Raw genomic sequence first — 288358 nt, 5'->3', positions numbered from 1 at the left:
TCTCTGAAATGACAATGATTTTGCTTCTGCATCACTGGGAATGAATGTCTGTTGAACTTAGAGGGAATCTCAGATCAAAGCAGATGGGTGTATGAAATGTTAATGTAGATGTTACTGCTTGACCCAACAGAGGGTAAAACCTTATGCTGTAATTTAAAAAATGGTGGAGTCTTTTGTGGTTTGTAACATCACTGGAAACCCAAGAAAGGACTTATTTTATGCAGTTTGGTCTATTTTGTTCTTTATTTTGATTACACAAAGCTCAAGAGTTCTTTTGACATTCAAAGATGCTATTTTAGTTAAATCTCTGATTTCTGTTATGATTTCTGTTTTCCTTTCCTTTTATTTTTCTGGGATTGCAGTTGGGTTTCACACATGGCCTCTTCTACTTTCTTGTGATTTCTTTTATCCAGATAATTATTAACGTTTCAATTTAGACACAGCAGCTGCCACAAAATTGGAGTTACATTCTTAGCAGAAGGATCATTTTTGTGGTAGGTAGGGATTATTTTTGCAGTGGTCACAGCCATCTGGTCATGGAAAAGAACACCAGGATCTTTCTTGTAATAGAAAAAAGGGGGTGGGAATGTCATTGAAATTTATTCTATATGAAGAGATTTCCTACCGCAGGAGGAAATACATTGAGAAGTCACAGTACTCAGTTTGACCTGTGCTTGAATTCTGTCCACACCACACACAGGTGTGTGACCCTGGAGAAGTTATTCAACCTGTCTGAAGTCCTTTATCTATCAAATCTTGATGATAATGACAACCTCAAAAGGCTATGGTGAAAATTAAATAGGATCATGTTTATAACGTCTGGCACAAAATAAGTACTAGTCAATTTTTGTTTATTTCTTCATTCATTTAACAACTTTATGGGAGCACTTATGGCTTCCCTTGTGGCTCAGCTGGTAAAGAATCTGCCTGTAATGCTGGAGACCTGGGTTCGATCCCTGTGTTGAAAAAATCCCCTCGAGAAGGGAAAGGCTATCCACTCCAGTATTCTGGCCCTGGAGAATTCCATGGACTAGTGACTTTCACTTTCACTATTATGCTCCAGACACTGCCAACACATTGAGAAAATAGACAAAATCATTACCTACAGACAGTTCCCTTTCCAACTCTCTTTCCTTGTCAGTCATTTGATCCTTCTGAGTCAAGCCAGGACACTTAGGGTGAATATCGTTCTTTCAAAGAATTCATTCCTTTGGAAGTCCTGACAGTCAACAAAAGCATTTTCTGCTTACAATGCCTTTCACAGGAAACCAAACAAATAACATATGATGGAATTACAAAATTTAACATACAGTGCAGCTTGGATGTGCAGAAAAATTACCTTTATTGTCTATACTGTTTTGGCTTTCTTCCCTAGCTCTCACCTCCTGACCAGAGGGAGGAATAACAGTAAATACACACCCAGGTTAAAATGTAGTCCCATTCACCTAGAGATGATGAAAGTCAGACAGAGAAAGACAAATACCACATGTATGTGGAAACTAAAAAAATGACACCGATTTATTTACAAATAGAAATAGACTCACAGACATAAAAAACAAACTTAAGGTTATAAAAGGGGGGTCAGGGAGGGAGGGGTAAATTAGGAGGTGGAGGTTAATATATACACATTCAGTTCAGTTCAGTTCAGTCGCTCAGGCATGTCCGACTCTTTGCGACCCCATGAATCTTGCAGCACGCCAGGCCTCCCTGTCCATCACCAACTCCCGGAAGTTCACTCAGACTCACGTCCATCGAGTCAGTGATGCCATCCAGCCATCTCATCCTCTGTCAGTCCCCTTCTCCTCCTGCCCCCAATCCCTCCCAGCATCAGGGTCTTTTCCAATGAGTCAGCTCTTCGCATGAGGTGGCCAAAGTACTGGAGTTTCAGCTTTAGCATCAATCTTTCCAAAGAAATCCCAGGGCTGATCTCCTTCAGAATGAACTGGTTGGATCTCCTTGCAGTCCAAGGGACTCTCAAGAGTCTTCTCCAACACCACAGTTCAAAAGCATCAATTCTTCGGCGCTCAGCCTTCTTCACAGTCCAACTCTCACATCCACACATGACCACAGGGAAAAACATAGCCTTGACTAGATGGACCTTTGTTGGCAAAGTAATGTCCCTGCTTTTGAATATGCTATCTAGGTTGGTCATAACTTTCTTTCCAAGGAGTAAGCGTCTTTAAATTTCATGGCTGCAATCACCATCTGCAGTGATTTTGGAGCCCAACAAAATAAAGTCTGACACTGTTTCCACTGTTTCCCCATCTATTTCCCATGAAGTGATGGGACCAGATGCCATGATCTTCGTTTTCTGGACGTTGAGCTTTAAGCCAACTTTTCACTCTCCACTTTCACTTTCATCAAGAGGCTTTTGAGTTCCTCTTCACTTTCTGCCATAAGGGTGGCATCTGCATATTTAAGGTTATTGATATTTCTCCTGGCAATCTTGATTCCAGCTTGTGCTTCTTCCAGTCCAGTGTTTCTCATGATGTACTCTGCATATAAGTTAAATAAGCAGGGTGACAATATAAAGCCTTGACGTACTCCTTTCCCTATTTGGAACCAGTCTGTTGTTCCATGTCCAGTTCTAACTGCTGCTTCCTGACCTGCATACAGATTTCTCAAGAGGCAGGTCAGGTGGTCTGGTATTCCCATCTCTTGAAGAATTTTCCACAGTTCATTGTGATCCACACAGGCAAAGGCTTTGGCATAGTCAATAAAGCAGAAATAGATGTTTTTCTGGAACTCTCTTGCTTTTTCTATGATCCAGCAGATGTTGGCAATTTGATCTCTGGTTCCTCTGCCTTTTCTAAAACCAGCTTGAACATCTGGAAGTTCACGTTTCGCGTACTGTCGGAGCCTGGCTTGGAGAATTTTGAGCATTACTTTACTAGCATGTGAGATGAGTGCAATTGTGCGATAGTTTGAGCATTCTTTGGCATTGCCTTTCTTTGGGATTGGAATGAAAACTGACCTTTTCCAGTCCTGTGGCCACTGCTGAGTTTTCCAAATTTTCTGGCATATTGAGTGCAGCACTTTAACAGCATTATCTTTCAGGATTTGAAATAGCTCAACTGGAATTCCATCACCTCCACTAGCTTTGTTCGTAGTGATGCTTTCTAAGGCCCACTTGACTTCACATTCCAGGATGTCTGTCATCGTGATTATCTGGGTCGTGAAGATCTTTTTTGTACAGTTCTTCTGTGTATTCTTGCCATCTCTTCTTAATAGCTTCTGCTTCTGTTAGGTCCATACCATTTCTGTCCTTTATCGAGCTCACCTTTGCATGAAATATTCCTTTGGTATCTCTGATTTTCTTGAAGAGATCTCTAGTCTTTCCCATTCTGTTGTTTTCCTCTATTTCTTTGCATTGATCACTGAAGAAGGCTTTCCTATCTCTTCTTGCTATTCTTTGGAACTCTGCATTCAGATGTTTATATCTTTCCTTTTCTCCTTTGCTTTTCGCTTCTTTTCTTTTCACAACTATTTGTAAGGCCTCCCCAGACAGCCATTTTGCTTTTTTGCATTTCTTTTCCATGGGAATGATCTTGATCCCTGTCTCCTTTACAATGTCATGAACCTCCATCAGGCACTCTATCTATCAGATCTAGGCCCTTAAATCTATTTCTCACTTCCACTGTATAATCATAAGGGATTTGATTTAGGTCATACCTGAATGGTCTAGTGGTTTTCCCTACTTTCTTCAATTTAAGTCTGAACTTGGCAATAAGGAGTTCATGGTCTGAGCCACAGTCAGCTCCTGGTCTTGTTTTTGCTGACTGTATAGAGCTTCTCCATATTTGGCTGCAAAGAATAGAATCAATCTGATTTCGGTGTTGACTATCTGGTGATGTCCATGTATAGAGTCTTCTCTTGTGTTGTTGGAAGAGGGTGTTTGTTATAACCAGTGCATTTTCTTGGCAAAACTCTATTAGTCTTTGTCCTGCTTCATTCTGTATTCCAAGGCCAAATTTGCCTGTTACTCCAGGTGTTTCTTGACTTCCTACTTTTGCATTCCAGTCCCCTATAATGAAAAGAACATCTTTTTTGGGTGTTAGTTCTAAAAGGTCTTGTAGGTCTTCATAGAACCGTTCAACTTGAGCTTCTTCAGCGTTACTGGTTGGGGCATAGACTTGGATTACTGTGATATTGAATGGTTTGCCTTGGAAACGAACAGAGATCATTCTGTCGTTTTTGAGATTGCATCCAAGTACTGCATTTCGGACTCTTTTGTTGACCATGATGGCCACTCCATTTCTTCTGAGAGATTCCTGCCTGCAGTAGTAGATATAATGGTCACCTGAGTTAAATTCACCCATTCCAGTCCATTTCAGTTCACTGATTCCTAGAATGTCGACATTCACTTTTTCCATCTCTTGTTTGACCACTTCCAATTTGCCTTGATTCATGGCCCTGACATTCCAGGTTCCTATGCAATATTGCTCTGTACAGCATCGGACCTTGCTTCTATCACCAGTCACATCCACAGCTGGGTATTCTTTTTGCTTTGGCTCCATCCCTTCATTCTTTCTGGAGTTATTTCTCCACTGATCTCCAGTAGCACATTGGGCACCTACTGACCTGGGGAGTTTCTCTTTCAGTATCCTATCATTTTGCCTTTTCATACTGTTCAATATTGGATATTTTCTCCCCTTGGCTGATAATGGCCAGGCTCACAGATCACCTCTTCTTCCCTGGCTTGCTTGGAGCAAGGGGATGGGCTGAGGCTCCTACAACCTCAGGCGGTGGGAGGAGGCGATGTCCTCAGGCAGTTGCCTGCCCCCTGGCTCTCCAGGCTGTTGTCCCATCCACTTGGTGCTGCTGGCCCTGTGGGCGTTTGTGGCTGGCTTGGGTGGGTGTGACCTGTGGTGGATCTCCGCCTGGTCAGAGTCTGGAGTGAGCTCTAGCTGACCTGCTCTCATTTCAGTTTCCCTGCTGTTAGAGGGCCCTTTGAAGTCTTGCTGACTTTTTGCCTGCTTCTGAGGAGCAGAAGGGCTTGAGGTTTCTACATCTCTACATCTCTCTGTCTGGCTGTACTGCCTGGATGGGAGCAGGCTGGGTCCCTGCGCTTGTCTGGGGACTTGTCACATGCAGGACTGCCTCATTCAGAGTCTGTAGCGGGGTCTGTTCAAGAGTAACCTCTGCTCAGCCTTCAGAAGTAACTAACCTTACTTTCCCTGCCTAAGCCAATCTTGAAAGAACTGCGGAAGGGGAGATGAGGACCACTTTGGCTATTTCACTCCTCTCTCCTCCTCCCTTGCTACCTCCCACAGCTCCCCACATCAGCAAAGACCAGATATCTTCTTTCCTGACTTCATTCACCTGACAAACAGGTTACTTTTTTTTTTTCTTATTGTGGTAGACCTCTATGATGTGAAACCTCCGTGCCTGGTGGTTAAACTACTCAGGCCTCACAAAGGAGTAGAGTGAATTTCTTTTTAAGAGGCTTGCATAGCCCTATTTTTTTGAATGACAGAAACAGAACATGACTCTTTGCCTTGTTCTCCTTGTATAAGTAAGATCGCTCAGTCGTGCCCGACTCTTTGTGACCCCGTGGACTGTAGCCCGCCAGGCTCCTCTGTCCATGGGATTCTCCAGGCAAGAATACTGGAGTGGGTTGCCATTTCCTTCTCCAGGGGATCTTCCCAACCCAGGGATCGAACCCATGTCTCCCGCATTGCAGGCAGATGCTTAAGTTCTAATCTTCCTTCTGGGCACAACATTACCTCAGGCAGAACAGTGCAGAGATTTCCACTCGAGAAGATAAAAAGAGAAAAGCACTTCAAAAATGTAAACATTTACTCTTGTCACAGAATCATGACTGTAGCAGTGAAGGAACCCACTGTTTATTGGCTTTGTGGTTCATGTGACTGGCCTGCACCCAGATGCTGGTGGTCCTGCAAAGGTCACTCACTATATTGATTTGGAGTCAGTGGCAAATTACATGCTTCTAAGTCATACTTCTCCTCCACCCAGCTGAGTCTCTCTTCTTCCTCTTCATTATCCTCTTCTTGCTGTTGGTGTTGTTCTCTTTGCTCTCATACTGGACATATGTCCAGGAATGCACACCCTTTCTCTTGTCCATGTGTCCACACTGATGGCCCTTTCCCTTCAGCTCTTCTTCCAGGTCTTTCTCTTTTGTCCTTTCAAGTGTGTGAACATTGATTCCTTAATGTGCTGATAATCATTGCTATAATTTATCTAGAATCTTTTACTTAGTAGAGGTGAGAAAGCTCCTTTTATTTGGCTCCTTCATTTAATCCTAAGAATCCCCATTGTGTGCAGGAAGAAAGTGAGGCTCAAAGAGGTTAAAACATTTTTGTTCAAGACAATAGAACCGTCCTTTCTCTAGTTCTCCATTTTATCCAAAACTACCTTCCAGGAAGATTTCAAATAATCTCTGCCTTTTTAAAGCTTCATACATTTTGGCAGATTTATTTTTCCTGTGTTCTCATAGAGATCTGTTTAAATCTCTTTTATAGCATGTATTACAGTCTGGCCTGCTTGATATTTAATTGTATGAATTTCTCCTCTACCATATTATAAATCTTTGAAGGCAAGGATTAGCTTTTACTCATCCATCCCTTGCTCCCAGAACATAATAATATAGTAGCATTGAACATAATGAACACGTTAATACTTTTTAAAAACTCAAATATCAGGTGAAAAAAAATTAATAGATCATCCATTCATTTGTTAAACATTGCATAGTACTTACTCTGTATTAACTACTATTAAACAAATGACAAATAAATGAAAAGCATGATTAGAAATTATCGCTGCCCTTGAAGAAACTTCATTTCTTGGGCAAGGCAGACTATCAAATAATCAACTGAATAAATTGAAATAAAGAAAAAAAAAAACACTGCTGAAACAATAACTGGAAGAGCTAGACCCTGAACCCAGATTTCAACGGCCTCAAAATCCACTCCACTAAGGCAGACTGCTCTGAAAAAAATATTTAGGCTTTTAGGTGAAGATTTTATATAAATTGAATTATCCTACAATAACTCTGAAATGGAACCCCAAAATTATCTTATGATAACTAGCCTAAAAATCATTACAGCTGGCCCTCCATATCCATGTGATCTGCATCAACCACAGATAGAAAATATTCAGAAAAAAAAAAAAAAATTCCAGGAAGTTCCTAAAACCAAAACTTGAATTTATTACACACTGGTGACTATTTATGTAGCATTTACCTTGTATGTACAACTACATAGTATTTACATTGTATCTGGTACTATAAGTAATTCAGAGATGATTTAAAGTATAGTGGAGAATGTGGATTGGTTATATGCAAATACTACACCATTTTCTTTAAGGCACTTGAGCATCTGTGGATTTTGGTATCTGTGGGGGAGTCCTGGAACCAATCTCCCATGTATACCAAGGGGTAACTGTACTTTGAAGGGAAGAATGGGGAACTCCTTTTCAGAGATGATTAATCGTTGATGCAATTCTGTTAGAAGTGCTGACTAATGGTCTGATGACTCCTTATTTTTCTCTTGGTGTTGGTAAAGAGGGCAGTACAAGTCAGGAAATGAACTCACAGATTTCAGCCACGCAAAACTGCTAACAGTGGAGATCTCCATATTATTTTGGTTCCATCAGGCTTTTTTTTTTTTTTTACTCTGGGCTGATTTAACCACTTCCTCTTTCATCCCTCTGTTTTGTCTTTGAAGGCCAAATTACTTTTCCCTTTTCTGTTAAGGTTATTATTAATTTTTAAAATCATGTTTAATTTCCCATTTTTAGCTTTTTTACCACTCTTATTTTTTCCTTTTCTTTATGTTTTCTTGCTTCATTTCTTATATCCTTGCTCACATACTCTGCCCATTAAGTTATTGAAAATAAGATACACTGAAATCCTAATCTCTAAAATCCTGGCTACCACAAGAAGGGCCCTTTGAACTTTGCTTTCAACCTCTGTTCATGGATGGCCAACTCAGTCACCAATTATAATTGTGCTGTTATAGCATTTGGAGGTGGTGTGTGGAGCCCTGCAAGTATATTTTTTTATTCTCTGAGGTTTTGCTAAAACTAATGGATGGCTCAATAAAAAACAAAAACAAAACAAAAACCTGTATGTGTGTGTCTTTGGGAATGAGAAGAAGGGTGGATTCTATCTAAAAATGCATAGTTATTTGCTATGAGCTCCTTCTTAGCATCCCTTGAATCTAGGAAGAATTTAGTATCAGATCAAAATGATGACTCAGAGTGGTTAAGTGAATGACATCTTAAATATTAAGGAAGGGAGGGAAATGAAAGGAGAGCTTTCAAAGAGTGTATACACTAAAACTGAAGCATATTTCATCTCTTTCCTCTCCTGCTGCCATTCCTTTTCCCCTCCGATTTCCTTAATTGGCTTGTTCTTAAGGGAAACGAAGAAGATTCCTAATGAGCTCTCCTTCTCAGAACAAAGAAACATCTCCAGGTTCCTGTTTCAGAGGAAGGGGTTGGGGGTGCAGAGCCTTTATAGCTTGGGAGAAGTCAAGGCTAGTTCCTCAAGTTTCTCTATTATTTTGAGATACACGATTCTTTGTCCTCAAGCTGCTGTGCCCTTTCAGGAAAAGTCACTCCTAGGGATGTCAGAGGCACTTGGAAGAAATAACTGGTTACTGATGGGCATGAGATGTTAGTGAAGACCCTTCAATGTATAATGTTTCTTCACTTAAATTTTAAGAAATGTTAAGAAAATTTTAAGAAATGATTTGTATAAACAGGGATATTGGTGAGTCACATAACGTCTGTATCCATGAGTTTTGTGTCCATGTCATTTAATAACAGGGTCCCTGCAAAACTGCAAGTACCTTTAAAGCCATCCACGATGTACAACTTGAGGTGACAGACAGTGGTGTGTGTATCTGGCTGAGACTGTTTACTTTTTCTGTCTTTTTTTTAAAAAATAACTTTGTTTATTTATTTGGCTGTGCCATTTATCTGCTGCATGTGGGGTCTTTCAGTTGCAGCATGTAGCTTCTGATTCCCTGACCAGGGATTGAACCTGTGCCCCCTACATTGGGAGCCTGGAGTCTCAGCCATTGGACCACCAGGGAAGTCCCTTACTCTATTTTTAATTGAAGTATAGTTGATGTACAACATTATATAAGTTATGGATGTACAGTATAGTGTCACAATTTTTAAAGATTATCCTTTTAATACCCTACAAAGAATTGAGCAGAGAAGAGGTGTGTTCAGTGGGGATCTGCTTTTGGCACTCTCACCAATACTCCGCTTTACTTGCTTTGAGAGCTGCCGGAACTGATGCCTGGGCGGGAAGGCAGAATGCAGTAAATATGCGGAGCTTCACAAAGAAGCAGTCATCAATCCCCTTGGAAAAGGGCTTGCATTCTGAGTCATGTTTCTAGTTGTGACCAAGGTTTAGGCTCCTTTACCAGGTCCAGTCCTGCCCTTTTTAACCAGAAAATGGACTTTTGGATTGAAGTGGAGGAACACTAGTTGACTAATAAGGGTAATCAGTCAGACAATCACTGGGAAATCAGTAATCAGAAGCAAACAGGGATACAGAAGAGGTACAAGGGAGCAAATAAAAAACAATTTAGCCTCTCTGTGTGTTTTCTTGTACTTTTTTTTTTTTTTTCCTTTTCAGTTCAAATTAGGGTTTTATTCAAAGGACTTAAGGGACCAGGAGTCACTTCCCAAAATAAAATTTAGAGTTCTTTTCCTATAAGTCAAATAAGCATAACCATTTCAGGAAAATAACTCCCTGAGAATCATGGCAAAATAGCATCATATTAGGAAGATCAGCCAAGAGGGTGGTCCAAAAATCTACTGGACAAATCAGGAAACATAGTTCTAGTGGTTCTCTGGGTCTTTCTTTTCTGGCAAGGATTACAAACACTCCCTCTCTTTTAAAATGTCACCTTCAGGGATGTGTTGCCAGCCCTTTCAGTTGTAATCTCCAAAGGAAAACAGGGAAACAATAGGAACTGTGGGATGCCAATATTCAGATAAATCTCAACTTCTGAAGAGAAAAATAGAACAAAGATTTCCAGCAATTTTAACAATATGCCCGTCAGTGTCAGCAGCCTTCACTGAATCATGCGGTTCTCAACATTTAGGAGGCAGGCCAACTCTATAAGAGGAAACTAAATTTATAGAAAACAGAGGTTAAAAAAAAAATTTCCAAAACCAAAACCTCTGCTGTTATTTGGTTGCCAGGATAACTTTTCCTGATTGGAATAAGACTCCTGCCAAGGCAGGAGATCCTAAAGATGTGGGTTCAGTCCCTCAGTTGAGAATATCCCCTGCAGAAGGAAATGGCAATCCATTCCAGTATTCTTGTCTGGAAAATTCCATGGATAGAGGGGCCTGGTGGGCTACAGTTTCTGGAGTCGCAAAGAGTTTGTCACGACTGAGCACACACACACACACAAACACACACACACACAATGTTGCTCTGCTTCTGAAATTGGTTGTTGAATAATTCAACAATTGAATTATTGTTCTGTAATATACCCAAGGCCAGGAGATATTCAGCTTCTATGGGGTATTCCAAACTCAGCCCCAAAGCAATGACACGTGTTAAAAAGAGCAGAACAAAGTCACACTAATGCAGAAGAAGGAAACAACTCCTAAACCTTATGTCTGATACAAATATAATTTGCAAGCAGAGAAAAGAGGAACCACAAAATTTGTATGTAAATGATAGGGTTTACCAGGGACTTGATACTGGCCCTAAAATGAACTTCTAGTTATTTTTTTTATTTACAAAAGTAATGGATATAGAAAACTTAATAACTACTGATAAAATTTTGAAATGAAAACATCACCTTCATTTTCAATACTCAGAGCTAACTTTATATCTAGATCATAATAATCACTCAATATATGCTAGCCATTTAAAGATATATAAATGTTTCCATACATATGTATCTATTGACCTACATTAAAAAAATCTGCATCTATTGCTAAACAATGTATTAGGACTATTTCCCATGTCTATAAACACATTTTATAGCTATATTTTATATCCTTTGTCTTACCACAAATATCTGTATGCTTTACAATGTAACAAGATAAGAGTGTAGACCAATTTGGTTATATCTGGAAACAGACCTTATCTGTAAATGCAGTGAAATCCCCTCTAGTCAGGAAAGAGATGATAAAACCAACAGAATCTCAAAGGAAAAAAAATTTGTCAGAGATTGAACGTGTGAACTAAAGAAAGGAAGATCCATTTTGAGCCCAGACAAGAGAGAGGCGCCCCTCCCTTCCTCGCTACAGGACTCCTCCCTCTTCTCCTTCCCCTCCCTCCCTTCTTTGTCGCCCACCCCACAAGTGCTCTTGCTGACTCGGTCACTCCAGAATTTCCTGATTAAAATGAAGAAAAGCAGCTGATCAAGCCAGTGAGTTCAGATTGAGATCTGTCACCTTTCGACCTTTAGCCCCACCCTCTGTTTACCAATCTGAGAGTTGGCACAGATGACTCTAAATGGAAGAAAAAAGAGAAGGCAAAAAAGTAAAGTGACATGTGCCTAGGGCTACCAGCTTTGTAAGCCACACCTTGTTCTCTCTTCCTGTGTAGTGATGAGAAGCAGAGCCTTGGGCCATAGTGATGGTTTAAGGTAGGAAGAGAGCTGCAAGTGCAGGCATATTATTTACCCTGAAGACAGTTATCTTTTATTCAGAGAATATAAGGCATCATCTCAGAACTTCTTTATTGTCTCCCCATCAAATCATTACTTCTGCTCATATCTTTCCCCATCTTCTTTTCTCCTGGTATTCTTAGCAGAATCTCTCTAGTCTCTCCAATTCTGCCCTGGGACCCACTGCCTCTGCCTGCTCGACTTTGACTCTATTTCTTCTCTTACCCTTTCTCTAACATCATCCATCTCTTCCCTCAACATGGAAACATCCTATCAGATCAGATCAGATCAGTCGCTCAGTCGTGTCCGACTCTTTGCAACCCCATGAATCGCAGCATGCAGGCCTCCCTGTCCATCACAAACTCCTGGAGTTCACTCAGACTCAAGTCCATTGAGTCAGTGATGCCATCCAGCCATCTCATCCTCTGTCGTCCCCTTCTCCTCCTGCCCCCAATGCCTCCCAGCATCAGAGTCTTTTCCAATGAGTCAACTCTTCACATGAGGTGGCCAAAGGACTGGAGTTTCAGCTTTAGCATCATTCTTCCAAAGAAATCCCAGGGCTGATCTCCTTTAGAATGGACTGGTTGGATCTCCTTGCAAACCAAGGGACTCTCAAGAGTCTTCTCCAACACCACAGTTCAAAAGTATCAATTCTTCGGCGCTCAGCCTTCTTCACAGTCCAACTCTCACATCCATACATGACCGCAGGAAAAACCATAGCCTTGACTAGACGAACCTTTGTTGGCAAAGTAATGTCTCTGCTTTTGAATATGCTATCTAAGTTGGTCATAACTTTCCTTCCAAGGAGTAAGCGCCTTTTAATTTCATGGCTGCAGTCACCATCTGTAGTGATTTTGGAGCCCAGAAAAATAAAGTCTGACACTGTTTCCACTGTTTCCTCATCTAATTCCCATGAAGTGGTGGGACCGGATGCCATGATCTTCGTTTCTGAATGTTGAGCTTTAAGCCAACTTTTTCACTCTCCTCTTTCACTTTCACCAAGAGGCTTTTGAGTTCCTCTTTACTTTCTGCCATAAGGGTGGTGTCATCTGCATATCTGAGGTTATTGATATTTCTCCTGGCAATCTTGATTCCAGCTTGTGTTTCTTCCAGTCCAGTGTTTCTCATGATGTACTCTGCATATAAGTTAAATAAACAGGGTGAAATATACAGCCTTGACGAACTCCTTTTCCTATTTGGAACCAGTCTGTTGTTCCATGTCCAGTTCTAACTGTTGTTTCCTGACCTGCATACAAATTTCTCAAGAGGCAGATCAGGTGGTCTGGTATTCCCATCTCTTTAAGAATTTTCCACAGTTTATTGTGATCCACACAGTCAAAGGCTTTGGCATAGTCAATAAAGCAGAAATAGATGCTTTTCTGGAACTCTCTTGCTTTTTCCATGATCCAGCGGATGTTGGCAATTTGATCTCTGGTTCCTCTGCCTTTTCTAAAACCAGCTTGAACATCAGGAAATTCACGGTTCACATATTGCTGAAGCCTGGCTTGGAGAATTTTGAGCATTACTTTACTATAGGAAAAAAGCATTACTTTATTATAGGAAACATCCTATAGTAGCTATCAAATGAAAAAGCAAGCACAAATTAAAAACACAAAAATCCTCTTTGAACTGTTATCTCCTTCCAGCTACTACCTCCACATATTTTTCTGTTTCCTTTGCCAGAAAAACTCAAAAACGTTTTGTTAATATTCTGTCTCTCCTGCTTGAGCTTCATTTTATCCTTCAGACACTCTAATCTGGCCTCTGTCTCCACTGGCCACTAGAAGAGATTTGGTCATAGTTAACAATGATCTCCACGCTGATGAGGCAATGGGCATGCTGTGTCTTATATGTTCAGCCTCTCAGCATCACTTCACATGGTGAACCATTCCGTTCGTCTTAATTTTAGTAACATTTTTTTTCCCCTCTTTTTTTCTTTGTGTCATTTATTTATTTAAATGGAAGTATAGTTGGTGTTCAATATTATGTTAGTCTCAAGTGTACCAAGTAGTGATTTGACATTTGCATACATTATGAAATGAGCACCATGATAAGTCAAGTATCCACTTATACAAAATTATTACAATATTATTTACTATATCCTTATGCTATGTACATCCCCGTGGCTTACTTATTTTATAACTGGAGGCTTGTGCCTCTTAATCCCCTTCACCTATTTTGCACCTTCCCCCCCTACCTGCTGGGTTTTCTTCTACTATACTGGCTGCTCCTTCTCCATCTCTTTCCCCAGCTCTCTAGCTAGCTTTTAATAGTTTGACTTAGGGCCAGGTCTTGACTCCTTTTTATTTTACTCTCTGCTTTTTCTCCCCAGTGAGCCCATCCATGGTCTAAATTATCATCTACATGCTGATGACTTCTATTACGGAGACTGTGGTTCACCACCCAGATATTCCCTTCAGGACTAAGGCACTCATTTCCCTAGCTGAGCTGCTGGCAGCTTGCACTTCATTCCCTCCTTGAGTATTGTCCTCAGCCCAAAATTATACCCTTTTCCCCAGGACGCCTGCCTCCAATGATGGTTGAAGCAAGGGGACAAAGGCCATCAGTTGAGGCCAACTCTGAAGGGCCACGCCAGTTGCAGAGCTCCCTGTAGAATTTGCAGAGCTCTCTGTTACAACTTATCACAGTTCAGCTTCTCCTTCTGCCCAGTCATACTTCCCCTACTCCGTTACCAACATGGTTTCCAAGAGCATTTCTCTGGTAGACACTGGGATGTACCACCCAAATGTTCCTTCAAGAACAGAGGATTGCATGTACTTGTATAAGTTCCCTTCAGGGCAGCTTGTATCCAGTCACTAATCAACATGGGGACGAACTGGCTTGACCCCCTTACCCCAGCTTGGGATAGCACTGAAGGATCAGCTTAATTCAGGAGCTCCTTAGGGAAATGAAATTTCTCAACATTGCAGGGAACAGAGTCTGTGATGATACCCAGAGACCCAGGGAGTGTTATCCTGGTGGCCTCACCATTAGAGTAGAGATTTATAAGAGCTGGGGAACAATTTCCTGGCTAAATTCCAGCCACAGGGGATCCACTAGGTCCCCAGACCCACCCATTCATTTCTCAAATCCCCAAGTAGATTGACACAGCAGCAATTAGAGGCATATTGAGTCCTTGGCCTGTGGAGAAAGAAATATCACAGTAAAGAAAGCCAAGTGGAAACCTCTGAAATCGCCCCAGACCTCACCAACAAAAATAGCAAACAAAGGAAAATCGCATCTTGGGAATGGGAGGAGGGCAGAGATTCATACTACCAGTAAAGACCTAAAGGATGCAGGGGTGATAGTCACTACTCACTATCACACCTTCATTTAAATCACCAGGCTAGTTCCTGCTAAAGCTGGATGTTTCTGGGAATGATTGCAGAAAACCACAAGCCCATACAAGGGTACCCTGAATGCAGCTAGTAGGCTGGATGAGGTTTTATTGCTAGATAAAGAAGACAAAATAAGTCAATAAGGCCTTAGGTAAATGGTATATGGAAATCGATTTAGGAAATATGCTTTTTAAAATTCCAGTTAGAAAGAGGATCAGAAACAGTTTTTACTTATGTGACATAATATTCAATTGCAGCTTTCATCTAGGACTATGCTGACTCTCTCCTTTCTCTAGTTCTGTAGTCTGAAGATGCTTGGAACACTGGGAGATCCCACTGAAAATGATAAGGTTTCATTCTGTCAGTTACATCATGCTGATTGAAGAGTGCACTGCTGTGCTGTGCTTAGTCCCTCAGTTGTATCTGACTCTTTGCAACCCCATGGACTGTAGCTCACCAGGCTTCTCCAGGCAAGAATTCTAGAGTGCATTACCAGGCCCTCCCCAGGGGGTCTTCCCAACCCAGGGATTGAACCCAGGTCTCCCAAACTGCAGGCAGATTCTTTACCTTCTGAGCCACTAGGGAAGACCAAAGAGTACGCTAGAAGACTTCATAAGACACACGGAAGATAAATAAGCACTATGAAGATTCAAGGGACTTCCCAGGTGGTACAGTGATTAGAAACCCTCCTGCCAATCTAGGGGAAATGGGTTCGACCCCTGGCCTGGAGGATCTTTCATGCCGCAGTGTCATGCACTGCCACTACTGATCCCATGTGTTGCAGCTATTGCAGTCTAGTGCCTATTGCCTGTGACTTGTAACAAGAGAAGCCACTACATGAGAAGGCTTCCACCACAACAAAGAGGAGCCCTCCTCACTGCAACTAGGGAAAAGTCCACACACAGCAATGAAGACCCAGCACAGCCAAAAATGAATAAATGTATATACATGGTGTATATGTATGTGTGTATATATATATATATATATATATATATGTATGTGTACATAGGTGTTGCTGCTGCTGCTGCTAAGTCGCTTCAGTCGTGTCCGACTCTGTGTGACCCCATAGACAGCAGCCCACCAGGCTCCCCCGTCCCTGGGATTCTCCAGGCAAGAACACTGGAGTGGGTTGCCATTTCCTTCTCCAATGCATGAAAGGGAAAAGCGAAAGTGAAGTCTCTCAGTTGTGCCGGACTCTTAGCAACCCCATGGACTGCAGTCTACCAGGCTCCTCTGTCCATGGGATTTTCCAGGCAAGAGTACTGGAGTGGGGTGCCATTGCCTTCTCCTGTACATAGGTGTATGTATATATAAATGAATATATATGTGTGTGTGTGTGTGTGTGTGTGTATATATATATATATCAGTTCAGTTCAGTCGTGTCTGACTCTTTGTGACCCCATGAATCGCAGCACGCAGGCCTCCCTGTCCATCACAAACTCCCGAAGTTCACTCAGACTCACGTCCATCGAGTCAGTGATGCCATCCACCCATCTCATCCTCTGTTGTCCCCTTCTCCTCCTGCTCCCAATGCCTCCCAGCATCAGAGTCTTTTCCAATGAGTCAACTCTTCGCATGAGGTGGCCAAAGTACTGGAGTTTCAGCTTCAGCGTCATTCCCTCCAAAGAAATCCCAGGGCTGATGTCCTTGAGAATGGACTGGTTGGATCTCCTTGCAGTCCAAGGGACGCTCAAGAGTCTTCTCCAACACCACAGTTCAAAAGCATCAATTCTTCGGCGCTCAGCCTTCTTCACAGTCCAACTCTCACATCCATACATGACCACAGGAAAAACCATAGCCTTGACTAGATGGACCTTTGTTGGCAAAGTGATGTCTCTGCTTTTGAATATGCTATCTAGGTTGGTCATAACCTTCCTTCCAAGGAGTAAGCGCCTTTTAATTTCATGGCTGCAGTCACCATCTGCAGTAATTTTGGAGCCCAGAAAAATAAAGTCTGACACTGTTTCCACTGTTTCCCCATCTATTTCCCATGAAGTGGTGGGGCTAGATGCCATGATCTTTGTTTTCTGAATGTTGAGCTTTAAGCCAACTTTTCACTCTCCACTTTCACTTTCATCAAGAGGCTTTTGAGTTCCTCTTCACTTTCTGCCATAAGGGTGGTGTCATCTGCATATCTGAGGTTATTGATATTTCTCCCAGCAATCTTGATTCCAGCTTGTGTTTCTTCCAGTCCAGTGTTTCTCATGATGTACTCTGCATATAAGTTAAATAAGTAGGGTGACAATATACAGCCTTGACATACTCCTTTTCCTATTTGGAACCAGTCTGTTGTTCCATGTCCAGTTCTAACTGTTGCTTCTTGACTTGCATACAGATTTCTCAAGAGGCAGGTCAGGTGGTCTGGTATTCCCATCTCTTTCAGAATTTTCTACAGTTTATTGTGATCCACACAGTCAAAGGCTTTGGCATAGTCAATAAAGCAGAAATAGATGTTTTTCTGGAACTCTCTTGCTTTTTCCATGATCCAGTGGATGTTGGCAATTTGATCTCTAGTTCCTCTGCCTTTTCTAAAACCAGCTTGAAAATCAAGAAGTTCACAGTTCACATATTGCTGAAGCCTGGCTTGGAGAATTTTGAGCATTACTTTACTAGCGTGTGAGATGAGTGCAATTGTGCGGTAGTTTGAGCATTCTTTGGCATTGCCTTTCTTTGGGATTGGAATGAAAACTGACCTTTTCCAGTCCTGTGGCCGCTGCTGAGTTTTCCAAATGTGCTGGCATGTTGAGTGCAGCACTTTCACAGCATCATCTTTCAGGATTTGGAATAGCTCAACTGGGATTCCATCACCTCCACTAGCTTTGTTCGCAGTGATGCTTTCTAAGGCCCACTTGACTTCACATTCCAGGATGTCTGGCTAATCCAAATAACTTCAAAGTCTACAATTTAAAATACTTAAAAAAACAGTTTTAAGGACCTGGCACTTCAGTGACATTTTCATGGCTCCAGTGGTCAGGAGTGTGCTGGACTATCCCCTCCAAAGTAAAAGACAGGTCTTGTACCTTCTACCACAAAGGAGGAGATATAGTGCCTTCTTTAGGTTCTGGGGGCACAGTAGGTATCTTTGGGTTCTGGGAGCAGTATGTTATACACCTAGGAATACCCCTAGCTTTGAATAGGGTCCAGAGCAGGAAAGAGCACTTCAATAGGTCAAGGTTATGGTGCCAGCAACCTTGTCATTGGGCCAAATGGTTGACACCTAAGTACATTGGAAATGTCAGTCATGGGGCTCACGAAATCATAAATTGGGGCCAGACCAGCAGCAGTCTGTCAAAATGGTTCATCTGTGATCAAGCCAGAGTGTGACCAGAGGGCATGAGCACACAGCATTGTCACTCTGTAGAGTTCACAGGTGTTGCTGCTTCAGCTCATATGTATAACCTTATTAGGGATCTTCCATCAGCTGAGGGAGGGTGAAAAAGCCTGAGCTTCCTTTGTCAACAGTTAGTCTTGGTCACGTGTGCAAGCTAAAAATAAACAGCAGTTGCATTATAGCTACAATCCGAGTTGCCCTTGAAAGATAGTGGAGAAGGAAAATCTTCCCAATGGAAAAATGGGTTAGAGATACATCAAGTAATCCACATGGCATGAAAATAGAAGTGGCTCAGCTAGTTTCAAGTATGAGTTCTGTTAAATTAAAGCAGAAATAAGACAAACTACTTCAAAATACAGTTTGATTAATGGATATAATGCAATTCCAGTCAAAATCTGAAAAGATTTTTTGTCTTGAAAACTCATATTGAATAACCAAGAGAAACTTGACATAAAGAGAGAACAAATACATTATCTGATTTCAAGATTTATTATAGAACCACAATAATGAACCTGCTGGGATATAGAAACTGAGTGGGGCCCTGTGGGGCTCCCAGGCACTGGGATCTTTTTTGTCCCCCATTCCTTATGGGCAAGACTCCAGCCTCCATGACCTTCCATGAGATCTAAAGGACAGACAGGAACAGTTGCTAATAAAGGGAAGAGCAGCCAAGAAAACACCTGAGGCAAGATTAAAGGAACCAGAGATGCTCATAAAGATTAGGAGACTGTCCACCTGAGATTAAAGGAGTGTAGACTCTACACTGTCTCCTCTGGAGGTACGGGTCAGCAGTGGACTGCCATAGGGGCCTGGGCTCTGAGTGCAGCAGACCTGGGTATGGCATAAGTCCCCTTGGGGGAGGTCGCTGTCAACCCCACCACAGAGCCGCCAGAACTTACACAGGACTGGGAAACAAACGCTTGGTGAGCACAAACAGAACCTTGTGCACACCAGGACGCAGGAGGTAAGAGCAGTGACCCCACAAGAGACTGACCCAGACTTGCCCCTGAGTGCCCAGGAGTTTCCGGCGGAGGCATCGGTTGGCGGTGGCCTGCTGCAGGGCTGGGGGCACTGAGTGTAGCAGTGCATGCATGGGACCTTTTGAAGGAGGTTGCCATTATCTTCATGACTTCCACCATAGTTTGGCCCCAGGCAAATAACAGGGCTGAAGAATTGATTTTTTATTTTTGGGGGCTCCAAAATCACTGCAGATGGTGACTGCAGCCATGAAATTAAAAGACACTTACTCCTTGGCAGGAAAGTTATGACCAGCTGAAACAGTATATTAAAAAGCAAAGACATTACTTTGCCAACAAAGGTCCATCTAGTCAAGGCTATGGTTTTTCCAGTAGTCAGTCATGTATGGATGTGAGAGTTGGGCTGTGAAGAAAGCTGAGCGCCAAAGAATTGATACTTTTGAACTGTGGTGTTGGAGAAGACTCTTGAGAGTCCCTTGAACTGCAAGGAGATCCAACCAGTCCATCCTAAAGGAGATCAGTCCTGAGTGTTCATTGGAAGGACTGATGTTGAAGATGAAACTCCAATACTTTGGCCCCCTAATGAGAAGACTCATTTGAAAAGACCCTGATGCTGGGAAAGATTGAAGGCAGGAGGAGAAGGGGATGACAGAGGATGAGATAATTGGATGGCATCACTGACTCAATGGACATGAGTTTGAGTAAACTCTGGGGGTTTGTGATGGACAGGGAGGCCTGTCATGCTGCAGTCCAAGGAAAAGAGTCAGACACAAATGAACTGAGCTGAACTGAAATAACAGGGAGGGAACACAGCCCCATCCATCAACAGAAAGTTGGATTAAAGATTTACTGACATGGCACCGCCCATCAGAACAGGACCCAATTTCCCCCTCAGTCAGTCTTTCCCATCAGGAAGCTTCCATAAGCCTATTACCCTTCTCCATCAGAGGACAGAGAGACTGAAAACCACAATCACAGGAAACTAATCAATCTGATCACATGGATCACAGCCTTGCCTAACTCAATGAAAGTATGAGCCATGCCGTGTAGGGCCACCCAAGACAGATGGGTCATGATGGAGAGTTCTGACAAAATGTGGTCCACTGGAGAAGGGAACGGCAAACCGCTTCAGTATTCTTGCCTTGAGAACCCCATGAACAGTATGAAAAGGCAAAAAGATAAGACATTGAAAGATGAAATCCCAAGGTTGGTAGGTGCCCAATATGCTACTGGAGATCAGAGGAGGAATAACTCCAGAAAGAATGAAGAGATAGAGCCAAAGCAAAAACAATACCCAGTTGTGGATGTGACTGGTGATAGAAGTAAAGCCCGATGTTGCATAGGAACCTGGGATGTTGGGTCCATGAATCAAGGTGAATTGGAAGTGGTCAAACAGGAGATGGCAAGAGTGAATAACATTTTAGGAATCAGTGAACTAAAATGGACTAGAATGGGTGAATTTAACTTAGATGACCATTATATCTACTACTGTGAGCAAGAATCCCTTAGAAGAAATGGAGTAGCCCTCATAGTCAACAAAAGACTCTGAAATACAGTACTTGGATGCAACCTCAAAAAACAACAAAATGATCTCTGTTCAGTTCCAAGGCAAACCATTCAATATCATAGTAATCCAAGTCAATGCCCCAACAAGTAATACTGAAGAAGCTGAAGTTGAATGGTTCTATGAAGACCTACAAGACCTTCTAGAACTAACACCCAGAAAAGATGTCCTTTTCATTATAGGGGACTGGAATGCAAAAGTAGGAAGTCAAAATACACCTGGAGTAACAGGAAAATTTGGCTTTGGAGTACAGAATGAAGCAGGGCAAAGACTAATAGAATTCTGCCAAGAGAATGCACCAGTCATAGCAAACACCCTCTTCCCACAACACAAAAGAATACTCTACAAATGGACATCACTAGATGGTCAATACTGAAATCAGATTGATTGATTATATTCTTTGCAGCCAAAGATGGAGAAGCTCTATACAATCAGCAAAAACAAGACTGTGGCAAAGACCATGAACTCCTTATTGCCAAATTCAGACTTAAATTGAATAAAGTAGGGAAAACAACTAGACCATTCAGGTATGACCTAAATCAAATCCCTTATGATTATACAGTGGAAGTGAGAAATAGATTCAAGGGATTAGATCTGATAGACAGAGTGCCTGGAGAACTGTGGATGGAGATTTGTGACATTGTACAGGAGACAGGGATCAAGATCAACCCCAAGGAAAAGAAATGCAAAAGGCAAAATACTGAGGAGGCCTTACAAATAGCTGCGAATAGAAGAGAATCAAGAGGCAAAGGGTCAGATCCTATCCCTGTTTTAACCAGCTCAGGTTGGCAGTGAGGGAAAGCCTGTGGGGATGCCTTCTAGCTGGGCCCACGGGTGGGCCAGGCACACGGCATTAGGCCCACAATCATGCTCAAAGCCAGTGATATTTCCCATAGAACCTCTTCCCCCACCCCCTCCCTGGCATGTCTCATCAGCCTTTCCCCCAGTCCCTTCCCTGTCTCTGTGCTCTTCTTCATATTGGCTGAATGTGGCCAGTCCCTTGTGTAGCTGCATTTCTGCCACTGGAAAGCATCTTTGGGAATGTAAAGGATTCTGTTCCCTGAGTGAAGAGGCTATGCTTAGCAGAGATAGGTATTTGATGTTTTGCTGAGATAGGTTAACCAGACTTCTAAGGAAACTCAGAGTGGCTTAATCATAGTGCAGAGCAATTACCTCTTGTTTTCTCTTCTTCCTGGGCCAACAGGAAACCCTGACTACTCCACCCTTCCCAGTGGTTATCGGCAGCAAACACTGATGTGGATTCATAGGTAGGGGAAGTACAGAAAACAGGTGAAAAAGAACATGCCAGGAGGGGTTAAAATATCTCCATCAGTGGAAAGCATTGGAAATTGGAAAATAAAAGAGAAAGAGCAGGAAGCCTTGGTTGCTTTATGTTTATTCAAAGTGAGAGAACCGAAGCTATCGCTTCTCTAGGGATAAGATGGAGAAAACTTCCTGGAAAAGTACCGAATTATCCAGGCTCATGTTTGCCAACTCCTAAACCTTCTGTCTCCAGCCCTCCTGAACTAACTTGTAGTTATCTGAGCATTTGTTTTCTTCAGTATGTGATGCTGTTCTCTCTTTCAGGAATGACTTTTTAAAATTCCCTGTTCCCCTAATGACCTCAAGTACTTCTGCCTCTTATAACTGTTTCATTATTAACTTCAATCTCCATTACAGTGACTGATGCAGTTACCATCTATAGGCATCTTGTAAATTGCTTGTTGAATAAATGATGGATATTCAGAAGTTTCTTGATGCATACAGAGATTGTGCTAAGTCAATTCAGTCATGTCTGACTCTTTGCCACCCGATGGACTGTAGCCCGCCAGGCTTCTCTGTCCATGGGATTTCCCAGAGAAGAATACTGGAGTGCGTTGCCATTTCCTTCTCCAGGGAATCGTCCCACTCAGGGATCAAACTTGTGTCCCTTACATCTCCTGCATTGGCAAGCAGGTTCTTTATCACCAGTGCCACCTGGGAAGTCTGAAGAAAACAATGGGATCCTCTGGACCAGCTACCCTGTTAGCCACCTGGTGTCCCCAAAGTGCAGGAGGTCTCAAAGTGTGCTCAGAGTCACTCAGTCGTGTCTGACTCTTTGCAACCCCATGGGCTATAGCTTGCCAGGCTCCTCCATTCATGGGATTCTCCAGGCAAGAATACTGGAGTGGGTAGCCATTCCCTTCTCCAGGGGATCCTCCCAACCCAGGGACTGAACCAAAGTCTCCTGCATTGCAGACAGATTCTTTACCATCTGAGTCACCAGGGAAGCCACAGTGGGGTTGAGTCTTGAGAATTAATTATCCCAGAAAGTGATATAAGCTAAGGAAGGAAATATGTCAGACAAAAGGTTAGACATAGTCTTGGAGGATAATTGCATTCAGGGTGACAGAGGAGAGCTTGAGCTGGCAGAGGCTTGGGCAGGGAGTTGGGGAGCAGGGTGGCAGTGACTGGAGATTGTGCTCTGCCCGAGAGTCTGGCAGAGGATAAGAAGGTGAGGCTGACATTCAGCCCTCTTTCAGCTGGTCAAGAGGTCAAGCTGTGTGCCACAGAGGGCTGGCTGTGACAGCTTTGAGGATGGGACGTCTTTTCTAAAGGACCCCTTGGAGTAGCTGAGTTTTTGTGATTTGCACAAAGTCCCAAGTTAGCCTTGGCCCTGGAGGGGCCACAGTTCGATACTTTTAATGCCGATGTTGTAAAAAAAAAAAAAAACAAACAAAACCAAAACCCTTCCCCTTTTCAAATAAGTGTCACCACCAGAAACAGTAGGGGACCGCAGACTCTCCTGGGTGTTCTCTTTTTCTCTGTGTTATTGAGGGATGAAGAACTACTTGGTGGGTGAAGAAAAAGGGACAGATTCTCCATAGTGAGCTAGGTGGTGGCATTCTACAAATCTCCTTTTCTCCCATCCCTCTGTCATGGGTAGGTGTTAAAAGCATTACGTGAAGAAGTTCTTGGACTCTCATTGGAGATCATTAAAAGGAGCACAGATTGTCATCTTTTCTAAGATGGTTTCCATAAGGCTAGGCATGACTTTAAAGGAATACACTGACCACTTCGAATCTCTTACAACCTTGTGTTGTTATCTGAGTCTAGGATTTCAAATTTACATGTACTGAATATTCATATATTCATCAGCTTTGATTATTCTGGGGCAGAGTATGTATATTGGTTGGGTTAGTGACCCATTCATAATCACTTTTGATTTCAAGTTCTTATTAAGATAATCACAGACTCTGCTTAATTAATCCCTTTCTTGACATTATTGCTCTTGGCGTTTATTCCTACATGGGAGTTAATGCAAGGATGCTTTTCTCATGCAAAACAGTGATTCCCCTGCCCTTTCCCCTGCCATTTCATGGGGAAAGAAGAAGGCAAATAAGATGCAGTAGATGAGCAGACCAGGTAGGTGTCATTCATTCACCAAATATTTATTGAGAGCAATTATTACAGTACTAAGGAGAAGGAAATGGCAACCCACTCCAGTATTCTTGCCTAGAGAATCCCATGGACAGAAGAGCCTGGTGGGCTGCCGTCTATGGGGTAGCACAGAGTTGGGCATGACTGAAGCGACTTAGCAGCAGCAGCAGCATTACAGTACTAGGGCTTCCCTGGTGGCTTAGACGGTAGAGTCTGCTGCAGTGCGGGACACCTGGGTTTGATCTCTGGGTTGGGAAGATCCCTTGGAGGAGGGCACGGCAACCCACTCCAGTGTTCTTGCCTAGAGAATCCCCATGGATAGAGGAGCCTGGCGGGCTATAGTCCACAGCATCGCAAAGAGTCAGACACAACAGAGCAACTAAGCACATTACGGTACTAGGTTAGGTGCCTTGGTTTCAAATCCTATTAACAGCTCAGTCTCTTACTAGCTATTTGACCTAGCCTGACTAACCATCCAGTTTTCCCAGGACTGTCCTGTTTTGGGCTTCCCAGGTGGTGCAGTGGTAAAAAATCTGCCTGCCTATGCGGGAGACACAGGAGACATGGGTTCAACCCCCGGGTTGGGAAGATCCCCTGGAGAAGGAAATGGTAACCCACTCCAGTTTTCTTGCCTGGAGAGTCATATGGATGGAGGAGCTTGGCCAGCTACAGTTCATAGCATTGCAGAGTCAGACATGACTGAGCTGGCATGCATGTCCTGGTTTCAGTGCTGGAAGTCCTGCATACCAGGAAACCTCTTAATCCTGGTTACGCTGGGACAGTCGGTCACTCTGACTAAGTCACTTGCACTTATCTATAAAATAGGGATGTTGATTGTTTTTTACATCATGACTTTGGTGTGAGGGTCAAATGAGATAATGCAAAAAATCTTTGTAAATTGTTAACTGTCATATAAACATAAAGTACTGCTTTACCTCAAGAAAACAAGAAAAATCTCTAGTAAACTACTTAACCCTCACCTAAGACAACTAAAGAGAGAAGAACAAAAACCTAAATTTAGTAGAAGGGAAGAAGCCATAAAGCAGAAATTAATGAAACAGAGATGGAGAAAGCAATAGAAAAGATCAGTGAAACTAAAAACAAGTTCTTTGAAGAGATAAGCAAAATTGATAAACCTTTAGCCAAACTCATCAACAACAAAAAAATTCATTTATTCAAACGAATAAAAATAGAAATGAAAAAGGAGAAGTTGCAACTGACATCACACAAATGCAAAAGATCATAAGAGACTACTACAAGCATGCTTTTTTTCATCCCAGGTACTTGTAGCAAAGGACTTGGATCTAGAACTGGATTGTCACACTAGGGGTGAGGCAAGTTCTGAGGGCAGGGGGGACCCCAGACTCATCAGGTACTGGGATACATTTCCACATGACCACAGAGTTTGGTGCCCAAGGGCTATGGCAATACTACATCAGAGTCCCGTAGGCAAACTGTAAAGAAGCCCAAACAAAGTGGCGATGGGTTCTGGTTGTTCTCCAGGGCATCTGTCCGCAAGTAGGTTTCAGGCAACAGCCATGGGGCAAGGAGTTTGAGGATCTCCCCATGGGAGGAAACTGGCCAGAGTTGCCCAGATGGCCTAGTAGAGGGACCTGGGGTATTGGGTGAGTACCTACAACATGAACAGGACCAAAGGGGCACCAAAGTGAGCCGTATTATCAGATGAAGATCCAAGGCTGGGGATGGACCCAGGATAGTGAGGATGACTCAGAGGCTGGGGTCACAGAGTGTGGGACTGAGGCTGGAGTTAGAAGGAATATGGACTTTACTATTCTGCTGGGGACAGAGTTCTTCATGATTTTACTATCTTTTCAGAGTTTGATATTCCAGACTAGCTAACCTACATACTCCCAACTTTGTCCTTATTCATATTACTCTCTTTTTTTATATAGTCTTCTCATCACCTTTGATCTTATTTTTTATTTTATTTTTTTAAATAAACATAGGTCATTAAGATAAGTATTTAATTAATTAATTAATTTTTGCTGCCCTGGGTCCTCGTTGAGGCACAAGGGTGTTTCTAGTTTTGGCAGTCAGACTTAATTTCGGCATACAAACTTTTAGCTGTGGCATGTGGGATCTAGTTCCTTGACCAGGAATTGAACTTGCGTCCCCTGCATTGGAAGCACGGAGTCAGCCACTGGAGAACCAGGCAAGCACCAGAGCTGATTTTTTTTTTTTTTAATGATATTCAACACATTTTCAATAACTGCTTGTTCTGTACCACATCTTGGGATTGATTAGCAAGTACCTTCCATGTGCTGTGTCGTGGGCACTGAGTCTCTGTGTGGCGGGTGTTATTCTGTCCACTTTCCTCACAGGGAAGTGAGGTTCAGAGAGGTTGGCTAACAAGTTTGCACTGTATATCTGGAAATTGGCATTTGAACTCAGTTCTGCTTTACTCAAAGCCATGGTCAATTCCACTAGAAGGATCTGGCATCTTAACTTGAGCCCTCAGAGATTTAATTCACGTGCCACTCCTTCATCCCTTCTCACTTTGCATTACCGGTCTTTTTTAGAAGCATCATCTTGTCTCTCTCCCTTTCCGAACCGATCATGACTGCAAGCTTCTCACTCTGACCCAAATCACCATTGGTTTGGAAAGTACCTCGAGTTAGTGTTGCTCACATCCCGGGTCTGCAAACTGTTTGTTACGAGTCCACAAAGATAAAGTACTTGGGCCAGAATGTAAATCAGCTACATCACTAACACACTGTTTAGTTCAATTGCCGCTTTCAACATTTTTCCTAAAGCAAGACTTTCTTGATGAACTGAGAAGTGCCTAGGGTTTACTTTCTGGCACAAGTTCCTTATCTCATAGCGGATCAGTAAAAACAGTGGATCAGTAAAAACAGTGGGAAGACAGACATTGATCCAGAAGTTGGCCCTGGTCCAAAGACAACACTTTGAGTAATGCTGCTGCAGCTAACATGACGTCTCCTTCTCCCTCACCGTCAACTTTGGATTATTGCAACAGTCCCGGATGGTCTCCTGCCATTTCCAAATCTGTCTGTGACACTAGCCTACTTAAAACCCTTCAGTAGCTCCCACCATCTGCTGATAAAGTCCAAACTCCTCTCCAAATTCCGGTCCAAGAGCTCTTTGTGACCTGGGAAGCTGGAGTACTCTGGCCAGCTTCCTCTCTCTTCCTCCCTTGCTCACTGGGCTCCAGCTTTACTGGCTGGTCTGCAGTTCCCCTGGCTCAGTGGTAAAAATCTGCCTGCCTGTGCAGGGGACATGGGTTCAATCCCTGGGTCTGGAAGATCCCCTGGAGAAGGGCATGGGAACCTCTTCCAGTATTCGTGCCTGGGAAATCCCATGGACAGAGGAGCCTGGAGGGCTACAGTCCATAGCATTGAAAAGAGTTGGACACCACTGAGTGACTGAGCATATGCACTGAAGCTCCCCAGATGGGCCATTTGCTCACCTCACCCTTTTGTCCGTGTTGCTCTGTCTACCTCAGTTGTCGTCCCTTCCCCTCTTTTCCTTGTCACACAGGCACACATTTTCTCCTTGACAATAGCCACAAGGAACTTGAAAGACCATATGGGAACAGGGGCGGGATCGGATAGATTATTGTTTCAACTTTTGGATTTGAATAGGTGGAGAGGGTAGGGATGGCCGGAGAGGCTGAGAATGCAGGATGGATTAGGGAGATGTCCTAGAAGGCTGTAGCGGCACAAGAGGTGATAATTGCCTGAGAGTCTGAGAGTTGGGCACAGAAAATAAGGAAATGGAATGGAGACAGGGCTTCCAACAAAACTAGGTGCTCAGTGTGGATACCTCACAGGAAGAGGGGTTATATTTCGCAAAGAGGTAGTGTGACATGTTTAACAAAGACAGTTCCTACAGAGAAAGTCCCCTGGGTGCTCTAAAAGTGGCCGCACAACTCAGGAGGACTTTTTTTCTTTAGTCATCAGAAGTATTCATGACTCTGAAAGCCTTTAAAGCAAGGAATGGCTTCTGGCAGCCGGGGGAATGGTGATGGGTTTGGCAGGCTTGTAGAGGAAGCAGTCACTATACCCAGACCCTAGTTCTATGCCCCCAGACCGTGGTGGCTGTGGACGGCAAGGATTCAAGAGTTGAAGAGACCTGGCTCCTCTCCCTCACCCAAGGGCAGGCAGGGTGGGTGAGGGCCACATCTTCTCCCTGGTCTTTGTTAGTCTCTGATAAGCAAAACCTTCAGTGGGAAGAAATCATTCCCCTGTTTTTACTGACTCAGAGAGAGTGAAATGTCTGTCTTGTTCCCACTTCCAGAAGGCTAAGATTTATGACAATCTGCAAATTGCCTCCTATAAGAAGACATGATATAAAAGGATTAACTGCCTAGCAGGTGTTTTAGTCTGATGCTGGTTCTAGAAAGACATGAATAGGAGTATGCCCATTTTATGTTATCCGCATGCTCCATGAAGACTGACTTATTCATCCTCATTGCCTGCTTGTGATGATTGTTATCCTCTTCTTTCAGCCTAGGAATCGAGACAAAGTGGGGCACGAGGGGCCTTGCCCAAGGCTACGCAGCTGGTAGAGGCTGAAATCAGGGCTCTGCTGACCAGCTCACCGGCAGGCTTCCTCTCTCAGGGAGAGAGATGCCCTGGGCCACTGTCAAGATAGCTGGCATTGACTAAAGAGAGTTGCTCGAAGCCCCAAACCTCAGGAAGACAAAAATCCAGCAAAACAGATTGATTGTGGGTCCAGTCAATGAAAATGTGTGATAAGGCAGAGAGCAGCTGGATTGATGGAGTAGGAAATGGCAACTCACTCCAGTATTCTTGCCTGGAGAATCCCAGGGACAGGGGAGCCTGGTGGGCTGCTGTCTATGGGGTTGCACAGAGTCTGACACGACTGAAGTGACTTAGCAGCAGCAGCAGCAGCTGGGTTGAAGATCGCCTTCCAGAGCTCTCTGACAGCCACAAAACAACAGTCCAATGAATGGTGCTGATGACCTCATAAGGGAATGCTTAAACAACTTGTACATGAATGCAGAAATGGTTGCCAAGAGTTGTAATGATTTTCACACTATTATTTTATATCTGTTCAGTGCTCTTCAACTCTAAGCACTCTCACATGTACGATGATTTTTTTCATGATAGTTTTTTCAAGGCGGGAGGTTGGAATCCCTGCTAAAATGTCTCTTAAATACACAATGACTCCACAACTGCAATCAAACTTATCTCCCTAGTTATCTTGAGCTTTCCCTGTGCTCGAGCTCAGTTGATCAATTGTGTCCGACTCTTTGTGACCGCCTGTCAGGCTCCTCTGTCCATGGGATTATCCCAGCAAGATTACTGGAGTGGGTAGCCATGCCCTCCTCCAAGGGATCTTTCCTATCCAGGGATTGAACCCATGTCTCCTGTTGGTAGCTATTATGTGATGAATTGTGTTTCTCCACAAAATTTATACTGAAACTAACTTCAGCACCTCAGACTGAGACTATTTGCAGATAGGGTCTTTCAAGGTATGATTAAGTTAAGATGAGGCTCTTAGGGTTGGTCCTAATCCAATCTGATTAGTGTTCTTCTAAGAGGAAATTTGGACACAGGAAGAGACACCAGAGGTCAGCACATGGAGGGAAGACCATCTGCAAACCAAAGAGAGATGCCTCAGAAGAAACTGAATCAGTTGTCACCTTGGTCTTGGACTTCCAGCTTCCAGAACTGAGAAGATTAACTTCTGTTGTTTAAGTTACCCAGGCTATGGTATTTTATTATGGCATCCTAGCAAACTATTATGGCACGCTATTTTGAAACATCCTTAAACATTTTAGAAGTACTTATTTTCCAAACCAGAAAATATCTATATTAATCAGAAAACTTTCATATTGTCTCATCAATACATGAGAAATGGCTCACACTGAGCCTTCACCATGTGCCAGGCACTGTTGTAAATGTTCTATTTCATTTTATCCTCATGAAAGCCCTCCAAAGAAATAAGTAAGGGGGACTTACGTGGTGGTCCAATGGTTAAAATTCCACACTCCCAATGCAGGGGACGCAGGTTCGATCCCTGCTCAGGGATCTAGATCCTACATGCCACAATTAAAAGATGTCTTATGCTGCAACCTGGTGGCTCAGAGGGTAAAGCGTTTGCCTGCAATGCAGGAGACCTGGGTTCGATCCCTGGGTCAGGAAGATCCCCTGGAGAAGGAAATGGCAACTCACTCCAGTACTCTTGCCTGGAAAATCCCATGGACAGAGAAGCCTGGTAGACTACAGTCCATGGGATCGCAAAGAGTCGGACACGACTGAGCGACTTTACTTACTTTGTGCTGCAACTAAGACCTGGCAGCCAAATAAATATATAGTAAAAAGAGGGAGACAAAAGTGAGGGAGGAGGAGTAGTTCTTCCTTACAGTAGAATTTCAGTTAATACATGTAGAAGGAATACAGAAAACAGGAGATAGCTGTTGAGCAAACACCACAGTAAGACTCATTGCAGGTAAGAGCTGTTGACAGGCACATAATTAGTGGGTGAAAGTATGGTCAGAAATGAGATATTGGCACGGTCTCAAAGTATCTACCCAAAATTTTTTTTTTAATTAGAAAAGGGAAAAATAGTAACTTTACAGTGGAGACATCCCCCTCACACTACTTTATTCACGTAATGGAAGTTAACCTCCCCAGTAATAATAGAACAACACCATATATTCCCACATATGATGTACTGAGGACACAATATCATATTCTTGCCTGAAAGTGCATCCTTTCCATTTACTTATGAGAAAACGTGAGACACATATTGTGAATAACTGGCCTGGACTTTCCAGAAGCATCTTGGATTGGAGGTGATGAAGAAGACATGGTACCTAGTTGCAATGTGAAATTCTAGATTGGATCCTGGGCCAGAAAATCGAAAATAGTGGGGAAACTGGTGAAATACAAACAAAGTTGTAGCTTTAGCTAATGCTATTGTATAATACCAGTGTCAGTTCCCTAGTTTTGATAACTGAACCACATTTTTGTAAGATGTAGTTAGCTACCACCAGGAAGCTGGGTATAGAGAATCTTTCTACAATTTTTGCCATTTTTAAAAGTCATTTTAAGTTCAGTTCAGTTGCTCAGTTGTGTCCAACTCTTTGCAACCCCATGGACTGTAGCACTCCAGGCTTCCCTGTCTATCACCAATTCCTGGAGTTTGCTCAAACTCATGTCTATCGAGTCTGTGATGCCATTCAACCATCTCATCCTCTGTTGTCCCCTTCTCCTTGTCTTCAATCTTTCCCAGCATCAGAATCTTTTCCAGTGAGTCAGTTCTTTGCATCAGGTGGACAAAGTATTGGAGCTTCAGCTTCAGCATCAGTCCTTCCAATGAATAATCAGGACTGATTTCCTTTAGGATTGACTGGTTGGATCTCCTTGTAGTCCAAGGGACTCTCGAGAATCTTCTCCAACACCACAGTTCAAAAGCACCAGCTCAACTTTCTTTATGGTCCAACTCTTACATTCATACATGGCTACTGGAAAAACCATAGCTTTGACTAGATGGACCTTTGTCGGCAAAGTAAAGTCTCTGCTTTTTAATATGCTATCTAGGGTTGTCATAGATTTTCTTCCAAGGAGCAAGTGTCTTTAAGTAAAATATTAATAAAAACAAATATTCTGAAGCAGGTGTTATCATTATTATTAGCAGGTGAAGTAACTCACTCCGGGTTACCCAGCTTGTTCAGGCTGAGGCAAAGATGTGCATCCAGGTTGTCTGAGTCTTGAGGTTATGAAGAATCCTGTGATATATCCCCTTAGTACCTGGAGGAGACAATGAAGTTTTAGCTCAGCTTTAATTTTTCATATATTTCTGGACTTCCCTTGTGGCATGGTAGACAAGAATCTGCCTGCCAATGCAGGGGACACCAGTTAGATCCCTGGTCTGGGAAGATTCCACATGTCATGGAGCAGCCAAGACCACGTACCACAACTACTGAGCCCAAGTCTAGAGCCTGTGCTCCATGACAAGAGAAGTCACCGCAATAAGAACCTTGTGCACTGCAATGAAGAGTAGCCCCCATTCACCATAACTAGAGAAAGCTTTTGCAAAAAAAAAACCACAATGAAGACCCAGCTCAGCCAAAAATAAATAAAAGGAAGACAATAAAAATTTTCTTTCATGATATTCTCAAAAAGGCTTTTTTCTAAATCACCCTATCTCCTATTAGTCCTCATTGCTAAGTTGCTTCAGTCGTGTCCGACTCTGTGTGACCCCATAGACGGCAGCCCACCAGGCTCCCCCATCCCTGGGATTCTCCAGGCAAGAACACTGGAGTGGGTTGCCATTTCCTTCTCCAGTGCATGAAAGTGAAAAGTGAAAGTGAAGTCGCTCAGTCGTGTCCGACTCTTAGTGATCCAATGGACTGCAGCCTACCAGGCTCCTCCATCCATGGGATTTTCCAGGCAAGAGTACTGGAGTGGGTTGCCATTGCCTTCTCTGATTAGTCCTCATTAAGGAGGCATAATTTTTGAGTTGGAAGAAATCAAAAGCTGGGTAGGGCATTGTACAGGGTACCATTACACACCCAAACTCACACACACTCACTAAGTAACAGACCTCTTTGCTTCCCTCAGAGAATTTACAAATAGCTGAGACATGAAAACTAATGGAGCAGAAAATAAGCACGAACTAAGTAATATAGAGTGTGTGAGTCTTGGGAGGTCAGAGGGGGAAATACATTTCAGTCCGCTATGATTGAGGAAGGAAGAGGTGACATTGAATTTGGGCCCTCGAAAATAAGAAGGATTGCGAAACAACGCACGTGCCGTGGAGGGAGGAGTTGTTGTGGAGGAATGACTCGAGAAAAAATAGCTGGAGGTGGGAAAACCCAAAGACTTCCCCAGTGGCTCAGCAGTAAAGAATCCACTGTCCGATGCAGGAGACGTAGGAGACCCAGGTTTGATCCCTGGGTCGGAAGATCCACTGGAGAAGGACATGGAAGCCCAGTCCAGTATTCTTGCCTAGAGAATCCCATGAACAGAGGAGCCTGGCGGGCTACAGTCCAGGGGGTCGCAAAGGTTCGGACAGGGCCTAAGCATTTGAGCAGGAGCAAGCAGGGATCCTAATCTCCTGCCTTCAGAGACCGTGCAAATGCATGGATAAGCCCTGAATAAGACAGAGAATGGTGAGTGTTCTGGGAAGGCCTGCTCCACCTAAAGGCATTTTGGATTAAAATAAAATAACAAAAGCAAACACTGCTCTAGGCAAACACATCTCTGCTGACCAGATTCCGCCCAAGGGTAGCTGATTCGAGCCTGCTTTCTGATGCAAGCGAAAGCGTTCCTGGCTACTGCGATAGAGGACATAACTCATCAAGAGATAGGGGAATTATTTGTACTAATAATTCTGTCTGTTCCTCAAAGCTGTGTGTAGCCAGGTGGGTCAATTGTGGGATGCTCAGGGTTTTACTAAGAGCTAGGCTTGCGGTTTCACTGTTGTTAGGACACTACTGCCACCTAGTGGCCACTGGGGCTGTGGCAGCACCGACAAAAAGCAACAGGTTTGCTTTCTATATATGGTGCTTTCCTCTTCCAAATGTTTGTCCTGTGACTCATGCTAAAAAATATCCAGATAAGCTCATAATCCTTTAATAGTGTAAGCTTTCACTCACGGTGAGGGTTGTTATTGCCATATAATCAATACTGTGATAATGAGGCTTGTGGTTTTTTATTTGGTGTCCGGTCAGCAAGTTTTCTCTGTCACTGATGTGCACATGTATGAATGGTATCTCTTAGGCATAGCTGTAGAAGTTTAATAAATGTATGATCTTCTCTGTTGAAGGGATTATATTTGAGGACTCATAAAAAAAAAAAAAACACTGAAGACAGAATCAAGAGATTTATGTATATTTGTTAGTTGCATGGCTTTGAGCCACTGGGCTTGAAAAGGTTCAGCAGTTCTCTTAACTGAATCCCATGGTGGGGGTTGGGGTGGGGGGCATGCTTGGAGGAGTTTCAGGGGTTTGAAAGTCCTGAAGGATATTCATCTGGGGAGGGGGTGGTTAGAGTGAGTAGAAGAAGGGGCAAGGTGAGATCCTGCCTGTTCCAACTAGAACAGCTCCACTATTAAAAAAAAATGTTAAAAATAGGTGATCCAAGGACATTATTCAAAATCCAAGAAGTACAAAAGAATATGCAGGCAAAAATCTCCTTGCTACTCTGTCCCTGTTCCCCACGTTGTAGGAAACCAAGGTCACTATTTCTTATCTTACTAAAGATGACCCACCCCTGCCCTTGTTTTTTCACCTCCTTTCTTTTTCATTTTTATTAATTTTTTTCTTTTTATTCTGGCTGCACTGCACAGCATGCAGGATCTTAGTTCAGGAATCTTAGACCAGGGATGGAACCATGACTCCTGAATTGGAATGGTGGAGTCTTAACCACTGGATCTCCAGGAAAGTTCTTCACTCCTTTTCTTTCACTAACACAAATAGCAATTCACAAATACAGCATTCACACCGTTCCTTGGTGCTGCTTATTTATTTTATATGTTGGACTTGCATGCAAAATTTCACTTATATTTCCTGAAACTGAGACTATCTATCCATAAAATATTTAACTAGCTTATCCATAAATCTTTTTCACTAGAGCATTTCATGATGCTTAAACCTATATTTTTTATTTGCTACAAAATGAATGATTCATAGACTTGTAGCTGTGCAGAGACCAAGAAATCACTTGAACTTTCTCTTGGTGTCAGGCCTCTGAGAGGCAAGAGGAAAGAGACCTCCAGGAAAGGGCCTGGTTCGGTGTTTTCAGTTCTAAGGATGTTTGACTGCTGTGACCACAGTGGTGATTCACAGTTAGCAAGGCATGGGGGGAGCAGAGCAAAGATGCTACTCAGACTCTGGGAACATCACCAGCAGTAAAAACAATCTGAAGGATTGAGAAGGACAGAGCCAAGGGAGGACCAGTCAGAGCGGAAATCTTGCTAAGGTTAACTGGAGATGAACTCCTCATTCCATAGATCCACTATGATAAAGTCTCTTCTTCCTTCACATAGAACCAGATTCTCCTTAGAGAATGGCTCTCAGTCCTTATTGCATGTGAGAATCACCTGGGAGCTTGCTTCGTGCCCACAGTCAGGGTCCACCTGCAGGGATTCTGATTTAATCTGCAGTGTGTGGGGCCTACGGTCTGGCATATTTGAAAAGCTAGGATACAAGTCCCTAACCTTCTTGGCACCAGAGACTGGTTTAGTGGAAGACAATTTTTCCACAGACTGGTGAGGTATTGGGAGGTTTGGGGATAATTCAAGTGCTTTCAGAGAAGGCAATGGCACCCCACTCCAGTACTCTTGCCTGGAAAATCCCATGGATGGAGGAGCCTGGTAAGCTCCAGTCCACGGGGTCGCTAAGAGTCGGGCACGACTGAGCGATTTTACTTTCACTTTCCACTTTCATGCATTGGAGGAGGAAATGGCAACCCACTCCAGTGTTCTTGCCTGGAGAGTCCCAGGGACGGGGCAGCCTGGTGGGCTGCCGTCTATGGGGCGCACAGAGTCGGACATGACTGAAGCGACTTAGCAGCAGCAAGTGCTTTCCATTTACTGTGCACTTTATTTCTATTGCTATTGCATCAGCTCTACCTCAGAGCATCAGGCGTCAGATCCCGGAAACTGGGGACCCCTGCCGGAGGTGATTCTAGAGGCAGCCAGGTGACAGCAGAGCTGTGGATCATCTGTGAGGGCCAGTGATTCAGTTCCTTCCTCCTCCAACAGGTGGTTGCTCTGGGCAAACGGCCAGATTCCTTCTTGAATTCCTTCCCTTCCTCTCCTTTTTTTTTTTTTTTTTTTTTAAATTAAATACACTCCATATTTTATAGATTTTATTAGTTTTTTTCCTGATGTCATTTTTCTTTCTTTTTTTTAAATTATGAAAGTATGATAACACATTTACAGGAGTCTTGGAAAATACAGGGCAATGTTACATATAGTTCCACTGTATATTATAATGATTTTTTAAAATAAATTAAGATTTTTAGTTGGAATGTCAGTATCTAACTCTTAAAAATTAATAGAATGAATATATAGAAAAGTACGATATAGTAGACCTGAAAATCACCTATTCAATGTAATTAAGATTTATACAATTTTCACACAAGAGTAGGATACAAATTCCACTCAAGTTCCCATAGACTATAAAGTAGGAGACACTTCACCCTCTCCTTTTTCTATAGCATTGCCACTGTCCTGACTGCTGTTTTTTGATACTTATCAGTCTCCTGGCCATATAAAATCACTTGCTTAGATTCGGCTACAGAAGAATTTACCCGAGTGCTCTTGTTACTGAATCCAAGCTCAGTCAGCTCGTCCCTTGACCGGCCAATTAACCTGAGAGACAAGGTGTTAAGTCAGGGAATGTGACTATTCAGAATGCCAGCTGACTGAGAAGACCGCTGTTGACTGAGAAGACAGCAGACTAAAGTCTCAAAATAATCCGTCTTCTCAGGGATCTAGATGCCAGGTTCTTTTATAGGACAGAGAGGGGGAGGAGTTGAAGAAGTAAAGACCATTACCTTGCAAATATCTCCTGGAATGGCTGACCTCAGGGAGCTGCTATGCTGTGTTGAGTCGCTCTATCGTGTCCAACTCTTTGTGAGCCCATGGACTGTAGCCTGCCATGCTTCTCTATTCATGGAATTCTCCAGGCAAGAATGCTAGAGTGGGTTGCCATGCCCTCCTCCAGAGGATCTTCCCAACCCAGGAATCAAACCCAGGTCTCCTGCATTGGCAGGCTGGTTCTTTACCAGCTGAGTTGCAAAGAAGCCCCACTTCAGGGAGGGGATCTGTTAATTTCTTCAGGCAGAGGGGCAGGGTTCCTGAGCAGGTTGAGTGTTGTTCAGTCTCTAAGTCAGCCTTGTCTGACTCTTTGTGACCCCATGGACTGTAGCACGCTAGGTTTCCCTGTCCCTCACTGTCTCCCAAAGTTTGATCAAACCCCTCTCCGCTGAGTCCAATCATGCCATACAACCATTTCATCTTCTATTGCCTCCTTCTCTTCCTGCCCTCAATCTTTCCCAGCATCAGGGTCTTTTTTAATGAGTTGGCTCTTCCCATCAGGTGGCCTAAGTATTGGAGCTTTAGCCTCAGCATCAGCCCTTCCAGTGAATATTCAGGGTTGTTTTCCTTTAGTATTGACTGGTTTGATCTCCTTGCAGTCCAAGGGACTCTCAAGAGTCTTCTCCAGCACCACAATTTGATAGCAGTTCTTGGATGCTCAACCTTCTTTACAGTTCAATTATCACATCTGTATATATGACTACTGGGAAAACCAGGGGCTTCCCTTGTAGCTCAGTTGGGCAAGAATCTGCCTGCAATGCAGGAGACCCAGGTTTGATTCCTGGGTTGGGAAGATCCCCTGGAAAAGGAAATGGCAACCAACTCCAGTATTCTTGCCTGAAGCATCTCATGGATAGAGGAGCCTGGTGGGCTACAGTCCATGGGGGTTGCAAGAGTCAGACATGAATTAGTGACTAAATCATCACTATTGGAAAAACCATAGCTTGACCATACTGACTTTTGTTGGCAAAATGATGTCTCTGCTTTTTATGTATGATTATTGTAACAAAAACAATGAAAAACAAAGTTTAAAATTAAAGAAACACATCCAGCTTGGAGTCAAAATTGGCTCTTCCCTGTGCCACTCTGGCCCATCAAGTTCTAGGTCAGTGGTTCCTAACAGCATCGGCACTACCTGGGAAATCCTTAGAAAGTTAAACTCTTCAGCCCATCTCAGACCTACTGAGTCAGAAACTGAGGTGTTTTTGAAACTGCTTACCTCAGATTGGGACTTGAATCCACGTGCTGGGACTCCACACCCAGCCAAAACCTATGGTACCTGGTTTCAGGACCTAACGAAGCTCAGGTTCCTGATGTCTCATTGCAGAAAGAATTCAGTGAGAGACAAAGTGATAGGTAAGAAGTGGATTTATTTAGATTTGGAGAGAAGCACACTCCACAGACAGAGTGTGGGCCATTGCAGAGGGTGAGTGTGGCTGAGAAAATGGCATGTTAGTTTTTATAGGCTGGGTAATTTCATATGCTAATGAGTGGGAGGATTATTCTAACTATTTTGGGGAAGGGGTGGAGGATTCCAGGATTTGGGTCACCGCTCACTCTGGTCTTTTGACACTGCCTGGGAACTGTCATGACACCTCTGGGTGTCATTTCACTTGCTGATTGAGGATCGAGGTCTAGTCTTGTCAGCCACCTTGGTTTGATTCTAATTGGTTTATGTTGTGTCCTTGGGCTCTGTCATTCTTTCAAAAGTTGTGCCTCTTTCCTGCCTGTTACATTTTGATAATATCAGCAATATGTGCTTTGACAAGCCCTCCAGGTCACTGTGGTGTATCTCAAACTTGAGAGCCACTCTTCTAGGGCCAGCTCTAACCAGGACAGGGAATTATTTTGGTAGCCCTGGACTTCCAGCTGGTGGTGTTCAGAATTAATTGTGGGGCTATGACTGTTCTGGGCTTCCTCAGTGGCTCAGTGGTCAAGAATTTGCCTGCAATGCAGGATCTGCAGGAGACATAGGCTCGATGCATGGGTGGGGAAGGAAATGGCAACCCACTCCAGTATTCTTGCCTGGAAAATGCTATGGACAGTGGAGCCTGGTGGGCTACAGTCCAGAGGGTCACAAAGAGTCGGACACAAATTGAAGTGACTGAGCATGAACTTGGCTGTTCTATCTTGAGCCCTGGTGGTGTTATCAAAAGCTCAGCCTCTCTGTACATCACTGCCAAATCAAATCCTGGAGACAGGGCATGGCAACCCATTCCAGTATTCTTGCCTGGAGAATTCCATGGACAGATGAGCTTGGTAGGCTCCCATGTGTCCACAGGATCACAAAGAGTCAGACATGACTGAGTGACTTAGAGAGAGTTACTTTGCCAGGCAAAGGGAGACACACTAGGCTTCTGCCTTGAAAAACCATGTGTCTCAACTCCAGAGAACTTGGTGAGGGTTTTTATAACAGTGGGTCAAAGGTGGGGTTCCTGACAAGATTAGAGTGGGAGCAGGGCTTGCACTCCGTTATCTCGGGTGTCACTCTCCTAATCTTGATGAGCTTCTCTGTTCCGTTTAATCTTATGTCAGGTGATTTCTTGACTGCTCCTCCCTTGAATCTGCCTTTTGGAACTCAGGGAAGGTCAGGGAAGCTGGAGTCTTGCCTATGAGAAATGGGGGACAGAAAGGCCTCCATGCCCTGGAGCCCCACAGGCCCCTGCTCGATTTCTGTGTTCATCTTGGGCACCCACAGGCTAGGCCTGCTGGGGTCTTCCTCTCAAATCCCCATCACTTCCATTCTATGTTGGTGCTGGAGGGTCCACCCGGCTTCTTTCTCTGTTTCTCTCCACCTCAGCTCTTCACAAGGCTGAGCTCTTTCCAAGTTCAGTCCATGAATCTGAATCCCTGCCACCTCTTCCCCCACTAACTCCTGACCCTCTGAGAGATCTCTCAAATTCCCCTGAGACAGAAATAGATTTTGCTCAAGAGGGCTTCCTGGAAGAGTTTATCTTTATAGTCTGTAGCCTCTCATGAGAGACTGCCCAGCAGAACTGATTCTCCTGTTGTTGGTCTGCTGATGACTCATTTGGTGCCCTGAAGCCTGATTTCTTACGTTATTGGTGCCTACTTTTTCTCTACAGAGATAGTCAGTATCAGATATGGTCATCAAGTTATGCAGACTGATGTGTGTTTTTGCAATCCTGGACTTGGAGCATTCCAGAGCGTTGTCCTTCAAAATACTCAGCTGGGGAAATGACCTATTTATTCTAACAAAGCCGGGTTGTTCTGAATATGCCAGGAAGTGCTCTCCTGGATCTGGTGCAATCCTGAGTCTGATGTTTATGTTCCTCCATCGTCCGGTTTCATCTTCCACCACCATCTCCCAAGTGCCTGTTGCCCCAACCACAGGACTATTTGTTTCTTGAACTCACCCTGCACTTTGGCTTTGCTGTGATTTTGTTATTCTTACTCCATTTGGAATATTCCTCCCATTCCTTTATTTGCATATTGATTCTAGTTATCCCCCAACTACCAGATAAATGCTGCTTTCCCTCTTCCTCCAACCAAACTAAGGACTCAGTCTCTTCTCACACTTCAGATATTTCACTTTTTCACGCCAACCTGTGTAAGTACTGCCTTAATGTGTAAGTTTCCTGACTTCAGGGACCACGGAAACCATCCATTCCCCCTTTAGCGCCCAAGAGAGTAAGAAACAAGAGCTCTCCATAACACAGTTCCTTAAGGAACCACATAAGAAAGTCCATCTATTAGCTTTAATAAAGATGGTATTGTACCCTGTCTGATCACATACCTTAGTCACCAGAACTTGAACCAAAGTACTCTGGGCAATTTTGCATAATCACATACTTCGAAGGATAAAGATTGAATAAATTTTAGAAATAATAAAAAGGTGTGTTCCTGTGTGCTAGCAGCTGGAACCAAGTACATACTACTACTTTAAAGTAATAGTGAAACTACTTAGAAACTACTTTGAAGGGCATAGCATTCCTTTTGGTTGTTAAAAACCCTTCCTTTTTCTTGACGCGTCTTCTGTAATATTACCACTCTTTGTCTTTTTAAGGAGTTTGAGTGCCTGAGACAGAGAAATGGTACAAAGTCTAGCACCATCTCGGAAAATACAGACAGATGACCTCAAGTTTCTTTACATAATATTATTGAGTCTCTGTGGTTTCAATTTTTTGACCACCAAAAGGAGGAATTGGATTTGATGAGCCTGGCGACAGAAGTAGCTCTGGGAAATGCAATACAGTTGAAATTTTATGCTTTGGTTGGAAAGGAGTGCCTGATGCCACCCTTGGGAGTTTTCTTTGTGGTGTTTGGTCTTTTCCCTTTTTGTGGGTTGTCTCTCATGAGCATATTTTCATTCCCCTGTTTTCCTTCCGAGAATCTAAATCAGTCCTGAGTCATGCTTGCTGTGTTTGGACTACCAGCCGAGTCTGCCGCACTGTAAATTTGTAGTTCCGCCATGGCGGAGAGTTGCCCCTCCCCCACCCTCCAACCACCATGGTACCTACATCAGAACCCTCCAACTCTCCTCCCTGATATATGACTCACCATTTCCTATCTTGGTGCTGTCTTCCTTTTTCCTCTCTTGTACACCAAAGAGAATATTGTCCTTTCTTTATTGGAAAATTTCAATCTCTTCTTTACCTATTCCAGGACTGATTGAAAATCCTCTTCTTCCAGGAACACTCCTCTGACAAATTCAAATGCATTTAAATCAATTCCTTATTATCTATTGTTTGAAATTTTATACATTCAATTTAGAAGATTTATTTTACAATTCCTTTTGTTGTAATTATTCTGAGGTGGTTTTATCTTATCAGAGTTATTACATCAGGCAAAAAGATGAATTAAGCTCTGATTCCTTGTGTTCCATGGAGCTCCTTACCCCCCACCCCAATTTGTTATGCTGATATAAAGATTTGTAGCAAATCTTTATAGTTCAGAATCATTGAGAGGGAGGGACTAGAGGTTGACACTGTTTAATTTTTTAATCTCTCCCTCTCTTTTCAAATTTATGTATTTACTTGGCTGCACCGGGGCTTAGTCATAACATACAGGATCTTTGATCTTCACTGTGGCATGTGCCATCTTTAGTTGCAGCATGTGAACCCTTAGTGATGGCACATGGGATTCAGTTCCCTGAGCAGACCTCCTGCATTGGGGGCATGGAGTCTTAGCCAGTGGACCACCAGGGCAGTCCTAACACTGTTTTAGAAAGAGATGACCATGTGACATGAAAGATGAGTGTACTCCAAAGTTAGGAAGAGTGGTTGGTGCTGGGAAGTTCTGGGAATGTCATGGACTTGTGTCAGCATTCCAGGAGTTAGTGCGACTACTGATGGAGACATGTGGCAGGCAGTGTTGACCTGGGGGCCTACAGAAGACGATCTCAGCCTGAGGGAGTGGAGCTGATTTAGTCTGGTTTAGAGACAAAAAAAAAAAAAAGAAAAGCATGCAACAATTTCTTGCACTGGGGTATAGTGGACTAATTCATGGATGCTACATGTCAGTTCCTTGAAGATGAGAATCATAACTTTTCATCCTCCCTGAACCATACTGATCTCTTTATAAACTAGTGGATTAACTCACTGACATGAACTTATTTATGGGAAGTAGCACATCATTATCTATGTATAAATCACCATCAGTACAGATTGGTGATCAAAAGACAGATAATAGGAAAGAAATAAAATGTACTTTGCAAATCATAATTTTTTTCAACCCATTGCACCAAACCCCAAACCACAGTTGAATTCTCACAACACTTGATCTCTTCTAAATAAGCTCAGAATGTTGTGTCAGTTGTCCTGTAAGTCAGGAATTCACCAACAAATGTTTATTGAAAGAACTATTGAGATATTTATTGCAAAGGTTGGTCTCGATTACTTCATGGAGCTTTCATTCATTCTGCCAGGATTTGAGGGAGAGAGCTCAAAAAGAAAAACAAAACTAAAACCCCCACACCAAAACCATAACAAATAAGTAAATTATATGATACATTGCAGAGCATCATGTAGGGCAGGTATGTGGGCTTCCCTCGTGGCTCAGTGGTAAGGAACTTGCCTGCTAACGCAGGAGACTAGGGCTTGATCCCTGGGTTGGGCAGATCCCCTGGAGAAGGAAATGGCAACCCACTCCAGTATTCTTGCCTGGAGAATCCCATGGACAGAGGAACCTGGTGGGCTACAGTCCATGGGGTCACAAAAGAGTTGGACATGACTTAGCGACCAAACAACAATAGGGCAGGTGTGTGTGGCAGGACTGGGAATGCTGGGGGATTTTAAGTGAGGTGGTTTGTTAGTATTATCCCTGTGCTTATCTGGGAAAAGAGTGCTCTGGAATGAGAGAAAAGCCAGTGCAAGGGCTAGAGGTAGGAGCATGTCTGATGTATTCTAGAAACATCAAAGAGGTCAGTGTGGTTGCCACTGGGTGAGCAAGAGTGAGAGGGGTGAAGAACAGGAGATGAAGAGGGCAAATCATGTCAGCCCTACAGGCTGTTGTAAGAGCTTTGGCTTTTTTCTAAGAGATATGAGACCTACTGGAGAGTCCTGAACAGTCATGTGACATGATCTGACCAATGTTTAGAGGGACCACTCTGGCTGTGGTGTTGAGAATAGTTGGGTGAGGAAGTGAGTATAGGTGGGGAGCAAGGTGGGGACCAGTTAGGAGCATCAGCAATAAATCCAGGCTGGAGGTGATGGTGATTTGGACTATGGTGATAATGATGGAGATGTGAGAAGTTCTAAGTTCCTGGATATATTTTAAAAGGGGAGTCACAAGGATTTCTAGTCAGATCAGATGTGGGGCCTGAGAGAAAGAGAGGAATCTAGGATGAATTCAACTTTTAGTGATTGGAAGGATGGAGAGGTCTTCAGCTGAGATGAAGAGGTCTGTGGGGAGGGCAGGTCTGCTGGGGATAGTGGGCAGTGAGCGGTTGGAATTTCAGGAGGTCAGATTTGGATAAATGATGTTTCCAATGTTCTTCTAATTCTGGATAGTTCTGTGATACTTGTTTGCCTATATAAATTGAAATGAATGAAATTCCATGAAATTCTAAGTGCTTGCCACATTCTGAGCCCTTCCGGCAGCTTCAGGGAGCTCCCTTCACATACGTTGCCTCATGGACAGAATGGAGAGGGGATGGGCACCCTGGCTATTGAGATCCTGTGGATTAGCCCATGAGATTCACAGGTGCAAGAACTCTATCCAGGGGGAGCAGCGATCACTAGTGATGCCAGTCCCTTCATTTTGTCTCCGTGTGGAAGTCTGACGCAAGGTAGCAGGAAGGGAGAGGTGGCACAGGAGCACCAGAGGGAAAGAAGTAGAGGAGAAGAGAGAAGCTTAGTCCCACAGAGTCGACCAGAGGGAGAAGCAGAACTGCCTGCTTCTGAGGCAAACATGCATGAGTAGGTGACCAGGACTGGCTTTGAGTTGCAAAACAGTAAGGAACCTTCATTGGTTTCCTTTTGGACTCCTCAAGGGGAACTCCATTGCTATGTAATCCTATGATGCTTTCTTGCCTTCCTTTGTATATTTACAGTGTTAAATTCAAGCACTACAAGTAACCTAAAATGTAGGTTATTTGCAACAGGTAAATGCCTAAGTGATACATTATGAAACAGTAACCTAGCAAATGTGAAAATGACCTGGGAAATTAAACAGAGATCAGTTCAGTTCAGTGATCAGTCATGTCTAACTATTTGTGACCCGTGGACTGCAGCATGGCAGGCTGCCCTGTCCATTATCAACTCCTGGAGCTTACTCAAATTCACGTCCATTGAATCAGTGATGCCATCCAACCATCTCATCCTCTGTCATCCCCATGTGTTCCTGCCCTCAATATTTCCCATTATTAGGGGCTTTTCAGATGAGTCAGCTTTTCCCATCAGGTGGCCAAAGTATTGGGGTTTCAGTTTCAGCATCAGTCCTCCCAATGAATATTCAGGGTTGATTTCCTTTAGGATGGACTGGTGGGATCTCCTTGCAGTCCAAGGGACTCTCAAGAGTCTTCTCCAACACCACAGTTCAAAAGCATCAATTCTTCAGCGCTCAGCTTTCTTTATAGTCCAACTCTCACATCCATACATGACTACTGCAAAAATCATAGCTTTTACTAGACAGACCTTTGTTGACAAAGTAATGTCTCTGGTTTTTAATATGGTATCCAGGTTGGTCATAACTTTTCTTCCAAGGAGCAAGCATCTTTTAATTTCATGGCTGCAGTCATCATCTACAGTGATTTTGGAGCCTGCCAAAATAAAGTCTGTCACTGTTTCCATTGTTTCCCTATCTATTTGCCATAAAGTAATGGGACTGGATGTCATAATCTTAGTTTTCTGAATGTTGAGTTTTTAGCCAACTTTTTCACTTTCCTTTTTCACTTTCATCAAGAGGCTCTTTAGTTCTTCTTTGCTTTCTGCCATAAGGATGGTATCATCTGCATATCTGAGGTTACTGATATTTCTCCCAGCAATCTTGATTCCAGCTTATGCTTCATCAAGCCTGGCATTTCTCATGATGTACTCTGCATATAAGTTAAACAACCAGGGTGACAATAAACAGCCTTGACATACTTCTTTCCTGACTTGGAACCAGTCTGTTGTTCCATGTCCAGTTCTAACTGTTGCTTCTTGACCTGCACTCAGATTTCTCAGGAGGCAGGTCAGGTGGTATGGTATTCACATCTCTAGAAGAATTTTCCATAGTTTGTTGTGATGCACACCGTCAAAGGCTTTGGTGTAGTCAATAAAGCAGAAGTAGATAATTTTTTGGAACTGTCTTGCTTTTTTGATGATCCAATGGATGTTGGCAATTTGATCTCTGGTTCCTCTGCCTTTTGTAAATCCAGCTTGAACATCTGGAACTTCATGGTTCACATACGGTTGAAGCCTGGCTTGGAGAATTTTGAGCATTACTTTGCTTGCATGTGAGATGAATGCAACTGTGCAGTAGTTTGAGCATTCTTTGGCATTGTCTTTCTTTGGGACTGGAATGAAAACGGACCTTTTCCAGTCCTGTGGCCACTGCTGAGTTTTCCAAATTTGTTGGCATATTGAATGCAGCACTTTCACAGCATCATGTTTCAGGATTTGAAATAGCACAACTGGAATTCCATCACCTCCACTAGCTTTGTTCATAGTGATACTTCCTAAGGCCCACTTGACTTCACATTCCAGGATGTCTGGCTCTAGGTGAGTGATCACACCATCGTGGTTATCTGGGTCATGAAGATCTTTTTTGTGTAGTTCTTCTGTATAGTTCTTGTCACCTCTTCTTAATATCTTTTGCCTCTGTTAGGTCCATACCATTTCTGTCCTTTATTGAGCCCATCTTTGCATAAAATGTTCCCTTGGTATCTCTAATTTTCTTGAAGAGATTTCTAGACTTTCCCATTCTATTGTTTTCCTCTATTTCTTTGCACTGATCATTGAGGAAGGCTTTTTTTTTAATCTCTCCATGCTGTTCTTTGGAACTCTGCATTGAAATGGGTATATCTTTTCTTTTCTTCTTTGCTTTTAACTTCTCATCTTTTCTCAGATAATTATAAGACCTCCTCAGACAACCATTTTGCCTTTTTATATTTCTTTTTCTTGGGGATGGTCTTGATCCCTGTCTCCTGTACAATGTCATGAACCTCCATCCATAGTTCTTCAGGCACTCTATCAGATCTAATCCCTTGAATCTATTTCTCACTTCCACGGTATAATCATAAGGGATTCGATTTAGGTCATACCTGAATGGTCTAGTGGTTTTCCCTACTTTCTTCAATTTAAGTCTGAATTTGGCAATAAGGAGTTCATGATCTGAGCCAAAGTCAGCTCCCAGTCTTGTTTTCGCCGACTGTATAGAGCTTCTCCACCTTTGGCTGCAAAGAATATAATCAGTCTGATTTTGGTATTGACCACCTGGTGATGTCCATGTGTAGAGTCTTCTCTTGTGTTGTGGGAAGAGGGTGTTTGCTATGACCAGTGCATTCTCTTAGCAAAACTCTGTTAGCCTTTGACCTGCTTCATTCTGTACTCCAAGGCTAAATTTGCCTGTTACTCCTGGTATCTCTTGACTTCTACTTTTGCATTCCAGTCTCCTATAATGAGAAGGACATCTTTTTTGGATGTTAGTTCTAGAAGGTCTTCTAGGTCTTCATAGAACCATTCAGTTTCAGCTTCTTCAGTATTACTGGTTGGGGCATAGACTTGGATTACTGTGATATTGCATGGTTTGCCTTGGAATTGAACAGAGATCATTCTGTCATTTTTGAGATTGCATCCAAGTACTGCATTTCAGACTCTTTTTGACTATAAGGGCTACTCCATTTTTTTCTAAGGGATTCTTGCTCACAGTAATAGATATATTGTTCATCTGAGTTAAATTCACCCATTCTAGTCTATTTTATTTCGCTGACTCCTAAAATGTCGATGTTCCCTCTTGCCATCTCCTGTTTGACCACTTCCAATTTACCTTGATTCATGGACCTGACATTCCAGGTTCCTATGCAATAATGTTATTTACAACATTGGACTTTTCTTCCATCACTGGTCACATCCACAACTGGGTGTTGTTTTTGCTTTGGCTCTGTCTCTTCATTCTTTCTGGAATTATTTCTCCACTGATCTCCAGTAGCATATTGGGCACCTACTGACCTTGGGAGTTCGTCTTTCAGTGTCCCATCTTTTTGCCTTTTCATACTGTTCATGGGGTTCTCAAGGCAAGAATACTGAAGTGGTTTGCCATTCCCTTCTCCAGTGGACCACGTTTTGTCAGAACTCTCCACCATGACCCGTCCATCTTGGGTGGCCCTACAGGGCATGGCTCATAGTTTCATTGAGTTAGACAAGGCTGTGGTCCATGTGATCAGATTGGTAAACAGAGATAGTGAGTTTAAACTTTGCTTTCCAAAGGGATCAAGTATGATTCACAAGTATAAGGATTATAAAGAAACACACCTGATGGTTTGTTAATACCTTCATCCACAAGTATTGTACTCAGCACCATATGTGAGGCACTGGCCTGTCCTGGGGAAAAGCCGGATGTGGCAGTGTCACAAGGACCTTGATGAGTCCTGGTGTTTTTGTGCCTCTGGGGTAGATCATCCTGTGTCTCTTTTGTCTAGATATAACACGTGTCCAGCCTCCCTTCCTCCCGACCATTTTCATCTTTTCTTCCTGGTTTCCTCATCCAGTAACTTCTTCCCCTTTATCCTGATTACTTTCTCCACCTTTAGCTCCAACTTTCTCTAATTGCTTTCAATTGTAAGAATCCTTTCCCTGGTGGCTCAAACTGTAGAGAATTCACCTGCAATGCAGAATATCTGGGTTTGATCCCTTGGTTGGGAAGATCCACTCCAGTATTCTTGCCTGGAGAAGTCCATGGACAGAGGAGCCTGGTGGGTTGCAGTGATGCGGTCACAAAGAGTTGAACACTACTGAGAGACTTACACTTTCACTTTGGGACTTAACCAGAAGGTGGATCAGCAGTTAAGAATCCACCTGCAGTGCAGGAGATGCAGATCTGATCCCCGAGTCAGAAAGATCCTCTGGAGAAGAGAATGACAGCCCACTACAGTATTTTGCCTGGGAAATCCCATGGACAGAGGAGCCTGGTGGGCTACAGTCCATGGGATCACAAAAGAGTTGGACACAACTCAGCGAATAAACAGCAAAAGTGCCTATATAATTCCTCAGAATGGACTCAATACTAATTGTGAAATGAGCATATCATTTATCTTTTATTCTGCATATCTTTAGAAAGAATGAAGTTAGTCATGAAAGAAAGAAAGTGGAAGCCATTTGAAAAAGCTAAGCCTGGGTGTCATGAAACTTACTACTCAAAAACTTTCAGTGACTGTGTCAGCCCTGGCCATGGCCTGTTCTGGAAGAGCTGGTTGTGTGTCTTTCTCTACACAGGAATTGTGTTTTTGCTCTTTTTTTTTTTCCAAGACTGACAGTCTTATTCATTTCTGTTCTCATATTCCCACTGTGCCTGGCATGCAATAGGCCCATAATAAATGACCCCAGAGTATAATTTGAAGAGGGGGGATGAGTGGTTCATGTTGAACATTACTAAGTTTAAACTTGTAGGTTTGGAAATGAGTTTGAGCCCTTGAGTAACAACTTCCAAAAAAGAAAACATTCTTTTATCTTATAAAGTTTTAGGCAACTGATAATACTCACAGAGGAAACCACGATTCAGTTTCAGGAAGCAGAAAAGGAAGATAAGATACAATTTGACTATAATGAGTCCGGATGGGTGGACCTGAGGTTAAAGCTTCTGATGTCAAGACCACTCTGACTCATCAACTACTCCTTTGAATAACATCCTTCCAATTCCCAATCCTTAGTCACTTCAACATATTCCACCTTGATGTCCTCTTTCTCAGACCAACTCCTCGACCTTGTGATGCTTGTTGAGAGTCTATAGAGGATTTTACTCCTCAAATTTGCCAAAACTGGTTGTAAGGCATCCTCCCATAGCGTCAAAAGAGACTCAACATACTCTGGTTGGCATTCTAGTCTCCAAATCGCTGCCCAATCATGTTCTAAGAGGGAAGTGAAAATTATACAGTGAGCCAAAAAATAGAAAATAAAATCAAGAAAATAAGTCAGATCCTTGCATACTTTCATATCTAGCCTCCTCCTCAGCAAGGAGCTGTGTTTGGTAACATCTTAAATATCCAACTTCCTGATCATCCCACAGCTTCCACTTGTTATCTTTCCCTCAACTGTCAGTTCCTGAGAGCTTTGCAAGAGTGTATGACTATAAAGCAGGGCAATTTGAGACTTATTTCTAGATGTCTTTGGACAAAGATGAAAAAAAATGAAAAGAATGAACAGAGTAGATGACTGAGGTTGGGAGGGAGAGCCTGAGTGAGCTATAGAGAGCTAATCTTTATTTCTTCATAAGCCTAGAAACAGGGATCATTCATTCATTCAACATCATTGTTGTTACTCAGTTGCTCAGTCATGTCTGACTCTTTGCTAACCCAAGGACTGCCGCACACCAGGCTTCCCTGTCCTTCACCATCTCCCAGAAATTGCTCAATTCATATCTATTGAGTTGATGGTGCCATCCAACCATCTCATCCTCTATCATCCCCTTCTCCTCCTGCCCTCAATCTTTCATAGCATCAGGGTCTTTTCCAGTGAATTGTCTCTTTGCATCAAGTGGCCAAAGTATTGGAGCTTCAGCTTTGGCATCAGTCCTACCAGTGAATATTCTGGGTTGATTTCCCTTAGGACTGACTGATTTGATCTCCTTGGTGTCCAAGGAACTCCTAAGAGTCTTTTCCAGCACCACACTTCAAAAGCCTCAATTCTTTGGTCCTCAGCCTTGTTTATGGTCCAGCTCTCACATCTGTATAAGACTACTGGGAAAACCACAGCTTTGACTATATGGACCTTTGTCAGTAAAGTGATTTCTCTGCTTTTTAATACACTGTCTAAACATTATTGAGCTCCCAACTATTGCCAAGGACTGCTCTAGGTACTAGAGATACATCACTGAGAAAAACAACACAAAGCAAAATTCCCTGGCCCCATTGCATTTACATTCTAGTAGTGGAAAATCCGGAGAAGGCAATGGCAACCTACTCCAGTACTCTTGCCTGGAAAATCCCATGGGCGGGGGAGCCTGGTAGGCTACAGTCCATGGGGTTGCGAAGAGTCGGACACGACTGAGCGACTTCACTTTCACTTTTCACTTTCATGCCTTGGAGAAGGAAATGGCAACCCACTCAAGTGTTATTGCCTGGAGAATCCCAGGGATGGGGGAGCCTGATGGGCTGCTGTCTCTGGGGTCGCACAGAGTCAGACACGACTGAAGTGACTTAGCAGCAGCAGCAGCAGTGGAAAACCCTCCTATTATTTTTTCTCCCTTGTGAGCCAGAGACAAACTTGTGACAAAGGAAGAGAAGATTGCCTTTTCTTCTGTCACTCTTTCCTCTCTACTCAAGAGGTCCCAGGGCCTTATGATTTTAATAGACACCTGATCCTGTAAATAAGGACAGAACATGCGAAGGTAATTCTCTCTTTTTGCAGTTTCAAAAGAGAATGTGGAAAAGGCAGGACTAATTCTTAGAGGAATAAACTCAAGTCATCATTTCTCATCAAAGCCAAGATCTTCTCCCCTGCTTCTGTGGAGGATGTTACCCCGTGTTCCATCAGGGAGCTAGGTTCAAGATCTGAGGCTTATCCTTGGTTTCCTTCTCTTTTCACCTCCCAGTCCAAGCATCGGTGGAGATCTGTGGCAACTACATCCCATATCTCCCTCACTCTCCCCTCCCACCCTCACCAGACGCCTCCTTTCTCACTCGAACTCAAGTAACAATCTCCTAACGCCCATCTCTCTCCTCTCAGACTCATCCTCTGCAATGTTGTTAGGTTTGCTATCCAAGAACCACCTTTTTAGGGGACTACCCTGGCAGTTCAGTGGTCAAGACTTCACCTTCCTGTGCAGGGGATGTTGATTCCATCCCTGGTTGGGAAGTTAAGATCCCACGTGCCTCATAGCCAAAAAATCAGAACACAAACAACAGAAGAAATATTGCAGCAAATTCAATAAAGGCTTTAAAAATGATCATCAAAAAAAAAAAAAGTAAAAAAGCAATCTTAAAAAAAAAAAAAGAATAGCTTTAGTCATGCTACTTCTGGAGAAGGCAATGGCACTCCACTCCAGTACTCTTGCCTGGAAAATCCCATGGTCGGAGGAGCCTGGTAGGCTGGAGTCCATGGGGTCGCAAAAAGTCAGACACGACTGAGCGACTTCCCTCTCACTTTTCACTTTCATGCATTGGAGAAGGAAATGGCAACCCACTCCAGTGTTCTTGCCTGGAGAATCCCAGGGACAGGGGAGCCTGGTGGGCTTCCATCTATGGGGTCACACAGAGTCGGACACGACTGAAGCGACTTAGCAGCAGCAGCAGCAGCAGCAGCAGCAGCAGTCACGCTACTTACCTTTGCAAAATCTTCATTGTCTCCCCACTTTATAGATACACTTACACTCTTCCAGTTCTACCCTAAATATCATTTTAAAAGTTTTTTATCTCCAACTCTAATGTTTTATTTATCCTAAGCTCCTGTCAGAGGCGACGACCTTGTATCCTTTCCAATGTACCTCTCATGCTTTCTTTTTTTTCTTTTTGGCCATGCTCTGAGGCTTGTGTAATCTCAGTTCCCTGACCAGGGATTGAACCCTAACCATTAGGCAACCAGGGAACCTGCAGTCAGTTTTGTTGTTGTTTGTCTTGCTTTTTTTTTCTCTCATGCTTTCTTACAACTAAACCTTTGTTCCCATTCTTCCTTCCGATTGGAATTCCCCATTCCCATGGATGCTACACATTGATGAAGATGAAGTCCCAATGCCACTTCCTTCCTGAAGTCGTTTCTGACCCCCTTTGCTGGCCTCTCACGGCAGCTCTCACCCTGTGCCTTTTGTCTTTCCTCTCTCCTACTAATCATCGGGTCCTCGAGCAGAGTTCACAACTGCTCCTTCTTTGTGTCCTTCCTATTGCTTTGTAAGTGGCAGGTGCTTCGCAAATATTTTCTGGATTATGGAATCATGAGTATTTGAAGCACCTGGGTGGATTGGCGAGTTGAGGGAGTGTATTTTCTGGCTGGGAGCAGGTGGGTTGGAGGGATTGTATTTTTTTGTCAAGAGGGCTTTAGAGGTCATGTTTGTTGGACTTGGGGTCAGTCATGTCTGAAATATTTCCAATGGGAAATGAGGCAAAAAGGTCTGCGTCCATGGAGATAAGGGGACAATCCCTTGCTGTAATCCTCATTTACGTAGAGGAACTGGAAAATAAAAGGTACTGAGTAATGTTACCTAACGTTTCCCCTGGAGTTTGCCAAAAGAACAGGGGACAGACAGAGCTCCTGTTCACTGTGTCTGTTGCATGCAGTGTGGACCCACTTGGTTCTTTACATAAAGTGATAACAATAACACTCCTTGGGTGGTTACTATGTCAGGCACTGTTCTCAGCCTTTTTTTTTTTTTGCCTGTGCTAACTCATTTTATTCTCATAAAAACATCATTAATAAGTGTTATTGTTATGAAGAAATTGAGGACCAGAGAGGGTAAGTAACTTGTTCAAAGTCACACAGCTGGTGAGAAGCCATTCTGAACACAGGGATCTGAGGCCAATGAGCAGCTCTTAAATTCCACTGCTGTGATGATGTCCATTTAGTCCTTGCCACCGCTTTTAAAGCAGTTGGTATTGCCTTTATTTGACAGGTGAGAAAATGAAGTCTTTGTGAGGTTAAACAACTTTCCCTTAGATGTACATGCAGTAAATAATCTACCTGGGACCCCAGTTCAGTTTTATCAATTGCCACAGGAATGCTCATGAGGTTCCATTTTTTTTTCCCAGTGCATCTGGCAACGAGTCATTAACTTCTTTCCAAAAAGAGTCATGAAGACTGGATAAATTATTTCAGGCTGAAGCCCGGCAAATGATTCTCGAGAACTAGGCAAAAGGTTTCTTTCAGGAGACATCATCATGCCCTCTTCTTTCATGCTTATTATAGCAATGATGATTCAAGCAGCAGATTTCCTGGAAATGAGTGTCCAGTTTAGGGCTAGTGGCATGACATGTATGATCCGCTCAGCGAGTGGCCTCACTGGCTATGAATCTCCGGGAAATACCCTGAGAGTTGATCCCAGTTGCTCAGAGAAAGATGTTCCTTTTCCCAGGTTTTTACGCATGTTCCCAGAGGACTTCAGAAAGTCGATTTGATTCATGTATCAAGCTGGGAAACACTCTGTGACTTCTGGCCCATTATATCTTCATCTGCCGATGTGTCCCGGATGGGATTACGCTTCTCTGGGCAGCACTTTTGTGCAGGCTGGATTTCTGTGGGGAGCACAGCCAGTGGCAATGTCATTTATGTGCATAACTGTCCATTGCTCACCATAGAATTAATGAAATGACCTCTTTTATTCATTCAGCATCTTGAGAATTATTTTTAAACATCGATTCTCGTCTGTTGGGAAGGCTTAAGCACGACCCTGATTAAAGGTGGTAGATAAAGTCGCTGCCTTCTTAGCCACGCTCTGGTTCCCAAGAGCCTAGAGGCAAAGAAAACGAACCTAATTCTCAACTGTCTTGGATGGCAGGAGCAAAAATAGAGTCACTATGTGGTTCAGTGTGTCCTTAGTTCTATGCTGACCAAGAAATATATCTTGGGAGCCAGATGGAACAAGAAATGATGATTGTGGCAGAAGGCAGGGTTTTAAAGGTATACTTAGGCTGACCTTTCGGAGATGCAATGAACACTGTGAAGGTGGGTAGTGATACATTTTAAGATAGGCATGCATCTGAAATCTGGGCTGGCTGAAGAAGCTGGATTAAAATTACTTTGCAATATTGAACGGTGGGATAAAGAAATCTATATGTCTGGTTTGTGTGGTTACTTTTTATTTTATTGAACAATTTTTTAAACCATTTAAAAATTTTATTTATTTATATTTTTGGCTGTGCTGGGTCTTCCTTGCTGTGCAGGCTTTCTCTAGTTGTGGTGACCAAGGGCTACTCCTCATTGTGGTGCGTGGACTTCTCATTGCTGTGGCTTCTCTTCTTGCAGAGCACAGGTCCTGAGTGCTCAGGTTTCAGTTCTTGCAGCATGCCAGCTCAGTAGTTGTGGTGTGTGTCCTTAGCTTCTGTTCAATATGTGGAATTTTCCTGGATGAGGGAGCGAATCTGTGTCCCCTGCAGATTCTTAACCACTGGACCACCAGTCACTTTTTAAATTAATACCCAAAGGACAGCTCCTTTAAGTGAGGTGAATTACTCCAACCTTCCCATGTTCTCACCTGGAGGTAGATCTCTCACTCTCTTTCTTTGATACCTGGAAGATTTTCTGAGGTTGGAGTTGGTGGGAAGATATGTGTGAGGTACATATGGCTTCTCTCTTGAATCTTTGGCAACAAGGGTAGACAGCTAGTGGATGGGCTAGAGGAATATTTGGGAGCAATCTGACTAGGTAAGACTCTTCATTTTAGTTTCTTTCTCCCCACCTCACCTCAGGTTTTTTAACCAAAAGGTTCTAGGGTGTCATAAGATGTAGATTTGAGAAGACCTGAAATTATAGGCATAGATAATTCTTTAAATTCTCCTTGCCTTTTTGAGGACATTCCACTAAAAGGGTCAGAACTCTGGTGCTGGCAGTGAGCTAGTAAAGGATACTCAGGCCAAGGTTATGCTTGTGAGAGGGAGGGGCTGGTGTTTTTAATTTAATGCACTGAAAACATTTCCTAGGTGTCAAGGATGTGATTCTGTGTGACTGGTTGTGCTGAAGGAAAGAGAGTGGGGGGACTTCCCTGGCAGACCAGTGGTTAAGCTGAGCTGCCAAGCAAGGGGCACAGGTTTGATTCCTAGTCGGGGAACTAAGAGCCCACATTGTGGCAGAGCAGTCAAAAAAAGAAAAAGAAAAAGGAAAGAGAGTGGGGCTAGAGAGATGTTTATATCTCAGGGAGTCCCCAGGACTGCCACCAAGTTTGTGTTGATTTGCAAAGGAAAAAATTTAAGAGGCAGCCATAGAAAAGTGAAAGGTTTGCTTAGGAAGTTACACTCTCCATAGACAGAGCGTGGGCCATCTCAGAGGGTGAGAGACCCCAGGGTATGGGGTTGTCAGTTGTTATAGGGCTGGGTAATTTCATAGGCTAATAAGTGGGAGGGTTATTGCAACTATGTTGGGGAAAGGGTGGAGATTTCCAAGAATTGAGCCACCACCCACTTTCTGACCTTTTATATTTGGCTTTGGAACTGGGGATTCCCTGATAGCTGGGTCGGTTAAGAATCTACCTGCAATGCAGGAGACCCTGGTTCAATTCCTGGGTCAGGAAGATCCACTGGAGAAGAGATAAGCTACCCACTCCAGTATTCTTGGGCTTCCCTTGTGGCTCAGCTGGTAAAGAGTCTGAGTGCAATGTGGGAGACCTGGGTTCCATCGCTGGGTGGGGAAGATCCCCTGGAGGACGGCATGGCAACCCACTCCAGCATTCTTGCATGGAGAATTCCATGAACTTGTATAGTTCATGGGGTCACAGAGTTGGACACAATGGAGTGACTTTCACTTGGAACTGTCATGGAGCCTGCAGGTGTGTCATCAGCTTGCTGATATGTTACAATGAGCTCAGGCTCAAGATCTAGTGGAAGTCCATTCATTCAACATCTTGGCCTTCATTTCAGTTCACTTCAATTCAGCCGCTCAGTTGTGTCTGACTTTTGCAACTCTATGGACTGCAGCACGCCAGGCTTCCTTGTCCATCACCAACTCCTGGAGCTTACTCAAACTCATGTCCATTGAGTCGGTGATGCCATTCAACCATCTCATTCTCTCTCGTCCTCTGCTTCTCCTAATCTTTCCCAGCATCAAGGGCTTTTCAAATGAGTCAGTTCTTCACATCAGGTGGCCAAAATATTGGAGTTTCAGCTTCAGCATCAGTCCTCCCAATGAATATTCAAGACTGATTTCCTTTAGGATGGACTGATTGGATCTCCTTGCAGTCCAAGGGACTCTCAGGAGTCTTCTCCAACACCACAGTTCAAAAGCATCATTTCTATGATGCTCAGCTTTTTTTATAGTCCAACTCTCACATCCAGGAAAAACCATATTGGAAAACCCATAACTTTGGAAAAACCATAGCTTTGACTAGAAGGACCTTTGCTGGTAAAGTAATGTCTCTGCTTTTTAACATGCTGTCTAAGTTGGTCATAGCTTTTCTTCCAAGGTGCAAGCATCTTTTAATTTCATGGCTGCAGTCATCATCTGCAGTGATTTTTGAGCCCCCCCCCACAATAGTCTGTTACTGTTTCCATTGTTTCCCATCTATCTGCCATGAAGTGATGGGACTGGATGCTATGATCTTAGATTTCTGAACGTTGAGTTTTAAGTCAACTTGTTCACTCTCCTCTTTCACTTTCATCAAGAGGCTCTTTAGTTCTTTGCTTTCTGCCATAAGGGTGGTGTCATCTGCATATCTGAGGTTATTGATATTTCTCATAGCAATCTTGATTCCAGCTTGTGCTTGGCATTTCACATGATGTACTCTGCATATAAGTTAAACAAGCAGGGTGACAATATACAGCCTTGATGTACTCCTTTCCTGATTTGGAACCAGTCTGTTGTTCCATGTCCAGTTCTAACTTGCTTCTTGACCTGCATACAGATTTCTCACGAGGCAGGTAAGGTGGTCTGGTATTACATCTCTTTAAGAATTTTCCACAGAAAACTAATCAAACTTATCACATGGATCACAGCCTTGTATAACCCAATGAAACTATGAGCCATGCCCTATAGGGTTACCCAAGACAGACAGGTCATGGTGGAAGTTCTGACAAAACGTGGTCCACTGGAGAAGGGAATGGCAAACCACTTCAGTATTCTTGCCTTGAGAACCCCATGAACAGTATGAAAAGGCAAAAAGATAGGACACTGAAAGATGAACTCCCAAGGTCTGTAAGTATCCAACATGCTACTGGAGAACAGTAGAGAAATAACTCCAGAAAGAATGAAGCAATGGAGCCAAAATAAAAACAACACCCAGTTGTGGATGTGACCAGTGATGGAAGTAAAGTCCAATGTTGTAAATAACATTATTGCATAGGAACCTGAAATGTCAGGTCCATGAATCAAGGTAAATTGGAAGTGGTCAAACAGGAGATGGCAAGAGTGAATATCAACATTTTAGGAATCAGTGAACTAAAATGGACTGGAATGGGTGAATTTAACTCAGATGACCATGATATCTACTACTGTGGGCAAGAATCCCTTGGGGAAAATGGAGTAGCCCTCATAGTCAACAAGAGTCTGAAATGCAGTACTTGGATGCAATCTCAAAAATGACAGAATGATCTCTGTTCAATTCCAAGGCAAACTATTCAATATCACAGTAATCCAAGTCGATGTCCCAACCCGTAATACTGAAGAAGCTGAAGTTGAATGGTTCTATGAAGACCTAGAAGACCTTCTAGAACTAACACCCAAAAAAGATGTCCTTCTCATTATAGGAGACTGGAATGCAAAAGTAGGAAGTCAAGAGATAACTGGAATAACAGGCAAATTTGGCCTTGGAGTACAGAATGAAGCAGGAAAAAAGCTAGCAGAGCTTTGCTAAGAGAACGCACTGGTCATAGCAAACACCCTCTTCCCACAACACAAGAGAAGACTCTACACATGGACATCACCAGGTGGTCAATACCAAAATCAGACTGATTATATTCTTTGCAGCCAAAGGTGGAGAAGCTCTATACAGTCAGTGAAAACAAGACTGGGAGCTGACTATGGCTCAGATCATGAACTCCTTATTGCCAAATTCAGACTTAAATTGAAGAAAGTAGGGAAAACCACTAGACCATTCAGGTATGACCTAAATCTAATTTCTTATGATTATACAGTGGAAGTGAGAAATAGATTCAAGGGAGTAGATGTGATAGACAGAGTGCCTGAAGAACTGTGGATGGAGGTTCATGACATTGTACAGGAGGCAGTGATCAAGACCATCCCCAAGTAAAAGAAATGCAAAAAGACAAAATGGTTGTCCGAGGAGGTCTTACAATTATCTGAGAAAAGAAGAGAAGCTAAAGGCAAAGGAGAAAAGGAAAAATATACTCATTTGAATGCAGAGTTCCAAAGTATAGCAAGGAGAGATAAGAAAGCCTTCCTCAGTGATCAGTGCAAAGAAATAGAGGAAAACAATAGAATGGGGAAGTCTAGAGATCTCTTCAAGAAAATTAGAGATACCAAGGGAACATTTCATGCAAAGATGGGCACAACAAAGGATAGAAATGGTATGGACCTAACACAAGCAGAAGATATTAAGAAGAGGTGGCAAGAATACACAGGTGAACTATACAAAAAAAGATCTTCATGACCCAGATAACCATGATGGTATGATCAGTCACCTAGAGCCAGACATCCTGGAATGAGAAGTGAAGTAGGTCTTAGGAAGCATCACTACAAACAAAGCTAGTGGAGGCCATGGAATTTCAGTTGAGCTATTTCAAATCCTAAAAGATGATGCTCTGAAAGTGCTGCACTCAATATGTCAGCAAATTTGGAAAAATCAGCAGTGGCCTCAGGACTGGAAAAGGTTAATTTTCATCCCAGTCCCAAAGAAAGGCAATGTCAAAGAATGTTCAAATGACCGCACAATTGCACTCATCTCACACGCTAGCAAAGTAATGCTCAAAATTCTCCAAGCCAGGCTTCAACAGTATGCGAACCATGAACTTCCAGATGTTCAAGGATTTAGAAAAGGCAGAGGAACCAGAGATCAAATTACCAACATCTTTTGGATCACTGAAAAAGCAAGGGAGTTCCAGAAAAACATCTACTTTTACTTTATTGACTACACCAAAGCCTTAGACTGTGTGAATCACAATCTTGGACTTAGTTACTCTAATCAGTTTATACATGTCTGGGGCTATATCATTCATTCAAAGGTTGTGCCCTGTCCAGTCCCGTCTCAGCTGTAGCATGGAATTTGGAGCTAAAGGAACTTGCCTTAGAACATGAAGTGATGAGGATATTTAATAACATGGAAGATACCAGTGTCTGTTGTCTCCATGGAAGCCCCAGGCTGAGCAGGAGTCTCTCTCCCGTGGGCAGATACTCCAAGGTATGATAATGGCAGAGGCAGGGAGGAGCTGGACCCTGCCCAGATAAAAGATAAAGAGACCACATATTTCTCATTCTTCAGGTCAAGGAGAACTTCCTGACTACACATGCAGAAAGACTGGGGGCTAAAAAGGAGGTGGTGCCAGTTCGCGCATAATAGGTGGTATCAACTTTCTCATAGGCCTCTGTACTAGGATCCATCTCAGCTAAGAGGTATACCTGTACACAGGGGAGGACCTTGAGTTATACCAAATATGGACTCAGGGCCAAGCAAAGCAAGATGACTGGCCAGAGGAAACTGGGAAGAAATGCCCCATTAAAGTGATTTTGTTGCTGTTCAGTTGCTCAATCAGATCTGACTCTTTGTGAACCCATGGACTACAACAGACCAGGCTTCCCTGTCCTTCACCATCTCTTGGAAAACTCGTGTCCATTGACTCAGTGATGCCATCCAACCATCGCATCCTCTGTTGTCCCCTTGTCCTCCTGCCTTCAGTTTTTCCCAACATCAGAAACAAATTGTAAGTCGCTCAGTTGTGTCCGACTCTTTGTGACCCCATGGACTATGGAATTCTCCAGGCCAGAATACTGGAGTGAGTAGCCTTTCCCTTCTCTAGGGGATCTTGCCCACCCAGGAATCAAACCAGAGTCTCTAGAAAGCAGGAGTTGGATTCATTCCCAACTGAGCTATCAGGGGAGCCCAGGGTCCCAACATCAGGGTCTTTTCTAACAAGTTGACTCTTTGCATCTGGCAGCCAAAGTATTGGAGCTTCAGCTTCAGCTTCAGCACAAAGGCACAGCTCTCTCTCTCTCAGCCCACCTATATTTGTCTATTCACAGATACTTTCTTCTTCCTAATAAACTCTTGTTTCACTACTTGTTTACTTGTTTCACTACTTTTCTTTTCTATGTTGAAATTTATTTCTAGAAAGCAGACAAGCCGGGGCCTTGTCACTGGCCACTTGCCTGGTGGTCCGTGGCTGGGACCCAGTGCTCACTGCTGTGGCTTGACTTCACTCCCTGGTTAGGGAACCGAGACTCTGCTTCAAGCTGCTGCTGGCCGAGGCCACTTGAGATCAAGGTCACCAATAGGACCTTGGGTTTGACGTACTTGGTCAGTGGCAGGGACCTCGCTCCTTCCCCCCGCCCCCGCCTAACCCTACTTTTCCTTTGAGTTTCTTACTGTTGTTTCTGGCTTTGGCTGCTGTACTAGGTCCTCAGTGATGTAGATGGTAAGCAGTTGTTACCAAATGTAAATTTGCGTGTTTGACGCACAGTGAGGCCAAACAAATGCTGTCATTAGGGGCAGTGAAAGGTTTATTGCAGGGCCATGGAGAGAGAAACAGGTGGCTCATGTCCCCCAAACCCCAACTCCTTGAAAAGTTTCAGCAAAGCATTTTTAAAGCCAAAGTGAGGGAGGAGTCACAGGATCTGTCATCGGCTCCTCCACAAATTATCTGATTGGTTGATGGTGGGGTAACAGGGAGGTCATTATCAATCCTTAGGTGCCAGCAATTCTGGGAGCTAAGTACTCATGATCATCAAGTAGTTAATTTCTTTCACTTGGTGGTGGTTTTTAGCACCTGAAAAACTCAGGAAATATGCATGAAATTCTTTGATCTGGGTACTTTGGAGAGGAGCTACAGCAGAGCATATGGGGGAAGGGTCTGCCCCTGGCAAGGCCCCACAAAGTCCTGCTCAGTTAGAGTTAGGAGTACAAGAGGTTTAGTGAGGGGGTGATGTCTGTGAGAAATAAAAGGGAGAAGAAGCAGGCTTGGGCTGGGAAAGCCCCAGACTGCTAAAGAGATTTGACCTTAACGGTTAACCCAGTTGGAAGTTCTAAAGTAACTGCTACCCTCAGAGCAGTCCCATCTTAGCAGAAATGACTATGTCCCCATCTCCGTGCCCTGCTGAGTCACTGGCTGGGAGTCTCTAGGAATGAGCCTGGTCAAGATGCAAAAGCCTAGGTGAAGCCTGGGGGTGCCAACAGTGGTAAGGCGTCAGCTCAGCACAATCCTTGTAGCTGTTGGTAAGTTAATTTTTGAAGTGAGATCTGAGTTTTGTACCTTCATGGCTGCCACTGCTGCACTGTTGTCTGGAGACCCTCTTACTATTCTCTGCCCCGCTTTTTCATCATTGGGCTTATCCAATATCTTTATGATAATGTGTGCTGAAAATATCAGATAATGAATCCAGAGGCCTGGGTACTATTTGTGTTGTTTGCTAAAAAAATTTGAGACCAGGGATAATTCATGCACCTTTTCACATCTTCTGAAACCTCCAGGATCCCTCCAACCATCTGAGTTCATGATTTGTCCTGCGATTGCCAGGGTTCTACCTAGCATTCTTGCAGCTTTCTCTTCCAGAAAGTGTGGCTTTTCTTGCCTGGTCTGGGGGTTGAGAATGGTGATGCTTTCCTGGCCTGCAAATGCTCTTTGGGCTCACCTATGCATGCTGCTTTTCAGTTTATGTGGATGCATAATGTAGGAAATCTCCATCCTACCTCCTCGTGTTCACTCTTTCTAGTATATGTACTGAGCACCCATTACATTCTAGGTGCTGTGCTAGATCTGAAGGTGCCAAGATGAAAAAGTCCTAGTCCATCCTCCAAGGAGTCTAGTGGTATCAACCCGGCCAACATGCAATTGCCACGGGAGTGGGGAGGGCTGTGGGACTTCCCTGACAGCTCAGCAGTGAAGAATCTGCCAGGAATGCAGGAGACTCAGGAGATGTGGGTTTGATCTCTGGGTCGGGGAGTTCCCCTGGAAAAGGAAATGGCAACCACTCCAGTATTCTTGCCTGGAGAATCCCATGGACAGATGAGCCTGCCGGGCTACAGTCCATACTCTCGCAAAGAGTCGGACACAACTGAGTGACCGAGCATGCATATGTGCATGTTGAGGGCTGTATTTGGCCTGGGTGCTGTAGGAACTCTGTAGTACAGGTTTCTACTCAGTCTCAGGGTGGGGTGTGTGTGTGTGTGTGTGTGTGCGTGAAGGGAGGTTGTCTAAAGACAAAATGGATGTTGAATCCTCATGGAAGGCAGGGGTTCCTCAGACAAGGTGGTAGGAGGAAGAGCAGGTGAGGGGCAGGCATTCCAGGTACAAGGCCCACAGGCCCAAGAGTTCTGTGGGCAGAGAGGAGAAACTGTAAATATTCAGAGCATGTAAAACATCAAGTGAGAAGGAAGCCAAGTTGAAGGTGTGATAAAGAGCTCTGTGAGAGAGTCTATCCTGAGGGCAGACTGGAGCCACAAAACAGCTAAACCCAGCAACAACCAAGAATTGGCTTTCTCACACCTGCTCCCACACAGCGGAGAGCAGGGAGGAAAGTTACCACAGCCACACCCCAGGGTGCTTTGGTGCCACAGATCTTCAGAAGAAGGTGGGTGTTGCTGGCGAAAGCAGTCTGGAGGTGGTGGGTATGTAAGTGTGTGGTAAATTCTCCTGTCTCAGCAACATTTGAGGTGTGTTTTTCCCCTAGGCGCAGTTACAGATGTTGCTACACATTAAGGTCACGGCAGGGTACTTGAGGTTCCTGCAGACTGTAAGAGGGAGCGCACTGGCAGGGGCTGAGACCTCTGGTCTCATTCAGGTGGCACCATTCACTACCTCGAGTGACACCCTGGCAAGTTGAAAGCTTTTTCAGTTTCCACAGAGCTGCTTTAGAATAAAGTGTTAGTCACTCAGTCGTGTCTCTTTGTGACCCCATTGAATGCAAAGAAATAGAGGAAAACAACAGAATGGGAAAGGCTAGAGATCTCGTCAAGAAAACTAGAGATACCAAGGGAACATTTCATGCAAAGATGGGCTCAATAAAGGACAGAAATGGTATGGACCTAACAGAAGCAGAAGATATTAAGAAGAGGTGGCAAGAATATACAGAAGAACTGTACAAAAAAGAGCTTCACGACCCAGATAATCACGATGGTGTGATCACTCACCTAGAGTCAGACATCCTGGAATGTGAAGTCAAGTGAGCCTTAGAAAGCATCACTATGAACAAAGCTAGTGGAGGTGATGGAATTCCAGTTGAGCTATTCCAAATCCTGAAAGATGATGCTGTGAAAGTGCTGCACTCAATATGCCAGAAAATTTGGAAAACAGCAGTGGCCACAGGACTGGAAAAGGTCAGTTTTCATTCCAATCCCAAAGAAAGGCAATGTCAAAGACTGCTCAAACTACCACACAATTGCACTCATCTAACATGCTAGTAAAGTAATGCTCAAAATTCTGCAAGCCAGGCTTCAGCAATACATGAACCACGAACTTCCAGATGTTCAAGCTGGTTTTAGAAAAGGCAGAGGAACCAGAGATCAAATTGCCAACATCTGCTGGATCATGGAAAAAGCAAGAGAGTTCCAGAAAAACATCTATTTCTGCTTTATTGACTATGCCAAAGCCTTTGACTATGTAGATCACAATAAACTGTAGAAAATTCTGAAAGAGATGGGAATACCAGACCACCTGACCTGCCTCTTGAGAAATTTGTATGCAGGTCAGGAAGCAACAGTTAGAACTGGACATGGAACAACAGACTGGTTTCAAAGAGGAAAAGGAGTATGTCAAGGCTGTATATTGTCACCCTGCTTATTTAACTTCTATGCAGAGTACATCATGAGAAATGCGGGGCTGGAAGAAGCACAAGCTGGAATCAAGATTGCCAGGAGAAATATCAATAACCTCAGATATGCAGACGACACCACCCTCATGGCAGAAAATGAAGAACTAAAGAGCCTCTTGATGAAAGTGAAAGAGGAGAGTGAAAAAGTTGGCTTAAAGCTCAACATTCAGAAAACGAAGATCATGGCATCTGGTCCCATCACTTCATGGCAGATAGATGGGGAAACAATGTCAGACTTTATTTTTTGAGGCTCCAAAATCACTGCAGATGGTGATTGCAACCATGAAATTAAAAGACGCTTACTCCTTGGAAGGAAAGTTATGACCAACCTAGATAGCATATTGAAAAGCAGAGAGATTACTTTGCCAACAAAGGTCCGTGTAGTCAAGGCTATGGTTTTTCCTGTGGTCATGTATGGATGTGAGAGTGGGACTGTGAAGAAAGCTGAGCGCTGAGGAATTGATGCTTTTGAAGTGTGGTGTTGGAGAAGACTCTTGAGAGTCCCTTGGACTGCAAGGAGGTCCAACCAATCCATCCGAAAGGAGATCAGCCCTGGGTGTTCATTGGAAGGACTGATGCTGAGGATGAAACTCCAATACTTTGGCCACCTCATGCGAAGAGTTGACTCATTGGAAAAGACCCTGATGCTGGGAGGGATTAGGGGCAGGAGGAGAAGGGGACGACAGAGGATGAGATGGCTGGATGGCATCACCGACTGGATGGACTTGAGTTTGAATGAACTCCAGGAGTTGGTGATGGACAGGGAGGCCTGGCCTGCTGTGATTCGTGGGGTTGCAGAGTCGGACACGACTGAGCGACTGAACTGAACTGAACTGACCGTAGCCCACCAGGCTCCTCTGTCCATGGGATTTCCCAGGCAAGAATACGGGAGTGGGTTGCCATTTCCTTTTCCAGGCCATATTCCCCAGCAAGGGACTGAACTCTTGTCTCTTGCATCTCCTGCATTGCAGGCAGATTCTTTACTGTCTGAGCCACTGGAAAACCAGAAATAAGGTAAATCTGACAACAATTTCAGGAAACATTCTTCTCAGAAAGTCTATTTGGAAACCTAAAATTAGCACCAATACCCCAGAAAATAAGGTCCACTGCTTTTCTAAAGAGCCTTCCTACCTTGCCCAGTCTCTTGAGTAGACAGCAATCGTTCTGGGACTCTGCTCCCTTAACCAGTAGCACCTGGGAACTCGCTAGAAATGCAAATTACTAGGCTGCACTCCAAACTTACTGAATCAGAAACTCTGGGGGCGGCACCCAGAAATCTTGTTCTTACGATTCCCTTCAGGCGTTTCTGGTGATCGCTTAAGTTTGATAGCCACAGATACGGGGTAAATGTAATGAAAATTTGCTGCACCGGTTATGGGAAAAACGAACGCGCTCTTTTATCAGCTCTAGCAGCTGCAGCTTCTCAGTAGAATCAGGAGAGGGCGCCCACGGACCTGTCTTTGCCTCGCTCCTAGCAAAGCCTCGCGACCGGGTAAGCCCTGGAACAGTGACTTCTTTTCTGATGCAGAAGTGAATGACAAATATACGAAAAAAAGACTTCAAAAGACTGTGGTATCAAAGTGGCAGTTAAAGAGAAGGCAGCGCTCAGAGGCGCAGCTGCAGAGGGCAGCGGCGGCGGCTTACATCAGCATCCGAAAATTCCGGAAGCATCTCGAGTTGAAGCTTTTTTTTTTTTTTTCCCCTGCAGCATTTCTTCGAACCCTTTTCTTTGATACACGTGAAATTTCCGACTTTCTTTTGTTCTCCCCCCCCACCCCCCCCTACACATTAGGTTTTAGCGCCGGCAAGCTCCCGGCCTGGCCTCAAAGGCGTTATATCTGCTGCTGCACAGCCATTTCGGTTTGGCATTGTTTCTGCAGCCCTTTGCAGGGTTCACGGCCAAGTGTGAGCAGGGAATGCCCCTACCCCCACATGCCACTTCCTCATCCAGACCCGCCACCTTTAGCCGGAGACCACCTTTTGATCTCTAGTTCTGCATTAGCGTCCCCGCCTGCCTCTTTTTCCTGAACTTCAGCTCCTAGAGTCCTCGTTTTGTGTCACTCACAGCACCACCCGGTTTGGAGAGAGAGGAGGTGTGGCCAGCGCTAAACACAGCCCTGAACACTGGGCTGTAGTTGGGTAAGAACCCTAAGGTCTCCCTCCACGCTTCCCTTTGGCTCCCCGTGGCACCTGCATAGCGGTCCTTTACACTCACATCAGGTGGTGTCAGGGGATGGTTTTTGCTTAACTATCCCCCAAAGAGAAATAGTTTATCTCCGGAAAAGAAGTCATTTGTCAGAGGCCTTATTATGGTGTTTGTGCTATTAAGTGGTTTAGAAACTTTTCTGCAACCCTGTCCTGTAAATCTCATCCCAACACAAAAGTTAGCATTTTCCAAAATAGTATAAAATTCAAAATAATGAGGCTTCATTCGTCTTTTTATAAGACAGTTTTTAAAGAGAAGTTTTAGATTTACAACAAAATTGAGAGGAAGATATAGAAATTTCTCCCTTACCACCCCCCATCCCCACCATAGCCTCTGATTAACATCACTCCCTAGAGTGAAGTCCATAGTTTATCTTAGAGTTCACTTTTAGTGTTTTACATTCTATTAGTCTTGACAAATATATAATGACATGTAATCTGACATTATAGTGGCCTACAGAATAGTTTCACTGCTCTAAAATCCTCTGTTCTGCCTATTCATCTCCCTCCTTCCCCATTCTTGGTAACCACTAATTTTTTTAATGTCTATAGTTCCGCCTTTTCCAGAATGTCATATAGTTGGAATCATACAGCATGTAACCTTTTCAGACTGGCTTCTTTCACTTTGAAATATGCATCTAAGATTCTCCCATGTCTTTGCTTGATTAGTTTTTAAATGTTCAAGGCATCTCCTACTTGTAGGGGAGCAAGGAAGATGATCGTGTAGGAATTGGTGCTAGGAAAAAAATGCCTATAGATGTAAGGGAGACAAATGTTCTAACTTTAAGAGTACTACATGGGTACCACTTCTCAGTTTACCTCAAGGTACTCAAAATCTATTCTCAGCAACAAATTCAAATGGAAAATGCCCTACTGCTCCCTATAAGAGGGGGAGAGATGGGAAAAGGAAGGGCAAAATCTTTTAAGGCATGGCTCTGTGATGACAGACTTCAGGCAGTAAACTCGTATGGTGTTTTGCTCCCTCGGGCCAGGTTGTGCTTCAGTTTGCAGTAAATATATACTTGAATGATGTTATAAACTGCTTGGTTATTATCTTCATTTTAGAAGAATAAGAAAGAAAATATAGAAGACGTATGTGTACTCCACAGCTGTTCTTGATTTGTCGTTATGATATAACTGAGTTTTTTTCCTTGTGGTTTTATTTGTTTTTGTTTTTCTCCAGTCCTTGACAAAGATTCTCTCCTTGACCAAACTCTAATCAGGCTTCTTTGAGCTCTTTTCCAACGAGGCCTTGACTTTTGGACTTCTCTGTTTGTCTCTGCATTGTCCAATTTTACCAAGAATCCTCAGTCAGTTTAACAAGAGTCCCCCATCCTTAATATCTGATCAGCCTCAGAGTCTAATTAAGTTCCTCATCATTTACCATCACCCTGGGTTCTGATCAGCCTGGCTGCCTTCAGCAAGAATCCTGGGGGGTCAGTTTACCAGAACCTTCTTTTACTCCTGATGTTTCCTCTTAGCAATTTTCTATCCACCGACCTCAGCCTGATTCTCCACCATAAATCTCCACTTTTTCTTGTTGTATTTGGAGTTAAGTCAGTCTTTTTCTCCCACTGTGGAACCCCCTTGCAGTGGTCCCTCAACCCTAAAATAAAGTCTGCCTTAAATTTCTCAGAAGTGTCAAGAATAAGTTTTTTTCCTTTAACATCCCTCCAAATGGACTGAAATCTGAAGCTGCCCCATCATTTTCTGAATTACAGAGAACCTGATCTCTTTACCCCTGTTTGATTTTCATTTCTAGAAACTGGAGATTAAGATCCTTTCTTTTCACCTCCTGCCAATGAACCAGTGCTTACTGCTGCATCCCCTGGGGAGTGCCTGACATATAGTTGGGGCTCAAGAAATTTTAGATGAATAGACAGCCCCAAAGCCTGTTCTCTTTCTATTGTACCAACTTCCTTTTGCATCTTGGTTCTTGTCACATGGCAGTTCCCTTTCTGGGCAAAGGTGGGGGTGTTTCCTCCTCAATAATCACCTAGGGCTTAAACCTCCTCCTGGAAATTTTATGCTGCTAGCTCAAAACACAGATGGCTTGCGCTGTGCAGCTCTCAGCACACCTCTGTGTCCTTGTCGTTGTTCATTTGCTCAGTTGTGTCCGACTCTTCATGATCCCATGGATGGCAGCAAGCCAGGCTTCCCTGTCCTTCACCACCTCCCAGAGTTTGCTCAAACTCAAGTCCATTGAATCAATGATGTCATCCAACCATCTCATCCTCTATTGTCCCCTTCTCCTCCTGCCCCCAATCTTTCCCAGCATCAGGGTCTTTTCTAGTGAGTTGGTTCTTGCCATCAGGTGGTCAAAGTACTGGAATTTCAGCTTCAACATCACTCCTTCCAATGAACATTCGGGTTGATTTCCTTTAGGACTGACTGGTTTGATCTCCTTACTGTTCAAGGGACTCTTAAGAGTCTTATCCAGCTCCACAATTTGCAAGCATCAATTCTTCAATGCTCAGCCTTCTTTATGGTCCAACTCTCACATCTGTACATGACTACTGGATAAACCATGGCTTTGACCATATGGACCTTTGTTGGCAAAGTGATGTCTCTGCTTTCTACTATGCTGTCTAGGTTGGTCAAATATTTTCTTCCAAGAAACAATGTCTTTTAATTTCATGGCTTCAGTCCCCATCTGAAGTGATTTTGGAGCCCCCAGAAATAGTCTGTCACTGTTTCCATTGCTTCCCTATCTATTTGCATTGAAGTGATGGGACTAGATGCCATGATCTTAGTTTTCTGAATGTTGAGTTTTAAGCCAACTTTTTCACTCTCCTCTTTCACTTTCATCAAGAGGCTCTTTAGTTCTTCTTTGTTTTCTGCCATAAGGGTGGTATCATCTGCATATCTGAGGTTATTGATATTTCTCCCAGCAATCTTGATTCCAGCTTGTGCTTCATCCAGCTCAGCATTTCGCATGATATACTCTGCATATAAGGAGAAGGCAATGGCACCCCACTCCAGTACTCTTGCCTGGAAAATCCCATGGACAGAGGAGCCTGGTAGGCTGCAGTCCATGGGGTCGCTAGGAGTCGGACACGATTAAGCAACTTCACTTTCACTTTTCACTTTCATGCACTGGAGAAGGAAATGGCAACCCACTCCAGTGTTCTTGCCTGGAGAATCCCTGGGACGGGGGAGCCTGGTGGGCTAACGTCTCTGGGGTCACATAGAGTCGAACACGGCTGAAGCGACTTAGCAGCAGCAGCAGCAGCAGCAGCACTCTGCATATAAGTTAAATAAGCAGGGTGACAATAGATAGCCTTGACATACTCCTTTCCTGATTTGGAACCAGTCTGTTGTTCAGTGTCCAGTTCTAACTATTGCTTCTTGACCTGCATACAGATTTCTTAGGAGACAGGTCAGGTGGTATGGTATTCCCATCTCTTGAAGAATTTTCCACAGTTTGTTGTGATCCACACAGTCAAAGGCTTTGGCGTAGTCAATAAAACAAAAATAGATGTTTTTCTGGAACTCTCTTGCTTTTTCAATGATCCAGCGGATGTTGGCAGTTTGATCTCTGCTTCTTCTGCCTTTTCTAAATCCAGCTTGAACATCTGGAAGTTCATGGTTCACGTACTGTTGAAACCTGGCTTGGAGAATTTTGAGCATTACTTTGCTAGTGTGTGAGATGAGTGCAATTGTGTGGCAGTTTGAACATTCTCTGGCATTACCTTTCTTTGGGATTGGAATGAAAACTGACCTTTGACCACAGGCCTTCAGTCCTGTGGCCACTGCTGAGTTTTCCAAATGTGCTGGCATACTGAGTGCAGCACTTTCACAGCATCATCTTTTAGGATTTGAAATAGCACAATTGGAATTCTATCACCTCCTTAGGTTTGTTTGTAGTGATGCTTCGTAAGGCCCACTTGACTTCTTATTCCAGGATGTGTGGCTCTAGGTGAGTGATCACACCATTGTGGTTATCTGGGTCATGAAGATCTTTTTTGTATAGTTCTTTGTATTCTTGGCACCTCTTCTTAATATCTTCTGCTTCTGTTAGGTCCATACCATTTCTGTCCTTTATTGTACTCATCTTTGCACAAATGTTCCCTTGGTATCTCTCATTTTCTTGAAGAAATCTCTAGTCTTTCCCATTCTACTGTTTTCCTCTATTTCTTTGCATTGATCATTATGTCTTTATAATAAAGTGTGTGTGTGTGTGTGTGTGTGTGTTATGTGTTAGTCACTCAGTCTTGTCTGACTCTTTTGTGACACCCATGGACTGTAGCCCACCAGGCTCCTCTGTCCATGGAATTCTCCGGGCAAGAATACTGGAGTGCATTGCCATTTCCTCCTATAGGGGGTCTTCTTGGCCCAGGGATTGAACTCAGGTCTCCTACATTGCAGGCGGATTCTTTATCATCTGAGCCATCAGTGAAGCCCTTAATAAACTGATAATAGTAAATAAAATGTTTCTCTGAGTTCTGTGAGCTATTCTGGCAAATTACTCAACCCAAAGAGGGGTTTATGGGAACCCCTAGTTTACAGCCTATTGGTCAGAAGTATGGGAGGCCTGGACTTGCAATTGGTGTCTGAAGTGGTGGTGGGCATGGGGGCAGGTGCAGTCTTATGGGACTGAGCCCTTAACCTGTGAGGTCTGCACTGACTCTGGCTGTTAGTTTAGTATCAGAATTAAATTGTGAGACATCCAGTTAATGTCTGCAGAGTTGGAGAATTGATTGATGTGGGACTTCTCCCTCCCCCAAGACACACATACACACACGTACACCACACACACACACACACACACACACACACACCCCCACATGGTGAGTGGTAAGTAGGGGAACAGCTTTCCTTTTTGTCACCATGACTGACACACTCTAAAGAGATGATCAGAGAGTCCAAAAAGAAATACCCTGACTGGCAGAGACTTCTAGGTACCTAAAGTATCTATTCCCCTTTTACTTAATAATTTATTCAGAGTAGCAATGAATCCAAACACAGTTTCTGTATACAGACCTTGCAACTAGGTGTGACCACGTGAGTAGGTTCTGGCCCATGAGTTTTATGTGAAAGTGTTGGGTGATAATTCTGGAAAGCCTTTGTAGAAGGGGAAGAGTGTGCCCTTCTTCATCTTTCCTGCTGTTTGGGATGCGCTTGTGATGGCTGCAACTATGACAGCCATTTACGGGCCATGAGGCCGAGGTCCTCAGCCTAGTGGCGGAATGGAAAGCTACAAGGAATCTGGGTCTCTGAATGCCATAATACAGCTTAGCAGCTCTGGTCTGCCAACCTCCGGCTTTTGCCAGGGCTCTTTGTGATTTTCTGTCTCACACAGCTGAAGCTAACCCAACTCATCTGTTATACAATTTATTCTTTTGGGAGCATGAGCACAAGTAAAATGAATTTGGGCCAGGTCTCAAAATCAAACCTCAGATGGACTGTTTGGCAGGCTCTGGGGGTCTGCACATCCCCCGCGGGTGGAAACCTTTGCCCTCCTCCTTGTCTTTGTTTCTGTGTGCCCTCCTCCCTCCTGCTTTCCCTCTGGCTGGCTCCTGATGCCTCTCCCTCCTATTCTCTGGTTTCTTCTCAACTTCACTTCGATTTGCCCTCCTGTCTGTCACTGACCCTCTGCCCAGCTGATTTCACCACTGAGCTCTACTGTCTTCCTGATGGTCTACAGTGCTTCAGTACTCACAAGTAGAAACAGCATGAAGAGTGAGAGAGAGAGACTTCCATAAATCCTGCTAACAGGAGTGTTTTCTTCTTCGTCAGCCCACAGCACCTGCATTTTTAAATCAACTCTATATTTAAGGTCACTGCATCGGACCTCTGGGTTGGACACTTCCTGTGACTGCTGGCCATTTGGAACGTCCTGAGGAAGGCGGGTGGGTGACTTTTCTTGCTGGCTTGCTGATTTACAAGGGAAGCCATTCTGCAGGTGTCTTAAAGAGGCCATAAACTGGGGAAAGCCACGGCCACCTGGCTGTGCATGCTGTTAGCACGAATCCTGGCATCTCAGCCTCACCCTGGGGATATTTCATCTCCCAAAGCTAACTTTAATTACCAGCTTAATTAGAGTCTCTTAGAGATGATTACATCTTTCTCTGATGAGAACAGATCCCATCAGAATGCGGGGTGAACACCACAGCGTGACCCCAGTGCGCAAGGTTACAATTGCCTTGTTAGACCTCACACAGGGGAGTTTGGGGTTGAGGAATGTGTCTTTCTTAAAATGTTCGCACATCCAGGGCTGTATTTTAATTAACCTTCAATTCCAGGCAAGGATGTGACAGCCCACTTGAAGGCATCAGTCTGCTGGCGTGGGAGAAATTCAGGGGCTCTCTTTTAAGCTGGCCAGTGTTTCTCAACCTGGGTGCTTGGAAACTGGCCAAGCAGCAGCAGTCTTTCTATCTGTTTGCACAAAGGTGGCCCAAATTGCTATTGTTTCTATGACAACTGATGGCTTTTTCTTTTTTCCTTTCTCATTTTCTAAAAGTACCTGTATAATGGACAGCAGCATGTGGAAAAATTTTGTGAGGGAGAGACTAGCCTGGTAGATTGCAGAAGCAAACACACACAGCGATTTTATTGTCTGTCCTGGCTCTTTGTCTCGGCCTCCTGTTCCCGTGTTTGCCATGCAAGTCACACAGAAGTAGGAATAATAGCTGCTAGGCTGAATGAAGAGAGACCCCAGCCATTTGTATGCAGTCTCATGTGAACTCTTGGATTTGGGAAGGCAGTTTTGCCCCCCTTTTTTTTAAAAAAAAAAAAAGAAAAAAACTCTGCTGTTCAGCTTCTTGTGCTTAATGAGGCTGTTCAGAAGGGAAAACTAGCAAACAACCAAACAGGAGTTCTGCCCTTTAAACAATTGCTTTCTAGGTTCTTTATCAGAATATCATTGGGCTGTAAAGGTGAGTAAGGATCTCTATCTTTGTAATCTACGGTGCCTACATCAAACAAACCAGACTCCCTATGAGGTTGCTTTAGCATTTACCATCCTGTGCCATAAAATGAGGAAACGGTAGGAAAAATTAACTTTCCGAGGATAATAATTACCTAACTGGTTAACTAGCTGTGGTCGGTGGTTTGCGATCTGAGGGCTGAATATCTTTGGAAAGACCTTAACATCAATGTAAGGCTATATGTATTAGAAGAACGGCACTGTCCACTGTGTGAATAAATACAGTGGCTGCCACAGATTGGTAATTTTGTTTTTCGACTGGGTAGAGATGCTGTTTCAAACAGTGAAATGCAAATTCACTCTAAAAAGTGCCTGTATCAGCAGGAGCTTCGGTCATTATTTTCTCAATGAACTGGTACAAAACAAACACGTGTCATAGTGGGAGAGGACTCTTGGCATTTAAAAATATTAGATAAGGGGCCTTGTAGGCAAAGTGTTTGGGGAACTACTCTGTTTAGTTTTCCCAGCTGGGTGCAGAAAACCCAGGAACCAGGAACGTTTTGGAGGCAGGGGCATCAAACATCTGAAGAGGTGTTTAGAGTTGCATAAATTGTCTGGGCAGCAAATACAGAGATCATTCCATGGAAAGATTTAGGGACAGAAAGGTTAAATCTTGGGTTTGAGATCACACAGTCAGAGGGCGGATTCTTGTATCAGAGTCTTGTATCACAGTCAGTGATGTAAACTTGAATTCAGGGGATGAAAGGAGTTCGGTTGGGGAGAGAGAGCACTCAGGTCTTAAGGGGCTTGCCTTAGACCATCTCTCTGAGTCCTTTCAGTTGTGATGTTCCAAGGCTTTGCCCTGTAGAGCAAGTGGCCTGAAACTGTGTAAGCTGTTTTCAGAAGCAGAAAGGACAGGAATAAATGCAAGGTTACCTGGGCAAGTTACCCAGGTGAATGGCATCTGCTTGGAAGACTTCATGCCTCTGGAGCCCTCTGGGCCCTTTCATGCAGTCAGAACCATCTGCTTAGACTGTCAGGTCCTCAAGTTGTTTCTGACTCAGTTTCCTCCTCCTAGTGCTGAATGGGGTTACCTTAAACTGAGTGGAAGTACTGATTGGAGTTACTGTGTGTCCAAACTATGGCACTGCCACAGAGTAGCTGTGTGATTATGTTTCAGTTGGCTCCTGAAAAATTCAAGTTGCAAGAATTATTTATTGTAAGTTCTGCAGTATAAATGAGTTAGTGGAGGTAATGCCCTGAGTTGATTGGTGTTCCCATAATAGGTACTTAGCGAGTGGCTGTCAATAACTAAGAATCTCCTTCTCCATCTGCAACCATTCAACCCACGCTTCCACAGAGTTAGTGAAGCCTCCCCAGCTCATTCTAGCCCGCAGTGATCTCTTACTATTCTGAACTTAGTCAACTTATTTGGCAATTAATCTCCTAATGTTCTATGATTTTTTGTGTGTGCACAGAAGTATTAATTAAATCTTTCATATTTTATATTTTTAGAAGCAGCTTTCCTCTGCTTGCTTATATGATTTTGAGACTGCTGTGACTTCTGTATCCTTTAATCTCTAGTGCCCTTCACAGTCACAGTGTCTTGATAGCATATCAATAAGAGCTACTTGATTTAATAAATGCATTTCTAGTGTTGACTGATTGCTTTTAGTAAATGCATTCCTAGACACAACTGAAGGGATTGTATTTGGAACATGTAGACAGTCATCAGTGCAGGTTTTAAGGTATTCATTAGAAAATATTGCTACCCAGAATCTAAGCTCATGATTATGAAAGAATTGATGGAATTGTGAATACCAAGCCTACCGGCACCCCAGTTCCCCAGCAGGGCCATTAGAACACTTCACATTAGTAATAACATCCTGGCAGGGTAGTGTGGGCTCCCCATGAACAGTTCATTAGGGGGAGCAGGTTCATTACTACAAAGTGGTTGAGTTTAGAACAAGCTAAATAAGAAGATTAAAATCATTTCAAAGGAAACATTTCATGGGATATTAATACATTGGCTGTAAATAATGAAAGATAATGAGAGCATTAAATCCTCCCAACAATATATTAACTGCAAGAGAACTAATTTGTAAATGAGTGCTTTGCTTCTAAGATGCATTTTCATTTGCTGAAAGGAGTGCTGAGAATGGCTACTGAGGGGTCACCTTTGGTAAGATGTGAATGTAGCTTTTAATAGCTGAGTTCTTGTGGACTCACTGCAGTGTTTGGGCTTGGAGTCTTTAACAGTGAAAAATAAATATCCTAGAGGAGAACAAAGCTACATTATTATTTTTTTCTAAAGAATTAGTAACATTCTCTAAGAGAAGAAAAATTCACTACATGCTTTCTCATAGTATATTTTTGTGTCATGTCCAGGAGTAGATTCCAAATGTAGGGATTTAACTGGCGTTGTAGGTGAGTGGGTGGGGACGGAGGCACTGATGGTGGCAGTTTTCCAGGGTTTAACTTACCTTGTCCCTTTCTTTTTATTGATTTATTTAGCTGTGCCATGTCTTACTTGTGGTATGCAAGATCTTCCGTCTTCATTGCAGCATGCAAACTCTTAGTGGCAGCATGTGGGATTTAGTTCCCTGACCAGGGATTGAACCCAGGCCCCCTGCATTGGGAGCATAGGGTCTTGGCCACTGGACCACCAGGGAAGTCCCCACCTCATCCCTTTCTGTAGTGAGGTGGTACCCAGAGGGAACAGATGCTGAGGGGAGAGGAGCTGGGAGGGAGACAGATAAGATCCCAGATTCTTTTCTCTTGCCCCTAATTTGCTCTAGAAGTCAACCCTTTGTCAAAGCTGAGGAATGGAATAGGGATAAAGAAGGGTTAACAGAGAGACAGAAAAAAAATTGCTATTGCTCCATGTGGCTGGGCTTTGACAATATTATAAAATGAGAGTTTAAAGGCTGATCTCTGAAACTATTAAAAGAACAAGCATATTTTGTGAAATCTGGTATCAATGAGTAAGGGGAAGTTTGAGCTTTCTTTGATGTCTACCTGCCTTTTTTATTGACTTCAAATTTGAGTTGAATTAATATTAGTTAACCTAGTCTGGATGTGAGAGTTGGACTGTGAAGAAGGCTGAACGCCGAAGAATTGATGCTTTTGAACTGTGGTGTTGGAGAAGACTCTTGAGAGTCCCTTGGACTGCAAGGAGATCCAACCAGTCCATTCTGAAGGAGATCAGCCCTGGGATTTTTTTGGAAGGAATGATGCTAAAGCTGAAACTCCAGTACTTTGGCCACCTCATGCGAAGAGTTGACTCACTGGATAAGACTCTGATGCTGGGAGGGATTGGGGACAGGAGGAGAAGGGGACGACAGAAGATGAGATGGCTGGATGGTATCACTGACTCGATGGACGTGAGTCTGAGCGAACTCCAGGAGTTGGTGCTGGACAGGGAGGCCTGGCGTGCTGCGATTCATGGGGTCGCAGAGTCGGACACGACTGAGCGACTGATCTGATCTGAACCTAGTCTGGCTCCTTGAATTTTTTGCTAAATGTCCCCCCAAATCTTTAATTTTATGGAAATAGACCTGGACACAGGAAGGTAGATTAGTGATGTACTAGGGTTACAAATTAGTATCAGAACCAAAAATAGAATACAAAACTAGGTATGAGTGGTTATTGCTTTAACTATTATCTGTTCTTTGTTGTCAGTGAAGAGCTTATTTTGTTGCTAGGGTACGTCTGGTCACCGTTGAAGGGCATTGTTCTATCTACAATGAAGACACTTGTCTTGATTTATTGCTTTGGAGTCTTAGTAGTTATATTATTTCTTTCTTCAATTCACAAAATTTTATAATTCATCATGAGTGTTTTGTCAGTCAGTACAAATTAGAAAGGTCCTATGCACTACGGGACCCTCTTTAGTGATTACAAATCCAGTTTTGTTTATAAATATTTATTTATTTTTGGCTGTGCTGGGTCATGGTTGCTGCATGGGCTTTTCTCTAGTTGCAGAGAGCAGGGGCTACTCTCGTGTGCTGCACGGGCTTCTCACTGTGGTGGCTTCTCTTGCTGCAGAGCTTGGGCTCCGGGCTTCAGTAGCTGTGGCATGTGGGCTCAGTAGTTACAGCTCCCAGGCTCTAGAGCACAGACTTGATAGTTGCGGCTCATGGTCTTAGTTGCTTGTGGCATGTGAGATCTTCCTGGACCAGGGATCAAACCTGTGTATCCTGCACTGGCAGGCAGATTCTTTACCACTGAGCCACCAGGGAAGCCCGACAAATCTAGTTTTACTAAATCTTGGCAAGGATAAAGCAATTGTTCTAGTTTATAAAAAAACCTCACATTTCTCTTATTTTTTTCTATGTTGTCCAGTAAATCCAGTATTTTTATTTCAATGTCAAATTGCATCTTTTGAATCACACGCACCTCAATATGTGGTGATAAACTTAGAAATTCTGTAGTCTTTTTCTAAGAGTCAGCTCACTAACTTTCTAAATCTTAACTTTGTTCCTTTCCCACAAGAATTGAGAAAGGAAAACTTCTAAAAACCAACACTTTGTTACACAGAAATTCTAATACTGATCTTTCTGTAATCGGATTTTATTGGAGTCTAATGAAACTCAGTATGATTCTTAAAAGATGCTAACTGTTTTGTTTTCTATCTACCCTTTTGTTAAGGTAGTTTTTTTTTTTTTTTCTCCCTGTGAAGTGTAAAGGCAAACTATTCCAAGCCTATAAAAGCATTAGTACCATTTAGAATCCAGAATGTGAAAGGTTCAATGTAATTAACACAGTTAACAGTTTGCTTCACAGCTTTTTTAAAAATTGACATATCATAGACAGTTGTACTGCTCCTCAGTTTGGTAACATTAATAAACAAATGCTTGTAATTTAAGAGTAATTATGAATCCATTCATGTGTGATTTTCTAATGAGTCAAGTAAATAAATCAGCAGTTGGGAGGCATTCTTTAGTTCTTAATTAGAAAACTAGCAGCAAGTTAAGGTCTTAATCTTTCCTGTTGTCTTGCTCTTATGTAATGGTATGATAAAGTCATTGCACTTAGAGAATGCTGCATTTGACAGCACAGCTCTTGGAGCTATGAAATCCTTTTGTCCGTGACTTTCAGAAGCAATACTATTAATCATGAAGTACATTTGCATTGGGCAGAAATAAAATGCTTTGAGATCCTTGGATAGAAAGCGCCAAAGAAAATCATAGCACATTCCATTTTCCAACGATTTTGTGAGTGAGATAAATGATAAGTATTATTGGACTCATTTTATATCTAGAGACATTTGATAATGTGACAGATTAACCCAAAGCCACACTGTAAGATAAGAAAAGAACTTAGATATTGATACTTGATCCCCAAACGATCAGTAGAATAACCTACTGCTCAAATAAAGATGAGTTTATTACTTGCTAAAATATGGCAAACACCCCTTTGATGATGTATAGGATCTAAGAGGGGAGAGATCAGAGGTAGAGATTCATAGCATTTGAAAATCTGATTGAAAGTAGATGGAATTTCCATAAGGGAATCTGATTGCAATCAAGCCAAGTTCAGTGTTTAGGACTGGTGAATCAAATGTTTGCACACTTTACATTTTTTTTTTAAAGAAAGATTTTATTTTTATTTTATTTTTGGCCACACTGGATCTTCATTGCTGAGGCTCTCTAGTGGCAGTGTGCGGGCTTCTTCTTGCAGTGGTTCTTTTGTTATGGAGCATGGGCTCTAAGTGCTTAGGCTCCAGTAGTTGCAGCCCATGGGCTCAGTAGTTGTGGCTCACAGGCTCCAGAGCATCCCCTACATTGGCAGGTGGATTCTTAGCCACTGGATCACCAGGGAAGCCCCCCTTTACTCTCTTATTTTCCTTGGCAAGAATTTTCTGGAGCAAACGGTAGAGGCACATTGATATACGAAACTTTGTTCTTAGTCCTGATAATTCAGCATGGATTAGGTTAGTTCAGAATTTATTCATCTGTCCACCCACCCATCCGTTACCATTTACCCATCCACCAAGATTCATTAAGCACCTACTGTTTTCCCAGCATTATGATGAATACTAGGGATACAGAGATGAATGATAGGGATTTTGGCTTTGAGAAACTCACAGTCTGACAGGGATGACAGGTATTTTAAGATATGATTATAATAACAAGTGTACAACAGAAGAGATAAGACAAATATCAGTCATTTCCAAGTTGTGAAGAGCTTCAGATTTAATGCTTAGGAGATCTGGCTTTATTTGGTAAGGGAAAGACTTTTAGTCTTGGCTGGACTTTAATGTCATGTGGAGATTAAAACAAAAAGAATGATGGCCCTACCCCAGACCAATTAAAGTCAGAATATCTGGGATAGGGCCTGGACATTTACTGCCCTGGTAATTCCACTGTATAACCAGGGTTGAAGAACCCTGCTAATGAGATTAGGGCATCATCAAGGTTTTCAATGAAGGCAATGACAAGCTTTCAAGTGGATACAAATGATGGTAATAGTAGTGAGACTGAAGCAGCTGGATACAGAGAACAGATGATTCTTAAGGTGGAGGCTGAGCACAGGCAGGGGCAAGGGCTGCAGAAGAGGACAAATTCAAGAGAAATTCTGGAGTTACGTTTGGTCCTCTGATTAACAACATCAGCCCTTCATTTTTACCACAGCATTGAGCAAGAATACATAGTAAGTTCTCAAAAATGCATGAGCTGAATTAAACATTGAAACTATTTGATATCTCCTATGTCACCTACAGCAAGAAAGTGAAAGTGTTAGTCTCTCGGTTGTGTCTGACTCTTTGAGACCCCATGGACTATAGCCCACCAGGCTTCTCTGTCCCTGGAGTTCTCCAGGCAAGAACATTGGAGTGGGTAGCCATTCGCTTCTCCAGGGGATCTTCCTGACCCAGGAATTGAATCCAGGTCTCCTTCATTGCAGGCAGATTCTTTACCATCTGAGACACCAGGGAAGCCTGCTAAGGCATAGGAAAGGGCAAAATCAACCCGTTGTGGTTTTGTGCAAAGAGTATGGGACTTGGGAGTTAAGTTCCTGGCCTTGGATCTTGACTTTGCTTTTGATGTCCGGGAAACAGGAATGAAGCCAAATGTACCTCAAACATTTTCCCACCACTTCCAGCCTCATAAACCTGAAAGCCTTCAAGGTATCAAAGAGAGCGGGATCCACCTCCTGAGAACATGGGAGGACTGAAGTGATTCATCTCACTGAAAGGAGCTGAACTGCCCTAGGACCTGGTACAATGAAAACCAGGGTTTCCTCTCAGTGATTTTCCCAGGGATGATCTATGAACAGATGAGATCATAGCTGTGAAAGAATGTTGAGCATTAAAAAGAAGATAGGTAACAAACTGGGCCCAGGGGAGCCCCCTAAGCCAGTGTTCAAAGATACCTCTGTGATGGGGACCTTAAGGCTGCCACTGCGACTCCAGAAACTTCAGAGAAGTCTCCCCTAAAGTCTAGATCCTTGGGCCCTCAGCCCTCGTCCTTGATCTCATAGCTCTTGTCCTTTGTATTATCTGTGTTGCCTATGCCCCTTAGTTCAAGGGTGGCAGGCAATGTTTCAGATGGGCATAGTGCTACAGAGCTAAGTGACCCCTTATGATGTGGCAGGTTGTTGCATGGTGTCTTGCATTATTTGGTCCTCACAACCTAAAGAACCATAGCTAACTCACAAATCCTGCAGTCTTCTTCCACTGATCATAGCATGACATAGTATGATGCCCCTCATGGAATAAACTAGCAAATCCCCTACACAACAGTATGAGAGAGAGCCATAAAAGTAGAATTTATTTGACCTTCATAATAATCCGGTAAGTCACCTACTATTGTTATAACCATTCTACAGATGAGTAAAATGAGAGATTTCTCTATGCTCTCTAATTTTTGCCTTGGAGATGGTTAGATAGCATCACTGACACAACTGATATGGATTTGAGAAAACTCCAGGGGGTAGTGGAGGACAGAGGAGCCTAGCATGCCACAGTCCACAGGGTCGTAAAAAGTCAGATGTGACTTAGCAACTAAACAACAGCTATAGGTTCCTGCTCTTCTTGATACCATTTCAGGCCTTACCCTGTTTATTTATTTAGGTATTCTGCCAGATTATGAAAATTTCACCCCCCCAATGGCTTTTCTGGAGTATGTGTGTGTACTCATTCGTTCAATTGTGTCCAACTCTCTGTGTCCCCATGTATTTAGCCTGCTAGGCTCCTGTGTCCATGAATTTTCCAGGCAAGAATATGGGAGTGGGTTGCCATTTCCTCCTCCAGGGGATCTTCCCAACTCAGAGATCAAACTCCTGTCTCTTGCATCTCCTGCATGGGCAGGTCAACCCTTTATTAGTCAGTCAGTCAGTTCAGTCGCTCAGTTGTGTCCAACTCTGTGACGCTATGGACTGCAGCATGCCAGGCTTCCCTGTCCATCACCAACTCCTGGAGCTTGCTCAAACTCGTCCATTGAGTCGGTGATGCCATCCAACCATCTCATCCTCTGTAGTCCCCTTCTCCTGCCTTCAATCTTTCCCAGCATCATGGTCTTTTCCAATGAGTCAGCTCTTCGCATCAGGCGGCCAAAGTATTAGAGTTTCAGCTTCAGCATCAGTCCTTCCAATGAATATTCAGGACTGATTTCCTTTAGGATTGACTACTTTGATTTCCTTGCAGTCCAAGAACTCTCAAGAGTCTTCTCCAACACCACAGTTCAAAAACATCAATTCTTCAGAGCTCAGCTTTCTTTATGGTCCAACTCTTACATCCATACATGACTACTGAAAAAACCAGAGCTTTGATTAGATGGACCTTTGTCAGCAAAGTAATATCTCTGCTTTTTAATATGCTGTCTAGGTTTGTCATAACTTTTCTTCCAAGGAGCAAGCATCTTTTAATTTCATGGCTGCAGTCACCATCTGCAGTGATTTTGGAGTCCAAGAAAATAAAGTCTGTCACTTTTTCCATTGTTTCTCCATCTATTTGCCGTGAGATGCCAGTAGTACCACCTATAGTCTTCCAATAGCCTTTCTAAAGCTCTTCCTGCTTTATAGACTTAGACAAACTACTTCATACTTTCTAAATGTTCACAACTCTTTACTTAAAATAGTTTGCTCACTCAACTTAGGGAGCTCAGGATGTTTTGCTTCTTTCCTCCACACAGTTTCCCTACCTCTGCTATTCCTTCATCAGGACTTTGCCTAACCTGAGAGCTAGTCCAAGGTCACCATGACAAATACAATGTCTTGGCATCTGAGCCTCCCAATAACAGTATTAATATATCCTATAGCACTCAACACACTGTAAGGCAGTCATACCTCCAGCAGGCAGTCATATAAGTTTTTGTAGAGTGATCGTTGATTCTTATGTGTCAGCTGGACTGGGCAATAGGGTGCACAGATATTTGGTCAGACATTATTTTGGTGTGTCTGTGAGGCTGGCTCTGGATGAGCATTTGAATGAACCAATTCAAATAAACATTTGAATTGGTTGAGAAAGCAGATTACTCTCCCTAACATGGGTGACCCTCATCTGATCAGTTGAAGGCCTAAATAGAGCAAAAAGGCTGAATAGGAGAGAATTCCTTTTTGCCTGTCACTGATTCGTGTCAGTGTTGTTGTTTTTTCCTGCCTTTGAATTCAAACTGAAATATCAGTTCTTCCTGAATCTCCAGCCTGCAGGCCTTCAGACTGGAGCCACTGAGTCTCCTGGGCCTCTGCCTCCTGCAGATTGGCTCATACAATCATCAGCCAACATAACTGTATTTTTTATTTTCTTTCTACACACACACACACACACACACACACACACACACACATCCTATTCTGTTTTTCTGGAAAAACCTGACTAATACATTGTAGCATTAGTATTTCCCACTTTTATGGCTTCCTCACACTGATGTGGAGAAAATTTACTAGCTAACTTTATGGGGCTGTTAACACTATGTCTTGCCATGGTCGATAGCAGAAGGTTACAGAATTCATGCATTAGCTATTAGTCTTTGGCTTCAGATTAGTACTCTTGGTTTTGAGGTACAGAAATCCAGCTTTATTTTAGGCAAAAAGATACATTTATTGGCTCAAGACATTAAAAAAAAACTTGAATGAACCAATTCAAATAAACATTTGAATTTTGACTGGCTCATTTCGACTGGCTCTCTCTGCATGATTGAAAAAAATAGCTGTCCACAGAGACCATGTTTTATATCTAATGACTTCTCTCCCCACTGAAGGACTCCCTGTTGTACATGGAAATAATCTGGAAAAAGACTTGAATTTGCCCAGATTGGGGTAGGTACCCACCCATGTTCCAATTAATCATGTCTAAGGAAATGGGGTCTAATAAGAAAATGACAGCTATAAAACTTCCTTTTCTAGCTATCTGAGAGAGAGTAGTCCTCTGGACCTTAATCACATAACTCATTATCCTTGCAGGACAGAGGGGTGGCACCCAGCGACCACATCACCCAGATCGACTATTGCATGAGTTGTAGGAGGGAGAAATCACCTGGACACCTTTACGATGTCAAGTCATTTGTTCAGGATTATGGCTTGAATTTATTGTCCTCTTTCTCATGAGCCTCTTGATATTTATCATGTCATGCCTCAGGCCCCAGTTTACTGCAGTCCTTCAGAAGTCCCAGGCTCTGTACACAACCATTGTTATTCTAAGGACATACCGTTGATCTCAAATCTTGCAACTTCCCTCCTAGTCCCCTAAATTTTCTCGCTGTGTCCTCTGGAACTCCTGATCTGTGATTAACAGACTCTGCTTGTAGAGGAGCGTTCCTTTTGTCTCCATGTCTTCACTGAAACTTAGTTTTCCCCCTTCTAACACAGTTTTCCCTGCACCCTTGCTAGTGGAGGCTGTTTTCTTTATTCTTCTCTTGCCCCATGACAGGAGGTGAGCACCCTCCTTACTTCTCATGGTCACATTTAAATGACTTTTTCTTTCTCATTCAAAGCCCTAAGCTCCTTTTACTTTATGACATTCTGCTTCACCACCCACTAACCCTTCTGAAGCTGTCTTTTATGACATCTTGATCAGTCTCATTTACTGAAGACTAACTTCTTGATCATTGCTTCCACTGCCATTTCTACTCCTTCCTGTCTGTCTTCTCTCCAGAAATAGTGCATAAACATTTACTTCCTCATCTTCACTGTCATCATCCAAGACAATTTCTCTTGTCAGGACCTTGACAATAGTTTCCTAAATGGCCTCTCTAAAGCCAGTTTATTTCCCCCAACATCTACAGTAGTCTTTTAAAAATGAAAATCAAGTCATGTCACCATTCAGCCTCCAACTAGCAGACCTAAGATCTCTCAATGGCCATGCATACTTCTTAGAAGAAACTCCTTGCCATAGGCTTCAAAGCCCTGGAAGGTTTGACTCCTACTAATTTCCCCAGTTTCAACCCATAGTATATGCCCACGAACCACCACCTCCCAGCCACATTACTCTTATTTGCTTTCAAAAAGACAAGTTCTTGTGTTTCTAGGACCTTAGCACATGCTATTGCTTCTATCTGGAATTCTATTTCTACTGAAGTTATCCCACTATCTCTTCATGAGGTTGGTCACTTCTCATCTTTTATGTCTAAATTGCAATGTCATTCCCCAGAGAGGTTTGCCTTGGCCAGTCTGTTGAAAGTGGCTGTGACTGTTTCCTCCTGTCACTGGCATCTGTTACCTTGGCTTGTTTATACATTTTATAGCAAAACTCCCACAATCTATGACTAAATTAATATAAAATCCATGAGGGAAGATATCATCTGTTTTATTTTCAGTTCTGCAGTACCTATCCAGGCCCAAGAAGCAGAATGTGCTGCATGAACATGTGTTAAATTAATAATATTTATTGTATACCTACCATGGTCCTTTTAATTAAGACTCTTTATCCTACATCCTCTGAGAACAGAGCCCAGTGTTAGGTACATAGCCAGACACAAATAAAGTGGTTATTGTGTCTCACATTATAGGAACTTGGACAGGTCTTTTTACCTTTCTGGAACTCATCTACTTTGTAAATTGAGAGGGTTCAGTGTAAACGAGAGAACAGCCTTTTATGCCTTCCACATGTTTTTGGTCACAGCACATCCCCATTAGTAATTTCTCTCAGTGAACACAGTGACTACTGGGGAATCATTCGATGGATTCTCCAACCCTTTGCCTTAAAATGAAAGGACTCTCAATTATCTTTCATAGCTTCCAGAACATTTATGCAACATTTATGATACCTTCCTTCACACAAAGTAGTGGTATAAATCATCCTACAACCATTTGGGAGATATTTGGTCACCCTTTCAATGGCAGAAGCATAAAGTATAAGTGAATTAGTTTTATAACACTTCTTTATTAAGCACATTATTTATTAAGTGATCTTTGTGTGCTGGATATTCTGCTAGGCTCCTGAGAAAGGATGGTGAACAAAAGCAGATCTAGAGCTTACTCCTATGGAGCTTTGGGGCAGGCATGTGAGATAGACTTTGAACAAATGAATGTACTAGTGGACATGTAATTATAAGATAGCTAAATTCTTTAAAGGAAAAATTAGTTTCTGTGAAGATGTGTAACAAAGGTTGACACAGACTAGGGTGGCAAAGAATCTTCTGGGAGAAAGCAATGGTGCAGCTGAAGCATAAAGGATGCCTGAGCTGTTAACCTGTCTGACAGTGGGAGTGAGGAGAGGAGGAAAGCATTTCAGGCAGAGGGGGTGGCATTTGCTAAGGCTCTGTGCTAAAGCTCTGGAACTCTAGGGCAAGCTCTAGGAACTGAAGGAAGGTGTCGGTGGGGTTGGAGAGTAGAGAATGATGCAGAGGATGGTATTATTATTATTATTTATTTTTTTGAGGATGGTATTATTTAATGCTTGCAAGGTGGGCAGGAGCCAGAAACGAAGGACCCTGTGGTCCACATGGAGGTTTTCAATCTTCAATTTAGGATTTGTGGGAAGGCAATAGTGGTGTTTTTCATGGTGTTACCATCATCAGGCTTGGTTTTGAGAGTGTTACCCAGGCTGCTATGTGGACAGTGTGCTGGAGGAGGGTTAGAGTATAGGCAGACCAGTTCAGTTCAGATCAGTCGCTTAGTCGTGTCTGACTCTTTGTGACCCCATGGACTGCAGCACACAAGACTTCCCTGTCCGTTACCAACTTCCAGAGCTTCCTCAAACTCATGCCCATTAAGTTGGTGATGCCATCCAACCATCTCATCCTTTGTTGTCCCCTTCTCCTCCTGCCTTCAATCTTTCCAATGAGTCAGTTCTTCGTTATCAGGTGGCTGAAGTATTGGAGCTTCAGCTTCAGCATTAGTCCTTCCAATGAATATTTAGGACTAATTACCTTTATGATTGACTGGTTTGATCTCCTTGTAGTCCAAGGGACTCTCAAGAATCTTGTCTCAAGAGTTTAAAAGCATCAATTCTTCAGAGCTCAGCTTTTTTTTATGGTGCAACTCTTGCATCTGTACATGACTACTGGAAAAACCATAGTTTTGACTAAATGGATCTGTATCAGCAAAGTAATGTCTCTGCTTTTTAATATGCTGTCTAGGTTTGTCATAGCTTTTCTTCCCAGGAGCAAGAGTCTTTTAACTTCATGGCTGCAGTCACCATCTGCAATGATTTTGGAGCCCAAGAAAATAAAGTTTGTCACTGTTTCCATTGTTTCCCCATCTATTTGCCATGAAGGGAGATCAATTAATAGCGGGCCATTTCAGAAGCCTTTGCAAGAGAAGATGGTAGCATGGGCTAGGAAAGCAGAACTGGACAAGGGTGCATTTGAGAAGAGTATATTTAAGCAAGGATGCTGGCTCGGTGCCATGCACTGAGGTGAACACTAGAGTAAGACTAGGTTTTGGGAGCAGGTCATGAGTTCGGTCTTGTGTAGGCTGAGACCAAGATGCCTTTAGGCCATTCAGCTGTCAGTTACAGAATGGGAGTTAGACACCTGGTTTGCAAGCTGAGAGGAGGGGTTTGTCTTGAAAATCTTAGGGACTAGAACTGTTAGTCAAGGGCAGGGGTCTGGATGAAACTGCCTAGGAAGAGAACAAAAATAAGAAAAGAGTGTGGTAGAGGGTACAGTCTTGAGGAGCTTTATCACAGGGTCTGTTAAAGGCAAAAAAAGCAAAGCAGGTGGAGATCAGAGAAGAATTTTACAGGTGTGAGTTTGAGTGAGTGGGAGGTGAGAAATGGAAACTGTGTTTAGACAACTCTTTCAAGAGATTAGCTGTAAAGAGCAGCAGAGCAATTTAAAACTATAGAGTGATAAGAGAATTTTTTTTTTTAAGATGGGATAATCTTGAGCATGTATAATTATTGATGGGAAAGATTCAATTGAAAGCAGGGAAGCTGATTTATGTAGGAAAGAGAAGGTTTCAGAGATTGGAGAGAAAAAAGGCTCCAAAGCATGGAACTGGCCAGGGAGGAGGGCCAGGCAGGTGTACCGTGTCCTCTAGCAGAAAAGAGAGAACAAGGCATAACATGGGTTACGTGTTGGGGAGTTCATTGGTTATTTCTTTATAATTATTTAGTCTTTTAATCCTAGGCTTTAGGAGAGGGAAGAGATTTCCCCCCGTTTTTTCTTTTCTTTTACTTGTTTGTCTGTGCCAGGTCTTCACTGCCACTTGGAGGCTTAGTTGTCCTGCAGCTTTTGGTATCTTAGCTCCCCGACAAGGGATCAAACTCTGCTTCCCCTCCATTGAAAGCTGGATTCTTAACCACTGGACCACCAGGGAAGTCCCCACTTTTCTTTTTCTTCTAAAGAACAATCACAGCAACCTTAAGACTTCTGCTCCCTTCATTTTTCTTTCCAACAGTTTCATTGACATTTTCCTTTATTCAGATTCTCATTCATGACCTGATGTAGAAGACTGAGGCAAATTGCTTAATACCTCAAAATTAGATCCTCTAACAAAATATTTATGCTGCTTTCAAAAGGACAGGATAAAAAAAATGTGAATAGCTTTTCAGATATTGTATCTACACGACAAGTGATTAAAATGCTGTATTTGTAATCATTACCTTCAGTTCCAAGATTAAAATAAACAATCTCACTGGTTGCAGAGAAACCAATTAAACACAACTTTATTGAAAGCAACTGTGAGTTTGGGAAGGGACCAGGGAAATAGAAAATCATGTAATTTCAAATATGTAATATCTCAATCTTTTGTGTTGGTTAAGTCTCTTTAACCTTCTGTGATAGGAAACCTACCTAGAATTCTGATTACGCTGGTATCCAAAAACTGCCAGGTATACAATCCAGTGAGAGCACTGTTTGCAATTTGATTGCTGAGCAATTGATCAGCTTCATAGTGGAACGAGCCATTTTGTTTCCAAGACAACACAAAAAGTCATAAAATTATCGATCCAGTTGCTCTGGGCTACCCTAATGGTAAAATTAGGTTGATGGAGCATGATCTGACAATTGTTTGATGATTCCCTGTTAGTCTTGGCCTTCCCACTTTAGGACTGGTTGTACATAATCACTAAATCTTTGCAGTCAAGGTGAACCTTATCTGCCAATAATCTTAGTGGAGAAGATGTTTTAATTCTAATATCATTTCCTTTCTCCAACTTCAATATCTGAAGAAAAGGCTGCAAAGTAGAATTCAGGGAGTGGAAACATCCGTCTCTCAGGTACTCTTCATCTTCACCACCAACTCCCACACTCTTTCCTTTTAAAAAATGGCCTGACTGCAAAAAAACAATTACTCAAGGAGACACCTGATTCCTTCCCCTTTCCACTCTTAACCAACCATGCGATACATTTCCAGAGAGTCCATCCGTTTTTCCTTTAGTGTTCTCTCGAGTGTTCAGTGTGTGCTGGGTAAAGCGCCAGGCTCTTTCTCACCTGTGCTTATACTTTTACAGTTATGCCGGCCTGAGAGCTCGTTCCTGACGACAGTGGCGTACCCCATTAGTCGGCTGTCATATTTTCTCTATTTCTTTCAGGGGTCTGTATGTATGTACATCAAAAACAGACCAGTGGGTCTGTTCTTTTCTTGCTCTGTGATCAGCCCCAAGTTTGGTGGTGAGGTAGGGAAAGGGGCAAGCAGCTATGAGCCATGTTCCCAGCTGTAGCTAACGTGGTTTTCAGTGACGATAATCCCCATACCCAACAGGAGGGCCTAGAATCTGACAAAGGATTTTTTCCCCCTGATCTGTGACATTATTTATGGGTAAAGTTTAACAGAATTATATAAACCAGGGGCTTCCCTGGCCATCCAGTGGTGAAGACTTCCCCTTCCAATTCAGAAGATGTGAATTGGAACTCCTGGTCAGGGAGCTAAGACCCCACATGCCTTGTGGCCAAAAAAACCCAACAAAATAAAAAATATAAAACAGAAGCAGTATTGTAACAAATTCAAGAAAGACTTTAAAAATGGCCCATATTAAAAAAAATCTTAAAAAAAGAACTATGTAAACTGAGTCATGGCTATAATATTAATGAATAATGTTCAATAAAATAACACAATTTTTTGAAGTTGAGGTTTTCCTAAAAAAGTTAGACTAGGTCTATAAGTGGAAGTAAATACACAGTTTATTTCATTTCAACTCAGCAAACCTTTCTTGATTACTCATCCTGCACCTGGTTCTGTGATAGGTGATGTGACTGCAAATCCCAGCTCTGGGAAGAAAGACTAACAGCTCCATGGCACCAGGATACTTGCTATAATGGAGGAAGGCAAAGGGTGCTTTGGGAGCCAAAGAAAGGGAATGTCTAACTGTTGAAGAAGAAGGCATTTTCTTTCAGACTTTAAAGAGCAGGTGATACCTGAACATAATCTTGAATTGAACATTGGCCAGACTGAGAAGTGAGAGGAAGAGATTCCAGGTCTCAGGAAAACATATGCAAAGGCACAGAAGCACTGAAGAGCACGTATGTGTGCAGGAAGACAGGTCCCTGGGGATGACTAGGCTGAAGGTCCTCTAGAGTTATGCGTGGGACAGGTCACCATAGTGTGGACTTGCAGGTGAAACTTTCTCAGAAGAGATTCTACTTGAATTTAACTTTGAAAATGGACTTGAGGGGGGTAGACAAATGAGAGAAGTGGGAATCCTAGATGGAAAAACAGCATCCAGGGAAGAAATGACCCAGCAATTAGGGAAGGCAGAAAGCAAACCAGGCTGCTTGGACTAAAGAAGCAGAAATGAGCAAGGAAGTGAAAATGTGAGAGCGTTAGTCTTTCAGTTGTGTTGGACTCCTTGTGACCCCGTGGATTATAGCCTGCCAGGCCCCTCTGTCCATGGAATTCTCCAGGCAAGAATATTGGAATGGGTAGTAATTCCTTTTTCCAGGGGATCTTCCCAAAACAAGGAAGGGGTCCATAGGTATTATCTATTGTTGCAGAGTGTGGGCACAGGAAGAGCTTGGTAGTTGTGATACACAGGCTCAGTTGCTTGGCAGCATGTGGGATCTTCTCGAACCAGGGACTGACTGGCATCCCCTGCATTGACATGCAGACTCCTACCCACCGGACACTGGACCACCAGGGAAGTCCTGAAAATATTTTTAAGATAAAAAAATTTTTAAGCATAATCTTGCTCAATCATTTTATTTTACAGATGAGAAAACAAGGTTTAAATTGATACCGTGGGCCAATATATAGTGAAGTTGACAAAGCACTTATCCCGAGATTCAGCTGTTTTACACCTAAGTTGTACTCCATAGCCATGCTTTTCAAAGCTTTTGCTGTCATGTTCCATGTTGAAAATATTAATATTCCTCTGCATGCAAATACCATCTCCCCTAGTATCACAAACATAACCTATTGATAAGACAAAGCTTTGTTTATTGTCTACCACTGACTCAGAACTTTGGCAGTATCTGGGAAGGGGGAAGTCAGAATCAGAACTTATTGAGAAACAGGAATTTTAAGGCAGGTACTTCATTGTGAGAGCTTGATTAAGACTGAGTAAGGATCATGATTGGAGAAGGCAATGGCACCCCACTCCAGTACTCTTGCCTAGAAAATCCCATGGATGGAGGGCCTGGTGGGCTGTAGTCCATGGGGTCGCTAAGAGTCGGACACGACTGAGCAACTTCACTTTCACTTTTCACTTTCACGCATTGAAGAAGGAAATGGCAACCCACTCCAGTGTTCTTGCCTGGAGAATCCCAGGGACAGGGGAGCCTGGTGGGCTGCTGTCTATGGGGTCGCACAGAGTCAGACATGACTAAAGCAACTTAGCAGCAGCAGCAAAGATCATGATACAACAGTTCAGGATGATGAGAACAGCAGGGTGAGGATTTTGAGGCAAGAAATTCAAAGAACCTTAGGGCAAAAACTGTCTACTGATGCTTTTCATCGAGGAGTTGATAAGTCTTTGGGGAAATTTCTGCCAAGAACAATCAAATGATTTGTCTGAGCAAAGGACCCCTGGGAAGTAAAGTAATGCTAATGTAGTGAAATAACAAAACTATGTTATTGTCAACAGGAAGATCTGACTTCCATTTTCAGAGTCCCAGATGAGCATGGGAGTAAATGATTTGGGTTCTTGTTTCACTGTAAGCACTGCCATAAACAGGTGAGGCAGCTCATGGATAGAGAGGACTGGAGAGAGGCTCTCGTCAACCCAGGACCTGAACCAGTCAATCTTAGGGCAGAAGAGATGCACTCTTAACCCATTCATGCCCCAGGAGGTCAGCATCCTGGCTTAGCACCTGTCTTAGCAAAAGAGAGAAATATTAAAAAAATTTCATAGCGATATTATTTGTAAGGATATTAAGTGGGAAAATAATTCATCAACAGGAGAATGAATAGATACCTTGTGATATATTCAAATAAAATGGGATATTCTGAAAAAGAATGAGTTACAACTTCATATATTAATATATGACTCATAAATACAATCTTAAGGGACCAAGTCAAGTTGCCAAAGAATATATGCAATATTATAACCTTTATATACCCAAAACACACGTTGGATAGCACAGACACCTATGAATGTCATTGTAAAGCATGTGTTCATGCTCCGTTGCTCAGTCGTAGTTGATTCTTTGCGACCCCATGAACTGTAACCCACCAGGCTCCTCTGTCCGTAGGATTTCCCAGGCAAGTACTGGGGTGGGTTGCCATTTTCTTCTCCACAAGATCTTCCCAGCACAGGGATACAACCCACGTCTCCTGCATTGGCAGGAGGATTCTTTACCACTGAGCCACCTGGGAAGCCCATGAAAGTTATCGTGATAGGGAAGAACAAAATGACTCCATATTGGAGCTATTTCTTTTGCTTTCACCTTTGTAGTCTATTGCTTTTGCTGCAAGTTAATCACCAAAGGGATGTTTCCTCTTTGTTTAAATAATACACAATGGCCAGTCTCTGAGCACCCTGCCTCTCATGTAAAGAGCATTAAGCCAAAATACCTTTGTGTAGCTCATAGGAAACATCTCTACCGGGTCCACCTGTGAATGGCTTCAGGAAAGTTGGAAATTAACACATTCCCACCAGAGTCTGCCTGGAACCAGAACTTTACTCCTTCCCCTTTTAGTATAAAAGAAGCCTGAATTCTAACTTGGAGAAGATGATCCTTCGAGACACTAGTCTACCATCTTCTTGGCCTGCTGGCTTTCAGAATAAAGTCACTCTTTCTTGTCCCAACAACTCATCTCTTGATTTACTGGTCTGCTGTGGGGAGCAGTCTAAGAAGATGCAAGTGAAAGATAAACAACAAACCCCGGATGGTGATCATCTTCTCTATCTGGGAGGGGTGCACAGGCCTCTTCAACTTGGATGGTTATGCTATTTTTAAAGTTAGGCAATCATTTCACAGGTGTCATATTTTATTTTATGCCTTTTTGTACACCTAAATGTTCCCTAAGATTTTTCCAAACATTAAAAGAAATATTTTGCAGACACTAAAGCTTAGATAAGTGAGTGATTTTCTCAAAACCCAACAAATTAGACAAAGATATGGGTTTCTGCTCCTTTAAAGAAAAGTGCCATGAATCCTAGTGATGAGTCTGTGCGTGTGTGTGTGTGTGTGTGTGTGTGTGTGTTTTCTGGACTTAAGGAGAAAGAGCACACCCATGGTGATTCAGTCTCCTAGAAGCAGGTTTTTGTATATGTCATCAACCGTCTGCTACAGAGAGGTTGATAATTGCTATCATTCTCTGAAAACAGTTATCCTGGAAAAGAGTTGGAGATAGGTGGGAGTGGACAGCAGTGAAAGGGAGATTTGAATCCGCCATTATTTCATGAGACAAGCTTGTAACTTGCCATAGTGAACGGAGAGAGTAATCTAATTTGGGAGCCTAGGGCTATAGATTGCCTGAGAGATAACTTCTCAAGCCAGAAATCAGGAGAGGGTAACGTAGGCTACAAATGCAAGATGTAAATAATAAGCATGAATAAAACAAAAAGAACCCCTGGGTCACATTTAAATTTTCACTTAAATGTCCAGTAGAATTGCCTGCGGGATTCCTATTGATTTCTACAATGAGTTTTGTAATGTTTATTACAAACTGAACTATTTTAGTTCAATGAATCCACCACTTAACTTTGTACAGCATAACAAAGGGGGAATAAGTGATTGTTCCTGCAGAGATTGGCTTATAGCCCACTTCTATACAGAACCGTGCAGTCAAAGCTCCAGCAACCTCAGGGTGATTGACAGCACATGAACCAGCAATTATTTTCAGTATCTCTACTTTGCAATTACCTTAAAATTTGAAAATGGATAATTAGTTCCTAATTCTTTAGTCAATATAAAAACCTTCAGTGTTTGAGCTAGGCTGAACCTGGCGGTATTACTCTGAACCTTTCCAAATGATTCAATTAACCTGTTGTACGCCAAGGTGACTTAGCTCAAAAAGGTATCAAGTATCAATGTTTAAATTTATAGTGTGTATCAGTGGTCATGTGTGCGTGTGTGTGCTTAGTTGCTCAGCCACATCCGACTCTTTTTGTGACCCTATGGAATGCAGTTCGCCAGACTTCTTTTTCCATGGAATTTCCCAGACAAGAATACTAGAGTGGATTACCACTCCCTTCTCCAGGGAATCTTCCCCACCCAGGGATCAAACCCATGTCTCTTGCATTGGCAGGCAGATTCTTTACTACTGAGCCAGTGGGAAGACCATCAATGGGCACATAACCCAACAAATCTGTTCATTTGATGGGAGAATCATCTTTTCTTTGACCTCTTCACTTAACTCAGCCCCAGTCTTCACACAGCATGGATTTATGACCTCTAAGATGCACAATTACAGCTTTGTGGAAGGAGAACTCTAGGATTTTTGGAAGCTACAGCAGTACATTTTATGGAGTGTTTGAACTCAAGGGTGGATGACATTTGTGAAGTCATGCTTCCTATTCAGTGGCTTTAACTCATTGATTTGTAGCTTTTGAAAGATTGATAGCAAAAGTGAAATTGAAAATGATATCTGTGCAATAATAGACTATATCAAAGTTAAGGTGATTTTGTGGAAACAAAGACCATCCAATAAATTGAAGGCATTTTCTATAATGCTCTTTACTTAGAATTTTGGTAACAGAAGGGGACTCAGTATATTATATAACAGCTTAGAAATATTTAACTTGGGTTAAGTGAAGGAGGAGAGTGAAAAAGTTGGTTTAAAGCTCAACATTCAGAAAACTAAGATCATGGCACCTAGTCCCATCACTTCATGGCAGATAGATGGGGAAACAGTGGAAACAGTGTCAGACTTTATTTTTCTGGGCTCCAAAATCACTGCAGATGGTGATTGCAGCCATGAAATTAAAAGACACTTACTCCTTGGAAGGAAAGTTATGACCAACCTAGATAGCATATTGAAAAGCAGAGATATTACTTTGCCAACAAAGGTCCGTCTAGTCAAGGCTATGGTTTTTCCAGTGGTCATGCATGAATGTTAGAGTTGGACTGTGAAGAAAGCTGAGCACAGAAGAATTGATGCTTTTGAACTGTGGTGTTGGAGAAGACCCTTGAGAGTCCCTTGGACTGCAAGGAGATCCAACCAGTCCATTCTAAAGGAGATCAGCCCTGGGATTTCTTTGGAAGGAATGATGCTAAAGCTGAAACTCCGGTACTTTGGCCACCTCATGCGAAGAGTTGACTCATTGGAAAAGACCCTGATGCTGGGAGGGATTGGGGGCAGGAGGAGAAGGGGATGACAGAGGATGAGATGGCTGGATGGCATCACCAACTCGATGCACAAGGATGAGATGGCTGGATGGCATCGCCAACTCGATGCACATGAGTTTGAGTGAACTCCGGGAGTTGGTGATGGACAGGGAGGCCTGGCGTGCTGCGATTCATGGGGTCGCAAAGAGTCGGACACGACTGAGCAACTGAACTAAACAAAGACCAACAGTAACATTAAATACAGAAAGCTTGAAATCCCTAAGCAAAAAAAAGGTACAATTCATTTGGAAGAAAATACATCACTACTGTGACATTAATTACTAATTTCCAAGTTTCAGTTTTTGGTATATGTGCCACCTGTCAGAGGAAGCCCCTAATTTCCCAGTTGTTTAATGTGACGCTAATAATTTCTAACTTGAAATATGTTCATATGATTTTATCTTTAAGAAAATAACCTTTTGAGTGTGATTACTTTGCATTTACTGATTCCCTATTAAAATATTAAATAACTTTAACCTTTTCTTTCTGTCCCTTTTTCTCTTTTTTTTCCTTCCTTCTTTTCTGCTGCCTTTCTTTCCTCTCCCATCCCTGTGTCCCTCACCCATTTGTTCTTTGGGTTCCACAACTAAATAAAATTTCAACTAGCCGATAAATTCATGCTTCCTACGGGTACTTATTCTTTTTTTTCACTGTGCTGGGTTTTTGTTGCTGCTTGTAGGTTTCCTTACCCTGCTGCTGGGATCTTAATTCCCAGACCAGGGACCAAATCCATGTCCCCTGAATTGGAAGGTGTATTCCTAACTACTGGATCACCAGGGAAGTCCCTCGTGAACAAAGTTGGTGAGGGGCACACAGCAAACAGTAGCAACCGAGGACCTGCCTCAACCTGGTTCCTGGGGCCGTTGGTAGCCCCGAGAAGAGTGAAAGGCCCAATAGCAGCTAATATTGTATCAATACTTGCCCAACCTGGTGAGAGGGACAACATATCTGGATTGTTTGACTACTTGAAAACTTGCCTTTTTTGTATCTCGTTTGTGAGGAGACAGGTTCATAAGCTTTATAAACAAATGCAAAACAAAGCCTTGTAGAGCCCCAATTCATCTAAGAACCTCTTTGTTATTGTCCTTCAATTGCTAAGTTCTGTCCAACTCTTTACGACCCCGTGGGCTGCAGCACTGCCAGGCTTCCCTGTCCTCCACCACCTCCCAGAGTTTGCTCAAACTCATGTCCGTTGAATCATTGTTGCCATCCAACCATTTCATCCTCTGTCGCCTCGCTCTCCGTCCAGTCTCAATCTTTCCTAGCATCAGCGTTTCCTAAGAACCTCTAGTGTGCCCTTTTTCATTAATAAGATTTAATCTAAAAATTGGAACTAGGAACACCTCACTATTACCAGGTGACACATGAAGTGACTTTTGCTGACGGTGTGATTTCTCCTTGATATTTACCGAGACTCCCTTAGTGAATACTTGGTGCTGTGTTTAGGTCAGAAAATACAAATCATGTAAGTAAAACACTGTTGTTTGCCTTTTTTTTTTATGTAGGAAAAGGATAATCAGTTTTATTTGATGGGCTATGCAGGCTCTAAACTATTGATGACTCATTATATACTTAATTTAGAATTTAAAGAAGGAATTCAGAAAAATGGAGCTTTTAGGAAGCTTTTTATTTATTGCCGTAGAAAGGTCAGTTTGTATCAGAAATGGGCTTGTTTTGGCATTTTATATACATTATAATGATTTATCTTCTTGTAATTTAAATAGATTATATCAGAAGCAGAGGACCTAATGAGTAAATTTAGATTTTGAAAGAATAGTTAAGATAACTTTACCTGGTATATGCAGAATAAAAAGGTATAATAGAAGAAGTTATACAGGATAGAAATTCTACACTGAATAATCCAGTAATCGGAGTTATCCTTCAAAAATGTAAATATGATTTCCTTAATCAAAGTAACTCTTTAGACAAATTGATGAGAAGCACATGTCAAAGTTTAATTTCAAACTTGCTATAAATGAAGAGGCCTCTGAAAAAGCCAATTTAAAGACTCATTCTTGGTAGAGATATTTTATATAAAATTTAATTGAAGACAATAAGAGTATTAGGCTCCTCATAAGGCTAGGTAGACGGGTGATGGATAATTCCTTTTCCAGAAGAAATTCTTAATTTCATTAAAATATACCAGGATACTGTTTAAGCATTATTAGGAATGGCATGTATTTCTCAAAAAGGGTTATACATTATATCTTATAAAATTCAGGTTTGGTGCAATTTTCTTTCTCGTGACAGTTCTCTGTGATCTCAAATTGCTTCCCATACTACTCAGGATTAAAATCTCGATCCTTGTAAGACTTCATACAGTCTGATGTCATTTCATATGACTTGACTTCTTCCTTCATGTTTCTTGAATGTGCTCACGATGCTGCAGCCGCAGAGCTTTTTGTCTTGGCTGTTCCCTCTGCCTGGAATATGTGTATCCTACACAAGCTCATAGCTTGCCCCTCAGTTCTTTCACGTCTCTGCTGAAATGTGACATCTTTTAGAATCACAACCCTCCCAAATGTAAATTGGTGTGGTCACTATGGAGAACAGTATGGAGGTTCCTTAAAAAACTGAAAATAGAGTTAATATATGATCCAAGATCCCACTTCTGGGCATGTATCTAGACAAAACTATAATCCAAAAAGATTATAGTTTTCAGCATTTCACTGTAACACTCTTTAGAATAGCCAAGACGTAAGAACAACCTAAATGTCCATCAAGAGAGGAAAGGATAAAGATGTGATACCTATATGCAATGGAATATTAGCCATAAAAAGAATGAAATAATGCCATTTGCAGTAACATGGATGCTAGAAATGATCATACTAAGTAAGACATAAAAAGAAAAATATCATTATGGTATTGCATTTATATGGAATCTAAAATAAATGATTCAAATGAACTTATTTATAAAACAGAAACAGATTCACAGATGTAGAAAACAAACGTATGGTTACCAAAGGAGAAAGGGGGCAGAATGGGATAATTAGGAATTTGGGATTAACATATACTTACTATTATATATAAAATAAACAACCAGGTCCTATTGTATAGCACAAGGAATTATACTCAATTATCTTATAATAACCTATATGAGAAAAGAATCTGAAAAAGAATTACTGAATTACTTTGCTGTATATCTGTAACTGATACAGCACTGTAAAAAAAAAAAAACAAACAAACTATTCAAATAAAAAGATAGGAAAATAATCACAATCCTTCCAAGTTCTGTTCCTTCTCTGTCACCCTCCATCTCCTGCTCTATTTATATTCTAAATGTCACTGTCTGGCATTTAGATACAATATCTACTTACTGTTTGTTGCCCATTCTTTCCAGTTCCCACCAGAGCATGTGTCATCATGAAGTTAGGACTTTGTTTTATTCATTGCTATATTCCCAGGGCCTAGATCAGGACCTGGCTTGCAGCACATGTTATGGGCTGAACTATGTCCCTCTAAATTCACAGGTTAAAGTCAATCCCGAAGGACTTCAGAATGTGGCCATATTTGGAGGTAGGGTTCTTAAAGAGGTAATCAAGTTAAGATGAGCTCATTAGAGAGGGCCTTAATCCAGTATGACTGGTATCCTTGTAAGAATGGGAAATTTAGACATGGGCATGTACAGAGGGAAGGTGATGTGGAAACAGAGGGAGGAGACAGCCATGCACAAGCCCAGGGGAGAGGTCTGGACCACATCCCTGATTCAGAGCCCTCTGAAGAAACGAACTCTACTAATACCTTGATGTCAGACTTGCAGCCTCCAGGACTCTGAAAAAAATTAATTTCTGTTGTTTAAGCCACTCAGTCTCTAGTGCTTTGTTAACTGTAGCTCTCTAGCAAACTAATAAAGCACACGCGCTTAATAAGTATCTGTTAAATGAATAAATAAATGGTATAGAACATTTTTGTAAAGATAAAAGGTAGTGATATTGTTGAACACTTACCCAAAAAGGAACACAGATGATGATTTCTCAATAGAAACTTAAAGTTGGCAAGGAAACAAGATATTGATTTGATGGGAGAGTAAGGATGCTTTAGCCTCTGTGTAATCTACTGGAAGATTGAACCTGCGTCTTCTGCTTGGCAGGATTCTTTACCACCGAGCCATCTGGGAAGCCTGACAAAAACAGATCAGCCAATACACTGATGTCTTGGAGGTAATTTTATCACTCAGAAGTTTGAGAATACAATGCACTTGGACTTGGGGCTTAACTATCACCAACAAAGAGGAGAACATGGGCACATGATGGTGATCTGAATGTTAAAGGAAGTGACTCTGTCATCCTGGGGTTTGATGTCAAGAATATTGGTTATTACCAGATATATTCACTGGACTTGGGAAAATCAGACTGAAAACTGTGAAGAGAAAAGATAGGTATTAGTTTCATCAAAAACACCAACTGGCAAGAAACATAGGCTGGTCTAAATAACATCACTCTGACATTACTCTTACACATGACTTCAGTGAGGATGTACTGAGGATCTCAGATAAAGTATCCACAGGTGACATAGTCATAAAACATGGAGGGAGGGACACAGGGCTAAGACTGAATACAAGAGTGGCATAAATAAATGTGACCAGTCTTAGGAAACCTGCATACAGGATATACCAAGACTCTCCAAAATGCTAAGGACAGTTCAGTTCAGTTCAGTCACTCAGTCGTGTCCGACTCTTTGCGACCCCATGAGTTGCAGCACGCCAGGCCTCCCTGTCCATCACCAACTCCCGGAGTTCACTCAAACTCACGTCCATCGAGTCGGTGATGCCATCCAGCCATCTCATCCTCTGTCGTCCCCTTCTCCTCCTGCCCCCAATCCCTCCCAGCATCAGAGTCTTTTCCAATGAGTCAGCTCTTCGCATGAGGTGGCCAAAGTACTGGAGTTTCAGCTTCAGCATCATTCCTTCAAAGAACACCCAGGACTGATCTCCTTCAGAATGGACTGGTTGGATCTCCTTGCAGTCCAAGGGACTCTCAAGAGTCTTCTCCAACACCACAGTTCAAAAGCATCAATTCTTTGGCGCTCAGCTTTCTTCACAGTCCGACTCTCACATCCACACATGACCACAGGAAAAACCATAGCCTTGACTAGATGAACCTTTGTTGGCAAAATAATGTCTCTGCTTTTGAATATGCTATCTAGGTTGGTCATAACTTTCCTTCCAAGGAGTAAGCGTCTTTTAATTTTATGGCTGCAATCACCATCTGCAGTGATTTTGGAGCCCAAAAAAATAAAGTCTGACACTGTTTCCACTGTTTCCCCATCTATTTCCCATGAAGTGATGGGACATGTCAATTTTGATATAATGTGTTAGAGACACGAAACAAGGAATGTTTCTGACAAAGAAAAAGCAGAACTGCTCAAGTCCTATTTTGTTTTCATACTCATTACCCAGAAAAATAATTTCAAATTTGGAAAACCTAAACAAGCAATTTAAAAAAGGAATTCCAAGGCACTCTAGGTCAGGGTAACAAATGAAGAATTCATTGCTTTGAGTGAGATCAAACCCCAGACCTGAAAGAACAGCATTCCTGAGTCCTGAGAAGATGTGCAGGTAGAATGCCAAAAAGTTATCATTCATTTCTTAGGAATCATGGAGGCTAACAAAGACATTTAGAGATACACAATGCATCGATTTTCAAAAAAAAAGAGAAAAGATAATTTCTAAAAAGTATGACCTATTGAGTTGCCATAGATTTTTGTTAATAAATAGAATGTTAAGCAGGTAGTTTGTAAATGCTGAAAAAAGGAAATGGAAGTCACCAGTTGTTATCCATTGTTGTTATTTGAAGTTCCATGCATTTTTGTGGGATCCATGTCACTAAAAAGAATTCATGCCAAATCAAGCTTGTTTGTTTTTGGAAAAATTACCAGTTGGTGGCTGGGGGAAGCATCTGAGACATACTTGATCTTAATATTATTAAGGTATTTGTTGCTAATGATATCCATTTTAACTGCCAACTGGTCAGTCATTCCCTCATCCACAGCAAGACCTGAGATGAACTTACAATCTTCCTCTGCAGAAGCTGTTTTTCTTTATGTCCTACTAGAGGGACCAGCTGCCAGTCTTCTAAGATGGAGTCCTCTTAGTAATCCTTGATGCTTTGCTTCTTTCTCTGTAGTGGATTATTGTGACAAAGTCATCTTTCTCTCATGGCTCTGGCTCTGGATCATATTCTAGGCTGCCACCTGAGTTCTTAAAATGCAGATCTGCTTGTGCTTACAACTTTGCTGGTTTCTTGATGTCCACACAATAAAGTCCCAGCACCTACAGAAAACACATCATGGTCTGCTCCTGGCTTTCTGAGCAAAATAGCGACCTTTCAAAGCACTGCATAGAGCCCTTGATTTTGCTCTATTGAACATTTTGTTATTCTCATTTCAACATGTGTGTGCCTGCTAACTTGCTTCAGGCCTGTCTGACTCTGTGCCACCCCATGGACTATAGTCTACCAGGCTCCTCTGTTCATGGGATTCTCCAAGCAAGAATACTGGAGTGGATTGCCATGTCCCCCTCTAGGGAATCTTCTCGACCCAGGGATCGAGCCTGTGTCTCTTATGTCTCCTGCATTGGCAAGCGTGTCCTTTACCAACAGTACCACCTGGGAAGCCCCTTATTTCAATGCACTATACTTTTAATTCCTTGCCCTAACAGTGTTGTCTCTCTGTTTACTATGTCTGATTTCCTTTTCTGCCTGGCACACTCCTACTCATACTACAAAGCCAGGCAATTGTCCCCTGCTTCCCCCAGGCAACCATAAGTTCATTTTCTAAGTAATAGCTGACTTTTTAATTCCCCCAGAGTTTGTATTTTATTACTGGAATCTTAGAAGGAAAATCTGAGCTTTTTGAGTGAAACTATATGTGTCTAAGTCTTAGTAGAGGGAGATGGGGACACAAGACGCTCTCCCCTGTCCCCTGCCCTGTTTCAGTGTGGGTGACAGGTGGCAGGTTTACAGTCCACTCACTAAGGTCATCTGACCAGAGTCACAGCAGGATTGACTCCTATCTTCCTTCTTTCCTGACAGGAACCTCCTGCTGCCCAAAGCTGTGGGGCTGGTTCCTGGGTGGCCTCTCAAGTCTCCGTCTATCTCCGCCCAGTTCTCTGCTCCCATCATGCAGTGTCTGAGTTATCACTGGTGCAATGCTAAGTCATTCACCTGAAAGCGTCTGACTCTTTGCGACCCCGTGGACTGTAGCCCACCAGGCTCCTCTGTCCATGGGATTCTCCAGGCAAGAATACTGGAGTGGGTTGCCATTTCCTTCTCCAGGGGATCTTCCCAACCCAGGGATCGAATCCAGGTCTCCCACATTGCAGGCAGACACTTTAACCTCTGAGCCACCAGGGAAGCCCATTCACCTGAAGTAACTGATTTACTTCTCAGGTCACCCTGACAGAAGGTAAATTTCATGCTCTCCTGAAGGGCAGAGCCCTGCCTCAGGCTGGGGTCCAGCTGGTTCCAGAGGCTGAGCCTTGTCTCTAGGGGGTCTCTTCAGCCACTCCTCACATCCTTCTCCACTCTCTCTGCCAACCACTCTCCGCTTCAGCCTCTTTATCCTGTTTTCTGTGATCCCATCTCTTTCCTCTTTCCACAAACTTCTTGAAAGCATAGTCAATTTTTGCAGCCTATGCATTCTGAGAATTCACTTATCTCTTCATTTGCTTGAATTTGCTTTCTACCCCATCTTCTTTCTTAAACCTCTTCAAGGTCACTAATAAAACCGGCTTCTCATCTAAGGATTTTTTTTTTTTTTTTTGATCTCCATATTTCTCATTCTGTCTAGAGCATGAGACACCATTTATACCAAACCTTGAAAATGTAATTTTCCTTCTCTGTGATCTGTATATCCTGGACCTTGCCAAGCTATGATCACAAAAATAACCTTTTATATGCAAATAATCATGACTCCCTTGAAAGAAGTTAAGTGTTTCACTGAGTTTTATTTCTCAACATCTTTGGAGATGTCCAGGGAATTCTTTCATGTTTCATACATTTTACTCTGATTGTCACAGGTCATACTAAGGGGCCAGCCCAAATATGACGTTTTCCCTGCACGTCCTTGTCATTTCAGGTTGGGTTGTTCCAGGTCGCTCCTGCTCTCTGTACCCTATTTTCTTGTCTCACTGCCAGTGACCTTGGTCAGACCCCAGCCTCCTGGGCACTGATGTCCTCTGCTGGTGACCCTCTCATTTTCTTACTTAGCCTTGGGGAAAGGACCCTCCCTTTCCTTAACTGCTCCTCTCTAAAACATGGAGCTGATCCTTCAGTTATTACTAACCATGACTTATCTTGCAGCCTAAATGCAGGTCAGAGCCTGACCTCAGGAACCCTCACTGTGTTCACACCTCAGAATTCCTTGTCCCATAAATGAGGGATCCTCCAGAAATTCACACCTTTCTGCCTCCCTTTTACTTATTTATTAAAATGCTTCTTCATCTGCCTCCTTTTCTAGCATTTCTGTTTTCCATTTTCTAAAAGAGAGATTCTTTCCTGGCTTCTTTTACCTCTCTGTCTTTTAGTTCTTCTATCTCAGTACTTCAAGTATAAACTCTGTGTAGCTCATTAAATGAGCTTCCCCTATGGCTCAGCAGTAAAGAATCTACCTGTAATGCAGGAGATGTGGGTCAGTCCCTGGGTTGGGAAGATACCCTGGAGGAGGGCATGGCTACCCACTCTAGTTACTTGCCTGGAGAAGCCCATGGACAGAGGAGCCTGGCGGGCTATAGTCCAAAGGGTCGCAAAGAGTTGGACACGACTGAAGTGACTGAGCACAGGCACAGGCAGCTGATTAAATACAATTAGGGACCTTCTCCCTGACCTCCAGATACATATGCCTAGGTGTTTACTTGAAATCTCTACCCAAACATCTCATGGGCTCCTTTAATGCAATATTTTTGAGAGCTACTCCTTTGAGGCATAGATAGCTGTGGCAAAAATCATCTGTTCTGGGGCTTTCAAACATATGTTTCAGAAAAAATATATATATATATATATATATGAAATATATGCACATTTTTGAAAATTTGCCTCTAAACGCAAACCAATGAGAATCCCTCTCCCTTTACCATGCTTCCTACTCTTAATTGATCCCAGGGTGGGAGCTATTACACCATGGCCATGCACATGGCTGGGTACCTAGATGCAGGCTCTGACCACTGTCCCCTGCCAGCTTGCTCTTTCTGCCTTTGTCCACAACTCCCAGGGACTGTGGACCTTAAGGCTACAGGATCCATCGCCCGGAAGTGTTCTGACAGAAAATGGGATAGCTGTGGTCAAGGTTACTATAAAGAAAATGCTTGCATTAAGTGGAAGGTTTTTTACTAAATCACCTTTAGGATCCTCACCAGCTCTAAGAACCAGTGATTTTATAGGATAAAATGTTTAATGTTTTTTTATATGGCTATATTCCCTTGATTTAGCTGAAAGTCTTTGTCATTTATATATGTGTTCCAGGCTGATGTTAAATTTTCTTTATGGATTTGTTTGAAATAAATGGGTCGTTACTTGCAGCTTGGATAGTTTTCGGCTTACATGGATTATCCTGGCTTTGCTATTTGTTTTCGCAGAGAAAAACTCCTGATTAGCACTCTGGCAGCAACTGCGGGTTTTCTCGCATACTATTCCCTCTCCTCCACTGAAATAGCATTTTCAACTGGTTGCATAGCAGCCTCTGATCTCTCAGTCCTCTTGGAGTTGAGTGTGACTGAGAAACTTCCAGCGTGTTCTTAGGGAGATACAGCTTGTCCTCTTTCTTTGCTTTTCCCTTTTTTCTGATGGCTGCAAGGCAGATATGATGGTATGGCTCCTTGAGCTATAGAGCAAACGCAATACTCTAGGAATGGATGAGTGACATCTTGGAAGAAGCCTGGGTGTCCACGTGGGGAGCTCCTATCAGAGGAAACCAGTTTGCAAGAGGAAAAACTTCAACCTTGTTTAAGCCATTATTAGTATCATCTTATTAACTAATTAAAATCCTATCCTAAAAAGTAAAACATTTTTGTCTTTGGTTTATAATCTTACAGTTAAAACCTCATCTCCTGTACATCATGGTGGTAATTGCTGTTTGTGTGTGTGTGTTAGTTGTTCAGTCATACTCGACTCTGCAACCTCATGGAGAGTAGCGCCAGATTCCTCTTCCGTGGAATTCTCCAAGCGAGAATACTGGAGTGGGTTGCCATTCTCTTCTCCAGGGGATTTTTCTGACCCAGGGATGAAACCAGGTCTCCTGCATTGCAGGCAGATTCTTTACCAACGGAGCCACCAAGGACTCGTAATTGCTGTTTAGATATGTAAATAAATAAAGCTGTATATTGAAAGTGTATATTGAAAGGATTTCCCTGGTAGCTCAGCTGGTAAAGAATCCGCCTGCAATACAGGAGACCCTCGTTCGATTCCTGGGTGGGGAAGATCCGCTGGAGAAGGGATAGGCTAGCCACCCCAGTATTCTTGGGCTTCCTTGATGGCTCAGCTGGTAAAGAATCTGCTTTCAGTGTGGGAGACCTGGGTTCAATCCCTGGGTTGGAAAGATCTGCTGGAGAAGGGAATGGGTACCCACTGCATTTTTCTGGCCTGGAGAATTCCATGGACTATATAGTCTATGGCCTTGCAAAGACTTGGATACGACTGAGTGGCTTTCATTCATTTTATATTGAAAGTAGGCTTCCCAGGTGGTGACTCAAAGATGGACCTTAGGATGCTATACTCCCTCTAACAGGAAACTTGCTTTAAGTTTGGAGATTCAAGATATTGAACTCTGTCCTTAGGTTCTGATTCATATTTCATGGAGAGGGGGCACTTTTAAATTTAATGCAGGCTGATGAATTTCAAGAATTCTCAAGCATTTCTTTGAGACCCCATTGACTGTAACTCACCAGGCTCCTCTGTCCACGGAATTTTTCAGGCAAGAATACTGAAGTGTGTTGCTATTTCCTCTTCCAGGGGATCTTCCCAACCCAGGGATCCAACCCGTGTCTTCTGCATTGGCAGGCACATTCTTTACCACTGCACCACCTAATATTCACTCTAAATCCAGGTGCAGGGAGAACCCTTCCTGCAACTCTGAGGTCTCTATAGGCAGCCTCATTCTTAACCAGGGGCAGGGAAAAAGCTGCCGGAGAATAGTGCCACCATGTGGTAGAGGAGAGAATAGCAACAACTGAGAACAAAGAGCCTACCTCAGTTTGCCAGAGACTTGGGAACTGTTGGACTTCCCTGGTGGCTCAGAGGGTTAAGCGTCTGTCTACAATGTGGGAGACCCAGGTTTGATCCCTGGGTTGGGAAGTTCCCTGGAAAAGGAAATGGAAATCCACTCAAGTACTATTGCCTGGAAAAATCCCACGGACAGTGGAGCCTGGTAGGCTACTGTCCATGGAGTCGCAAAGAGTCGGACACGACTGAGCGATCTTCACTGTAATCACTGGGAACTGTTCGGGAGAGGAGGCGACCTGGAAGTGAAAATAGTTGTGGATCAGGCTCGTTTTCCCAGTATAGTATCCAAGAGGGGTCAGGGTAGTCTGGGAAAGTAAGGATTATGTTGGGATGATTACTTTAGCCTTTGTGTGTGTGCTCAGTCGTGTCTGATTCTTTGTGATCCCTTTGTGATTTGTAGCCCTTCGACTCCTCTGTTCATGGAATTTCCCAGGCAAGAATATGGGAGTGGGTTGCCATTTCCTACTCCAGGGCCTCTTCCTGAACTGAACCAGGGATTGAACCTGCATCTCTTGCCTCTCCTGAATTGGCAGGCAGCTTCTTTGTCACTGTGCCACGTGGGAAGCCTTTCAGTTCAGTCACTCAGTCATGTCCGACTTTTTGCGACCCCATGGACCGCAGCACGCCAGGCTTCCCTGTCCATCACCAACTCCTGGAGTTTACTCAAACTCATGTTATTTCCAAACCAAGGAAAACCAGAGAAGATAGAAATTGTAGAAGCAAACTCTTTAGACAACCAAAATATCTTGAGTTGATTCTCCTTGGGTGAGACCCATGGACCATAACCAACATTCTCCAGTGGCTCAGGAAGTTTAGGAGAGATTTGCCATGAGTTAAGGGAGTAGAGAGGGCTTCCCTGGTGGTTCAGTCAGTAAAGAAACTGCCCACAATGCAGGATACCCAAGTTCAATCCCTGGCTTGGGAGAAGGAAACAGCAGCCCACTCCGATATTCTTGTCTGGGAAATCCCACGGACAGAGGAGTCTGGTGGGCTATGTGGGGTCATGAAGAGTCGGACACAACTTAGTGACTAAACCACCACCATCCAGGGAAGTAGGGAGAGAAGAGGTGAAGAAGGAAACTGCACTAGAGCATCAGGTTCCAGGAGGCACAGTCCCTGGCTGCGCTAGAAATGCATGCTAAGCGGCAGCTCCGTCCCAGTGGTACCCATGGCCTGGCTTACAACCCTGAAAAAATTCCCTAGGTTGGAGGTAGAGATTAAAGAGTTATTCTTCACTGAGTGTACTGAGACTATCTAGAAGACTGAAACCATAATATGGTGTCACCGGATCATTTGGGCCTTTTGCCTGCATTAACTCCACTAGCTGCTCATTCTCTGATAACGGCAATGAAAAATATGTTTTGTATTATGTATCTTTATACAAATTTATTTTAAAAAACTGACTTTGAATATATAACCCAAGCCCAAACTGTGTACTTTCCATGCACGTAGCTTCAATGCCAGCCCTTTAGCTCCCTTTTAAAGTAGATTGCTACCACTAAACCCCTTCTCTATGGAAATTCAGAAGCTGTCAGGAAGGCTCACATGTGATGCTGGAAGAGGAATAATTTCAATAGTGAACGAAAAGATAATAACCTTAGAGAGAATTTTAGGGGTTTCTTGACATCAGGCCCTTCTTGGTCTGGTGCCAGGCTGGTACCCCAGAGATCTGGGGACCTGCCTGGGGGGAGGCTGTAAAAGGGCTGTGCCTTCCAAGCCCCTCCATAAAAGAAAGGGAGCAGACATGCCTGATGCAAGAATGCAGCGTCATCATAAGAGGAAACTGTCCAGATAAGGGCAAGAGGATCACAAGAATATGAGGAGATGGAGGGATTAAGGAAGAGAACGTGCATCTGGATATCCCAGGGTACTGTAGTGCACACCAGCATCTCAAATTTCCAGGTTGGTTTAGTTCAGCTAAGGGCTTCCAGCAATAGAAACTTTTAAGAGGAAAGAATAGTTCTAAATATCACTTTTAGGTTTTTCTACAGGAAAGACTTGCTGGAATTTATTAGAGAATAAGTTAATTACCTGTAATTTCCTAAGCAGAAAACAAATAATTCAGGTTCAATGAATTTTGCCCAACTAGACACCATCTCCTTAAATAAGAGTTTGTGATTTGCTGATAAGGGGGCTTTGAAAGTTAGGAAGATACTTAAAGGTGCTATTTTCCTAAGTGATAAAGAAACATCCTGGGAAACAGAAATGTTATCAAGACATTAGGGGCTTAGAACCCTAAGTTACTGGCAAAGTCTTGATGCTCTAGAATTTGGGACATTCCAGGTTTTGGATGTACTGGGAGTCTGAATTTTGGAAGTCGATTTTAAACAGTGTTGTTGATAGAGACAGATGCACACCATTCAAGCTTAGTAAAAAGAGGGATTGTTCTCCCTCTACCTAGTTGGTTTAGGGACCAGTACTGCTTGATATGGCTTCCCAGGTAGCCTGCTAATTCAGGAGACATAAGAGACTCAGGTTCGATCCCTGGGTCAGGAAGATTCCCTGGAGGAGGGCATGGTAACCCACTCCAGTATTCCTGCCTGGAGAATTCCATGGACAGAGAAGCCTGGTGGGCTACAGTCCATAGGGTTGCACAGAGTTGTACATGACTAAAGTGACTTGGCAGTCACACATGCACTGCTTGATATATCTTGTACATGAAATCATGTAATAGCTAATATTTACTACATGTGTGCTATGTGCAAAGAACTTCTTGTTCAGTCACTAAGTCATGTCCAATTCTTTTGTGATCCCATGTAGCCTGCCAGGCTCCTCTGTCCATGGAGATTCTCCAGGCAAGAATATTGGATTGAGTTGCCATTTGCTTCTCTGGGGGATCTTTCTGACCCAGCGATCGAATCTGCATCTAACAACTACCCAAAATGCAAAGTTAGATATGTAAAAGCTGCAAGAAGCAGCTCATTGAGAAGCATGCAGCTGGCCAGTGGAAGAGCTGAGACTAGAGCTCGGGTCTGACTCCAAACCCATCACATGCTCAGGTGGCAATCACAGACATTTTCTGTATCTTTTTTGCAGTTTCCTATCCATTTCTGTCTCTGTCTTCTCCACAATAAGAATAATGTTAGAATCAAGAGAGAAAAAGTACTATTTTGTTTCTGGAAAAGCCCTGACCCAGAGCAAAATGAGTAACAAAGAAATAACACTTAGACAAAAAAGCACTGGACAAAGAACAGCTATTGGGGACACCTGGGGGCCCATTTTGAACTTCGAAGGGGCAGTTCTGTGGGGCTTCTCTTGCTGCCCTGGTCTCTAAGCTTTCTGTGTTCTGTGACTTGACTTGGCATCTGATGAAGCTTAGTATTCACAATGGAAATGAAGTCAAGGGCCTGGTGACAGATGTTCCTTTTTGCCTTAAAGGAAGATGAACATGTCATTTAATAGACCTGAACGTGTGTATTGGATTCTTCAGAGGGTAAGCATATGGATGCTCCCCGCTCCCTCCAAACAGACCCTGTTCATCTAAAGCCTTGCTCGCAGTTTTCATTAATTCCAGGTGATAGCCTCTGTCTTTCCAAGCCCTGCTGAAGGGTAGGTGCCACTGCTCCTTAGCTTGATGTTTCTACTAGTCCAGGACCAGGGGTCAGACCTACCCATGGGCTGGACATCAGGAAGCTGACTTGCTCTGGTGGGCTTGCTGTCTTCTAGAGAAGGCAGGGTGCATTTGTGCCTGAGGTCTCTTTCATTCTTCCCCAGCTATGTGGCCTGTCTGTGGATTGGAGGTCAGGATCTTGCTCTAAAATCTAACATACTGATGGGAAACACCATTCCTCTCCCTTTTGGACTCTGCGCCACCCCATCTATTCAAACCCCTTTGGGCTCTGAGATTGGCTTGAAGAATGACCCCAAGGCACGTGATTTGGATGACTAACCACCCTTCCCTTGTACAGTCAGCTCAGTTATTTAACTCTCTTTTGTGTTCTTTCCTTGCCTCTCGTTCTTTTCATTTATTGCCCCATTATGATAATTGTCTGACCAACCTTTTATTTCAAACTTCCAGGACTCAATCATTCATCACATGTTTTTGAGAGCATCATTTTGTTTATTTAATATTTATTTTAATTTATTTATTTGTCTGTACTGGGTCCTAGTTGTGACATGAGGGATTTTCATTTTTCATTGCAGCACACTGGATTGTTAATTGTGGTATGAGGGATCTAGTTCCCCAACCAGGGATCGAACCTGGGCCCCCTGCATTGGGAGCACACAGTCTTAGCCACTGGACCACCAGGGAAGTCCCGGGAGCATCACTTTAGACGTGTTACACACTGTGCTCAGCTCTGATGGATCAAAGGTAAACAAGTCATGGGACCTCGCAGTCTAAGGGAGCAGTTAGATTCCAAAACAGATGATGGCAACGCAGTCTGGTAAACACACATGGAGAGATGTATGTTCAAACAGAAAACAAGAATGGGGGTAGATAACTTATCCATAACACAGGAAGGATTTTAGGTATTAAAGGGTGGGGTGGAGACCATGTAAAGGAGATTCCAGGCAGAGAGGAAGTATGAGCAAAGACTTGGACATAAAAATAGCATTTGTACATAAGGAACTAGAAGATTTTTGTTATGCTGGAGAATAAAGATGGATCAGGGAATAGTGAAGTTGAAGAGGTAGACAGGGGCCGTGTCATGAACAGCTTCACAAGTAGGGTGACCATGGAATTTTTAAAAACCCAGGCGCCTTTGAGAGTGAAAGAAGCCCCAATAATTATTCTAGGATAAAAATTAAAAATAAGACTCAGAAAAACTGGGACGTATCATCACCTCACTTCTATGGCAGGTAAGGGACTTGGACTCCAAGCCATAGGCAATGGAGCTTTACTGAAGAGTGTTGAGTTGGTGGCTCCCTGGCATCTGCAGACCAGCCTGTTTCTGGAGGCAGACGTTCCCTCCTATAGCTACCAGGCAGGTCTGGGGTAGGCATGTGACCCAGATTCATGCTTGGGCCTGGGACTTTGAATTCTGAGAGTTAAAAGAGATTATCTCTACAGTGTGGAGGTGAGCCGAGCTGTAGTCCAGCCACAGGAAGTGGTGCCTAGAGCGGTGTTCTGAGCAGATCGTTTCTGTGCCCTCATCTTGGCTGTGCCCCCGTCAAACCAGTCCATCCTAAAGGAAACCAACCCTGAGTACTCACTGGAAGGACTGATGCTGAAGCTGAAGCTCTGATACTTTGGCCACCTGATGCAAAGGTGGCCACCTGACTTATTGGAAAAGATACTGATGCTGGGAAAGATTGAAGGCAGGAGGAGAAGGGCATGGCAGAGAATGAGATGGTTGGATGGCATCCCCGACTCAATGGACATGAACTTAAGTAAACTCTGGGAGATAGTGGAGGATGGGGATGCCTGGCATGCTGTACTCCATGGGGTTGCAAAGAGTCAGACACGACTGAACAAATGAACAACAGCAGCATCTTGGCTGGGCTTTGCCTCCCTGGATGCATGTCTGTTTTCTGAATCAGGTTCCGTAGGCTGCATTTTTGACCCTGTCTGTCCTCCTTCCAGAACATTCTTTTTCTAATTAGGAAAGCCAGAGTCAGTGTCTCTTTTGTGTAACTATGAATCCTTGTTTGCAAAGTGAAGTCACAGGCTCAGGCTTCTTTGGAAGGGGTCACTGGCAGGTGGGCCAAGGATAAAATTGAGGGGGCAGGTGAATGCACTCCCATCACAGGGTGGGGTTATCCTGTCCTGCTCTGAGGAGAGCTATTGAGACTGCTCACGATATGCTGAACAGTCATCTTCCTCCCCAAGCAAAGGGGAAAGAGAACAAGGCCTCCCATTAATGTCCTTCTTGGAGCCTTGACTGGCCACAGAGAATGACAATGGGGAGAGGTGACCTGAGTTGCCCTCCACCACTGTTGTTGGGCACATTGACAGCCCTGAGCAGGGAATCTGGTCGAGGACTGAGGGGACGTTTGGCTTAAACTTTTTCAAAACCCACATTCTGTTGGCCATAAAGAAAAACAGCCTTGCAGTCTCCAGGGCCATTCCTGATGTGAGTAGTAAATTCTCTGCAAGAAGAAGGAATAGAAAGCTATGTCAGGCAAGTATAAATAAAGATGCCATTTTTATTGCATCTTTAAAGGTTTGGATTAAAAAAAAATCAGGGTATGTGTTCTTAACTTGCCTTAATTAGGAGAGTCGCTGAAGCTGTGTTTCTCATAGCTTTCCTTGTGGTTTGTGCGTTCCCTTTGTAATCCATTACATTTTATGGCATTAGCAGGGATTTGAAGCACCTGATTTAATCAATACTTATTTCTCCTGCATCAGCACTTCTGCACAGTGCTCTGTATATTAAGCAGTATTTTAGTGCATGGTCTGACCTTTGCCTTTACCTCTTAGACTGCGCTTCCTAATTATAACTTCTTCTGTTTGACAGTGAAGTATCTCTAAGGTCAAAGGCTATTAATAGCACTTGTAAATTTTCCCCAAAGGATCACACACACACAAAAGTCCTAGTGTATGGAAATCATGATTGTCCATCTGTTTCTATCTGCACAATTTGAGATATGAGGAAAGTCATTTGCTTTCTCTTCACACTCGCATTTTCCTACTGAAACGCTAGGCTAACAGCCTGTGTTGCTTTTCTCATTGAGAAACTGCCTTCTAGGGGCAGAAGTCAGGCCTGAGGGGACCCACTTCCTGTTTTCTCTTAGGGCACAGGCTCCTGTCATTGCCCACAGTGCCTGTTAGCCTGGGAATGTTCCTGCCCCTGTGCTGTTGGTGGATAGATCTACACTCTGGAGGATCTTCAGAGGCTCATCCCTGTGCCTCTGTCCTCTCTGAGTCAATGGGAAAGACAGTCTAGGTTAACAGATTTGGTAGCTGATAGGCTTCTTTGTTTCAAGAGCAACTTCTCAGAATGAGTCAGATCTGAGAGTTTGATAGGTCACCTTATTCTCAGTAGCTCTGAAGTGAGAATTCTGCCTGTGGGTGTGCCTCTAGTCCCACCACGCCTGGGTTTTGAGCAATAGTAGTCTCCCTGGTGCTGCCTGGGCTTCCATCTCTTTCCTCTCTGACTTTGGCCCCCCTTCTTGCTTCTAAGCCCAGCCTGATTCTTTCCCTGTGACAGTTCTTGCAATAGAATCACTTTCCAAAACACAACTCTTCAACCTCTCTCTCTGACTCACTACTTTTGTCCCCTCTGTCTCATAGAGCACAAGTGTGGAGCTTGACCCGCAGAACCAAAAGCAACTCCTCTCTCTGGGAAAGGGCTTATTACTCCTCTCCCAGGCCTGCTGGCTCCCCCGCCTCCACCAGTATGTTCTCCTAGAGACATTCCTCACACTCATACTTACGGATGCTAACACCCTGGGCTAGAAGCAGGGCATTCATTGTGAGCAACAAGGACTGGGAAGTGGGTGGGGAAAGACCCGCTCTGTGACCTTGAGCAGGTTTTTAACATCTCTAAGCCTTAGATTCTTTATCTCTAAAATATGGGCCCTTCAAGAAAATTGGAGATACCAAGGGAAATTTTCAAGCAAAGATGGGGACAATAAGAGACAGAAACACCAAGGTCCTAACAGAAGCAGATGAGAGTAAGAAAAGGCAGCAAGAATACACAGAATTATATTAAAAAGGTCTTAATGACCTGGATAACCAAGATGGTGTGGTCATTTATGTAAGAGTCAGACAACCTGGAGTGTGAAGTCAAGTGGGCCTTAGGAAGCATCATTACAAACAAAGCTAGTGAAGGTGATGGAATTCCAGCTGAGCTATTTAAAATCCCAAAAGATGATGCTGTGAAAGTGCTGCACTCAATATGTCAGCAAATTTGGAAAACTCAGCAGTGGCCACAGGACTGAAGAAGGTCAGTTTTCATTCCAATCCCCCAAAAAGGCAATGCCAAAGAATGTTCAAACTGCCAAACAATCACGCTTATTTCACCTGATAGCAAAGTAATACTCAAAATCCTTCAAGCTAGGCTTTAGCAGTACATGAACTGAGAACTTTCAGATGAAAAGGCAGAGGAACCAGAGATAAATTGCCAACATCTGTTGGATCAGAGAGAAAGCAAGGGAATTCCAGAAAAACATCTACTTTTTTATTAACTATCCTAAAGCCTTTGACTATGTGGATCACAATAAATTGGAAAATTCTTAAAGAGATGGGAATACCAGACCACTTTACCTGCCTTCTGAGAATCTGTATGCTTGTCAAGAAGCAACAGTTAGAACCGGACATGGAACAACAGAATGTTTCAAAATTTGTAAAGCAGTACGACAAGGCTGTACATTGTCACCCTGCTTATTTCCTTTACATGCAGAGTACATCATGTGAAATGCCAGGCTGGATAAATCACAAGCTTGAATCAAGATTGCCAGGAGGAATATCAACAACCTCAGATATGCAGATGATATCACTCTAATGGGAAAAATCAAGGAGGAACTGAAAAGCCTCTTGATGAGGGTGAAAGAAGAGAGTGAAAAGACTGGCTTAAAGCAACATTCAGAAAATTAAGATCATGACATCAAATCCCATCACTTCATGGCAAATAGATGGGGAAAAAGTGGAAATGGTGACAGATTTTATTTCCTTGGGTGCCAAAATCACTACAGACAGTGACTGAAGCTACAAAATTAAAAGATACTTGGTCCTTGGAAGGAAAGTTACGACAAACCTTGACAGTGTATTATAAAGTAGAGGCATCATTTTGCCAACAAAGGTCCATATAGTCAAAGCTATGGTTTTTCCAGTAGTTATGTACAGATGTGAGGTTGGACCATAAAGAAGGCTGAGCACCACAGAATTGAGACTTTCGAATTGTGGTGCTGGTGAAGATTCTTGGACATCAAGGAGATCAAACCAGTCAATCCTAAAGGAATTCAACCCTGAATATTCATTGGAAGGACTGATGCTGAAGCTGAAGCTCCAATACTTCAGCCACCTGATGCAAAGAACTGATTCTTTGGAAAAGACCCTGATGCTGGAAAAGATTGAAAACCAAAAGAGAAGAGGGTGACAGAGGATGAGAGGATGAGATGGTTGGATGGCATCATTGCCTCAATGGACATGAGTTTAAGCAAACTCCGGGAGATAGTGAAGGACAGCCATGGTGTGCTGCAACCATGGGGTCAAAAAGAGTTGGACACAACTTAGCAACTGAATGACAACAGAATCAGGACAATCTGAGTATTTTGTTGAGAAGATTCAGTGAAGCAGCATATGTAAAACACACATCAGGGTCAAGAATTCTGAAGGGCCTGAGGTTTTACCCTACTGATAAGTATGATCCTACTAACAAATTAGCCTGCTGCAGTTTCATGGATGCCAGCAAAAGACATAAGACTCCTGGGTCAGAGATGAATGACTTTGTCTCTCACAGCCGTAGTGGTAGCTAGAGGATCAGTGATGATGCTGGTTGCCTGAGCTCTACTTCCCATGAGGTGAAGCCCTGACAGCCAGGTAGAGCCTGCACATGCAGTGGACTTGTTACAGAAAGAAATTCTGATCTCAGGGAACTGCAAAGTAAAGTTGCTTCTTTGGTCTGGTGGAAACAATTTCTGTGTCTTCCAAGGATATTCGCTATATAAACATCCTTGAAAGGAAAGTGCAAAACAAAGGCAGTCAGGGCGTCTGTTTGCAAGATGATCAGTAACACAAGAGATCCATTGAGAATTGTTACCTCACACAGAACACTGCTCAGATGAGTTCAGTGAATTCCAAGTGTTGTTATTGCTGATAAATTACTTAATGTGGTAGCTAGCGTATAATCATGCTTGCTCCCTCAGTTGCTCAGTCATGTCTGACTCTGCAACTCCCTGGACTGTAGGCTGCCAGGGTCTTCTGTCCATGGGATTTCCCAGGCAAGAATACTGGAGTGGGTTGGAGTTTCCTACTCCAGGGGATCTTCCTGACTCAGGGATCAAACCCTAGTCTCCTATACATCTCCTGCATTCCTTACCGCTGAGCTAGCAGGGAAGCCCTGGTGTATATTTACTCAGTAAAGTGGTAGCTGTTAAGAGCTGGATATCTAGTTGAAACTAATGAGACAATTTCTGCCAGTGAGTAATTTAATGTGTATCCAGAAGCTATGTCAGACCCTCTGAATGTACTGTGTATCTGAGATATTCAATATGTATTACTGAAGAAATAAATATTATTTCAAAGTGAGAATACTTTGAAAATTGCATTAATCAAATAGAAGATGTATCTTGAAAACTATGTATCTTTTTCTTCTTTCTCTTCTATCACATAATTCTTTTTCAGAATATTTTGCATATAGTTAGCTCTTAAATACTGTTTGCAATATTAATAGTAAAATAAATATTAAAGTGTACAGCCAGTTGTCAAATTTTAATTATAGCAATGATTTCTTCTTCTCTCCCACTAGGTACTGTATTAAACTGCTGAAAATATGAAGTAATTAAGATTTTGAATTTCTCTCCATACTCTGGTATTTCACAACAAAGCAGTGGAATGTATTCCTTGCCATGCTACTGTGAAAGTTTTGAGAGCATTAAGATGGCTAAAAAAAAAAGTAGGCAGTGAGAAAGAGGAGAATTAAAAATATAAATAACACACAAACTGGATAAGGAGGTCTATAATAAATTGAAAGCTTATGTAATAAGCACAGGAATAGTGCTCCTATTTTTCCCATGGAAATTGACCAAAATTCATGTGCGTTTCAAAATAAAAAATGTTCACCAAATCACCCGTGGCATAAATCTTCTAACTTCAGAAATTAAAATCTCTAAGGAAAACTCAGCAGTTACATGAAACCATTTGCTCAAGCCTGGTCGGTGTTTTCCATTGTCTGGGTGGAAAGAAGGCTCTGTTTGGCTGGGAGTTAGAAAGGAGTCGTAACTGTCCATGGAGGATTGGGGGTGAGCTGAGGAGAGGAGTCAGTGAGGAGCTGGAGACGGGAGGGCTCTTGGCATGCTTCTCCCCACAGGCTTCTCCTCTGTTCTTGGGAAGGTCTTTTTGTTGCCTGATGCTTCAGATTCTCTCTGCAAATCAGTAAAGATGCTGCTTGCTGTGGGCTTTAAAGAAAGCAGTGATGGATGCCGTAAGGCAGAGCACAGCGGGTCAGACGGATGTCATTGTTGCACAAATCTGGTATTCATAAAGTTATGATACTGGACCGCTGTCTATCAGTTTGGTTAGATTTTTGAGGGGTCTCTGAGGCAAGTCATGAATAAAAAAGTAATAATGTGCTAGGTATCACCTGCTGTTCTTTAAACATAGCGAAATTTCCCCTGATCATTTCTTTACCATTAATCCCTTTTTTTCTGTTAGGCTAGCTTTGAAAAATTGCTGACTTGGCAACTGAAAATGTTTTCTCCACAAGTCCTTTGAAAGTGAAATTGTATGAAAGTGCCTTTTGCTTATCTTTGCCTCTCTCTCTCTCTCTCTCTCTCTTTTTTTTTTTTGTTTGTTCTGTGTTGGAGGAAGAATAAAATAAATGATACATCTTTATTGTCCACAGAGCATTATTTTTGAAACTTTGGAAACCAGGGAAATTCTCCACTGTGTGGGGTTTTAACCTTAAATCAACAGCATGTCAGGAAACATTAGCCAAGCACAGCATGACATGCATATGCAGATGGATCCGGTGTCTTCGGGATCAAGCAGAAATGAGTGGCTGGTAAACAAGCTCAAGAAACAAGAGTGCTTAATTAGCCCCATCTCCCTCCCTGCACATCTAGGCTCCCTGGACACAAATACAATATGCTAATTATGGTAACACTTTCTGAGCTCAAATTTACCAAGAAATTCAAAATTGCATGTTCTGTGTTTTGTGAAGCCACTATTTCAAAATTGATTTTTTAGGCAATGGTTACTTGAGATTCCTTTTGCCTCCACTGAGAATTGGGGGTTAGGAAGAACAGTGTATTTCTCTTGATATCTCTCTGGGATAAATAACAAGAAATTAGGAGGCCAGTTTCTGGTTGTCCTCAAGTTCTCTTCTGGGCATCTGGACTCATTTTGTCCTGCTTCTCCAGGGTTCATGCTTGGCCTATGAACTTGGAGGAGAGAATCATGGAACCATGGAATCAGGCAGCTTACCTGCACTTGTTAAGTTGTCCCTGGGTCAGGTCAAGATGCTTTGACTCTTGATGGAGCCCAAGGAAATGATTCTGGTGTTTTCTTCAGGCCTCTGAGCTCAGTCTCACAGAGAAGCAGTTTTTCCGTCCTGCAGCTGGTGCTGGATTTGAGCACTGACAGCCAAGTAGGAGCCTGGGAAAACACCAGAGCTCACATTTGATTCAACATACTGAAGTGCTACGGGTTCCATCCCAGGTTGGGAAGGTCCCCTGGAGGAGGAAATGGCAACCCACTCCAGTATTCCTGCTCGGCAAATCCCATGGACAGAGAACCCTGGCAGCCTACAGTCCATGGGTTCTCAGAGTCGGGGACACAACTTAGTGACTAAACATTAACTGAAGTGCTGAGTGCTAAATGAGATTGCTTCCATTTCCTACCCTCAGGTTGACAAGAAATAAAAGAAAAAGGAAAGAAAGTATTAGTCCCTCAGTGATGTCTGACTCTTTGTGACCCCATGAACTGTAGCCCACCAAGTGCACCATCAAATGGAGGGTGGAATGAAAATGAGGAGTTGGAATGAGTTGGCGGTTGAAGATTCTGCCTCAAAGAGCAGGGGGCAATCCTGGGACTGTGGGCACCCAAGCAGACAGTGAAAGGTTTTCATTCTACTCTACATACTTTAGAAGTTACTTGGCTAAAAACAGTTTCTGGGAACACCTGAATTCAGGTCTTAGAACTTAGAATTTAGCCATGTTTTTAGTTGGGTGAGGAGAAGGCAATGGCACCCCACTCCAGTACTCTTGCCTGGAAAATCCCATGGACGGAGGAGCCTGGTAGGCTGCAGTCCATGGGGTCGCCTTGGGCAAGCAACTTAACCACTCTGTGCCTCTGTTTCTTCATCTAAACAGAGAAAATAATTCTTCACAAGATCATTTAAGGATAAAAGGTATGTCTCAGTTAATGGCTCCACCCTTCCTTTTCTTAACATCTTAATGGCCAATCATGACTAGCCTTGCTAGACTGGTCCTCCAGAGGCCATTCCTTACCCCAGTTAGAATGGGGCACCAAAATTATTGCTGCAGATTTTGTAAGAAATGCTAGCTTCTGTGCCAAATTGCCAACAGTTTCAAGTAATGAAAATTGACAGGAGGTGGGTTCTTGGAAATGAGGTGTTTGCTATCTCAGTGGGGAGGATAGGAAGTGAGACCTGGTCAGTTCATAAAGACCAAGCAGAACTTGATTTTGTTGGAAGAATACAAGGGTATGTGGTATAACAGATCCAGGTGAAGCGAGAAAATAGTTTCTGGCGGCCAAATTGGGGCAAGGACAGAACTAATGAGGGCAAATGGGAAAGAGGTGCCTTATATCCCCTTTGTGTTTCTGTATCTCAACTTCTTTTAATTCAGTTTGTAAGCTGAGGAAGCTGAGGTGGGGATACGCTGAAAACATGCACACATATACACTAAAGCAAGGGTACAGTCCTTTGAATTTGAAAAGGATGGTGGATGTAGAATTTTCAAATGATCTTACTATATTAACATTTTACATTTAGAATCTTCGAATCATGGGTATATATGTCTCTTGGTCTAATCTCATAAGACCTAGAATCCTGCTGGTATTACTTTCTTAACACTGCTCTAATGCATTGCTACACATTTGGAGGCTTAACACAATACATCTATTATCCTACAATTCTGGAGATCAGAAGTCCAACATGGATCGTATGGGGAATGGGTCTTACGAGGATTCAACAGAATTGCATTTCTCTTCGAGGCTCCAGGGGAGAATCTGTTTCACTGCCTTTTCCACGTGCTGTGGTCCTTTGCTTGTGGCCCCTTCTCCCATCTTCAAAATATATTATTCCAATTCTGCTTCTATCATCCCAACTCCTTCTCTGATTCTTATTCTACTGCCCCTCTCTTATATGAACCCTCTTATTTGGGCCCACTCAGATAACCCCATCTCAAGGTCCTTAACCACACCTGCAAAATTCTTTATTTTTTTCATATAAAGCGATATATTCATAGGTTCCAGAGTTTAGGGTGTGGTCATCTTTGGGGGACCATTCTTAGTCTACCACATCTCCCTAAAACACTCATTTCTTGTGGTTAGGGGTATGTGTGTGTGTGTGTGTGTGTTAGTCACTCAGTTGTATCTGACTCTTTGAGACCCCAAGGATGCTCCTCAGCAGGCTCCTCTGTCCTTGGGAGTCTCCAGGCAAGTATACTGGAGTGGATTGCTATTCTCATCTCCAGGGGATCTTCCTGACTCAGGAACTGAACCCAAGTCTAATGCATTGCATGAAGCTTCTTTACCATCTGAGCCATCAGGGAATCCTTTGAGGTTAGGTATACACCTCTTTTTGAACTCCTTCTGAGGTAGCCCATTCTGTTATTGTAAATTAAACATTATCCAACTCAATTAGTTAAATGAAGAAATGAGTGAGTGGAAGAAGCCATATCCTCTTATTCTTCCTCTTCTTTGGCCTACACAGAACTGGACAGGAATAGCATTAGGAGTATTTGCTAGAATTTTAGTCTCTATCTTGAGTTTTGACAGGCAACTTTCCAAAAGGATAGTAGCTTGGCTAACCCCAAGTCAGGAAGGTCTTGCCGGTTTATAAATAAATGGAATAACAAGGAATAACAAGGCTGGAATAACAAGGCCTCATTATTCCTACCAACAACTTAATTGTAATTGTGATTAATTGTAATTCACGTACATACAACTGCATAGCCTACACACTAATTCTTCTACTTTTACTGCAAAGGACGACATTAACATTGCCTTGAGCCAATTCAGATAAACATCAATAAGAAGTAATTTATTTATCCATTTACTTGCTGCGGAATCAGTAGGGAGCCTTTCTCAACCCAAGGCTGTCCAGTTTTCAAAGGGGTAAAGGTACAATAAGTGGAGGATCCCCAAAGCTCTGTCCAAGACTGTGCTCATCTCGTTTGCTTTTATAATAGAGTTATTACTAGTCAAACTATTTCAGAAAGCTCTTTTCTGTTGACAATATTTTCAGGTAGCTCTCTCAAGTCTTTTTAGTTTAGTCCTCTGATGTATAAAATATAAAGTTTTCTATGTAAAATCTCTTTTCCCCCCAAATGTGTAGAATTGACTTTCTCATATATTAGCTAACAACTTCTCATTAGAAAACTTTTCAAGCATTGAACAAAGCAGATGTCTTAGCTGTGAGACTAGCCCTAATAACAGAACCCCCAAATCTGTCCAACTACTCTAAGTGATCACTTAAGGTGAGTCCTGCTGCTGCTACATGCAGTCACTGAACAGATGAGCCCCTGTTTCTGCTGCTCTGGCTCTACCCCCATCTCAGTCTGATGGTATTTTGCAATCATTGTCTCCAACATTTTATTAATCACTATGTGTTCAAATTTTTTTTTATTGAAATATAGTTGATTTATGGCCAATCTCTGCTATAGAGCAAAATGACTCAGTTATACACATACAGACATTTTTAAAAAATATTCTTTTCCATTATGGTTTATATAAGCTTTCCACATGGTGCAGTAATAGAGAATACACCTGCCAACACAAGAGATGCAGGAGACTGGGGGTTTGATCCCTGGGTTGGGAAGATCCCCTGGAGGAGGAAATGGCAACCTACTCCAGTATTCTTGCCTGGAAATCTCCATGGACAGGGGAGCCTGGCAAGCTACAGCCCAAGGGGTCACAGTCAGACAAGGTTGAGTGACTGAGCACACACGCACATTGGATAAATTTCCCCGTGTTATTTACACTAAAACCTTGTTGTTTATCAATCCTATCTGTAATAGTTTACATCTGTTAACATCTGTTTACATCCCACACTCCCAGTCCTTCGCTCCCTCTCCCCACTTCCCCTTGGCAACCACGAGTCTTTTCTCTATGTCTGTGAGTCTGTTTCTATTTTGTAGATACGTTCATTTGTGGCATATTGTAGATTCTACATATAAGTGATAGCATATATTTTCTCTTCTTATCCCACTAAATAGTAAGGAGTGGAATTGCTGGGTCACAAGTAAATAAATGTACATTGAACTTAATAAGAAATTAGCAAACTATTTTCCAAACTGGTTATACCCTTTTATACTCTTATGGGCATCAATCACCTTCTGAAAGTTCTAGTTGCTCCATATGCCCACTGGCAGTTGGTATAATCTTTTAAATTTTAACCATTCAAATAGATGTTTAGTAAAATCTTATTCTGGTATTCCTTTTCATTTCATATATCATTATGGGCATCTTTTCATGTGTTTATGGCTATTCAGATATCTTCTGTGAAGAATCTATTAACATTTTTTTTACCCAATTTTAAATTGAGTTGTGTTGTTACTTTGAGTTTCAAGATGTTTTTATATATCCTAGATACAATTCTTTTATTAGATATATACATTGTAACTATTTTACCCCAGTCTGTATCTTGACTTCTCATTCTCTTAATAGTAATTCTTAATCTTGATGATATCTAATGTATTGGTTTCCCTCCTATTGATGATATAACAAATTACCTGATATAGTGGTTTAACACAACACAAATTTATTATTTTAAAGTTCTTGATTTCAGAACACCAAACCAAGTTGGCAGTGCTGGAGTCTCCAAGGGAGAGTCCATTTCCTTGCCCTTTTCTCATTTCTCAAAGTGGTGTGCATTTCTTGCCTGGTGATGCCACATCACTCTGACCTCTCCTTCCATCCTCACACTGTCTTCTCTGACTCTTGAGTCTCTTACTTCCCTCTTAGAAGGACACTTAGTCCCTCCTTGATAATCTAGGGTAGTGACCCACTTTAAGACCCTTAACATATCACATCAGCAAAGTTCCTTTTGCCACATGAGGTAACATATGCACAGGTTCTGGAGATTAGCATCCAACATATTCATTTGTTAAATGAATAATGATGAACCTTCTGTCACAGAGCACAGGACTCCCCTCATGATGGTGTTGCAGACTGACATTCACAGCACCTCTATTCGGCTGTGAAGAAGGATGGTGAAGAGCCAATTTTTTAGCTAGGCAAAATGCCAATTAACTATTGCTATACAAATGCTCAGTGGTCAAGAATCAGCCTGCCAATGCAGGAGATGCAAGAGACCCTGGGTTGGGAAGATACCCTGGAGAAGGAAATGGCAACCCACTCCAGTATTCTTGCCTGGGAAATCTCATGGACAGAGAAGCCTGGCAGGCTACAGTTCATGGGGTCACAAAGAGTCAGACATGACTGAACATGCATGCATACAAAGGGATATTCTAATAGCCACATAAGAGTTTTGGTAAATGAACTTCAATATTATATATGATAATCTTATAAAGTGAAGTGAAAGTCACTCAGTCGTGTCTGAGTCTTTGTGACTCCATGGACTGTACAGTCCATAGAATTCTCCAGGCCAGAATACTAGAGTGGGTAGCCTTTCCCTTCTCTAGGGGATCTTCCCTACCCAGGGATCGAACCTGGGTCTTCCACATTGCAGGTGGATTCTTTACCAGCTGAGCTACAAGGGAAGCCCAATCTTATAAAAGGTTAGATTATTAAAGCATTATTTCACATAGTCTAATGTGGATGAAAATATTCTTAAAACTCAGATTGCTGGGTTAAAACTCTACCCCTAGAGATTTTAAAATCTGCAGTAAAGTTCAAGAATTTGCATTTCTAATAAGTTCCCAGGTGCTGTTGATGCTGCTAGCCTGGGAATCTCATTTGAGAACTGCTGGATTAGAGAAATAGTTTGTCAAGTGCTGTTCAACCAATGTTGTTCAATGTGTGGGACAAAGGTCATCTATGTAGGAATCACCAGTTGAGCTTGTTAAAGATTCTGATTATCCAGGCCCTAATACCAAAGGTTTGGATTAGTAGCTTTGGAGAAGAACCTACAAATCTATTTTAAAGAAATTCTCCTGGGGAGTCTGATGTCACTAAGGCTTGTGAACCACTCTGTTAAACTGTATGAAGCACTTTCAAGCCATCAGCCACCGCTGTGCTCTGGGTCATAAGCAGGTGATTACAGTGTCATATTCTTACCTTTTATGGGTATCATTATGGTATAGAGTTAAGCACTGGGATTTTTGGAGCTTGATAGAGAAGGGTTCAGGTGCTATAAATGCCAATTTTTATTTGGGTGACTTTGGACAATAAGACAATCATTTGGGGCTTTAAATTATTTATTTTAAAATATTTATTTATTTTAGCTGTGTTGAGTCTTAGTTGTGACCTGAGACTTCTTCCATGCTCACGGGTTTAGATGTCCCACGGCATGTGGGATCCCATTTCCCCAGTCAAGGATTGAACCTGCATCCCCTGCATTGGAAAGTGGATTCTTAACCACTGGACCACCAAGGAAGTCTCTGGAGCTTTAAATTCTTTAATCTGTGGAGTGGAATAATGAGACAAGTACTACATAATAATTAGTTAACATAGTATCTGATACTTAGTAAGTAAGCAAGCAACAAATAATAGCTCTTCTATGATTTCCTCCTATTTCCCATTCCCAGGAGGGTTATATTCAGTTTGACCCACTAGACCTGTCTCTTCTGGGGTAGGGGAGACTCTCTTCCTAGTTTTCTATCCCAGTTGACATGAATCAAGAAAGGCATCAGTGGGAGGAATAGCAGAGGAAAAGATGAAAAGGATTGGGAACCTAAGAGCAGAGAGAAAAAGATTCTTCTCTGGGTGGTGCTGGTGACAAGTGAGCAGATACGGAGATTGTTTGGGAAATGGTTTACTGCCTGTTTGGTTACAACTCCCATCCACATTCATAATGCCACACATGTCCTCCTGCTACACCCTCCGGGATTCTGCAGTGGATGCTCGTGCGCACTTAGAGTGATGGATGGACGTGTTTGTACTGACTTAGAGGAGGGGCATTAGAAGAGGTAGAAGAGGATGGTCAGGAAAAATGAGGAAAACTCTTCTCAGCCTCAAAAGAGACCATAAAGCCTGGAGCTATTTTCAATGTGGCCCAAAAGCCTGGCACCGTTTCTCATTTTGTTGACTTATTTTATTTTTCTGCATCTGTCTGGTCATACCCAAGAGAAGGGATAATATTTTTTCCTGAGTCCTTGCAGCACAAGGCCAAGTAGATGGACTCTGGGAAAGAGAGTAAGTGAATGTTTTGGCCTTATCTGTTCAACTGATCAAATAGCCTTTCTCACAGAGCCATTATTTTCTCTTGGCCTTTCAGATTGTGTGTGTGTGTGTGTGTGTGTTGAGTGTCTTCATGTCAAAATGCATCTGAAATTTAAAGGACATGTAGCTTTAAATTTAAAGCTACTTTTGGCTTCAAAAGAATCCTTTCTAGCTCTTATCTTGCTTGTGCTGAGGTTTATTACATATATAACATATTCTTTTTATGAACTCTGAACATTTATAATTCCCAACAAACATGAGACAACAGGCCTAAAATTAAAAATGGAAACAAAATAAAAACAAAAAACAGCCTTCTATTTTCTACTCACATACATGGTCATTTCTGAGCAGAACCAAGTCCCAAATCATCATATTTTCAAACTTGAAGGCAATTAAAGACCAAGAAACGGAGGCTCAGAGTATTTAAGTTACATAGTAGTGCTGCTCATTTAATTGGCCTCAGAAAACAGATCTGTGGTGTCTATTTCAACGCTCTGATTCACCAAGATTTACCCTACCACCCTTGATTTGAATCCACAGTCCCATAGCTATTACAATCCTAAATGGATTCAGAAAAACATACCTGTGATGTGATTAGTACACTAAGACCTAAATCAGATCCATTTGACTTCCATGGATTTATAAGTCGTTTTATAAGCTGGCTAATTAATTTATCAGAACAAGTTTCTGGAAGATGACTACCCTCATTCCCCACCGTGGGAGAGGATAATTAAAAGCCCTCAGTGAACGGCTTCTTTCCTAAGAATAGGGACACCTTACTGGTGATCTGTAAGACTGAGGCAGTCTGTGAGACTGCCTCCTGCCACAGTCAAAGGCAGATACTCGTTTCTGCTCAGTGTGTTTGGCATTTTCCAAACTCTTGAAAAGGGTAAAACTGAGATAGACATTTCCAAGTATAAATTAAACAAACAAACATTTAAAATTTTAGGTTTTTTGTTTCAACTTAAATTTTTTTTACTCTTACTTTAAAAATATTGTCAATACATGTACATAGCTATGAAATAATGATAAATGATAATCTTCTGTCCCATTTCTTCTCATCCCTGAGTGAAACATTTTTAACTCTCTTTGCTCTCTCCTCTGGTTTTAACCTTGATATACCAATACTACTTGATTCCTAACTTTTAGACATTTCTACTGGCTTCTTTTTCTGGTGGTTGGGAACTTGGCTGTCCACTACCCTCCAAATTTCTTCCCTTCCTTTTCTCACTTATGACATATAATAAGACCACAGTTTTAGTAGAGTTGAAATTCAGTCTTCACATTATTATGATGGTGTAAGTAAATACATTTTACTGAATAATCTACTTTTATCATTGTTTCTCCTTCTTGTTTTTAAAAACATTTTCTTGGAATGTAGAACTGTCTTTTTTTTTTTCAGTCCCACAATCTCCTATATACTCACAAATGTTTTCCAAATGCTCTACTTGATCAGCTACACATGTTTAAGAAGATTTTCCCAGATAGTTTGATATGATCCTTTATCAGTTGTCACTCTGGCGTACACACACTTCTGATTCAATTTCTTTTTTCTCCGGGCCTGCTGCACAGAATCAACTTGGGACCTCAACCTGCTTCTGTGTGGGATTTCCCATCTCCTTAATCATGTGCTTTCTTCTTCCTCATTTAATTCCTTCACTTTTTTTGGTGTGTAATTCTTCTTAAATTAAAACTTAAATTTTTAAAAAATTAAAAAGTTACAATTCAGGGAGAATATAATGAATCCATATATACTTATCACTCATATTCAAAAATTATCACGTTTGCCACATTTAATACATGCGCCTCTTTTTTTCCCTCCTTCTTCTCCCCTCTACTCTGCTCTCCTGCTCCCTCTCTTCCCTTCTCCCCTGCTAAAGTGTTTTAAAGTGAAAGCCACTATTTTAAGTCACGACACTGGATAAGCAGACTATATTCTATATCAGATCAGATCAGATCAGTTGCTCAGTCGTGTCCGACTCTTTGCGACCCCATGAATCGCAGCACGCCAGGCCTCCCTGTCCATCACCAACTCCCGGAGTTCACTCAGACTTACCTCCATCGAGTCAGTGATGCCATCCAGCCATCTTATCCTTTGTTGTCCCCTTCTCCTCCTGCCCTCAATCCCTCCCAGCGTCAGAGTCTTTTCCAATGAGTCAACTCTTCGCATGAGGTGGCCAAAGTACTGGAGTTTCAGCTTTAGCATCATTCCTTCCAAAGAAATCCCAGGGCTGATGTCCTTCAGAATGGACTGGTTGGATCTCCTTGCAGTAGTGACAAAGAGACTCTGACTGCATCTCCCAAGTTGCTGACATCTGCACACAGGAAGGTTTTTCCTGGCTTTTTCAGTTACCTAAACCAATGCATTCTTTTTTCAAGGGACATTGAGTTAAGTTTCTGGCACATGCAATATTTTCAAGTTGACCAGAAGTTTTGGCACACTGATTTCAGAACTTTTTTTTTCAAGATCACTGCACTTAAACTAATCCCCAGATAAGCTTGCTCTTTGTGCTATTGGTATCCAGTAGATGAAATGTTTAATTTATAATATTCAACTACAGAGATATAAATATAAAATAATTTGATGTTTGCCTCCTTTGAAAATATACTTCTTGTATAATACCAATATAAAGACTAAGATTTGACATTCAATGGGAAAACTATTTTGTTCATTAGGAACTGTACAAAGTTGATGGTGAAGGGCTTCCTATATCCATTAAAGAAATGTTATATAGCTCAGTTAACATTAATCTAAGAGAGTAAATATAGCAGTCTTTGTATCACAAACCAGTAGGTGATGGAACAATGATAACTAGAAATTGTATCCATGAATTAGCACATTAGCTCCCATAAAATTGTTAATTCCATAGTAGTATTTTCATTCAGGTATTCTTATCTTCATTATTAAAAACATGAGCATTTTTATAATTCTTTGTGTTTTCTGAATTGTATTAACAGAATAGCTGAAATCAATTTGATGTGAATAGTTCAGAAATGATGATAAAAATCTCTTCCTGATCACTTTCTTATATACGGCTCCATTCTCCATGAGGTCTTTTGCTTTTAACAGTACACAGATCCCAGAAACTTGCAGCTTTCTGGATAAATAACTTCATTTCTAATTCTATTTTCTCCTCTTAGATCTTTATCCCCAGCAGATAAGGAAATTAGGTTTATTATGAGCAATTTATTGATGTATTTACAATAAGTCCTTCCCATTAATCTTACTTATACTGTGCTTCACATGTTTTTAGTAATCATCTTCTGAAAAGGTTATGCAAAAAAAGCTTGAAGTAGCAGGGATTAATAAAATTATTCACATACGTGTTTATTAACATACAGATTAAAGTGACATAAAGAGTAAAATGCTTCCCCCTAGTGACAAAGAAGAGCATAATTATAACTCAGTTTAATAGGAATCATCTCAAATTCTTACCAGTAGGTTGGGTGAAAATATTTAACTAAGTGGTTATTTTAATGATGGCAATAATATTTTTTTAACTCCCAGGGATTTTGACATGATCTCATCTTACTAGCCTCCTAAACCTGACCATGGAAGGTTGTGTTTTCTAAAAATGGCAGGTTCTGTTTTCTAAAAGTGGCTAGATACTTATTCCATTCTCCATGTGCTTCTTGAATTAAGACCACCTTCTTATCAAGAGGTGTGGTGTGTTCTCTCTCCTCTTGAATTTGTTTTGAAGGGGAATAGTGGACTGCAAGGGATCCAACCAGTCCATTCTGAAGGAGATCAGCCCTGGGATTTCTTTGGAAGGAATGATGCTAAAGCTGAAACTCCAGTACTTTTGTCACCTCATGCGAAGAGCTGGCTCATTGGAAAAGACTCTGATGCTGGGAGGGATTTGGGACAGGAGGAGAAGGGGACGACAGAGGATGAGATGGCTGGATGGCATCACTGACTTGATGGACGTGAGTCTGAGTGAACTCTGGGAGTTGGTGATGGACAGGGAGGCGTGGTGTGCTGCGATTCACGGGGTCGCAAAGAGTCGGACACGACTGAGCGACTGATCTGATCTGAGTGACTACTACTTGGATAAGTGTGCAGTTAGAAGTGATGCTGTGTGGCGTCAGAGGCTAGCCCATAAAGAGGATGCAATTTGTGCATAACTTGCTCTCTCCTGGGATATGCACCTCTAAAGTTCCAAGCTATCATGTAAGACATCCAGATACTCTAAAGCCACCAACCTGGAAAGACCATGTGGAGAGACCAAAGGGAGACAGAAAAACATCAGAGGATTCCCAGACGTTCCAATCTTGCCAGCCTGGGTACCAGACATGTAAGTGAATGAGCACCCTCTGCCTGCAACCCTGTGAGAAAGTCAGAGGGGGAACTCTGAGTGCCCCCTAGCCCGGCTGGGTCCAGTCAACTCCTGCAACCATGTGAAGAAACATTAAGTTTTTAAGGCACTAAGTTTTGGTGGGTAGTTACACAGTCATAGTAAATAGAACACTGGCTCTTCTCCATGGTTTCCTCATTCAGAGACCAGCATCCTTATTCATATGACAGTCCCCAATTTTTCATATCACTTTGTTTCAAACTTTTCTGAGATCCAGATGGGGCATTCCAATTGAGTATATAAATTTCCATGGTCTCAAATGTACCTGTTGGGAGATACTGCAAATCATATGCAATAGACAGCAATGTGTGCTATTCATGCAGGGAGAGGAGCCAATAACAGGCAGCAATAATGCAATTTGCCACAGTCACCAAAGTTGTGTGAGTCTATTAATGAGATAGGAGGAAAAAATGCTTTCTCTTTATATATGTAGGAATAACCTACATAGAAAAAGGATTAAAAAGATACCCATCAAAGCACTAGCAATTCTCTGACATGGGGCTAGAAATGTAAAACAGATGAATAAAGACTCCAGTTCTTAAACCTCTGTAGTGCTTGAATCTTTTACAACAAGAATCCAAGCAACTGAGGGGGTCTGAGGCTGAGAGCTGCTACCTGCCACATCCAAGGTCACTCAACAGTCAAAATCCAGAGCTGGATCTAATTCAGAATTGTTTGCAGTGTATTTTGTCTGGTCCCTGCCTTTGCCCATCAGTATGTGCCTTGAGTATTTTCCTGTTGTCATCTGAGCACGTACAAAAAAATGACCATAAGGGCTATATTTCTGGCTGTTTTCTTTTCATTCCAGCATTTGTATATGAGGTCATAGTTATTTAATTTTGCTTTACTGCTTCCTCATATCCTCCTTCAAGTTATTAAAAAAGTGTTGATGGTAGGAAGATTAAAAAAGTCTTTGGTGTTACTCAGAAAATAGAAGCTGTATACCAGTAGAACTGATCCATAGTCTTCTTAGAGGAATTAGCATCAGCAATAGAACTGTATTTTCCTTCACATAAAGGTTCTATAGTCAGGATTTAAAAAAAAATTTCCATGCATTAATTGTGAACGTATCTTGCTTATAAATGAGAATTTGGGCTCATGATTCAACTGTCATTAATGTGCAAATTGTTTCAAGATATTGTGAAGAAAGCTGAGTGCCAAAGAATTGATGCTTTTGAACTGTGGTGTTGGAGAAGACTCTTGAGAGTCCCTTGGACTGCAAGGAGATCCAACCAGTCCATTCTAAAGGAGATCAGTCCTGGGTGTTCTTTGGAAGGACTGATGCTAAAGCTAAAACTCCAATACTTTGGCCACCTCATGCAAAGAGTTGACTCATTGGAAAAGACTCTGATACTGGGAGGGACTGTGGGCAGGAGGAGAAGGGGACGACAGAGGATGAGATGGCTGAATGGCATCACCGACTCGATGGACATGAGTTTGAGTGAACTCTGGGAGTTGATGATGGACAGGGAGGCCTGGCCTGCTGTGATTCATGGTGTTGCAAAGAGTCGGACATGACTGAGTGACTGAACTGAACTGATTCTTTTTTCCTCCCTTACTTAGTTTTTATAGTGATACAACAAGGAAAAGAAAAATGCATATGTATTCTCTTAAAAGATGTGAAATTTTACAAAACAGGTAATTTATAGAGTTAAACTATACAATTCCTTCATTTATAAAAGGAATTCTTTTAAATGCCATGAATCTAATACACTTAGTATTTTGTTTATAGATCACAAGGAAACAGGAGGTGATGATGGGAGAGAAGCCCGAGAAAGGTAAAATGTTTTAGGAAACAATAGTGATTAAAGATCAATAAAAAATGAAAAAAAAAACACTTGGAAAATGGTTAGGCCAAGAGGAAAATATTAAATTCATAATAAGTTTCATAAAAATGTGATACCAAATGAACATTTTTATGGTTTGTAAGATGGAAAGTGTCTTTTCCTTTGTAATAATAGCTATCTTTCACACCAAGGAGAGGTATGATTGTGTATTTTGTGAAAACAAGACATGCCATGAATGATGAAAATGATAAAGGGCTCTATTTCAGCAAATCACTGGCAGAAAACAAAGCCCCAGACAACTGGATAGAGCTCCAGCATTGTTGAAAGTAGAATACTGTTTCATTATTCTACCATGCACTTTGAAATCTAGACATTATTGCCAAATATAAAAAGGTGATCTGTGCATTTGTATGCTGAATAGCATGCATTCTTAATGCCTTTTGGTGATTTTGTTGTAAGAGCATATTTAGTCCTTGCTTTCATTTTTACTATCAAAGTAAATTAAACCATCTATAAAGTCCTAAACAGCCAAAGCTCTTTTCTCTCTATTTGTCAGCAAGAACTAGCTGGGCTCTCAGAAAAGGACTTTTCCCCTGCTCATCTGCTGTAGCAGCTTTGTTTTGCCAAGATGGCTACAGATATGCAGGCTGCATAGGAAATACCAGGCTGTAATACTGCTTTCCACTGTCGGTGGGGAAGCAGATTCAGAAATCTAGGGAGTCAGTCTTTCAGTGTTTTACTTACATAGCCTGGGGGTCTGGCCATGGACTCAAATCTGAAATGCAGCGACGTCTGAATCTGCTCTACTATCGCATATTAGAAAAATCTCTCTTTCTTCCCTCCTAAATGACAACATCCTTATTGCTATTTCCTCTCAAATGTAGAAATAATATATATTTTGAGGAAAAAATTGTGTATGATGTAGAAAGGGAAATTCTCTCCCCTTCCCCTAATGTCATCATCTCCTAGACATAACCCACTATTAATATTTTGTTATAAATCATTCCAAGTATTTCCTATAAATGTGAGCACAATTTTGTTTCTCTGAAATGAAAATATGCCTTTTTGTTTTGTTGTGAGCTCTTTTACCTGAGCACTGTGTATTGGGCATCTCTCTGCATAGCTATCTACAGACCTATAGCTCATTCTCCAAACTGCATTATTATTATTTATTTCACAGAACCTAAAATGATGGGCATTACCTGTGTTATATATGGTGCACAAGGAATATATTTTCACTTCCATTTTCCATGCTTAATGTTTCATTTCCTCTGAGAAATCCCCCCAATGAGGAACTGTGGGGTCAAAGAGTATGTGTGATTTACACTGTGGCGCACGTTGCCAATGGCCCTCCAGGAATATCCTAAATAAGTTCCCACTGGATGTGTGAAAGCATACATCTCCCACATCTTTGCCCAAACCAGATATGTAGCTCTAGTTGTGTTTTCTTCAGGAGAAGGCTCTGTCCTTTGCTTTGGGAAGGCTCTATCCTTTTGCTCTATCCCTGCTTCCAGCCTCTGTCCCATCCAGCTTGTTAGTTCATTGCTGGTCATTGTTGGTCTTTTGCTGTATTGGTCTTTTGCTTTTCTTCTAGCTGAGCAGAGGTGTATTTTCTTTCTGTCTCTGATGTAGATTCTCACTGTATTTGTACACACACACACACATACACCCCCCACACAGAATCACAAATCATCACAAATACACCTCAGCACAATCTCTCCCCCTCTCACACATACCACATCACACACAAAATAACATATGCAAGCCTATCACACACACACCATAGCGTCTAATAGAGTGTTGTTACAGCAATCAAAATCAAATCAGGTTTCTGGCCAGAGCAGAGGCCCATCACTTTTCTAGGACACTTCAAATACTTCCAGATGACTGTGGTCTTTCTTGGATATCACCTTCATCATCTCAGTTCCCCAGTGCCTTGCTCATAGAACTTTTTTACAAGCTATTTCCTCCTTGCTGGGCACATCTGCACTCTCACAGCACAGAGGCTGCTGTTAAAAAAAGGCAAGAACTGAAGTTCTTGTGTACTGACTCAAATATACAGGAAATACTTTAAATCTGTTCTCTCACCCACATCAATTATGTATTATTTCCCCTTGAATTATGTCACATGGATTTCGAAGAATTAAACTGTGGAAAGGCCGAAATAGATCCAGTTTTGTCTAGCTTCTGCAGAGAACATTCTGATTTACCATTAGCCCCGTGTTTCTTTCTGAATGCAGTTTTCTTTATTGATTTCTTCCCCTCTGTCACCAGCATTGCTCAAAACAGAACTACTAAAATATGCTGACCTCCTTCGTTCCTCTGAGGTTCTTAGCAATAAGACTTATGCAGAACATATCCTTTAAATCCACTACTTAATTACAACACAAAGTTAGGTTGGGAAAACATAAATAATAGAGCTGATAAGGAATTTGTATATGAACACGATTTTTCCCTCTAGTTTTCTGCGTATAAATCTGGGTCTAAGTCTTTAGAGAGAAGTTTGCATAACACAGTTATGAGCCAAATGGGCCTGGGTTTGCACCCTATGTCTGTATGAACTCATGATCATTTTCCTTTCTGAGCTTCATTTTTTGGGGGGGTGTTTAAAATGGAGTTAATAAAAGTACCACTAGCTTTGAGGATTAAATAGGTACACTGGACAATATAGAGATAGTGAAGTCGCTCAGTCGTGTCTGACTCTGCCACCCCATGGACAGTAGCCAACCAGGCTCCTCCGTCCATGGGATTTTCCAGACAAGAATACTGGAGTGGGTTGCCATCACTGGACAATGTAAGACTTCACTAAATGTAATAATGTTATTACCTGGTAAAAATATTATTTTTATTCATTCAAAAGTCTAGGGAGGTGTGTTTGGATGTGCATTTTAGTTCTCTTATATGCGATACTGGACTTTACTAGTATATGAAATTAGTCAATATTCATGGACCCCTAATGTCAACTAGGCTCAGAGATAACCCAGACATGGGTCCCATTCTCAAGGATTCTCATTTCCCTTGGGATGCAGAAACTGTGTACTGTGTGTACATTGTGACAGTAATTACTGCTTACATTTATTGTCTGTGTGCTATGTGGTAGGCTCTAAGTACTTTGCATGGACTAGTTCATTTAATCCCTATAGTCAAATATGTGAGGAACATGCTCCTGCTATGCCCATTCTATGGATGACTAGACTGAGGCAATGGAATTTAAGGGGTTATCCTAGTCTGCTAGGCTGAGGTAGGATCAGGTGCATGAACTACACCACTTTAGTGGAGGCGCATGGGTAGGAGGCAGGAACATCGTCCTGGAAGAAGAAATGCTTCCTTCCCCAAATTCTTCTTTTTTTAAAAAAGTCTTCATTGAATTTGTTGCAATATTGCTTCTGTTTTATGTTTTAGTGTTTTTGACTGGAGGCAAGTGGGATCATAGCTCCCTGACTAGGGACTGAACCCACACACCCTGCATGGGAAGGTGAAGTCTTAACCACTGGAATACCAGGAAAGTGCCCCTTTCATCTTTTTTTAACATGCGACTTTTCTCACAATGTTCTTCATTCTTCTGGTTTTGGTCACAGAAGGGGTTTTCCTCTTATCAGTGTGCAAATACCACTGGATAACCCACAGAAGATAAAGTTATTCTGAAAAGTTCATCCAATCTTTAAGGTGATGAGTCAGGAGAGAGTTTGAGACATTGGATGAGAGGGAGGAACCCTGGACTGGAGGGCGGGGAAGAAGAGTGGGATTAGGAGCATGGATGCGCAGCCTCGAGACACATCCTCCCTTGTATTAATATATGCATGGCTCAGTCCCTTTGCTCTTCACGTGAGACTATCACAACACTGTTAATTGGCTATTGTTGTTGCTGGTGTTCAGTCACTAAGTCATGTCTGACTCTTTGAGACTCCACGGACTGTAGCATACTAAGCTCCCCTGTCCTCCACCATCTCCTGGAGTTTGCTCAAATTCATGTCCATTGAGTTGGTAATGTTATCATCTCATCCTCTGCCACCCCCTTCTCAGCGAGACTCCAATATAAAATAAAAAGTTTTTAAAAAAGACACATCCTCCTTTTTATGTTTATGTATTTATCATATCTGCTCTGGGAGCTCTATATTCCTTTCTATAGGTCTGGAGTTTTTCTGACATCTTTCTCCTTCTGCCTAAGCAACTCATTTTATTATTTCATGTGTCTCTGCACTGAAGGTGACAAATTTGCTTGGCTGGCCTTTCTGCAAATGTCTTTAGCTCACCTTGGTTTTTGAAGGATATTTGGCTGGATATGGAATTTTATGCTGAGAGTTTTCTTTGTTTCTGCTTTTATTTATACATACACACAAATTCCTTTCAAAGATTTATACTGTTTAATGCCAAAATGAGTATTTGGGGTTAAAAATATATGTATAGATGAGATATAAGACAAGGACAACTGGGTGGAGAGAATTATACTGATAAAAGTTTATTACACTGTTCATGAATAAATATAATATTTGAAGACAAAAGGAAAGACTCATCCTCCCTGCCTATCACTCTGGCAGAGCTTTGTCTCGTCTGGCCCTTGTCTGGAGAAGGAAATGGCAACCCACTCCAGTATTCTTGCCTGGAGAATCCCATGGACAGGAGCCTGGCGGGCTACAGTCCATGGGGTCACGAGAGCTGGACACGACTTGGCTACCACCACCACCTGGCCCTTTTCAGGGTCTGTGAGTCCCACCTGCTTTCCTGAAATCACTCATCACCTACCACGCCTCTTTTTAAAGACTTTTTCTTTAAAATGTGATTATTTTTAAAGTCTTTATTGAATCTGTTGTAATTTTGCTTCTGCTTTTTGATTTGTTGGCCAGGAGGCTTGTAAGATCTTAGTTCTCTGACCAGGGATCTAACCCACACTGCCATCATTAGAAAGGCAAAGTCTTAATCACTTGACCACTAGGGAAGTCCCCCTGCCTGCTTATTAGTTCCTCCTCTATTTTAGGACCTTCGCCTTATTTTATATCCTCTATCCCACCTTTTCTCTCTTCCTCTAAGGCATAAAATGGGTCCAGGATTAAGGATTTGGGGCATCCCACCCCCACGGAAGCACAGGTGCTTGTTTGTAATTCTTTTACTGTTGATAGTCTTTTCTCAGAAGGTAACTCAGGAGGCATTTTTGAGAGCCTATTTTATTTTTTTAAGAAAGGGAATGAAGAAGATGGTTTTTTACTACTGTTTATTTTTTAATTATAAAAGTTACACTTATTAAAGAACATTTGAAAATATAGAAATATATCATTATAAAAATCACTCCTAGATACTGTTCTGTCTCCAGTGGATCTTCCCAACCTGGGAATCAAACCTGTGCCTCTGTGTCTCCTGCATTGGCAGGTGGGTTCTTTACTGTCTGAGCCACTGGAGAAGCCCCTAGATACTGTTAATAATTTGGGAGAATACTTTAGACCATTTTAAAACATTGTGTGGTTTTTAAAACACAGTGTAATCATTTTATTTACATGTATACATGCCTAACTACATTTGCCTGTATATATAAAATATTTGTGGATGTATATATAAATATTGTGTGTGTATATATATACATATATATAAGATTCTGTGGGGGCAGAAAAGGATTTCATTAAGATTCAGTCCTTATGTGCTAGTCACTTCAATCAGTGCAGGTCTATTGACTTCTGTATTGAATGTCTGTCATCACAGCTGTGTTTTAATCTAAATTGACCACTTGGGCATCTGTTAACCTTTCAACACTGCTTTGTGATATAGGTGCAATCTCAAATCTTTCCTGATTCAGTCTTGCTAGTCTGAGCTTTCCCTGACATCATTCTAATGCACTAGAACATAGGAGATTTCACTTCTCGCACTCGTTGGCAAGTATCTCAGACTCTTAAGTGCATCTATCTCACAGTGCTCCTCCAGGTCCTTTCACTCCGCTGCCCGTTCAATACTAGATTATGGAACTGAAACTCTAAGAAGGGACAAGAAGGCAGCAATGGAGAAGTGATTGGAAAGGTTGCCATTGTCCGAGTCTGCGATAAATATCCTTTCCCAGACATTATGAATGAGGCTGCCTTCCTGAGGAGGGATTGATTTGCTCAACAGAATGTATGGAAAACGACAGAGAAACACTAGGAAGCAGAGGGAGTGGTGGGGAGCAAGATGAGTAGCCACTTCAGAAAGTTTAGACTCTGTTTTTAGGACAATGACTCCAGGGATTGAGATTAAAATTAAAATGAGAATCTTTGCATTATTCTCCCAAACTCTTCATGTGATTTCTTTTGAGTAAAGGATAATAAATGCAGCAACTGAAAATATTGGGAGGAATTATTTATCAACTACTCTTTTATTGTAGGGAGTTGTTCCCCCCCTACCCCTGGCCCACTCTAAAAAATCTTCTATCTTCACAGGGGATATGCAGTCCCCTCAGAACTATAAGATAAGGGGAGGGGGAAGTCCTCCTTCCTGTGGAGATAATTGGAATTGAAACATTTCATATGCTTTAGAGTAGGAAATTGAGGAACTAAATTGTACACAAAGAACAAAGGAAGTTATTCAGCATGTCAGCCTTGCCCCTGTATTGGCTTTGAACCCAGTCTGGAACTGAAATTAAGCTTTGCCATAGCAACACTAAAGATTTCTTTAGGCTAAAAGCACCTTTGTAGGAAAAAATATGGGATGATCTCAAGAGGGACGGGGTGTGTGGAGGTAGAAAGAAATGCATTTTAAAAGATAAAATTCTGAAATGAAAATTCAGACTCCTTCTAATCCATGATTAAACATTGTGACAAAAGAGCCTTTAATCCCTTATAGTAAATCTCTCATACTGGTTTCTTCAACTCTTCTGATATGTTGATATGAAGTCCCTGGGGCTCTTCTTTGCTTAGGCAGAGTTCCATCCATGTGTATAACTGTCTCCAGATACCAAGCCCTTGTAAAGGAGAACTGTTTAACCTTGCTTGTTATCACTGATTCATGTCAATGCCTAGTCCATGGGTCATACCACGGCCAAATCTAGCCCACTCACTTTTTCCTAAATGAAGTTTTTTGGAACTCAGACAGCCACTCCTTCAATTACATGGTTTATAGTTGCTTTTGCACTATCACAGAAGAATTTAGTTTTGACAGAAATCCTATGACCCACAAAACCAAAAATATTCACTTTCTGACTGTTTACAGGAAAAGCTTGCTAAACATTGCTAGTTGATTAGACCATGGAAAGGCCAAATTTCTAGGTTTAAATTTGCATTTCCTATATCCAGTCCCAGAAATCTCCCATGTCAGTTGTTCTCTCTGGTCAGATAATATTGCACATGGCCTCTGCCCATATTTCTATAACATTTTTCCTGCCAAGCACAGCAGTACTAAAATAATAATAAACAGTGGTTTGAATTTTTTGTAGATATTTTATTTGTGTTTTGAATGTAAAGCATGAAATACATTTGGTTCTTCAAAAAGAACAGAGATATTTGGGAGATGATTGAATCTGGGTTGCATTAGGAAGTCAATTAATTATTTACTGCATCAGTACGATGCATATTTGCATAAATAAAACACTTTCCAAACAAACATAATCATTTTCCACTGCACTTTCTAAATAAAAGAGGTTAATTTCACATTTTTAAAGTACAAGACCACCCCCATGCCATGTGAGGTATAAACTACTCTCTGAAAGTTATATATATAAATGTAAACATCTGAATAATTAAACACATAAATGCACAGATTATAGATAAACATCTCCATAGAAGATGTTGCTAATTAATTGTGCCAGTTGTATTAGGAGGCATCATTCCTCAGCCTCTAAAACATGCCTTGCCTTTTAGGCATGTTGGAGTAAATATGGTGAGCATAAGGGAACTGATTTTTCATTTTTAGAGTGTTCATACCGTCAGTGAAGAGGGGGGCAGAGGATAAGGTGGTTGGATACTATCACTGACTCAATGCACATGAACTTGAGCAAACTCCGGGAGATAGTGGAGGACAGGGAAGCCTGGCGTGCTGCAGTCCATGGGGTCACAAAGAGTCGGACATGACTTAGTGACTGAACAACAACCCTCTAACTAGTTGAGGACATGACTGCCAACTTCACATCAAAAGTCACTGGGGCTCAAATGGTTTCCATGTGTGGGTGGATGTGTTCTGTACCACAGAATATTATGCTTCACTTGAGTATCTTCACAGCAGCTTGATACAATCTCAAATTGCTCTTTTTAAACTTTTACTATAAAGTGTCCCATATCCCTACTTCTCTCTCGAGTCCCAGCTGTCTCATCCTCCTTTACCATAGACTCTTTCTTGCTTGCGTGTTGGCCTCTGGGTCTCTGATTACTTTGTCCTCTGTGTCCCAAAGCACTTACTTCTCATATAACTCTTATTTGGCATTTCCTGTGTCCCTAACTACACTGTATGTTCTTTTGGTGCAAAGGATGAATTCTGTCTGCCTTGCAGTCTTAGCAAGAAGCGTAACAGTCTACAAATAGTAAGCTCTCAGAAAACTGCTGCTGATGAGAGCATCATGCTGTTTGTGTGCTAAGTCATGTCCAGCTATTTATGGTCCTGTGAACTCTAGCCCGCCAGGTTCCTCAGTCCATGGGGATTCTCCAGGCAGGAATACTGGAGTGGGTTGCCATGCCCTTCTCCTGACCCAGGGATCGAACCCATGTCTCTTATGTCTCCTGCACTGGCAGGCAGGTTTTTTTACCGCTAGCGCCACCTGGGAAGCCCCATTGTGCTGTTTAGGTTTTTCATTTTGCTCATTCTGATGGTTTTATTCTATCTCCATTTATCGCTGGATCAAATGGCTTAAACCAGGTTTTGACCAGGTTGCTTTTTGTTTGTTTTCCCCTCTCCTTCTTTTAAATTGATATTTCCTGTTGGTATCCAACAGGCCTGAACCATTCTGTCTTCTGCCAGACACCACCAAGCCCTACCTTGCCTTACTTTGTTCTTTGATCGTCTATCCTTCCTTCAGGAAACTTTCAAGAATTTCCTCTAATTATTTTCACCTTGTTAGCACCATCTAGGGGCCAAATTTATCTCGGACTCAATCCTGTAATTATAGCTGACTCTTGTTTTGGTGGGTGGAGGAGGAGACGGGTGCTTAAGTCTGTGGTTGTGGCTGAAAAGTGAATGTTGGACAAATAGTTCTAAAATTTCTTTGGTCATCTTGTTACTTCCTCTGGGTCCCACATGCTCCTTATTTGTAGCTCTGTTTGGCTACTTCTTTACTCTGTGTTACCTTAGAGTTAGCCATCAGGAAAGCCCCTGGTGGCTCAGACAATAAAGAATTCGCCTGCAATACAGGAGATGCGGGTTCAATCCCTGGGTCTAGAAGATTCCCTGGGGAAGGCAATGGCTACCCATTCCAGTATTCTTGCTTGGAGAATCTCATGGACAGAGGAGCCTGGAGGGCTACATTCCATGGGGTCACAAAGAGTCAGACACGACTGAGCAACTGTGCACATACATACGTTAGAGTTGGTTCTCTCTCCACCCTTGTTAGACTTTGAGAATTTTGAAAAAAAGAGTGTGGACATGTTTCTGTGGCATACCAGCTCAGCAGGGGGAGAAGTTTGCAGTAGGTACTCCAAAGTTTTTGGAGTTTAAATAAAACATTCTTCTTTGCCCTGGAACTAAGTTTATCTTGTGAGTAAGGACTATTTCTACTATGCAAAGAGCTGCTGTTATTAAATATTATAAAATTGTCATCTGGATTCACTGCCAGCCTAAAACCTTCTTCAAAAAGATCAACTCCTTATTTCTTAAAGCATATGTTCCTAAATCGTTTGAATGATAATTACTTAGTAATACTAAATGTTTCAAAAGATTTATAATGTGATTCACATATTGAAAAAGTATTTATAGGAATCTTTATAATTTAGTTGTATCATTTGGCCAAGTTAACCTCTGTATGCCTACGTTTTTTTATTCTGTAAAATGAGGATAATTATTGTGGACAAACCTCAGTGTCCTTTTTCTTTTTAGTTATTCCTGGTATTTCTGCCTCTACTCCACAGCTTTCCTCTACCCACCACTGATGGGATCTAATATTTTCACTATTCACAGGATTCACCAGATTTCTTCTGTACATGGGGACAGCTCCTATGGTGGAAAATGGCAATTTACGTGGAATAAGGCTTCTACCTGACCTTACCTGTGTGTCCTCTGCAAGCTTATCCAGGTAAAAATGGGAAAATCAAGGTGATGGAATCTGAGGAAAGGTAGAGCAATGATTTTGTGGCAATTTAAGTCATTTGAAACAACAAAAGATTTTACCTGAAGCCCAAGTTGTAAGGTAATAGTTAAACTCCTTTCCTGGATGAGCTGTGTCTTTCAGCAAGTATCCATCTCAGGTTTCACTAAATAGAATTCTGACTTAAAATATCTGCCCTAAATCTACTTTGAGCAAGACTTAAAACTGGACTACTAAAGAGACGGTGATGTTCCAAGTGTCCCTTGTGGGGATGACATTTATTGGGGGAGATGTTGGAAATCAGCAAGGTCAAGACTATGAATGAAGCTGACCCCACAGGTGCAAGGCTTGTGGGTTTCAGTTCCAGTCTCACTCTTCAGAGGTCGCTGACAGCCACCCTCGAGGCACCATCTGCAGGTCTATGGGAAAGACAGCAGATTTCAAATACGTGGGAAAGAAAGAAGTTAAATTTGAAAGTTGACTTAATTATACTCTCTGCTTTCGGAGAGCTTCCTCTTTGTACTTCTCAACTCATTTTTTACCCACACTGCCGAACAATTTTGGCATTTGATTCCCCCCCAAACTACTGGTTCCTGGTTTCGATTTCTGTACCTATTTGAGAAATACAAATAGGGTTAGATCTCATTGAGAAACACAGGAAAGTTACTTTAAGGTTCAGGGTCTTGCCAGGCTCAGCAGATAACTTTTCATGAGGGCAAGGCGACTGCTGTGTGCGTCTCTGTCCGTGTCCAGGGAACTCTAAGATCTTTGTATGCACTGTCACATTCATTGTGCCTGAGGCAGGCTGGAGGCATGCGTTATTGTAAACATTTCTTTAAAGCTCTATTCGTAAATATAAAAGAGGTAAAAATGTTGTCTATGTGTCAGTTAGGTACATTTTAAAAGTGACACTGAAAAAAGCTATGAATTTTAATAATAATGTTCTTTCACCTTTTTTTTTTTTAATTGGAGGATAATTGCTTTACAACATTGTGTTGCTCTGCACTGTACCCTTTTCACTCTGTTGAGAGGGGATAAGAAGGTCACTTATTATCAATCCCAGGACAGGTTTCCCTTAGGAGAGAGTATTATAAAGGATGAGAACATAGTGTAGAAATTAGCACTTAACTAAAGGAGGGGCATGTTATAGATGCATCCTGGGAGACTGGCTACTGACTGGAAGGTGTCTCCAAATTGATTGGAGTAATACCTTCACGCTTTGCTGATTCCATTCTTTTGCTTTGGCCAAAAACCCCTCACATTTTTATCTTTGGACCTAATTAGAGACACTGTAGAACTTTAAACTGTAATGATACTGCTTCTCCAGGTACCTAATAAAAGTACTGGGTTAAGAATGAATTAATCTGAACTATTTCCCCACTCTGCTGCTGTGACTTTTTACTGGGTGCATTGCTAGACACCTCTAGGCCCGAGTTCCTTCACCCGCACAATGGGGGTGAGGGACTCTATCACCAATCCCTCCCAGCTTCAGTAGTTTCTAGAAGTATATAACATGCTTTATTGCTTGCTGTGCAGAAAGGAACATGCAGAGTATATCAGAGTTTCTTCTTTGTCTGAATCTCCCTTGCAGGCTTTCTCTCTTTCTCTTAAAATCATAGCTGTAATTTAAAAAATCTTTACTCAAAACTCTCTATGCTTGTTGTACAGAAAGGTTAGAAAATAGAGACAAATGAAAATAATAAAAACTATGCATAATCTCACCACTCTTGGATAACTACTGTTAACAGTGTAGTATATATTCCCTCTGACGTTTTTTTTAGACATTTAAACACACACACACACACCCTTTAGTTATGGGTGTGGATATGAGGATAACTTAATAAATATGAGGATATTTATTTTTATTAAGTTTGAGAAACCATCACTGCTAGATGTTCAGGACACATCCCGAGTTTGGAGGGGAAACAGGAAGATCCTCTGCTTCTTTTTGGGATTATGTGTCAGTCCATCCAGGTTTGCCTCCGATGGACTTTCTCTGGCCTCCTTGCCTCCCTTTTTTCTGTTCTTTAAAATTCCATTTTAAAAATTTTATTAAAGTATAGGTTCTATACAATATTATATGTTACAGGTCTACAATATAGGCATTTATAATTTTAAAGGTTATACTCTATTTATAGTTAATATAAAATATTGGCTTTATTCCTTGTGGTGTACAATAGATCATTGTAGTTTATTTTATATTTGATAATTGTATCTGTTCATCCCCTGAATGTGAAAGTTACTCAATTTTGTCCAGCTCTTGTGACCTCATGGACTGCAGCCCGCCAGGCCCTTCTGTCCATGGAATTTTCCAGGCAAGAATGTTGGAGTAGGTTGCCATTTCCTACTCCAGGGGTTCATCCCTTACCCCTATACTTTCCCTCTTCTTTTACTTCTCCCCACTGTTAACCACTGGTTTGTTCTTTGTGTCTGTGAGTTTGCTTCTGTTTTTGTTATATTCATTAGTATGTTGTATTTTTCAGATTCCACGTGTAAGTGATATCATATATTAATTGTCTTTCTCTGTCTGACTTATTTCACTTAGCAAGATGCCCTCCAGTTTCAGCTATGTTGCTGCAAATGGTAAAATTTCATTCTTTTTTATGGCTGAGTAGTATCCCATTGTGTATATCTTTATCCATTCATGCACATGCACATTTTTGTCCATTCACCTCTTGATCGACACTTAGGTTGCTCCCATGTCTTTGGCTTTCTTCTTGTATCTTAGACTTTTTTGTCTTCTTTCTCTCTCACCTAGTTTATTTGTTTGATTGACTTCCCCTCCTTGGAGAGGTGGTACTAGCACCTTTCATCCTGATCTTTCTTAGAAGGAACTTTATACAGAGTTAACATTTACAGGGCAAAAAAACCCCCCACTTTGGTTATATTGTTGCCTTGTATAGCATAAACCCAGTACCTTACTAGGTTAACAGATTCTCTGTCTCTTTTTTTCCTATCTTAAAAAGACACAAACAAAATAAAGTGGAATAAAAAAATGACTTTAACAACAACAATAATGGCATAACAAAAGCAAAACTCCTCCCAGGAAGGACTAGAAGACAGGAAAAATAAAGAGAGGAGGAAGGAAGGTAACTCTGATTTGCTTTGTTTACATTTGTAAATACTCTCTTAATATTTTATATTTTAAAAATGTGATCATATTTTATATAGTTAGAAATTTACCTTTTCACATAATAAATCCATCACGAACATCTTTCTACATCCCATAATAAATACCTATCATATATTTAGTGCTTGCGTATTTTTGCAAGGGAAGAAATAACTTACCCAGCTTATCCCCATTATTTTTGCTGATGGAAACAATAATAAAAGAATTATGTTGGATGAACAGACTAGGGTAATGGCATAAGTATTCATGTCTTTGTTAAGAGTCCTTTATGTCCATGGTAGGTATATGCAAATGTGTGGCCATAGTCCTGGCAGGTGTTACAGCAGATCATGACCCTGTAGTTGAGCTAGCAGCATAGTGCTCCAGGGAGTCACCACTAAGTGACTGGAGATGACAAGCTACATGGACTCTAGGCCACTCTACTTCTCTGGGTTCCCACATGGCCAGAAGCAGGAATGACATAGTGTTAGAATTGGTCTCATGTTGAAGAACACAGCCAATTCTTTTATATTAGTATGTTTATATGAATCCTACTGAGTTGACTCTTGGTAGAAAGAGATAGGTTGGTATTATGAAGTGAATGTGTCCTCTCCCACAAAGTTACATGCTGAATCCCCAACCTCCAATGTGACTGCATTTGGAGATGGGGCCTTTATGGATGTAATTACGGTGGCATGTGTGTGCGTACATGCATGCTCAGTCATGTCCAATTCTTTGCGGCTCCATGGACTGTAGCCCACCAGGCTCCTCTATCCATGGGATTTTCCAGGCAAGAATACTGAAGTGGGTTGCTGTGCCTTCCTCCAGGGGATCTTCCTGACCCAGGGATTGAACCTGTGCCTCTCATGTATCCTGCATTGGAACACAGAGATAGTGTTTCTCTCTGGAGCAAAGGACAAATATACTTATTGCCCATTAGAAAAGGCTTTGGAGCCCTAAGTTTAGGGTTCTTCTTTTAAAATACAACTCTCAGACTTCCCTGGTGATACAGTGAATAAGAATCTGCCTACCAATGCAGGGAACATGGATTTGATCTCTGGTCTGAGACAATTCCACATGCCACAGAGCAACTAAACCCATGTGCCACAAATACTGAGCCTACATGCTGCAAGCTTATGCACCTAGAACCTGTGCTTTGCAACAAGAGAAGCCACCACAGTGAGAAGCCTGCACACCTCAACAAGAGAGTAGCCCTCGATCTCTACAACTAGAGAAAGCTTGTGTGTAGGAATGAAGACCCAGTGCAATCAGAAAAAAAGACAACTCTCTGTATATGTACACACTCATCTGGGCCCATCCATATCACTTTTGGGGACTTGGGGGCAAGTGGAACTGATGAACATATGCTAATACTCATGCTGCCTGCTGCCCCATGTGCCATGAGGTCCTCTGTCTCTGAACTAGGTTACTCATGTCTTCACTAACATCCATGAAACTTGTTCGTCTACAAGTTGGTTAAAATCTCAGGCCCTTTACAGTCTCTAATACATGTCACTACTGTTACCATCAGAATTCTCATGTGAAGACTCATTATCCTCTTGGTTCTAAGATGTATTAACATCATAAAAATGAGGCAGATGAAGTCTTGTTAAAGGATAGGGGAACCATAAAGAAATACGCCTGAATTTAAAAACTTGATGTTGCTTGTAAAAAATTTACAGGTCTTACCTGAATTTGTTGTTTTGGTCAATGACTCCACTCAGGATCTTTGTGTAGGACTCCAAATCAAGAATAATTTGAGTCCCTCTCCCCCGGGACAAACCTACTGGACACTTATAGTCCAGACACGTTTTAAGCTAGGCTAGAAAAAGATTGAGCTAGTAGAGAGAATGGAGTAGTGGGGATTCTCACTGGTGTTTTTGCTGATTTTTTTTTTTTTTTGCATGTGGAATGCTCAGTTGAATAAAGAACTATAGATTCTGCAGATATAAATGTGAAGAACATGGAACTTCATTGACTCAACAGTGATGTGTAAGACTCTGCCACATACTTGCTCTAATGAAACTCCTACATTGTATTGAGTTGTACTCAATATAGTGATATTTTCAAAGAGGTGCTTATTAAAAATTCTGACTTCTGGATCTCACCCCAGACTTAATATATGGGAATCTTGGAGGTGTTAGCTCAGGTATCTCATTTTTTAAAAGATATCAAGTGTGTGTGTGTGTGTGTGTGTGTGTTTTAAGTGTTATTTATTTATTTGGACCTTCCCAGTGGCTCAGTGGTGAAGAATGTGCCTGCAATGCAAGAGATGCAGGCAGGAGAACTGGATTCGATCCCTGGGTAGGGAAGGTCCCCTGGAGTAGGAAATGGCACCTCATTCTAGTATTCTTGCTTGTAAAGTCCCATGGACAGAGGAGCCTGGTGGGATACAGTCTGTGGGGTTGCAAAGAGTTGGACATGACTGAATAACTGAGCACACATTTATTTATTTATGTATGGCTATGCTGGGTCACTGGGTCTTCACTACTGCACGGGCTCTCTCTAGTTGTGGTGAGTGGGGGCTAGTCTTTGTTGTGGTGCGTGGGCTTCTCATTGCAGTAGCTTCTCTCATTGCAGAGCATGGGCTCCAGAGTGCAGGCTCAGTAGTTGTGATGCATAGGCTTAGTTGCTTCGAGTCATGTGGGATCCTCCCGGACCAGGGATCGAACTGGTGTCCTCTGCACTGCAGAGTGGGCTCTCAACAACTGGACCATGAGGGAAGCTCAGGTATCTCATTATTGACAAACTTCTCAGCTTATACTTAGACACACTAAAGATTGAGAATCAGTGTATAGATTAGGGCATCAGGAGAGAAGCCAGGTGATGAGGATCACTGTGATTCTGGTGGGAAATATTATATGGTATGTAGTGCACTATAGTATGAAGAAGGCAATGGCACCCCACTCCAGTACTCTTGCCTGGAAAATACCATGGATGGAGGAGCCTGGTAGGCTGAAGTCCATGGGGTCGCTGAGAGTCGTACACGACTGAGCGACTTCACTTTCACTTTTCACTTTCATGCATTGGAGAAGGAAAAGGCAACCCACTCCAGTGTTCTTGCCTGGAGAATCCCAGGGACGGGGGAGCCTTGTGGGCTGCCATCTATGGGGTCACGCAGAGTCGGACACGACTGAAGCGACTTAGCAGCAGTAGCAGCAGCAGCAGCACTATAGTATGATGTAGAGCAAAGTGAGTGTGATGGTTAATTTTATGTGTTAACTTGGCTAGGTCACTGTACTGAGATATTTGGTAAAACATTTGTTTCTGTGATGATGTCTTTTTAGATGAGGATAGCATTTAAATCACTAGACATTGAATAAAGCTGGTTACCTTCCATAATGTGGGTAGGTCTCATTCAGTCAGTTGAAGGCTTTGTTAGAAAAAGATTGGCCTCCCTAGAAGAGAGAATTCTGCTAGCTGACAGCCTTTGAACTTGAACTGAAATTCTTCCTTGAATCTCCAGCCAGCTGGCTTACCCTGCAGATTTTGAACTTGCTGACCTCCACAAGCACTCTCTCCCAAGGGCTCTGTTTCTTTGCAGAACACTGATGATACACCATGGTACAAGGATTACCTTGGGGGAGTGTGAGGACATGATCTCTGATTCTCAGAATGAGAATTTAAAAATTTTGTGTTTGCATTTAATAATAATCTTAAAAATTAGATATTCATATTCAGGATCATCTGGATGTTCATTTCCCATCAGGGGACCATTATATGATATCGGTGATGAAGTCTGTGATAGGGTTATGACTGTTGGAGCCAGTTGACTGTTTAAAGTGACAGCATTATAATTTTTGGTGTATTTTCAAAACTTGAGTACACAGACTTCAGTGTAGGGTTGCCAGATAAAATAAAAAAGGCCCAGTTAAATTTAAATTTCAGATAGGCAACAAATAATTTAATATAAATATGTCCCAAATATTGCATGAGGCTTATTTATATATAAATATTACATATTTACATGAATCATTTTTGTTGTTTATTTGAAATCCAGATTTAGCTGAGAATCCTGTATTATTATTTGTTAAATCTAGCAATCCTCATTTTGAGATCTATTTCCAGAGACTTCTCAGATTTGAAGGTGTTCTTTGCATGTATTTGTGCGTGTGACTGCATGTGTATTTTAGGCAGGTAGCTGGTGCTTCTTGATTATCATATTTTTTCATAGTTAGCTCTATATTACTCTTCTGCATCCTCTGTTTCATCGATCTCTGTGAGTTTTATTGATGTTAACCATACTCTTGAGAGACCTCTTTGGATTCAGAAAGTTCATATTGATTTACAACATGAGTTATTTTTTCTGCCTATTATAGTTGAGGTTTCTCTGTATCTGGGTTCACTTAGGAAACCAAATGGCATAAGAAGATAGAGCTTGAGAAATTTGGGTTTACAGCAAAGGGAATGGATCTGTAGGAATAATTTTGATTGATGTATATTAGCTTGACAAAAATCCCTTTTTTTGTCTTTTTCATAATTTGGATTTTTTAAAAAAATCTTTCATTGAATGTGACTGAAGCACATGGTGAAAATATTATCTTTCAACTCTCCTCTGTAGCCCCTACATTGGCCTCAAACTCAACTATTTCCATTTTCTACCTCACTGAAATACCTTCCAAACATCCTTACAATGTTAACATCCAATTTTACAGTGACTACTTTTTCAATGGACTGTCTCCTAATTGCTTCTGGGATGTTTTCTGGGTGCCAATGGCTCTTATTCATTTTATGTGAATTACTTTTGGTCTCAGAGAGTGTGCCCTTTTTATGTCCTTGCTCTTTCCACCTGGTCTCTAATTTTTAATGTCCAGAGTTAAGAAAATAATAGGATATTTTACTCTTGGACTGTAAGTGGTCACTGTTTATTCTCCAGATAAAGTGTAACACACTTTCTTCTTAAAATTGACATTATAGTTATATGCTCATTTCACATAACCATTGCAACTGTCTTATAACCCGTAATCTAGGTTCATAAGTGAAAGCTGATTCTGTATCTGTAGGAAAAAAATTCATTTCTGTGGCATATGCATTAAAAACCACATGGCTTTTTAATTTTGTTCTTTTCTAAGTGCTCTCATTTACTTTAAAATCTAATTTAGGTGGTGATTTAGAAGAATGAAACATATTAAAGTAAAACCAACCAAAATTAAAGTTATTTTATAGAGGAGGGGTGAGGATCCCATTATGGTTTCTTATTACAAGCACTCTTAGAATAGTTCACAAGACAACATATAAAGTTAAAGAATGACAGCAGCTTGCCCCAGTACTTTAATTTACTATATAGATATTGTCTTTCATTCTAGAAGATGAATTTCCTTCCAGAATTCAGATTTAGAACTGAGATATTTCTTTTAATACTCAATCTGAATTCTTTCAACCAATTGGAAATCTTGAAGAAAAAAAAAAAAGGAATGAATGCCATTAATACCATCTAAAGTGTTTTTGGTCCAGCTAATATTGTCTAATATTATCTCTAATATTGTCATAAACACACACACATCTTTGCATATACATATATAGACACATATCTTCTTTCAGATGCCCAAACTTTCATTTTTATTTAGCTTTACAGTTTAATAAAGACACCCAGGACACAGAACCCATCTCAACAATGACACCATTTCTCACTTATTACTTTGCTTTGATGTTTAATAAAAGACCTAGTAGGCATGTAGGGCAGATATAACTACATTTAATTCCCATTTTATAGGTGAAGAAAGTGAGGATCACAGAAGTTAAGTTCTTTGTGCACTAAAAAGTGACAAGGTGGGAACCAAAGTCCAGTCCTTTGACTCCAAGTTCTGTTCTCTTTTCAATACAGTAAGAGTTGTCATGAGCTTTATCAGAGATAATGTGTGAAAAAACTCTAGAGTATTAGTCATTATAATATATTCTCCAACTCACTTTCCCCCAAATTGGCTAACTATAAGATTCCCTTGGGAATTTGTACTTCTGAAAACACTCTTCAGGTGATTCTGACGATCAGCTAGAATGGAAAAAAACCTCCTAGGTCATATTCTCAGAAAACCAACTGATTGGTGATGTCAGTACCCTGTAGATTGTGCGTTTCATCCATAGGGATTTCCTACTGCCTACCTTCAAGTTGTAAAGTCTTATTCTCCTTATAGGAAGACATCATGGAGGGGGAGCCTGGTGGGCTGCCGTCTATGGGGTCACACAGAGTCGGGCACGGCTGAAGCGACGCAGCAGCAGCAGCAGCATGCTAATAGAAATTGTTATCTTTACCTTCACACCTTCTACTTTTAAGCAATGGAATAGGTGTCATTGGCATTGTCTAAATGTGAGGGAGGTAATGTTATCACCATCTTACAGAATACAATGCTGAGGAGCAGGAAGCATAAGTAACTTTCCCAAAGGGACTGTCATTAAATAAATTGATTTGGTTGACATAAGGTTGATTATTAGTTCATTCGTGATAATGTTCTGGAGTAACTGAAGCATTTTCAAGTTCTGACATCAAAAGTTATCTTTCAAAAAGAAAAGCACACTACCTCTTTCATTTAAGCAGTTTTATTTAGAGATTTTCCAAAGTCCCTTTCTTATAACACACACACACACACACACACACACAAACAGTTATTTAGGAAAAAAAAAAAAGAAACCTGATAGTTTAAAGGTGTTATTGCTGTTATTTAATAGAACAATTTGTTTATGTAGTTGAAGAACAACTTTAAAAGGACTTTCCAGACCATATTTTCTAGAAACCTTAAATATTTCAGTCCATCCTGGGAAGAAACATTTGCTTTTGGAAAAGGCTGATGGTTTAAGTAACGTACTTTCCTTTGATTCCCTTTTCTACCTGGGGAAGAACATGTCTTATTCATCATTCAATGTGTAAAGTTTTATTGTTACTCCAGAGTTAAATCCAGAAAATAGTTTTAACCATACTGTGCCAAGTTCAAAGCCAGGTCTTAGAGTCAGCTATAATTTGAGCAAAACAGTAGTAGTTACAGCAGATGCAGCTTTTCCTTCAGCCTAGCCAGAATCTTACTGTGTGCAAGTTACTTTATCACTCTTGTCAATATGACCGGTCACCCCTGTCTCACAACAGTAATTGCAAAAATCAATGTGTCACACGTCACTTCCCTGGAAAGCAGCACTGAGGATCTATCAATCACCAGCAACCGCAACAGACACCATTCATGTCACCTGCACCTTTCTCCTTTGTCCTCTCCAGCTCTCTCAGCCTAAGGGAGAGAAGCCTAGATGAGTGTCCCCTCACTGGGCCCTGCTTATCTGACAGCAATCAATGGATATTTAGTGAACATTCATAATGAACACCTGACCCTGTCTCGGGTGTCAGCTCCCATCTTGCAAGCCTTTGCTCTGTAGTTTATTCCCTCTTCGTGGAAGGTTCTCCTCAGCAATCTTCATCTGACTAGTTTCATCTTGTCACGCAAAATCTTAACTAAGGTTTTCAATGTCACCACCGCAAAAACATCTTCTTTCTGGACATGGGGACACAGCAGAAGGCGAGGATGGAATGAGCTGAGAGAGTAGCTCTGACATATATACACTGCTATGTGCAAAATGGATACCTAGTGGGAAGCTGGAGAAGGCAATGGCACCGCGCTCCAGTACTCTTGCCTGGAAAATCCCATGGATGGAGGAGCCTGGTAGGCTGCAGTCCATGGGGTTGCTAAGAGTCGGACATGACTGAGTGACTTCAATTTCACTTTCATTCATTGGAGAAGGAAATGGCAACCCACTCCAGTGTTCTTGCCTGGAGAATCCCAGGGACAGAGGAGCCTGGTGGGCTGCCGTCTATGGGGTCGCACAGAATCGGACACGACTGAAGAGACGTAGCAGCAGCAGCAGCAGCAGCAGCAGTGGGAAGCTGCTGTATAGCATAGGGAGCTCAGCCTGGTGCTCTGTGATAACCTAGAGGGGTGAGATGGCGGTGGGTGGGTGGAAGGGAAGTTCAAGACGGAGGGGATATATGTATATTTATAGCTGATTCATTTGTTGTACAGCAGAAACTAACACAAACTCCAACAAACTCCAACAAAAAATAATTAATTGGAACCCCCCCACCCCCCAAAAAAATGATGTTCTTTCAATCTAAAATAAACATCTGGTCACATTCTGTCATATGGTCCTATTTTAATTTTCTACATAGCATTTATTATTATCTGTTATTTTTCTTATCTTAAAAAATATATTTTCTGTTTCCTATTACTACAGTGTATTTACCACAACAGATGGAAACTTCCCTTTCTTGTTATCACTCAAGCACCTAGAATATTTCCTGGCACATAAACATTTGTTAAATGAGAGACTTAGGATACAATGATGGAACAGAAGTGGACATGGTTCCTGATAGGTGGGGCTGCTTGTAGTTTAGCAAGGACAATAGACATTAACCAAAGAATTCTACAGTTTAATGCAAATTTACAGCTATCATTAGTGTGGAGATAGAGCCATTCTAGGAGGACTTAGTAATGGGGTAATTAACCGTAAAATGGAGGTCATCCTGGGATCCCCAAGAAAGGGCAATGAGGAGAGATAAAATCTAAAAGAAGAGGTGAAAGAGGTTGAGACAAGTAGGGAGATTGTTTAAAACCAAGGAACTTCTGTGTTTCAGGTTTTGTGGTTGGAGGGAACACGCTCATTCAAGAAAAAAGCCAGTGTGATTGGCTTGCAGAGGGAAAGTGAAAAGATAGTTCTGAGATGAGGCTGGACAGGCAGGTGGGATCCAAGCCAAGGCAGGATCTTGTGGACAGTATTGGGCATTTGCATCTTTAGTCTAGGATTGATGGAGAGCCTCTGATGAGTTTTAAATAGTAGTGGAGGATGGTGTGATCAGATCTGCAACTTGAAAACAAATCACTGTGCATTGTAGAGAGTAGACTATTTAGTGATAGTTTACATAGGAAAAGCAATGTCATCATTCAAGCAAGAGATGTGGGCTGTTTGGGTTGGGATACTGTAGAAGAGATGTAGTGCAGAAAGATTCAGGAACTATTCTGTAAGTCAAGTCAGTAAGATGTGGTTTTGGGGTAGCTATCGGGGCAAGAATTGATGCTTTTGAACTGTGGCGTTGGAGAAGACTCTTGAGAGTCCCTTGGACTGCAAGGAGATCCAACCAGTCCATTCTGAAGGAGATCAGCCTTGGGATTTCTTTGGAAGGAATGATGCTAAAGCTGAAACTCCAGTACTTTGGCCACCTCATGTGAAGAGTTGACTCATTGGAAAAGACTCTGATGCTGGGAGGGATTGGGGGCAGGAGGAGAAGGGGACGACAGAGGATGAGATGGCTGGATGGCATCACCGACTTGATGGACGTGAGTTTGACTGAACTCCGGGAGTTGGTGATGGACAGGGAGGCCTGGCGTGCTGCGATTCACAGGGTCGCAAAGAGTCCGACACGACTGAGTGACTGTACTGAACTGATTGGGGCAAGAGAGAGGAAGGTGTCCAGGATGATTCTTAAACTTCTTATTTGCTTATCAGAATGGAAGCTTGTGTCATTCACTGATAATGGTCCCAATAAGAAGATCACCGAGGTGGGGTGTTGTGAGGCTGGAAACAATGAATTCAATTGTGTGTTATGTTCTTTAAAATGCCTTTGAGACATCCAAGTAGATACACTTAGTAAGCAATTGGTTATGTGAGTCTGGAACACCAAAGAAAGTCTGTACCAGAGAAATACCCACAAATTTGAGGGTCATGTATAATATTTATTTATTTGGGTGTGCCTGGTCTTAATTGTGGCATCTGGGATCTAGTTCTCTGACCAGGGATTGAATCCAGGCCCCCTACATTGCAGCCACAGTCTTAACCCCTGGACCTCCAGGAAAGTCCCTGGGAGACTTATCTAAATAGGTGAAAATAGAAGTTGTTGATGTAGATATGATAGCCTGAATATAGAAATTGGGGACAGAAAGGCTAAGACATAGACTTGAGGAAGTTCCATCATTTAATTACTGGATAGAGAAGAATGATCATGCAAAGCAGATAGAGGAGGAAGTTCCAAACAAGAGGCATAAACCTAGAGACACTTTTGTCATGGAAGCCAAGGGAAGACTCATCCATGTTAGAAGCTGAGTACAGACTAAAAAATACCTTGTCTATATCTCCCACTAAACAAATACTTTTTAAATCAATGAATGAATATTAAACAAAAGATATGAAATCTTCAATATATAGGGCATTAAAGGAAAATAAAAGTGAAAGTGAAAGCCGCTCAGTCATGTCTGACTCTTTGTGACCCCCATGGATACAGTCCATGGAATTCTCCAGGCCAGAATACTGGAGTGGGTGGCCTTTCCCTTCTTCAGGGGATCTTCCCAACCATGGGATCAAACCCAGCTCTCCTGCATTGCAGGCGGATTCTTTACCAACTGAGCCACAAGGGAAGCCCATTTAAGGGAAAATGGGGAAGTCATAACATAATGTGGGATTGAGGAGAGGAGTGGAGATTTCTGAAAATGTATCCATCATGAATGATCTTTCTGGTCAATTATTAGTGTTAGACTTAAAATACAGACTAAATAGATCACCTCTCTGTCTTCTGAACACTGTGTGGATATAATGGCAAATTCCAGAAGGGGCTGCTGGTGAAGAGGAATAGTAGGCCCTGTGTTATCTGGGAGGGGTAACAGAGGAAGCAAGGTGCAGGTGTGTTTGGCTGACACTTTCTGGGGCATTCTTTGCTGCTGCTGCAAAGTCACTTCAGTCGTGTCCAACTCTTAGCGACCCCATGGACTGCAGCCCACCAGGCCCCTCCGTCCGTGGGATTTTCCAGGCAAGAGTATTAGAGTGGGGTGCCATTGCCTTCTCTGGGAGCACTCTGATCAACAGGGAATTCCATACGTACTGCTCTATATCCATTTGAGGTGCAGGCTTTAGAACCTGGTGTGAAACATTGCTGCTTTGGCTAAATATGCATTTGTGTTAATCACTCTGGCAAAGACTTAGATTACATATGGTGGGTATTATCTGTAATAACCCTTAAACTTCACTGGCTTTGCCCGGTGGAATTTGTCTCATTTTTATAGTGTTTTTGTGTAGGTGTATAGTAGTTAGCATTCCCTAGGATGATTTATAAACTCTGGGTCCTTCTGGCTTGTGGATCTACTGTCCCTTAAAGCCATAGAGGCTCTGTTGAATCCTCTGCTTCTAGTTGGTCAGTGCAAGAAGGGAGACGAGCGAGCTAATTATGACAGTTTTTTTAGCATACATATCTCCTACTTATAGTCAGAAGACTATCCTGGGGCCACAGTCCACTACCAGGGAGGCTGGGCTGTATAATCAAGTAGAAAAGAAAACAGATTTGATAAACTTATCCATCTCTCTCCTAAGGGTCTTTTTTTCATTTGTTCTGCTAGTTTGAGGGCCTAATTAAGCTCTAGTACCTGGAGAGGGTTCTTAAGAGTCCCTTGGACAACAGAGAGATCAAACCACTCAATCCTAAAGGAAATCAACCCTGAATATTCATTGGAAGGACTGATGTTGAAGCTGAAGCTCCAATATTTTGACCACCTGATGCGAAGAGGCGACTCACTGAAAAACTCCCTGATGCTGGGAAAGACTGAGGGCAAGAGGAGAAGGGGGCGAGAGAGTACAAGATGGTTGAATGGCATCGCTGAATCAATGGATATGAGTTTGAGCAAACTCCAGGAGATAGTGAAGGACAGGGAAGCCTGGCGTGCTGCAGTCCATGGGATTGCAAAGAGTTGGACACTCCTGAGCCACTGAACAGCAACAACAATCTTCCTTGCCAGAGAATTTTTTCTTTACTCAATATATTTTATTTCAAAAATGAAATATATTTACTAAAATATATGTTTCTGCCTACTACTCTTAACTTTTACTTAAATGTCTTCTCTTCTCAAGAGAGAAAAAGATTTGGTGATGATTTTCCACAATTGTCCAATGATTATCTTCCAGCCAAAATTCTCCACCTCTGGCAATCAAGCTGGTTTACTTCCCCAAAACTATTATTTCTTTCTGACTTTACCTTTGAGTATTTTATGAGTTCTATTTCAACAAGATTTTGGGGGAAGGATTTATAGCTTGGTTTTTGTCTAAAACAGTGGTTCTTAAATGTTCAGAATTGCCTAGAGGGCTGGCCCACAACCAGAAGTCCTGATTTTCTGGGTGAGAGCTGAAAATTTGCATTTCTAACAAATCCCTAAGTGATTCTCAAGCTACTCATTCAGAAACCAAACTTTGAGAACCTCTTTTCTAAAATAAACTGATTTTTATTTTTCTTAGAGAGGATATCCTGCTTTCCCAACCCTGAGATTTGATTCACATGTGAACTAACCTAATAGAAAATACATTTTAAAATCAGAAAAGAGCTTGGAATTAGAAAATCTTAATCCTTGTTTTGAAGCAGCCACTTTTAAGTTTGTAGTATGAAAGTATGCAAGTCATTCTACTTCTCGGGTTTCCATTTCTTTATTTATAAAATGATGATAATAACACCTACTTTGCCCGGAACAAGAGATTTTGTCCCAGACTAATCAGGTACAGAACAGCCAGGAGACTGGCTTGTTTCTATGAAGAGGGAGATTTACAACCCATCAGAAAGCTTCCCTGGGGGCTGATCACCCACAGGGAAAACTATTATGTATCCTCCACAAAAGAGGCTGCCTTCATTTTCTGCAAGGTGGTATACTCCCAGCCCCGGGACCGAATTTCAGAACAATGAGGTAGCCATGATGTTGAAAGGTTAGCACTGCATCCTTGCGATTCTTGATGCAGCTCTGTGACAGAATCACTGCGTAGCTTTGAGAAAAATTCCCAGGCCCTGGTCCCGGGCATTCTGAGGTGGGGCCTGGGTGTCCAAGTGTGTCTTAAGTGCTAACCAGGGTTGAGAACCTTCCTGTGGGAAACAGACTGGTCGTGTCTGTCAGCGAAGTGGGCTGCACTGTGACTTCCAGCTTATAGACGATAGGCACGTTCTGTGCACAGCTAAGTTTGAGTGCATTTGGGATATTAAATTCCCATGCAGTGAGTGCTCTATTATAGGACAAATGAGCGTGTCAGAGCGGACTTTTTAAGGCTCTGTGTTATTATGTTGAATGATAAACTGCTTGCAGGTGATTAAACTGCCTCCACAGGCTTAGACCTCACTTCTTTTGCTTTTCAGGTGGTGCCATCTATCTTTCTGTTTCTCCACCAAAGAGAAAGCACACGTGCTGAGTTGCAGCAAACCACTCCAGATATGAGAGAAGTAGGTTGAAGAAGATGCCTCATGCTTAATTTTCCTAGTCATGCAGAACTAGATCAAATCTTGTATAACCATGTCATAAGACATTGGGCATCTATAAATAATCTTGTGTTTTAATATCTGATTTTGAAGTTTTATTTTGGCTTTTCTCACTAGGATAAAGGCAGGCAGAATGGTCATTGTGAGAAGGAAGTGAAACAGTCTGGGTATGAGATTCAAATGCTGCTATGGTCTCTGGTGGTTTCTCTGTATGTGTCACTTGGACTTCTATTGTTTCAGCAGAAAAATGGGCCAAAACTCACATTGTTTATTTGATAAAGGGCTGCTTAAACTTGCTCTGTGTGTTTTCCATGTTTACATTTTTGAAAAACTATGCTTAACCTATTTGACATTAAAATAATCTGGCCTGAATAACATTTATCTCAGAATAACTTTCATTTGGTTCATACATCGGCACTAGATGACTTTCAATGATTCCTGAAAGAGGCAACTGGAAAAGACAAATTGTGGAACTTTTGAAGAACTGAACTCCAGAGCTTAATGAATGCTTTAGGAACAAGGTCTGTTATTTTCTTCAAATAGTGTACTGATAAGGAAAGAGCAGCTTTGTAATGACTCTGTTATTTTGATAATTTTGACTGTCTAGAGATGATGAAGAATTTTCATCAGACTGTTGTCTATGATCAGTGCTTTCTGATTCCACCCTTTTCCTCTTCTTTAATTACCTCTTAGCTGTGGATTTTTGATGACCTAGGTTTGATTTAGATGATTACTTCTGAAAAAAACTGTTATCATCCCTGTGGTGGCATGGAGGCTCCAGAGAAGGGAGAGGTGGGACAGAATCGTAGTTCAAGTCATTATATTTAGTAGGAAACCGGGGCTTAGAGCAAAATAGGATCAGGATCCTCAAGGGGTAATGAGTGACACCCAGGACAGAACTGGCCTCAGACTCTGGACAAGTCTGAAACAGCTCATGTCAACTGAAGGTACCATTCCCAAGTTCCAGCCATGGACATTGGAGAGTACACATGGGGTTCCCCAGCCTGGTGTGGGATCTGAGGCTCTGGGAACAAAGGCTGGCTCTGTATTTTTTTTTTTTTTAACTTTTTATTTATGTAAAGAACAGATTTTTGGACTCTGTGGGAGAAGGCAAGGGTAGGATGATTTGAGAGAATAGCATTGAAACATGTATATTACCATATGTGAAATAGATCGTCAGTCCAGGTTTGATGCATGAGACAAGGTGCTCAGGGCTGGTCACTGGGATGACCCTGAGGGATGGGATGGGGAGGGAGGTGGGAGGGAAGCTCAGGATGGGGAACACATGTACACCCGTGGCTGATTCATGTCAATGTATGGCAGAAACCACTACAATATTGTAATTAGCCTCCAATTAAATAAATTAATTTACAAAAAAAAAACACCCCTTTTTATTTTGCAGTGGGGTATAGTCGATTGACAATGTTGTGATCGTTTCAGATGAACAGTGAAGGGATTCAGCTACATATACATGTAGCCATTTTCCCCAAACTCCTCTCCCATCCAGGCTGAAGGCTGGCACTGTATTGCGTTATACTGGAAACTGACTAGAGGAGGTTTAGGTTTTTTCTTGTTTTACTGCCAGGAGGAGAGGGGAAAGACTAACTTGCAAATCAGGTGGATGAAAATTGAGACTAAGAAAGATTTGCTTGTTGTAGGCAACCCTTTTGTCTGTTATTGTTGTTTAATGTTTTTGAATAGAGGCAGGTAAGGCTGAATTCCCTTCTGTTCTTCAGGAATTCTTTTAAAAGTATTTTGTTCTTGTCTTAGACTGAGACTGAAGATTTGACACCACACATTACTGTTATCACCTTCTTCAGCTGAAATGCAGACTTCGGAACTGGATTTGGCATGGAATAATTTTTCTGTCTAATTAGCCCTAGAACTCTACGTTAAAGGCTCACAATGCGTGTCCTTTGGCATGACATCAGTCCGCCGTTGACTCTGATTGTCAGCAGGATTCTTATTATTTGGGCCAAAGCATTTTGCCCAGAGTTTTTGTGTTCAAAGTGAACTTCTGTGTAAGGGAAAGAAAGCCTTTTTGTTATTATTGTTCCTCTTCTTTGGAATTAGCACTTATCTAAATTAATCCTCTCTAACTTCTCACACTCTTCTAATAGGTACACTTCCTAAACTGCTTTAGTAACCAACGGAAAGGGGAGTGGTAGTCTTCTAATTAGCTTTCTAGAGATAGAAAATTCCCAGCTATTAAACCCAAGCTGTATCTAATGTGGGGTTTCAGCCTAATGAACAGTTGTAAGCATGCTGCCTTCCCACACGGTAGAACTTGATGGAATCTCTGGTTTACAACCGCTGCTTATTGATTAAACAACTAGACTGTTTTGATGCTGATTATTTCTGTTGTTGCACCCATCATCTTAGGTTTGGAAGAATTATTACAGATATTCACGATTTAGAGTTATTAAAAGTCACTATTCTATCCCCTCACCCACCTTATGCTGATAACATCTTTACAACATCTCCCCCAAGTGGTTGTCTTGGTCATGATAGAACCCACCTAACCAGAACGAGGAGAAAGCAGACTCCAGAGTCCAGCAGACTGTTATAACTTAGTTATTCCTTAATAGGGTTTATTTAAAACCATTGTGACCTCTAGCTTAGAAGAGGCCCTAAATATACAAATAGATAAGTTGATATAAAATGTGGTGAATGCTTTGATAGAGGCACAGATGCACAAACTGTTTTTAAAACAACTAACTGCATGGGAGAACATAGGAAAGAATTTGTCTTGAAGTGTAAGTAGATGTGCTTATGTGCTTATCTGTGTGTGTTAGGGAAGAATATTTCCAGAGAAAAGGTAAAGGTGTAAAAATATGGAATCTAGGAAAGACTGTGGTAAGACAGTGAGAAGTTCAGAATGGCTGGATGAAAGGTGCAGTGGTGAGAGAGAACAGCTTGAGCCAGGCTATTAGGAGCTTAGTTTTCCCAACAAAAAGTTGGATTTTATCCTATAAGAAGAGATTTTAAAGGGTTTAAAACATGGGAGTGGCTTGATCAGATTTCGATTTTCTCAAGATAACCTCAGTGGTAGTTTTGAGGACTCATTTTATGAAGGAGGGACTAACTCAATGATATAGGTTGGATATAAAGTGCTCTGCACTCCAGTGTTCTTGCCTGGAGAATCCCGGGGACCGGGGAGCCTGGTGGGCTGCCGTCTATGGGGTCGCACAGAGTCGGACACGACTGAAGTGACTTAGCAGCAGCAGCAGCAGCCCTGCTGTCAGCCCACGTGCCCTATTTTGGTTCAGAAAATATGGTCATTTCTATAGAGCCAGCCTTAACTGGTTGTGGTAGATTCTTGTAAATGTTACATCTAATGTTGTATGAATACTGGGAAAGTGAAATAGGAAATTGTGGAAATTATTTGGATTGTGCAGGGACATAAAAATTGACTTGAAATACTATCTTAAAGAATTTCAAGATGGGAAATACTGAGCTCATTGAGCAAGTTTTTTTTTTTTTTTTTTTTCCCCGCCTTGAAATGTTCAGTTTTAATTTGGTTGGACATCGTCTGAAGCACATGCTCAGTAATTTGATGATTTCAGCAGTATGTTATTCTGTGATATTCTTATGGATCAGAAAGTCATTATATAGGACAAAATGAAACCACATAAGTAATGTAGTTGGAAAAGGAAAGGTCAAAATAATATTATGAGAGGCATTAGAAAATTGATAGAACTCATGTTCTATTAGCTGGAATGTGGAATTACTACTCTCAAACCAGTATGGATGGTGCATTTTTGATTGCCTTTCAGGAAATGAGTTGATGCTCAGAAGGTGAGGCGTCTTGAACTTTTTGGCTCTTCCCTGCATTTTCTTCTGCGTTATGAGTTTTATACTATCTTATGAAGTTTATACTATCTGCTCATTTTGACTTTCTGGCTAACTAATTTCCAATTCTCAGCATGTGTAAACAAATACTCCTAAGATAGGTAATGTCACAAACAGAAATGTGTGTGTTTCAGAAAAAGATGAGGGACAAATATGCCTGGATTAAAGCCATGAAACAAATCCTCAAATATCTTTTCTAATAGGCTTCTGATAGTTTATTTTTATTCATGATACATATTTATTTAGTAGCATCCCTGCATGGAGGAAAGTAGATTTTTACCAACCAACAGAAGAGTTCAGTCTGGACACTGGTTGTCACTCCTGTGGGGCTGGCTGGCTCCTGTGCTTTGTCATCTCCCAGAGGTTTCCTGATAAGGAAATGTGTGCTGGTCAGAATTGATCTCTGGCATTATTGTCAATGGCACCCATGATTTGGCCCACAATGGCATGTTTTCTTGCGACTAGACTGTGACTGCACCCTATCGTTTCCTATTTGCGGGCTGCTCCATCAAGCTAATAAAGCAGCTGTTTCTTATGTATGACATGCTGTGTTGCGTGACTGACGGATAACTGCAGCATTTTAAGTCTTGCGCTAGATTCTCCATTATGCTGCCAGCCTGTCTGTTAGCCTCTATCAAAATGCTTCCTGTTATGGACTGTCAGAAGCAGAAGTCAGTTGTTTTTGAGTCCAAGCTAGTCTGAAGTCTGTAAGGTACTGCCAGATTAGAAGGCAGGGGTAGATGAGGAGAAGCTGAAAAGAGGCACTTGAGGGCATTGAACGTAAGCGCAAAAATTACCTTTTTCATAGCCCCACATATGTGGATGTAGATAGAGTAGCTTCTGTAGAAACTATAATTCAGTGTGAGCTGGAATAGTCCTTTCTATGAGGCTTGAAGACTCGTTAGAAGAAAGACAAGGACAGGTGACTGACACTCATTAAACACTTTGTGTACAGCGCTGTGGTATGTTCTACTGCACATATTAGGTCATTGATTCTCAAATAATTCTGAGAAACAGGATTTCTACTCCCTGCTCCTTTTATTTTTGTTAACATGTGAGAAACCAGCTTTGAGAAATTGTGGAACTTTCTTGCTTTTCACAAGTAGAACAGTTTTGTGGTCCTTCCTGTGCCCTTTCCATGATCTCCTCGGTGCTCCCAGCTGACCAGCTCCTCAGGGGAAAGCTCTGTCCCTGGAGAAAGCTCTGGAGATTCTCAGAGAGGACTTGACAGGCCTCCAACAATTTGCTTCCTGGGAGGTTTCAGTGGCTCAGTGGCTAGAGACTGTTCATCCTAACAACACAAAAGCAGATTTCAGTGTAGTTTGTTTTGATTAATAAGTTATACACACTGTTTATATCAGTGGATCATGTGGCAATTTAAAAAGCATGTTTATGGAATCATTATTTTATGTCTTAGAGTTATGTAGAACACAGCCTGAAAACTACAAGCTTAACATATTTCAGTAAATAGGTTAACTGCTTCCACATGTATGTCTCCCTATCTTTTCTTACCTTGAACTCTTGACCTTCTTACATTTATTCGTGGTCATTCATTAGCTCCAGCGAAGGATTTCAAAGCATAGCTCTACAACAAGACTGAAATTCTTGGCTTATGAGTTGCAAGAACCTGGAATTTGAGCATCAGAGGCCTTAGTTTTGAGATCAGTGGGTGGAATTTATGCCCTAAGTGATAGATTTTGAAGAATATACTGTGAGTCAGAGGCTTTTTCCCTAATATCAAGATAGATAAAGATTCTTTGTGATGATGAGAGAGAGGAGATGAATCATAAGGTACACACAGAGCACTGCTGATGTGTCTCCTGGGAAGGATCCAACATTCTTTCCAGACTCATAAGCCTTAATAATTTTAAAATATAGTTTTAAACAGAATTGTGTATATTTAAAGTGTACAGTATCATGATTTGATATATGCACGTGTATAGTGAAATGGGGCTTCCCAGGTGGCACTAGTGGTAAAGAATCCACCTGCAGTGCAAGAGGCACAAGAGATGCAGGTTCGATCCCTAGGTTGGAAAGATCCTCTGGAGGAGGAAGTGGCTCCCCACTCCAGTATTCTTGCTGCAAAAATCCAATGGACAGAGGAGCCTGGTGGGCTACAGTCCTTGGGGTTGCAAAGAGTCAGACTCGACTGAGTGAGCACACAGTGAAATGACTATTGTAGTCAAGCTGATCAGCATGCTGCTCCTCAGACACTTATTTGTGTGTGTGTGTGATGAGAACACCTGGAATCTACTCTTACCATAGTTTCAATATTCAATAGAGTATCATTAACTATAGTCATCACACTGTATGTTGGTCTTTAGACTTGTTCATACTAAATCATGGCAACTTTGTACCTTTTGACCACTATCTCCCTTATTTCTCCTCCCCCACCCTGATCCAGCCTTTATTAACTTATGGACTACTCTCTGTTCCAATGAATTCAACTCTTTTTTTTAAGGTTCCACATATAATTATGATCCTATTTTCTCTATGTGACTGACTTGTTCTCCAGTTTTACCCATGTTGATGCAAATGGAAAGATTTCCTTCCTTTTCATAGCTGAATAATATGTGTGTGTGTGTATGTGTCTGTGTCTGTGTAACATCGCAAACTCCGAACTTGGATTAAAATGATGTTGTATTGCTGGTTTCCCCAGGTGCTTGGCAAAAACGTTATAAAATCCTACTTGTTTTGTTGTTATTCAGTTGCTCAGACATGTCCGACTCTTTGTGACCCCATGGACTGTAGCACACCGGGCTTCCCTGTCCTTCACCATCTCCTGGAGCTTGCTCAAACTCATGTCCATTGAGTCAGTGATGCCATCCAACCATCTCATCCTCCGTCATCCCCTCCTCATCCTACCTTCATTCTTTCCCAGCATCAGGGTCTTTTCTAATGAGTTGGCTCTTTGCATCAGGTGGCTGAAGTATTGGAACTTCAGCTTCAAGATCAGTCCTTCCAATGAATATTCAGGATTGATTTCCTTCAGGATTGACTAGTTTGATCTGCTTACAGTCCAAGGAACTCTCAAGAGTCTTCTCCAATATCACAGTTCAAAATCCTATTTGGAAGATAATAAATGGGTAATTCTAATAATTTTCAAATGACATATTTAATGATAAACAATAGCATTTTATTGTTATTATTAATTATATTAATACTTAATAATACTATTATTAAATAAGTATTAAATAATGTAAATATTGTAATACATGATAGTGATATCATATAAATAATATAACATTAATATTATAATGATATAAATATTATTATTAATATTTACTATTTAATAATAAATAACCAATAAAACATCTAAATGCAAAGAAGAAAAACTCCTTTAGGTGAGAAACCACAGTTAATAGAAGCAGATCCACAAAGACTGTAGATACTGAAATTATCAGACACAAACTATGAAACTATGGTTACTATGGTTCTGAGAAAATAAACACAAATATAAAATCATGGCGGGTAACTGAAAATTATGAAGAATAACACAGCACATTAAACTATAAATTTTAGAACTCACTTCAACAATTGAAATGAAGAACACAATGAATGAGTTTAATAGTAAATTAGATAAAACCGATAGAAATTTAGTGAACTTAATGATATGATGGAAGAAATTAATCACAATTAAGTAGAGAAAGCTGATTTATGGAAAATATTGAAAGAAGGGTAACAGAAATAGAGAATTCAGTAAGAAGTGCTGCCCTAAGTGGAATCTAAGAAGAAGAAAGAAAGAGGATGTAGATGGAAAGATGGAAAGAAAGAAAGATGGAATATCTGAAAAGGTAATGTCTGAGAATTTTCTGTAGCTTATGAAATACACAGATTCAAATATCACAATCCTAAGGATGACAAGTAAAAAGAAATTCATATATCAGAGTGAAGCATATGCAAATATATATATGAAATAGGCCAGGTTTCCTAATATATGTATATAAACAAACACACATGAAAAACACTGCATATCTCTTTAATTTTATAAGGTCATTTTATGCCGTGATTCTATGTTACACCAAAATTTGTGTTTGTATTACCACCACAAAACAAATACTTTAATCATCATTAATTTTAAATAGAATTTACTATAGCATTCATGATAAGTCAGATCATTCTCCTGCAACATAATACTCTAATTTCTTGAACTGGATGAGAAAATCAAATCTTTATTGGAGTTAACTTTTCTTCTCTTTAAAGTATCTGGAAATAGTCCTGTAAACTTGTACCATTTAACAGTTTGCAAAGTTCTGCTGCTGCTAATGGAGCCAACTTGTTCACAGCCATTGCTTCATTCTTTTGTGCACAAAAAAGCCTGGAATCAAAATGAGTAAAATTTGTTTAGAAGAACAGGCATTTGCTCTAAATGAAAAGATAAGCTTCACAGAGTCTTGTGTAAATGCACTTTCTTCAGCAGCACATGTTGAGTCATTATTTTCCCACTCAGTCTTAGTTATTTTTGAAACAGAAGCTGAGAATTCTTTAGCAGATATGTGTCTTTGAATGTATTCAGTGATATCCCTATGACCTTCATAGTTGTTGGTAAATGTTGACAAGTTCTGCATGTTACATGGGTATCATTAACTTTCACAGAGATAAATATGTAGCACTCATTTTTTCATTAAACACACTGTCACACACATTTGAACTCATTACTGCTAACAGGGCTTACTGTAAGTTGAAAAGTGATGAAAAATAATAGAACAAACAGCTGTACATGTATAATTCACATGGAGATAATGACAAAGACACTGTAGCAAGTGTGTTCATACTACTCTCCTTATGCCACACGGCAGGATTGCTCATCATCTATTTTCAGGTATACTTGACGTAGATGCAGCCTAGAGTTTTCCATTTTCCACTGACTCTGCTTATGGGCAGCCTATGGCTTTATACATATAATCAGTTCAGTTCAGTTCAGTTGCTCAGTCGTGTCCAACTCTTTGCGACCCCATGAATTGCAGCACGCCAGGCCTCCCTGTCCATGACCAACTCCTGGAGTTCACTCAGATTCATGTCCATCGAGTCGGTGATACCATCCAGCCATCTCATCCTCTGTCGTCCCCTTCTCCTCCTGCCCCCAATCCCTCCCAGCATCAGAGTCTTTGCCAATGAGTCAACTCTTCGCATGAGGTGGCCAAAGTACTGGAGTTTCAGCTTTAGCATCATTCCTTCCAAAGAAATCCCAGGGCTGATGTCCTTCAGAATGGACTGGTTGGATCTCTTTGCAGTCCAAGGGACTCTCAAGAGTCTTCTCCAACACCACAGTTCAAAAGCATCAATTCTTCAGCGCTCAGCTTTCTTCACAGTCCAACTCTCACACCCATACATGACTACTGGAAAAACCATAGCCTTGACTAGTGGACCTTTGTTGGCAAAGTAATGTCTCTGCTTTTTAATATGCTATCTAGGTTGGTCATAACTTTGCTTCCAAGGAGTAAGCGTCTTCAAATTTCATGGCTGCAATCATCATCTGCAGTGATTTTGGAGCCCCCCCCCCAAAATGTCTGCCACTGTTTCCACTGTTTTCCCATCTATTTCCCATGAAGTGATGGGACCAGATGCCATGATCTTTGTTTTCTGAATGTTGAGCTTTAAGCCAAATTTTTCACTCTCCTCTTTCACTTTCGTCAAGAGGTTTTTTAGTCCTCTTCACTTTCTGCCATAAGGGTGGTGTCATCTGCATATGTGAGGTTATTGATATTTCTCCTGGCAATCTTGATTCTAGCTTGTGCTTCTTCCAGCCCAGCGTTTCTCATGATGTACTCTGCATAGAAGTTAAATAAGCAGGGTGACAATATACAGCTTTGACGTACTACTTTTCCTATTTGGAACCAGTCTGTTGTTCCATGTCAAGTTCTAACTGTTGCTTCCTGGCCTGCATATAGGTTTCTCAAGAGGCAGGTCAGGTGGTCTGGTGTCCCCATCTCTTTCAGAATTTTCCACAGTTTATTGTGATCCACACAGGCAAAGGCTTTGGCATAGTCAATAAAGCAGAAATAGATGTTTTTTCTGGAACTCTCTTGCTGTTTTGATGATCCAGCGGATGTTGGTAATTGGATCTCTGGTTCCTCTGCCTTTTCTAAAACCAGCTTGAACATCTGGAAGTTCACGGTTCACGTACTGCTGAACCCTGGCTTGGAGAATTTTGAGCATTACTTTACTAGCGTGTGAGATGAGTGCAATTGTGCGGTAGTTTGAGCATTATTTGGCATTGCCTTGCTTTGGGATTGGAATGAAAACTGACCTTTTCCAGTCCTGTGGCCACTGCTGAGTTTTCCAAATGTGCTGGCATATTGAGTGCAGCACTTTCACAGCATCATCTTTCAAGATTTGAAATAGCTCAACCGGAATTCCATCACCTCCACTAGCTTTGTTTGTAGTGTTGCTTTCTAAGGCCCACTTGACTTCACATTCCAGGATGTCTGGCTCTAGGTGAGTGATCATACCATCGTGATTATCTTGGTAGTGAAGATCTTTTTTGTACAGTTCTTCTGTGTATTCCTGCCACCTCTTCTTAATATCTTCTGCTTCTGTTAGGTCCATACCATTTCTGTCCTTTATTGAGCCCATCTTTGCATGAAATGTTCCCTTGGTATCTCTAATTTTCTTGAAGAGATCTCTAGTCTTTCCTATTCTGTTGTTTTCCTCTATTTCTTTGCATTGATCGCTGAAGAAGGCTTTCTTATCTCTTCTTGCTATTCTTTGGAACTCTGCATTCAGATGCTTATATCTTTCCTTTTCTCCTTTGCTTTTCGCGTCTCTTCTTTTCACAGCTATTTGTAAGGCCTTCTCAGACAGCCATTTTGCTTTTTTGCATTTCTTTTCCCTGGGGATGGTCTTGATCCCTGTCTCCTGTATGATGTCACAAACCTCCGTCCATAGTTCAGCAGGCACTCTATCTATCAGATCTAGGGCCTTAAATCTATTTCTCACTTCCACTGTATAATCATAAGGAATTTGATTTAGGTCATACCTGAATGGTCTAGTGGTTTTCCCTACTTTCTTCAATTTCAGTCTGAATTTGGCAATAAGGAGTTCATGATCTGAGCCACAGTCAGCTCCTGGTCTTGTTTTTGTTGACTGTATAGAGCTTCTCCATCTTTAACCCAAATAATATAATCAATCTGATTTCAGTGTTGATCATCTAGTGATGTCCATGTGCAGAATCTTCTCTTGTGTTGTTGGAAGAGGGTGTTTGCTATGACCAGTGCGTTCTCTTGGCAAAACTCTATTAGTCTTTGCCCTGCTTCATTCCGTATTCCAAGGCCAAATTTGCCTGTTACTCCAGGTGTTTCTTGACTTCCTACTTTTGCATTCCAGTCCCCTGTAATGAAAAGGACATCTTTTTTTGGGTGTTAGTTCTAAAAGGTCTTGTAGGTCTTCATAGAACCATTCAACTTCAGCTTCTTCACCATTACTGTTTGGGACACAGATTTGGATTACTGTGATAGGAATGCTTTGCCTTGGAAATGAACAGAGATCATTCTGTTGTTTTGAGATTGCATCCAAGTACTGCATTTTGGACTGTTTTGTTGACCATGATGGCTACTCCATTTCTTCTAAGGGATTCCTGCCTGCAGTAGTAGATATAATGGTCATCGGAGTTAAAGTCACCCATTCCAGTCAGTTCGCTGATTCCTAGAATGTTGATGTTCACTCTTGCCATCTCCTGTTTGACCACTTCCAATTTGCCTTGATTCATGGACCTAACTTTCCAGGTTCCTATGCAATATTTCTCTTTACAGCATCAGACCTTGCTTCTATCACCAGTCACATCCACAACTGGGTATTCTTTTTGCTTTGGCTCCATCCCTTCATTCTTTCTGGAGTTATTTCTGCACTGATCTCCAGTAGCATATTGGGCACCTACTGACCTGGGGAGTTCCTCTTTCAGTATCCTATCATTTACCTTTTCATACTGTTCATGGGGTTCTCAAGGCAAGAATACTGAAGTGGTTTGTCATTCCCTTCTCCAGTGGAAGGAGAATGATCACATTCTGTCAGACCTCTCCACCATTACCCGCCCATCTTGGGTGGCCCCACAGGGCATGGCTTAGTTTCATTGAGTTAGACAAGGCTGTGGTCCTAGTGTGATTAGATTGGCTAGTTTCTTTATGGTTTCAGTGTGTCTGCCCTCTGATGCCCTCTTGCAACACTTACCATCTTACTTGGGTTTCTCTTACCTTGGATGTGGGGTATCTCGTCATGGCTGCTCCAGCAAAGTGCAGCCGCTGCTCTTTACCTTGGACGAGGGGTATCTCCTCACTGCCGCCCCTCCTGACCTTGAACGTGGAATAGCTCCTCTGGGCCCTTCTGCGCTGGTGCAGCCACCGCTCCTTGGACGTGGGGTAGCTCCTCTCGACCACTGCCCCTGGCCTCGGATGTGGGGTAGCTCCTCTGGGCTGCTCCTACGCCGTCGCAGCCTGGCACTCTTGGCCACAGTCCCTGACCTCAGACGCGGAGTATAGGTACAGCTGCTGCTGCTGCTAAGTCGCTTCAGTCGTGTCTGACTCTGTGCGACCCCATAAATGGCAGCCTACCAGGCTTCCCCGTCCCTGGGATTCTCCAGGCAAGAACACTGGAGTGGGTTCCCATTTCCTTCTCCAATGCATGAAAGTGAAAAGTGAAGGTGAAGTCGCTCAGTCGTGTCCGACTCTTAGCAACCCCACGGACTGCAGCCTACCAGGCTCCTCCATCCATGTGATTTTCCAGGCAAGAGTACTGGAGTGGGGTGCCATAGACACAGGGTTTGGCCTAATTAGCTGATGCCCCAGACTGTTGTCAAGGGCAGTGGCATTCCTGTTTGAATGCAATTGTATTACCAGTAAGCTCCTGTGTGCTTTCCTTGAAAGGAAAATGTTAATTCTGTTGTGTATGAGAAAGACTTGGAAAAAGAGAAATTTCTAGTTGTTCCTCAGCTTTAACAACGTGTTAAGAGTTTATGGCACATGTCTTACATACACAAATGAGACCATGGCAGAAATTGGAAGTACACAGTAGAGCTCCACCAAACCCATAAAACACCATGCGCTACAGGTGTTTACTAGATACTTTTAATCAAATTAAGTATAGAAATTCAATTCTATTTTTTGTCTAGCTTTTTATTTTTCCAAGACTGATCATGAAAGTTGATGAAATATGAATAATAATGATCAGGAATTAAAAAAACAGGACATTATCCCATATCCTGCAGTATGGAATAAAGTATAGTAGAAAACCAAATAAGACATATGCATTTAAAATAAAAAACCAAATGTGAATTAATCATGGATGGTACAATAACATTGTGTGTATAAAACTTAAGAAAATCTATGGATAAATGGTTAGAATTAATAAGCTTAGCAAAGTAACTCTTGAAAACTAATATGCCAAAGTAATTGTATATACTAGCAACAAGCAGAAATTGAAGTTTAAATAAGACACTATAGGATTAAGATATCAAACACCTAGAAATAAGTTTACAGAGAAAACCACAAAACTTTATTAAAATAAAGTAAAAAGACTAACATAGAGAAATAGAAATTGATTATAGACTAGAAGATTCAAATTTGCCAAAATGTCTTTTCTCTAAACTCATCTATGGATTTAATTCGAATCCAATAAAAAAAAAGTGTGTGTGTGGGTGTGTATGTGTGTGTGTGTATAATGTAAAAAGCTGATTCTAAAATTTATATGGAACTACAAAGACTAAAGAAAATAGCCAAGTTAATATGTTTACATAAATTTATACTCTGTGGTATTAACACAAGGGCAGACAGGAAAACTAAAAGAATAGTATTTCTAAGAATGGAACTCTCTCTCTCTCTCTCTCTCTCTCTCTCTTTATATATATATATATATATATATATATATATATAAACACACACATATATACACCTATACACACATGCAAGTGTCCTCAGTTGCTCAGTCTTGTCCAACTCTTTGTGACCCCATGAACCATAGCCCTCCAGGCTCCCCTGTCCATGGAATTTCCCAGGCAAGAATACTGGAGTGGGTTTCCATTTCCTACTCCAATTGTGTACATATATTTCCATTCTTAGACACTCTATTCTTATAGTATTCTATACATATGTGTGTACACACACACACACACACACACACATACACACAATTTATGGCCAAGTGACATTGGGGAGCAGTGGAGGAAAGATTAGTATGGTGCTGGGACAACTAATGATGCTGGGACAGTTGGACAACCTTTATTGTAGAAAAAAGAAATTGAACCCCCTGTCACACCTAACACAAAACTCAATTCCAGGTGGATTACAGACTTTCATATCAAAGAAATTAAACTGGTACTAAATAATGAGAATATCTTTGTGAAGCTAGATAGGAAATGATTTTGTAAACAGGGTGCAAAAGGCATTAACTAAAAGAAGACTGATCAAGTTGATTTCATTAAAATTAAGTTCTGTTCATTGACATTCGTTATTAAGAGAGTAAAAGGTAAGTACAAGGACGGGAGAACATATTTGCAACAATTTTAACCAAAATATACAGAATACATAGAGTTGTTACAAATCATTTAAGAAAAAAGGCAATACTGCCAATTCAACAGAAAAATGGGTAAGAGACTTCACAGATGAGGAAATGTAAATGACCAATGTATATATAAAATGGTGTTCAACCTCATTAAGAATCAGAAAAAGTCCTTTAAAACCTCTGTGAGAAACCATTGCTTACCCACTAGATTGGTAAAAATTTAAAAGTAGGATAATTCCAAGGCAAGAACATGAAGTAATAAAAATTTTCAAAAACTGGTAGCAGTAAACATTGGTCCAAACATTTTAGAAAATGTTTTGACATTATTCAGTGATGTGCAGATGTGCATATCCAGAAATCCCTCTGTCAGAGAGATATGTTCTATTATTGAAATGCATACTTACATGCATTATGGTATGCTTGACAGGAATGTTCAATGTTGCTTGTAATATCCTCAAACGGGATCCTGCCCAAACACACGTTTACATCTTCTAAAATGAACAGACAAACTGTTTGTTCACATAATGGAATGACATTCAGTAGTGAAAATTTTAAAACTACAGCTGTCTGCAACATCACATTGACAAAAGAAACATGATAAAAACAGACAAAAGTGATCCACATAGATTAAGGATTTCTGCTTATGTGGTAAAGCAATGAAACAAAGCAGGGACAAATGATCAAAATAGCCAGGATAGTGGTTACCCTAGGGAAGGCAAGAGTTTGAGATCGGGGAGAAATATGATGGGGAGTTACCCTCCTTGGAGAAGGAATCTGCAATCCACTCCGTATTCATGCCTGGAAAATCCCATGGACCAAGGAGCCTGGTAGGCTACAATCCATGGGGTCGTAAAGAGTCGGACACGACTGAGCGACTTCTGTGTGTATTTACCCTCCTTGGTCCTCCACAAGGGTCCTTCTGCCCAGTGCGGTGTTGCTTGAACCAAAAGAATGAGACCAAGCAAAGGAAAGCTTTGTTCTCTGATGAAAGAATGGAGAGGGGTGAGCTGCTCTTCCCAGCTGACGGTGGACGAGACTGCATTATAAGGTTCTCAGCAGTGGGGAGGGGAGAGGGTGGAGTTCTCACAGGACTGCACAGAGGGCTGCTTGGGGTTCCAGATCACAGTGCTGGGCTGCAGAGACCCTGCAAACAACGTGCTGCTGCCACCATCTTGAAGAGTGGTGTCACACCCGGAGCTTTTGCAAGTGTCCTCCGAGCTGGGTGTCTGCACTACCAACTCTGCTCTGAAGTGCTGGGTGCAAGGCCCCTGCATGTGGCCCCCAGTGAGTACCTAAAACTAGACAAAGCACAGTGGAAAAGAAAAAAAAAAAGGTTAGATTTTATTTTATTACCCAGATTCTATTTTTATTTTCTAGTCATTATCAACGGGCTTTGTTGGTAACAGCAGCGTCCTCCGATACGGATGATGTTCAGCTATTTGATCTTGATGAGTGTCACACAGGGGCCTATTCTACTGTAATTTGTTAAACTGTACAGTTTCTTATAATTTAGTAAACTGTACAATGTTTTATATACTCTTCTGTGTGTGCCGTGCTCAGACACTCAGTCATGTCCAACTCTTTGCAACCCCATGGAGTGTAGCCTGCCAGGCTCCTCTGTCCATGGGATTTCCCAGGCAAGAATACTGGAATGCGTTGCCATTTCCTCCTCCAGGGGATCTTTCTACCCAGGGATTGAACCTGCATCTCCTGGATTGGCAGGTGGAGTCTTTACCACTGTACCACCTGGGAAGCCCATACACTCTTCTGCATATCTCATAATTTTAAAATGTGTAAGCATATGAAGAGCACAGAGGGAGTGCCAAGACAGGAGGAGTCAGTTCTTTGTAAGGGAGGAAATAGGAAAGGCTTCTTAGGAGGTTTCCCATCAGCTGTGACTAAGACGTGACTCAAGGAGCAGGAGGGTACCCTCAGCATTCAATCCCAGTCACAAACACTTACTCGTTTGTTAGAATGTTTGGAATAGGAAGACTGAAGGTGTTCCTAGGTGAAAGTGACCTGAGCTGAGATCTGAAGAAGGTGCAGGGCTGGGTCATTAAGGTACAGTTGTTAAACAGTGACCTAAGCAGTAGAATCCAGGCAATCCAGGTAAGTCAAAGCATTATATATCATTCTAAGGAGCATCAGGCTTATCCTGAAGGTATTGAGGTGCCTTGAACAATTTTAAGTAGAGAAGTAAGAATATATCTGTACTTTAGACTGATCTCTCTGGAGCTAATCTGGAAAACAGATAGTAAGGTGAAAACCTAGGATTTGAGGATAAGGCCATCTCACCGGAGGCAGTTACAACACTGAATTGAAGAAAACACATAACTTAGAACTAAGGACTCAGTTTGGTTTCAAATATCTCTCTAGTCCAGATTTTTTCCTGGCAAGTTTCCAGATTACTGCCAACTCACTTTACCTGAACTGTTGTGTCTGTGTGTGTGTGTGTGTCTTCTGTTGTGTCTGACTCTTTGCAACCCCATAAACTGTAGTTCACCAAGCTCCTCTGTCCATGGAATTTTCCAGGCAGGAATACTGGAGTGGGGTGCCATTTCCTTACAGACCTATATAAATGTAGTAGGTAATTTAGTAGAGTTTGTGTGAATGAAACAGTATTTATTTCTTCTTTGAATAAGGCACAAGATTTCAAGGAAAATAACCTATAATGCTTTATCAATGATGTGAGATATAATAAGAAAAATACAATGTCAAGAAAGGCCTGACCTAAATTACTATCAATAAGCAAAGGTGAGGTCTTAACATTGTTCTGACAGCTGCCAGTATTTGGAAGCTAGTGATTTGTTTAGTATTTGTCCAAGAGATGGGTTAATGGCAATTTTGTAAATGGTGGCAGGCATCTCAATCAGTCTTCCAGCAGGACAAAACCATCATTTAATAATGTCACTGGTTCAGTTAGGATTGATGTAGGGAGAGTGAGAAATTGAGTCTTCCAAACATTCTATCCATTAAAAAAGAAGAGTTCAAAAAAAGATTCAAGGAGAAGAATTCATGTGTATCTTCAGTTTTAGCTAAACTGGTATATTGAAAAAGTAGAAAAGAGAATGTGGAACAGACGTCCAATGACAAATTCTGATCTTTACCCTACTTGAGAACCATTTACACAAAATTTCATGACAGTGCATGTTTTGGGACTTCCCAGGGGCTTAGTGGTAGAGTCCACCTGCCAATGCAGGAGGTGCAGGAGACAGAGGTTTAATCCCTGGGTGGGGAAGATCCCCTGGAGGAGGAAATGGCAACCCAGTCCAGTATTCTTGCCTAGGAAATTCCATGGACAGAGGAACCTGGCAGGCTACAGCCATGAGGCCACAAAGAACTGGATGGTACTGAACATGTGCACATGCAGTGTGTTTTAAGTGGGCGTTCTAATATGGTATTTTCTCAGAATAACACATAAAAAACACCAGCATTATTTGTGAAGGCCTAGAGAGCAAGAATCCATGTACAAGCCTTCTGTTGTTCAACTCATCTGGTTAAATTTGGAAAGAATCAAATGTGCTCTTCTTATTTTGAACAAACACAACATTGCTCTCAGATAAAATTACAAGCTAGAACTCTATACAAAGTCACATTGTAATTAAGCTGTTCTAATTGAATACTTTGTCTCTTTTAATAGTTATCCATGCCTTCTGTTTATTAGTAAACATTATCTAATAAAATGCTCTGTTGTTTAGGAAAGTTTGAGCAAAAGGGAAATTGTTTGGGGAAATGAGTAAGCAATGAATAGAATCTGAAATAAAATGTTGTCTCATAGCAGCCAAGCAATTATGTTCCTTCACAGAGTAAGTGCTTAGTATCAATTTTGTTCATGTGGAGGGCATCTCTAGTGATTCAGAGGAGATAGGCAGTTCTTGGTTATTTACAGCTCCCTATAAAACTCTGCAATGAAAAGATTAATGAACAAACAGTTATACGTTTAAGGAATTAAATGATTTTGTTTCCACTACTGGTTATGAGATGGTGAGTGAATGGGTTGATACTTGGGCTACTCTGGTTTCTGGCCTAAGGAAGACTACCCTGAGGTCAGTTTCACCACATTCTGCTTAGTTGGCCTTTCTGGAAGGGTGATAGCCCAATTGTTGATTATAATGATCTGCTCCCTGAGTTTGCATATCTGAAAAAGTACTTAGTTCTTAAGAGAGTGGTCTCCGCTTCATTCCAAGGGGTCAGACAACCTCACACAAGTCTGGATATGAGTTTTGAAAAGTAAGGAAGTATTAGTATTATTAGTATTATAAATATGAGTTGCTATATATTAGTTATGTATTGCTATGTAACAAGTTACCCCCAAATTTGGTGGCTTACAGCAACAAGCATTTATCATTTCCCCATTTCTGTGAGTTAGAAATCTGGTGTGGCTGAGCTGAGTGCCTTTGGCCCCAGGTCTCTCTTAAGGCTGAAATCAAGGTGGGCAGTGCCGCATCATCTCAAGGCTAAACCGGAAGTGGATCTTCCGAGCTCAATCAGGTGGGTGTTGGATGGAAGATCTGAGTTCCTTGCCAAATGAGACTGTCTGTAGGACAGCTCACACCGTGGCCGCTGGTTTTCTTCAGAGTGAATGTGCAGGATTGGGAGGGAGGGCAACTTAAGATGGAAGGCACCATCTCTTTGTAACCCCATCCAAGAAGTGACCTCCAATTACTGGTGCTGGATCCTACTTGTTAGAAACCAGTCCCAGGTCCAGTCCACACTCACGGGAGGGGACTTTGCAGGGCATGGATGCTAGGAGGCAGGGAGCACTGGGACCATCTCAGAGGGTGCCAGCTGTAAACTGGGAAGACCTGGCAAGTGTGAGTTCTTCTCTGAGACCCCTCTTAGTCAAATTCCTGCAACCAAGAACCTTAATATTCTTTCTTATTTGGGAACCCTGTCCTGAATCTCCCAATTTCACCACTTTCATGGACTTTTTTCCTGGAAAACTTTTCCTAAGTATTTGCTCTGTAAAGTCATTAGCCATGGCCTGTGTATGTATTTTCATCCTAAAGAAAATCAGTCCTGAATATTCATTGGACGGATTGATGCTGAAGCTGAAACTCCAATACTTTGGCCACCTGATGTGAAGAGCTAACTCATTGGAAAAGATCCTGATGCTGGGAAAGATTGAAGGTGGGAGGAGAAGGGGATGACAGAGGATTAGACGGTTGGATGGCATTACTGACTCAATGGATATGAGTTTGAGTAAACTCTGGGAGTTGGTGATGGACAGGGAGGCCTAATATGCTGCAGCCCATGGGGTCTCAAAGAGTTGGACATGACTGAGTGTCTGAACTGAACTGTGGTATGTTCTCAGAGATGGGTATACTAGTTACAGCCTATGTTCTTTTGACTTAGCAATTTTGAGGATTAGAAAAATTTTAGAATCACTTTAGAATGTTTATATATTTATCATCAATTTTAAATATAGGAGATGCAGAATCTGATTAAGACTCCAGCCAAAGAATTTTGAAGACTTCTGGCATACTTGACTTCTAGGCAAAAGTCATCATCCTTCAGCCACACCTTCCTTTTGTTCTTTTGATTACAGTTTCAATTTCCGTGCTTGTGATGGGTCTGTTAAGATTTTCTATTTCTTCCTGGTCGAGTTTTGGAAAGTTGTACTTTTCTAAGAATTTGTCCATTTCTTCCTCGTTGTCCATTTTATTGGCATATAATTGTTGATAGTAGTCTCTTATGATCCTTTGTATTTCTGTGTTGTCTGTTGTGATATCTCCATTTTCATTTCTAATTTTATTGATTTGATTTTTCTCCCTTTGTTTCTTGATGAGTCTGGCTAATGGTTTGTCAATTTTATTTATCCTTTCAAAGAACCAGCTTTTGGTTTTGTTGATTTTGCTATGGTCTCTTTTGTTTCTTTTGCATTTATTTCTGCTCTAATTTTTAAGATTTCTTTCCTTCTACTAACCCTGGGGTTCTTCATTTCTTCCTTTTCTAGTTGCTTTAGGTGTAGAGTTAGGTTATTTATTTGACTTTTTTCTTGTTTCTTGAGGTGTGCCTGTATTGCTATGAACTTTCCCCTTAGGACTGCTTTTACAGTGTCCCACAGGTTTTGGGTGGTTGTGTTTTCATTTTCATTCGTTTCTATGCAAATTTTGATTTCTTTTTTGATTTCTTCTGTGATTTGTTGGTTATTCAGCAGCGTGTTGTTCAGCCTCCATATGTTGGATTTTTTAATAGTTTTTCTCCTGTAATTGAGATCTAGTCTTACTGCATTGTGGTCAGAAAAGATGCTTGGAATGATTTCTATTTTTTTGAATTTACCAAGGCTAGCTTTATGGCCCAGGATGTGATCTATCCTGGAGAAGGTTCCATGTGCACTTGAGAAGAAGGTGAAATTCATTGTTTTGGGATGAAATGTCCTATAGATATCAATTAGGTCTAACTGGTCTATTGTATCGTTTAAAGTTTGTGTTTCCTTGTTAATTTTCTGTTTAGTTGATCATTCCTTTTGTTCTTGAAACCTGCTTCTGGCACAGGAAGAGGAAAAATGTCCTGTACTTGCTATCTCTCAGGCTGTTATATTTTTCTGATAAATGTCAGGCTGCATTCACTTGTGAACATTTCCCTCATTAGGTTCAGATAATTAATTGCTGAGTCTTGCTGCTTTCTTTTGAGAAAGGGGCAGTATATAAAACACATTTTGTAATAAAAATATGTCTGCTGCATATGCTTTAAGAATAAATGCTCAATTTCAGAACTGCAGTTGGGAATGTGTTTTAAGTTTGTCTACTCTCTTATGAACAGAGCAGGGTCAACAGTTTAATTAGTTCAGCTTTTATCAAGCACCAAGTGCTGCTAAACGTGGTGCCAGGGCCTGGGAGGATGAGGATGAGTTATATACATTCTTGTCCTTGCAGAGTTCTCAGTCTGTTGGGAGGAACAGTCAGGTAAACCAGTAATAATGATGTAATCGCTCAGACAGTAGAGAGTCTGCTTGTAATGCAGGAGACCCAGGTTTAATCCCTGGGTCTGGAAGATCCCCTGCAGTAGGGTGTGACAACCTTCTCCAGCATTCTTGCTTGGAAAATTCCATGGTTAGAGAAGCCTGGCAGGCTACAGTCCATGGGGTCACAAAGAGTCAGATACGACTGAGCAACTAGCACTTCTTTTTTCACTGGGGTAAAACAGAGCTGCCTATGAAGAGCAAAGAGGGCACTGAGAAGGGGGCATCTAACTCTGCCTGGGAATTTGTATTCTACAGCGTCCCTTAGAACATAGACATCAGAAGGTGTGATGTGTTCAGGAGGAGAAGCAAGCATACTTGTAGACTGTGCAATATTTTTTCAGCTAGGAAAAACAGGAAAAAGAGAATTATGTCTTGGCTGACTTTTAAAGTTTTATTTTTTTAACAATTGCTAAATTATTATCTTTAGAAAGTGGAAAATAGCTTACTTTTACTAAGGTAATTCTCTGAAACTAGCTTCTAAATGTCAAATTGACTCTGCTAATAAACTATTGAGCCAGGAAGTCCTTTCACCTGGAGATGCTTCGTTTACATCTCTGGAAGTGGTCCTGAAAGAATAGAGGGTATGTGTTAGGAATACTTGGTGCTTAGCAGCATATACAGTGATGTCAGCTTACAATTTCATACATTCATTTATGCCTATAAGGTTGCTTGGACTGTAATAAAAATACCAGCAATGCTAGTGTGTTAGTTTTCTAGAGCTGCCCTACAAAGTATCATAATCTGTGTGGCTTAAAACGAGACGTCAGCAGAGCCATGCTTCTGAGCCGTGCTCAGTGGTTCTAGTGGAGAACCCTTCCTTGCTTCTTCCAGCTTCTGGTGGCCCCGGATATTTCTTGGTTTGTAGTAGCATCACTCTAATGTCTGCCTCCATCTTTTCATGGCCTTTTCCCTGGGTCTCTCTGATGCTCTCCTCTTGTTAAAATGACACTAGTCACTGAATGTAGGGCCCACTCTAAATCCAGAATGACTTCATCTTAAAGTCAATTAACTAATTTTATATCTGCAAAGACCTTATTCCAAACTAAGTTCACATTCTAGGTTCCAGGTGGACATGAATTGTGAGGAACACCATCCAACTCACTATAGTTAGATTTACAGAAACAGAAAAAGATGACTGCAGATCAAGGATAAAAGCTTTATACTTCCCATTTGAAAAAGAGACATGTTTTGTATTATTTTTATATCTGGTGGCAGAAAGAAAAAGAAGTGAAGAAAGAGTAGACTTTAAGAGTAGTTAGGTAAGATATGATAGAGATAAGGATGTTTAACATGTAGAAAAATATGAAGAGCTTAGGACCAGAATATAAAGCAGGAAGTGTATGAGTGATAGCCTAACTTTCCCAAAGCTGTTCATTGAAAAATGGCTATAAATATTTAGATTGGAGGTCAGCAACTTGATTCAAAATAGGTAAGGTATTATACTGAGGGTAGGATGGTAAGAGCCACTGAAAAGTCCTAAACCACTGAAACTCTAAAGTATTGACTTGGCAGTTTGAGAGTCTGTCCATTTTTTCTAAGATACAAGTCTGAAGTCCATCAGTGGAGTCTCATTTATCCCAATGTTTAATTAAATGAGTTGAATCAATAATTATTTGTTGAAAATATACTTGCAAGGGAAGATGCTATATTGTACATAAAAAAATACAACACTCAGCCGTTTCTTTGAGTAGCTTAGTTGGGAAGACAATCTAAATACATGTGAAAAGATAAAACAGTATAAGTAGTAAATGACTGTGTAAGGGCCTCATAGCAAATGAGAGGAGTGACAGCTGCCACAGGTATTTTGAGTAAAAAGGTGTTTAATGCAGGGACTAAGAGGTTTATAGAAATGTTGAAAGGGCTGGAGCGCTGGCTTTTAGGAGACCTGGAAGTGCAGGCAGCACAGGGAATCTGCTGTTGATGAGCTTAGCTCTCTGTAACACTGGAGAGGCTGATTCTCAGGAGATCCTCTCAATTCTATGGAGAGTTTGTTGTGCTGCAGAAAATAATCAGGTAAACTCAATCAAAGTACAGTGAGATAAGTGACGTGATACAGTGATGTGTGTGTGTGTGTGTGTGCTCAGTTGCTCAGTTATGTCTGACTCTTTGCCACTGCATGGACTGTAGCCTGCCAGGCTCCTCTGACTGTGGGATTTCCCAGGCAAGAATACTGGAGTGGGTTGCCACTTCCTATTCCAGACCTGAGGATTGAATCCGCATATCTTGCATCTCCTACTTTGGCAGGCAGATTCTTGATCTTAGCCGAAAAACCAAGAAGAGATGGCAGATGGATTCTTTACCACTGTACCACCTGGGAAGCCCTGTAGAGGCATGTACAGAGCACAAAATGGGCACAGAGAAAGGCATGTCCCTGGTCAAACCTCACATTTGCCATCTGAGAGAGTCCACTCACCTACTTTCAGATGTTGCTGGAGAGTATCAACCTGTTCACTCCTACCTTCTGATTCAGCCCCTTATTGGTAGAATTCAGTGAGCCTGTTAAAAAGAACCTGGAAGAGTAATTCCCTGCATTTATCCCTTCAGATCATGAGAGGGCTTAGAGGGCAGTGGGGTTTCTGAGAATCAGCAGACACTCTTCTGCAGTGGCCAAAACAAGCAACTGAAAGAGGGATATAACGTGGGTCTTGAAGAGAAGTGAGATTTGGATAAGAAGGAAGAAGGAAGGTGAATATTCCAGGTGGAGCTATGGCTTAGGATATTTCTAAGGATATGTGCAGGGTGCATGGCTTGTGGCAAATTGAAGTCATGTGGAAAGTCAGTAACAGATAAACTTATAAAGATAGGTTGGGTCAGATTATGGAAAGTTCAGTGCTGAGTTGAAGGAATGGGAACAGATTTCAGGCTAGGGGGTCCTAACTTGTGGGCCTGAGGCCCCTGAGGACCCTGGAGTTATCAGTGTAAGATCCATGTGAATACCATGCACAGCCTTTATGTGGAACAGATATGTGTGTCCCATGTATATGAGCTACTATTTGTACTGACTACAGGTCATGTGACTTAGTAAAATATGGGTTAATTGTATATATCTAAATTTATTACAGCATTTGATCATCTATTTTTAATTAAAGTGTTCCAATAATAAGACTCCTATCACATATTGATCTGTACAATATTGTCGATATTGTAAAGAGATTTTCACACTTGTTTAGGATTACTACTCTAAGGCAATATGAGTTCTTTGAAGGCTTTTGAGCAGCATAAAGACAAAGTGAAATGATGGTTTAGGGAAATTGATCTGATAGGGCTCTGTAGATTTGAAAGTGGAGATTAAAGGCACTAAACCAATAAGAAACCTCTTGTGGAAATTAAGTTTGAGAAAACCAGTGAGCTGTGAATAAGCAATTCCTAAAGCATGATGTGATATATGACAGTGAGCACAAATAAAGAGTTGTGCACCAACTATGAATTTATTGCCTCTCGGCTGCAAATTCACACTCTGATGTCAGCTCTCTGAGGGTAGAGCTGGGCTCTGTTTGCCAGCTGGAAAGTTGTTAAGATTTGTCAGTGAAGGGTGCTATAAGGACAATGCAGGAAGGACTTTCTTTTACCGGACCCAGTGCACACCTCTCTCCGGGCTCCTGCAGCACACATGGCTTCTCCAAGGTCTGACTTTGGATGCAACTTCTCCAGCTTCCAATTCCGGCAGCATCAGTGCAGCTTTTCCTGGCACCCTTTCAGGTGGCTTTTTGGCAGAGCCACTAATGAAGGACAACCTTGTGGGTAGCTTCCTCCAGGATCTCAGAGGGCCACTTTCTAGCAGGTTCTGCTGGTGTAGGACCTCGGCAACTTCTCTACCAACCAGTGAAGCACAGCTGCTCCCTCTCCAGCGAAAGAGTGGATCAGCTCTGCTGGGGGAGACTCTTCTGTGGGGCAACAGCTCAGCCCTAAGGGGAGTGGTTGCTCCTTTATCTGTTATTTCTATATTCTTTGGTATTTTCCTTGCTTCTCACTAGCTAATCCCTCATTAAATTTAATAAATATTCATATTAAACATTCCCCATATATTCCTGTATAATCTTTGTTTTCTGATAGAACACTACTGATATAAACAGTATCTAATTTTGATGGATATTCATAATTAAGCAACATTTTCCACATATCTCTTTATTTGAAGTTTGTGTGCTGCAGTCCAATAGAGTCATATTACCCATGCTGCTGCTTTTTTTTTTTTTTTTGCTGCTGGGGAGCAGTAAAAGCAACATCATATAAGCATTTTGAAGGCTGCAAACATAATGAGTTTATTGAAGAAGTTCTTCATAAGTAGAGAGTAAGAAATTAATATTGGTTTTGAAATCTCCCCTGTGGTTGATAACATTGTGATAGAAATTTTATTTATTAATTCTTCCAGTCATTCACTCATGTCTTCTCTATTATCAAGTGACACCTTTTACATTAATGCTAAAATCCATCTTTAATTATGACATTTGGGATTTCATCATTAAAACATATGTTTGTAGTCCCCGACTCTAGGAATTTTAGCAGCAAAACATCAGGTACTGTATTTTCATATTATTTCAACCTCAAGATATTAGAAGTCCAAGGCTTTTGAGTTTAACTCTTTTGGTTCACAAATGTGTACTTAAATACATGTTTTTGCTTGAAAATTATTGTGTAGCTGAGGTTTGGATAGATTGACAAATACCACATATGACTATGTAATAGAATATCAGTAAACACACAATGTGTGTGTGTTGGGTGAGAATGTGTTGTTTTTTCCTTTTCTTTTGTTTACTTTAATGACTGAAAGCAGTCCAGAATATAAATTAGTAAATTTAGCAGCATTGTGCTTTTATTAAGAAATAAAATGATACTAACGTTCTATGGGAGTGGAAGCATTTATATATTATCAAATTTGTAGTTAAGTGGACTTCCAGGTGGCCCAAGTGGTAAAGAATTGGCCTGCAAATACAGGAGGCACAGGCAGGAGAAGGGGTTCAATCCCTGGGTCAGAAAGATCCCCTGGAGAAGGAAACGGCAGTGCTCCAGTATTCTTGCCTAGGAAATCCCATGGACAGAGGAGCCTTGCAGGCTACAGTCCATGGGGTAGCAAAGAGTCAGTGGCGACTGAATACGCACACACATAGTTAAGTGGTGTTTATTCTTTTCTAAGACACCATTGGGCTTGTTGAATTTGAAAAGTGTTTTTTTTTCATTGCCTTTTAAAAGGCTGTATGCCAAGTTCAGAACTCTAGAAAGTCTAAAGAGTGCTTAACTGGCATTTTCAAGGTTGACAGTTAACACAGAACTCAAGGACACTTCACCTTGCTTTGTTCTATCTATTACAGAGAATGTTAGTGATGTTACCCATCATGTTTGCTAGATGGCGCTAGAGCTCATATCTCTTATCTAGATTTCACATACCTGTCTAAATATATTGCTATTTGGAGAGCAGTCCCTTATTTTTAGTCATTATTGTCGAATTTAAAATCATATTACCTTTAAGTGTTAATGTGTTATTTATTAAGTGTCCACAGAGTGTTACTTTGTCTAATGTCATTTGAGATGTCATTTTCCTCTAGTTCGTACTTGAAAAGATCTGACAACACAATATAAAAATATTTTCTTTGAATATTTACTTTTAGAACACAGAAGACTGAACATGTCCGGAAGGAGATTTTCCAGGAAGAAAATTCTTAGTGAAAATTGAAGTTTCGATATGTATCTATACTTGAAAATTGAATATGCAAATTGAGTAATTTCATGCTTATTTTAAATTTAAAAAACATTTTTGCTGCGATTATTTCAGTGTTTTAGTTGAAGGGCCTCTATGAAGGATTCCTTTATAGCTCAGTCAGTACTGAATCTGCTTGCAATGCAGGAAGCCGGAGTTCGATTCCTGGGTGGGAAAGATCCCCTGGAGAAGGAAATGGCAACCCACTCCAGTATTCTTGCCTGGAGAATTCCATGGACGGAGGAGCCTGGCAGGCTACAGTCCACGGGGTCACACGATTTAGCAACTAAACCACCGCCATGACCTGTATGTGCACAGAAACATAGTCTCTACTGACTAAGAGAGGAATTTGAAATGAAGAAAAAAATTACCTATAAGATATAGTTTTTACTTAACGGTCATAAATAAGAGAATGTCACATTTTCAAAGAAGTAATAGCTTGTATTTGTTATTTTATTCATTTGTTTCAGTTTAAGGTCATATTACAAATAATACCTATGTGTGCATATAAAAAAGTCCTCCTACCTGTGTGTTCTGCTTTCCCTTATTTAGTTTGACATTGTAAAGATTTTTACTATTAGCAGTTTGATGTCTATTCCTCAATAAATTTTCCTAACATAAATATATTTTCATATTTGTAGATTATCTCCATATATCTTTGTATGTTATCTTCTGATTTGTCTATAATACAGGTGAAATCTTGGTATACCCAAAGATCTAATTACATGAAAAAAAAAAAACAGTCTGGAATCCAAGAAAATAATTAAAAAACATGAATCATATTCCAGTCTTGCATAAAACTATCCAAAGGGGAGAGCATTCCCCAAGAATCACAGAATTTCTTTCAAAAATGCCTTCCCCCCGCTTATGGTCAATATTGTTCATACCCATAGAAATACTTTGAAGATTCACTCCTTTCTCATTCCAAACTTTCTAAATTCTCTACCCAATTCAGTCCAGAACAACCTTCTTGTCTTCTCTTTTTATCTCTCTCTGGTGTAGTTCTTTATCATGTATCTCTCTCCAGTGTAGTTCTTTATCAGTCAATCATTTTTCTCTTTCTTCAATATATCGTCATTACTGTTGTTTCAGTCCAGAATCATTTTTGACTTTTTGGAACCCCATGGACTGTAACCCATCAGGCTTCTCTGTCCATGAGGCTTCCCAGGCAAGAATACTGGAGTGGGTTGCATTTCCTTCTCCAGGGGATATTCCTGACCCAGGGATCAAACCCACATCTCCTGCACTGGCAGGTGGATTCTTTACCACTGAGTAACCTGGGAAGCCCAACCTTCAAAACCTAGATTCTGCAAGACAAAGTAGGATTGTGAAGCTGACTGAGCAAATAAGTAAGCTTTATTCTTTGTGATCGAGATGGAGAGGGAAGAAAATGGTAAACATTATAGCATCTTTGCTTTTTATCCCTCTCAACAGACACACACAGACACACACACACATACATACTTGCATATGCAGATTCTCTTTCCCTTTTTTAGTTACATAAATGGAAACTCATACTGTATATATTGTTCTGTGTATTGTTTTATCTACTCAACAATTTATCATGGACATTTTTTATATCCATACACACATCTACTTCTTCAAAAAAACTACACACAATTTATAGTATTCCATGCATTGACGAGTATGGCTGTACTTTATATTCCTTGCATTGATGAGTATATATGTACTTTATACACAACTATTTCCCTACTGATGTTTGGTAATTTCTAATTTTATATTATTCAGTTCAGTTCGGTGCAGTCACAGAATTGTGTCCAACTCTTGGTGACCCCATGAACCGCAGCACACCAGGCCTCCCTGTTCATCACCAACTCCCGGAGTCCACCCAAACCCATGTCCATTGAGTCAGTGATGCTATCCAGCCATCTCATCCTCTGTCGTCCCCTTCTCCTCCTGCCCCCAATCCCTCCCAGCATCAGGGTCTTTTCCAATGAGTCAACTCTTTGCATCAGGTGGCCAAAGTATTGGAGTTTCAGCTTTAACATCAGTCGTACCAGTGAACACCCAGGACTGATCTCCTTCAGGATGGACTGGTTGGATCTCCTTGCAGTCCAAGGGACTCTCAAGGGTCTTCTCCAACACCACAGTTCAAAAGCATCGATTCTTTGGCACTCAGCTTTCTTTACAGTCCAACTCTCACATCCATACATGACCACTGGAAAAACCATACCCTTGACTAGACAGATCTTTGTGGACAAAGTAATGTCTCTGCTTTTTAATATGCTGTCTAGGTTGATCATAACTTTCCTTCCAAGGTGTAAGCATCTTTTAATTTCATGGCTGCAATCACCATCTTCAGTGATTTTGGAGCCCAGAAAAATAAAGTCAGGCACTGTTTCCACTGTTTTGCCATCTGTTTGCCATGAAGTGATGGGACCGTATGCCATGATCTTAGTTTTCTGAATGTTGAACTTTAAGCCAAAATTTTCACTCTCTTCTTTCACTTTCATCAGGAGGCTCTTTAGTTCCTCTTCACTTTCTGCCATAAGGGTGGTGTCATCTGCATAACTGAGGTTATTGATATTTCTCCCGGCAATTTTGATTTCAGCTTGTGCTTCATCCCTCCCAGCATTTCTCATGATGTACTCTGCATATAAGTTAAATAAGCAGGGTGACAATATACAGCCTTGACATACTCCTTTTCCTATTTGGAACCAGTCTGTTGTTCCATGTCCAGTTCTAACTGTTGCTTCCTAAACTGAATACAGGTTTCTCAAAAGGCAGGTCAGGTGGTCTGGTATTCCCATCTCTTTCAGAATTTTCCACAGTTTATTATGATCCACACTATCAAAGGCTTTGGCATAGTCAATAAAGCAGAAATAGATATTTTTCTGGAACTCTCTTGCTTTTTTGATGATCCAGCAGATGTTGGCAATTTGATCTCTGTTCCTCTGCCTTTACTAAAACCAGCTTGAACATCAGGAAGTTCATGGTTCACATATTGTTGAATCCTGGCTTGGAGAATTTTGAGCATTACTTTGCTAGCTTGTGAGATGAGTGCAATTGTATGGTAGTTTGAGCATTCTTTGGCATTGCCTTTCTTTGGGATTGGAATGAAAACTGACCTTTTCCAGTTCTGTGGCCACTGCTGAGTTTTCCAAATTTGCTGGCATATTGAGTGTAGCACTTTCACAGCATCATCTTTCAGGATTTGAAATAGCTCCACTGGAATTCCATCACCTCCACTAGCTTTGTTCATAGTGATGCTTTCTAAGGCCCACTTGACTTCACATTCCAGGATGTCTGGCTCTAGGTCAGTGATCACACCATCATGATTATCTTGGTGGTGAAGATCTTTTTTGTACAGTTCTTCTGTGTATTCTTGCCACCTCTTCTTAATATCTTCTGCTTCTGTTAGGTCCATAGCATTTCTGTCCTTTATTGAGCCCATCTTTGCATGAAATAGATACCCCTTGGTATCTCTCATTTTCTTGAAGAGATCTCTAGTCTTTCCCATTCTGTTGTTGTCCTCTATTTCTTTGTATTGATCACTGAGGAAGGCTTTCTTATCTTTTCTTGCTATTTTTTGGAACTCTGCATTCAAATGGGTATATCTTTTCTTTTCTCCTTTGCTTTCACTTCCCTTCTTTTCACAGCTATTTGTAATATTTATTTATAAATGTTATAATTTATATATAATTTAGAAATTTTTATAAATATATATTTATATTATAATATAATAATCAATATTAAAATAATAGTTATAGTATTATTTAACTAGTAAGAATACTGTGATAAATACATTTGTGCATTTCTGAAGACATCTAGAATTGGAGTACCTTGTATGTAAATTATAAATTTAATTTGTAATACCTTATTATTTTTCTAAAAGGTCCTACTAATTTTTGAGCCCATCAATAATGCATGAGCATGCCATTTTCCTATTATCTTGCAAATATGACTAGTATCAATCTTTAATATTTTCCAATCTGAATATTAAAATTATGTTATTCAGTTCAGTTCAGTTCAGTTGCTCAGTCGTGTCCAACTCTTTGTGACCCCATGAATCACAGCACGCCAGGCCTCCCTGTGCAACACCAACTCCCGGAGTTCACTCAGACTCACGTCCATCGAGTCAGTGATGCCATCCAGCCATCTCTTCCTCTGTCATCCCCTTCTCCTCCTGCCCCCAATCCCTCCCAGCATCAGAGTCTTTTCCAATGAGTCAACTCTTCTCATGAGGTGGCCAAAGTACTGGAGTTTCAGCTTTAGCATCATTCCTTCCAAAGAAATCCCAGGGCTGATCTCCTTCAGAATGGACTGGTTGGATCTCCTTGCAGTCCAAGGGACTCTCAAGAGTCTTCTCCAACACCACAGTTCAAAAGCATTAATTCTTTGGTGCTCAGCTTATTAAATATATTTTTAAATAAAATTTATGAATGTACATTATTTATAAAGTATAAGCATAAATCTATCTTTTAAAAAACAGCAATTATTTTTCAGTTATTCTTGTTCTGAAATTCCTGTCAGTCAAATGTTAATCTTCTGGACTGATTCTTACACAGGCCAGATTTTGCTGTGATAAATTTCTATTGTGCAGTTCTAGTGTTTAACCCAACAACTGTTTGTCTCATACTCATGTTCAAAGTGAATTAAGTGAGATTACTTCTGTTCCAAATGGCTACACAGGTACTCAGCTGATGGAGGCATGACCACCTGCTGAAAGGCTTGTTATCAAATACAGAATAGAGTGGAAAATTTTCTCTACCTCAGCCTGGTCATTTTTGCTCACCTCTCATTGGAAATAACTAGTCACATGACCTTGCCTAGTCCCAAGGATGCTGGGAAATATAGTGGAATATTTGATGACTGTAACTACCTTTACCAAAAATCTCTCATTTTTTCTCTCTAGCTTTTCAACTCATATTTTGTTTTATTTATTATAGTATAGTCATAACTTAATCTTTCAGTCTTTTTTTTTTTTTTTTTTTAATTTTATTTTATTTTTAAACTTTACATAACTGTATTAGATTTGCCAAATATCAAAATGAATCCGCCACAGGTATACATGTGTTTAAAATTAAATTTTGCTGTCACATTTTTAGTTTCTAAGAGTTCTTGACTTTTTTTTTGTTAAGTGTATTTTTCCTTCTGGTTTCATTAATTCAATATATATTCTTATTTCTCAGAAGATATTAATTTAAGTTTTAAGTTTTCTTTTTGCCACTAACCAACACATTGCTGTTCCTTCTTCAGATTTCCCCTTTCTGTTTGTTTTTCTGGGAGGCTTTCCTAAAGTTTCTGGTGATCCTTGACTTTTCTTTTTTTCGTATTTATAACACTAGAAAGATGAATAAAACCTTTTTATGCAGCTGGGTGGGAGGGGTGGTGAAGAGGCTTGTCAAAAGATATATAGAGTGGTCAGATATAGGATGTGTGTGGGAATCACTGAATATTAAATATCTATATTTATGTGTTTTTTTTCTCTTGGGATACTCAGTTCCTCCTGAAGAGATTCCTCTAATCTCCAAGTATTACCTGCTGCCCGATTCTGGTAAACAATTGAGGGAAAAGAGTGTGGGAACTTACCATCTAGTACATACAGATGGTCTTAGCCTCCCTTTTCTCAGTCTGGGACTGTGGCATGGTGGCAAATTTGCCACCAGAATTCATGCTTCCACATCCATTGTATGTGAGTTATTGGGAGCAGCTTCTCAGCCAGAGCCTATGTAGTCCATTCTCGAATATATCTAGGTGTCTCCAGGTGCCTAGTCCCTACATCTTTGCAAGGGAAATGCTTTACACTCTTTCTTTTTCTCAGCTGGTTGTAATAGGAGTATACTTTAGGCAAAACTTTGGATTTATATTTTGAAGATAGTGGGTTCTCTGTTTGGATGCCTAGCTGACTCTGTAGATGTATTTACTAGTTTCCTAGCGCTGCTAAAACAAATTACCACAAACTTAATGGCTTAAGACAGCACAGATTTATTATCTACTGTTCTGAAGGTCAGAAGTATAAAATAAGTCAGGAGGGTTGTGTTCCTTTTGGAGGCTCTGGAGGAGAATCTGTTTACTTGCATTTTCCAGCTTTTGAAAGTGACTTGAATTTCTTGGCTCTCATTATTCTGACCTCCAGTTCTACAGTCACATCTCCTCTCACTCTGACCCTCCTGCTCCCTTATATAAAGACCCTTGTGACTACATTGGCCCACCTGGATACTGATGATAATCTCTCCATTTCAAGCTCCTTAATTAATATCATCTGCCAAGTTCCTTTTTCCATGTAAGGTTTGGGGGATCAGGACATGGACATGTTTGGTAGGTCTAATTCTGCCTACTACAGAACAAGACTGTCCCTTACGCCTCTTTATGTACAACTGCTGTTATATGAGCAAGAAAATCTCCAAATATCTATCATGTAAAAGCAATGAAATATGCTATATCTTTTAGTATTATGTTTACTAATACAGAATTGAAATGGGGTTATGCCATAACAAAAACCTAAAATAGTGACATTGGGTTGAAGGTTAAATAGTGAATGGTGAGAAAATGTACACAAGAGGCTATAAAAATGGGCCTAAAATTTTATAAAGCCCTTGTTTGTGATAACATGAAAGGCAGACAGACCAAGTTCTTACTGAATCATCATGACATTAGTGAAAAGTCTGGGAAGAGCAAGAATACTGGTATGCATGGATTGCTTTGTTGTTGTTGTTCAGTTGATAAGTCATGTTCGACTCTTTCAGAGTGGCACCCCACTCCAGTACTTTTGCCTGGAAAAGCCCATGGATGGAGGAGCCTGGTAGGCTGCAGTCCATGGGGTCACCAAGAGTCGGACACGACTGAGCGACTTCACTTTCACTTTTCACTTTCCTGCATTGGAGAAGGAAATGGCAACCCACTCCAGTGTTCTTGCCTGGAGAATCCCAGGGACGGTGGAGCCTGGTGGGCTGCCGTCTATGGCGTCGCACAGAGTCGGACACGACTGAAGCGACTTAGCAGCAGTAGCAGTAGTAGCAGTTCGACTCTTTGCAAACTCATGGACTATATAGTACACGAGGCTCCTTAATTGCTATGATGCACTTAGAAAGGTATTTTAAAAGAAAGAAATTTGTTCTGTGCAAGCAGAATTAAAGAGATGAGAGAAAGTTCAGAAATTTGTCACATTACAGAGTTGGAGGAACAAACTATTAGATACCAAACTTTAGGAAATTAAGTAACAAAAAGTTTTGAATGGGGGAAAAAAAAAAACCCCTATTAATAGTTTACAGTTAAAAAAAGACTCTTCCCAGCAGCAGAAACCACATTGAGGATAATTACCTTTCCTTTCAAGATATTGTTTCAGAAGACCTCAAGGCAAATTCCAAGTTGGAAGAGAAAGAGGAATAGTCTAGAGAAGCAATAAGTATGGAGGACTTGGATTCACAACTTGGGGGATGTTTTTGATCACTAGGAATTGATTGGAAGCAAATAGATCAGAAGGCTACTAAGATTTTTAGAGAATTGTGTGATTTAAGAAACTGTGATCTTGACCTACAGCAAGCACGTGATGGTAAAAATAAGCACTAAAATTGCAAGACTGTACTCTAAGCAGAAATGATGCTCACGGTGCTCATCCTGCATAGTCCCTAGAAGGTTTGTTTGTATCCACTTTCCTTTGCACATATGGTACTAGTTCCAGTTAGTTTCCTGGGTAAGAAGATTCAACCCACTAAGCCACTTTTCATATGGCTAAAAAAATTACAACAGGCAAGAGAGCCAGAAATCTGAAATCTTAAATTCCATTATATCTAAAATGGTAGATTTTTCTCCCTGATGAAATTACACTTGGGGACCTTTCAGAGGAGCTAGACTTTGTTACAAAACTTTTATCAAATTAGAGCTTGGCAAAGAGGTGGAGGACAGATGGCATGTCCTCAGAGGCTGTCTCACCTTTTCAGATCCTATAAGAAAAGTATGCCAGTTAGCACAGCTCTAAGCATTTTTTGCTTTAGATTTACCTGATGGTCTCTGTATGTTAAATTTTATTACCTGGCATAGCACCATTCCTGATGAGTGGTGCTAAAACATAGCCATGTTATATAACAATCATGTGAGGCATTGTGGCCAAATGATCGGTGGTTGGTTCCAAATGACTAGGATTGGACTTGTGTCACAAAAGATTATTGACTATCCCAACAAATTTTGTAGAGATCTTTTGTCTTGGTAATCTGATGACTGCCTTCAGAATGGTCCCTGATATTACACAAGGTCCATTTTGGCACTTTGCACACATGTCCATTTGGCTTCAATTTCTCTTCTCAGGAAAAAGATGTTATTTAGATAAATTAAACACAAGAAATAGAAAAATTGGGTCCCAATTTGCATTCAACATTGAAAGAGAATTTTGGAAAGCTTTTTTATGCCTCCAGACTTCTTCAGTTTATACTTTACAACCCCTCCCCACACCCACCCCTCCTTGCCAAATGTAGATAATCCTTCATGCAGTGGTTCAATGTATGGTAAGAGAGAGCTATACAATGCCACTGAGGTTGTAGAACTTACAGGAGAGGCTTCTTGGCATCTGGAGGTAGAATATACCGTTTTAGGGGGAGAAGAATGTTAGTGGCAGAAGAAGAAGAATGTAAGTACAACATTCTACTTACATTCCTGTAGACCTCTTCAGGATTTTTATATTACTGAAAAGTACTAGGGAACAAAGACATAATGAAATTGGGTAATTTGGCTTATATTTCCATATCTGATTTTGAGGATTCTTTGGCTTGGAATGGGATATATATATATTTTTAATCTCTTTGAGTTTTTTATTAATATAAATTTATTTATTTTAATTGGAGGCTAATTACCTTACAATATTGTACTGATTTTGCCATACATCCATATGAATCCACCACAGGTGTACACTTTTCTTGGTTCCTGTGTTATGCATGGACTACAAATAATGATTACTATTTTTCAGTTAGTAGTTTTATTTTTCAGTGCTCGGATGTACGGTTTTCAGAATCTTAAATGCTGCAGAGAGATCACTGGTTTATGAAATGATCCACATAATGAATTTTCCACAAAAAATAAGAAAATCTGATGCTTTCTAGTGCTGGAATGACTGCCATCAGAAACTCTGCTGCTGCTGCTGCTAAGTCACTTCAGTTGTGTCCGACTCTGTGCGACCCCATAGACGGCAGCCCACCAGGCTCCCCCGTCCCTGGGATTCTCCAGGCAAGAACACTGGAGTGGGTTGCCATTTCCTTCTCCAATGCAGGAAAGTGAAAAGTGAAAGTGAAGTTGCTCAGTTGTGTCCGACTCCTAGGGACCCCATGGACTGCAGCCCACCAGGCCCCTCCGTCCATGAGATTTTCCAGGCAAGAGTGCTGGAGTGGGTTGCAATTGCCTTCTCCATCAGAAACTCTACACACTATCAAACCACATCATCCAACATTTCAGAACTGGATTAATACAATGCCCAGATGATAATGCTCTGCCCTTCATATTAGGAGGAAGACTGGCCTAAAACTGGGCTATGTTAGTTCTCTGTTACTGTGTAACTTTACTGTCACAAGTATAAAAGCTGAAAACAAAATATATTTATTATCTCACAGAGTTTGGGGGTAAGAAATCTAGTAATGGCATAGTCGAGTTCTCTGTTTTAGGATCTTACAACACTGTAGTCAAGGTTTCAGATGGGACTAAAGTCTCATCTGAAGTTCCACTGAGATAGGATCCCATTCTAAGTGCACATGATTCCTGGCAGCATTCAGTTCCTTGTGTGTAGTTGGAATGAAGACCTCAGTCTCTTACCTTCTGTCAGCTCACTCCCTGGTCATTCACAAGTGAGCCTTTTCAGTATGAGTGCCTGCTTCCTTAAAGCCAACAAGGAAGAAAATATATAGAGAGGAATATTATATCACACAACCACTTGCATCCCATCATCTTTGTATTTTAATTTGCTTAGTCAAGTCCCTACTTGACTGGGCCACAGAGTGCACTGGTATTTGATTAAGCATTATTTCTGGGTTTGTCTATATGGGTTTCTCTGGATGAAAGTAATAGTTGAGTTAAAGCAGATTGCTCTCCTCATGTGGGTGGGCCTCATCTAATCCATTGAAGGTCTCAATAGAAAAAAAATCTGGCTCTTCTGGGTCTGAATTTCTCAGTTTTTATTATCATTAAGCCAATTCATTATAAGATACATATGCCTGAATTATAGGAATTGGAGAAGATGACAAAAGCCAAAATACTTAGTGGTCTCAGCTAATCTCTTTACATCTTTCCCAGGAAATGACTCAATTTTGAGTGCCAAATTTGGTTCATTCATGGCCTAGAAAATTACAAACAAACACCAAGAAATCTCAAGATACCAGTAACTTGTGGTCATTTTAAAGATATGTTTACGATTTTTTTTGGTACTCTTCACTTAAAGAAGAGAAGTCTGATTTCTTCCCCTTGAATGTGGCCTAGACTTAGTGACTTGCTTCTATTAATAACAAATAGAATGCAGCAAAAGTAATGGTTATATCACTTCTGAAACCAGTTATTAAAAGACTGCAGCTTCCATCGTATGGCTCAGGAAACTCAAACAGGCGCTCTGTATCAATCTAGAGGTGTGGGTTGGGGCGAACTGGGAGGGAGGTTCAAAAGGGAGGGAATATTTGTATCAGTTCAGTTCAGTTCAGTTCAATCCAGTCACTCAGTCGTGTCCTACTCTTTGCGACCCCATGAATCGCCCGGCCTCCCTGTCCATCACCAACTCCCGGAGTTCACTCAGACTCACATCCATCGAGTCAGTGATACCATCCAGCCATCTCATCCTCTGTCATCCCCTTCTCCTCCTGCCCCCAATGCCTCCCAGCATCAGAGTCTTTTCCAATGAGTCAACTCTTTGCATGAGGTGGCCAAAGTACTGGAGTTTCAGCTTTAGCATCATTCCTTCCAAAGAAATCCCAGGGCTGATCTCCTTCAGAATGGACTGGTTGGATCTCCTTGCAGTCCAAGGGACTCTCAAGAGTCTTCTCCAACACCACAGTTCAAAAGCATCAATTCTTTGGTGCTCAGCCTTCTTCACAGTCCAACTCTTGCATCCATATATGACCACTGGAAAAACCATAGCCTTGACTAGACAGACCTTAGTTGGCAAAGTAATGTCTCTGCTTTTGAATATGCTATCTATGTTGGTCATAATTTTTCTTCCAAGGAGTAAGCATCTTTTAATTTCATGGCTGAAATCACCATCTGCAGTAATTTTGGAGCCCCCCAAAATAAAGTCTGACACTGTTTCCACTGTTTCCCCATCTATTCCCCATGAAGTGATGGGACCAGATGCCATGATCTTCGTTTTCTGAATGTTGAGCTTTAAGCCAACTTTTTCACTGTCCACTTTTGTATACCTATGGCTGATTCATGTTGAGGTTTGACAGAAAACAACAAAATTCTGTAAAGCAATTATCCTTCAATAAGAACGTAAAAAAAAGACTGCAGCTTCCATCCTGGGTCTCTTTCCTTTTCTCTTTCATCACTCACTGTAGGGGAAACCAGATGCCATGTTGGTTGAGCAACCCCAAAGGAATGCCCACACAGTGAGCTGACATGTGAAAATGTCTTTGTGACCCCAGTGGACTGCAGCATGCCAGGCCTCCCTGTCCATCACCAACTCCTGGAGTTTGCTCAAACTCATGTCCATCAAGTCAGTGATGCCATCCAACCATCTCATCCTCTGTCATCTGCCGGGAGCCAGCATGGGAGTTCCCACCCATTACAAGGTCATGCGGGAGAGCCCTGATGGGCAAGGCGAGTCAGGGCTCGAGGGTCCCCCTGGATCTGCCTGAGCATCTACCCCAAAACCAGAATCTGTCTGTTTTACTATTCTATGACTTTTACCAACTCCTCTGACATTGCTGCTGCTGCTGCTAAGTCGCTTCAGTCGTGTCCGACTCTGTGTGACCCCATAGACGGCGGCCCACCAGGCTCCCCCGTCCCTGGGATTCTCCAGGCAAGAACACTGGAGTGGGTTGCCATTTCCTTCTCCAATGCATGAAAGGGAAAAGTGAAAGTGAAGTCATTCAGTCGTGTCCGACTCTTAGTGACCCCATGGACTGCAGCCTACCAGGTGCCTCCGTCCATGGGATTTTCCAGGCAAGAGTACTGGAGTGGGGTGCCATTGCCTTCTCCAAATGGGGGGCTATCCGCGACCACCTTTCTCTGAAGAAAATCAACTTGGAGCTCTAGTTAATAAGTCTCCTGGGCATAATAGGAGTGTTTCAATTCCCTCTGATGACTTTCTAGCTTGCCTAACAGGTTTGTTCAGATTCCTGCAGCTATGCATGTGATTGTTCACAGCCTCCCAACCATGAGAGGCACAGGAAGCTTAAGATATTCTAACGATGCAGAGCTTCTCAGAGAGTTAAAATTGTTAGAATAGAACTAGTAGAGGATTTCTTTGTTGAGCTAATGCTTGCTTCCAAGTTTCCATATCCCTTACCTACTGTGTCCCTGGGAGTGTATTGATTAATATAGTTGGTATATAGAAATGTAAGTAGTAGCTTTAATGTTTGTAACCTTGGATCCTTGAGTTAATTCTTTTCTTGTTATAACCCACCACACTTTTGCCCTATAGGAATGCAACTTTATCTAATGCTTTCAGAGCATGGTGCCAAACTTTAGAATAATCATCATTAGAGAAAAATAAGTTTTCTGAAGAAAGGGTCATAAAATGTTAACAGGCCTCCTGGCCAGAAGATGATGTAAATCACCTAAAGCTTTTGCATATGATAAGTTTGCAGAAAGAAAGCCTGGCTTTGATAAGGATCAAGGACTGCTGACCTTGCATGACTCTACCCACCGCCCCCCGCCCCGCCCCGCCCATTATCCTCTATGCACAACTTAAGGTATAAAAACTACTTTGGAAAATAAAGTGTGGGCCTTGCTCACCAAAGCTTGGTCTCCCCATGTCGTTCTTTCTCTTTCCTTTTCCTTTTCAGGCTGATTCCCTGGAGCGCAGGGGCCCTCTGCATTCACTTTCCTGCCTGGGCTTCTAAGACCCACTCAAGAAGGTGCCTAAGGTGGGGTACCTTCAGCTATTTGAGAGGGTGCCTGTGGCCTACGTGAACAGAGCAAGTCCAGTGCTGGGGCTTTATTGGCTTTCTGCATAAACCAAGGAATATCAGCCTCTTTTCTCTCCTCTATTTTCTTAACTGCAAAGTTCTTTCCTTATTTCTTTCTCTATTTTTTTCAGTCGCCAATGTCGTCCTCCCGAGGGAATCCCTGGATCCAGCTGGGGCTGGACCCTGGTAGTCATCCCCTTCTGCTGCCTTCAATCTTTTCCAGCATCAGGGTCTTTTCCAATGAGTCAGTTCTTTGCATCAGATAGCTAATAATCATAGTTATTATTTCATTGTGTTTTTCCAGAAGCCCTGCTAAATAGGTATTGCCAGAACTTCACCCTAGAAATGAGCTACCATTATTCATCATTGATTAAATATACTGAATATGAGTACTGAGGACTGACTTTGACCTGGTAGATGGAAGTAAAAGTTACTGGTTGGTTTCAGCTGGAGTCTGTTCTAACTGGTTAGTGCCCATTCTATATATGTTAAAATGTTTCGACTACCACTCTTGTTCTAAGTATACTTGGATAAAATAATTTCAGTTTGAATGAGTCCATGGAAATGATGTATTTCACAGGTTTTCAATAGTGTTCCTCACCTCTGAAGGTTTCACAGAAGAGGTGCTGGAAGAGGTGGTGGTAACCACAAAGGTGAAGTGGGAGGTGAAAGAGAAGGTTGTATAGAAGGAATGCTCTATCCAGCTTTGACTTGAGCCACTATGATTTCTGAGCTTTTGAATATTGGTTCTTAGTAGGCGTTCACATGAAATAAGGGTTTTATTACTAAAAAATTGAAAACCACTTATGTATAGCAACTATTCCATCTTGCAAATTGAGAAATTGAAGCTTACAAAGGTTAAGTGACTATGAGAAAATTACACAGTTATTATATCATTAGGTAGAAGCAAAATTTTGATATGAATTCAGGTTTTTGAATCTCAAGCTTTTTCTCTTTTAGGTGCTCCGTCCTTGATGCATAAAAAGCATAGGATAAAGAGCTACTTTAGCTCAATATAATCATGACTTAATATTATCTTAATATATTTTTCTATGAATATGCATGCACATTTAAAAATTATTTCTAGCCCAACTTCTTCCAAGAAGAATTTGAAGTTGCTTGCCAAAACAAATTAGGAATTTCAGGGAGCGAAAGTGAGGTGGAACTAGATTTGCAAAATACTTATACTAAGGTCTGGATGGCTGTGGAGTGTGTTAGTCACTCAGTCATGTCCAACTTTTTGTGACCCTATGGACTCATGTCCAACTCTTTGTGACCCTATGGACTATAGCTCACCAAACTCCTCTGTCCATGGAATTCTCCAGGCAAGAAAACTGGAGTGAGTAGTCATTCCCTTCTCTAGGGGATCTTCCTGACCCAGGGATCAAACCAGAGTCTCCTTCTGCTTTGTAGGCAGATACTTTACCATTTGAGCCACCAGTGGAGGTGGGCTATAACTGGATGGGAGCTTGGTACAGATCAGTGCAGAGGAAATACAGCATAGAGTTTCTGATATCTTGAAAATGTATGAAACTGAAAGCTGGGGGTGGGAGGGGAGCACTAAAAGAAATCTGGACAAACAAAAGTAGCGGCTCCAGACTGCCTGTCAGCTATACTGTTCTTGATGTGCATATGAGGCTTACTTCTTTCCCTTTGCTCTAATGTACTCAGACTCCAAGTGCTTGAACATGATGTGGAGAGTTAAAATAGCAGAGTGCCTCAATTTCCAAAGTGCCTTGCATCTGTCAGTTTAGGAGGAGACCACAGCGAGTGTATGTGCCTGCACACAATTTTATTAAACATATGCTCCCAATCACATCCACTTGGCAAGATCACAAGTACATAATAGCTACAAACTATAAAGAAAAAATAAAAGAGAACTTAACCAGTTTCTTTTAAAGATAAATAAGACCTCCGAAGCCACTCTAAGTATTCATTTACACATTCTTTGAGTGTGCACTTTAGCTTTTCTTCTGAGTCTCTATTTACTCATGCCTACACAAAGATGAGTATTGCAGTTGTATGTGACACAAACATTGGAAATCTGTGTTTACATTTGTGTTTCCAACTGAATATGCTAATACATTTTAATCAGCAGTGATGTTGCTTTATATCAATGTTTTGTGCCAAGTATAGCCTCAGTGATAATGTTGTGATAACCAAATTTTTCTCCACATCAAAACTTGGAGACTATCCCAGTTTTTTTGAACAGCCATTTGATTCCAAACTATGATGAAATCCTTTACTTTCTTCAGGCTTATTTCTTTGTTTTCAGGAAACACTAAATATCTCCTTTGTTTCATTAAGGGGTTGGTGGGGGGTGCGGTGCTTGGAACAAATTTACTCTTGCAGCAGTCATGAGGTTTTGGTAAACCAGATGAACTCATCAGCTCGCAAGGAGAACCTGCAGGAGGAAGTTCCAAGGTTGGTGATGCTGATGGAAGAAACATCTGTGGCTGATCTGGAGTGTTATTTTGGGATATTCAGTCCAGCAAAACACTGCCTAGGAAAACAAGAATGCAACAGTAGTTGAATACCATGGAGATGGGAAATGACAGGCTTTTAGTCATGAATTTACAAAAATTTTTTTCTAACCTAATAATCTAGCTAAAGGAGATACCCCAGATTTGGTGAGCTTCTGACCTTAGGCAAAAGAGATACTCCATAGATAAAGTATTACACTCAGCGCACAAATACCCTTCTCCTCTAAAAAGAAAAATAAAATGTAAGAATAGCAATCTTGAACTGCAAACTTCCTTTTAGAAACAGAAGTATTTCTTATTCTTTGTGTAGGTTCAAAGTTGGTGGGGACTTCTTTTTTCCCCCAGTGAGTCTATGAGAACCCTGTTGTTTTTTTGACAGAAACATGACATACTTTTAAAAGAATACAGTCATTTGGAAAACAATTTACACTTTGCATTTTCACCTTGCTAAATTGTATTCAGTTTCTCTTTAGTGCTGCTCCTCTCACAAGACATGAAGCATTTTGGTTCTTAAACACTTATGAGTGGTACACTGCTTGAGATGTACAAATAGCTTTCATTAGTGCTAATGGGAGTTATACTTCTGAACCAGGAGAGAATAGAGCCTGAAGATTTTAAACTGTCCTTCATGCAAATCTCCCAGATGGAATAAATTATGAGGGATGCTTAGAAGGAAGAGGTCTAAATATCCCCTAAAGCCATAGTTTAATAGCCGAGTAGCAGAAGTGGAGTCAACAGTAATGGCTTTGGGGCTACTGCCATGCTAAGTAGCTGATATTGACTCTTGAAAATTCTTATTGGATTAGTACTGCACTCGAATTCCATTAGTTTTCAAAGGACCCGAGAGATAGTTCTCTATCTTGAATAGTCCACTAAAACGGGTTCAATTTGGTTCAGCTTTCAAGGCCATTTGTCTTAAATTCTGTAGATTTCTAACAGCAAGCCCTATAACAAGAAGATCTTTATTTTTATTTCAGAATAATCTTATCTAAAAATATTGTTTCCTGTATCTTTCTTTTTGAGGAGCACACATTTTGCTTTCTTGTTTTTCAAATGTTTACATTTTATTTTTGCTTAGAGAAATATTAACTACCTTTCAGAGATCACTGGGATTGTTTCTTATCTTGGTCATTTGTGACAATCTCTGTATCTTCTTGTTTTAACGTTTGTTGTATTTCACTTGAGAATTTTTGCTTTGAGAATTATTCTCCTACCCCCACTTAAGTAACTGGAAAACTGAAGGAATTGCTATTAACTTAACAGGCCATCTCCTTTCTTTTGTTTCCTGTGAGAGCATTATTTTCACTAGAAAAATTCATCCACCTTCAAGTGGAAATTAAACATTATATATTACTATTAGAAGTAGAAATGGGTAGGGCAAAAAGGTAATGAGGGGAAGGTAAGATGCCACCAAGTAAAGATGGGGTGACTATACAAGACCAATCAGCTGGTGAATTGACTGTGGTTCAGATTACCTCTGAATCCTTCACTGTCCAAGTAGTCACTGGACTTGAAGAAGTATTGATATATCAGTCAAACAAAAGAGATTGAAGTAGATAACCCAGATCCACAATTTATAAATGTACAATGGGCAGTGCTATTTTCTAGAGTGGGGTGGAGGTGCTTGCTATTCCGGACACCTTTTCACCTCTGGAATTACTATTCCCAGAAGCCAAATGAATAATCAGAAAGTAGTTCAGTAAGCATATAATCAGTGCAGAGGAAGCTAGAATAATTTTAAGGCATTATTTCATCCAGTCCAGGTAGACCCAATGAATCTTACCTGCTCTCTAACAGGGTAACCTATCTGGGGAGGTTACATGCTCCATATTTCCTGTCTGGAAATGGCTGCTAATCTCTGGAGTGTTTGTTTGTTTTTTAATCTGACCATCCTTCTTTAGTTCCTTTAGTCCTTCTTTAGACATGGTACAATTTAACCAAAATGACTCTTGCTTGCCCAATTGAAATCACTTTGATTTCAGTTTTGAGCTTTCCTAAATTCTTCACATCTATTAGTTAAAACCTGGTGGTTAATACAACCATCATATATGCATTTTTCTAGTTCAGAAGACATTCATTTTCTTCAGTTTTAAGTTCCTGGGTAGAGAATGCCTCACTGTTAATCATTATATATTGCCACAAATCTGCATCATGATACTATAATAATATTTTTGAGTGCTTGTGGTGTGCTGGATACTGGGCTGGTATTGTATGAAATCCTAAGAATACTCTCTTTTTATAGGTGAGAAAATTGAGAATCAGAAAGGCTCAGACACTTGCCCCAAATCTCACAAGTGAACAGCAGTGGGAGTCCAGCTAGGTCTCTGGCTCTTTTCACTGTGCTCTCAGCCACATATATTTTGTTTTTGATGTTTTGTTTGAAAATTGCTAAAATAGAAAGTGGCATTAAAGGCAGGGGAAGACTACTTTACTGTGTGCCTTATAGTTCTTTCTTGGGAAACCTATGTCATCGAGTCCATCAACCCTGTGTTCATTTAAACTGTGGCATTGGATTTGGTTAGTATCCACATCTAAAATCATCAAAAATGAAGTGGAAAAGCCATGAAAAGACATGGAGGAAAATAAACTGTGTATTTCTAAGTGAAAGAGGTCAGTCTGGAAAGTTTACAAGCCAAATGATTCCAACTATATGACATTCTAGAAAAAGTAAATTATGGAGAAAATAAAACATGTGGTTTCCAGGACTTGTGTGGGGGAAGGGGTGAACAAGCAGAGCACAGGTTTCTAGGGCAGTAAAACTTATCTGTACAATAATGTAATAATGTGCATGCTCAGTTGTGTCCAACTCTTTGCAACCCCATGGACTGTAGCCCACAAGGCTCCTCTGTCCATAAAATTTTCCAGGCAAGAATACTGAAGTGAGTTGCCATTTCCTTATCCAGGGAATCTTCCCAATCCAGGAATCAAGTCCACATCTCTGCATCTCCTGCATTGGCAGACAGTTTCTTTACCTGGGAAGCCCTCAGTATGACAGATGAATGTTATTATACATTTGCTAAAATCCATAGAATGTGCGATACCAAGAGTGACCCTAATGTAAATAATGGACTTTGGATAATAAGGATGTGGCAATGAAGATTCATCAGTTGTAACATATGTACCTCTGGTGTAGGATGCCGATAATGGAAGAGGTTCTCTGAATATGTGTATATGGGAACAGGAAGTATATGGGAACTCTCTGTACCTTCTCCTGAGTTTTGCTGTGAATCTAAAATCCTTCTAGGGCTCCCCTTGTGGCTCAGCTGATAAAGAATCTGCCTACAATGCGGGAGACCTGGGTTCAATCCCTGGGTTGGGAAGATCTCCTGGAGAAAAGAAAGGCTACTCACTTCAGTATTCTGGCCTGGAGAATTCCATTGACTGTATAGTCCATGGGGTCGCAAAGAGTCGGACACGACTGAGTGACTTTCATTTTCACTTTAAAATCCTTATAAATATAAAACCTATTTTTAAAAAATTCAGTGGAAAATAGCAAGAAGAAGTGTGTTTTCCTTGGAAATGACACCTGCTTCTTCTTTGGAGTAGGTGCGATATGTCCCATTATACAATAATTCTACCCTCAAAAGCCTCCTTCTTCTTCAAATTATCCATCCTCATCCATTATTCTTACAAAGCCTTAAGAAAGCAAAGCATCTTTTTTGTGTTTATGTGTGTTGATCTGCTATTATGGAAACGAAAGGCAATATGATTACCATTTGGGCTGAGAAAGAAAAGAATCATTCTGGTTTCTCCCCTTTCTCCATTTCAAGGCTTCCTTGGTGGAGTATGGGATAGTGAGGAGGAGGTGGAGAGGCAAGTAGGATAAAAATGAAATTCCTGCAAAACATGTGAAGAGTTGCATCCTTGACATATGATATTTTTCTACATCGTAGCACCTATTATTTTTTCATAACATTAATCATTGCAAAATATAACTACAGGGAAGGTGCTTTTTGCTTTAACCCCCAAATAATTCAGTTCCAGGATTTAAAGGCTCTGCATGACATTTTGTACCTCAAAGATCACAGCTCCCAAAATCCATCAAACCAGACAACTCACACTGTTACTGGAAAGAAATATTCAAATATGTGAGCAAGCCTAGCAGCCTCTCATGCCTTTTAAGAATATAAATGGATAATTCTTCACATGCACACTGCTGAAATTAAATGAGCAGCATGAGATGGCGAATAGCAAAATACTGATGTGAAATACTCTGGGTGCCTGCTCCTTGCACAGTGGGGAGCTGGAGACTCCATGGGAGGTAGAAAGAAAAAAAAGGCTAAGCTATCTAGGTGGTGTTCTGTGGTTGGTGTGGGAGAGGGGAGGTGGGCATCTCTGACAGTTGGGCTGCAAGTTGAAGAGGATGGGAGTGGGAGGAACAAGCAAGTGTGACTGCAGGCTGCTTCATTTGCATATGGTCCACAAGCTGGCTCCCTGTCAATCCACCACCCACTCTCCCCTCCTCATCCTGGGTGGGTGTTCCTTTTGGACATGATCTGTCAGCCACTGGACATTAAAAAGTTGATCTGCTCAGACAGAATTTGTTCCAAGGATATATGGCAACCACAAAGGGAAAAAAGTGCGAAGGATGAAGCACTAGAGACTTTTCTTTATTGAGATACTATATTTCAGTATTCTTATTAGAATGAAACTGACCTCTCAGGTCAAGACAGATTAAAGCAGGGCTCTGGAATTTAAATGTGTGTCATAGAATTTACATATCCAATCTCTTTTAACTAATCATTTGCTGGTATTTTGTTAAAGCTAGTTTCTGAGAGCTTTTGCTGAACAATGGGAGTCCCCAGGAATGCTTTCTCCCTCCCTCTGTCAGACTGTTTTAACTTTGTGTAACATGGTTTCTTAAAAGCATGATAAGAAGAGCTTAGGAAATTAAAGAAAAAAAAACTGTTCAAACAGAATTTAATTAAACAGCTACCAACATCTGCATTCCATGAGAAGTACTTAGAAAAATTTCTTTCTCTGTGTTATTTGTTTTTGGTGGAATGAGCGAAGAGGAAACATGCTAAATAAATATGGTGTTCATGATGGTGAACTGTTTGTTGAAAGGTTAATGGCTGTGCAAATGTTTAGTAGAGAGCTGTCAACATTTTCACTTGTGGAAACAAGACCACATATTCAGACATTTTTGAAACATGGTTTTTATCATTTACTCAGGATATGTAAGCAGGCAGAAAAGAGGGAACGTTCACAAGTCAGAAGCCACATGATTGTTCATCTCAGTTTCGAATATATCAGTTTTACAAATCCTCCTTTGAATACAACCCAGGAGCAACACCACCCTTTCCAGGAGTAACACCACCCTTTCCAGGAGTTGTTTTGGGATCCCTTGAAGAGGGATATCCTATACTCACAAATATACAAATTTACATTACACTTTGAGAAGCAATTCAAGCATATATTTTGAAAATAGGGGGAATAAGCATAGGTAAATTATAAATCTACTCAGAAACACAGATAAACATTTGAAAACAAGGGCAGTCACACTGAATAGGTAAGATATTCTGAATTAGATATGCATTGGATGAGAATGGGATTCACAGCATTCATCTAGAAGCATAAAGGGACTAAAACATTGAGGTTGTAAATCGTTAAGGCTAACTTTTATTAGTTGAGTTTTAACTTTCAAGATATACAGCATAAGGAGGGGTGTGCTTGTGAGTGAAGTGAAGTGAAGTCGCTCAGTCGTGTCCGACTCTTTGCGACCCCATGGACTGTAGCCCACCAGGCTCCTCCATCCATGGAATTTTCTAGGCAAGAATACTGGAGTGGGTTGCCATTAAATCACTACACTGAACATTTTTTATGCTGGCATAATTTAACTTTATAATTTAAAATAATTTTGTTTAGTTTTCTCCATTGTTTAGATCAGTATATGAGAATTACTGCATTTTTTTAAATGGTGGCATGAGACTTTCAGGGGGTCTGTTCCTTGCCACACATCTGGCTGGTTCCAGAAAGAGATAGACTTTAAGAGAAGCTATGGGTAGAACAGCCCTGGGTGTTCTTTGGAAGGAATGGAGCTAAAGCTTAAATTCCAGTACTTTGGCCACCTCATGTGAAGAGTTGACTCATTGGAAAAGACTCTGATGCTGGGAGGGATTGGGGGCAGGAGGAGAAGGGGACGACAGAGGATGAGATGGCTGGATGGCATCACCGACTTGATGGACGTGAGTTTGAGTGAACTCTGGGAGATGGTGATGGACAGGGAGGCCTGGCATTCTGCAGTTCATGGGATCACAAACAGTTGGACACGACTGAGTGACTGAACTGAACTGAACTGAACTGATGTGTAGAAACTCCATTCTCTTGTCTCAATTATTGCTGCTAAGTCGATTCGGTCATGTCCGACTCTGTGTGACCCCATAGACGGCAGCCCACCAGGCTCCCCTGTCCCTGGGATTCTCCAGGCAAGAACACTGGAGTGGGTTGCCATTTCCTTCTCCAATGCATGAAGGTGAAAAGTGAAAGTGAAGTCTCTCAGTCATGTCCGACTCTTTGCGACCCCATGGACTGCAACCTACCAGGCTCCTTGGTCCATGGGATTTTCCAGGCAAGAGTACTGGAGTGGGGTGCCATTGCCTTCTCTGTCTCAATTATTCAATTATTGTCTCAATTATTAGATAAGCCCTATTGTAATATCAGGCTTCCCTAGTGGCTTGGTGGTAAAGAATTTGCCTGCAATGCAGAAGACAAGACACAGGTTTGACCCCTGGATGGGGAAGATAGATTCCCTAGAGAAGGAAATGGCAACCCACTCTAGTATTCTTGCCTGGGGAATCGCATGGACCGAGGAGCCTGGTGGGCTACAGTCCATGGGGTTACAAAAGAATCTGACATAACTTAGAGACTCAACAACAACAACATTGTAATATCATGCTTTACTATTTATGATGGGCTAAGTGCTCATTGCCTGAGTAAAGAGACGGAAATGTGAGTATAACTTTGTTGCACTGAAAGCCTTTCTTCAATGCATTTGGATAAGAACTGGCCCTCTTCAAACACTGATTTAATATTTATGAAGAGTTAGATGTCCAGGTGGTGGCACTAGTGAGCAACAATTGGGCACATCCCTGGCTGAGAAAGTTGATTATCTTTTCTGAAACAAGAGAGAACTTAATGACTCAGATGTGGCAGATACATGAAGACATCTAAACAAATGAGAGACATTTTTCATAGACTGATAACTTGAAAGTCAGATGGAGGAGGCTACATCTCCCCTAACCCTATACTGTCTCCTTGATTCATTGGACCAACATGACTAGTTTAAAATACAACATTGTGGAGATATTTTCTGAGATTTTAAAGAGAGGAGGAAGGCATGAGCATAGAATTAGTCAGGCCAGATTAGATTTCTGGAGTGATGAATGCAGTTTAACTCAATGTTGTCAAACATCCAGTCTGATTACACTTGTGTATGTGTGTGTGTGTGTTTTGAAAGAAAATGCTGGTCAATGTATCTCCCAATGGGAATTAACCAGTGGGTAAAAACTACAAAGGTGACAGTTATGTATGATTGTGTTAACTATCTATTGCAATGTAACACAACTGCTCCTAAATTAAGAGGCTTTCAGTTCAGTTCAGTTGCTCAGTCATATCCAACTCTTTGTGACCCTATGAACCTCAGCACGCCAGGCCTCCCTGTCCATCACCAACTCCCGGAGTCCACCCAAACCCATGTCCATTGAGTTGGTGATGCCATCCAACCATCTCATCCTCTGTCATCCCCTTCTCCTCCTGCCCTCAATCTTTCCCAGCATCAGGGTCTTTTCTAATGAGTCAGCTCTTCACATCAGGTGGCCAAAGTATTGGAGTTTCAGCTTCAACATCAGTCCTTCCAATGAACAGCCAGGCCTGATCTCCTTTAGGATGGACTGGTTGGATCTCCTTGCAGTCCAAGGGACTCTCAAGAGTCTTCTCCAACACCACAGTTCAAATGCATCTATTCTTCAGCGCTCAGCTTTCTTCACAGTTCAACTCTCACATCCATACATGACTACTGGAAAATAAGGCTTTAAAACAGGCTAAATATTTATTGTCTGTCACTATTTCTGGAAGTTAGTCATTTCAGAACAGCATGGTTGGACTGTTCTTGTTTGAAGGCTCCCACAGTAGTCAGATGTCAGCTGGGGCTACAATGATCTGAAGGCTTGACTGAAGCTGGAGGATCCTCCATCAATAGCTTCTGTGGCTGGCAAGTTGGAGTGGACTGTTGGTGGGACATCTCAGTCCTCTCTCTGTAGGTCTCTCCATAGGGCTGACTGAATGTCCTTATGGTATGATGGCTGGCTTCTAGCAAAATGAGCCATCAAAAAACTCCAAAGCTTCAATATAGCTTATCCTTGGGAGTTACATACAGTCATGTTTGCCATATATTAGTTATTACATAGACCAGCACAGATTCAACATAAAAGACTAATACAGCATGGATACAAGGAGGTGAAGGTCACTGGGGGCCATTTTGGAGTCTGGCTACCACAGTCTACTGAGAAAATTTCCTTTTTTTTAGCAAATAATTGAAATAGAGCATGGTTTCACTGGAATCCTTGTGAATACCTGTCATCAGATTGTGATGTTGATTCATGATATTATATGAAGAAGCACTGATGGAAGGAAGGAGTGGATTGTGTTTACCCTGTGTGATAATTGTGCTGGAATTTCCATCAGATAGTAGAAGGGAAGACACTCCCCTGTTGTACTGTCACATTAAAAAAGCAAAACCAAATATAAGCAAACAAAATAAAAACTAGAATGTTCCTGGAATGTCTAAAAAAACTTCTTCAACTTTTGAGACCAATGTGAAAAACCGGCCTTATTTTGAGAAATAACCATTTCCTACCTTAAAAGAGAAAGGAAGAAATATGTAGTCTGTGAATGTTCACAAGCATGGCACAAATGATTGCCAAGCAGTTTTCTTCTTTCTGCCAAATGTCTCAGCCATTGAACTGTACTCTTCATTTGAGTTTATTATTATGTTTATTTGAGCTATGACTATTATAGTATTTTTGAAACTGTCATGTTTTGCTAAATGGAGACATTTGTTTCTCCACACTGGTTGATTAGTATTTGGGGCTGGTATCATACTTGACTGACTTGTATTCCAGTGTGTACTGACAAACTGGCCTGATCTTGGATGATGGAGAGTTGGGAGGGAAGTAGTGAGTAGGTGTCTAGATGTCAATCCAACATTGCCAGCTCCCAGCTCCAAAGTTCTTATTCTAAGTCTTCATTTACCGTCCATTTCAACTTTTTCTGCTCCCTTGGCACCTGCTTGACATCTAGATCAATTTGGTGATCAAAGTCATTCTGACCAAGACGAATATCTAACCAAAGTAAGTCTTACAAGGGATTCTAGACACTTGTAATTGATTGATGGCTAATCTAGGGCTGTGAAACTATGGCACTGAAAATCATTTCTAATGTGTGAGAACCTCAGAAATGCTTTAAGATAACTCTGCAAGTTGTATTGATTCATGCATCAGTAGCAAAGCCAAGCATCACAGCATTTCCTTTCTTTCTGGATCTGTACTCTGTTATTAAACACCCACATTTGAAAATATCTTTGTCTCATAATCTACTCATATTCTTGAGATTTCACCTGTTGTGGCATAGATGAGTGTTGCCATCCTGATGTCTATGTCCTCTTCTTGGAACTCCCAATTTTTTCTGGGTACATGGTTGGATGGAAAAAGGACTACATTTGCAAATAGGCATGGTCATATGTTCCAAATAGGAAAAGGAGTACGTCAAGGCTGTATATTGTCACCCTGCTTATTTAACTTATATGCAGAGTACATCATGAGAAATGCTGCACTGGAGGAAGCACAAGCTGGAATCAAGATTGTTGGGAGAAATATCAATAACCTCAGATATGCAGATGACACCACCCTTATGGCAGAAAGTGAAGAGGAACTAAAAAGCCTCTTGATGAAAGTGAAAGAGGAGGGTGAAAAAGTTGGTTTAAAGCTCAACATTCAGAAAACTAAGATCATGGCATCTGGTCCCATCACTTCATGGCAAATAGATGGGGAAACAGTGGAAACAGTGTCAGACTTTATTCTTTTGGGCTCCAAAATCACTGCAGATGGTGATTGCAGCCATGACATTAAAAGACACTTACTCCTTGGAAGGAAAGTTATGACCAACCTAGATAGCATATTAAAAAGCAGAGACATTGCTTTGCCAACAAAGGTCCATCTAGTCAAGACTATGGTTCCCTGGTGGCTCAGAGGTTAAAGCGTCTGCCTGCAATTCAGGAGACCAGGGTTCAATCCCTGGGTGGGGAAGATTCCCCTGGAGAAGAAAATGGCAACCCACTTCAGTATTCTTGCCTGGAGAATCCCATAGATGGAGGAGCCTGGTGGGCTACAGTCCACAGGGTCGCAAAGGGTCAGACACGACTGAGGGACTTCAATTTCACTTTCACTTTTCATAGTTTTTCCAGTGGTCATGTATAGATGTGAGAGTTGGACTGTGAAGAAAGCTGAGCACCAAAGAATGGATGCTTTTGAACTGTGGTGTTGGAGAAGACTCTTGAGAGTCCCTTGGACTGCAAGGAGGTCCAACCAGTCCATCCTAAAGGAGATCAGCCCTGGGTGTTCACTGGAAAGACTGATGCTAAAGCTGAAACTCCAGTACTTTGGCCACCTCATGCGAAGAGTTGACTCATTGGAAAAGACCCTGATGCTGGGAGGGATTGGGGGAAGGAGGAGAAGGGGACCACAGAGGATGAGATGGCTGACTGGCATCACCAACTCGATGGATGTGAGTCTGAGTGAACTCTGGGAGTTGGTGATGGACAGGGAGGCCTGGCGTGCTGCGATTCATGGGGTTGCAAAGAGTTGGACACGACTAAGTGACTGAACTGAACTGAACTGATGGTCATATGTCTAAAGTCTAGTCAAAGGGATATAAGTGGAAATGTGTGGCGGCTTCTGGGAAATTTACTTAAGGTAGGTGAAAAATTTTACTTTGATCCTTCTTTCTTTTTTGACTATGATGGCTACTCCATTTCTTCTAAGGGATTCTTGCCTACAATAGTAGATAATAATGGTCATCTGAGTTAAATTCACCCATTCTGTCCATTTTAGTTTGCTGATTCTTAAAATGTCAATGTCCATTCTTGCCATCTCCTGTTTGACCACTTGCAATTTGCCTTGATTCATGGATCTAATATTCCAGGTTCCTATGCAATATTGCTTTTTACAGTATCCAAGTTTGCTTCCATCACCAGTCACATCCACAGCTGGGTGTTGTTTTTGCTTTGGCTCCATCTCTTCATTCTTTCTGGAGTTATTTCTCCACTGATCTCCAGTAGCATATTGGGCACCTACTGACCTGGGGAGTTCATCTTTCAGTGTCCTATCTTTTTGCCTTTTCATACTGTTCATGTGGATTGCCATTCCCTTCTCCAGTGGGCCACGTTTTCTCAGAACTCTCCACCATGACCCATCTGTCTTGGGTGGCCCTACATGGCATGGCTCATAGTTTCATTGAGTTAGACAAAGCTGTGGTCCATGTGATCAGATTGATTAGTTTTCTGTGACTGTGGTTTTCATTCTTTCTGCCCTCTGATGGAGAAGTTTAAAAGGCTTATGGAAGCTTCCTGAAGGGAGAGACTGACTGAGGGGGAAACTGGGTCTTGTTCTGATGGGCAGGGCCATGCTCAGTAAATCTTTAATCCAATTTTCTGTTGAAGGGCAGGGCTGTGTTCCCTCCCTTTTGTTTGACCTGGGGCCAAACTATGGTGAAGGTAATGAAGATAATGGCAACCTGCTTCAAAAGGTCTCAACCAGGCACGCTACACTCAGTGCCCCCAACCCTGCAACCGGCCACCCACACCTTTGCCAGGGACACTCATGGGCAAGTCTGGGTCAATCTCTTGTGGGGTCACTGCTCCTTTCTCCTGGGTCCTGGTATGCACAAGGTTCTGTTTGTGCCCTTCCAGAGTCTGTTTCTCCAGTCCTGTGTAAGTTCTGGCAGCTCTATGGTGGGTTAACGGCAACCTCTTCCAAGAGGGCTTATGCCATACCCAGGTCTACTGCACCCAGGGCCCCTGCCTCCACAGCAGTCCACTGCTGACCCATACCTCCCCAGAAGACACCCAAACACAGTTCTGTTTCAGTCCCTGTGGGGTCTCTGGTCCTGGTGCCCACAAGGTATATTTGAGCCCTCTGAGTGTCTCTGATGGCTATGGTGTTTGATTTTAAATGCGATTTCGTGTCTCCTACTATCTTGCTGGGCCTTCTCCTTTGCCCTTGAAGGTGGGATATCTCCTCAAAGTTGCTCCAGCACTCCAGCACAGTGCAGCCACCGCTCCAGTGCCATGCAGGAGTAGCCATCATAGTCAACAACAGAGTCTGAAATGCAGTAAATAGATGCAGTCTCAAAAACGACAGAATTATCTCTGTTCGTTTCCAAGGCAAACCATTCAGTATTACAGTAATCCAAGTCTATACCCTGACTAGTAATACTGAAGAAGCTGAAATTGAATGGTTCTATGAAGACCTACTGGAGAAGGCAATGGCACCCCACTCCAGTACTCTTGCCTGGAAAATCCCATGGACGGAGGAGCCTGGTAGGCTGCAGTCCATGGAGTCGCTAAGAGTCGGGAACGACTGAGCGACTTCACTTTCCCTTTTCACTTTCATGCATTGGAGAAGGAAATGGCAACCCACTTCAGTATTCTTGCCTGGAGAATTCCAGGGACGGGGAAGCCTGGTGGGCTGCCGTCTATGGGGTCGCACAGAGTCGGAAACGACTGAAGTGACTCAGCAGCAGCAGCAGCATGAAGACCTACAAGACATTCTAGAACTAACACCCAAAAAGATGTTCTTTTCATTATGGGGGACTGGAATGCAAAAGTAGGAAGTCAAGAAATACCTGGAGTAATAGGCAAATTTGGCCTTGGGGTACAGAATGAAGCAGGGCAAAGGCTAACCGAGTTTTGTCAAGAGAACGCACTGGTCATAGCAAACATCCTCTTCCAACAACACAAGAGAAGACTCTTCACATGGATATCACCAGATGGTCAATACCAAAATCAGATTGATTATATTCTTTGCAGCCAAAGATGGAGACACTCTCTACGGTCAGAAAAAACAAGACTGGGAACTGACTGCGGCTCAGATTATGAACTCCTTATTGCCAAATTCAGACTTAAATTGAAGAAAGTAGGGAAAACCACTAGACCATTCAGGTATGACCTAAATCAAATCCCTCATGACTACACAGTGGAAGTGAGAAATAGTTTCAAGGGGTTAGAGTGCTTGAAGAACTATGGACAGAGGTTCATGACATTGTACAGGAGGCAGTGATCAAGACCATCCCCAGGAAAAAGAAATGCAAAAAGGCAAAGTGTTTATCTGAGGAAGCCTTAAAAACAGCTATGAAAAGAAGAGAAGCTAAAGGCAAAGGAGAAAAGGAAAGATATACCCATTTGAATGCAGAGTTTCAAAGAATAGCAAGGAGAGATAAGAAAGCCTTCCTCAGTGATCAGTGCAAAGAAATGGAGGAAAACAACAGAATGGGAAAGACTAGAGATCTCTTCAAGAAAATGAGAGATACTAAGGGAACATTTCATGCAAAGATGGGCTCGATAAAGGACAGAAATGGTACGGACCTAACAGAAGCGAAGATATTAAGAAGAGGTGGCAAGAATACACAGAAGAACTATACCAAAAAGATCTTCATGGCCCAGATAATCATGATGGTGTGCTCACTCACCTAGAGCCAGACATCCTGGAATGTGAAGTCAAGTGGGCCTTAGGAAGCATCACTATGAACAAAGCTAGTGGGGGTGATGGAATTCCAGTTGAGCTATTCCAAATCCTGAAAGATGATGCTGTGAAAGTGCTGCACTCAATATGCCAACAAATTTGGAAAATTCAGCATTAGCCACAGGACTGGAAAAGATGAGCTTTCATTCCAATCCCAAAGACAATGCCAAAGAATGCTCAAACTACCACACAATTGCACTCATCTGAGACTTTGCAAAGTAATGCTCAAAATTCTCCAAGCCAGGCTTCCACAGTATGTGAACTGTGAATTTCCAGATGTTCAAGTTGGATTTAGAAAAGGCAGAGGAACCAGAGATCAAATTGCCAACATCCACTGGATCATAGAGGAACCAAGAGAGTTCCAGAAAAACATCTACTTCTGCTTTATTGACTATGCCAAAGCCTTTAACTGTGTGGATCACAGCAAACTTTGGAAAATTCTGAAAGAGATGGGAATATCAGACCAACTGACCTGCCTCCTGAGAAATCTGTATGCAGGTCAAGAAGCAACAGTTAGAACTGGACGTGGAACAACAGACTGGTCCAAATCAGGAAAGGAGCACAAGACTATATACTGGCACCATACTTATTTAACTTATATAGAGTACATCACGAGAAATGCTGGGCTGGATGAAGCACAAACTGGAATCAAGATTGCTGGGAGAAATATCAGTAACCTCAGATATGAAGATGACATCACCCTATGGCAGAAAGTGAAGAACTCAAGAGCCTCTTGATGAAAGTAAAAGAGGAGAATGAAAAAGTTGGCTTAACCTCAACATTCAGAAAACTAAGATCATGGCATCTGGTCCCATGACTTCATGGGGAAACAGTGGAAACAGTGGCTGACTTTTATGTTTTTGGGCTCCAAAATCAAATTTAAAAGACGCTTGATCCTTGGAAGAAAAGCTATGACCAACCTAAACAGCTTATTAAAAAGCAGAGACTTGACTTTGCCAACAAAGGTCTATCTAGTCATCAGATCAGATCAGATCAGTCGCTCAGTTGTGTCCGACTCTTTGCGACCTCATGAATTGCAGCACACCAGGCCTCCCTGTCCATCACCAACTCCCGGAGTTCACTCAGACTCACGTCCATCGAGTCAGTGATGCCATCCAGCCATCTCATCCTCTGTCGGTCGTCCCCTTCTCCTCCTGCCCCCAATCCCTCCCAGCATCACGGTCTTTTCCAATGAGTCAACTCTTCGCATGAGGTGGCCAAAGTACTGGAGTTTCAGCTTTAGCATCATTCCTTCCAAAGAAATCCCAGGGCTGATCTCCTTCAAAATAGACTGGTTGGATCTCCTTGCAGTCCAAGGGACTCTCAAGAGTCTTCTCCAACACCACAGTTCAAAAGCATCAATTCTTTGACGCTCAGCCTTCTTCACAGTCCAACTCTCACATCCATACATGACCACAGGAAAAACCGTAGCCTTGACTAGATGGACCTTTGTTGGCAAAGTAATGTCTCTGCTTTTGAATATGCTATCTAGGTTGGACATAACTTTCCTTTCAAGGAGTAAGCATCTTTTAATTTCATGGCTGCAATCACCATCTGCAGTGACTTTGGAGCCCAAAGAGATAAAGTCTGACACTGTTTCCACTGTTTCCCCATCTATTTCCCATGAAGTGGTGGGACCCGATGCCATGATCTTCTTTTTCTGAATGTTGAGCTTTAAGCCAACTTTTTCACTCTCCACTTTCACTTTCATCAAGAGGCTTTTGAGTTCCTCTTCACTTTCTGCCATAAGGGTGGTGTCATCTGCATATCTGAGGTTATTGATATTTCTCCTGGCAATCTTGATTCCAGTTTGTGTTTCTTTCAGTCCAGCGTTTCTCATGATGTACTCTGCATATAAGTTAAATAAACAGGGTGACAATATACAGCCTTGACGAACTCCTTTTCCTATTTGGAACCAGTCTGTTGTTCCATGTCCAGTTCCAACTGTTGCTTCCTGACCTGCATACAAATTTTTCAAGAGGCAGATCAGGTGGTCTGGTGTTCCCATCTCTTTCATAATTTCCTACACTTTATTGTGATTCACGCAGTCAAAGGCTTTGGCATAGTCAATAAAGCAGAAGTAGATGTTTTTCTGGAACTCTCTTGGTTTTTCTATGATCCAGTGGATGTTGGCAATTTGATCTCTAGTTCCTCTGCCTTTTCTAAAACCAGCTTGAACATCAGGAAGTTCACGGTTCACATATTGCTGAAGCCTGGCTTGGAGAATTTTGAGCACTGCTTTACTAGTGTGTGAGATGAGTGCAATTGTGCGGTAGTTTGAGCATTCGTTGGCATTGCCTTTCTTTGGGATTGGAATGAAAACTGATCTTTTCCAGTCCTGTGGCCACTTCTGAGTTTTCCAAATTTGCTGGCATATTGAGTGCAGCACTTTCACAGCATCATCTTTCAGGATTTGGAATAGCTCTACCGGAATTCCATCACCTCCACTAGCTTTGTTCATAGTGATGCTTTCTAAGGCCCACTTGACTTCACATTCCAGGATGTCTGGCTCTAGGTCAGTGATCACACCATCGTGATTATCTTGGTCGTGAAGATCTTATTGGTACAGTTCTTCTGTGTATTCTTGCCATCTCTTCTTAACATCTTCTGCTTCTGTTAGGTCCATACCATTTCTGTCCTTTATCGAGCCCATCTTTGCATGAAATGTTCCTTTGGTATCTCTGATTTTCTTGAAAAGATCCCTAGTCTTTCCCATTCTGTTGTTTTCCTCTATTTCTTTGCATTGATCGCTGAAGAAGGCTTTCTTACCTCTTCTTGCTATTCTTTGGAATTCTGCATTCAGATGTTTATATCTTTCCTTTTCTCCTTTGCTTTTCGCATCTCTTCTTTTCACAGCTATTTGTAAGGCCTCCCCAGACAGCCATTTTGCTTTTTTGCATTTCTTTTCTATGGGAATGGTCTTGATCCCTGTCTCCTGTACTATGTCACGAACCTCATTCCATAGTTCATCAGGCACTCTATCTATCAGATCTAGGCCCTTAAATCTATTTCTCACTTCCACTGTATAATCATAAGGGATTTGATTTAGGTCATACCTGAAGGGTCTAGTGGTTTTCCCTACTTTCTTCAATTTAAGTCTGAATTTGGCAGTAAGGAGTTCATGATCTGAGCCACAGTCAGCTCCTGGTCTTGTTTTTGCTGACTGTATAGAGCTTCTCCATCTTTGGCTGCAAAGAATATAATCAATCTGATTTCGGTGTTGACCATCTGGTGACGTCCATGTGTAGAGTCTTCTCTTGTGTTGTTGGAAGAGGGTGTTTGTTATGACCAGTGCATTTTCTTGGCAAAACTCCATTAGTCTTTACCCTGCTTCATTCCGTATTCCAAGGCCAAATTTGCCTGTTACTCCAGGTGTTTCTTGACTTCCTACTTTTGCATTCCAGTCCCCTATAATGAAAAGGACATCTTTGGTGGGTGTTAGTTCTAAAAAGTCTTGTAGGTCTTCATAGAACCATTCAACTTCAGCTTCTTCAGAGTTATTGGTTGGGGCATAGTTTTTCCAGTAGTCATGTATGGATGAGAGTTGAACTTTAAAGAAAACTGAGAGCTGAAGAATTAATGCTTTTGAACTGTGGTGTTGGAGAATCTCTTTAGAGTCCTTTGGACAGCAAGGAGATCCAACCAGTCCATCCTATAGGAAATCAGTCCTGAATATTCATTGGAAGGACTGATGATAAAGCTGAAACTCCAATACTTTGGTCACTTGATGGGAAGAGCTGACTCATTAGAAAAGACCCTGATGCTGGGAAAGATTGAGGGTGGGAGGAGTAGGGGTTGATAGAGGATGAGATGGTTGGATGGCATCTCCGACTCAATGGACATGAGTTTGAGTAAACTCTGGGAGTTGGTGATGGACAGGGAGGCCTGGCATGATGCAGTCCATGGGATCCTAAAGAGTTGGACACAACTGAGCGATTGAAGTGAACTGAACCTCTTCTCTCTACTTTCTTTATATTCTTTAGAACTCAGACATGATGGTTAGAACACCATGTGGACCAAGGATAAGTAAACATGTTGTAGAACTGAAAGCAGTCCAAGTTCCAGGTGATAATGAGACCACCACATCAGCTTTTGTTTGCCTATGGGAAGGAAAAGTCTATTTGTTGAAAGAAAATTCTAATTTCTTTTGGTTGAGAGCCTCATTGTTGGATCTTTATGAAGTCTTGTATAGGAAAATGGTACTAATGTGCTGGTAACATATGTCATTTGTAGTCCCTTTGTAAACTATGAGGAAACAAGTATGGGACTTTTCATGTGATCGTCAGGGATAAGTTGCTTTAGTAGCATCGTGGAGGAAAATCACAGCGCCTCGATGCAGTCTTCTACACAGATGCTCTAGAGCTGTCACTTCTGCTGATAAAGCAGTTAATTCTGCTGATTCCCTGTTGGTTCTGGTGCACATTCCTGGGCAATTTATCATGGGACACCTTCTGGTTTTTTCCTGAACCAAAATGAGGAACACTAATTTAAACTTTTACAAGTCATTAAAGTTGTCACATATGTAAGGTCATCAAAAGTTTTTATAGCAGCTAATTTATGGCATTATGATTTAAATGATTAAATACTAATTTTTCATATTAGAAGACAACAGATATGAGAAATTCAGGGGTCTTTATGTGGTCAAATGAGTCCAAACTTTTTGCAGACAAAAGAAGGAAAATAGACTTGGAAATAAATATGCAAAACACGAAACATATAATTATTTGACTTGTAGGCTTTAATCCTCTTCAAATCAGAGTGTGTGTTTAATATGAATGTTTCAATAGTACTACATCTTTTAAAGTGAAATCTTCCATTGTTTGATTAAAGAATTTCATTTGTGTTCACTGTCTATTTTCTGTAAGGTAATTATGAAATACTTATTATGTATAAGACACTGAGTTATGCTCTATGATGGAGTAAGCACAAATGTCTCAAAGAGAGAAAATAGCATGAAAATGTTTTAGTGAGCATGAGATTATCGGTGTAGATATGCCATTATTCACTGAGGACTTGAAGGCAATGTACTGAAATTTTCATGATCATTTTTAACTGATGTATAGGATATTTCCTGAATCTTTAGGATCATTTGTTAGCTTCAATAGATGCTTGGGAAAAGTCTGCGTTTTGCAAAGTCATGGATATTATTTAATTATGTTTTTATCACTGGACACTGAAAATACAGTTTGTCTTTTTAAAAAATCTTATTGATGTATAGCTAATTTACAATGTTTTGTTAGTTTCAGCTGTACAGCAAAGTGATTCAGTTATACATATATTCATTCTTTCTCAGAGTCTTTTCTCTCATAGGTTATCAAAGAATATTGAATAGAGTTTCTATGTCTATGCGTCTGCTTCTGTTTTATAAATAAGTTCATTTATATTGTATTTTAGATTTCACATGTAAGTAATCATATATTTGTCTTTCTCTTTTTACTTAGCATGAGATTCTCTAGGTCCATCCATGATGCTGCAAATGACATTATTTCCTTCTTTTTATGGCTGGGTAGTATTCCATTCCATTCTATTTATATTCCACATAAATATATATATTTACCACATCTTCCTTAGCCATTCATCTGTTAATGGGCATTTAAGTTGCTTCCATGTCTTGGCCATTGTAAACAGTGCTGCTATGGACATTGAGGTTCATATATCTTTTTGAACTAGAGTTTTCTGTGGATATATGCTCAGAAGTAGGATTGCTGAATCATATGGTAACCCTATTTTTACTTTTGTAAGGAACCTCTACACTGTTTTCCATAGTGGCTGCACCAATTTATATTCCCACTAACAATATAGGAGGGTTCCCTTTTCTCCACACCCTCCCTAGTGTTTATTATTTGTAAAATTTTTAATGATGGCCATTCTGACTGGTGTGAGGTGATACTTCATTGTAGTTTTGATTTGCATTTCTCTAATAATTAGCAATGTTGAGCATCTTTTCATGTGCCTGTGGACCATCTGTATGTCTTCTTTAAAGAGATGTCTATTTAGATCTTCTGCCCATTTTTTGATTGAGTTGTTTGTTTCTTTTTTGTTATTGAGTTGTATGAGCTTTTATAAATTTTGGAAATTAAGGCTTTGTTGGTTTCATTGTTTGCAAAAATTATCTCCAAGTCCATAGGTTGTTTTTTCATTCTGTTTATGTTTTCCTTTTCTTTGCAAATTCTTATAAGTTTGATTAGGTTTCAGTTGTTTACTTCTGGTTTTATTTCTGTTGCCTTGGGAGACTGACCTAAGAAAACATTGTTATGATTTATGTCAGAGAATGTTTTGACTGTGTTCTCTTCTAGGAGTTTTATGGGAGAAAATTTTCATTGTTTTTCAAATATGTTTTCTGCTTGGCTTATGTGATTTTTTAAATACATTTTCAAGAGAGCTGTTGCTTGAGAATGCTAATGCTGGAGGTAATAATAATGCCAGCCACAAGTCAGGCATTTTATATGTTTTAAAATAAAATTCATAACGATTAAAGGGCAATTTTCTTTTGTTAATGAAAAAACTAAGACAGAGATATTTAAGTTAATAGAGGGGTTCAGAGCAGACCTCCCCAAGATGTTCCACTTGGGCATGAAGATTATTTTTTTGTTTGTTTGTTTTTTCTTCTTTTTTTTATTTTTCAAATGTGAAAGTATGATAACACATTTATAGGAGACTTGGAAAATACAGAACAAAATTACATATAGTTCTAATATGTATTACAATTATTTTTTAAGTAGATAAATTAAGATTTTTGGTTAGAGTTTCAAAATCACACTCTCAAAAACCATCAGAATGAATATACAGAAAAGTAGAAGAATATAGTAGACCTGAAAGCCCTTTGAGCCAATTCAACATAATTAAAATATATACAGTTTTCACATAGCATCACTATACAAATTCTATTCAAGTTCCCATGGACTATAAACCAGGAAACATAGGACTACATCCAGGGACATAAAACAAGGTGCAAAAATTTCATGTCTAGAGGTATGTAAATCATAGAGTCTGTTCTCATCATTGTGGAATTATATTAGAAATCAATTTCAAAAGATACTCAAAAATAAGCCACATATTTTCAAGTACAATGTGACACTCACCAAGAGAGATCTTTGACTTAGCCACTGAAAGCCTCACTAAGGTTGAAAAACTGAAAAAACATACAGGGTGATTGCAGAGATGAAAGCATTTAAATGAGAAATTAATATAAAAATTAGAAATTAATATCAAAGATACTTAAAAAAACCCATATATTTGGAAATTAAAGGTTCACTTTTAAATGATGGGTGTTTGTAAGAAGCCATAAAAAAAGAAATAAGAAAATATTTGTAACAGAATAAAAATGAAAAGAGAATTTATTAGAATTTGTTGCATGCAACTGAAGCTTCTTAAGTGCAACTAAATACAATGTGGAATCTTGAATATATGAAAACAAATAATGGACACCAGCAGAAAATTTTGTGAAATTTGAACAAAATCTGTGCTTTAGTTAATAATACTGTATCACATGTTAACTTGCCTTTTTTTTTTTTTTTTTTTTAACAACATAGTATTTCTTTATATCCTCAGAATTGGAGCTTGAATTTCAAGGTCACTCTTTGTGACCCCATGAATTTCAAGCTTCATTCAATATTTTAGAAATCACTATAAAAATAAGATAATAAGCTTTCTAGACTTTTAACAGTAATAGTAGTTGCCAGAATAAATGGAACTATATCAACATTTTGAGTGAATATAGATTAGAAACCTAGCATTTTATTCATATTTAGTCAAACAGGACCAAAATGTTATAATGTTTATACATATACAAAAGCTATTCTACTATACTCTATAGAGGCTTAAGAAAGAATAATAAAAAATGAGATGGAGAGTTTGGAAAAATAAACTAAATGAAATGAATGCACTGAGTGAAAGAGAAAATGTTAAATTAGATAAAAGTAAAAGGTCATTATGTAGTCCAGTTGTTTTTAAACATGGCTGTTTATTAGAATCACATCTGGAGCTTTAGAGAAAAAACAAAACCGGGGCATTTTTATTTTATTTTTTTTAAATTCCAATTTAACTTTAATGTGTATCTGGATCTTAAGAAGTGATTAGAGGTTTTTCTATTAAATGTTAGATTTGGTGATATAGAATTCTATTGTTTTCTGTTGGCCAGTCATGATGCAATGGTGTTAAAATGACTAATAGTTACAAAATCACAACAATAAAAGATGTTTATCAGTTTTCACAATCAATATCCATACAAAAAATAAAAGATAATTACAATTGCAAGCCCTCATGGAAACATGATTAACCTAACAATATAAAATCAGTTCAGTTCAGTTCAGTTCAGTCACTCAGTTGGGTCTGACTCTTTGTGACCCCATGAATTGCAGCAGGCCAGGCCTCCCTGTCCATCACCAACTCCCGGAGTTAACTCAAACTCATGTCCATCGAGTCAGTGATGCCATCCAGCCATCTCATCCTCTGTCATCCTCTTCTCCTCCTGTCCCCAATCCCTCCCAGCATCAGAGTCTTTTCCAATGAGTCAACTCTTCGCATGAGGTGGCCAAAGAACTGGAGTTTCAGCTTTAGCATCATTCCTTCCAAAGAACACCCAGGACTGATCTCCTTTAGAATGGACTGGTTAGATCTCCTTGCATTCAATATAAAATATTTACATGCAGTTTGGGAGGTTAAGTAGAGTGATGTGGTAAGTAGAAGTGCATATATGTGCATGTTTTCATTCACCCAGCCAGTCTATGTCTTTTGATTGACACATTTAAGTCATTTACATTTGAGATAGTTATTGATATGTGTGATCCTGTTACCAGGAAAAAAAAACCTGTAGGTTTTTTCCTCTTCTCTTGTGTTTGTTGCCCAGAGAAGTTCTTTCAGCATTTTTATAAGGCTGGTTTGGTAGCGAAGAATTCTCTAAACTTATGCTTGTCTGGAAAGATTTTGATTTCTCTGTCAGATCTGAATGAGAGACTTGCTGGGTAGAGTATTCTTGGTTGTAGGGTCTTCATTTTCATCACTTTAAATACATTGTGCTATTCCCTTCTGGCTTGTAGAGTTTGTGTTGAGAAATCAACTGATAACTTTGTATGTTATTTATCATTTTCCCTTGTTTTTAATATTTTATTTGTTTAATTTGTGTTGGCTTGATTACTGTATATCTCAGTGTGTTCCTCATTGAGTTCCTGGGACTCTCTGCACCTCCTGGACTTGGTTGACTATTTGCTTTTCCATGTTAGGGAAGTTTTCAACTATTACCTCTTTGAATAATTTCTCAAGTCCTTTCTCTCTGTCTCTCTCCTCTTTCTGGTACCCCTATAATGGAAGGTTGGAGTGTTTAATGTTGTCCCAGAGGCCTCTTAGACTATTTTTTCATTATTTTTTCTATAATCTGTTTTGTGACAGTGATTTCCACCATTTTGCCTTCCAGGTCACTTATCTGTTCTTTTGCCCCAGTTATTCTGCTATTGAGTCTTTCTAATGTGCTGTTCACCTCTAATTTTTTTTTTTTTTTTCTGTAGTTCTCTAGGTCTTTGGTAAACATTTCTTGCATCTTCTTCATTCTTTTCCCAAGATCCTGGATCATTTTCACTATCATTATTCTGAATTCTTTTTCTGGTAGGTTGCCTATCTCCACTACATTCAGTTGTTTTTTCTGGGGTTTTATCTTGTTCCTTTATCTGGGACATAACCCTCTGCATTTTCATTTTGATTAACTTTCTGTAATGTGATTTTCATTCTGGTGGGCTACAGGATTATAGTTCTTCTTGCTTCTTCTGTTTGCCATCTGATGGAGAAGGCTAAGAGGCTTGTGTAAGCTTCTTAATGGGAGGGACTGGCATGGGAAAAACTAGGTCTTGCTCTAGTGGGCAGTCATACTCAGTAAAACTTTAATCTGATTGTCTGTTAATGGCTGGGGTTGTGCTCCCTCCCTGTTGGTTGTTTGAGGGCTTATGCCAAGGGGCATCTCCTAGAACTGCTGCTGCCGGTGCCCCTGTCCTCACAGGAAGCCACTGCTAACCCACACCTCCCCAAGAGACCCTCCAACACTAGCAGGTAGGTCTGGTTCAATCCCCTGTGTGGTCACTGTTCCTTTCCTTTGTGTCCTGGTGCATGAAAGATATTGTTTTTGCCCTCCAAGAGTGGAGTCTCTGTTTCTCCCAGTCCTAGAAGTCCTTCAATCAAATCCCTGTGGCCTTCAAAACCAGATTCCTTGGGGATTCTTAGTCCCTTTGTCAGATCCCCAGTCTGGGAAAACTGATGTATGGCTCAGAACCTTCACAACAATGGGAGAACTTCTTTGGTATTATTTTTCTCCAGTTTGTGGCTTGCCTATCCGGTTTTGATTTTATCATTATTTCTCCCCTCCTACCATCTCATTGTGGCTTCTTCTTTGTCTTTTGATGTAGGGTATCTCTTTTTGGTGGGTTCCAATGTCCTGCTATCAATGGTTGTTCAACAACTAGTTGTGATTTTGGTGTTCTTACAGATGGAGATGAGTGCACATCCTTCTACTCGGCCATCTTGAACAAATCTCCCCTCAGGCATGAAGATTATTTTGAGCTAAAGGCAATGGAGACCCTATGGATTCAAGGGAAACTACTAGCTTTCCCTTAACCACCTAGAAGAATTTACACTGGAGGGGTTCCTCATGAAAAGAGTTATTGTCAGAGATTAAATTTTATCTAATTGGCCCCATCTGTATGGTAGGGCAAACATATAATAACCAAAAATATGTCCTTCTTATCATCCTGTGAATGACCCTTCTGTTCTTAGAAGCCCCAGCTTCCCATCCCATTTCTTAGCTCAAGACTACCCCATTTTACCTTTCTGTCTCTGAACCTCTCATGTACATGGGATTCCTGCACATATGAAATTGAATTTGATTTTCTCCTGTTAATCTATCTTACATGAATTAATTAGACCAGCCAAAAGAACAAGAAGAAAGGGAAGAGGAAAGGAAAAATTTCCCCTTCCTTACATTAACTTCTTAAAGTCACAATACTGATTAGTGGAAAAACTTGGTTTGAACTCAAGTCTGTCAGAAAAAAATTGTGCTGATTCCACTTCATGGTACTATTTTCCACTGATACTTGACTTTCATTTCTTGCAGTACATTTAAAGCAGTTGGGCTACTACAATGGCCATTGCTTCATTTTTAGTTGGTTGAAATATTTCAACACCTTGTTGTAGAGCCCAGTTGTTTTACTATTTAATGTCAGACAGTGTGCAATAATAATGTAAGTGAAGTTACCTAAGAATAAAACATTTAAACCAGCATTATGACCACATTTTAAAGTCACATTCATGATCTCTTTTTCCCAAAGAAGCATTTTTGTTCTTAAAGATAACAAGCTAAAATGTGAATTTCTAAAATGCTAAGGATATATAAAAATTTTGGAATTTGTTTCTAGGAATTTCTGGTGAGAATATTTTAGGGAGTCTCAATTAAGAGGAGAGGATGAACATTCTAGTCAATTGATGCAGACTCTGAATGGATGGGTTAAAATACCACATAATAATGATAGTTATTGGGATGGTTTGAAGTGTATGAACCAGTCTCTGAAGCAGAGTGTTCAAGTGGTGTTGAGACAGCAGGTATTGCTTTTGGCTTGCACATTTAAAGCTTTTTGCCTAATTTGCAGACTGTTAAGGGGAAAACCTGGTGGAACTTTAGAATGGCATTACTGTGGCCAGTCATGTGTTCTTCAAGGTATGATTCAGGCTTGCTTAGAGATATTTCCCTTTTTCTTGCCCCATTGCTGTTAGAATGTGATCTATTTTGAGTTCTGATTCCTAGTCATCTTGTGTGAAACATGTCAACTACAAATTGTCACTTACCAAAAGCACTGCCAATGACTGAATAACAAAGGCATTTGCCATCTGCCTCTACAGAGATTAAACCCCATACTGCTATAGCTGTTGACCTTAAACAATCCCTGAGGGAATTCAGGGTGGAGTGAGGCACTCTGTGCTCCAGAGAATCTGGTGGGATAGGTCTTTAGATAGTTGGATGTTTTTAGGAATACATTTTATGATCTCAATCCTTGCATCTCCTCATATCTAGCAAAGCACTTCATGGTGACATCAGACCCTCATGACTAACAAAATCCTTTTGTAAACTGAGTACTTCATGGTATTGAACTCCCCCTTCACCAAAACCGTAAAAGACAAACATTTTTTTTTTCCTCTACATTCCTTAGTCTTAGTCATATAAAATGGTTTTTTTCTTTAATCCTGGAACTGATGATTACACAACAAACAACTCAGTTTAAACTCTGTACTAGGGATTAGAGGAGAGTGAAAGAGGAGAGTGAAAAATTTGGCTTAAAACTCAACATTCAGAAAACAAAGATCATGGCATCTGGTCCCATCACTTCATGGCAAATAGATGGGGAAGCAATGGAAACAGTGACAGATTTTATTTTTTGAGGGCTCCAAAATCACTGCAAATGGTGACCACAGCCTTGAAATTAAAAGACTCTTGCTCCTTGGAAGAGAAAGTTATGACCAACCTAGATAGCATATTAAAAAGCAGAGACGTTACTTTGCCAACAAAGGTCCATCTAGTCAAAGCTATGGTTTTTCCAGTAGTCATGTATGGATATGAGAGTTGGACTATAAAGAAAGCTGAGCACTGAAGAATTGATGCTTTTAAACTGTGGTGTTAGTGAAGACTCTTGAGAGTCCTTTAGACTGCAAGGAGATCCAACCAGTTCATCCTAAAGGAGATCAATCCTGAATATTCATTGGAAGGACTAATGTTGGAGCTGAAACCCCAATATTTGGCCACCTGATGCGAAGAGATGACTCCTTAGAAAAGACCCTGATGCTGGGAAAGATTGAAGGTGGGAGGAGCAGGGGATGACAGAGGATGAGATGGTTGGATGGCATCACCGACTCAATGGACATGAATTTGAGTAAACCCCGGGAGTTGCTGATGGACCGGGAAGCCTGACGTACTGCAGTGCGTGGAGTCTCAAAAAGTTGGACATGACTGAGCTACTGAACTGAACTGAAATGAACTAGGGGTTATATAACAACTATGTGTCCTGATTGAGGACAGTTTCTCCTTCCTGAAAATCTTCTGACTGATCCTGATATCTTAGAATGTATATTATGGGAGTGGGTCTGGTAGGATCTTTCTATTGTTAAATTCTATCAAAAGGGCAAGAGAGTTCCAGAAAAACATCTATTTCTGCTTTATTGACTATGCCAAAGCCTTTGACTGTGTGGATCACAATAAACTGTGGAAAATTCTTCAAGAGATGGGAATACCAGACCACCTGACCTGCCTTTTGAGAAACTGATATGTCAGGAAGCAACAGTTAGAACTGGACATGGAACAACAGACTGGTTCCAAATAGGAAAAGGAGTACATCAAGGCTGTATATTGTCACCCTGCTTATTTAACTTCTATGCAGAGTACATCATGAGAAACGCTGGGCTGGAAGAAGCACAAGCTGGAATCAAGATTGCCAGGAGAAATATCAATAACCTCAGATATGCAGACGACACCATCCTTATGGCAGAAAGCGAAGAGGAACTCAAAAGCCTCTTGATGAAATTGAAAGAGGAGAGTGAAGAAGTTGGCTTAAAGCTCAGCATTCAGAAAATGAAGATCATGGCTTCTGGTCCCATCACTTCATGGGAAATAGATGGGGAAGCAGTGGAAACAGTGTCAGACTTTATTTTTTGGGGCTCCAAAATCACTGCAGATGGTGACTGCAGCCATGAAATTAAAAGACGCTTACTCATTGGAAGAAAATTTATGACCAACCTAGATAGCATACTCAAAAGCAGAGACATTACTTTGCCAACAAAGGTCTGACTAGTCAAGGCTATGGTTTTTCCTGTGGTCATGTATGGATGTGAGAGTTGGACTGTGAAGAAAGCTGAGCACCAAAGAATTGATGCTTTTGAACTGTGGTGTTGGGGAAGACTCTTGAGAGTCCCTTGGACTGCAAGGAGATCCATCCAGTCCATTCTAAAGGAGATCAGCCCTGGGTGTTCTTTGGAAGGACTGATGTTCAAGTTGAAACTCCAGTTTTTTGGTCACCTCATGTGAAGAGTTGACTCATTGGAAAAGACTCTGATGCTGGGAGGGATTGGGGGCAGGAGGAGAAGAGGATGACAGAGGATGAGATGGCTGGATGGCATCACCGACTCGATGGATTTGAGTTTGAGTGAACTCTGGGAGATGGTGATGGACAGGGAGGCCTGGCGTGCTGCGATTCATGGGGTCGCAAAGAGTTGGACACGACTGAGCGACTGAACTGAACTGAACTGAATCCTATTATTCTAAAATATAAATTGTTGGAGTGGGTCTGGTAAAATTGTTACAACCTTGAGACATTCTTTTGATTTATTGTAAAAACTAATTAAAAAAGTATATAATTCCCTTGATAAAGACTAGCAAGGGGGCCACTCTCCACCCCCCTTCTGATGTCTATGTCAGAGGCTTTCTCTGTACTTTTTCATACTTTAATAAAACTCTGCTACACAAAAGCTCTTGAGAGATAAAGCCTGGTCCCAAAGCTAAATCTTCTTCTTTTTTGGAGATCACGAATCTGACACAGTAAGCTATCACTTCCATATCAGTTGTTTTAAAACATCTACTGTGAGACTGAAAGTATCTCAGAGTGATAAAATGAGAGTGTTACTTTAGATGAGACATTTGATGGGCAATGTGTGTCACTGTAAGAGAAGGGGCAACTGATAGAGTCATTACCCTCTTCCCTAGAATAACTGCTACTCCTTAAAAAGAGACCACTGAGCTGAGTGACTCAGCTGGAGGACTCATCTCCATGCTGTGATGGGCTATTCCAAACTGACATTGCAGGAGGCCCTGTTCCCACAGAGGGCTCTTCCCACTCATGGTTAGCAAGAAACCTGTTGCCAGACTGCTGCTTGTGCTGTGATGTCTCCTTCCAGGAATTCACCTTGGAGGCTAATTGGGTCCTCCTTAACTGTTGGGTACTAATCATTTGTGAGAAACTGAATAATTTACAAACTGAATATTGGCTATATTTTCTATACCACCAATCTTGTGATTCTTGACCTGTCCTTACTTGCTGGACCTTGTGACAAATAATTGCATTGTAAATGTAAGGCAGACAGTGTATTTTCTTACCACTAGGAAAAAAAAGACATCACCCGGATGCATCATCTCTCTCTTCCATAAAAATTAAACCTTTTGGTACCCCTCTGGTGGAGAAAAGGAAAGATATACCCATTTGAAGGCAGAGTTCCAAAGAATAGCAAGGAGAGATAAGAAAGCCTTCCTCAGTGATCAGTGCAAAGAAATGGAGGACAACAACAGAATGGGAAAGACTAGCGATCTCTTCAAGAACATTAGAGATACCAAGGGAACATTTCATGCAAAGATGGGCTCGATAAAGGACAGAAATGGTATAGACCTAACAGAAGCAGAAGATATTAAGAAGAGGTGGCAAGAATACACAGAAGAACTGTACCAATAAGATCTTCCTGACCCAGATAATCACAGTGGTGTGATCACTCATCTAGAGCCAGACATCCTGCAACATGAAGTCAAGTGGGCCTCAGGAAGCATCACTACGAACAAAGCTTGTGGAGGTGATGGAATTCCAGTTGAGCTATTCCAAATCCTGGAAGATGACACTGTGAAAGTGCTATACTCAATATGCCAGCAAATTTGGAAAACTCAGCAGTGGCCACAGGACTGGAAAAGGTCAGTTTTCATTCCAATCCCAAAGAAAGGCAATGCCAAAGAATGCTCAAACTACTGCACAATTGCACTCATTTGACACAGTAGTAAAGCAGTGCTCAAAATTCTCCAAGCCAGGCTTCAGCAGTACGTGAACTGTGAACTTCCTGATGTTTAAGCTGGATTTAGAAAAGGCAGAGGAACCAGAGATCAAATTGCCAACATCTGCTGGATCACCGAAAAAGCAAGAGAGTTCCAGAAAAACATCTATTTCTGCTTTATTGACTATGCCAAAGCCTTTGACTGTGTGGATCACAACAAACTGTGGAAAATTCTAAAAGAGATGGGAATATCAGACCACTGACCTGCCTCCTGAGAAATCTGTGTTCAGGTCAGGAAGCAACAGTTAGAACTGGACATGGAACAACAGACTGGTTCCAAATAGGAAAAGGAGTACGTCAAGGCTGTATATTGTCACCCTGCTTATATAATTTATATGCAGAGTACATCGTGTGAAATGCTGAGCTGGATGAAGCACAAGCTGGAATCAAGATTGCTGGAAGAAATACCAATAACTTCGGATACGAAGATGACATCACACTTATGGCAGAAAGTGAAGAACAACTAAAGAGCCTCTTGATGAATGTAAAAGAGGAGAGTGAAAAGATTGGCTTAAAGCTCAACATTCAGAAAACTAAGATCATGGCATCTGGTCCCATCACTTCATGGCAAATAGATGGGGAAACAGTGGAAACTGTGGCTGACTTTATATTTTTGGGCTCCAAAATCACTGAAGATGGTGACTGCAGCTTGCTCATTGGAGGAAAAGCTATGACCAACCTAGACAGCTTAGCAAAAAGCAGAGACTTTACTTTTCCAACAAAGATCCATCTCGTCAAAGCTATGGTTGCCATGGTTTTTCCAATAGTCATGTATGGATGTGAGAGTTGGACTCTAAAGAAAGCTGAGCACCAAAGAATTGATGCTTTTGAACTGTGGTGTTGGAGAAGACTCTGAGAGTCTCTTGGACTGCAAGGAGATCCAATAGTCCATCCTAAAGGAGATCAGTCCTGAGTGTTCATTGGAAGGACTGATGTTGAAGCTGAAACTCCAGTATTTTGGCCACCTGATGGAAGAGCTGACTCATTTGAAAAGACCATGATGCTGGGAAAGATTGTAAGCAGGAGGAGAAGGGAAGAGGACAGAGGATGAGATGGTTGGATGGTATCACTGACTCAATGGACATGAGTTTGGGTAAATTCTGGGAGTTGGAGATAGACAGAGAGGCCTGGCATGCTGTGGTCCATGGGCTCACAAAGAATTGTACACGACTGAGTAACTGAACTGAACTGAACTGTAGCAAGGCAAGGTTGAGAGTGGGTTGGCCAATGGGTGTACTTAGAAACAGAGAAGTCCTGGAATCCTGCTGTTGAGGTCAGAGGAAGCATTTGAGGAACTGAGAGTTTTACACATGGAAACTTTGAAATCTCATATTTTGCAAGAGACAAGCCATTTACTCTTTGTTTATTGCCAGCATTTGAAGCTGTCATTGAGAGAGAAAATATGACCTGTGAGGTTTCATGACATATGTAAAACCTTACCCATTTTTCTAGTTGCTCTCATAAGTTTAGTCATTTAATGAAACAAGGTTTATTGGGAGATAAGACACCACTACCACTAACTATATGCACAAACAAATAAATTAATAACTAACTCTTCCTTCAAATGCCTTATTACACAAAATTCATTTGTTTCTTTCCAAATCAATTATTTGTCATTTGGAACTTGATTTCTTTGCAAGCTAATAATTGGTTGTTTAAATCAGTATAAGTTGCTATTGAATACAATCTTTCCTTTACTGGACCCATTCTCTTTTGAAGATGGAATTTTAAGAAGTAAGGAGTTATGCAGAGTGAAGTAAGTCAGAAAGGGAAAAAATATCATGTATTAACACATATATATGGGCTCTATAAAAATGGTACTAATGAACCTATTTGCAGGGCCAGAATAGGGATACTGTCGTAGAGAACAGACTTGTGGACACAGCTGGGGAAGGAGAGGGTAGGACGAATTGAGACAGTAGTGTTGACTATGTGTAAAGTAGGTAGCTAGCAGGAAGCTGCTATATAGCACAGCGAGCTCAGCCCAGTGCTCTATGATGACCTAGAGGGAAGGGATGGTGCGGGAGGGATGTTCAGGAGGGAGGGGATATGTACACACTTATGGCTGATTCACACTGTTGTATGAGAGAAACCAGCACAACAATGTAAAGCAATTATCTGCCTGTTAAAAATAAAAACAAAAAAAAGAAGGAGTTGATTATTCTTTGTTTGCCTTTTGATATTGTTAAATCAATTAAACAAGAAGACCATTAGCCTGAGGCGGCTTTAATGCCCTGGTAACCTGTGTAAGCAAACCAAATCTAGGTCTATAAGGGCCTCAAAGTTATGCAATTTAAACCTAAGGACAATCAGTCACAAACAGCCAACTAAGGGTTCAAGCTATAACCAATCAATAATTTATTTATTTTGCTTCTGCTGTCTTTCTATAAAAGTCTTTCCTCAAGCTACTGACAGTGGTATGCTTCTAACTATTTCTTGTTTGGTTCCACCTGATTCAAATAGAATTTTTTTCCCCCTCAGATAAACTCTTAAAATTTTGAATATGCCCTCAGTCTATCTTTAAATAGTATTAACTGATTTTCCACTTCTCATTTCTCTAGTTGGGCTATGGCATTTGCTAAATCATGTATTCTTTGATTTTGATTTTTCCTTATGATTTTGAACTATATGATACTGAGTGGAGGATTAATTCTTTTGCTATGTAATGTACTAGTCGTATCTTTCTTATGACAGATATCCTTACGATATAAGGAGTTAAATGAGTTAGCACAGGTGAAGTGATTAAAAGAGCTCCTGACACATAAACAGGCATTCATAGGCCTTCCTTAGAGGTTCAGTGGTTAAAACTCCATGCTTCCACTGCAGGGTCACAGGTTCAATACCTGATCAGGGAACTAGAATTGCTCATGACACATGGCCAAAAAAAAAAGAAAAAATAGATACTCAATATAAATTGGTTATAGTTATCGTTTTACCTGAATAATAGAAATAACCTCTAATTTTTTTTTTTTTTTCAGAAATCTAGCTCTCCCTCCAGTTTTTTCTCCACAGAACAAGTCACAGTGATCCTTTTTAAGGTGCAAATATGTTACTCCTGTATTTGTTCTTATTGCTTTACTTTTTAGTAGCTCCCTGTTCCTCACAAGATACATTCTAAATTCATTATTGTGATCTGGTTTCTCTTTAGTTTTCCTGCCTCATTTTATAATTCCTCTACTTAAAACCCACAACTTCTTGATTTTATTTATAAATATAATGTTAAAAATGGGAATTAGTGCCTTCAGCTTTTAAAAAAGTAATCAGTTAATTCATAAATTAGTTGATTAAATTATCCCTTACAATACTCCATATATAAATTTAGTTATTTTAACTTGCTTAAGTATTTCAAACTGCATTTAAAAATTTTAAATATCTTGATCTCAGACACTTTAAAAAGCAAGTAAATGTGCTTTTTTATTATAATAAAATATGCATAACTTAAAGCTTACTACTTTTACTATTTTAAAGTATATAATTAGTTCAGTGTCATTAAGTACATTCATATTGTTGTGTAAATAAACTTTTAAGTAATGCTTTAAAAAGTCTTTCTAAGCATTTTAATTTTATAAATATGATAAATCAAACCTGTAAATGTAGATTCTTTTAAAAATGCATATTCTTTCAACATTATGCCCTTTACTGATATGAAGAATTGACTAATTTGAAAAGACCCTGATGCTGGGAAAGATTGAAGGTGGGAGGAGAAGGGGATGACAGAGGATGAGATGGCTGGATGGCATCACCTACTCAATGGACATGAGTAAACTCCGGGAGTTGATGATGGACAGGGAGGCCTGGTGTGCTGCAGTCCATGGGGTTGCAAAGAATCGGACATGACTGAGTGACTGTGCTAAACTGAACTGATACCCTTTACATTAAGATAAAAATATCAATTAGATATTTCAGTGTTAGATGACAAGTCTATTATGTCAGATTATCTCAAACATTTGGAACTGTTAAATATGCTGTGAAACAAAATGTTTCAGGCAATTTAGTTATGAGAATGTGTGAAGGTTTTATTATTATCTTGATGCAAAGGAATAGGTCCTAGTAGACCAATTAAAATACTCATTTTCTGTAGGGACATTATGCAGGAAGAAAAAAGAGCTGCATGATCAAGGTTAGACTTGTCAAGAAAAAACTTAAAAGATTTAGAAAGGGGCGTAAGAGATGACTGTCCTTTTAACGGAGTGTTGAGTATTCCCTTCAGAGGTTATTTGACTTTATAGGACTGTGCAACTTTGCTTGTCCTTCTACAATTTCGAAATCTGTAGGGAAAAAATTAGGTTGTAGAAAACTTGCACTTCTCAAATTATTCTCATTCATAGCACTGCAAATAAATTATGTGCTATAGAGACACAGCTTGATGCCAAAAACTTGGCCTCTGTGCCCCACTGCCAAGTCAAATCTCAGAGTTTTGGGTGTAGAAGAAAAGAATCACCTTAGTGCTTTTTTGGCAAAGGGGAACACAGTGGGCTCATGCCTCTCAAAAACTGTGTGTCCTCATCAGAAAGGACATGAGGAATTTTATAATAATGTTTCAAGGGTTGGGTTGCTGATAAGGATTAGGGTGTGTGCAGGGCCTGCACTTCCTAATCTGGTCTCAGGTAGTCTTCTCTGGATGAAGAAGAACATCTTCCATTTGTTGGGGGTTTTAGTTCTGCAAAGAGGTCAAAAATAATGTTTTGTGTATCACCCGCATAACCAGGACCCTGCCGAAGGCTGCCTAATTGCTTCTAAACTGCTCCTCCTTTGTCTCCACATCACCTCCCTTCTCTGATTACTGTTGTTCAGTCGCTAAGGTGTGTCTGACTCTTTGTGACCCCATGGACTTCAGCACGTCAGACTTCCCTGTCTTTCACCATCTCCTGGAGTTTGCTCAAACTCATGTCCATTGAATCAGTGATGCCATCCAACCATCTCATCTTCTATTGTCCCCTGCTCTGATTAGCAGCAGTTCAGATATGCCCTTTGAAACTCAGGGAAGGTCATGGAGACTGGAATATATTCCCTACAAACAAGAAACGGGACACAGAAAGGCTTTTGTACCCAGCAACTCCATAGGGTCCTGAGGGTCAAACTCATTTCTACTCTAGAAAGATAATCTCAAACATTGTTTTTTAAATTATTAATCAATCTTCATTTATTAGGAAATTCATTTTAGAGTCCTGATTGCCTGTGTGTATGTCTATGTTTCAAATTCTCCTTTGAACCAGTTTTAACAACTTATTGATTTTTCATTAATAAGTTAAATAAAAATTTGACAGTATCCATTTTTATATTTTAATGAATGTTCTTAATTTTTTAAGAATCCATACTTCAGTACGTTAGATTTTTTTAAAATGTCTCATTAAGCTTCTTGACTGACAATCAATAGTATCCTGAGAATGAACTGGTCACTGGTAGAACAAACCTGAATCCCTATAAAGTTCATCAGCAAATTGTTTATGCATTTGGTAAAAGTAGGAATTTTTTCACAGAGGAAGTTGTAAATTACAGCATGGAAAACGTCTTTATTTCAGATCAGTTTTGGAAAAGAATTACAAACTTTTACAATTTATCTAAAAATCATTCCTAATATTTCTGGGGCTGCAAAACCAATTACCCAGCTGAAAAACTGGTATTATATATATAACAGTATTATCATACAAACTCAGGTTATTTCTCCAGGACAGACCCCAGAGCTATTCATCACCTGGTCAGAGAATTGTAAATGAGAGTCATCCTGACTTCAGAAACTGCAATTAAGGCATATCACAGAAATGTCACAGATGGTAATCAATCCTATCATCTTTGTTCTTCCTTTTTTAGAAAAAAACCCTGACTCAAACAGCAAGTTGGAGTGGATCTGAAGCTTTCTCTCACTTCCATTCTTGAAAGTGAAAGTGAAAATGTTAGTCACTCAGTCATGTCTAACTCTTTATGACCCTATGGGCTGTAGCCCATACAGGACAGGCTCCTCTGTCCACGAGATTCTGCAGGCAAGAATATTGGAGTAGTTTGCCATTTCCTTCTCTAGCTCCCATGCTTGGCGCCCTGCAGTAAACACTGTCTGTACTTCACACAACCCAATGTCAGTAGACTAACTTTGCTGCAAGGCAGGCAAGCAGACCCGCATTAGGTTTTTTCTGTAACACATCTCTGGCTGTCTGGAGTAGAGTCTCAGGGTGCTTCAGCCCAAGTCACAGGTAAACATGCTGAACACCCTTTTTAAAGTAGGCATGCGAGTAGGCTACAGGCCATGGGGTCGCAATTTTTTTCAAGCCTTTCTTTTTTCTGTGTGAATATGATATGTATACCAAATATGCCTTTGCTTTTTATGTCTTTCTACTTTTCATCCCCTAATTTTGATAGATAGAGTTGCTCACTCTTTTAACTATTATAGCTAACCTCTTTGCTGCAAGGTTACATTCAACAAATCTTTTTATTGCCCGATTGGATTCTTCATTCTTACCTTGCTCATGTAATTCCATTCTTTCATTGACATCCATCTTCAAATAGTCAATTTCATGCAAAACTACTTTCATTTCCTTAGCATATCAGGTTGTCTCTTGCTCTCAGCTCTTGTACCAAAATCTGGATTTTCCCTGTCCCTACTTCTGAGATGAACTTCCTATTACACGTTTTTCCTGCTTTGAGATTCAGGGTTCCTATCACAACTGTATATATCTCTCCTGTAGTGTTCATCACACTATCTTATAAATACCTATTTCCTTGCCTGTTGTCTCTACCAGGCTTTCATTTTCTAGAGAATGGAAACAATGTCTTGTTCACTACTGCAACTTTCACCATAAACAGAGGACCATAGAAGGTGCTCAGTACATATGTCTGAGGAAAAAAAAAAAATAAAACAAATGAAGTTCAAGGACCAGCTCTGAGATTTCAGTGCTATATTCTGATTTAATTTTAAAAAAGATTGAACATTATATGCCTAAATCCATGCTGTCAAGGGCTTCCTTGGTAGCTCAGACTGTAAAGTGTCTGCCTGCAATGTGGGAGACCTGGGTTCAATCCCTGGGTTGGGAAGATTCCCTGGAGAAGAAAATGGCAAGCCACTCCAGTACCCTTGCCTGGAAAATCCCATGGATGGAGGAGCCTCGTAGGCTACAGTTCATGGGCTCGCAAAGAGCTGGACACGACTGAGTGGCTTCACTTTCACTTTTCATGCTGTTGAAGCAACTAAAGGATCTAAGGCAGTTTTAGTAGGATTTTTGCCAGTCATCATTTATGTTAGCCTTATCTAACTCATTCTTCATTACTGGTGGTGTTGAATCACTATCTCTTGTGTACAGCTATACTGAGGACATGCTGGCAAAAGACACTGTGGTCTTATTAGAATTGCTTATAGTACTGGATGAGCAATCTTAAAGCAAAGATCAACTTTTCTATTGCCATGAAAACTACAGCATCTCCTCTCTGCCCACACAGATGGAAGATTATAGCATAATAAAGGATGAAATAATTTCAAGACATCATGTACCTTCAGCTGCTAGTTAGGTGTTTTCTACCACAGGCAGACACATGCTTTCAGAATATGCTGGTGATAAAGGGAAGCTCTGATTACAGATCATTTCCATAGGTGAAGACTGGTTCCTATGTTTTTCGTTTTGTTTTGCTTTTTAAAAAATTTCTTTTGAAAATTTGCTTTGAACCACTCAAAATTTCCAGTGATGGTGCAGCAATCCAGTTGGCTATGGCCTGGAGACTAACTAAAAACAATTAGCACTTAATGGTTAATACACCTAATTTTCAGTGTATTGATCACATGTGATTGTACCATATTTCTGTTGAGTGACTCCCTGGTCAGTGACAGTCCCAGATGCAGTTGCTGCATTCTTGGAATCACTATATGAACAAACTAATTGTGTTTATTATTATTATTTTTTAAGTTATGATATATTTTCAGCTAACACACAAATAATGAAAACAGTTAATGACAACAGATGCTACCAATTACTTCTGAAGTTCTATATTTGAAAAAAAGATTGATGGTTGAATATGTATATCAAATAGAATTTTTTTTCCTTTTTTTAAATTTGTGAGGACATGTTTGCTGAAAGAAGTGAAATACTGCAAAATAATAATTCAGTGTTTGAAGTTGTTGTACAGACAACTTCACAGTTCTAGGGTCAGGGAAAGAGTTGATACACAATATCATATTACCTTGTGTAGTTATGACTTATGTTTATTATGTTTTGAAGGGTGAGATTTGGCTTTGAGATCCAGAGAGTTTTCACAAAGATTTCTCCAAAGAACATTTTAAGAAGACATCACTAAGAGTCTTAGGGACTTCCCTGGTGGTCAGGGAGGTGATTAAGTGATTGAGACTCCTCATTTCACCACAGGGTGCATAGGTCCCATCCCTGCCTGGGAACTAGGATCCCACATGCCAAATGGCATGGCCAAAAAAAGAGTCCTCTTCATAACTGTGGGTTATTTGTTTTGGACACTGGAAATGTCTGGCATGTATTTTGTATAATCCTGTCCCTTTTCAAACCAGCTGCCAATCTAACAATGAATTTTTAAAATGGATTTTACTTTGGTACCATATCTCACATAACTAATGAAAATATTGTCTTACTACCATTCTGATGATGAGAAAATACCTGTAGAGTGAAACTAGTTAGCTAGTAAAAAATGCTGTCTCATAATCCGTTAATATAAAATATTATTTCTATATTATGAAAGCAACTAATATTTTCTTCTGTCTTCTAGTTATTGTCTATCTTCACACAGAATGTTAGACACTAGAAAGAACAATAGTTATTTTATTTCTACTTTTAAAAATTCTCAATATTAACAAATATATAAGTTAACCCTTTCAGGATGGGGATAAGGAGAATGATTAAGTATCCCAAGGACTAGGAAAGGCTAATCTGAAAGTTAACAACTACTTTTAGAAAAACTAAATGGGCTACTCTCATCCTCTAGAATGCCCCTCAATGATCCTTGCCTCTTGGTGTTTATGTATCAGGGTTGATGAGTGCAACCAGCAGAATTCTGCACTAGTGATGATAAGTTACGTCCAAGGTGAGCTTTGAAAAGACATTGCTCTTCTGTCCTCCAGCACTCCTCTCTTGTACCCCAATGCAAACCAACTGCTTCATCATGAGGAGGGGCCCATGTGATAAGGACCTGAGAGCTCTGGCCAATAGCCAGTAAGGAAGTGCAACCCTTTGCTAACAGCCATATAGACAAGCAATTTGAGAAGCAAATCCCTCAGCCCCAGTCTAGTCTTCAGATGATTTTCTACTCCAGCTGTCATCTGAACTGCAACCTCATGACAGCCTCTGAGCTAGAGCTGCTCAGTTAAACTATTTTGGAATTCCTGATCCACAGATAATGTGAGATAATAAACATTTGTGGGTTTAAGCCATTGAGTTTTGGAGTGATTGTTTCCATAGCAGTAAACCACCAATATAAAAACTATCAGGAATCATACATTGGTTACCCACAACTTCACATCTGTCTGCACATGTATACTTGTACATTCATAAAAATCATAACACCCTCTACTTACGTTTTTAAACCTTGGCAACTCTCTACTTTTCCTTCTTGATAAGATATAGAAAGGGGTATAAAGAATCAATTTTGTGGTAAGCACTTGTGTTAGCACCTCAGGAATTAGAGGTCATGGTGTGTGAATGTTATACTGAGTGTGTGGTATGTGTGCAGGGGCTAGACTCCCTGTCAGGGTATCTCCTGGCAGAGGGATGGAATGGATCCTTGAATGACTCAGTTACACAAATGGGGCAATAAGAAATAAAAGTTAGCATCTCAATCAAACAGGCAGCTCAATTCCAATGACCATTCTGTTGGTTTCTTCTTGTGTGGTTCTCTGTAATGTTTAAAGTATATTTTTTTCTAAGACTGTCATAACATAATAATATCACCACATAACTAGATGGCTTAACATAACAATCACCACAAACTAGATGGCTTGCAACAACTGAAATGTATTTTCTCACAGTTCTAGAGGCCAGAAGTCTGAAAGCAAGGTATCTGCAGGTCATACTCCATCTGAAGACTCTAGGGGAGAAAACTTCCTTGTCTATTCTAGCTTCTTTTGATTCTAGGCATTCCTTAGCTTGTGTGTGTGTGCTCAGTCGATCAGTCATGTCTGACTCTTTGCAAGCCCATGGACTGTAGCCCAAGAGGCTCCTCTTTCCATGGAATTTTCCATGCAAGAATATTGGAGTAAGTTGCTATTTCCTACTCCAGGGGATCTTCCCAACTCAGGGATTGAACCTGTGTCTCCTGCATTGCAGGCATACTTTTTACCACTGAGATTCTCTGGCTTATGGCAGGATAAATCCCATCTGTGCTTTTATCTTTAGCCTTGGGTCTTCTTCCTTGCATCTTTTTGTATCCTCTCTTCTTGTAAGGATGTTTGTCAGTAGATTTAGTTCAGTTCAATCACTCAGTCATGTCTGACTCTTTGTGACCCCCATGGACTGCAGCACACCAGGCTTCCTGTCCATCACCAACTCCTGGAGCTTACTCAAACTCATGTCCTTCAAATCGGCGATGCCATCCAACCATCTCATCCTCTGTCATCTCCTCCCGCCTTCAGTCTTTCCCAGCATCAGGTCTTTTCCAATGAGTCAGTTCTTTGCCTGAGTCAGTACTCAGGTGGCCAAAGTATTGGAGTTCCAGCTTCATCATGAGTCCTTCCAATGAATATTCAGGACTGATTTTCTTTAGGATGGACTGGTTGTATCTCCTTGCATTCCAAGGGACTTTCAAGAGTCTTCTCTTCATGTTGATGTATGGCAAAATCAATACAATATTGTAAAGTTAAAAAAAAATAATAAAGCATCAATTCTTCAGTGCTCAGCTTTCTTTATAGTCCAACTCTCACATCCATACATGACTATTGGAAAAACCATAGCTTTGACTAGACAGACCTTTGTTGGCAAAGTAATGTCTTTGCTTTTTAATATGCTGTCTAGGTTGGTCTTAGCTTTTTTTCTAAGGAGCAAGTGTCTTTTAATTTCATGGCTGCAGTCACCATCTGCAGTGATTTTGGAGCCCCCCCAAATAAAGTCTCTTACTGTTTCCACTGTCTCCCCACCTACTTGCCATGAAGTGATGGGACCAGATGCCATGATCTTAGTTTTCATCAACATTCCATGAAAGTTTCACTTTCATCAAGAGGCTCTTTAGTTCTTCTTCACTTTCTGCTATCAGAGTGGTGTTATCTTCATATCTGAGGTTATTGATATATCTCCCAGCAATCTTGATTCCAGTGCCTCATCCAGTCCAGCATTTCTCATGATGTACTCTGTATATAAGTCTGATTATACCCAGATTATCTCCAGATTTCAAAATCTTATAGATGTTTTCTTTTTAAATGGAATGTGTTATTTCTAATTGTAAATAATTTATAAAATGTTTTTATTTCTCAGATCCTTAGGCTAACACCATGAAGGGGTATGATTATCATCATTTATGATAGAAGCTTTATACAAATGGCTTCAATAATCTCTCCCCTCCCATTACTTTACAACTCTTTGCAAAGTTAATTTGCCTCCTGTCTCATCAAGAGGTGGGTTTATTTCTTTACCCCTTGAATGTGGGTTGTCCTTGTTTGTTGCCTTAACCAATAAAATGCAGTGGAAATGATGCTCTGTTCCTCCTGAGACTAGACCTCAAAAGTTTTCACAGCTTCTGCTTTCACCCTTCTCACAACTCTGGACTGTATCTTAGAAGAGCTATCTTGAGCAGTGCCTTGGTTTCCCTTCCTCTATCATAAAAATGATGACTAATTTACAAATAGATATATGTTCCTCATGAAATAATTTTGATTTTAATTAAATTAATCCATTAAATTTATTTATATAATTTCATGATTATATAATTTTAGTATTTTAATTTATATAATATATATGTTTAATATTAACCTTCAGTATACCCTGCTTCACTCACGAGTGGTTGACAATTAGGGAAATGTATAAGAGTATCTAAGGTGATAAAAGTAGCAAGGGTTTCAGTTTTTAAAATGTCTTTTGGCCAATTTTATCCCTGCTTTAGATTTCTCAAGATACTAATCACTTTGGGGGCAGTTGTGAGCCACTGTGGCTCTGATATAAGCTTCCTGCTGATAAAGAGATTAGTTGGATATAATAGGAATCTAGGTGCATCTTTACAGTAGATTAATTGCATCAGTGGCCCCAATCTGTTACCCCTTCTTTTATCCATGACCTTTTCATTGTGACTTTGTAGGTCCTCTCATTAAAGACACAAAGTTTCTTTCTGTCCTTGGATTCTGAGTTTGGCTGTGTAATTTGCATACTTGATGTATGTAGACATTTTAAAAAGGGCTCATTATTGCTGCTTCTGCTCTTGAACCTATGCCTTTCTTAAGGGAACTCACTCAGCCTAATTTGTTGGAGGGATGTGAGCGGCATGTGGGCTGAGTCAGGTCTCTGCACTGACAGCCAGTCAACCACAGATGGGCAAGTGAGTCCAGCAGATGCCAGTAGAGGTCTACCTCATCTAAACTGCTTGCACAGACGTGTGCACTAAACAAAGGTTGACTTGGGGAGTAGTTTATTTATAGTAATATTGTAGCAGCAGTTAACTTATGCAAATCTTATTCAAGGTTTCTTTTTTATGGGGAGTGAAGATCCCAAATGATAACCTAAGGGACACTTTCTTTTCCTTAGATTCAGATGGTTCAACTATGAGATTCCAGAGGCCTCGTAATTTGGCTAGATGGGACTGTAATCACAACTTTAATGGTGAGGATCAATAGGACATGTGTTTTAGGGCCACTGATGCATGCCTCATATAGAAGAAGCAATATTAAGCCAAATGCAGAGTATTAATTACCAGAGAACACATACTTAGGCCTATATTTTTGCCAACAGAATGCAGTAACCTGATTATAATAAATCCTGGTGGACTCAGGAGAAAAGCTCTTAGTGACATTTTGTAATGTCTAGTTGCACTAAATCCAAAGTGAGGTCAGGAGGAATTTCAAAGCCACCATTCAAAGACTTTCTTGGTACATAACTTGTTCATAAAATATTTTCAATATATTCACTATACAATCACAGTTTTCTGTCCTTTCTAGAAAATTTTGCAAGGTAAAATATATTTTCTTTTCAATCTTTTGTATTAGTTTTTCAATCCTATCCCTTTTGACTTTGGTATTTCCTTTCATTTAAAAAAAAAAAAAGATGCCAAAGTGCTACAGTTTGCAATTTTACTTTCTACTTGTAAAATAAAAATGTCACTTAAAATTTATTGTAAGCATAATATATAATGGTTATATAATGTTTAGTTGCATGAATACTATAATTTAACCATTTCCTTTCTTCCATTTTGTCACTATTCAAAATAACTACTGTAGTAATATTTTTTGTTTGCATTTCTACTTATTTCCTTATGATAGATCTCTAGAAGTGGGATTACTGGTCCAAATATCATAAACATTTGAAGGTTTAAGGTTCTGAGTACATATAGCCAAAGTTTTTAAGAAAGATTGTGTTTCTTCCTGAAGTGTGTATGAGAACACCACTCTCACAGCAAACTTGCCAGAATTGAGTATATTCTTGAAAAATTACTCTTTGATAGTGTATATGTACTATTCCATTTGCAAAGCTCAATAGTGCTAAAAAATAACAAAAATAGTGAGTCATTTGATTAAAGATCACTGAGGTGGTTGTGAAACTGATGGAGCTAGAAAGCTAGCAACTAGTCTCCTCCCCTCCTCCTCATGCTTCTCAAGTGGCCTGTGAGAGTAGTTTGTGATTGGATTCTAATTTTCAGCTAATTGTGGGCATGTCTTGGGGTTTTATTTTGGTGTTCTGGTTACTTAAAGAAGTGGGAATGAGGTGACAGATGCCATAGGGAAAGTAGCAATTAGCCCCAAGAATATAATTTCAGGGCAGATGGAGACATACTTACAGATAAAAAGACTATGTTATAATGTTTGAATGGTTTAATACTTTTCAAGAGGAGACAATGAGATACAGTGGGAATAGTGGAAGATTCAGAATATGACAGACTTGGTTAGATTATGAGAAAGTTGTCTTGGGCAACCAAAGTGTATATTAGTCATTCACTGGTGTCCGACTCTTTGCGACCCCATGGACTGTAGCCCTCCAGACTCATCTGTCCATGGGATTCTCCCGGCAAGAGTACTGGAGTGGATTGTCATTTGTTCCTATAGGGGATCTTTCCTGCATCTCCTGTGTCTCTTGCATTGGAGGTGGATTCTTTACCACTGACTCATCTGAGAAGCTTCTCAGATTTATAGACCCCCACTGTTAAACCATAAATAACAATCCAATTCACTTATACTTTCTTTTCTTTTAAATCTTTTTTTTTCTTTCTTTCTGGGCACATCTAAAGACATGTGGGATCTTAGTTCCCCAACCAGGTATCAAACCTGTACCCCCTGCAATGAAAGTGCAGAGTAGTAACCACTGGAACACCAGGGAAGTCCCCACTTGCATTTTCTTTGATGACTGCCATTATTAGGTATATTTATACTGTGCTGTTATTTACTCACATTATAACACCATTTCTTTTTTTTTAATTTAATTTAATTTATTTATTTTTTAATAATCTGTCGTTTTTATTTATTTATTTTTTAATTTTATTTTATTTTTAAACTTTACAAAATTGTATTAGTTTTGCCAAATATCAAAATGAATCCGCCACAGGTATACATGTGTTCCCCATCCTGAACCCTTCTCCCTCCTCCCTCCTCATACAATTCCTCTGGGTCGTCCCAGTGCACTAGACCCAAGCATCCAGTATTGTGCATCGGACCTGGACTGGCAACTCATTTCATACATGATATTTTACATGTTTCAATGCCATTCTCCCAAATCTTCCCACCCTCTCCCTCTCTCACAGAGTCCATAAGACTGTTCTATACATCAGTGTCTCTTTTGCTGTCTCGTACACAGGGTTATTGTTACCATCTTTCTAAATTCCATATATATGCATTAGTATACTGTATTGGTGTTTTTCTTTCTGGCTTACTTCACTCTGTATAATAGGCTCCAGTTTCATCCACCTCATTAGAACTGATTCAAATGTATTCTTTTTAATGGCTGAGTAATACTCCATTGTGTATATGTACCACAGCTTTCTTATCCATTCATCTGCTGATTGACATCTAGGTTGCTTCCATGTCCTGGCTATTATAAACAGTGCTGTGATGAACATTGGGGTACACGTGTCTCTTTCCCTTCTGGTTTCCTCAGTGTGTATGCCCAGCAGTGGGATTGCTTATAACACCATTTCTCATAATAATCTTACTATGTGGTGACTGCTTTCTCTTTAAAAACACACACACACACACACACAAAACAAGGAAAATATGTCTCTGATTTGGGCTTCCCTGGTGGCTCAATGGTGGGCTACCATCCATGGGGTTGCAAAGAGTTGGACATGACAGAGCACACATGCATAATGCATAAATTTGGAAGCTTAATAATGTTCATAATGTTTGAAGCAACTTGCAAAATGTTGTGGACTAGGTGATAAGATCTTTAGGACCCTGGTGGGCATGTGGGCTATTCCCCACTGACTACAGTATAATTCACTTTCCCAGTGGTAGTGCCTGAGGCAGCAGTGACCAGAGAGAATACCTGGGCTGTCTCATTTGCTGCATCTTGAATTCATCCTTAGTGTGATGACTATTATCAGAAGCCATGTGCCTGGGAATACACCTAGAGAATCCTAGGCATTTATGAGGATTTCCCTAATGAAAGGCGTCTGGGAGGAAGGCAATATTTTGGTGTGTCAAACTGATACAAAAGTTGGGGCTGAGGTATGGCTATAGCCAAGCCATGACTTTGGAGAGAATCTGCCTCCATATTTAGGAGACTAGAAAACTGCACAGAAGGTCTTTTTCTCAAACCCACTGTGGTTTAGAGACTACTGAAAAACTCATTGGTTATGATAATTATCTAAAAATTGATAGAGAGGTAAATTTTGATGAAGACACAAATGGTTTGAATTTCTCACTGCCAATATGCCAAGTCTAGACTAGTTATTTTAAATTCAGAAGAAATGTAGAACATGTGTTGACATAATGCCACATTTGATTAATTGTGACTGTTATTAGGATTGTCAGTAATTCCTGTAGCTAAATTTATTGTGTAGACATATGCATTGATTATTGAGCTAGGAACATTGATGTGTCAGCTATGCCACAGGCAAATCATTTCAGCTCAATACAGAAAGACAGAGGTTGAAATTCTTTCAAATTCTTCTAATAAAACCACCTATTAGAACTAGCCCTACGTGACTGGACAATCATAATTAGGAAAGGGACTTTGGTTTCCCTAAAGAGGAGTCTTCTACTAAATGAGGATTAATTTGAGAATTAGAGAAATTACTTAGAATCAGAAACAGCTGAGAGGAAAATGTTTTAAAGATTTGTATTAGGTTGGATGATAGTGGCTCAAAGAATTGTTGGAGTTGTTCTTTGTGAGAAATGCCATTAATCCAGACTGAAAGATTAGCAGAGGCTTGTAAAGAAGTAAATGGGGCAATTCTCATTAAAATACAGTTTCTTTGGACTGAGTAGAAATGACCAAAGGGCACTGTTCTTGTATTACTCATTGGTAAAATATTAGTTGGACAGAAGAAGCCACTTAGAGTTAATTTGGTTTGTTTTTCTTTTTTTCTTCTGTGTTATGTGATGTTTTCATTTCACAAGGGATGTTCATAGGCTTTTTCGCTATCAATGATACAGAAACCAATGTTAATAGAACCAGAGACTTCTAGAGTTCAAAAGCTCTTCCTTATGTAATGACAAAAATTATTGCATACCCCACCTAGGGGTTGATTTGGTAAGAGAAGACTCAATCTTCTGTTACCTATCTACTCTTTTGCTTCAGTGGTGATGGAGGGGAGCAGAGTAACATTAATCTTGAGCCCTTTTAAGAAATTTGTAATGTGAATTTCTAGATAAAAAGTTGAGGTCTGTGATCTATAATAATAAAAAAAAAATTATGTGGTCTTCATCTCAGTGTCTGGTACAGAGCTCCTAAAACCCTTGGAATTTCCTAAAACAAAGCTGTCTTTTGTTATGGTAATGAGGTTGTTTTTATTTTAATTGGAGGATAATTACTTTACAATGTTGTGATAGTCTTTGCCATACATCAATGTGAATTGGCCATAGGTATACATGTGTCCCCTACCATGCGGAACCCCCTCCTACCTTCCTCCCCACCCTGTCTCTCCAGGTTGTCACAGAGCACTGGCTTTCGGTGGGTATCTATTTTACGTATGGTAATGTATATGTTTCAATGCTATTCTGTCAAATCATCCCACCTTCTCCTTCTTCAACTGAATCCAAGTCTGTTCTTTATGTTTGTGTCTCCCTTGCTGCCCTGCACGCAGGATCATTGGTACATCTTTCTAGATTCCATATATATGTGTTAATATGTATTTTTTAAATCAGACCTAAGGATGCAGGCTGGTGGCCAGTGGAGCCAATCATGTGACTTTTAGTCTTATCTCCTTGACCTCTAGGCAGGGGAGAGGGGCTGGAGCTTGAATCAATCACCAGTAGCCATGGATTTAATCAATTATGCCTAAGTAATAAAGCCTCCATAACCCCTCCCCTACACAAAAAAAGACAGATAGTTGAGAGAGCTTCTGCATTGGTGAACATGTGGAGATTCCTAGAGAGTGGCGCCCTTTCCTCATATCTTGTGTTGTACCTCTTTCATCTATCTGTTACTGAGTTATAACCTTATAAGAAATTAATAAGTAGAAACCTCAGTTAAATAGAGTTGGGAGACCAAAAGATAGAGCTCTCATGCTCTGTGATGATAGCAGAGCCCAAGAGGAAGAAGAATGACTCTTCTCTCCTGGCAAGGGCCCAGCCAATAGAAAGCCATGGACTCTCTGTCTACTGGTTTACTGTGGCCCTTCCACATTCCTTTTTCCTCTAGAAGTATGTTTTCCTTCCCTAGCTGTGTGGGGACTTGCATGTGATTTGCCATGATTACAGACCCTGAATTGTAATTCTCTGCTGATCCCAAATAAACCCATCTTTGCTAAAGAAATACCTGGAATTTTATTTATTTCAGGCCAACATCCTTTTATAGTAAACCAGTCATCTAGTTAGTAAAATGTATCTCTGAGTTCTGTGAGCTGTGCTAGCAAATCACAGTCAGGTCAGTTGCTCAGTCGTGTCTGACTCTTCGCGACCCCATGAATCGCAGCACGCCAGGCCTCCCTGTCCATCACCAACTCCCGGAGTTCACTCAGACTCACGTCCATCGAGTCAGTGATGCCATCCAGCCATCTCATCCTCTGTCGTCCCCTCCTCCTCCTGCCCCCAATCCCTCCCAGCATCAGAGTCTTTTCCAATGAGTCAACTCTTCGCATGAGGTGGCCAAAGTACTGGAGTTTCAGCTTTAGCATCATTCCTTCCAAAGAAATCCCAGGGCTGATGTCCTTCAGAATGGACTGGTTGGATCTCCTTGAAGTCCAAGGGACTCTCAAATCACAGTAGTCCCCCCTTATTTGTTGTTTCACTTTTCTATGTTTCAGTTACCCAAGGTCAACCTTGGTCTGAAAATATTAAAAGGAAAATTCCAGAAATAGACAATTATGTTTTAAATTAAGTAACATTTTGAGTAGTATGATGATCTCTCACGCCGTCCTGCTCCATCCTGCATGGGATGAATCACCCTTTTGTCCAGCATATCTAAGTTGTATATGTTACCCAGTAGTCAGTCACTCAGCAGCCACCAGGACTGTCAGATCCACTGTCATGGTATTACAGTGCTTATGCAAGCAACCCTTACTTGAATTAATAATGGCCTCAAAGTGCAAGTGCTAGTGATGTCAGCAATTTGGATTTGTCAGAGAGAAGCTGTAAAGTGCTTTCTTTAAGTGAAAAGGTAAAAGTTCTTGACTTAATAAAGAAAGAAAAAAATTATATATAAGCTGAGGTTGTTAAAATCTATGATATGAACAAATTTGGCCTTCCCTGGTAGCTCAGCTGGTAAAGAATCTGCCTGCAATGCATGAAACCCCGGGTTGATTCCAGGGTTGGGAAGTTCTCCTGTAGAAGGGATAGGCTACCCACTCCAGTATGCTTGGCCTTCTCTGGTGGCTCAGACAGTAAAGAATCTGCCTGCAATGCGGGAGATTTGGGTTCAATCCCTGGGTTGGAAAGATCCCCCAGAGGAGAGCAAGGCAACCCACTCCAGTATTCTTGCCTGGAGAATCCCCATGGACAGAGACCCTGGCAGGTTACAGGCTCTGTAACAGTTTGGACACAACTGAGTGACTAAGCACAGCACAGCACATGAACAAATTTATTTGTGAAATTGTTAAGAAGGAAAAAGAAATTCATGCTGAGTTTGCAGTAGTACCTCCAACGGCAAAAGTTATGGCCACAGTGAAATAGTGCTTAGTTAAGATGGCACAGACATTAAACTTGTACAGGGCAGTATTTTAAAAGGGGAGAGAGACCACACTCATATAAATTTTATGACAGTATGTTGTTATAATTGTTCTACTTTTATTATTAATTATTCTATTTTATTAGTAGCTGTTGTTAATTTCTTACTGCACTTAATTTATAAATCAAACTTTATCACAGCAGCCACTGTGGGGACAGTATCGAGGTTCCTTAAAAAAAATAAAAATAAGCTACCATATGATCCTGCAATCCTGAAATCCCTGGACAAATATTCCTGGGCATATACCCAGATGATAATCTAATTAGAAAAGGTATCTGCATCCCAATGTTCATAGTAGCACTACTTACAATAGTCAATACAAGAGTCAATAGTCAAGATGTATATAGTATATCTTCTTTATCCATCTATATGTTCAGTTCAGTTCAGTCGCACAGTCATGTCCAACTCTTTGTGAGCCCATGGATTGCAGCATGCCAGGCCTCCCTGTCCATCACCAACTCCCAGAGCTTACTCAAACTCATGTACATCAAGTCAGTGATGCCATCCAACCATCTCATCCTCTGTCATCCCCTTCTTCTCCCACCTTCAATCTTTCCCAGCATCAGAGTCTTTTGCAATGAGTCAGTTCTTTGCATCAGGTGGCCAAAGTATTGGAGTTTCAGCTTCAGCATCAGTCCTTCCAATGATCACTCAGGACTGATCTCCTTAAGGTGGACTGGTTGGATCTCCTTGCAGTCCAAGGGACTCTCAAGAGTCTTCTCCAACACCACAGTTCAGAAGCATCAATTCTTTGGTGCTCAGCAAAAATTTCTTTATAATCCAACTCTCACATCCACACATGACTACTGGAAAAACCATAGCTTTGACTAGATGGACCTTTGTTGAAAGAGTAATGTCTTTACTTTTTAATATGCTGTCTAGATTGGTCATAGTTTTTCTTCCAAGAAGCAAGCATTTTTTAATTTCATGAGTGCTCTCACCATCTACAGTGATTTTGGAGTCCCTCCAAAATAAGGTCTGTCTCTGTTTCCATTGTTTCCCCATCTATTTCCCATGAACTGATGGGACCGGATGCCATGATCTTTGTTTTCTGAATGTTGAGCTTTAAGCCAATTTTTTCACTCTCCTCTTTCATTTTCATTAGGAGGCTCTTTAGGTCTTCTTCACTTTCTGCTATAAGGGTGGTGTCATCTGCATATCTGAGGTTATTAATATTTCTCCCGGCAATCTTGATTGCAACTTGTGCTTCATCCAGCCTGGCATTTTGTGTGATGCACTCTGCATATAAGTTAAATAAGCAGGGTGACAACATACAGCCTTGATGTACTCCTTTCCCTATTTGGAACCAGTCTGTTGTTCCATGTCCAGTTCTAACTGTTGCTTCCTGACCTGCATATAGGTTTCTCAAGAGGCAGGTCAGGTGGTCTGGTATTCCCATCTCTTTCAGAATTTTCCACAGTTCGTTGTGCTCCACACAGTCAAAGGCTTTGGCATAGTCAATAAAGCAGAAGTAGATGTTTTTCTGGAACTCTCTTGCTTTTTCAATGATCCAGCTGATGTTGGCAATTTGATCTCTGATTCCTCTGCCTTTTCTGAATTCAGCTTGAACATCTGAAAGTTCATGGTTCACGTACTGTTGACCCCTGGTGTGGAGAATTTTGAGTATTACTTTGCTAGTGTGTGAGATGAATACAATTGTGTGGTAGTTTGAGCATTCTTTGGTATTGCCTTTCTTTGGGATTGGAATGAATACTGACCTTTTCCAATCCTGTGACCACTGCTGAGTTTTCCAAATTTGCTGGCACATTGAGTGCAGCACTTTTGCAGCATTATCTTTTAACAATTTAAAGAGCTCAACTGGAATCCCATCACCTCCACTAGCTTTGTTCATCGTGATGCTTCCTAAGACCCACTTGACTTCACATTCCAGGATGTCTGGATCACACCATCTAGGTGTGAACACACCATCATGGTTATCTGAGTTATTACAATCTTTTTTGCACAGTTCTTCTGTGTTTTCTTGCCACCTCTTCTTAATATCTTCTGCTTCTGTTAGGTCCATACCATTTCTGTCCTTTATTGTGCCCATCTTTGCATGAAATGATCCCTTGGTATCTCTAATTTTCTTGAAGAGATCTCTAGTCTTTCCCATTCTATCATTTTCCTCTGTTACTTTGTACTGATCACTGAAGAAGGCTTTCTTATCTCTCCTTGCTATTCTTTGGAACTCTGCATTCAAATGGGTATATCTTTCCTTTTCTCCTTTGCCTTTCACTTGTTTATTTTCTCAGCTATTTGTAAGGCCTCCTCAGACAACCATTTTGCCTTTTTGCATTTCTTTTTCTTGGGGATGGTCTTGATCACTGCCCTCTGTACAATGTCATGAGCCTCTGTCCATAGTTCTTCAACACTCTATCAGATCTAATCCCTTGAAACTATTTCTCACTTCCACTGTATAGTCATAAGGTGATTTGATTTAGGTCATACCTGAATGGTCTAGTGGTTTTCCCTACTTTCTTCAATTTCAGTCTGAGTTTGGCAATAAGGAGTTCATGATCTGAGCCACAGTCAGTTCCTGGTCTTGTTTTTGCTGACTGTAGAGAGTGTCTCCATCTTTGGCTGCAAAAAATATAATCAATCTGATTTTGGTATTGACCATCTGGTGATGTCTATGTGAAGAGTCTTCTCTTGTGTTTTTGGAAGAGGGTGTTTGCTATGACCATTACGTTCTCTTGGCAAAACTCTGTGAGCCTTTGACCTGTTTCATTTTGTAATTCAAGGCCAAATTTGCCTGTTACTCCAGTTATTTCTTGACTTTCTACTTTTGCATTCCAGTCTCCTATAATGAAAAGAATAACTTTTGGGGGTGTTAGTTCTAGAATGTCTTGTAGGTCTTCATAGAACCATTCAACTTCAGCTTCTCCAGCATTACTGGTCAGGGCATAGACTTGGATTAATGTGATACTGAATGGTTTCCCTTGGAAATGAACAGAGATCATTTTGTCATTTTTGAGACTGCATCCAAGTACTGCATTTCAGACTCTTTTGTTGACTATGATGGCTACTCCATTTCTTCTATGGGATTCTTGCCCACAGTAGTAGATATAATGGTCATCTGAGTTAAATTCACTCATTGCAGTCCATTTTAGTTCACTGATTCCTAAAATGTCGATGTCCACTTTTGCCATCTCCTGTTTCAGTTAGTTCAGTTCAGTCGCTCAGTTGTGTCTGTCTCTTTGAGACCCCATAGACTGCAGCATGCCAGGCCTCCCTGTCCATCACCAACTCCCGGAGTTTACCCAAACTCATGCCCACCGAGTTGGTGATGCCATCCAACCATCTCATCCTCTGTCTTCCCCTTCTTCTCCCGCCTTCAATCTTTCCCAGCATCAGGGTCTTTTCAAATGAGTCAGGTGGCCAAAGTATTGGAGTTTTAGTTTCAACATCAGTCCTGCCAATGATCACTCAGGACTGATCTCCTTAAGGTGGACTGGTTGAATCTCCTTGCACTCCAAGGGACTCTCAAGAGTCTTCTCCAGCACTACAGTTCAAAAGCATCAATTCTTCAGTGCTCAGCTTTCTTTGTAGTCCAACTCTCACATCCATACATGACTATTGGAAAAACCATAGCTTTGACTAGATGGACCTTTGTTGAAAAAGTAATGTCTCTGCTTTTTAATATGCTGTCTAGGTCAGTCATAATTTTCCTTCCAAGGAGTAAGCGTCTTTTAATTTAATGGCTGCACCCACCATCTGCAGTAATTTTGGAGCCCCCCAAAATAAAGTCAGCCACTGTTTCCACTGTTTTCCCATCTATTTTCCATGAAGTGATGGGACCAGATGCCATGATCTTAGTTTTTTGAAATGTTGAGCTTTAAGCCAGCTTTTTCACTCTCCTCTTTGACTTTTATCAAGAGGCTCTTAGTTCCTCTTCACTTTCTGCCATGAGGGTGGTGTCATCTGCATATCTGAGGTTATTGATATTTCTCCCAACAATCTGAATTCCAGCTTGTGCTTCATCCAGCCCAGCATTTCTCATGATGTACTCTGCATATAAGTTAAATAAGCAGAGTGACAATATACAGACTCGACATACTGTTTTTCCTATTTGGAACCAGTCTGTTGTTCCATGTCCAGTTCTAAGAACCTATAATAAAGATGAATCTGTAAAAGAATGTATATATATATATATATATATACATATATATGTATATATACATATATATATATATATGAATCACTTTGTCTTCCACCTAAAGCTAACACAACATTATAAATTAACTATACTTCAATTAAAAAAGTGATATGGGAATGGAAACAAAATATAAGCTATATGTAGGTTTTAGTACAATCTGTGGCATCAGGCATCCACTAGAGTCTTGAAACGTATTCCCTACAGATAAGCAGGAACTATTGTAATTGAATCCAAGGACAAGGGGTCATCAGAATGTCTGATCTATTGGGTTGGATGACCTATTGGAATTACTGCAGGTTAGTTTAAAGCACAGATGACAACCTGGGCTGGCACCCCCCCCCACCCCCCCACCCCCCAATCCCTGCTTTTCTTTTGGCTTGGTGAGTAAAGCTACTTAACAACCTAAAGGTTTCAGCTAAAGCCTATTTTATTATAGGGTTGTGTAAATGTGCTTTGCAAAATGAAAGAGAGATGGTTTGTGGTGAGAAAATCTAGAACAGTTGTAGCAGAAGGGTGAGGTAACCAGAGTAGCATATGAGGAAAAGCTGACAGCAGGCATAACAGAGGAATGGAGAGAAAACCACTTATAGAATGTAAGCAACTTCCTCCTTCCTCCAGGAAATCATGGAAATATGGGGAAGGGAGGAGTGCTCTTTTGTTTGGTTATTAAAGGAAAAGATGATCATAGAAAGCTAGAGGACTTGGGGTCATTTGATTACAGTAGCTAATGATTATATAATACTAATTGATTGCAGTTTTCAGAAGCCTTCTAATGTAAATTTAGCCCTAAGTCAACAAAGACACTTCTTTTAAATATCTTCTGGGACATTTGTCTTCTGTCTTTCCCAGTTGAGTCAGATAACAGCTTTCTCAAGCACCACACATATACCTTGATCCCAGATTCTCTCCTCTCACCATCTTGGTCTTGGTGCTCTGGACCTGTGTCCATTTCTCAATATTTCTCTTAAGATATCATATTTAGACTGGAACTTAGTATTCCTAAAATGGATTTATTCAGGGAGAGAGCACATGTGACTCCTCTTTTTCTGAGCTCTATATTTCTAGCTGTGCAAACTGAAATGGAATCAATTCTTTTTTCAACTTCTCATTTTACTACTGACTCATATTCATCTTAGGTTTAACCTAACTCCTAGTTTTTTGACACAAAGTTATTTTCTACTTATATTTCTTTATCCCATGGTTGTAGAGTCCATATTTTTTAAAACTAAATTTTATTATGCACATGTGGTCCATCTTAATTGTTTCTTGTAATGATTTATGTTCTAGAAAGATTTAGTAAGGTCGCAAAATGTATATGCTGTACTTATTTTTAATATTTTCAGTTTTATTGAGGTATAAGTGATAAACACAATGGTAAGATATTTAAACTATACACCGTGGTGATTTGATATATATATGTTGTTAATTCCTATCATCAAATTAATTAACACATTCATTACCTCTCATATTTGTCTTTTTTTTTTTAGTGAGAACTTTTAAGTTCTACTCTTCTAGCAAATTTCAATTCTATTATACAGTGTTAGCAGCTGTAATTACCTAGTTACCATGATATACATTAGATCTTCAGACCTTTTTCATCTTATAGCTGAAAGTTATTACCTTTTTACTAGCCTTTCTCGACTTCTCCCACCCACCCAGCCTCTGGCAACGACTTTTCTACTCTCTCTTTCTGAGGTTAACTTTTACTTCTTAGCATTCCACATATAAGTAATGCCATGCAGTATTTATCTTTCTCTCCCTGATTTATTTCACTTAGTAAAATGCCCTCAAATTCTGTCCAAATTGTTTCAAATGGCAGGATTTTTTCCTTCTCATGGCTTAATAATATTCCATTGTGGAAAAAATAAGTTCAAAGTGGATTAAAGACCTAAATGCTGAAACAGATACTATAAAACTCCCAGAGGAAAACATAAGCCAACCAATCTTTGACATAAATTGCAGCAGCATCTTTTTGGATCTGTCTCCTAGCGTAATGAATATAAAAACAAAAATAGTCAAATGAGATCTAATTAAACTTAAAAGCTTTTGCATGGAAAAGAAAACCATAAAACAAAAATACAACCTATAGAATGGGAGAAAATATTTGCAAATGATGCAACTGACAAGGAATTAACCCCCAAAATATACAAACAGCTTATACAGCTCATTATATAAAAAAACAGTCCTTCAATCAGCTGTACATTTATACAACCATAGAACATCTGGTTCTCACATCTCTCTTATTCATCCAGAGATTCTAAAGAAGAGAGCAGACTCCATAATTAACAGAACTTCATGTCACGTATTCTAAAATTTGAAATCTCAAGTAACAAAGAGATGCAATGCTTTATTCAAATGGGAAAACACTGTAAGTGTCTTCAGTAGTTTACAAATGCCGTGACCTCTTTCAAATTGATGTTATTAGCATCTTTTTTAAAATATTTTTTTTTGATGTTTGCCACGTTAGGAGTTGAAGATTCTTTTTCTTCTTTTCTCTAAGTAACTAGAGGTTTCACTTTTCCTACCTGAGTGTCGTGAGTTCTTTTCTTTCTTACCTAAGTGTCATGAGTCCTTTCTTCCCCTCTGTTTTCAAGACAATTCTTAGAAGATGACTTAGATTGTGTTTTCATTAAAGTTAGTCTATAATTTAATGTGTTAAGAGCTAAGACATGGTATTTGCTGAGCTTGTGCCTCAAAGTTGCCTTTTTCATTTCAAATTTCATGTAAGCCTTCAGTTAATGACAGTCTTATTTTTAAAAATTTTTTCAAAATTTAAGGCTCCTCCCTCCACACCATAATTCTAGACCAAGAGAGCATTCTGACTTACTTAGCATAAATTTAATATAAGCATAATTTACACATTATTAGATTATATAAATAGCATACAAACTTGGTCTTATTCTAGAAGGTTACTATAAATGCTAAATAAACATAGCTTTAGTCTATCAAACTATCAAAGTCTCAGTTGTATATATATATCACTATCTCCTTGTATTAGTATTTTCATTTATGGTCAAATTAATTCTGGTTAGCTTAAATTGGAAGGAATTTATTACAGAGTATTTGTTGGCTCAGAGGATTTCTGAGTGTGCACAGGATCAAGGTTGTATTCACAGATGGGTGACACAGATAGAAGAAATGCCCAAACACATCACTGCTCTGAAAGAAGTCCAGAAATTGTACTGCTGCCCCCTGTTCTCCTATACTCCTATTCACCAAACCTCCTCAAGGGCTGCTATTGAAATTCTAGGCCTTCCTTGATCCTGTTTATTAGATCTGTGCAGCCCCTGCTCACAATCTTGTCTCCACTATCAAAGTCTCATAAGTGAATCTGTTAGGGGAATGTAGTCAAATGTATAAGCTAGCTACAAGGAACTTGGGAAAAGTAGACAATGTTCCGACCTCTAGTGAGCAAGGAGATATACTGTAAGGCTTCCAGAGTGGCCCTGAGGGAGTCAATCTGTGGCGTCTGCTGCAGTCACCCTTGGGCAACCTCACACGCATATTCTTCTGCCCAGATTTAAACTTCCTCGTAACAGTGGGAGCCAGCAGCATTGTTCATACTAAAGGAACGTAATATAAAATACCTATTCTTTTCAGAATTAGGTTTAAAATTTCATCATTACCCGTCTAAGTGATGTTCATGACTCCTTTAGTACAGTCGCTATTCTGTATTAATATACAAATAAGAGTCATAAGGTTTATTATCACTACCTCATCTTATATAAAATAGTAGGGGAAATTGAAAGGAAAAAAATAGCTAATGGATAAGGGGAGTGAAATTCCTTATTCTTAATTCCACCTTTCCCTTGTCCATTATCTAATTTCTTTGTCCTCAGACAGCCCTTCTAGGGCTGAGAGGGCCTCCCTGTATCGGATCGCTATTGTTCTTCCGAAATCTATCACTGGGTAAGGTGGAACTAGCAGGTGGTTTAGAAAAGCCCATTGGTTCCAAACTTTACTCCTCCTGTCCCCATTACACAGTAGCATCCCTATTTTCTCTTGATAATCAGCATTCGTTTTCCTAACCAACATGGTAATTTTCCACCTATTGGTCTAACTAAGGACATCAGGCGAAAAGACTTGTCAAATTGAAGTCTTGATGTAGAATTCTGTGGAATCAATACGTGGCTGTTACATGAAGAGCTGAAATTGTCAGCAAGTAGAATCAAATATTGTCATATTCTCTGAACTTATCTGAGTAAATTTCTAGCAAATGATCACAAGGGAATTCATATCTCTGAATACCTCATGGAAACTTTGTGTGTGTGTGTGTATGTATTGTTGTTAAGTCACTAAGTCGTGTTCTACTCTCAGTAGACTCTATTTTATATATATAATCTATAATCTCTGCTAATTGTGTTCCAATTGCTGCTAGCTAGGAAGTTTATAGTGATGTTGTTTTGTTTTTCCTCTCTATCTCCAAGTGATCTCTATGATTCTTTTCTCAAGTTTGCGAATCTATATACAGATTTCACTTCTAACAAGGTATCTGTTCTGTGCATGCATGCTCAAGTCATGTCCGACTCTTTGTAACCCTATGGGTAGCCTGCCAGGCTCCTCTGTCCACGAGATTTACCAGGCAAGAATACTGGAGCACGTTGCCATTTCCTCCTCCAGGGGATCTTTTTGACCCAGGGAAAGAACCCATGTTTCCTGAGTCTTCTGCATTGGTAGACAGATTCTTTACCACTGAGAAGCCTCTAGTAAGGTATCAGTTCAGTTCAGTTCAGTTGCTCAGTCATGTCTGACTCTTTGTGACCCCATGAATCGCAGCACGCCAGGCCTCCCTGTCCATCACCAACTCCCGGAATTCACTCAGACTCACGTCCATCGAGTCAGTGATACCATCCAGCCATCTCATCCTCTGTGGTCCCCTTCTCCTTCTGCTCCCAATCCCTCCCAGCATCAGAGTCTTTTCCAATGAGTCAACTCTTTGCATGAGATGGCCAAAGTACTGGAGTTTCAGCTTTAGTATCATTCCTTCCAAAGAAATACCAGGGCTGATCTCCTTCAGAATGGACTGGTTGGATCTCATTGCAGTCTGAGGGACTCTCAAGAGTCTTTTCCAACACCACAGTTCAAAAGCATCAATTCATCAGTGCTCAGCTTTCTTCACAGTCCAACTCTCACATCCACACATGACCACAGGAAAAACCATAGCCTTGACTAGATGAACCTTTGTTGGCAAAGTAATGTCTCTGCTTTTCAAGCACACCAGTATAGTGCTTGGTAAATAATAGTTGATCCATACATAGTGAACATTGGTTTTTAATCCTAACTTCAAACTAGATTCACCTGGAGAGAAGCAAAGAACCCCCGCCTCCCCACCTCCACCACAAAAAATAAAAAACCAAAAAAAACCCTAAGAAAACAAAAACCTCTAAAACAAGGAGTAATAAAACTCATATTTGGACTCTGCTCAAGACCCATTACATCAGAAACTCTTTGAATGGGGCTTAGGCATTAGAATTTTTTTAAAGACAGCCTATGTCCTTTTAATGTGCAACTGGACTTGAGACACACTTTAAAATAATAGTCCAGGAAAGAGGCCCCAAAGTTTCTCATTCTCTGCTTTTACTTAGAGTAGCTCAGTTAGTTAACACTAAACCTTACAAGCACATGTACACATTTTATTATGTATACTTAATATTCCCTGTTGACCAGAGATAATTTTTAAAATAGAGATAAAAAGAAACAAACAATGATCACTCATGACCCCCTCACACAGAGGCCATACTGCAGACATACTGATTTGTCTCCTTGTTGATAAACACCTACACCAATAATTAGGATCATGATGCATACTTAATTTTCATCCTGCTTTTTGCCCTTAGCATTTTATTTTGAGTTGTTCTTCAGGTTATTAAATGCTTTTTGAAAAGAGGAGTTTTAGAGACCACATAATAGTCTACTGTGGGGCTGAACCAAAATGTGTTTGATAATTATGGAAAGTTTAAAGTAAAGAGAATAATGAATGAACCACCATGAACTCATTATGGGACTCAAACTTCCCTCTCCTGATTTAATAGCTCGTTATGATTTATGTCCTTCTCATAGGTACAAGGGAGTAGTTACAAGGCTGTCAGCCCTAAATGATCATTTTAGTTTGTTCTTAGAACCACTTCCTGTCAGTGGCCACCAAGGATGTTCATATATAGTCTAGCCCTCAGATAAAGTCTGGTTCTTTGATGCAGGCTCTTTGATACAGCTTCAAAGCATCTTGGGCTGCCCACCCCCTGCCCCCAAATGTTGGACTCAGCATATCTTAATGTATTCATGTATGAAGGTCTAAATCTGTGTTATATAATATTACCCATTAGTTAATTATATGGGAAATTTAGATTGTTTGTCATTGGTAGCTTTCTTTTTAAATTATTATGACTTCATAGTTTTTAACTATGAATCTTTACCTGCAAGCTTTACAAGCTCATGTATTTTTAAAAATAGCTGCATTGATAGATGAATGAGAATACAATGAAATGCACATATTTTAAGTTGTATCACATGATAAAACTTGAAATATTTATATAGCTATGGTCTGAATGTTTATGTCCCCCAAGAGTCATATGTTGAAATCTTAATCCTGCAGGGTGTGTTAGAAGGTGGAACCTTTAAGAGGTGATTAGGTCATGAGGGTAGAGACCTCACAAATGGCTTTATAAAAGAAGTTTCAGAAAGATTCCTTGCTCCTTGTACCATGTGAGGACACAGGAAAAGTCATCAGCTACGTACCAGGAAGAGGGTCTTATCAGATACTATGTCTGTCAGTACCTTGATCTTGGGCTCCCCAGCCTCCAGAACCATAAGAAATAACTTTCTGTTGTTTATAAATCACCCAGTCTATGGTATTCTGCTAACGCAGCCTGAACAGACTCAGACTAAGACGTGGATGGAAGACAATTTGGAGAAGCACAGAGGAAGTGAGCTGGGAAGAGCATGATGCATGAGGTCAGGGTGTGTGTGCATGCTATGTCACTTCTGTCATGTCTGACTCTGCAACCCTATGGACTGTAGCCTCCTCTGTCCATAGGATTCTCCAGTCAAGAGTACTAGAGTGGGTTGCCATATCCTCCTCCAGGGGATCATCCCAGTCCAGGGTTGAACTAGTATCTCTTACATCTCTCAAATTGGCAGGCAGTTTCTTTAGCACTAATGCCACCACTTGGGTTCAAATCTCAGCTCTTCTGCTTGTGATACTTATGATCTTGGACAACTGGCTAACCTACTTGGGCTTTGGTTTCCTCAGCCATAAAATAGGTATTGCTAATATTTGTATTCTTTCTTCCTCCAGTTTTCTTTACTTGATTTACCTCTAATCATATTTGAAAGCACATCTCAAACACTGCCTCTTTCAAGAAGCTTCCTCTGACCTCTGCAGACTTTGTTAAGTGCCCTTCATCAGTATGCCTTTGATCCTCTGTGCTTTGTGTTAATTCCACATCTTATATCTCTATCCTTTAAATGGTAAGCTCTTTGAATGCAATTATTGTGTCTTATTCATCTGAATCCCCAGTGTCTGGAACTATTCCTAGATCAGCAGATGCTTGGTAATTTTTCTCTCAAAAAACAAAACAAGGAAAAGTGAATTAATAAGCAAACTGAATTCAACTTCTGGAAGGTAGGGTTGATCTCAGTTCAGTTCAGTTGCTCAGTCGTGTCCGACTCTTTGCGACCCCATGAATCGCAGCACGCCAGGCCTCCCTGTCCATCACCAACTCCCGGAGTCCACCCAAACCCATGTCCATTGAGTCAGTGATGCCATCCAACCATCTCATCCTCTGTAGTCCCCTTCTCCTCCTGCCCCCAATCCCTCTCAGCATCAGAGTGTTTTCCAATGAGTTAACTCTTCGCATGGGGTGGCCAAAGTACTGGAGTTTCAGCTTCAGCATCAGCCCTTCCAAAGAACACCCAGGCTGATCTCCTTTAGGATGGATTTAAACCTGGCCAATTAGCAAAATCACCTGGATATATTTTTTGCCCAGCTTTATTGAAATTTAATTGACATATTGTATAAGTTTAAGGTGTATGATTTGGTTTAATACAGTTATATATTGCAAATGACTACTACTATAGGTTAGCGAAACCTCCATCGTGTCACAAAATTACCATTTCTTCCTTGTGGTGAGAACATTTGAAGTCTACTCTCTGAACAACTTGGAAGTATACAATGCATTCTTGCTAAATGTGATTACAGTGATGGGCATTAGATACACCAGAATTTATTCATCTTCCAACTGGAAGTTTGTACTCATCAACATTTCTCTCACCCTGTCAGCCCATGGTAAACACCATTCTGTTCTTTGTTTCTACAAGTTCAATGTTTTCAGATCCCACATATAATCAGATTCCACATGTAATTCCACAAAGATACCATATAGTATTTATCGTCCTCTGTCTGACAGTTCACTTAGCATAATACCCTCATGTTCCCTCCATATTGTCACAAATAGCAGGATTTCCTTCTTTCTCATGGGTGAATAATATTCCATTGCATGATATCCATTCATCTTTGACAGACATTTAGGTTATTTTCATATCTTGGCTATTGCAACTAATGCTGCAGTAAAAGTGGGATTTCAGATATTCTTTGTTATTCTGTTTTCATTTCCTTTGCATATGTAAGCCTGTGCTCATGCCTAGTCACTCAGTTGTGTCTGACTCTTTGTGACTCCATGGACAGTAACCCACCAGGTTCCTCTGTCCGTAGAATTTTCCAGGCAAGAATACTAGAGCAGGTTGCCATGTCTTTCTAGAGGGGATCTTTCTGACCCAGGGATCAAATTGTGTCTCCTGCATTTCAGGCAGATTCTTCACCACTGAGCCACCTTGGAAGTCCATATTTAAGCCTAGAGATATTTTAAAAGAGAAAAACTATTTGACTAATACTTAAGGATTTTGATTTAGTAGGTGTATTAGTCTGCTGAAAATAAAGTGAAAGTTGCTCAGTTGTGTCCAACTCTTTGTGACCCCACAGCCTGTAGTCCATGGAATTCTCCAGGCCAGAGTACTGGAGTGGGTAGCCTTTCCCTTCTCCACAGGATCTTAGTCTGCTATGGCTACTCTAACCACAAAGTACCACAGACTGGGTGGCTTAAGCAACAGAAATGAATTTTCTCATGATCTGGGGGGGCTAAGAGTCTGAGATCAAAGTATCTGCAGGGTTGATTCTTTCTGAGGTCTTTCTCATTGGCTTGTAGATAGCCATCTTCTTCCACTGTTTTCACATCAGCTTTGCTCTCTACCTCTCTGTGTCCTAATCTCCACTTACAAGAACACCAGTCATACTGGTTTAGGGCTCACCTTAATGTCCTATATATCATTACTCACTTCTTTGAAGCCCATATCTCCCAAAACAGTGCATATTGAGGTAGTGATGGTTAGGAATGCAACACATGAATTTCAGGGGGCATAGTGCAGCCTAAAATAGCATTTCTGGGATAGTGCCTAGGAAGCTCCATAAATAATTCTGAAGATTAGTCCAGTTTGGATAGTGTGGACCTAAATCTCTTTTAACATTTCTGATTCTATTAAGGGTAACATGTTTTAAATATTTATGTATTTGGCTGCATCAGGCCTTAGTTGCAGCATGAGGGATCTTCCACTGTGGTACATGGATGCTCTAGTGTGGCACACAAGCTCCAGAGTGTGCAAGCTCAGTAGTTGGAGTGCTTGGACTTAGTTATTCCATGGCATATGGAATCTTAATTCCCCGACCAGGTATCGAACCCACATGCCCTGCATTACAACACGGATTCTTAACCACAGGACAACCAGGGAAGTCCCCAAAAGAGTATGTTTTAAATTAATAATCAAGTGTGCTTTACAAACATGCAAGTAAATACTTGAGAGTTTACCTCTTTGAAAGTTCCCCAGAAAAAGCAAAAGGATAAATAACTAATAAAAACTAAAAGTAGGAACAAGAATTAGTGGACCTAAAGCAGGATTCAGTAAAAAAAAGTGTAATCCCCTGATAAGAAGATCAGAGATTGGCTCTAGGACCTCACCCCAAAATGTAGGTGGGGTATGTTTCTTCTCTTTAATGTGAGGAAGAGAAGTTATAAAGTAGATGCCTCTTGCTCTTTAGGGTTTTCCTCAGTTCTGTGTTTAGTGTGTTTTGTACCATGTAAATTACAGTATCTTAACTCTTGTTCATTTTGTGAAAGTATAAACTATCTTTTAAAAAAATAACGTTTTACTTCTCTTGAAGCTATGAAAACCAACATCGGTGTTCTATTTCTTCATTATTTTGATATTCAGGTTAGGGCAAAATATACACATGAAAATTTTACCTATTTATTTAGTCTATAATAGTTATTACTATTTAATCTATATGTATTATTATTTTTGACAAATCTTTGCTGGAAGGCCAAACCTATTTATGCTTTTTGAGATTATCGAATGCCAACCAAATGATATGTATCTGAAAAGCTTATTTTCTCAACTGTTATTTATTTGTTTTGTCACATTAGAATGATATATGGGCTTGTGTTGTTCCCAGAATCACACATCAAGCCCAGCTATTCATAAGGAAAGAGGACTCTGCATCCTTTACTAGAATAGCTGAACCATTATCCTCCCACATCAGCTTTGTTAGGGAGGCTTTTTTTTTTTTTAATTGATGAAATCTAATAAGTGTTTGCTTTCTCCATTGCTTATTCAAAGTCATTGAATATTGTAATTTCTTTCTATTAATCAGTGTTATACCTACATGCATGCTGAATGAACAATGGAAAGGATTAAATGGGGCATGATGTTTACTCTGATGCTTTTGGTGGGAATGTTCATCTTAGGAAGAAATGAACTGAAACCTAAAGCATTCTCCCAAGGAACACCTATTATGCATTCCACTAAATTTGCTTTTTAGTTTTATTTTCCCTTAAGAGAGAGGGTTTCCTCCACGCCTTTGGTCAATTTAGTATGGCACAAGGGTAATGACAAATCTAATAGATGCTGTAAACCACTACTTTTAATGCACAGTGTAATTGAGTCAGAATATAGTGTCTATACTGATGACGTCCCTGATGCTTTAACAGCTGAAATTATGATTAGAAAGATCCAGATAATGCTGAATTCTATTATATTAAGCCACAGTATTATATAGTTTTCCTTCTTGCAGCCTGTCCTGTCTTTTCTTTTGAATTATGCAGTGTTGTCTTAAATGGTTTAGTACTTCTTTATAACAGAATTCAAAAAACTGCTGAGAGAATTTAACATTTTTGGTAAAACAGATGCAAGCTCAATTTCTCAACTGTCAACAGACAATTTCTTTCCATAGCTTTTATAAAAAAGTGCCTTTTTAAGTAGCACCCTATAGCAACCTTCCTAGACCAGCTGAAATGCGGTGGTGTGAGAGTGGTCCAATGCCCTGTACAAGGAAAGATCATTACCCTAATTGCTATGTGGTGTTTAGAAGATGTATTTTCACTTTTAACATTGTCAAGGGTACAAGGTGAGAAAACACTTTATGGATGGTAGTGAGGAGTGGGAGTTACTCTTAAAAATAATGAATGCCTCCATAACTCAGACCTAGTGAGGTGTGAGTGAAATATGTTGTTTTCTTCCTTTGTGAATAAAGATCATCAATTACTGCTATGGACTAGGACACCTTTATTTGTGACCTAAAGCCATGCAAAATGTAATACTCTAAAACTGTTGGTTTCACCATCTGTCTACTGGGGTATTTGTAATCTGTTTGAAAGGACATTCACTATAACTGTACATGTAATAAATAAAAATAATTTTGTGTTGATGCCATTACTAATAATGTTACGAGTTACCATTTCCTGAGAACTTCTTTGCTGGTCATTTTGCATATAGTTAAATATAATTCTCACGTGATAGAGTTGAAAAAATTTAGGAAACTTGCTAAATGGACAACAGCTAGCAAGTGGCAGAACCAGGATTTGAACTCCGGTCTTTTCAAAGGCATGATGTAAATGAATCTTTTAGAATTATCTATGTTAAGGAAAAACAAACGTGATTACCAATAATTTTAATTTAGAGAGTAATCAATTTACCTAAGTGATTAGAGCAGGACTAAAATGGGTTATTGGAGAAGGCAATGGCACCCCACTCCAGTACTCTTGCTTGGAAAATCCCATGGACAGAGGAGCCTGTTAGGCTGCAATCCATGGCGTCACTAAGAGTTGGACATGACTGAGTGACTTCACTTTCACTTTTCACTTTCATGCATTGGAGAAGGAAATGGCGGCCCACTCCAGTGTTCTTGCCTGGAGAAACCCAGGGACGGGGGAGCCTAGTGGGCTGCCGTCTGTGGGGTCGCACAGAGTCGGACGCGACTGAAGCAACTTAGCATAGCATAGCATAGCAAAATGGATTATATGATTTTGCCTGGATGATGGATCTGAGTGGCATAAGTAGTTATGGTTTCCATTGCTGCTAAGTCGCTTCAGTTGTGTCTGACTCTGTGAGATCCCGTAGACGGCAGCCCACCAGGCTCCCCCATCCCTGGGATTCTCCAGGCAAGAACACTGGAGTGGGTTGCCACTTCCTTCTCCAATGCATGAAAGTGAAAAGTAAAAGTGAAGTCGCCCAGTCGTGCCCGACTCTCAGCAACCCCATGGACTGCAGCCTATCAGGCTCCTCCATCCATGGGATTTTCCAGGCAAGAGTTCTGGAGTGGGGTGCCATTGCCTTCCATTACACATAGCAAAAGTAGAGTTATATTAAATTAAATGATCTGCAAGCTTATCTAGGGGTGACTAGTTGATTATGGGGTCCCTGGGATTGAAATAGGTAGCCTACTAAAGTCTCACTTGAATTGGAAAACCTAAAACAAACAAAAAAACATTTTAAGTCTGGTAAAAAGAGGCTTGTCTTAGACTCCCATGATGGAGAGTCATAGGAATTTTTCAATTCCCCAAACTAAGTCAATTAACAGAACTAGGCACTCTTAAAAAAAAAGGCAGAAAAAGAGGAAGGTATGATGTACTTGAGGAAAGTTTCTGTGATAATGTCATAAGATTTTGCTTAAATCTTACACTCAACTTTGCCAAGGTTGCATTCACGTATAGAGTAACTGTGTCTGGTGAGTTGAACACAGACATAAAGCCAAAACGAATCAATAGAAACCTCACTTAACTTACTTGCTTGATCATTCAGAAGGCATATTGGTTTTAAAAAGTTGACGTAATTTCAGTAGCTTATTCAGAGAGTGACAAATTTTCAGTTGATGTTCCAAATGTTATCTCTTTATTGGAACAGATTAACATTGTCTGTGACATCTCCTACATAGCTCTTGATTTTTATCTATTTCAATATTTAGAGAAAAAATGAAGCAGTTTTCTTTTACCTTACAAGGAGAGCAATTCATTTTCCTCATCTTATCTCAGGCTCTTGTTAATTCTTCAGATTCAAGAAATAAAATATAGCCTTCAGGCACCCTGATTTTCTATTTCACAGGACACCATATATTCTATTACCTTGATGCCATCATGCTGAGAGGACTAGGAGATCAGGGACTATCAGATATTCTAGTGCCTTGGTGTGCAGTGTCAGAGGGAGGCAGATGAAAGAGCAAAAAGATATGGGGGCCTCCAGCTCCATTTACCTTTTAATGGACATACTACTAAGAGACCTGCTAAGATACCCCTTTCAAAGTAAAAGAAGTTGTGCCCTTTATGTAAGATATTACTGGTAAAATGGCACAAGTTTGGTGGGCCCATTTATATTGGAGAAATGTCTATCAGATTTGAGCCTCTGAATAATTCACTCTATTACCCCAAATGCCAGATTTGAGAGGGCCCTACAACAAACTGTGGGAAATTCTGAAAGAGATGGGAATACCAGACCACCTGACCTGCCTCTTGAGAAATCTGTATGCAGGTCAGGAAGCAACAGTTAGAACTGGACATGGAGCAACAGACTGGTTCCAAAAAGGAAAAGGAGTACATCAAGGCTGTATATTGTCACCCTGCTTATTTAACTTATATGCAGAGTACATCATGAGAAATGCTGGACTGGAAGAAACACAAGCTGGAATTAAGATTGCTGGGAGAAATATCAATAACCTCACATATGCAGATGACACCACCCTTATGGCAGAAAGTGAAGAGGAACTAAAAAGCCTCTTGATGAAGGTGAAAGAGGAGAATGAAAAAGTTGGCTTAAAACTCAACATTCAGAAAACGAAGATCATGGCATCCGGTACCATCACTTCATGGGAAATAGATGGGGAAACAGTGGAAACAGTGTCAGACTTTATTTTTTTGGGCTCCAAAATCACTGCAGATGGCGACTACAGCCATGAAATTAAAAGACGCTTACTCCTTGGAAGGAAAGTTATGTCCAACCTAGATAGCATATTCAAAAGCAGAGACATTACTTTGCCAACAAAGGTCCGTTTAGTCAAGGCTATGGTTTTTCCTGTGGTCATGTATGGATGTGAGAGTCGGACTGTGAAGAAGGCTGAGTGCCGAAGAATTGAGACTTTTGAACTGTGGTGTTGGAGAAGACTCTTGAGAGTCCCTTGGACTGCAAGGAGGTCCAACCAGTCCATTCTAAAGGAGATCAGTCCTGGGTGTTCATTGGAAGGACTGATGCTAAAGCTGAAACTCCAGTACTTTGGCCACTTCATGCGAAGAGTTGACTCATTGGAAAAGACCCTGATGCTGGGAGGGATTGGGGGCAGGAGGAGAAGGGGACGACAGAGGATGAGATGGCTGGATGGCATCACTGACTCGATGGACGTGAGTCTGAGTTAACTCCGGGAGTTGGTGATGGACAGGGAGGCCTGGCGTGCTGCGACTCATGGGGTTGCAAAGAGTTGGACACAACTGAGCGACTGAACTGAACTGAACTGACACTAAGGGAAGCCTCCCAGCAGAACGAAGCTATAGTATAATTTATTTTACTGTTTAGTTCTTATGACTTAGTGGATACAATGGAATTCAAAAAGTGTGTGTAGCCCATTAGGGTGCTTAACAGTGTTAATCACTGTTAGGAGAATTACAACAGAGATTCCTGGAAATTTGTAACAAAACTATGCCTTCTTTGACAAATAACTATTCTTTCTCTCTCTCTTTTAAAAAATATTTATTTATTTATTTGGTGTGCAGGATCTTTTAGTTGCAGCATGTGAAATTTGAATTGCAGCATATGGCATCTAGCTCCCTGACCAGGGTTCGAGCTCTGGCCCCTTGCATTGGGCGTGCAGAGTCTTAGACACTGGACTGCCAGGGAAATCCCTTTATTCTTATTAGTAGCTTCTAGTAGAGTTTAAGGGCTTCCCTGGTGGCTCAGACAGCAAAGAATCTGCCTGCAATGCAGGAGACCTGGGTTCGATCCCTGGGTTGGGCAGATCGCCTGGAGGAAGGCATGGCAACCCACTCTGGTATTCCTGCCTGGAGAATCCCCATGGACAGAAGAGCCTGGTGGGCTACAGTCCAAGTGGTTGCAAAGGATCAGACATGACTGAACATCTAAGCACAGTAGAGTTTAAACAATTGGCTATTGGCCATATGTGAGCTGTACCTTATCATGAATCTGGATAACTTGGTGAGCCAAACTACCAAGAAGAAAAATTCAGCATGCCAACAGTACTTTATTCAAGTGATTATTAAAATCTCTCACTTTATGATAGATCATTCTCAGATGGAAGACAGAAATGCTTTCCTACTTTCCATTAGAGTTAATATACAGGTTGGAGAGAACCCGCCTGGGAGTCAGTTTAGAGGAGAGTGACATCAGTAGGTCACATGCAGAGAATTAATTCTTATGGAAACAAAGAAGAGACAGCAAGCTTTCAAAAGTCAGACACACACACATTATGAGGGTACAGTTCCACGCTCTCCATGGGCAGTGCAAACTGTAGGGCTGTGGGGGTGACAGTGGAGCCTTACTGGAGCATTCAGTCGGTATATAGTTGGATAATTCTTCCTGGCTATATAGTCTGCAGGCCAGATATCTCTAGCCTTCCTTCATAATTTAAGAGTGGCCTCATAACCCTTAATACATTCTTCTTCTGTATATATTGGATGGAATGGGTTCTGTTTCTTACAGCTAAAAATGATTCCTGATACATGGATATTTGCAGTAACCAAAGAGAGGAATGTAGGCAATGATCTGGTCAGTCACATAGAAGAAGTGATATATATATGCTGCTGCTAAGTCGCTTCAGTCGTGTCCGACTCTGTGCGACCCCAGAGACAGCAGCCCAACAGGCTCCCCTGTCCCTGGGATTCTCCAGGCAAGAACACTGGAGTGGGTTGCCATTTCCTTCTCCAATGCATGAAAGTGAAATGTGAAAGTGAAGTCGCTCAGTCATGTCTGACTCTTAGCGACCCCATGGACTGCAGCCTACCAGGCTCCTCTGCCCATGGGATTTTCCAGGCAAGAGTACTGGAGTGGGTTGCCATTGTCTTCTCCGAGATATATATATATATATATATATATATATATTTTAAACAACCCACTCAGTTTTAAAAAGATAGAGCAATCTCACCCAAGTCTGAACTCATGCAGTTAAAGTTATTTCTTCCTCAGCCATAAGATATACAAATCTGTGCAGTTTAAGAAAATATCATACATGAACTCTTAATTTACAAAACAGATATATTAAAAGATCTCCCTTTTTTAGTTTACCAAAAGATTTATTATATCAAAGAATTAACTGTGTACTTTACCTAAACTGGCCAGTTCCCCATTTACTTACTACATTGTCATTTATTAAAGAATTCTGTTTTTAAAGAGTTCTTCAAGACCATGTCTACTACATAAATAGAGATTTGCTTTTATTTAAGCAGAAAAATTTGAATGGTTGGTTGGGGAGTTGTGAGATCACCAGTCCCCATGGACTAACAAACGATTCTAACCATCACTTTCAAAATTGAAATGCTTTTTAAAATAGTAGCATTACAAAGAATGTATACCATTGAGGAATATGTTTATTATGTAGGGCTTTTAAATTAAGACAATAAAACACATATCTAACTAACAAGTTCACCAGTACAAAACAGCATGCCTCTCAATTCCTGAACGTTTTGGCATTAATGTGGCTAGCTATTGATTTTGTAGAGTCACCATAATCCATTTTTCTAGTTATTTTTTCAGCTGTAAATTTTAAAAATCTCTTTTGGGAGGACTTATGATACTATACAGGTAGGTTTTATAGTGATGATGGTTCAGTAATCGTGCCTGCATCAGATATGTGTGCATGTCACACTGTGTGGCTCCACACTTGTAAATACCCCTAAATCCCTTTAAGGTTCACAAGTTCACAGTGGATGTTGAACACCTATTAGATATTTAAGAGCATCGTAAAAAGACTAGTTCTGGAGGGTTGTGCTTATGCTCGGAGTAGATCTCCTTCCCAGCAAGTCAAAAGCCCACTAAAAGGATTTGATCTCAGCCTCTGTTAGATGTTTGCTTTCCTATTAGAGAGCTCATCTTATAGCTGTAACATGGGTAGTTGTCTCTTTATTTACTAGGAACTTGACTTTATAAGAACTTCAGGAGCAGAACTTGGTGAATAATATTTAACCTGATGATAAATATTCATCAGAGTTTTCACAATTGAAAATATTTAGTTTTTTCAAGATAGCTGAAAAAATATGTTAGAACTGTATCTTTTAAAGCTTTTCAAGACATACTAGATTTCAGATTATGTAATAAGCTCTGCTATTTAAGTTCTGTCTTTCAAGTAAAGCACTGGATCTTATAAAGCCCAGGAATATTCTTTTTTCATAAATGGGATCTCATGAAATTTTGGCTCAAATATTTGTGTGTGTATGCTCAGTCACTCAGTATGTCTGCCAGGCTCCTCTGTTCATGGAATTTTCCAGGCAAGAATATTGGAGAAGGTTGCCAGTTCCTACTCCATGGGATATTCTGGAACCAGGGATTCAACCATGCCTCTTATGTCTCTTGCACTTGCAGGCAGATTCTTTACCACTGAGCCACCTGGGAAGCTCAAATATTTGTAGGCTATACTTTACAGAGTTTTACTATATCAGAACAGCAATAGTAAATGGCTTGCTGGATATATTCAGTTATTAGTATTCTCAATATCACTTAAACCTTCAAATCCTAACCCTTAGTTGATAGTTTCCTAAATGGCTTTAATTAACTAGCTTTCTCAGCTAACCAAAGGTTAGTGGAAAATTTTAAGGAAGAACTCAAGTACACATATTGCGTTTCATTGGTGTGGAAAAATTGGAACTGGGATTATTAAATGTGTTTAGTCTGATTTTGATGATAGGAAAAGCTGAAGATTAGTAGTTTTGTCTTCATGCCATTTGATCTGGCCAAAAAGCAATGTACTTGAGACTGAAAGGTTTCATATTTTGTAGATATGGATGTGGTTATGGTAACTACTCAATTATCCTAGTACATATATGTCATTTTACCTCTCAGATGATCAGAAACAAGATGTGTTTCATTTATATACTCCATGATATGTCCATGAATAAATGCTGTAGGTGTTTTCTAATGGTACAAACCATCTATGTATCTGTTTTAGATTCTTCATAAGCCTCTGGGATCAACTCCACATGAACTTATGCTTGCAAAGGAAGGATGTCAAAATTCCCAGGGTTGAAACCATTCACATCAGGTGACCAAAATACTGGAGCTTCAACTTCAGCATCATTCCTTCCAATGAGTAGTCCAGGTTGATTTCCCTTAGGGTTGACTGGTTTGATCTCTTTGCTATCCAAGGGACTCTCAGGAGTCTTCTCCAGCACCACAGTTCAAAGGCATAGATTCTCTGGCACTCTGCCTTCTTCTCTGCCTCCCTTTAAGATACAGATCAGGAAATATATCTTTTAGCATATATCCTCTGGTGTGCCTGACTTAATTAAGTGCCCCTCCTTTGCATATCTATGGAACCCTGTGTACAGCCTTACCATTGCGTTACCTTAATATCATATGCTTACGTATTTGTCTTGCCTTGTACCCTTTCCCAACTTCTATTTTTGAACCAAGTCTAACTCATGGTAGCTGCTCAATAAGTGTTTACCAAAGTGAATTAAACATTTCTTCCCTTCCTCTGCTTTGTTCATCTACCTTTCTTTTTCCTCATTCTTTGTGCTCCTGGTTGCTGATTGGTCTATTTGTGTTGACTCTGCCTTACTGTATAAAGCTCCAACTTTATGTGTATCTCCTCCCTTCACATCTCTCTCTCATTGTGATGACTTCAGTACAACTAGGCACTCTTATAGTCAGATGAAGAATATTGGAACAGTTTTGATTTTGGAATGTTTTTGTAAATGAAAAATGGAGATCAAGACCACCTTAAAGGCTAACTCCTTTAACCTGCTTAAAGAAGCTTGTCCTGTCTTTTAATTGCTAATGACCTGTCCTTTTAGGGTCCTCACAGGCAGCCTGAGGCAATCTATATAAAGATGAGATCATATATTGGAAGGATCTATGGGAAGTCTTTTGAAATTAGAAAGTTCTTGTTCTCGACCTAGGAGTCATGTTGTATTCGCTTTAACAAATGTGAAAATAAAGACCTAACAATTGCCATAAAAAGTTTAGGTTTAAGATATATAGTTAGCCTGTGTTTCCCGTGAAATCAGAATCTGGTTTGAATGAAAGAGGGCTTCCAATTTTGAAATGGTTATTATACATGACATGTTCATTGTCAGCCACATATCCCTCTCAATCTGTGCCTTAAAGCCTAATATTTTGTAAAATTTTAGAATTTTGTAAAATTTGTATAACAAACTCAGATTTTTAAAATTTACCTTTGTGAGTTTTTTCTTCTCCAACCACCCCCATCTGCACAAATTTTCCTAAATGATATGCACTCACAGACATTTGACCCACATCGTGGACAATTAGGTTTTCCTGCTGGCTCCGCGGTAAAGAATCCGCCTGCAATGTAGGAGCCGCAGGAGACATGGGTTCGATCCCAGGGTCAGGAAGATCCCCTGGAGGAGGCAATGGCAACCCACTCCAGTATTCTTGCCTGGAGAGTCTCATGGATAAAGGAGCTACAGTCCATGGGGTCTCAAAGAGTTAGACATGACTGAAGGGACTTCGTAGTAGCATGGACAATATCTCTCAATAGTGAGCTGATGAATATTTTACAAATGCAGTGGGTTGTAAATTTAAGCAATCTTTAACTGAATGGGTATTTCAACTCCTCAAGTGATTAGTCAAGCAGTGCACATTCAAAACGTCACACTCTAGGAGTACAGTTTGTACCTTGTATCCAAATCAGTATTTTACATTGGAGAATGACTTCTTTGTGAACACATCACTGGATTTTCAAGTCACTGTGAAATATTTTGATTTCTGGAATCAAGACATTGATCCCAGCTGATTTCTCTTTTGAACTTATTTTGTCTTTGTCTGTTGGTAGCTTTATTGCATAGCAGAAGTAGATTGGAGAAGGAAATGGCAACCCACTCCAGTGTTCTTGCCTGGAGAATCCCAGGGACAGAGAAGCCTGGTGGGCTGCCGTCTATGGGGTCGCACAGAGTAGGACACGACTGAAGCGACTTAGCAGCAGCAGCAGCAGAAGTAGATTGCCCTGGTATGAAAAATTCTCTCTGTAATTTTGACTTGTAAGCAAGTCTTTTTTAAAAATAAGATTTCTCTGAACTGTTATACTTTTCTTAAGCCCTAAGAATTCTGAAATTTAAATGTTAAATTAACATCCATTTTAACATGAGGGAGACCAGGTATGCACATGCTCTTCCTTCCCTTCTGTAGTTCTGGAAGACATGCTCCTGAATTTGCATAGTAAGACCAACCCCTCCAATTTCAGCCAATCTACTCACACACTTGGTTCCCCCAGGAATCCTTTTCTCTCCTGAACTGTCTCTCTCCTGAATCATTTCAATCAGTAAGTGAACACAATCATTCATATCCATCTTAAAAAACAAAAATCTACCAAACAACCAAAATAGAGACCTTCACTCCACAGGATCTTTAGTTTTACAACCACCCATCTATCTGTGACTTTGGAGCAAAATGTTTCCAACAGTTATGGCTGTCTCTATGGACTTTCTATTCTCTTGTCAACCCTCTTGCCCACATATGATAATTTATTTGTATTGTGGGTTGTGATTAATAATCTTCTTGTATGCACGCTCTTTGGTCTCTAACTTTGTAGTCTCTCGCCCACTCTGTTTCTGGGAGGACTTGGCCTTGCCTTTGCCTATAGCATATGAGAGAAGTGATGGAGTGCCAGTTTTCAGTCAATGTTTCAGGAAGCCTTGTGTCCTTCTGCTTTCCTTTTCTTGGAAGACTGCCACCATTCTGAAAGCATGCCAGGACAGTCCTTTGGGAGGTTAAGAAACCCTGCAAAACAGAGATGAGTCATTGTCATTGTTATACTTGAGGATATTCTAGAGCAACTGACCTCTAGGATACCTACTGGTTAATTGCAGTCACATGACCTAACCCTGTTGAGATCAGCTGAGACTGGTCCAGAGGAGCAGTAGACTTTAAGAAATAGTTGTTATTTTAAGCCACTGAGTTCTGTAGTGGTTTATCAGACAGCAATAGCTAAGCTTCCATATTCCACTGATCTGGCTTTAATTGTCACCACATTCTGAAAGTGACCTTGTGCTTATCAAAGTCAGCAGGGCCTTCTAATTCACCACATCCTAGAGTCAATTATCTGACAAAATTTTCCTTTTTTGAAATTCTTCTCTAAGCCTTCATGATATTCTGTTTACTTGGCTTCCTGCTACATCACTGAGGTTCTTCCTCAGTCTCCCTTGCTTCTTTCCTCTTCTGCCAGATCTTTACATGTTGGAAACCACTGGGCTCTGAGTGTATCCTCATTGCCTTTATAAAAATATTTTTTCCTTTAACAATATAATTCAGTTCCATGTATTTAAATACTATCTATGTGATGATAACTCTCAATTATAAATCCCCTTTTCTATATCTTTTCTCTGAATTCTAGACTCATATTTCTAGAAGCTTGTGTAGCATCTTTCAGTTCAGTTCAGTCACTCAGTCGTGTCTGACTCTTTGTGACCCCATGAATTACAGCACACCAGGCCTCCCTGTCCATCACCATCTCCTGGAGTTCACTCAAACTCACATCTGTCGAGTCGGTGATGCCATCCAGCCATCTCATCCTCTGTTGTCCCCTCTTCCTCCTGTCCCCAATCCCTCCCAGCATCAGAGTCTTTTCCAATGAGTCAACTCTTTGCATGAGGTGGCCGAAGTACTGGAGTTTCAGCTTTAGCATCATTCCTTCCAAAGAAATCCCAGGGCTGATTTCCTTTAGAATGGACTGGTTGGATCTCCTTGCAGTTCAAGGGACTCTCAAAAGTCTTCTCCAACACCACAGTTCAAAAGCATCAATTCTTCAGTGCTCAGCTTTCTTCACAGTCCAACTCTCACATCCATACATAACCACAGGAAAAACCATAGCCTTGACTAGACGAACCTTTGTTGGCAAAGTAATGTCTCTGCTTTTCAATATGCTATCTAGGTTGGTCCTAACTTTTCTTCCAAGGAGTAAGCATCTTTACAGATACATAATAGAATTACAATTTTAACATAGCAAAGATAGCTCTTTATTTTTTAATCTTCCAATTCTTCTTTAGTTTCTTTCAGGGTCTTATCTTTATCATCCCACTCAAGCCAAAAACCCAATTCACAAGTATATTGCTAGCTCTACTTCCAAAATTCACCATGAATGTGATCATATACATTCTGACAATTCTTACAGGTATAGTCTGACCAATCCTCATGTCTTATTTGCTCAAATTCAGTTGCCTCTTAATTGATTTCCCTGCTTTCATTCTTAATCTATAGTCAGGTCTCTTCACAGTAGCTTGAACAGTTTTTTTAGTCTAATCTAATGACATCATTACTTTGCTTAGACTCCTGTAATGAATTTCCATGCCAGTGGGGAAAAAAAAATTCCAAACTTCTTACCTGATTTTCTAAAACCCTCTCTGATCTGTCTAGAGCTATCTTCTCATATCTGACCACTTTCATTTTTTTTTTTTTTTTGCTATTCTTTTTTTCTTGTTCAGTTTCTCAGTCATGTCTGACTCTTTGCAACCTCATGGACTGCAGCACACCAGGCTTCCCTGTCCTTCACCATCTCCCAGAGCTTGACCAAACTCATGTCCATTGAGTTGGTGTTTCCATTCAACCATCTCATCCTCAGCCATCCCCATCTCCTCCTGCTTTCAATCTTTCCCAGCATCAGGGTGCTTTCCAATGAGTTGGCTCTTCACATCAGATAGCCAAAGTACTGGAGCTTCAGCTTCAGCATCTGTTCCTCCAATGAATATTCATTTACTCCAAGTTCCCCTCTGTCTTTGAGCCTCTGTACTTGCTGTTCCTACTTCCTGGAATTTTCTTTACTATGTATTTCATAGTTGGTACTTTTTTCAACATTCCAGTCAGATTAAAATGTCATATTTTCAATTTTAACTTTAATTATAATATTTAATAATTACATTTATTTATTATTCACTTTGCCTTGGACAGTGATGTTAATTTCTGATAGTCTTTGTAGCAGTTCTTAGGAACTCATTTTTTTACACTTATCATAATAAACAACAATGTTCTATTTTTTATGAAAAAAATTTATTTTAATAATAGGTTTTGAGGGTCATCCTTGCTCAAATAGCTTGCTTCTATAGCCCCCAATTCATTCTCTAACATACCACCTTTATTTATTTTCTTTATAGCACTTATTTATCTTCTAGTTTTTATGTAAAAGCAGCTTATTTATTCATTTCTTATGTGGTTAATGTCAGACTTTCTCCATCAGAGTTCAGCATTCCTAAAAGTAGACTCTTGCTTGCCTTGTGAACTGCTGTCTACTCCATGCCCAAGACAGTACCTGGTGCTGAGTGGGTGTTCAGTAAGGATGTGCTGAAAGAATGAATGCATCTGAAGTGGAATACTACTGATGAATGCATCAAAATATTGGATCTTGTTCTTAGATCAAAAATATTGACAAGTACCCATGATATATTTCCAAATCCTTAGAGCCTTTAAATGTGTAAAAATAAGGTACTACAATGGATTGAACTTGTGAAATCTCTTTATTAATGGCATTGATCTGGTCATTGACTTAGCTTCTGTATTAGCCAGCAGAAAGGCACTGATGTGAAAATACATGTATCCATTGCCCTGGAAGCTGGCCTTTCACTAAATTAACTTTCCAAATGCCATGTTCTAAGTTAGACTGATTTGCAACATATGAAGTTAAATTGTGTCATGAATGCGCTACACTTTTCAGGTTTGCATGTCTGTGATGTACCAAGGAGGTGCTACATACAATGAAAGATTTTATTTAGGAATGAAAATTTATGTTTTCAAATGAGAACTGTTCCTGTCATAGAAATATTAAAAAAGTATCCTTTAAGATTCAATTTAAGCATTACCGTTTCTGGCAAGCATTCCTTATCTTTTAGGAAATGCCAGTCACATCTTCTTCTTGGGTATCTAACGGCTGAGAGCATTGACTACATTGAAATTTTAATTGCTGACTGAAGAGACTGCTTTTTCCCACTAACCTTGAGGTCCTTCAAACAGATCTCACACCTTCTTCTTGAATGCAGCTCATGATTTTGGCATCTTTAGTCAGTTTGTAAAATAAAGTAAGTTCTTGCAAATGTTTATTGATTTGAATGAAATAACTATCATTTATGATATTTAACATGTATATTGGGTTGAATTGCTACTTAATCATTTTATGTGAATATCTAAGCTTGCCTTCAGAATGTGAAACTTTGGAGGGTAGAAACAATGTATTATTGTTGTTCAGTTGCTCAGTTGTGTCTGATACTTTATCACCCCATAAACTGCAGCATGCCAGGCTTTCCTGTCTATGACCAGCTCCGGGAGTTTGCTCAAACTCATGTCCATTGAGTCGATGATGCCATCCAACCATGTCATCCTCTGTCATCCCCTTCTCCTCCTGTCTTCTATCTTTCCCATCATCAGGGTTTCTCTTTATTTCTCTTAGTAAATAGGACACTACTCTGCATATGGTAGTGATGCTCTCTCCTCCACTAGATTTGGGATCTACCCAGACTAACTACCTCCTCCGGGATTAGGGGAGTTGGTAGCCAACTTTTTACTTATGGTTCTGCATTAAGTCTCTATCTTGACTGCTGTCTTGGTCAGTTCAGTTCAATTGCTCAGTCGTGTCAAACTCTTTGCAACCCCATGAACTGCAGTACTCCAGGCCTCCCTGTCCATCACCAACTCCCGGAGTTCACTCAAACTCATGTCCATTGAGTTGGTGATGCCATCCAGCCATCTCATCCTCTGTCATCCCCTTCTCCTCCTGCCCCCAATCCCTCCCAGCATCAGAGTCTTTTCCAATGAGTCAGCTCTTCACATGAGGTGGCCAAAGTATTGGAGTTTCAGCTTTAGCATCAGTCCTTCCAATGAACACCCAGGACTGATCTCCTTTAGAATGGACTGGTTGTTTCTCCTTGCAGTCCAAGGGACTCTCAAGAGTCTTCTCCAACACCACAGTTCAAAAGCATCAATTCTTTGGTGCTCAGCTTTCTTCACAGTCCAACTCTCACGTCCATACATGACTACTGGAAAAACCATAGCCTTGACTAGGCAGACCTTTGTTGGCAAAGTAATGTCTCTGCTTTTCAATATGCTATCTAGGTTGGTCATAACTCTTCTTCCATGGAGTAAGGATCTTTTAATTTCATGGCTGCAATCACCATCTGCAGTGATTTAGGAGCCCAAAGAGATAAAGTCTGACACTGTTTCCACTGTTTCCCCATCTATTTCCCATGAAGTGATGGGACCAGATGCCATGATCTTAGTTTTCTGAATGTTGAGCTTCAAGCCAACTTTTTCACTCTCCTCTTTCACTTTCATCAAGAGGCTTTTGAGTTCCTCTTCACTTTCTGCCATAAGGGTGGTGTCATCTGCATATGTGAGGTTATTGATATTTCTCCTGGCAATCTTGATTCCAGCTTGTGCTTCTTCCAGCCCAGTGTTTCTCATGATGTACTCTGCATAGGAGTTAAATAAACAGGGTGAGAATATACAGCCTTGGCCTCAGCTGACTGGAAAATATGAAAACTTCACAAGCTTTTAAGAGGAAGCATAGTTGGTATAGTTTCATGACTTTGGGCATTTTACTTAATCTCATTTTTTAATTGGTACCTAACTCATAGAGTTCTTACAAGGATCACATAAATTAGCATATACAAAGTACATGACATGTTCTAAATGTCTGGTTCATATTAGATTATAAAATTATTAGGTATTATTAATAATAGAAATAATGTTTTTATTCTTACTGCATTATTATTATTACTCTTTTCTGAGGCCTACATCAGAGATCAATCTTTACCTCCTATTTTCCACTTTGCTTAGGCCACCAGATCTGGGGCCTAAAATGTCAGACTGAGCCAACAGATTCTAGGAGAATGTTCAAACTGGGTAGAGTTTTCATCAATCTATGTTAGACTAATGGAAATATTTCTTTACTCCTCCCACTGAGGGTTCTACATTCAATCATGAGCAAGCACCTTTAAAAATGACACCTTTGTGTGTTCTTTCCTCTATTTTGATTTTATGTATCAGACATACAATTTGGTTTGGGAGGGCACTAGCTGTGAGTTAGAAGGTTAAAGTAGCACCTAGTCAATAAATAAAAACACTCGCTGAGGGAAATACATTTTATTTGTGTTGATGTTTTCCCTCACAGAAGGAAATCCAGTGGAATGAGCTGGCTCTTCAGGAATAAATCAGTAGAAAGAAGGTACAACTTATGAGAAAAGCAAGTAATGGATTGAGAGCTGTGGTAAGCAGGTTTCTGAACCTGAGGTAAGAAATCTTCTTAGCTACCTTGGGTGTAAGTCTCCAAAATATATAAGAGCTAAACTAACTGATTTGAAAACCCAAGAAGTAAGTTTTTAATCACACAAGACTAAACTAGGAAAAGGCAATGGGGATTTCAAAATTTTGAAAATTTTAAATAAATTCTACCAAGATCTTAGGGAGCACAAAATAAAGTGTTTTTCAGGTATTCTTTCTTACAGTTTAAATTAATAGTTCTGTGATTATTTTAGTCCTTACTGAGGAAGCAGACAGTGTAACTTTCTTTTCTTTTTTTTTACTTTCCTTTCTTTTCAATTTTACTGTTTTCTCAGAGAATTTCTATACATCAGTTCAGTTCAATCACTCAGTCATGTCTGACTCTTTGTGATCCCATGGACTGCAGCACGCCAGGCTTCCTGTCCATTACCAACTCCTGGAGCTTGGTCAAACTCATGTCCATTGAGCTGGTGATGCCATTCAACCATCTCACCCTCTGTCATCCCCATCTCCTTCCACCTTCAATCATTCCCAACATCAGGGTCTTTTCCAATGGGTCAGTTCTTTGCATCAGGTGGCCAAAGTATTGGAGTTTCAGCTTCAACATCAGTCCTTCCAATGAATATTCAGGACTGATTTCCTTTAGGATGGGCTGGTTGGATCACCTTGTAGTCCAAGGGACTCTCAAGAGTCTTCTCCAACACCACAGTTCAAAAGCATAAATTGTTCAGTGCTCAGTTCTTTATAGCCCAACTCTCATATCCATACATGACTACTGGCAAAATAATAGTTTTGACTAGATGGACCTTTGTTGGCAAAGTAATGTTTCTGATTTTAATATGCTTTCTAGTTTGGTTATAGCTTTTCTTCCAAGGAGCAAGCATCTTTTAATTTCTGTACATAAGCCTTTACAATCCATTGATTATTCAATTCTTACGGGAGTGAATCAGTATATTCAACATATTGTGGCAGTTTGATATCTGATTCCTCTGCCTTTTCTAAATCCAGCTTGGACATCTGGAAGTTCACAGTTAATATACTGTTGAAGTCTGGCTTGGAGAATTTTGAGCATTACTTTGCTAGTGTGTGAAATGAGTGCAATTGTGTATTAGTCTGAGCATTCTTTGACATTGCCTTTCTTTGAGATTGCAATGAAAACTGACCTTTTCCAGTCCTGTGGCCACTGCTGAATTTTCCAAATTTGCTAGCATATTAAGTGCAGCACTTTTACAGCATCATCTTTTAGGATTTGAAACAGCTCAACTGGAGTTCCATCACCTCCACTAGCTTTGTTCATAGTGGTGCTTTCTAAGGCCCACTTGACTTCACATTCCAGGATGTCTTGCTCTAGATGAGTAATCACACCATCATGATTATCTGGGTCATGAGGATTTTTTATTTATAATTTTTATGTGTTTTTTGCCACCTATTCTTATGTTATTGTGTTAGTTTCATATTATTAATTAGTCCATGCTTTCTGAAGTTTAAAGTTTATACTTTTATATATAAGGCTTTTATATTTACATAACATTAACATTTATTTGAGAGTGTGGGAGAGAGTTTGGGTGTCAGAGGACCTATCTAAACACACTGTTTAGGCTGAGCTTATTGTACTCTTAAGTATATGCATACAGTCCTGTGAGACTAATATCAGCGGTAATTTTACTTCAGGTAAGTAAAATAAGGCTTAGAGAAGTGAATGATTTGGCTGAAGCCAACCAGTTAATAAGTTGCAGAGTTAAAATTAGAACCCAACCCTTTTGATACTTAATCCAGTACTTTTGTTACTACATCATGTAGTCTGCGAGGTAAGACTGGTCCCAGAGTTGGTGATAACTCCTGGTACACAGCAGGAAGGTGCTGTGGGGAGGAACTAGTGCATACAGCTCTCTTTCAATGTTTAATTGGCTCTTTCTTCAGTGTTTAATTTTTTTTTTAATTTTTATTTTTTAAATTATGAAAGTATAGCACATTTACAGGAGAGTTGGAAAATACAGAACAAGGTTACAAATAGTTCCACTATATATTACATTTTTTTAAGTAGATAATTAAGATTTTTAATTGGAATTTCAATATCAAACTCTCAAAACTAATAGAATGGATATTCAGAGAAGTAGAAGAATATAGAAGACCTGAAAACACTGTGAACCAATTCAACATAATTAAGATCTATAAACTTTCACACAGGAGTAGGATGCAAATTCTATTCAAGTTCCCATAGATTGTAAACTAGGAGACACTGGAACATATCTAGGGACATAAAAAAAGGTACAAAAATTTCAAGGTCTAAAAGTATTGAAATCATACAGAGTCTGTTCCTTTATCACTGTGGAATTATATTAGAAATCAATATCAAAAGATATTTGAAAATAACCCACATATTTTCAAGTGCAATGTGATATTTACTAAGACATCTTTGATTTAGCCACCTAAAGCCACAATAAAGTTGGACTGAAAAAAACACAGAGAGAGATTGCAGAGAAGAAAATATTTAAATGAGAAACTAGTATCAAAATGAGATATTAATATTAAATATACTATAAATAAAGTCCTATGTATTTGGAAATTAAATGTCCATTTTTAAATGATAGGTGTTTCTAAGAAGCATAACAAGGAAAATTAGAAAATATTTATAATAGAATAAAAATGAAAAGAGAATTACCAGAATTTGTTTCAGGTACCTGAGGCTGAAGAACGCAACTAAATACAATATGCAATCTTGAATAAGGTATGAAAGCAAATAGTGGACACTAGTATAACATTTTGTGAAATTTGAACTAAATCTGTACTTTAGTTAATATTATATCACTTGGTAATTTCCTGTTTTTTTTTTTTTTTTTTTTTTTTTTTTTTACAACATAGTGTTGTTTTATATCCTCAGAATTGGATTAGAAATTTTAAGGCTCATTCAAACTTTTAAAAAATCACTAAGATAATATATTTTCTAGACTTTTTAGCAGTAATGCTCGATGCCAAAATACATGGAACTATATGAAAGTTTTGAGTGAATATAAATTAGAAATCTAGCATTCTATTCATACTAAGTCAAACAAGTAGAATCAAAAATGTCATAATTTTTTTAGCTAGTCAAAATGCATGTTTTCTGAAATATACATATTGTATTATACATATTACTTGTGTGTACACGCACACAGAGAAGTTTTTCTACTATGTTTGATAAAGGCTTGAGAAAAAACAACAGTGACAACAACAAAAAGAGACTGAGGAATTGGAAAACAAACTAAATGAAATGAGAAAACTGAATACAAAACAGAAAAAGTGAAACATACTAGGTAAAAGCAAAAGATCATCATATAGTCTGGTTGTTTTTAAACATGGCTACTCATTCAAAACACATCTGGGGTTTTAGAGAAGAATAGCAATACCTGTGCATTTCTATTTTTCACAAAGTTGCAAGATAATTCCATTATGCATCTGGATTTTGAAAAGTGATTATTATAAGTTTTTCTATTAAATGGTAGTTTTAGTGATATAGAATTCTGTTAGAGATTTCTGTTGACCAGAATTCTCGAACAGATTTTTCTGTTGACCAATCATGATACAACGGTTCAGTTCAGTTCAGTTCAGTCGCTCAGTCGTGTCTGACTCTTTGCGACCCCATGAATTGCAGCAGGCCAGGCCTCCCTGTCCATCACCATCTCCTGGAGTTCACTCAAACTCACATCCATTGAGTCGGTGATGCCATCCAACCATGTCATCCTCTGTCATCCCCTTTTTTTCCTGCCCCCAAACCCTCCCAGCATCAGAGTCTTTTCCAATGAGTTAACTCTTCGCATGAGGTGGCCAAAGTACTGGAGTTTCAGCTTTAGAATCATTCTTTCCAAAGAACACCCAGGGCTGATCTCCTTTAGAATGGACTGGTTGGACCTCCTTGCAGTCCAAGGGACTCTCAAGAGTCTTCTCCAACGCCGCAGTTCAAAAGCATCAATTCTTTGGCGCTCAGCTTTCTTCACAGTCCAACTCTCATGTCCGTACATGACCACTGGAAAAACCATAGCCTTGACTAAACGGACCTTTGTTGGCAAAGTAATGTCTCTGCTTTTCAGTATGCTATCTAGGTTGGTCATAACTTTCCTTCCAAGGAGCAAGTGTCTTTTAATTTCATGGCTGCAATCACCATCTGCAGTGATTTTGGAGCCCAAAGAGATAAAGTCTGACACTGTTTCCACTGTTTCCACTCTTTCCCCATCTATTTCCCATGAAGTGATGGGACCAGATGCTATGATCCTAGTTTTCTGAATGTTGAGCTTCAAGCCAACTTTTTCACTCTCCACTTTCACTTTCATCAAGAGGCTTTTGAGTTCCTCTTCACTTTCTGCCATAAGGGTGATGTCAACTGCATATGTGAGGTTATTAAAATTTATCCCGGCAATGTTGATTCTACCTTGTGCTTCTTCCAGCCCAGCGTTTCTCATGGTGTACTCTGCATATAAATTAAATAAGCAGGGTGACAGTATACAACCTTGATGTGATTAAAAGAATAATAGTTATATAATCACAATAGTAAAGATGTTTATCAACTTTCACAACCAATAGCCAGACAAAAAATAAAAGATAATAACAATTGCAAGCCCTAATGGAAACATGATTAATCTAACAATATAAAATAATTACATACAATTTAGGGGAGTTAAGTAGAGTGATGTGCTAAGTGGAAGTGTATACAAGCTCATGTTATCTGCTCAGCCAGTGTTTAGTTTCTTGATCCAACAAAATACATTTCATAATTCACTGGAAACTCATTTGAGTGGAGACCTTGTGGAATCTCTTTTTGTCCGTTTCCAGCCAGGCTTGCTGTTGCTCTGTCAGGCCAGGGCACCCCTTCTGTTTCTTCTTTTTTCAGAATATGTGAAGTCTTTCTAGACCATAGAGTAGAGATCCTGGATTGCTTTAGTTATTTCAGAAGGTTACAGTGTGATTGAAGGATTCTTAAGATGTAACTTTAAATTTATATTCTGGGAAGAAAATTAAAAGAGAAAAATAGCAGTGTCTTCTAAGGTTCTTGTTTACCATATGAGGGGGGTTTCCATCTATTTACTTACCAACATGCCTTATTCACTCTGTTTTTTAGCTTTGCTGCTCATATGCCTCTCTCTAACATGTAGAAGGGAGCTTTAAATTCCTGTATGTAGTCATACTTCAAGGGGAAAAATGCTCTTTTTATCTGGGATAAACTACAAGCTTATTTCCCTAGGCTTATCTTATTAATATTTGATGGCATTTACCTTCAAAGTGACTTTGCACAGTTGCCCAGGAGTGTTTGCACAAAGGAGGCTTTCTAATGCAAATCTGACTGTATTGAAAGTTTAAAAAAATTTGACCCAAATGAGACTGCCTTCAAAGTCAAATATTAGCCATCAAAGCACTTATTCATTTTTTCATGCATTGATTTGTTTTTTAATTAAGTGTACGTGATAACTGATTAAACAAATATTTTCTAAATACCCTATGGTGGTTATTAGCACTGCTAAGAGCTTATAATTCAGTAGGGGATGGTGAGATGTTGTAAAAAACCCACAAAATTTAAGAAGATTGTGCTGTTGATAGAAATGCATTATAAAAAGGAAGGAAGAGTGTACCCACCAGCCAGTCTCTGGGGTGGGGGTGGGGGGAGGTTGCCACACACTGCTTCTTAAATGAATCAAAATTACAGTTAAGTATTAACATACAGGACTGTCTTCCAGACTTGTATTCTGCAGGGAAGGAGGCACCTCATGCACTTCAGCAGAGAGATGAATTAAGCTATGGTGAATGGTAGCAGCAGCAAAAGGAAGGTGGATTTTGTCATTCTTTAATGAGCTTTGGACTATTTAAAAAAAAAAGAAAGAAAGAAATTCCAAATTTGAAATACAGCATTTGAAATGCTGTACTGGTCACGATTTTTGTCTAGTGAAAAGTAAGGATTTTTTTAAAGGGTTATAGTATTTGTATAGGAGAAAAAAATATTCAAGATCTATGAAAGGATTTATGTTTTCCCAAGGGAATAAAACATTAAGATTCTTTTTGTCAGTTGAGATGATCATTTTTAGAGTATGGGACCCTAAAGTCCCAAACTTTTAGAGTATGAAGTTCTATTAGTGATTGAAAGACTGATTGCCTTGCCACTGTGGCCCAGCAATGACAATATAAAAGTAAGGAGTTGATGAATGAAATTGGTGAGAATGACATGCTCTTGGAAGACTGAGGAAACAGCAGAGAAGGCAAATGCAGGAGTTGTTGATTAATTGTACTGGAAAAATGAATAAGCTATGAAAAAGTGAAGATGAGGAAGATGGTTTTCTAAGAGGAAGTAATTCCTATACTGAAAAATATTTATTGAGCCATTATTGTGAGAAAAATGTACAAAATTATGGAGAGGATATAAAGGATCATAAGCTTACAATTTAATAAGGTATAAATCCTATACACGAAAAGGAGAGATAATAATTAAAGATCATTTTAATGATAACTAAAAAAGTTCATAAGGGGATTTCTGTATAAAGATGTGTAAGATTGTCATTTTAAAGACCTAAATATTCAAACTGCCATTGTCAGCTTCTTTCTAACAATCCTTTTAAAGGTGATTATTTTTCTTGCAAAGGAAGTTTGGTTATATAATAAACCACATTCTTAATTTTTTTTGGCATAGTCATTTTTGCTTCATGACATTAAGAGTCCTGAAAACTAGAGTAAATTTAATAATTTAGTTTAACTTGGAGATTTGGTAAGTATATCATATTATCTAGTCGTCACATTCTTAAAGTCAATCATTAGATGTAGTTATGACATTCCTTGATTTCTCTCTTTTTTTTAAATTCACCCACATCTTACAAATCCCATAGTTTTTATTTCCCATAGAATCCTGTACTGCTCCACTTCACTTCATTTCAAACTTTTAGCCTAAGCTACCATCATCATTCATCTCCCCTGGACTATTATTAATATAATAGCTTCCTACTAATAACTTTCATTCTAATCTTGAGCCCTAAATCCAGCCATCCATATGAGTCACTGATCTTTCTGAAAGGGATATTATGTAGTGTCATTCCTCATCTGAAACTCCTCAAGGGCTTCTCAAACTAACCATTGCTCACAGAGCTCTCTGACCTCATCACCTACCACTCCCCTTCCTTCTCCCCACACTCCAGCCACATTAGGTATCCATCTACTTTTCTTGAATTTCAAACACATTTCCTCTCAGAAAATTTGCACATCAGTTCCCTCTGCTCAGAATGCTGATCTCCCAGGTTTTCATGTCTGGTAACTATCATTCAGATCTCAGCTACAACTCATCTCCTCACAGGGGATTTTCCCTGTATGTGTTGTTACTCAATCATGTATGACTCTTTGCAACCACATGGACTGTAGCCCACCAGGCTCCTCTGTCCATGGGATTCTTCAGGTAAGAATAGTGGAGTGGGTTGCCTTTCCCTTCTTCAGGGGATCTGCCTGATCCAGCGATCTAACCTGGGTCTCCTGCATTGTAGGCAGATTCTTTACCATCTGAGCCACCAGAGAAACTGGATTTCCCTGATCTGCTCATGTTCTAATATAGTATATTTTGCATTTTACTCATATTTCATTATCTCTTTCTGAAATTATCTCATTCATTTGCTTACTTTA

General features: G+C 40.7%; 1 long non-coding RNA gene across 3 annotated transcripts; it reads left to right on the top strand.

Moving 5' to 3' along the window:
* The first annotated feature begins 61035 nt into the window (after positions 1–61035).
* Positions 61036–185821, top strand: LOC112585613. Of its 3 annotated transcripts, none has more exons than XR_006551784.1 (3): positions 61036–61418; positions 141723–141837; positions 185115–185821. It is a non-coding gene; the product is annotated as an uncharacterized LOC112585613 (long non-coding RNA). The 3 variants fall into 3 exon arrangements; XR_006551783.2 differs by lacking the exon at positions 185115–185821 and adding an exon at positions 158082–158698; XR_006641201.1 differs by lacking the exon at positions 185115–185821 and adding an exon at positions 151090–151531.
* The last annotated feature ends 102537 nt before the right edge of the window (positions 185822–288358 follow it).

Source organism: Bubalus bubalis, chromosome 6, assembly GCF_019923935.1.
Source record: "Bubalus bubalis isolate 160015118507 breed Murrah chromosome 6, NDDB_SH_1, whole genome shotgun sequence".
Lineage (NCBI taxonomy): Eukaryota > Metazoa > Chordata > Mammalia > Artiodactyla > Bovidae > Bubalus > Bubalus bubalis.
Note: the sequence above shows the minus strand (reverse complement) of the source record. Positions and strands in the feature narration are given on the sequence as shown.